We start from the raw sequence: 247,977 nt of genomic DNA on the forward strand, positions 1-247,977 counted from the left end.
ATAATCTTAGCACTTTGGGAGGCCAAGGCAGAAGGATCACTTGAGCCCAGGAGTTCAAAACCAGCCAGGGCAACATAATGAGATCCTATCTTTACAAAAAATAAAATATTAGGCCAGATGCGGTGGCTCACACCTGTAATTCCAGCACTTTGGGAGGCTGAGGTGGGCCAATCACTTGAGCTCAGGAGTTTGAGACCAAGTGGGCAACATGGCAAGACCTCATCTCTAAAAAAATACAAAAATTAGCTGGGAGCAGTGACACATGCCTATAGTCCCAGCTACTAGGGAGGCTGAGGCAGGATAATCACTTGAGCCCAGAAGGCAGAGGTTGCAATGAGCTGAGATCACACCACTGCACTCTAGCCTGGGCAACAGGAGTGAAACCCTGTCTCAAAAAAGAAATAAATAAAAATAAAACTTAGCCAGGCATGGTGGTGCAAGACTGTAATCCCAGCTACTCAGGAGGCTGAGGAAGGAAAATCACTTGAACCCAGGAGGTGGGGGTTGCAGTGAGTCGAGATCATACCACTGCACTCCAGCCTGGGCGACAGAGCGAGACTCCATCTCAAAAAAAAAAAAAATTCAGCCAGGCATGGGTAGCCTGCTCCTGTAGTCCCAGCTACTCTGGAGGCTGAGGCAGGAGGATCCCTTGAGCCCAGGAGTTCAAGGCTGCAGTGTGCTATGATTGCGTACTTCACTCCAGCCTGGGTGACAGGGTGAGACCACATCTCTTTTTTTTTTTTTTTTTGAGACAGAGTCTCACTCTGTCACCCAGGCTGGGGTGCAGTGACGCGATCTTGGCTCACTGCAACCTCCACCTCCCGGATTCAAGCGATTCTCCTGCCTCAGCCTCCTAAGTAGCTGGGACTACAGTCTTGCACCACCACGCCTGGCTAATTTTTGTATTTTTAGTAGAGATGGGATTTCACCATATTGGCCAGGCTGGTCTCAAACTCCTGACCTTGTGATCCACCCCTCCTTGGCCTCCCAAAGTGCTGGGATTATAGGCGTGAGCCACCGCGCCCGGACTGAGACCCCATCTCTTAAAAAAAAAAAAACAAATTAGCCAGGCTCAGTGGCTCACACCAATAATCCAAGCACTTTGGGAAGCTGAGGCAGGAGGATCCTTTGAGCCCAGGAATTCAAGGTTGCAGTGAGCTATGATTATACCTCTGCACTCCAGCCTGGGTAACAGAGTGAGACTGTGTTTCAAAAAAAAAAAAAAAAAAAAATTACTAAATAAAAAAAATATGCCCTACCTTACATAATTGTGTTAAAATTAAGTGATATGTAAATACAAGATTATTTTATAAACTATAAAAATGTTCATAAGTCTTAGGTAAAAACCTGTATATAATATTAAGTAAACAAGTGAAATTCGATGTAGTAGAAATTATACAGCTAAATGTGCATTAGGTATGATTTTGTTTTGTTGTGTTTTGTGATTGTCAATGACAGAAACCCAATTCAAACTGCTTGTGCTCAAAAGGAGCTGAATCACTCACATAAACTGGGAAACCCAACAACACAGCTCACTGTAGGCAGGACTGAAACTGGGGACCCAGATATCACCAAGTCACTGTCCACCTGTCCCTTTCCTTTTTTTCCCTCCCCCACCCCTCCTCCGCCTCCTCCTTTTTTTTTTTTTTTTTTTTTTGTAATAGGGACAGGGTCTCATTTTGTTGCCCAGGCTGATCTCACACTTCTGGTTTCAAGTGATCCTCCTGCCTCAACATCCCAAAATTCTGGGATTACAGGCTAGGGCCACTGCACCAGGCCCTGTCTCTTTCTTTCTATTTTTCACTCTCTAGTCTCTGCTTTAGAATCAGTGTGGTTTTGTTCTCAGGCAGGTTTCCCTGCATGATAGAACAGTGACCACCATCTGCACTGGGATGACTTGGTCCTTTTTCCTTTAGTTCCAGCAAAAGTCCCAGGGAAACTTACTCGGGAGGCTGAGGCAGGAGGAACACATGGGCCCAGGAAGCAGAGGCTGCAGTGAGATTGCACCACTGCACTCCAGCCTGGGCAACAGAGCAAGACTCTGTCTCAAAACAAAAACAAAACAAAAAAGATGTGTAGTGTCTTAGCCTAGACTCCAAGTAGTCTTTCCAGACTAACACAGAAAGCTCTGCCTGCTACCTAGCTTGGGTCATGAGCCAGTCCCAAACCAAAAACAGTGGCCACGTGCCTGGGACACAAGCTGATCCTTGGAGGCAGGGGGTGGTGTCAGCCCTGCTTGAGTCACCTGAACTGAAAAAGAGGTTGGTGGGGGAGTCTTCTCAAGGGGTAGAGTGAGAGACTCAGAATGATTGCGCTTTTTTTTTTTTTTTGAGACAGAGTCTCGTTCTATCACCCAGGCTGGAATGCAATGGCACGACCTAGGCTCACTGCAACCTCCACCTCCCAGATTCAAGCAATTCTCCTGCCTCAGCCTCCCAAGTAGCTGGGATTATAGGTGCCCGCCATCACGCCTGGCTAATTTTTGTTTTTTTTTTGTTTTGTTTTGTTTTGTTTTTTGAGACGGAGTTTCACTCTTTCGCCCAGGCTGGAGTGCCGTGGCACAATCTTGGCTCACTGCAACCTCTGCCTTCTGGTTTCAAGTGATTCTTCTGCCTCAGCCTCCCAAGAAGCTGGGATTACAGGTGCCCACCACCACGCCCGTCTAATTTTTGTATTTTTAAGAGAGACAGGGCTTCACCATGTTGGCCAGGCTGGTCCCAAACTTCTGACCTCGTGATCCACCTGCCTTAACCTCCCAAAGTGCTGGGATGACAGGCGTGAGCCACCGTGCCGGGCCTAATTTTTGTATTTTTTTAGTAGAGACAGGGTTTTCGCCATGTTGGCCAGGCTGGTCTCGAACTCCTGACCTCAGGTGATCCGCCCACCTTGGCCTCCCAAAGTGCAGGCGAGAGCCACCCTGTCCGGGCTATGACTGTACTTCTAATGTTGAATAGGATTAGTCTGGAAAGACTTCTTGGAGTCTAGGACACTACTTATCTTGCTGTTAGTTTCTTCTGTTTAATTTTCTCATATGCCAATCAATGCAGTAAGGATACACAACATATATGTTCATTTAATTTAGTTTCATTCATTTAATAAGTGCACTATTTGTAGAGAATCTACTATGTTCCAAGCACTGATTCTGGGCAGTGGGATATAGCAATGATAAAGACATCAAAAGTTCCTGTTCTCTGAAAACCTGTATTCTGTGGGGCAGACAGATAACAACCAGTCAATAAATATACATCAATAAGTACAGATCATTAAATTTTATTAAAAAACAAATTTAAAAATCAGGAAATGGAGCAGCAAGAGCTGGGAGATCAGGACTATTTCAGAAGAGATGGTTAAAGACCTCGCTCAGTGACTTTTGCTTTTTTTTAAATTTATTTACCTTATTTTTTGAGACAGAGTTTAGCTCTGTCACCCAGGCTGGAGTGCAGGGGCGCCATCTTGGCTCACTGCAACCTCCGCCTTCTAGGTTCAAGCGATTCTCCTGCCTCAGCCTCCTGAGTAGCTGGGATTACAGGTGTGGGCCACCACACCAGACTAATTTTTATATATTTTTTATTTTAGAAGAGATGCGGTTTCACCATGTTGGCCAGGCTGGTCTCGAACTCCTGACCTCATGATCCGCCTGCCTCAGCCTCCCAAAGTGCTGGGATTACAGGCGTGAGCCACCGCGCCCGGCCACTTTTCGTTTCGTTTTTTTGAGACAGAGTCTCACTCTGTCACCCAGGCTGGAGGGCAGCGGTGCGATCTCAGCTCACTGCAACCTCTGCCTCCTGGGTTCAAGCAATTCTCCTGCCTCCCTGAGTAGCTGGGATTACAGGCACATGCCACCACGCCTGGGTAACTTTTGTATTTTTAGTAGAGATGGGGTTTCACCATGCTGCCCAGGGTGAGCCACTGCATCCAGCCCATGTACATTTCTTAATGATATGTATGAAATATGTTAACCTTTTTTTCTACATTGAAACAATTTTTATGACGGTGATATCAAACTGCAAAATCCTTGAGGCCTTTCTGATATTGATTCAGCTAGGTAAGACATTTATGAGTCTTGCTGAATGTGCAAATGCATTTAAATTGAGAGCACAGCCGGGTGCAGTAGCTCACGCCTGTAATCCCAGCACTTTGGGAGGCCGAGGTGGGGGATCACCTGAGGTCAGGAGTTGGAGACCAGCCTGACCAACATAGTGAAACCCCATCTCTACTAAAAATACAAAAATTAGCTGGGCGTGATGGCAGGCCCCTGTAATCCCGGCTTCTAGGGAGGCTGAGGCAGGAGAATCTCTTGAACCTGGGAGGTGGAGGTTGCAGTGAGCCGAGATCACACCATTGCACTCCAGCCTGGGGGACAGAGTGAGACTCCATCTCAAAAATTAAAAAATAGTAAAAATAAATAAATAAATTGAGAGCACTTTGAGGCAAGGGCTTCCTTTCTTTTATAGGAACTGAACACAGAGGAAGCTCAGTAAATGGTGCTAGTGGAACAAAGCGGGTACCACAGTGAATATCAATACTGATGAGAGGGCTCCCAGGTGACCCTGCCAAAGCTGGGTGGGGAAAATTTTCCTCAAAGAGTTTCCTTAACTCTGTCCTTTTGCTCTAATTGCTGTGGACGTGCCAGGCAGCACAAAGTGGCTCCTGAGGGTGGTTCCTGCTGATGCTGGGTAAAGGTCCACTTATTGAGAACTAAGTACTAACACAAAGTAAAAACTCCTCTGATTTCAAGCATTAGTGAGGCTTATGTTGCTTGGAAGAGAAAAAGCCTGGAGTGGGGCACATGTGTGGAGGATGGAAAAGGAGAGGATGAGAGAAGTCAGAAGAGACCCACCCTCCCTAGTTGACCGATGACAGTTTCCCTGAACTTGGAACCCCTATAACAAATACATACTAGGCACTGCTCGTCACCCAGTGATGCCTTTATCCTTGAATTGCACTGACTTTGATGTGTTTGATGTTAATTCTTTACTATATACAGTAGTTCTAGATTGCTCTTTTCTATTGTTATATGGTTTGTCCTTTGCTTATCTGTTTTATTAATTTTCAGAGTATAAATTCTTAGACTGTAGTTGTGAATAATACATTCTAAATTTAGTTCAGTGTCTACCTTAATTGCCCGTTGCAAGCAATCACTGATAAAAACTTTTCTGTTTTTTGTTTGTTTGTTTTTGAGACAGAGTCTCACTCTGTCACCCAGGATGGAATACAGCGGCATGATCTCGGCTCACTGCAACCTCCCGAGTTCAAGCAATTCTCCTGCCTCAGCCTCCCGAGTAGCTGGGATTACAGGTGCATGCCACCATGCCTGGCTAATTTTTGTATTTTTAGTAGAGACAGGCTTTCACCATGTTGGCCAGGCTGGTCTCGAACTTCTGACCTCAGGTGATCCGTCCGCCTTGGCCTCCCAAAGGGCTGGAATTACAGGCATGAGCCACCACACCCGGCCTGATATAAGTTCTTTGATGATGCTTTTTGATGACTGCAATTACAAAAATCAAAGGCTACTTCTTGGCTAGGCGCGGTGACTCACGCCTGTAATCCCAACACTTTGGGAGGCCGAGGAGGGCGTATCCCCTGAGCCCAGGAGTTTGAGACCAGCCTGGGCAACATGGCGAAACTCCATCTCTACTAAAAATACAAAAATTAGCTGGGCATGGTGGTACACTCCTGTACTCTGTCTCTTAAAAAAAAAAAAGCTACTTCTTGTAAGTTTAGAATACTGCTCCTCCTCTGGAGATACTAGTCTCCTCTTCAAGTCGTCTCTCACAAACTGGTTTCAGGTGGACTCTCCTGAAACCTTTCAGTTTGATGGTCAGGAGACCTGGGTACTAATCTTAGATTCACCAACAACTTATGTGTAACTCTGCTTCAGTTTCACAATCTTCTGGAAAAAGATAGGGGAAAAAAGCACATAGGATTCTCTTTACCTCTTCTTTCCCACTTGCTTCTTTTTTGTTTGTTTCTTTGTTTTTTGAGATGGAGTCTCACTCTATCACCCAGGATGGAGTGCAGTGGCTCGATCTCCGGTCACTGCAACATCTGCCACCCAGGTTTAAGCAATTCTCCTGTCTCAGCTTCCCAAGTAGCTGGGATTCCAGGGGCCTGCCACCATGCCCGGCTAATTTTTCTATTTTTAGTAGAGACGGGAGTTTCACCATGTTGGCCAGGCTGGTCTTGAACTCCTGACCTCGTAATCCACCTGCCTCGGCCTCCCAAAGTGCTGGGATTACAGGCATGAGCCACTGTGCCCGGCCCTCCCACTTGCTTCTTTAAAGGCCTTCAGTGAGCCAAGATCGCCACTGCACTCCAGCCTGGTGACAGAGCGAGACTCTGTCTCAAAAAAAAAAAAAGGCCTTTGAAGAGCTATTCTAAGCCTGGGGCCTTTTATATTCCCATTCTCTTCAAGAAAAAGACTCTGAGGGAGGAGATGAGAAGCAGAGGGTCCCAAAGATGGTGAAGAATCATATAATGAGGCGCTGAAGTATCAGAAGACAGAAAAGGAACAGGCAAAAATAAACTCCAGGGCAATTAAATATCTAAAGTTGTAAAAACAAAACAAAACGAAACAAAACACCAACCAACTTCAAAATTATCTGGTGCTCACTTTGGGAGCACATATACTACAACTGGAATGATACAGAGATTAGCATGGACCCTGTGCAAGGATGACATGCAAATTCATGAAGCATTCCATATATATATATTTTTTAATTTATTTTTAAAGCCTGAGCACAGTGGTTCACACCTGTAATCCCAGCACTTTGGGAGGCTGAGGCAGGCAGATCACTTGAGTCCAGGAGTGCGAGACCAGCCTGGGCAACATGGTGAAACCCCGTCTCTACAAAAAATACAGAAATTAGCCAGGCATGGTGGCGCACGCCTGTAGTCCCGGCTACCTGGGAGGCTGAGGCAGGAGGGCCGTTTGAGCCCAGGATGTGGAGGTTGCAGTCGGCTGAGATTGCACCATTGCAGTCCAGCTTAGGTGACAGAGTGAGACCTTGTCTCAAAAACAACAACAACAAAATTATTTGAAAAAATATATAGTATTTTTATACTCAAGATAAAATTTTAACAATAAAATTATGAAAAAGCAGAATAAAAATGGACCATTTTGATTAAATTGACTATCATAAATATTTAAAACTCCCATCTAAAAAACTTTTTTTCTTTTTTTTTTTGACACAAAGTCTCACTCTGTCGCCCAGGCTGGAGTGCAGTGGCCCAATTACAGCTCACTGCAGCCTTGACCTCCTGGGCTCAGGTGATCCTCCCACCTCAGCCTCCCAAGTAGCTGGGACTACAGGCACATGCCACCATGCCTGGCTAATTTTTTCCAAATTAAACTGACAATGATATTTGTTTCACATCTACAGGACCATCAATAATCTAAAATTCTGACCATTTTAAGTGTCAGTGAGGATACGGAAAAACTAGGACTCTGATATCTTGTAAACTGATACACCCACTTTGGAGAGCAACTTGATAATATCTACTCAAGTTGAAAATGCACTTATTCTTTGATCTAGAAAGTCTACTTACAGATAAATGCCTTAGAGCATTGTTTTTCAATCCATTAGTGAGTCATAAAATCAATGTAGTGAGTCATGTCCAGCATTTTACAAAAATGAAATAGGACAGAATGCAATACAGTAGGAAACAGAGTGCATATAGCAAGGGCAGGTATTATTTTGTTAAATTTTTATTTCATCTATGAACTGGGTCTTAATATAAAACATATTTCCATAGTGGTTTCAAAAAAAACTCTCATCCATTAGCACTAGGAGACCTGTTGGAGGATATTCCCTGAAATGTAGTGTTTGTAATAATGAAACACTAAAAACAATGTAAATGTCAATCAGTAGCAAATGGATAAGCAAATTGGGGTGTATTCATGTGATGGAACACCATTCAGCAAGCTAAATGAATGAACTTGCTGGGCCAGTGCTCACACACATAATCCCAGCACTTTGGGAGGCTGAGGTGGGTGGATCACCTGAGGTCAGGAGTTTGAGACCAGCCAGGTCAACATGGCAAAATCCTGTCTCTAATAAAAATACAAAAATTAGCCTGGTGTGGTGGCATGCGCCACCAGGAGGCTGAGGCAGAAGAATCGCTTGAACCCGGGAGGTGGAGGTTGCAGTGAGTGAAGATCGTGCCACTGCACTCCAGCCTGGGTGACAGAGCAAGACTCCATCTCAAAAAAAAAAGAATAAAAATTTTAAAAATTAAGAAAATAAATCAATGAACTTAATCTAGATGAACAAATTATGAAAACAAAGTTAAGGAAACAAAACAAGATACAGGAAAATAAGTGCCACATGAAACAAATTACATGAATTTTTAAAACATTAAGAAATACCATATATAAATGTTCATATGTATGTATATGTATGTGTGTATAGATGTATGTATGTATATACGTATGTGTGTGTAAATACATCATAGATAGATAGATAGTCAAAGAATTAAAAGCAGACGAGGCTGGGCACAGTGGCTCATGCTTGTAATCCCAGCACTTTGAGAGGCCGAGGTGGGCGGACCACTTGAGGTCAGGAGTTCGAGACCAGCTTGGCCAACATGGCGAAACCCCGTCTCTACTAAAAATACAAAAATTAGCCAGGCATTGTGGCACGGGCCTGTAGTCCCAGCTACTCAGAGGCTGAGGCAGGAAAATCGCTGAAACCCAGGAGGCGGAGGTTGCAGTTAGCCGAGATTGCGCCACTGCACTCCAGCCTGAGAGACAGAGTGAGACTCTGTCTCAAAAAATAAAACAATTAAAAATTTAAAAAAAATGAAAGCAGGCTAATATAAAAGTGATGCCTAAAGGGAAGGAGAAAGGAGGAGAATTGGATTTGGAAGGCGAAAATAGGTATGATGCTATTTATTCATTTTGGTTAGTGGATACATAGACGAATGTTACAGTATTCTTTGTTATTATCCTTTTAAAACATTTTTAATACATACAAAAGAAATAGGATTAGGTGGGTTTTTGGGAATTAGGTTTTACTCTTGCTCAGAGAGTATCATAAAACTGTATTAACCATTGGTTATTAAGACCCTTTGCCAGGGCTGGGTGCGGTGGCTCATGCCTGTAATCCCTGCAATTTGGGAGGCCAAGGTGGGTGGCTCACCTGAGGTCAGAAGTTCGAAACCAGCCTGGCCAACATGATGAAACACCATCTCTACTAAAAATACAAAAAATTAGCTGGGTGTGGTGGTGGGTGCCTGTAATCCCAGCTACTCAAGAGACTGAGGCAGAAGAATTGCTTGAACCCAGAGGGCGGAAGTTGCAGTGAGCCAAGATTGTGTCACTGCACTCAGCCTGGGCAACAAGAGTGAAACTCTGTCTCAAACAAAACAAAACAAAACCCTTGGCAGGGCTGGGCACAGCGGCTCAAGCCTGTAATCCCAGCACTTTGGGAGGCCAAGGCAGGTGGATCGCTTGAGGCCAGGAGTTCAACACCAGCCTGGACAACAGGCCAGGCTAGAAACCCTGTCTCTACTGAAACAAAATTAGCCAGTCAGGCACGGTGGTACATGACCTGTAGTCCTAGCTACTTGGGAGACTGAGGCACCAGAATCACTTGAACTCAGGAAGCGCAGGTTACAGTGAGCTGATATTCAGACACTGCACTCCAGCCTGAGCAACAGAGCGAGATGCTGTCTCAATAAATAAATAAATAAAACCCTTGGCCGGGTTTGGTGTGGTTCATGCCTGTAATCCTGGCAATTTGGGAGACTGAGGTAGGAGGGTTGCTTGAGGCCAGGAGTTTGAGACTGACCTGGGTAACATAGTGAGGCCCTGTCTCTACAAAAATATTAAAACTAACTTAAAAAAAAAAACCCTCTTTAAGGCTGGGCCCAGTGGTTCACACCTGTAATCCTAGTCCTCTGGGAGATCAAGGTGGAAGAATCCCTTGAGGCCAGGAGTTTAAGACCAACCTGGGCAACATGGCAAGACCTCCTCTCTATAAACAGATTAAAATACAAACAAAAACTCTTTCATTCTGGTATTCTCCCCCCAGTTCCTTGGGAAGAATAACTGTCCCGAATCAGCTTGTCAAATTTAGTGAATTAGTAACTAAAAGTGGCAAATCACCGCAGTTATTACCTCGGCTACAAAAAGAAACTTTACCTTTCCCTAAGGTTTCATTCTTCCATATCTTTGCACATATTGTTCCTTCTTTCTTCCTAGAAATGATAATCCCAGTGATACTTGGGTTTGGGGGCTCCAATCTTGTGCCATTTATTCCTACTACTTGTCTGCCAAGCAATCTCCAATTGACTCTCCACAATCTACTTCAAATCTGACTTTTCTTCACCTGGAAGCACCACTACTGCCACCACCATCAGAATTTATAAATTTACAGCCAGGCACAGTGGCTCACACCTGTCATCCCAGCTACTCGAGAGGCTGAGGCAGGGAGAAGTGCTTGAACCCAGGAGGCAGAGGTTGCAGTGAGCCGAGATCACGTCACTGCACTCAAGCCTGGGTGACAGAGTGAGACTCTGTCTAAAAAAAAAAAAAAATTTATGAATTTACTACTCCTTCAACTTTTTTTTTTTTTCAAGAAGAGTCTCACTCTGTTGCCCAGGCTGGAGTGAAGTGGTGTCATCTCGGCTCACTATAATCTCCACCTCCCGGGTTCAAGCGATCCTCCCACCTCAGCCTCTAGGGTAGCTGGGATTATGGGCAAGCACCACCACGCCTGGCTAATATTTGTATTTTTGGTAGAGACAGGGTTTCACCATGTTGGTCAGGCTGGTCTCGAAGTCCTGACCTCAAAAGATCTTCCCGCCTTGGCCTCCCAAAATGCCGAGATTACAGGTGTGAACCACGGCACCCAGCTGCACATTTTAATATGTAAGGCAATGCCTTATGTTTCCCAAGGAGAAGAACTAAAATATAGTTTTTGGCCAACCTTATATGAAGTAGTCAGATGTCTACTTTAAACATCTACTTAGTAGAAAATGTAAGTCTAATATTATTTAGCAACACATAGTTTAAATCACATATAAAACATTTATTTAGAAATAATGCTTTTTCAGTCAAATTTTATGTCATAATTTTATTCAAATCATCAATGTCATCATCATTCACGCCACTTTTGTTGTTAACTAGCCCAATTTGCAGAGCAAGACATCCTTACATATATCTAAGTTGAAGACAGTTTTTTTTTTTTTAGTTCATGCTATGTTTGTATGTTCTTGGCTTATACAATATAATTTCTGTTTGTTTCTTTGTTTTTAAGATGGAGTTTTGCTCTTGTTGCCCAGGCTGGAGTGCAATGGCGTGATCTCGGCTCACTGCAACCTCCACCTCCCGGGTACAAGTGATTCTCCTGCCTCAGCCTACTGAGTAGCTGGGATTACAGGCATGCACCACCATGCCTGGCTAATTTTGTATTTTTAGTAGAGACAGGGGTTTCTCCATGTTGGTCAGGCTCGTCCCAAACTCCTGATCTCAGGTGATCCACCTGCCTCAGCCTCCCAAAGTGCTGAGATTACAGGCATGAGCCACCGCACCTGGCAAGATTTTTGTTTTTTGGGTTTTACTGAAATGGATTCTGGGTTTGTCACCCAGGCTGGAGTGCAGTGGTGCGATCTCAGCTCACTGCAACCTCCGTCTCCCGGGTTCAAGCGATTCTCCTGCCTCAGCCTCCCGAGTAGCCAGGATTACAGGTGCCTGCCACCTCACCCAGCTAATTTTTGTATTTTTAGTAGAGACGGGGTTTCACCATATTGGCCAGGCTGGTCTCGATCCACCCGCCTTGGCTTTTCAAAGTGCTGGTATTACAGCATGATCCACTGTGCCTAACCCTTTCTGGTTTTTTGTTTTGTTTTGTTTTGTTGAGATGGAGTCTCCCTCTGTCACCCAGGCTGGAGTGCAGTGGCGTGATCTCGGCTTACTGCAACCTCCCCTTCCCGGGTTCAAGTGATTCTCCTGCCTCAGCCTCCTGAGCAGCTGGGATTACAGGTGCACACCACCACGCCTGGCTAATTTTTGTATTTTTAGTAGAGATGGGATTTCACCATGTTGGTCAGGTCTCAAACTCCTGACCTCGTGATCTGCCCACCTTGGCCTCCCAAAGTGCTGGGATTACAGGCATGAGCCACTGTGCTCAGCCTCTGTAGTTTTTATTTTATTTTTGAGATGAAGTCTCACTCTGTCATCCAGGCTGGAGTACAGTGGCATGATCTCAGCTCACTGCAACCTCTGCCTCCCGGGTTCAAGCGATTCTCCTGCCTCAGCCTCCTAAATAGCTGGGATTACAGGCGTGTACCACCATGCCCAGCTAATTTTTGTATTTTTGGTAGAGACGTGGTTTCACTATCTTGCCCAGGCTGGTCTCGAACCCCCGACCTCAAGTGATCATCCTCCTCAGCCTCCCAAAGTGCTGGGATTACAAATGTGAGCCACCGCGCTTGGCCATATTCATTTAATAAATATTTAATGAGCCCCCTTGTGTGCCAGGGACTGGAATACAGTGAGCTTAGACTCCTGTGGGGAAGATAGCCATGAAATGTGTAATGACACAGCTAATTAGTTATGATAATGTTAAGTACTATGAAAAATAAGTATAGCTAGCTACAAAGTGAGTAACAGGAACCTCAGTCTGCGGGGTTAAGAGTTTCCTGTAACAGAGCTGTTTATATACAGTACAGCACTAACTCATATGCCCAGCCTGCCTAGGTTCAAATTCTGACTCAATCTTCAGCAGATTATTGAACTTCATTTTCCTCATGTATAAAGTGGAGATAGGTCTGGCTTAGTGACTCACACCTATGTGAACCCAAAATATCTGAGATAGGTCTCAATCAATTTAGAAAGTTTATTTTGCAAAGGTCAAGGACGTGACACAGCCTTAGGAGGTCCTGATGACATGTGCCCAAGGTGGTTGTGGCACAGCTTGGTTTTTCTTTTTTTTTTTTTTTGAGACAGAGTTTTGCTCTTGTTGCCCAGGCTGGAGTGCAATGGCGTGATCTCAGCTCACCACAACCTCTGCCTCCCGGGTTCAAGCAATTTTCCTGTCTCAGCCTCCTGAGTAGCTGGGATTACAGGTGTATGTCACCATGCCCAGCTAATTTTAGTATTTTTTTTTCCTTTTTGAGATGGAGTTCCATTCTCGTTGCCCAGGCTGGAGTGCAGTGGCGCAATCTCAGCTCACCACAACCTCCGCCTCCCAGGTTCAAGCAATTCTTCTGCCTCGGCCTCCTGAGTAGCTGGGATTACCGGCATATGCCACCAAGCCTGGCTAATTTTGTATTTTTAGTAGAAACGGGGTTTCTCCATGTTGGTCAGGCTGGTCTTGAACTCCCGACCTCAGGTGATCCACCTGCCTTGGCCTCCCAAAGTGCTGGGATTACAGGCATGGACCACTGCGCCCAGCCTAAGTTTTGTATTTTTAGTAGAGATGGGGTTTCATCATATTGGTCAGGCTGGTCTCGAACTCCTGACCTCAGGTGATTTGCCTGCCTCAGCTTCCCAAAGTGCTGGGATTACAGGTGTGAGCCACTGTGCCTGGCCCGCAGCTTTTTTTTTGTTTGTTTGTTTGTTTTTTGAGACACAGTCTCGCTCTGTTGCCCAGGCTGGAGTGCAATGGTGTGATCTCAGCTCACTGCAACCTCCGCCTCCCGAGTTAAAGCGATTCTCCTGCCTCAGCCTCCTGAGTAGCTGGGATTACCGGCACGCACCACCATGCCTGGCTAATTTTTGTATTTTTAGTAGAGACGGGGTTTCACCATGTTGGCCAGACTGGTCTCAAACTCCCGACCCTGTGATCTGCCCACCTCTGTCTCCCAACATGCTGGGATTAACAGCGTGAGCCACTGCACCCGGCCCACAGCTTGGTTTTATACATTTTAGGGAGACATAAGACATCAATATTTGTAACATGTACATTGGCTCAGTCTGGAAAGGTGGAACAACTCGAGATGGGGGAGAAGGCTTCCATGTCATAGTTAAATAAGAGACAAACGGTTGCATTCTTTGGGGTCTCTGAATTAGCCTTCACTGAATACACATGTGAGAGGAGGGTGGAGGAAAGACTCACTTATGCTTTGGTCGGACATGGTGGCTCATGCCTATGATACCAACACTTTGGGAGGCCGAGGTGGGCAGATCACTTGAGGTCAGGAGTTTGAAACCAGCCTGGCAAACAAGGTGAAACCCCATCTCTACTAAAAATACAAAAACTAGCCAGGCATGGTGGTGAGCACCTGTAATCCCAGCTACTCAGGAGGCTGAGGTAGGAGAACTGCTTGAACCTGTGAGGTAGAGGTTGCAGTGAGCCAAGATTGGGCCACTGCACTCCAGCCTGGGTGACAGAGTGAGACTGTGTCTCGGGGAAAAAAAAAAAAAGAATCTCTTATGCCTTAATCTGGCTTGGTGAAGCAACAGGGCAAAGGAAGCAGTCAGATATGCATTTGTCTCATGCAAGCCTCAGAGGGATGATTTTGAGTTCTGTCTATTCTTTATGCACAAGGAATTTCCTTGTGGGCAGTTGCGAGGGAGCTTTTTAAAAATCTTTGTAGCTTTTTTAATCTTTGTAGCTAGCTTATTTAGGAATAAAATGGGAGGCAAGTTTGCCTGACATAGTCCCCAGCTTGACTTTCCCCTTGGTTTAGTGACTCTGGGGTCCTGAGATTTTTTTCACACCTATAATCTCAGCGCTTTGGGAGGCCAAGACACAAGAATCACTTGAAGCCAGGAGTTCGACACTAGCCTGAGCAACATAGTGAGACCCTGTCTTTACGAAAAATACAAAAATTTCAAGGGGCAGGAGTTGAAAAACTAACTATTGGGTACTATGCTCACCACCTGGGTAATGGGATCATTTGTACCCCAAACTTCAGCATTATGCAATATACCCATGTAACAAACCTGCACATGTACCCCGAATCTAAAATAAAAGTTGTAGTTATTTTATTTTATTTTAGTTTTGAGACAGAGTCTTGCTCTGTTGCCCAGGCTGGAGTGCAGTGGCACGATTTCAGCTCACTGCAACCTCTACCTCCCAGGTTCAAGCGATTCTCCTGCCTCAGCCTCCCAAGTAGCTGGTATTACAGGCATGTACCACCACACCCAGCTAATTTTTGTATTTTTAGTGGAGACAGGGTTTCTCCATGTTGGTCAGGCTTGTCTCAAACTCCCAACCTCAGGTGATCCAACTGCCTCAGCCTCCCAAAGTGCTAGGATTACAGGCGTGAGCCACCGTGCCCAGCCCGAAGTTATTTTTTAAAAATACAAAAATTAGCTTGGCAAGTGGCAACACATACCTGTAGTCCCAGCTACTCAGGAGGCTGAGGCAGGAGAATCACTTGGCCCAGGAGTTTGAGGCTGTAGTGTGCCACTGCACTCCAGCCTGGGTGACAGAGCAAGACCCTCTTAAAAAAAAAAAAAAAAAAAAGATAACAGAATTTACCTCAAGAAGTTATAATGGGGAATAAATGAGTTAACATACATAAAGCACTAAAACTAATGATGGCACAGAGTACCTGTTCAATAAATGTTATTATTCTCATTTCAGCTGGAACATAAAAAACAAGTAGGAGTAACCTGGGGGAAGGAAAATGGGAAAAAACTTGAAGCAGAGAGAGCAGCAGGTGTGCAAGCCTAGCGGAAGAACTGCCTGGCCTACAGAACGGAAAGGTTAATGTTTCTTAGTATAGAAAGCTCAATGGAGATACCATACAATGAGGTTGGCAAGGTAGGCCAAAGTCAGTAATGAAGGGCCTTGTAGATCATATTAAGGAAACTGAACTTGATCCTAGGAGTCTGAGGAAACCTGAAAGGTTTTTTTTTTTTTTTTTCCCAGATGGAGTCTTGCTCTGTCACCAAACTGGAATGCAGTGGCACAATCTTGGCTCACCGCAGCCTCCGCCTCCCGGATTCAAGCAATTCTCCTGCCTCAGCCTCCGAGTAGCTGGGACTACAGGAGCACGCTGCCACGCACGGCTAATTTTTTTGTATTTTTAGTAGAGATGGGGTTTCACCATGTTGGCCAGGATGGTCTTGATCTCCTGACCTCGTGATTCGCCCGCCTCAGCCTCCCAAAGTGCTGGGATTACAGGCGTGAGCCACCACACCCAGCCAGAAACCTGAAAGGTTTCATAAAGAGAAATGACAAGCTTAGATTTGCAATTTTAAAAGCTCTCTCTGGCTACATACAACATGGAGAACTGGTTGGAGGGAAGACAAAACATATGGCAGGGAAACCAGTAAAGAGGCTGCTGTAGAAGTCGGGACCAGAGGCTTGCAGCTTAGCCTAGGGTGGTGGCAGAGAAGATAGAAGGAAGCTGGCTGATTGAAGAACAGCTAGAAGACAGAACCAACAAGACGCATGGTGGCATGTGTGTGTGTGGGCAAGTGTGTGTGTGTGTGTGTGTGTGTGTGTAGGGAGGGAAAGGGGGAAGAGGCCTAAACACTAAATAAATATCTCAGGAAAGGGCTGGGTGCAGTGGCTCAAGTCTGTAATCCCAGCACTTTGGGAGATCAAGGCAGGTGAATTGCTTGAGTCTAGGAGTTCAAGACCAGCCTGGCTAACATGGCAAATCTCTATCTCCACTAAAAATACAAAAATTAGCTGGGCGTGGCGGCATGCGCCTGTAATCCCAGCTACTTGGGAGGCTGAGGTGAGAGGACCACTTGAGCCCAGGAGATCAAGGCTGCAGTGAGCCATGATGGGGCCACTGCACTCTAGCCTGGGCGATACAGCGAGACCCTATGAAAGAAAGAAAGAGAGAACAAGAAAGAAAGGAAGTAAAGAAAGAAAAGGAAGGAAAGGAAGGAAGAGAAAGAAAAAAGTCTGAGGAATGACCTGTGTTCCTGCCACATTCTTTCATTGCATGAAATGCCTTCCCCTCTACTGCATCCTTTCAGACACAGTTCCTTCCTATTTTCTCCACAAAACTCTGATTTTGTATCCTTCTTTCCAAGAGAGTTCCAGAATTTTAGAGCTGAACATTCTTGAGTAGTTGACATGACTCAGAAGCTACCTGAAGATGGCTGGGCACGGTGGCTCACGCCTGTAATCCCAGCACTTTGCGAAGCTGAGGTGGGCAGATCACCTGAGGTCAGGAGTTCGAGACTAGCCTGGCCAACATGGTGAAACCGCATCTCTACTAAGAATACAAAAATTGGACTGGGTGTGGTGGCTCACACCTCTAATCCCAGCACTTTGGGAGGCTGAGGTGGGAGGATCACGAGGTCAGGAGATCAGGACCATCCTGGCTAACATGGTGAAACCCCGTTTCTACTAAAAATACAAAAAATTAGCCAGGTGTGGCAGTGGGCACCTGTAGTCCCAGCTACTCGGGAGGCTGAGGCAGGAGAATGGTGTGAACCCGGGAGGCGGAGGTTGCAGTGAGCAGAGATTGTGCCACTGCACTACAGCCTGGGCAACAGAGCGAGACTCTGTGTCAAAAAAAAAAAAAAGAATACAAAAGTTGTCTGAGCATGGTGGCGGGCGCCTGTAAACCCAGCTACTCGGGAGGCTGAGGCAGGAGAATCACTTGAATCCGGGAGATGGAGGTTTCAGTGAGCTGAAATTGCGCCGCTGCACTCCAGCCTGGGTGACAGAGTGAGACTCTGTCTCCAAAAAAAAAAAAAACAAAAAAAACTACCTGAATATGAAGACCACGCCTTAGTCAACTTTGTTTGAGACAGTCTCACTCTGTTGCCCAGGCTGGAGTGTAGTGGTGCGATCTTGGCTCACCTCAACCTCCGCCTCCTGGGTTAAAGCGATTCTCCTGCCTCAGCCTCCCGAGTAGCTGGGATTACAGGCGCCCACCACCACATCCGGCTAATTTTTGTATTCTTAGTAGAGACGAGGTTTCACCATGTTGTCCAGGCTGGTCTCGAACTCCTGACCTCGGGTAATCCGCCCGCTTCGGCCTCCCAAAGTGCTGGGATTACAGGAGTGAGCCACGGCGACCAGCCGTCTTAAGTCAACTTTCTATCCCATCCACCCCATCTACCCAACACTTGTGAAGATCCAGGGCCATCTTTTAAAACTTTTCCTCTGACTGCACAAGTGGTACAGTCATTAATAACCTGTGCTAATATAAAGCTCTGTGACCCATAAAGCATTATACAGATATGGGAGCTTTCACAGCTGTATTCTCTTTGGATCCTCACAGAATTCTTATAAAATAGGTACTATTATAAGGGAAATAAACTCAGAGCTAAAGTGACATATCCAAGGTAACATTCACTAAAACAAATATCAATGCCAAGATTAAACCTATATCCAGGGAAGCCACATGGGATGCTCTACCACCTTCTATGAAGAATAAATATTCATATATATCCAAGAGCACTGTTAATTCTTGGAGGCAGTTAAGTACCACTTCTGGGAATCCTTAGTTTCAAGTATTAATTTATTCAAACATGTTTACTGAGCACCTACTTACTATGTGCTAAGTACGGCACCTAGTGTTGGAGGTGCAGCAATGAACAAGGCAGAGAAGATGCTTACCCTCATTCTAGTTCAGGGAGCTGTCAAACAAGGACACAAATACATAAACACTATAAGTGATAGATGCTATAAAGAAAATAAAAGGCCGGGTGCAGTGGCTCACGCCTGTAATCCCAGCACTTTGGGAGGCCAAGGCTGGCGGATCACTTGAGGCCAGGAGTTGAAGACCAGCCTGATCAACATAGTGAGACCCCGTCTCTACTAAAAATACAAAAATTAGCCGGGGGCGGTGGCGGGCGCCTGTAATCCCAGATACTCGGGAGGCTGAGGCAGGAGAATCGCTTGAAGCCGGGAGGCGGAGGCTGCAGTGAGCCGAGATTGCGCCACTGCACTCCAGACTGGGCGACAGAGCAAGACTCTGTCTCAAAAAAAAAAAAAAAAAAAAGAGTAACATGAGAATAAGTGTGAAGTGTGTCCTTTTCGCCGGCACTACTTCAGATACGGTGGTCACAGAAATCCTCTCAGAATAGTAACATTTAAATTGAGACAGAGCTTGGTCTTCGGTAGGTGCTTAACGAAAACCATTTTCCCACAAACTTGGTTCTGGAAACGACAAAGCAAAGAAAAAGTGTACTTAGTCCGCACAGGGGCCGCTCCCAGGCCTCCACCTTCGCCGCCAGACTGACTGGAGAGTGGACAGTTCCCGGCCTATCCACGCCGCCACCATTAGAGGGCGCCGCGGGTCCTTCCATCCCCAGGCACTGGCAAACTGACATCTGCTACCTAACAGTCGAGGCCCCGACGCCCCGAGTCCAGGCAGAGGGCAAGGGCGGCGCTGGGAAGCCCTGAGGCCCTAGGGAATCGCGGAGGGTCACTGGGCGCCTCAAGGAGAGGGTACCCTCCGCATCGCAAACCCACACCAGTGGCATAAGAACTCGCTCCCTCTGGGACACCCTGTTTCCGGCGCCTTTAAACCGGGAAGTACTGCTGTGTCCAATCCTGACCCTCCTTCCGCACTTAGTCTTTGAGTCCTTCCCTCTCCTGGCTTGTGCTGGAGCCAAGCAGGCTATGGCTACCAATCAACGCTCAGAAAAGACGCATGCGTCTTCGAACGAACGCGACGTACGGTTAACTTTGACCCAAAGACAACCTCTTCTCTCCCGCTTCTCTCGCTGTGAAGATGGCGCTCTCCAGGGTTTGCTGGGCTCGGTTGGCTGTGTGGGGCTCGGCAGTCACCCCTGGACATTTTGTCACCCGGAGGCTGCAACTTGGTCGCTCTGGCCTGGCTTGGGGGGCCCCTCGGTGAGGGACCTGTAGCGAGAAAAGCATTTTTGACGTCCAGGCTCTTTCAGTGTCTCAACCTTGCTTGCATTCTGTCTCTTAATTCTCAGAGTTCCACGCCTTGGCCCTGGAATTTTTATTCTTCTGCTCAGGATTCAAACTCCGATCCCCACTAGTGACCCGGCTTCCTGACCCTCTGTACTCTCAGTGCCCCATATTGTCTGGTTTCCCCGCGTGTCCTGAGCTCATCTTTCAGCCTCACTTTTTCGGCTCAGGTTTTACCGCTGCTGTCTCGATTCCACCTCTTTCTGACTTAGCCTGCAGTTCAAATTGTCCCACAGGCATTGCGCTCTCTCCAGAGGCATACCCTGAGTTCCTTTCCTGCCTGGCCTTTGCCTGATTTGTGTTTCACAGTCTGATTGCCTATCTCTTCTTGACCCCAAGACCTTCCTTGGATTTCAGAAGTGTCAAGCCTTGGGATACAATCTCCGAGACTTCTGCTTTACATTAGGGACTCAAGGCGTGAGGGAGCTTCTAGGACTGATTCCCAGATAGTCTCTTTGATCTTCCTTGTAGGTCTTCAAAGCTTCACCTTTCTCCAAAGGCAGATGTGAAGAACTTGATGTCTTATGTGGTAACCAAGACAAAAGCCATTAATGGGAAATACCATCGTTTCTTGGGTCGTCATTTCCCCCGCTTCTATGTCCTGTACACAATCTTCATGAAAGGTAAAAACGAAACTACAATAGAAATTCCGGAATCAGCTCTTGGGCAGGGTCAAAGAGTTAGCATAAATAAGATCATTTGCAGGTTCTGCTATGGGGATGTGAGCCGAGATATCTTATATTTCATAAACGCCTGCGCCTTAAACTAATTCTTATAAATTAGCACTTCTTGAGAATGTTTCTAGAAAGATGTTATGAGAAACAACTTATGACAGCAACATGAGGGAGGGAGAATATAGGTATGTTCTCGTACTTTCTTAACCACACACCTGGCTATAGTAGAAATTTTTTGCCTTGCACAGGGCAGGGATCTGTGGCTGTATAGACCTGCCGTGTGATTTATCTGTTTTCTTACCCATAGGAAAATGAGGTCTAACCCTTGTTACGAATCTATATTAGGTAGTATCTTGTAGTGGCAATAGCACTACATAATACTCGGTTTCTAAATGTTTTCGTTCAAATCAGAGATCCTTAGTTACTAGGAGAAGATATGTGTCGTGTCAAGTGTCTACTCTGGAGCCAGATTGCCTGATTCAAATCCCAGTTCGTCACTGTGTGATTGGACTAATTAATTAACCCCTCTTTCCTTGGTTTTCTTGTGTGTAAAATGGGAGTAATGGAACCTACCTATTTATCACATGGTTGTGAAGATTTTAAAAATTGCTACGTTTAAAGTACCTAGAACAGGTCCTGATCCCTAGTAAGTGCCAAATAAATGTTAAGTTATTTTCATCTAAATGTTACCTAACAATATTATAGGTTGGTGCAAAAGTAATTGCGGCTTTTGGCTTTCAGTGGCAAAAACCACAATTGCTTTTGCACCAAATCTATAATATGCTCTATGCTTTTATCATAACACTATAATAAACTACATTGTCAAATCTGAACATTATCGTAATTATTACTAGCTTCATGGACTTGAAAAATTACTTATCCTTAATCTGTAGAGATAAAATTGGCTGCTTTTTCTGTTTTCATGTAGATAAATAGGATCAAATGAGAGAAAGGGATGAAAGCATTTGTGTTTGTTTTTAAACCTTTTATTATGTTTTTGTTTTTTTTTTTGAGAGTCTCACCCTGTCGCCCAGGCTGGAGTGCAATGGCATGATCTCGGTTCACTGCAACCTCTGCTTCCCGGGTTCAAGCAATTCTCCTGCCTTAGCCTCCCAAGTAGCTGGGAATACAGGCGCCTGCCACCACACCAGGCTAATTTTTTTATTTTTAGTAGAGACGGGGTTTCACCATATTGGCCAGGGTGGTCTCGAACTCCTGACCTCGTGATCCGCCTGCCTCGGCTTCCCGAAGTGCTGGGATTACAGGCGTGAGCCACCGCACCCGGCCTACTATTATGGAAATTTTTAAACACACACAAATGTAGAGAGAATAGTGTAACAAACTTCCATGTATTCACCTCACTTCATTATCATAACTCATGGCTGCCAATCCTGTTTATATACTTGCCTTATGTATTATTTTGAAGACAATCGAGACATCATATAATGACATGTAAATCATTGATAAATATGAAAACATTTAAAAAATAGATGCAAGAAGCTGGGTGTGGTGGCTCCTGCCTGTAATCCCAGCAATTTGGGAGGCTGAGGCGGGTGGATCACCTGAGGTCGGGCGTTTGAAACCAGCTGACCAACATGGAGAAACACCGTCTCTACTAAAAATACAAAATCAGCCAGGTATAGTGGCACATGCCTGTAATCCCAGCTACTAGGGAGGCTGAGGCAGGAGAATCGCTTGAACCTGGGTGACGGAGGTTGCGGTGAGCCGAGATCGCACCATTGCACTCCAGCCTGGGCAACAACAGCGAAACTCCATCTCAAAAAAAAAAAAAAAAAAAAAAAAATTAGATGCAAGAATTTTCATAGAATGAAAATTCAAAATGTAATCGTAAAAATATATTGAACTAAACTACTTTAAAAAGTGTTCCAGGCCGAGCACAGTGGCTCACGCCTGTAATCCCAGCACTTTGGGAGGCCAAGGCGGGCGGATCTTGAGATCAGGAGTTTGAGACCAGCCTGGCCAACATGGTGAAACCCAGTCTCTACTAAAAATACAAAAATTAGCCAGGTATGGTGACGGGCACCTATAATCCCAGCTACTCAGAAGGCTGAGGCAGAAGAATTGCTTGAACTCAAGAGGTGGAGGTTGCAGTGAGCCGAGATTGTGCCACTGCACTCCAGCCTGGGCGACAGAGCAAAACTCCGTCTCAAAAAAAAAATAAGTGTTCCAGGCCGGGCGCAGTGACTCACACCTGTAATTCCAGCACTTTGGGAGGCCGAGGCAGGTGGATTGCTTGAGGTCAGGAGTTCAAGACCAGCCTGTCCACATGGTGAAACCCCATCTCTACTAAAAATGCAAAAATTAGCCAGGCGTGGTGGCACACGCCTGTAATCCCAGCTACTTGGGAAGCTGAGGTGGGACAATTGCATAAACCTGGGAGGTGGAGGTTGCAGTGAGCCAAAATTGCACCACTGCACTCCAGCCTGGGCAACAGAGTGAGGTTGCATCTCAAAAAAAAGAAAAAAAAAGTTCCAGAAAGGAGATTAAATTAATATCTGGCTGGGGAATACATAGGGTTAATTTAGCAAGACTTTCTGAAGTTAGGGAGCTTGATTTTTAAAAAGGAGTGACCAGTGAAACAGAAGAGGGAGACCATTCCATAGCAGATTACAGAAGCCAAACTTAGCTAGAAGAGAGGCGATGTGCTAGGGGAAAAAAGGTTGAAAAAAGAGATTCGGGTTGACCTCAAGAGTTTCAAGTTACCTAGTTTAAAGCTTTGAGTATTGTTGGGGAGGGGTGAGAGTGTTTGCATGTGATTGAACATGGAGTAGGAAGCTGTGGTTAAGATTTAAACTGGGATAACATCACACTCTGTCCTCTACTTTAATGAGGCAGGATTGCAGATGTTATGGGCTGATGCCAAAAAGGCTAGAAGAATAAAGACAAATATGTGGAAGCACAATATAAAGTTTCATCAACTTCCATACCGGGAGATGGAGCATTTGAGACAGGTATGGGCCAGGGGCAGACATCCAGAAGTTCATGGTGAGGTAATTACATTTAATCAAGATCTCAAGGTTTTTTCTTTCATTTGTTGTTTACCATTGATCAAGCTTTTGCCCTTTGCCATGAGAACAAAATATTGAACTGAATGAGGCATCAGATTATTTGTAAGAATTGGGTTCATCCAGAGTTGTAGTCCTCCACAGCAAGAGCTCCATAGAATTTCTGGCACACTTTCTGAATGAAAGTTGTAAACACTAAAATCTAATTAGTTTCTGAACATACAAAAGTCTGCAAGGGGGCCAGGCACGGTGGCTCACGCCTGTAATCCCAGCACTTTGGGAGGCCGAAGCAGGCAGATCACGAAGTCAGGAGTTCGAGACCAGCCTGGCCAACAAGGTGAAACCCCGTCTCTACTAAAAATACAAAAATTAGCTGGGTGTGGTGGTGGGCGCCTGTAATCCCAGCTACTCGGGAGGCTGAGGCAGGAGAATCGTTTGAACCAGGGAGGCAGACGTTGCAGTGAGCCAAAATCACGCCGTTGCACTCCAGCCTGGGCAACAGGGCAAGACTCCATCTCAAAAAAAATAATAAAATGAAAATAAAAGTCTGCAAGGGCAGCCAGGCGCAGTGGCTCTCGCCTGTAATCTCAGCGCTTTGGGAGACCAAGGTGGGCAGATCACCTGAGGTCAGGAGCTTGAGACTAGCCTGGCCAACATGGTGAAACCCCGTCTCTACTAAAAATAGAAAAATTAGCTGGGCATGGTGGCGGGCGCCTGTAGTCCCAGCTACTTGGGAGGCTGAGGCAGGAGAATTGCTTGAACCTGGGAGGCGGAGGTTGCAGTGAGCGAAGGTCGCGCCATTGCACTCCAGCCTGGGTGATAAGAGCGAAACTCTGTCTCAAAAAAAAAAAAGTCTGCAAGGATCCAAAGGGCAGCATCAAAGTAGTATTTGGTGGTGACTTGATGGGTCATTTTGAACCCGAGAGTAAGAATGTAGGACCCATTCCGCAGATCAGGAAGAGTTCACTGAAGGATTTGGTATAATGTCAGGCTCTGTACTAGACATTAATTTGGGATACAAAAGTAAATAAGTCAGAGGTTTTGTCCTCAAGGAACTAACCATCCAGAAGTAAATAGAAATAAACTTGGGGACCACATGCAGTGCTCATGCCTGTAATCCTAGCACTTTGGGAAGCCAAGGCGGGCAGATCACTGGAGGTCAGGAGATTGATACCAGCTTGTCCAACATGGTGAAACCCTGTCTCGACTAAAAATACAAAAGTTAGCCTGGAGTGGTGGCTCATGCCAATAATCCCAGCTACTTGGGTGGCTCAGGCAGGAGGATCACTTGAACCCAGGAGGCAGAGGTTGCAGTGAGCTGGGATCGCACCACTGCACTCCAGCCTGGGTGACAGAGCGAGACTCCATCTCAAAAAGAAAAAGAAAGAAATTTGGTCCTTTTTCTGGGCTGTAATAGAAGTTTACTGTACAGTGGGGTGGATGGATTTTCTATTGTATTAACAACTTATTTGGGTTAAAACTGCATCTGTGTTTATTTCTGCTTAGTTCCGCCAAGACGTCACCAAGTGTCTTTTCCTAGGTATTATTTCCATTCCACCTTTTGCCAACTACCTGGTCTTCTTGCTAATGTGAGTACAGACTTCCATCTCCCCAACATCTTGAAGATGTATCAATTTTTTAAAATTAAGAATTACTTTAAACAGAACTCATTTCAGAAGATAGGCAGAGGTTATCAAACTTCTGCTCCAATCTTCTCATTATTCCAAGGTTCATAAAAGCCACTTAGGAAGACCTTGGTTACTGTGACACATCACAGCTAGAAGTGTAGGTGGCCTAGACTCTCCCTATCTCTTAGCTGCCCTGAGTCATGTGAAATAAGATAGTGACCTTTTCCATCATGTCTAGAGGTAACAACTCGCTCCCCGAGAGAGAGTACTTTTAGATTAATTTCTTTAGGAAAAAAAAAGGACATTTCGTATTCTGATAACATTTTTATTACTTCATATCCAAAAATGACATTTCTAAACTGTGATCTTGCATGTCATTCATTATCTATTGCTGTATAACAAATAACTTCAAAGCTTAATAGCATAAAACAATCGTATAAATCATTTTCATGATTTTGTAGGTCAAGAATTAGGGCAGTGCTCAGGTGGGCGGTTGATTTCTCTCTTCCATGTAGGGTTGACAGAGGTCCCTTAGTGATATTTAGCTGCTGAATGGACTAGTCTGGACGGTCCAAGATCACTCTTACGTCTGGTGCCCTGGCAGGGATGGCTACATGGCTAGAACTGTCAACCAGAGTGCCCAGATGTGGCTTCTTCAGTATGGCAGCCTCAAGATAGTGGGACTTCTAACTTGGGAGCTCAGGGCTCCAAGAGTGAGGGGTCCTAGTAAGAATCTACATGACTTTATAACCTTGCCTTGAAGGTCACATAAACTCACTGCTGCTCTGTCCTATTGATTGAATCAGTCACCTAGAATGAAAAAAGGGGAGGATGTAGACCTCAGCTCTCCATAAGACAAGTGCCAGAGAATTTGAGGTCATGTTTTAAAACCACCAAACACGTAGATAAATAAATTAAAAAACAAATCGTGGCCAGGTGCTGTGGCTCACGCCTGTAATCCCAGCACTTTGGGAGGCCAAGGCGGGCAGATCACAAGGTCAGGAGATTGAGACCATCCTGGCTAACACGGTGAAACCCTGTCTCTACTAAAAATACAAAATACTAGCTAGGCATGGTGGCAGGTGCCTGTAATCGCAGCTATTCGGGAGGCTGAGGCAGTAGAATTGCATGAACCCAGGAGGCAGAGGTTGCAGTGAGCCGAGATCGCGCCACTGCAGTCCAGCTTGGGTGACAGAGCGAGACTCTGTCTCAAAAAAACAACAACAAATCAATTGCCTTTTACATACTGGGTCCACATAAGGACTGTGCTATAGTTAGATTGTCAGCATCACATATAGTGTCCAGGTCAGTTTGCAAACCTCTCCAAAGCATGTCTTTAGTTCAAAATGAGTCATTATATCTGATTGCTGCGTGGCAGGCTATTCTGTTAGTCCTTCCTTTCACATCACATTTCAGTAATGGTGCTTGAAATTGTGCTTCAGTGTGTCTTATAAACTTTGGTCTGAGAGTCACTTAAGAGAAAGGGCTGACTGTAGTGGCTCTCACCAGTAATCCCAGCACTGGAGGAGACTGAAGCAGAAAGATTGCTTGAGACCAGGAGTTCGAGACCACCCTGGGCAATATAGCAAGACCTCGTCTCTGCAAAAAAATTAAAAACTTAGCCAGGCATAGTGGCCTGTGCCTGTAGTTCCAGCAACTCAGTAGGCTGTGGTGGGAGGATTGCTTGAGCCTGGGAGGTCGAGGCTGCAGTGAGCTATGATCATGCCACTGTACTCCAGCCTGGGTGAGAGAGGGGACCCTGTCTCTTAAAAAAAAAAAAAAAAAAAAACTGAAAAAGAAAAAGAACACTGAGGTAGGGAAATAGTGTCTCCATCTCTTCTTCCTAGTATTCATGTCTACCAAATGCTTTCTTTGGCTTCCTCAGAAAGAAGCCAGTTTCAGCAAGTGAGTTTGTGATTCTTTCTCCTTTCAGGTACCTGTTTCCCAGGCAACTACTGATCAGGCATTTCTGGACCCCAAAACAACAAACTGATTTCTTAGATATCTATCATGCTTTCCGGAAGCAGTCCCACCCAGAAATTATTAGTTATTTAGAAAAGGTCATCCCTCTCATTTCTGATGCAGGACTCCGGTGGCATCTGACAGATCTGTGCACCAAGGTATTCCTGCAGTTAACCCTTCCTACAAATGTGGAATCTTGTTAGATTCAGTGTGCACTAAAACTAGGTAAGAGGGGTAGTCAGGACTTTCCTAACATCTACAAATCTCTTACCTTCCAAGATACAGCGTGGTACCCACCCAGCAATACATGATATCTTGGCTCTGAGAGAGTGTTTCTCTAACCATCCTCTGGGCATGAACCAACTCCAGGCTTTGCACGTGGTGAGCACTTTGAGGGCTTCTCTTTTCCATAGCATCACCATGTTTCAAGTGTTTGCTTGAGCTCATACTATTTGCCTTTCCCCTCCTATGTGGTTGTGTTACAGAAAGCCTTGAGCCGGGCCATGCTTCTCACATCTTACCTGCCTCCTCCCTTGTTGAGACATCGTTTGAAGACTCATACAACTGTGATTCACCAACTGGACAAGGCTTTGGCAAAGCTGGGGATTGGCCAGCTGACTGCTCAGGAAGTAAAATCGGTAAGAGCTTGATTGCAACATCAACCCTCAACCCTTGGTGCGCTTTTGAGCCTACAGCAGGCTGGAGGTTTACAGGGGCTCCTTGTCTTGTTTGTTATATAGAACCCAGCTTCTTTATTCTCTCACTTCATTTCATTTATTTATTTATGATTTATTTTTATTTATTTATTTATTTTGAGACAGAGTCTCATTCTGTTGCCCAGGCTAGAGTACAGTGGCACAGTCTTGGCTCATTGCAACCTCTGCCTCCCAGTTCAAGTGATCCTCCTACCTGAGCCTCCCAAGTAGCTGGATTACAGGTGTGCACCACCACACCCAGCTAATTTTTTGTATTTTTAGTAGAGATGGTTTCACCATGTTTGCCAGGCTGATCTCAAACCCCTGGCCTCAAGTGATCCATCCACCCAAAGTGCTGAGACTATAGGTGTGAGCTACTGCACCCAGCATATTTATTTATTTTTCAGTCTCACTATTTTGACCAAGCTGGTCTTGAACTCCTGGCCTCAAGCAATCCTCCCATCTTGGCCTCCTAAAGTGCTGGGAATACAGTCGTGAACCACTGTGCCCGGCCTTTTTAAAAATTATTTTTTAATTAGCCAGGAGTGGTGGCACACGCCTGTAATCCCAGGTGCTTGGGAGGCTGAGACATGAGAATTGCTTGAACCCAGGAGGTGGATTGCAGTGAGCCAAGATCACACCACTGCACTCCAGCCTGGGTGATAGAGTGAGACTCTGTCTCAAAAAAACCCCCCCAAAAAATAAAATTATTTTTTATTTTTGTAGAAACAGGGTCTCACTATGTTGCCCAGGCTGGTCTTGAACTCCTGGGCTCAAGTGATCCTCCCGCCTTGGCCTTTCAAAGTGTTGGGATTACAGGCATGAGCCACTGCGCCCAGCTCCTCACCTCATTTCTGTGTCTTTTTTCTCAATAAACTTAGGTAGGGGGAAGGAATTGCCCACAGAAATTTTGGTTTGTATTTCTTTTCTTCTGGCACTTCAGAAAGCAAGGATACTGCAGTTTAGACCTACCATTTTAGATTATATAGGACTCTTTGCTTGTCATCTTGTCCATCACTAGTTTTCAAATTGCCATGAGGAAAGGCTTCATGTGGGAATGAGATTGATACTTTTTTTTTTTTTTTTGAGACAGAGTCTCGCTCTGTTGCCCAGGCTGGAGTGCAGTGGCATGATCTTGGCTCACTGCAACCTCCACCTCCCGGGTTCCAGTGATTCTTCTGCTTCAGCCTCCCAAGTAGCTGGGAATGCAGGTGCATGCCACCACGCCTGGCTAATTTTTGTATTTTTTAGTAGAGATGGCGTTTCACCATATTGGCCAGGCTGGTCTCCAACTCCTGACCTCGTGATCTGCCTACCTCGGCCTCCCAAAGTGCTGGGATTACAGGCATGAGCCACTGTGCCCGGTGAGATTGTAACTTATTTAAAGGAGATTTAGGATTGTTTGTGGATTTCCATTTCCTTGGCATAATCACTCTATGATTATTAAGGACCATTTCTCTTCTGAGTGGTATAGGCTTGTTATCTCCGTGGCCTGAATTCTACGCATATTGGTGAAGATAGGTGTCGAACTTGGCTGGGAGAATGGCTGCAGATTTCCTGCAGCCTGAAAGGTAAAACACATTTCTGTGGTTATACCACTAAAATCCAAGTCACTTTTATATTTTATTCTGAGATCATTTTGGAGTTAATTATTGAGTACTGTGAGACATATATATATATACATCTAATTGAAAGGGCACAAACTCACTCACATGCCTACTGCATGCCTGGCAGGTAACGAAGTAGGCCATAAGACAAGAGGGAGTAGTGGGGACTGTGGGAACATAAGACTGAATGCGTGCTAGTGTAAATTTTCCAACCTTGGCACTTTTTTATGGGGGGATATCCTGTGCTTTTTTTTTTGAGACAGAGTTTCGCTCTTGTTGCCGAGGCTGGAGTGCAATGGTGCGATCTTGGTTTACCGTAACCTCTGCCTCCTGGGTTCAAGTGATTCTCCTGTGTCAGCCTCCCGAGTAGCTGGGATTACAGGCATGCACCACCACGCCCGGCTAATTTCGTATTTTTTTTTAGTAGAGACCAGGTTTCTCCATGTTGGTCAGGCTGATCTCAAACTCCCGACCTCAGGTGATCCGCTGGCCTCGGCCTCCCAAAGTTTTGGGATCACTGGCGTGAGCCACCATGCCCAGCCTATCCTGTTCTTTATAGGTATTTATTATAGCAGTATCCCTGGCCTCTACCCACTAGATGCCAGTAGCACCCCTTCACCCGCAGTTGTCACAGCCAAAAATGTCTCCAGACATTGCCAAATGTCCTAGGGGTGGGGAGGAGAGAGGCAGGATTGTCCCCATTGAGAAGTACTGGTCTAAAGGCATTCAAACTCGAAACAACAGTCTGCTGACCAAACACAAAGCATCTGAGGGTATGTATTAGGCTTGTTGGCCCCCTGTTTAGGCTAGGTCTTGATGTTTTCTGGGCCTTTGGATGTTAGGGTAGGCCTGCTAATCTTGAAGCTGAGAAATGTCCCTAGAGCACCAACTTCTAGCAGAAGAATCCCAAGGCAACTGGTGTTTAGTACCATTACCATCTCTGAGTTTTCTACTGCAATCACATGAGAAATAGAGGATGAGTTGATAACGAATATATAGTAGAAGGAAAGGAAGGCATGCATGCAGGGGCTGAAACAAAGGAGGGGAACTTTGAGAAAGACGGCTTCTTCATTCCACCCCTCCCTGCACTTGGCTTCCTGCCTCCAGGCTTAAGCCATATATAACAAGGCAGTTAGAAGGCAGTGTTCCCAAGCCAAACCACTAACACTGTGGTGTTTTCAGAAGCTGAGCTGTCTCTCTTGCTGCACAACGTGGTCCTGCTCTCCACCAACTACCTTGGGACAAGGCGCTGAATGAACCGTGGAGCGGATGGCATTGTCCTGCAGTTGCATAATATAGCAGTGCAGGAACAGACAGCACTTGCCAGCAAAGTCTGTGTGTACTGTTAAGTGTGTGGGAGGCGGAGAGAGGAGCAGGGGCCATGGGCTTCACAGCATGGCACACATGTGGGAACTGCAGACATTCCCCTCACAGCTAGAACTGAAACAAACCCTCTTGCCAGGGGTGGCCCGTGTGAGATGTCATCCTGTCCCCCTCATAATTAATAATAGCTGGAACTGGCAGCAGCCTCTACTGGGCTTTTACTGTGATGTGTTCAGTTCATGTCCTAGGAAGTCAGCTTTTGCCCCAGGTGGGAATCCTTATTTGGCTTAGGACTGATCCACTTCCATGTTACTTACATCTGTGGGTTTTTGTTGTTGCTGTTAGAAAATTTGTGGCTGGCGAAAACAGCACTCCTTTGGCTGGAGCACTCGTGGCCGTGCATGTACTTCAGTGTTTCCCTCCATCCTTTCTGATATGACCAAAAATCAAGTTGTTTTGTTTTTTGTCCCCTTCACTGGCATGGGCTAACCACTTCCTTTCTTTTTCAAACCCTCTGAACACCTTTTTTTGATGGGTAACTTGCAGGAATATTCTATTGGAAAAGATAACAGGAAGTACAAGTGCTTCTTGACCCCTTCCTCAATGTTTCTAGCCTTCACTCTCCATTGTCTTTTCTGGGCTGTATTACAGCCCCCTGTGGATCTTCAACTCTGCTGCCTCCACTGTGATGCAGCAGTCCAACTGTAACTGACAGTGGCTGCCTTCTCTGGGCCATGGATCACACCTGTAAGGTACTAATTCCTGCCCAGCCTGGGGAGATCAGGAGAGGTCTGCATAGAGTAAGTTGGGTTTAGCTTTTGTGTGTGCATCAGTGACTTATAGTTCTGTAATAACTTATTGTAAATGCATGAAGCACCGTTTTTAAACCCAAGTAAAGACTGCTTGAAACCTGTTGATGGAAATGACTTATGCATACTCTAATCATTTTGCTGTCTCCTTTTCCAAGACTGACATAACCTAACAAATGGGGATTTAATTGGTTGGAATAGAACCTTCTGATGGGTTGGAAGTTTTGCAGAAACTGATTTGAAGTTGATCTCCTTGCTGGACACTTTAAGGTGTAACAAGGAAAAGAGAATTTCATAAAGTTAATGGAATGAGGCCAGGCGCGGCGGCTCACGCCTGTAATCCCAGCACTTTGGGAGGCTGAGGCGAGCGGATCACAAGGTCAGGAGATCGAGACCATCCTGGCTAACACAGTGAAACCCCATCTCTACCAAAATAGCAAAAAATTAGCCAGGCATGGTGGTGGGCGCCTGTAGTCCCAGCTACTCAGGAGGCTGAGGCAGGAGAATGGCATGAACCCGGGAGGCGGAGCTTGCAGTGAGCCAAGATCACGACACTGCACTCCAGTCTGGGCGACGGAGTGAGACTCTCAAAAAAAAAAAAAAAAAAAAAAAAAAAAGTTAATGGAATGAGAAAATGGGAGCCCAGAGTAGGGACAGGGCTAAGCTCCAACAGAGCAGGAGCAAGGTCTGCTTCAGCTGAACAGGTACACAAGGGCATATGAACCAAGTCCAGCTCTTGGTACTCCAAAGAGAATATTCTATTTTTCCATCACAAAATGTTTCTATTGTTAACATTAATTCCTAACTGACCTAATTAGTTTTATAACGAAGCTGGAGAAGCATCCTTTTCTAACAAGTAACTGAATTGTGGCCTGCCGAGACAAAGAGTAACACACCATTCTTTTGAATATTTCTTTAATATTACATTTAAATATTCTCTTTAAATACAGCATTATCACAATGTAAAGAACCTAAAGGGGAAAAAATTATTTTCAGAGAACCAGACAAGCTTTGGATTCACATTGAAAATACTACCTGTGTACAGTATGCGAGAAAGGAAATTGGAAAATAATAAGGGTTGTGGAAATAAGAGTCATTTATCTAGGCCTAGACTGGGACTGAAGCTATCTGCTTCTATGATCAGAGGCCTAGCTTTCCTAGCAACCATGAGCTAGAATTCTGTCCAACTCAGGTAGCACCAGAAGTGAGATGGACTAGGTTGTAGAGAAGGCCTTTTGCTTGACAAGACAGTTAATGCTAAATGTTAATATTTAGCACTCAAAAGTTTGGGATCAGTGTGAGTCACAACGGTAGAGTTAATGAAGGGGATGGACTTAAGAAACTACAGGTTTTCAGAAACATCAAATATCTTGTGGGTTGGCAATGAGCTTAATAATTATAGATTCATATTCCTGGTTTGATCCCAAAAGCTAATGTGTTCCTCATCGTGCAGCTGGAATCTACTTCCTAGATTAAGCTGGAGCATTCCTGCAGAGACAGTGTGCAAACCTCACTCTCCCCTTCCGACACAAACTTTGAAAAAGATTCTTTTCTCCATAAAGCCAAATCCCAATTAAGCTTCAGTCCTGTGGTTGAGGGTACCAGTCTAAGGTAGGGGAGTCTAGTTCAGTTCTGGGTAGCTTCGAGATCTCAGGTACTTAAGACTCTCAACTGTGTTTTGTGAGGCTAGGGGATGGGGAGAGATAAGGATCTATGTACTTAAGTTCCCCTCCAAACTAAAACCAAGCAAAAACTGGAACAAATAGGAAAGGCAGAATGAACTAAAAAATGTTATGTGTATTAAATACAAATCCTTTCAGGCTCAGAGTTTAGAGACTTCAGGGGTGAAATGCTGCTGTGACATATATGATGGTTTCTGTAAGACACCAGGGCCTTAATATCCCACCAGAAAAAGCTTTATGAGCAAGATTAAGTAGGAGTAGTGTCTCCCCACCAACAGTTTTTCACTTTTGTGTGTGTGTGTGGTTAATAAACCATACCAGAAGTAAAGTATGGTGTAAAGGATGCTTGAGAAGAATAGTTTTGCTCCCTACTGCCTCCATTTTAGAACAGAGACAAAGATCATTTTGCTAATGAAAGAAAATCAGTGCTGTTCAATGGAGGAGATCTTAGAACACAGGATGAACAGGAACTGTATTCCTCCTGACAGAGGTAAGAACTGAATCAAACTGAATGAGTTCCATTCTATACGCTTCAAAGGTTATAATTAGAACTTGAATCCTTTGGAATCTGGGAGTTGCATGTGGCATTTAAGAACTGGCTTGGCTTCCAATTTTTATATATCATCAAGATGGAGGGGTCCAATAAACATTTGCATTCTTGGAATTGAACTGGAACAGTATAAGAACTCTAACCCGCTATGTTGAAAACGACCATGAGGGTAGATCCAGGAAAAAAGAACAAAAACTGGTTGGTGACCTTAAGATTGCCACATCCTACATTCCACTAAAGCCCAGATCTCACAAAGAGGGAAAAACCTGGATGAAAAAACAAGCACTCCACAAATATGTCATCTTTCCAGATAGCAAGCAGCCTGTTCCTGCTGCCTCCTTTGGCCAGTTAATGCTCCACATAGGCCTCCTGTGGGATGGGTGAGCCCCAGCCGAAAGCTGCCTGACAGTGCTAGTGTCAGACACGTACAGAAGGCTCAGGCTCGTTATACCACATCCCCAGCCAATCCAGCTCTTTTTCTCCGAAGGAAAAAGGATGGAGAGAAAAAAAGACACATAGACAAGTTTAACTCTAGTACTTAAGAACATGTGGAAGAAACAATTCAAGTTACAGACCAGGAATCCCCAGTGTGGGGAACAGGTCAGAGAACACCAAACATGTCAAATATTAACTTATTTACCAAATATGGGATTGAAGGAAGGCAGGTTACATTTTTGTAAATCCTGGAGATTTTGTACAGAAGCAGAGACCCTTCCACTCCCTCCTCCCTAGACTCGACCAGGTGACTTTCCAGTTTGAAGTATTATGACACACCAAAATGGGATATCAGAATAACCACCGAGAAAAATGAGCTTGTACTCTGCCTGGGGCTTGGGAGAGAAAGGGCTTTGCCATGCTCTTCAAATTCTCGTGTTCTGGTCCCTACAGAAAGAATAGCTGCTTGAGTTACCCAGCTTTTCCTGTGAGATCCTAGTTCTTTGTTCCAGTGGCCCAGAAAGCTTAATGTTCAGCACTACGCAGCTTTCTTTGCCCCAAGACTATCCCCAGATCAAGGTAGGGCTGGTCTCCTTGGTACTGTTTCCCTTTTAAAAAATACTCAAACAATCCTTTCCCACCCATTCCCCAAAGACCCCAATAAAATAACATGGGAGCAGCAGCTGCTTCTACAGTTTTGTTTTGAAATGGTGTTAGATAAAATAAGGGAATAAATAGAGAATGGGTAAGAGGCAGGACCTCTAGCGCCTGTCACACTGCCAGAGGGAGTTCTAAGGAAGAATCTTCAGGGGGCCGATCCTCATTCTGCTGGGAGGTCTTCACCATCCCACAGCCCTCTTCATTGTCCGTGCGGAAGGGGAGGCTTGAGGGGGACCAGGAAGGGCGGAAGTCTTCATTTTCAGGCTCCTCAGGGTTACAATCTTCGGGCAATAGAGCTTCTAGGGTGGGTGCTTTCCCCACCTCTGATTTACAGAGGGCAGCTGGGTCTGTGGAGCTACAAGCCACGAGTGAGGTAACAGGGAGAGAGAAGACATTCAGATCCTTCTCCTTTGGGAAAGAGGCTGAGCCTTCTTCTGTACCAGGCTCTCCTTTCACTCCCAAGACTGGCCTCTGCTCCACTTGATAATAGACCAGGGGCCCACTGTTCAAGTAGGATGGGCTGTTCACCGTTGAGGCAGTTGGGTGATCTGAGTTCTCGGTAAAACACAGGACAGAGGAGCCTGGGGGCAGCTGAGCCTGGATGAGAATGGGGGCTGTAAGGCCTGGGCACAGCTCTTCGGGGACAGCCAGGGGCTCCTCCAGGATGCACACACCCAGGCTCTCGATGCTCGAGTCCAGGCTGGCACTAGAGCCGCTGGAATCTTCTTCTGCCTTGAGCCGCTCCAGTTCCTCTGCACTCTGCAGGTGCATCACTGCTGTCTCATTCTCAGCAATGAACTCCTGGAAGTCCTGGGTCTCAGAGCCCTGTGCTCCTGTCAGGCTGCAACTGGCAGTCGGGGAGGGCTCCTCATCTGGGGCTGCCGGGCGGCTCACCTGCCGCTTGCTCTCCAGCTCCAGCTTCATAATGGTGTGGAGGTAATGAGTCCGGACCCGGATTGGATTAAATTCAATGCGCCCTGCCATGTTCCCACAGCCATCCCGGGAGCAGCCACATGGAAAGGACATGCGATCCACCTGAGCGGGGACAAGAAGGTTGGGGCAAGATGAGACCTACAATCCTAACAATGGAGATAGGAGACATGAGCTGGCAAACAGGCAGTTGGGATTTGAGGTCTCCTTATAAGAAGAAAAGCAACCAATTCAAAGCATAGCATGCAGTGTGAGCTAACAGAACACTAGATGGTAGTTATCAGACCACTTGCATTTCAATCCCAGCTCAGCCATTAATTAGTGGTGTGACCTCAAGAGAATCATTTATCTCTCTAGGGCTTTGTTTCCTCTTCTAAATAGTAAGTAGACAAAAATCACAGCACAGGGTCCTTCCAGTTAAGAGTCCAGCGATACTTCTCTGAATGCTGATAGTTTTCACAGAGGAAATTTACGAGCCTCAGAGACTTTTTCAGAACTTACCTGGTTCACTGAGACAACAAAAGGCTGGACCCAAGCCTATGGCCTGCAATGACAGGCATGGGAGAGTGAGTGGAAGATCTTGCTACTTCAAAAAAAATACATTCTGGGGAAACTAAGCAAATGTGCCTTAGTTTGCTAAGGTGCTAGAATGCAGGTTCACACAGTGGCCAATTTTTTAGCTACCTGCTTTATTTTCCCTGAGGGTTGACTAGTTTAGTTCTGAAGCAGTTGCCAAGATAATTAACTTACAGACCAAGGATATCTGGAAAGGAGATGCTTTCTACCTCCTTATCACTTTCGTATTCCAACAGGAAAAACACATAAACCAAAAATAAAAGGAAAAATTAAAACCACAAGTAAGCAAATAAGCATGTACAAATCACAATGTCTTTCTATGATACTGACTTATAGAAATCTCCACTCCAGTTATACCATTTTTTTTTCCTTTGGAGATAGGGTCTTGCTCTGTCGTCCAGGCTGGAGTGCAGTGGCGCCATCATGGCTCACTGCAGCCTGGAGCCACCCTGGGCTCAAGCAACCCTCCCACCTCAGCCTCCTGAGTAGCTAGGACTACAGGCATGCAGCACTACATCTAGCTAATTAAAAAAAAAATTTTTTTTTTGAGACGGAGTCTCACTCCGTCACCCAGGCTGGAGTGCAGTAGCACAATCTCAGCTCACTGCAACCTCTGCCTTCTGGGTTCAAGCAATTCTCCTGCCTCAGCCTCCCGAGTAGCTGGGATTACAGGTGCCCACTATAGCGCCCAGCTAATTTTTTTGTATTTTTTTAGTAGAGACGGGTTCACCACGTTGGCCAGGCTGGTCTCAAACTCCTGACCTCGTGATCCGCCCACCTCGGCCTCCCAAAGTGCTGGGAGCCGTGAGCCACCGCGCCCGGCCCTAATTTTAAAATTTTTTGTAGAGATAGGGTCTCGCTATGTTGCCCAGGCTGGCCTCAAACTCCTGGGCTCAAGCAATCCTTCCACCCCAGCCTCCCAAAGTGCTAGTTACAGGTGTGAGCCAACTTGCCAGGCCCAGCTACATCAATTCTTAGGACTGTTCTCAGGTGTGTGTGTAACAGAATAACTCATTATGGGACTTTGGTCTGAAAAGCAGTATTTGGCCAGATCTACCACAGTTATTTGTTACCCAGCTAAAAATAAAGAAAGGGTGAGTTAGGAGAAAGCCAACCACAAGGACTCAGCATCTACACCCTCAGTAATTAAGTTCCAGATAAATTTCATTCTTAGGGATGGTATTGCTGTTTTCAACTGAAATGTGTCTTAAACTGTCCCCCATCAGAGGGCCAACAAGGGGCCAGGCACGGTGGCTCATGCCTGTAATCCCAGTACTTCGGGAGGCTGAGGCAGGCAGAGCACCTGAGGTCAGGAGTTTAAGACCAGCCTGGCCAACACAACGAAACCCTGTCTCTACTAAAAACACAAAAGCTGGCTGGGCATGGTGGCTCACGCCTGTAATCCCAGCACTTTGGGAGGCTGAGGCAGGCGGATCATGAGGTCAAGAGATCGAGACCATCCTGGCCTACATGGTGAAACCCTATCTCTACTAAAAATACAAAAATTAGCTGGGTGTGGTGGTGCGTGCTTATAGTCCCAGCTACTCGGGAGGCTGAGGCAGGAGAATTGCTTGAACCCGGGAGGCAGAAGTTGCAGCGAGCCGAGATCACGTGCTACTGCACTCCAGCCTGGCAACAGAGTGAGACTGCGTCTCAAAAAAAAAAAAAAAAAAAAGAATTACAACAATACAACAATTAGCCGGGCATAGTGGTGCACACCTGTAATCCCAGCTACTTGGGAGGCTGAGGCGGAGGGAGCAGTGAGCCAAGGTCGCGCCACAGCACTCCAGCCTGGGCAACAGAATGAGACTCCGTCTCAAAAAAAAAAAAAGGGCAGCCAACAAGAGATGATACTTTCTCTTTCAGGTAACTATGGTTTTAAGCTCTGCTAGGCCAGGTCTGATCCTGAATTATAAAGCTCTGAATACTATTTTGATTTTTTCAAAATTGGAGTAAAGGTACTGAAGAATAAGTGTTTGCAGATAGAATCTATAGGCCCACACTATTCTTCCGCTAACTTTTTGAGACAGGGTCTTGCTCTGTCGCCCAGGCTGGAGTGCAGTGCCACAATCATAGCTTACTGCAACCTATGCCTCCCAGGCTCAAGTGATCCTCCTCCCATCTCAGCCTCTTGAGTACCTGGGACTACAGGCCCATGCTACCACGCCCAGCTAATTTTTGTATTTTTTGTAGAGATGGGGTTTAGCCATGTTGCCCGGGCTGGTCTCGAACTCCTGGGAAGCAATCTGCCTCCCTGCCTTGGCCTCCCAAAGTGCTGGGATTACAGATGTGAGCCACCGCGCCCAGTCCTGCTTCCTTTTATCTCAAGGAATCAGTATTTAGGAAACAGTATTTAGGAAATACTGTTTAGGAATCAGTATTTAGGAAACATTTACTAAATGTTAAATGTACTAACTCCTCTTCATCCCTTTCCTAACAGCTGCTTCTTATCACCTCTGAGAAATGAAACAAAAAAAGATGAGATACCTCCACAGCCTAAGAATCCTGTCATGCTTGTTTTCTTTGCAAAAATTTTAAGAGACAGGGTCTCACTCTGTGACCCAGGCTGGAGTGCACTGGTGTGAACTCAGCTCATTGCAGCCTCGACCTCCTGGACTCAAGAGATCCTCCTACCTCAGCCTCCCAAGTAGCTAGGATTAGAGGTGTGAGCCACCGTGCCTGGCCGTGTGCTCTTTGCTTACTCTGTTGATGGTGGAAGGTTGTGGAACTGGAGAGTGTTCAAAACCATAGGGAATCCACCCCTGAATGGGCCTCCCATGTTCAGTGGCACCCACACCTCACCCTGCTGACCCTGGTGTAGATATACTATCTCAGGCCAACTTGGACTGACCTGGCATTTAATCCCAGCCTGGCTGCAGGCACATGCTTCTGGGTCACAATACAGTCGGCAGTCACAACCACATTCTTCCCGTGACAGGCGGATGGCTCGAAGTTCTTGCTTCTCTTCAGCATCAATGCGGTGGACCCCAGAAGCCCTCAGCAGGGCCCGTCGCCGTTTGGTGGGCAGAGGCTGCAGGAAGAAGTAATCATCCACCTCCACATTTTCCACATCAATATCTTCATCTGACACATCATCCAGCGTCAGGCCATCGGCCTCCACCGACTCCACTGTCCCATTCTTGGTCAGCTGCCAAGAGACAGGAAAGGTTAGCCTCATAGACATGAGCGGCATGCACCTCCTCAGTGACCATCCCAGAGCAGCACTGTCCCTTGAACTTTCTGCAATCATGGGAATATCTGTGCTGTCCAAAATGATGGCAGCTACTTGCACATGTGGCTACTGAGCACTAGAAATGCGGCAATTGGGAAACTGTCATTTTATTTGTTTATTTTTTTGAGACAAAAGTCTCATTCTGTAGTCCAGGTGGGAGTGCAGTGGTGCAATCTCAGCTCATTACAACCTCTGCCTCCTGGGTTCAAGTGATTCTCCTGCCTCCCAGGTAGTTGGGATTACAGGCGTGAGTCACCATGCCTGGCTAATTTTTTCTATTTTCAGTAAAGACAGGGTTTCACTGTGTTGGCCAGGCTAGTCTTGAACTTCTGGCCTCAAGTGATCCACACACCTCGGCCTCCCAAAGTGCTGGGGTCCACTGTGCCAGCCCAATTTACATAATTTTAATTGAACAGCCATATGTGACTACTGGCTGCTATATTCACTAGCACAGGTCAAAAGAATAAATCCAGAGTGGGAAGATGGGAAATCTTACGTACCATCACCTTTCTGGGTCCAAGCTTCTCAAAAACCCGTCTCATCTTCCCTCCTACACGAAAATCTATTTCCACAAACATACCCTCCATTTCCAGACACGTGTCCCCTAATTTACACTCACTTGCCTTCTAACACAGAGAGGAAAAGGTATGTGAATGACTGGATGATCCTTGGATATACAGAAAAATGTTAAACACCCTTCAACTTGCACCCACTGAATGCAAAACTACCTTCTTGAAAAAAAAAGGGCAAATTAAAGTGTAGTAAAAGGCTACCAGGTCTTAGTCAATGAACCCAAATCCCCACAGTGTGAACAATTATCTGTGCATGCACTAAAGAGCTTCATTTTACTCTAAGGAGAAAAAGCAAATATATTAACAGGTATTAAAGAAAGCCCTTAGCCGATAAAAAATGTATTTCTTCTCCTTTCTTTTTTCTTTTTTTTTTTTTTGAGACGGAGTCTCGCTCTGTTGCCCAGGCTGGAGTGCAGTGGCGCGATCTCGGCTCACTGCAACCTCCGCCTCCTGGGTTCACGCCATTCTCCTGCCTCAGCCTCCCGAGTAGCTGGGACTACAGGCACCCACCACCACGCCTGGCTGATTTTTTGTATTTTTAGTAGACACGGGGTTTCACCGTGTTAGCCAGGATGGTCTCAGTCTCCTGACCTCGTAGTCTGCCCACCTCGGCCTCCCAAAGTGATGGGATTACAGGCATGAGCCACCGCGCCCGGCCTCCTTCTCCTTTCTAACTTTTTTTTTTTTTTGAGACAGGGTCTCACTGTCGCTCAGGATGGAATGCAGTGCATGATCTCGGCTCACTGCAATCTCTGCATCCTGGGTTCAAGTGATTCTCCTGCCTCAGCCTCCCAAGTAGCTGGGATTACAGGCTCCTGCCACCATGCCCAGCTAATTTTTGTATTTTTAGTAGAGACAGGGTTTCACAATGTTGGCCAGGCTGGTCTCAAACTCCCGACCTCAACTGATCCACCCAACTCCGCCTCCCAAAGTGCTATAATTACAGGCGTGAGCCACTGCACCAGGCCTAATCCTTTTTTATTTGACTTCAAAGAAAAGTTGTATGTGAGGAAAGGTGGTATCAATAATTCTGAGCGTACTATGTACAGGCAGAAATCTGGGGTTGTTTTTTTTTTTTTTTGAGACGGAGTCTCACTCTGTCACCCAGGCTGGAGTGCAGTGGCACAATCTTGGCTCACTGCAAGCTCCGCCTCCTGGGTTCACGCCATTCTCCTGCCTCAGCCTCCCGAGTAGCTAGGACTACAGGTGCCCGCCACCATGCCTGGCTAATTTTTTGTATTTTTAGTAGAGACGGGGTTTCACTCTGTTAGCCAGGATGGTCTCGATCTCCTGTCCTCATGATCCGCCCGCCTCGGCCTCCCAAAGTGCTGGGATTACAGGCGTGAGCCACCGAGAAATCTGGGTTTTCTGGGCTGAGATGGATAGAGAGCCAAGAAAGGGAGTCTTGGTGGAAGGACAGATTGAAGACAAGCCATGGCTGAAAGAGTTCTGCAAACTCACTAGAGAACTCAAGAAAATGAGGCCTCATAATCCCTGGAGCTCTGGAAGCTGCTAGCAGGATGAAAGCCACGTGACTGGAGCCTTTGGTTGATTTCATCAGACAACCACAGAGTAGAGCTGGTAAAGGAACAACTCCTGGGAGAGACGTGATGCAATGGACTTGGGTAATCAGCTACACACCTGGTTTTCTTGTTTGTGGGGGGAGGCGGTAGAGAAATGAAGAGAAGTAAAGTGGGGCTTCTGGAGGTTTCCTAGTCAGTGATTTTGGTACTAGGCAGGCCAACTACAAAGGGCCTTTCTGTTTATCTCAGGATTGCTCCTGTCTACATCTCCAGGGTTGACCTCCCCCTAAGCATACCCCCTCCTACTGTCCTCTCATAGGCAAGGGATTAGAGATGTAACACGAGGACACTCATGTAGATGTGAGAATTTAAATATCGAGATAGAAGTGGCATTTCAAATCAGTGAGAAAAGAGTCTTCTAGTTATTAAATGGTATTGGAACAACTGGATATTTTCTGGGGGAAAAAAGACTCCCAATGTATACTATTCATGATAATGAGTTCCATATGGATAACAGGCCAAAATACAAAAAACGAAATAAAAATATTAGAAAAATTATAGTTAACTACAGTTGCGAAACACCAAGCAGCTGCTGGAACAACCCCAAAGGAAGACAAACATTAGATGGTACATGAGAGATGCAGAATGTACATTTTTTGAAACCAACTGCCTCCCTTATAGAGGGCTAAAAAACAGGCCTGGTGCAGTGGCGCATGACTGTTATCCCAGCACCTCTGAGAGACTAAGGTGGAAGAATCGCTTAAGGCCAGGATTTCGAGACCAGCTTGGGCAACAGAACAAAACCCCGTCTCTACAAAAATTGGCTGGACGCGGTGGCTCACTCTGTAATCCCAGCACTTTGGGAGGCCAAGGCGGGTGGATCACTTGAGTCCAGGACTTCGAGACTAGCCTGGCCAACGTGGCAAAACTTCGTCTCTACTAAAAATAAAAAAATTAGCCGAGCATGGTGGTACATGCCTATAATCTCAGTTGAGGGAGGCTGAGGCACAAGAATCGCTTGAACCTGGGAGGCAGAGGTTGCAGTTAACCGAGATTGCGCCACTGCACTCCAGCCTGGGCAACGGAGTGAGACCCTGTATCAAAAAAAAAAAACAAAAAACTACAAAAATTAACCAGGCATGGTGGTGGGTGCAGCTGCAGTCCCAGCTATTTGGAAGGCTAAGGCAGGAGGATCGCTTGAGGATTTCCTCTGCGCTCCAGCCTGGGTGACAGAGTGAGACCCTGTTTCAAGAGAAAAAAAAAAAATCTAAGCAAAGAATAAACTAGGTAAGGTAAAGCAAGGGATTCCTCTTGACATATAAAGATAAGCCTGGTGCAGTGGCCCACACCTGTAGTCCCAACTACTTGGGAGGCTGAGGTGGGAGGATCACTTGAGTCCAGGAGTTTGAGACTAGCCTGGGCAACAAAATGAGACCCCATCTTTAAAAAAACAAAGTGCTGTATTAGATGTCATCACTGCTGGTGCTCACTAAACATCCTGCTAACAAGTAGAGCTCCCGTATCTGTCTTGGGTTTGCCTGGCTTTGTCCCTACAATTCCTGTAAGTGGAGAACACAGAACAGGATGGTATACTGTTTTGACAGATCATTCCTCTGCCAGATTTAGGAGAGTAGAGTTTTCTTCTAGGGAAAGGAAGGAATGCCTTCACTGCAATAGATGAGAACAGTGTTTATTTGCCCAGCTGTTGCTACGGCAGCTGGAAGGTGACAGGGTCAGTGATGGAATTCCTCAGACAGAGGAAAGGGAAGCCTGAATGTCATTCTAGAGTGAGAAAAACAGGTGTAGGGCTTTAGGAATAGTCTGAGGGAAGTAGACATAGAGCTCTCAGAGAAAGAAAGGAATGAGATGCTCTGGTTAGCCTACATCCTCTGCCACCAGTTCTCCAACTCCACCACATTCTAATGTGTCTCTCTCAGGACTCTGGAAATAATGGAGCTACCTGTTTTAATATGGGTCAGCTTTGGGCTTCAAAGAAACCTGGCCAGGCTTAAACTGGTGTTCTTCAAATTTGGAATCAGGATCTCTGGGGGAAATTTTTGAGAACTAGTAGAAACTATGGCTGTGGGAATACCAAACAGTGCTAAGATGAAAAATGGGTGGCCAAGTGCGGTGGCTCACGCCTATAATCCCAGCACTTTGCGAGGCCGAGGCGGGCAGATCACGAGGTCAGGAGATCGAACCCATTCTGGCTAACATGGTGTAACCCTGTCTCCGTTAAAAATACAAAAAAAAAAAAAAAAAAAAAAAATTAGCCGGGTATAGTGGTGGGTGCCTGTAGTCCCAGCTACTCAGGAGGCTGAGGCAGGAGAATGGTGTGAACCCAGGAGGCGGAGCTTGCAGTGAGCTGAGATCACGCCACTGCACTCCAGCCTGGGCAACAGAGCTAGACTCCGTCTCAAAAAAAAAAAAAAAAAAAAGAAAATGAGTGGCTATGAAGAGCCATCTAAGGTGGGTCTTTTCCCAGCCTCTCTCTCTCTTGAAGAGCTGGTGTTGTATCAGGTGGCAGGCACAGTATTATACAAATCTAAATAACTATTTGATAATGCTGTTTGTATCTACAAGATTATCACGTAAGGGTGATGGGGATTATAGAAACAGCAGGATCCTTTCAGAGACTGTGAAATATCCAAAACCTGTTCTGTGCATCCAGCCAAGGGACAATCATTTGACCAGAAATTGAAAACTGTGCTTCCTTGAGTTCCAGGGTGACACACCTGAATGTCTTCACGTATTCATATTTTAAACGTAAAAAAAAATTGGGGGTGGGTGTTGGGCATGGTGGCTCATGCCTGTAATCCCAGCACTTTGGGAGGTCAAGAGGGAAGGACCACTTGAGGCCAGGAATTGAGACCAACCTGGGCAACGTTGCAAGACCCCATTACTATTAAAAAAAATACTAGCCAGGCATGGTGGCATGAGCCTGTGGTTCCCAGATACTTGGGAGGCTGAGATGGGCAGATGGCTTGAGGCCAGGAGTTCAAGGCTGCAATGAGCTGTGATTGAGCCACTGCACTCCAGCCTGGGTGACAGAGAGAGACCCTGTCTCAAAAGAAAACATACATACATACATACATACATAAAATTGAGAGAGGCAGTGGGGGTTTGGGAGGGGGAAATTCTAGGGAAGCCATTTTGCTATATCTGGTAGACTCCCCTGCCAGATAAAAAGAAGGGAGTCTTGGACTGAGATTTGATTTCAAATCTGAGATTTTTCATTAGAAAGAGTTGAAATCTCTATACCCCAAGGACAATAGTCAAATAAAAAAAAAAATCAGCTGGGTGCAGTGGCTCACACCTGTAGTCTCAGCACTTTGGGAGGCCGAGGCAGTTAGATCACTTGAGACCAGGAGACCAGCCTGGGCAACATGGCAAAACCCTGTCTCTACTAAAAATACAAAAACTAGACGGATGCACACCTGTAATCCCAACTACTCGGGAGGCTAAGGCACAAGAAATCGCTTGAACCCGGGGAGGCCGAGGTTGCAGTGAGCTGAGATCATGCCAGCGCACTCCAGCCTGGGCAACAGAGCAAGACTCTGTCCCAGAAAAAAAAAAAAAATCAACCAACCAACCAATGAACCTAAATAGTTTCCTACATGGACAGCAGCAGATCCCAGAACCCTTAGGCACCTTCATTTTCTTGGCATGGAGTTTCTCTTCCTTCAGGTGCTCACGCAGAATCTCTCGATGGTTCACCTCCTGTTCCTGGGCAAACTCACAGAGTGTGTAGCTCCGTACAGAGTTATGGCGCTGGGCCATGCCCAGAGAGCTACCACCCTGGCTGGGCACACTGGTAAAACCCTGGCGCCGGGCAAAGTAGTATACAGTCACCTGGTCAAAGCGTACATTCTTCCTCCGCAGCTGCTTCTGCCGCTTCAGGATGGATGTGGCTGAGAAGGGAGCACAGAGAGATGTTTTATTTATTTTTCTATTTATTTATTTAGAGACGGAGTCTCACTCTGTTGCCCAGGCTGGAGTGCTGTGGCACTGTCTCGGCTCACTGTAGCCTCCACCTCTCGGGTTCAAGCAATTCTCCTGCCTCAGCTTCCTGAGAAGCTGGGATTACAGGCGTGTGTCACCACGCCCAGCTAATTTTTATATTTTAGTAGAGACGGGGTTTCGCCATGTTGACCAGGCTGGTCTTGAACTCCTGACCTCAGGTGATCCGCCCGCCTCAGCCTCCCAAAGTGCTGGGATTACAGGCGTGAGCCACCATGCCTGGCTGAGAGATGTTTTATTAACTCAGGGATGACCTGTTTGGGGAGCTTGCTCTTTCTCATCCATCTAGGGTCTCAACTCTTCTTCTCTAAACGTGCTCTCTATATCTAGAGAACTGTCTAATATCTTCAAATCCTAAATGCTCTGTCAGAAGGGACCTTGAACTTCAGTTGGTTCATACAACTGCCTCCAGACTGACTATACCTAAACAGATGACCACAAAATCCATTTTTAGACATCAGCTGGGAAGAGGATCTCTAGGTAATCTTTTCTGGATATAACAACCTATAGCTTTACTGTCCAACACAGCAGCTACTAGCCACATGTGGCAATTTAAGCTAATTAAAATTAAATAAAATTTAAAATTCAGCTCAGGCCGGGCATGATGGCTCATGCCTGTAATCCCAGCACTTTGGGAAGCCAAGGCAGGCGGATCATGAGGTCAAAAGATCAAGACCATCCTGGCCAACATGATGAAACCCCATCTCTACTAAAAATACAAAAATTAGCTGGGCGTGGTGGCACACGCCTGTAGTCCCAGCTACTCGGGCGGCTGAGGCAGGAGAATTACTTGAACCTGGGAGACGGAGGTTGCAGCAAGCCGAGATTGTGCCACTGCACTTCAGCCTGACGACAGAGCAAGACTCCATCTCAAAAACAAACAAACAAAAAATTCAGCTCAATTATAATAACCATATTTCTTTATTTTCTTTTTTCCTTTGAGACAGGCTCTTGCTCTGTCACCCAGGCTAGAGTGCAGTGGCACAATCACCGCTCACTGCAGCCTCAACCTCCCAGGCCCAAGTAATCCTCCCACCTCAGCCTCCAGAGTAGCTGGGAGTACAGGTGCACGCCACCACACCCAGCTAATTTTTGTATTTTTTGTAGAGACGAGGTTTCGCCATGTTGCCCAGGCTGGTCTCGAACTCCTGAGTTCAAGTGATCCACCCACCTCAGCCTCCCAAAGTGCTGAGATGACAGGCGTGAGCCACTGCGCCCAGCCACTAACCACATTTCAAGTGCTCAATAGCCACATATGGCAACTGGCTACTGTTGGACAATGCAGATACAGAACATTTCTAGCATAACAGAAAATTCCATTGGATAGCATTGATCTGTAGCAGGGGACCGCAAACTATCAAGGGCCAGACAGTAACTATTTTAGGCTCTACAGGCCATGAGGCCTCTGTTGCAATAATTCAACTCTGCCACTGTAGCATGAAAGCAATCATACACAATGGGTATAACTGTGTTCCAACAAAACTTTATTTACAAAACAGGCATTGGGCCAGATTTGGCCTATGGGCAACCCCTCATATATAGTATCAGTTCTTTCCAAGAACTAATAGAGCCGTAAGAATTAAGAAATCTTGGCCAGGCACGGTGGCTCACGCCTGTAATCCCTGCACTTTGGGAGGCCGAGGCGGGTGGATCACCTGAGGTCAGGAGTTCAAGACCAACCTGGCCAACATGATGAAACCTTGCCTCTACTAAAAACACAAAAAATTAGCCAGGCATGGTGGCGGGCGCCTATAATCCCAGCTACTGGGGAGGCCTGAAGCAGGAGAATCACTTGAACCCGGCAGGCAGAGGTTGCAGTGAGCTGAGATCACGCCACTGCACTCCAGCCTGGGCAACAAGAGCGAAACGAGAAAAAAAAGAATTAAGAAATCTGGATTTGCCCCAGTTGTCCAAGCAGCAAGCATTTATATCCTGCTACAGCTACAATTTCCTGGAACTCTCTGGGACTCTGGTGGGGGCAGGGTAGACCTTTTCAATCTAATTTAACCCATTCTGGGAACCAGCAACCCACAACACAAGTAAAATCAGCTAGAATAAATCAGACTTTAGTCTACGGTATTAGAGAAATGAGGTCCTCCAAAGAGCAAGGAAAGATGATGATTAAGGACAAATCCCCAAGCCACATAGACGCTGTCTCGAGCTGCCATGGGTTCTGCTGCTTGGGGAATGTGGGTATAGGCAGGGACGGAGCAGCTTACTCACGTGTGAAGCTGGCAGTGGTAGGCGGATTGAGGCTGTCGCAGCTGTCAGCACTATCACTGCTGGAGATCTCATCATCTGAGTTGGAAACTGATGAGCCCACATCCACATCATCAAACTTCCTCTTGAGACCCGAGCCCGTGAATGCATCCATTGGTTTCAAAGGGGTTTCCTTGGGGAGCCCACCAAGTTGGCCCCAAAGCCCCTACTCACCACCAGCTAGCCAGGTACATTAGGATTCTGCCCAGGGAAAAAAAGGAATCAGCATTCCTGTCCCCAGACAGACCCCTCCCCAGTCTATACACACAGCTCTCTAAAGAAAGCACCTCACCTAGCACTGATGTCTGCTTTCTCAATATTAAGTTCTTTCTCTACTAGCTCTGGCCAACATTCTCCTACTTTCGTTTCCCTTCAGCCCCTCCATTCTCAATCACTCTTAGAATAATGAGATGGGTAGCAGCAGCACCTTTCCCAGTGGAGGAAAGGCCTTTGCTTCCAATCCAGCTGGGGTCTAGGCTTCATTAGCCCAGGAATCACAGTAGCTGCTCTTCTGATCATATAGAAAAGCTCTCCAAGGGACCAGTGAGAAGAACTTGAGATCAAAAACACAATTATCACTGCTGCTTGTTTGGTTGGCAAAAAAAAAAAAAAAAAGGAAAAAAAGAAAAGCAGAATTAGGCTTTGCCTAAACCAAGACTAGACCCAACTATTTATCTGTTTTAGAAACAGGGTCTCACTATGTTGCCCAGGCTGGTCTTGAACACCTGGGCTCGAGCAATCCTCCTGCCTCAGCCTCCAGAGTAGCTGGGACTACAACGCATGCACCACTGAACCCGGCTAGACCCACTTATTTTTCCTAGTGATAATACAGCCCGGCATTTCCCAAAGTGCGTGTCTTATGGTATTAATAGCTTTTACATAGAAATAGGACTGCTGTGTCAAAAGGGTTTAAAAAATTGCCTATAGCGGAACCTCTTAGAGGCTTTTAATATACTAATAAGGATGGTGAAGGCTGAGAGAACATAGAATGCAATGTTTCTACAAACGTGATTAAGGAACCCACTGTTTCCAAGGTATTTTAGAGTGCAAATAATGCTTGGAATACACTTTGGGAAATACTGCTCCAGGCACTCAATTTTGAAGGACATTAGCAGTCAGGAAAACCCTTTACCCAGATCTTCACAAGTGTAAAGTGTCTCACCAGGCTTCTATAAAGGTCAAATTTGGTACCAAATAATGGACCCAAGATTAGAATCTGCATGGCTTCAAAACCCAAAATCTTCCCCAATCTCATACTGCTCCATAAAATAGGGCTCATCTGGTCTGTCACCATCCTCTGTGCAAGGACATCGTAGCTTTACAATCTTTGCCCTCTATAAAGAAATCAGCAAGGGGAAAACAAATAGCAAGAGAAGTAACTATTTATTCTGGTTATATCAATATGGCAAGCAGTGTTGTTTTCAACACGCTTTCATACAACCAAGGAGTTCTGAGATAGTCCATTTCCTAGGTACCAATCTTTTTCCTCCATCTTTGGATTTAAGTTCCAGAAGGACACGAATCTGCTCAGCAGAAATGCTGTCAAAGCGGGAGCCATGTGTGATGAGACAGGAACCCTCCCTTGCCTCAGTAATGCCAGAATCTCCCCAGACTATGATCTCACTAGTTGCTAATTATGCAGCAGGAATAACAACACTGCCCAGAACGACAGGGCTGCATTACTGCAGAGCAGCTACCCAGAATATACTGTGGTGTCAAAAGATGCCTGCTACAGAGCTGTTTTTCTGGACTGTGTCTGTTGCAAGCAATTTGCCTGCTCTTGGATCAGCTCTACAAAGTCAACCAGACCTAATAAGTACCTTAGAGAAGGTATTTCCTAATCTATCCAGATTGCATCAAATTCTGCATTCAAGTCACAAGATGTACCTAAGAAACCTCAGCCATCAGAAGTCTCAGACAAGCACATTCCTGAAATAAATTTGGCCAGGGAGGAAAAAAAAAAATCAAGTATTTGATAAAAATTATAATTAAATTAAAAAACGAGCCCAAAGTATCAGTTCAGTTCTGCAGGTTACTGACCTTATCAGAGGTCACATTCTTAGGGCATGGTAAGAAAGGAACGAGCCAAGGGCTTTTTATGGGTTAAGATTTTAGCTAGGTTTAAAGATACCTATCAACAAGAAGACATTTATGCATCCAACAGACACATGAAAAAATGCTCACCATCACTGGCCATCAGAGAAATGCAAATCAAAACCACAATGAGATACCATCTCACACCAGTTAGAATGGCAATCATTAGAAAGTCAGGAAACAACAGGTGCTGGAGAGGATGTGGAGAAATAGGAACACTTTTACACTGTTGGTGGGACTGTAAACTAGTTCAACCATTGTGGAAGACAGTGTGGCAATTCCTCAAGGATCTAGAACTAGAAATACCATTTGACCCAGCCATCCCATTACTGGGTATATACCCAGAGGATTATAAATCATGCTGCTATAAAGACACATGCACACGTATGTTTATTGCAGCACTATTCACAATAGCAAAGACTTGGAACCAACCCAAATGTCCATCAATGATAGACTGGATTAAGAAAATGTGGCACATGTACACCATGGAATACTATGCAGCCATAAAAAATGATGAGTTCATGTCCTTTGTAGGGACATGGATGAAGCTGGAAACCATCATTCTGAGCAAACTATCGCAAGGACAGAAAACCAAACACCGCATGTTCTCACTCATAGGTGGGAATTGAACAATGAGAACACTTGGACACAGGATGGGGAACATCATACACCTGGGCCTGTCGTGGGGTGGGGGGAGGGGGGAGGGATTATATCTAATGTAAATGACAAGTTAACAGGTGCAGCACACCAACATGGCACATGTATACATATGTAACAAACCTGCATGTTGTGTACATGTACCCTAGAACCTAAAGTATTAAAAAAAAAAAAGATACCGATTAACAAACAAATTTCTCATTCCATTTTATTGTAGCGGGGAGGGGGAGCCCCTTGTGATTGAATACTTATGTGGGTGGGATTTTTTAAAGAGACAGAATAAAGCCGGGCACGGTGGCTCACATCTGTCATCCCAGCACTTTGGGAGGCCGAGGCGGGTGGATCACCTGAGGCTGGAGTTCGAGACCAGCCTGACCAACATGGAGAAACCCCATCTCCACTAAAAATCAAAAAAAAAAAAAAAAAAAAAAAAAAAAATTAGCCAGGCGTGGTGGCGCATGCCTGTAATCCAGCTACTCGGGAGGCTGCGGCAGGAGAATCGCTTGAACCCGGGAGGCGGAGGTTGTGGTGAGCCAAGATCATGCCATTGTACTCCAGCCTGGGCAACAGAGGGAGACCTTGTCAAAAAAAAAAAGCCGGGTACGGTGGCTCACGCCTCTAATCCCAGCACTTTGGGAGGCCAAGGCGGGTGGATCACAAGGTCAAGAGATCGAGACCATCCTGGCCAATATGGTAAAACCCTGTCTCTACTAAAAACACAAAAATTAGCCAGGTGTGGTGGCGCGTGCCTGTAATCTCAACTACTCAGGAGGCTGAGGCAGGAGAATCGCTTGAACCCGGGAGGCGGAAGTTGCAGTGAGCTGGGATTACGCCACTGCACTGCAGCCTGGGCGGCAGAGCAAGACTCCATCTCAAAAAAAAAAAAAAAAAGGAGGGAGGGAGGGAAGAGAAGAAGGCAAGCAGCAGGCAGGCAGGCAGGCTTTTTCCTTAGCCTGGAAACACTCAAGGATTTATGACTGGAAGTAAATGTCCACTCCTGTTCTTTCCTCAGGTGTCCCCAGGCTTCTGGTAGTATCTCCTGCGAATATTTCTCTTTAAGCCCCATATGAACTTGGGTCTGCTCCAAAATCATCTTTATTACTAGAATTCTCCCCGGTCTTAACCCAGTTGCCCTCAGGAGTATCAGTTATCTTTAGGTTACTTTTTGTGAACTTGGATGCAGCAAGGATTGCTGGCTGCTTGTTCTATTCTCCTCCTCTTTTTCTGTGTTTTCTCTACTTCTGGAATAGTGGTTTCTGGGCAATGATAGGAGATAGGTAAGAAAGAAGAAAAAAGATGTGACACCTAGGAGAAAAGTATTTTCCTTAAGCTGTCTGAGAGTAACTGGAACCTATGGCTATGTGTGTAAATAACATGTATACTGACTTATGGTCAAACTCTTCCATTCACGTGGATGGCACTCAGGGAAATCCTCAAGGATTCCTCTCTTCACCCTACCCAGGCTCTGTCAGTAGCATTTTCTCTGACATTAGCTCCATTATTTTTTTAAAAAGAAAAAAAGATTATGTCCCAACAACCAATATAAGATTAAATTTCAACCCAGCTCCCCTTGTCTAACTCTCTGATGTGAACTTGACTTTTAGATGAAGATGTTCACTGGGCACCAAGAACAAACCTCCTGTTCACTTCCATAGTGCCCTAAAGAAATCCTTCTTTGGGAGGCTGAGGCAGGAGGATTGTTTGAGGCCAGGAGTGCAAAACCAACTTGGCCAACATAGCAAGACCCTGTCTCTGTATTTTCAAAAAACTGGCCCAGCATGGTGGCACATGCCTGTAATCCCAGCACTTTAGGAGGCCAAGGTGGGCAGATCCCTTGAGGCCAGGAGTTCAAGACCAGCCTGGCCAACATGGCAAAACCCCACCTCTATTAAAAATACAAAAACTAGCTGGGCATGGTGGTGTGTGCCTGTCGTCCCAGCTACTTGGGAGGCTAAGGCGGGAGGATTGCTTGACCCCAGGAGGCAGAGGTTGCAGTGAGCTCAGATTGTGCCACTGAACTCCAGCCGGGGTAACAGAGCCAGACCCTGTCTCAAAAAATAAAATAAATAAAAATAAATTTTTTTAAAAAAGAAATCTTTCTTTGCAATAGTAACAGAATAGTTTCCTTACTTTCCAATTCATCAAATTAATCTTTCAAACTACAACTAGAAAAATCAGTCATTCCTACCTCTCTCAATTATTCATTGGTAGAGGATAAATGCCTGTGTTCAAGAGATACACTTGTAAGTTTTAGCACCTGGGAATGCAGGTCAAAACTGACAGTTAACTGTCAAAATGACCAACTCAACAAATGCTTTTGGAGAAAATAACGCAACTCTCTTTAAAGCTTTTAAATGCCAGTGAAATGAAAGGTCAGCTGACACTTTCTGGCTACATGCCTAATGGTCTTTTCTCAAGAGTTTCTAGCTGAACATTTCCCAATGGTATATGAAATAGTTAAGATCCAGAGCACAGAAGACATCAGGCTAGCACCTAATAAACAGTTCTACCAGCATATGTATATTTTAGTACTAGATCTAAGTTTTTTTCAGGCCTATAAGGATTCCTATAACCACCAAAACAAACAAACAACAACAACAACAAAAAAAAACCCAGCATATGTGAGACCAGCAAGAGGGACTGCCCAGGCAAAATTTTCTGGAAGAATCTATTTGCAAAGTTTAGGTAATATAAGTCTCTGTCTTAAATGAGTCCAAAGTAATAAGCTACATCTCACAGGAGAAAGCCTCTTCACTTGACTGGAACCCAATCTTCCGCTAAAGGTCAAGGAATCAAAATCTCCAGTAAGATGGTCAGGGCTACCATCTGTAGCTGGGCTGGAAGGAAGGCTTGCTGCTGTGTTACCATAAACCTGAATAAAATGACCTGCCCTGTTTCTCCTTTTACAAGATACTGTGGTTGTTTCTCAAATACTATGAATTTCATGGATCCATGTGTCTTTGTGATCACCAGGATCATGAACTTACAAAGCACTCAAGTGAAAACCCCCCGCTTAAGCTAGGTGTTTAAAGAAAGCCGTGCACTCACCACCCCCACTCCCCGATTTTTACCCATTCACTAACACAAGGTTAGAATTTTCCATGCCTAAACTACCATCGTGTGGAAGACAGATCTTTGTGGGAACTGGAACATGATGCTGCATTAACTCTCAAGGATATCCAGTCATTTATAACACCGGCACAACCAACATCCTGGCTTTGTGGATTTGCAAGACAGAAAGCCAGTGAAGAAAAAAATCTGAACTATGGATTTACCTTGAACTGAAAACTGCAGGACAAGGGGACAGTGTCGTCTTGTGGGGATAACTTCTAGCATTTCATTCTGAAGAACAGTTTGTGTGTCACACTGCCACTCTCAACCCCTTTAAAAGGATGAATCAAGACCACAGCACTAAAAGGGACGGGTGGCAGTTGGCTGCGTATTTGGGCCTATGAAAAAAGATCAAGCTAGCAACCAGGGCAAATGATGCTTTCATTTTCCCACACGACGCCAGAAATATGGGAGACATCAGGAACCGGAGCGAAGGGACATGTCAAGTCACCAGTTCCTTTTAATGAACACTCCTGCCGAACCCTTCAGCTCTCGGCCCACTTTCCTCTGATTCCTGCTAACCTTCCCGCTCATTCCAATCCTCTGCAGCCCCTACCCAGCCTTCCTCATCCCTTCCTGCCTGCTACTCACAAATTCCCAACCACTCCTCCCACATTTTCCTCTGTTCCCCCTCCCCTTCCTTCACTTTCCTCCATCCTACATCATTCTCCACTCCATTCCGAACTCAATCCTCATCCGCAATCCTGCAGGCTTCCAAGCCGCCCATCGGTCTCCGCGAGCTGCCCCCGCAGTCCGGGCCAGCGTCCTCGGTGCCCCTCGCTCCTACGCCTCTTCCCGACTCGGTTCCTTCCCAACGGCACCCGACCTCCCCGCCCCCCGACCGCTCCCGTCCGAGCCTCTCATTTCTGACCCCTCCATCCGCACAGCTCTGGGCTTGACCACTCCTCCACGGCCGCCCGAGGGCCGATCCCGAGAAAGGACGAGGCGGCACCCTCCGCCCCGCACCCCTAGGCCCATTACCGGCCCCGCCGCAGCTGCCTCCTCCCGTGATGGTCTCTGCCGCCCCCGCTGCCGCCGCCGCCCTAACCCGGGTGGGAAGTAGGGAGGAGCGAGCGAGCCCCGGGCCCCGCGGCGACGGCCGGGGAGCTCCCAGGGCGGCAGGGCGGGGAGGGAGGGCGGTGGGCAGCCCAGCCGGCAGGCAGAGAGGGCCGGGCGGCTCCGGCAACTCGGGCGCCCCCGGCAGCAGATGCCCAGAACCGCCCCGGCTCCGGCTAACAATAGGCTCCGGCCGCAGCGCACTGGCTCTTATAGGCGCCGGCACGTCCTGACCGAGACCCGGGGCTGGCTGGGAAATGGAGTCTACGTGCCGGCCCCACACCCAGCAGCATGCCGGGAGTTGTAGGCGGTGACTGTTGCAAAGCCGAAGCCGGCGGGCAAACCGGCTCCCGAGGCGGCAGTTCTGCTGCAACCTTTTAATGGGGGAAGAGAGGAGACTCAGCTACAGATCTTAAATAAACGAATTCTCCTCCAAAGCTCCCTTTTTCTTTCGCCAGGACCACACGCCATTAGGAACATGATCCCCCCCTTCTCCTCGCTCATGGGGTCTTAGTCTTCAGCAATATGACTTATTGCAGCCTGCGCAAGTTATAAAGAATACAAGCAATATTTTGAGTTATCTACTTATATGAGGGACTGCTTTGAGTGTTTTCTTTAAAAAAAAAAAAATTGCTGCCGGGCGCGGTGGCTCATGCCTGTAATCCCAGCACTTTGGGAGGCCGAGGCGGGCGGATCACGAGGTCAGGAGATCGAGGCCATCCTGGCTAACAGAGTGAAACCCCGTCTCTACTAAAAAATAAAAAAATTAGCCGGGCGTGGTGGCGGGGGCCTGTAGTCCCAGCTACTCGGGAGGCTGAGGCAGGAGAATGGCGTGAACCCGGGAGGCGGAGCTTGCTGTGAGCCGAGATCGCGCCACTGCACTCCCGACTGGGCGAAAGAGCGAAGACTCCGTCTCAAAAATAAAATTATCTTCTCAACTTTGCAAACTAATTTATTTCTTTAAATAGAAAAGGGGTTTTCGCCATGTTGCCCAGGCTAGTCTTGCACTCCTGGGCCCAAGCGATCCGCCCGCCTCGGCCTCCCAAAGTGCTGGGATTATACGCATGAGCCACCGCGCCCTTCCGCAACCTATTTTTAAGAAAGGGCGCCGGGCGCGGTGGCTCATGCCTGTAATCCCAGCACTTTGGGAGGCCGAGGCGGGCGGGTCAAGAGGTCAGGAGTTCGAGACCAGCGTGACCAACATGGTGAAACCCTGTCTCTACTAAAAATACAAAAATTAGCCGAGGGTGGTGGCGCGTGCCTTTAATCCCAGCTCCTCGGGAGGCCGAGCCAGGAGAATGGCTTGAACCAGGGAGGCGGAGGTTGCAGTGAGCCAAGACTGCACCATTGCCCTCCAGCATGGTCAACAAGAGCGAAACTCCGTCTCAAAAAAAAAAAGAAAAGAAAAAAAGGGGAAAACCAAGATTAAGAAGTCAAAAGTTGTATGTGATTTGCCAAGGACACATAGCCTTGGTTTCTTCTCTGTTGTCTTTCCCTTGAACTATAAGGCTCAGCAAGCTCGAGCTGCATTCTCTTGTCCCCCGCCCCCCACCACGCCCCCTCATTTTGTTCTGTCATCTTGTTTGCTTCTACTTTCCCCCTTCCATACTCTGCTTGAATACACTGGCCTCATTGCAGCTCCTTCAACAGGGCAATCATTCTCTTACCTCAGGGCCTTTTGTGTGGCTTCCACCAGCTAGCCACATACTTACTCCCTCACATATCTACTCAAATGTCCCCATATCCGAGATCTTCCCTAACCATATTTCTTTTTCCCTGCATTAAGAGACAGGATTTCACTCTGTCACCCAGGCTGGAGTGCAGTGGCGCAATCATGGCTCACAGCAGCCTCAAACTCCCGGGCACAAATGCCTAACCATATTTCTAAAATGGTGCTTCTCCTTAGTTTCTATCCCTGTGCCTTATATTTCTTCTTAGCATCCACGTATTTGTTTTTGTCTTGTCTCACTCGACTAAATTCGGTGAGAGCAAGGAATTGTTTTGTTTACTGTATCCTCAACACACAGTACAAAGCCTAGTAGTTGACATTTAAGAGCATGATAGATATTTATTGGATAGATGGATGGACAGCAGGATTTAAACTCACGCTTAAATCATGGTTCCAAAACCTGGTACATTTTTCACTGCAACCAAGAAACTATGAAGCCAGATCCACTAGCTACCAAGCCATCTCAGCTTTAGAATTGAGAGGCTGGATGGCCTGGAAAAAAATGCTAAGAATTTCAGTTCTCTCCCCTAGGTGACATCAGAGACTCCAAGAAGCTAGGAGACTACACTGCAAAATAAAAAAGCAGCAGATCAGAAAAAAGCAATCTTTTGGTAACATGCACTTATCATCTCCCTCTTTGCTGAAATTTAGAGGCAATATAACGAGTGATCGAGAGCATGGATCCTGGAGTGATCGAGAGCATTGATCCTGGAGCCAGACTGCCTGAATATAAACCCCACTTCCTCTACTTACTAGTGGCACGACCCCGGGTAAGGGACATAAGTTTTCTGCCTTAGCTTCCTCATTTGCAAGACAGGGATAACGATGTCTATCTCGTTGGGTTTTGTGAAGATTAAACAGCTGATATATTGGAAAATGTTTACAACAGTCAGTGCTGTGTAAATGTTAGCTATTTTTCATCATAAGCTTTCTATTCAGTTGTGTAGAAGGTTTGGTTCATGATCCCATTCTTCCTGTACATACAGAAGACAAAAGGGAAGAGAAAACTATCCTAGACCACTCTATAGAATCAGTAGGCTGAGTAACAAAAAACCAGCCTGATGCCCATGTTGAGGATGCTAAAAAAGTGTCTCATATGCCTACACATCCAGTGTTCCAGCAGTCATGGAAATTCATCAGGGTACCATCAGCCCCAGTGCCCAATGCATTAACCTCAATTGGTTAATGCCACCAAACTAGAAGATAGCCAAACCAATGTTAGTACATCTTTTAAGAAGATGGCAGAATTCAATTTGGCAATAAGCTCTTGATCAGTCAGAAGATCATCTGGGCCAGGCATGGTGGCTCACACCTGTAATCCCAGCACTTTAGGAGGCTGAGGAGAGAAGATTGCTTGAGCCCAGGAGTTTGAGACCAGCCTGGGCAACATGGAGGGAGACCCTGTCTCACAAGAAATTTTTAAAATTAGCCAGGTGCAGTGGCATGCACCTGTGATCCCAGTTACTTGGGAGGCTGAGGTGGGAGAATCACTTGAGCACAGGAGGTCAAGGCTGCAGTGACAGCTGTGTTCATGCCACTGCACTCCAGCCTGAGTAACAGAACAAGACCCTCTCTCTCTCTCTCTCTCTTTTTTAATTAAAAATAATAATAAAATAGAGATGGGGGGTTCTCCCTGTGTTGCCCAGGCTGGTCACAAACTCCTGTGCTCAAGCAATCCACCAGCCACAGCCTCCCCAAGTGCTGGGATTACAGGCCTGAGCCACCACACCCGGCAGAGACTCTGTCTCTAAAAATAAAAATAATAGGCTGGGTGCGGTGGCTCAGGCCTGTAATCCCAGCACTTGGGGAGGCCAAGGTGGGTGGATCACTTGACGCCAGGAGTTCAAGACCAGCCCAGCCAACATGGCGAAACCCCATCTCTACTAAAAATAGCTGGGAATGATGGCACGAGCCTGTAATCCCAGCTACTTGGAAGGTTGAGGCATGAGAATCCGCTCACAGGAAGGTGGAGGTTGCAGTGAGCCGGGATCGCGCGACTGAACTCCAGCCTGGACAACAGAACGAGACTCTGTCTAAAACAAAAAACAACAACAACAACGAAAAAAATCATGTCCTGAGCAGTGTTTTCTTTTCTTTCTTCCTTTTTTTTTTTTTCTTTTCTAATAGAGACAGGGGTCTCACGTTGCCCAGGCTGGCCTTGGACTCCTGGGTTCAAACAATCCTCCTGCCTTTGCCTCCCAAAGTACAAGGATTACAGGCATGAGCCACCACGCCTGGCCCTGGGAAGTGTTTTATACTTTGGTCTTGCAGCTATGTCTGTGTGTGAAGGTGATCTTATAGTCAGTAGTATCCTTAGATTATTGAACTAATGAACAGGTGTATAGTATTGAGTATAAACTGTTTTACACTCATAATCCCTTTAAAACTCCCAAATAACTCTATGAATTAAGTATTACCTCCTTTTTAATTCTTAATTCATAGGGTTAAGATGATAAAATTGAGGCTTGAAAGATTACTCTGTCCAAAGTCATATCCAGGAAGAGAAGGATCTGGGATTTGAATGCAGGCCTATCTGACACCAAAATATATAATGTATCAACTACCTCTTACCACCAAAAGATAAACGAGAACACACTCCCCAGAGAGGTGAAAATAAATAGGACAGAGGATATAATATGTTGAAATTCTTAGAGAAAAAGAGTTAAAATAAAAATCTAAGGCATTGTGTTTGTTTTTCTGAAAAGGAATCTGTAGACTTAGCCCTAAAGTTGTTATGCTACTTCACTAATTGACATTTAATTATATTCCAGATCTAGAGAGACAGGCACCTCTTTGTGACTAATTCCACACTAACAAAAAGAGAACAGTATGTGTAAATCTGAGAAAAAGAGTGCCACAGCAAACTGAAAGCACAAACACCAAAGAAGTCATATGCGCCATTGCACTCCACCCTGGGCGACAAAAGTGAAACTCTGTCCTCCCCCCACACAAAAAAAGGAAAAGAAAACAAGAATCTACATTAATTAAAATGTGCACCTCATCTTAAACAAATCTAATATATGAAAACAGAGATTCGCATAATAGGTAAACCAGTTATAACTCATGTCCCAAAATACCATATCAGTAAAAAATAGTAGAATAAGACAACAAATAATACAATAATATTAGTTTAAATAGCAAGTTCCCTTATAATTTATATTAATCTAACTGAAAACTTTAATTCATATAAACTTTTCAGTGTCTGAATTTGAAAATGCAAATGCTAGACTTACTTAAAACTTTTGGCCAGGTGCGGTGGCTCACGCCTGTAATCCCAGCACTTTGGGGGGCGAAGGTGGGTGAATCACAAGGTCAGGAGTTCGAGACCAGCCTGGCCAATATGGTGAAACCCTGTCTCTACTAAAAATACAAAAATCAGCCGGGCATGGTGGCAGGCGCCTGTAATCTCAGCTACTTGGGAGTCTGAGGCAGGAGAATCACTTGAACTCGGGAGGTGGAGCTTGCAGTGAGCCGAGATAGCACCATTGCACTCCAGTCTGAGCGACAGAGCAAGGCCCCACCTCAAGAAAAATAAATAAATAAATAAATTTTCAAGCAAGATAGATTTTAGCTTAGGCCTATGTTCACAAGGAACACTACAGGGGAAATGCTGTAGAGAATGTGTGAAGAAAGACGTGAAAAGAAGGAAGAAGTGGAAATAGATGAAAATTGAAGGTTGAAGATAAAATACAAGGTCACTAAAAAACCAGGAAGGAGAAATAAAGTATGCAGAAAAAACAGTGGTGGTGGCATTGCTCCCCCGTCACAAAGGGCATCTTTCCCAACTCACTCCAGTTTACAGTGGTAGGATATTCTTCCTCATTTAAGTTTTGGAGTTGGTATAATGAAACAAAAATTAATCACAAACTACAAGCAAGCATTCTAGCAGGGAAAGCTTTAACTCACAACTAAGCAAATAGAGCATTTACAGGAGAAGCAGAATGATGTAGGATTACTCCTAATGACATAGTATATAGGCTGGGTGTGGTGGTGGCTCACGCCTATAATCCCAGCACTTTGGAAGGCTAAGGTGGGAGGCTCACCTGAAGCCAGGAGTTCAGATCAGCAAGGACCACATGGCAAGATCCTGTCTCTACGAAAAATAAAAATTAGGGCTGGGCACAGTGGCACATACCTGTAATCCCAGCACTTTGGATGGCTGAGGTGGGAGAATCGCTTGAGCCCAGGAGGTCAAGGCTGCAATGAGCTGTGATGGTGCCACTGCCCTCCAGCCTAGGCAACAAAGCGAGATCCTGCCTCAAACAAAACAAAACAAATTTGTTAGGTGTGGTGGCATGTGCCTGTAGTCCTACCTACTCAGGAGACTGAGGCGAGAGGATCACTTGAGCCTAGGAGTTCAAGGCTACAGTGCGCTATGATCACACCACAGCCTGGGCAACAGAGCAGGACCCTGTCTCTTAAAAACAAAAAAAGAAGCTAAGAAAGAAAGAAATAGGCTGGGTGCAGTGGCTCATGCCTGTAATCCCAACACTTTGGGAGGTCAAGGCTGGTGGATCACTTGAGGTCAGAAGTTTGAGACCAGCTTGGCCAACCCAGTGAAACCCCGTCTCTACTAAAAATATAAAAATTAGCTGGGCGTGGTGGCACATACCTGTAATCCCAGCTACTGAGGAGGCTGAGGCAAGAGGATCGCTTGAACCCAGGAGGCAGAGGTTGCAGTGAGCCGAGGTCGTGCCACTGCACTCCAGCCTGGGTGACAGAGACTCTGTCTCAAAAAAAAAAAAGGAAAAAAAGAAAAAAAAAAGAAATATATATATAAATGAGGCAGCTAGGTGGGACAATTGTGCCATTCCTACTGAGACTGGAGTTCTCATAAGACCCATGGGGGCCGTAACAGATCAAATTCCTGTAGAGGAACCATCCGTGACCAAGGAAGCAGACCAATGATTGAGTAAAATGATAAAATGGTTCCTCAATTTCAGTTCTCCTGTCCCCCCAAATCTGGAATTGTTAGGTTTGGCCAGAGAAAAAATCTACAAAAGGGAGAAGCTCAATCCTGACTTCAAATATTTGGACTCTAAATTGCTTTCAAGACTGAATACTGAAGCTCTGTTCAGCCCTTCATGGTGATTTGCAAGACAGTTCAAATCTCTGCAGTAACCCTATACGAAACACTTTCTCAGAATATGTGGGGATACACAGGGTTTTGAGAACACTCCTCCATTATGCGTACATTAGAAATGGTTGGTGCCATTATCCCACACCTTCTTTACTTGCCAAGCTTCCCCCAGAACCTCCAGCTCGGAGATCATACTCTGCCCTCACAACATACCCAGTACCTGGACTTCCAGGAATCAGAACTTCAGCCCCTTCATGTGTTCCTTACTTTTTTGTCACGTCTTGGGTTGTCTTTTAAAATTTTTTTTTTAGATAGAGTCAGTTTCTTTTCCTCTCTCTCTCGTGCAGGCTGGAGTGCAGTGGCGCAACCTCGGCTCACTGCAACCTCCACCTCCTGGGCTCAAGCAATTCTTGTGCCTCAGCCTCCTGAGTAGCTGGGATTACAGGCACCCACCACCACGCCCGGCTAATTTTGTATTTTTTTGTAGAGACAGGGTCTCCTTATATTGCCCATACTGGTCTTGACCTCCTGACCTCAGGTGATCTGTCCGCCTCAGCCTCCCAAAGCACTAGGATTACAGGCGTGAGCCACCACGCCCAGCCATGTTTCCTCCCTTTATATGACTTCTTAAATAAATCATTTACGTGGGCAAACATTCTCATTGGGCCATAACATTGAACAGTCAATCTTATTACTCAACAGCCACATTTCACGTACTGACTACTCAATCCTTAGAGTCCTGCAACGACTTCCCTCCCCTTTTATTAATATTTCCCAATAACTCCCTTTTAATTATCAAGTCTTTATACAGCAGATTTTTCTACATGGAACCTATTATACTTCAAGGGAGTACAGGCAATGGTAAGTCAAATAGGATGCTACGCCTCTTCTCTAAAGGGCCTAGGCCGGTACGGTGGGTGGCTCACACTTGTAATCCCAGCATTTTGGGAGGCTGAGGCAGGAGGATGCTTGAGCCCAGGAGGTCAAGACCAGTATGGGCAATATAAGGAGACCCTGTCTCTACAAAAAAATATAAAATTAGCCAAGTGTGGTGGCACACACCTGTAGCCCCAGCTACTTGGGAGGCTGAGGTGTGAGGATCGCTTGAGCCTGGGAGGCAGAGGCTGCAGTGAGCTGAGATGGTGCCACTGTGCTCCAGCCTGGGTGACATTCACACACAAAAAAAGATGCATGTTCAAATATATGTGACCTAAATGGCATCCATACAGAATAACCAGTTTTTAAAAAGAATGATGTAGAACTAAAAATTCTAATATAGTAAGATATTCAAGATATGCTAAATACAAAAATCAAATTGCAAGTCATTAGTATAACATGAGCCCGTCTGAGTGTGTGTGTGTGTCCATGTGTGATGGGGGAAATTCTTTGCAACGATTACCTCTACAGAGTGGGACTAAGAGGTAAGGGGGAAAGTTATATGATACCATTCTTTATTGTTTGAATTTATCATTTTTTGTATTACTTTCATAATGAAAAAGCTAGTATAAAATTTTCACTTAACTGAAAGGATTATTAGTGAACATATGCAATGTTTTAAAGCAAACTGAATAATTACAGTGTTCTATCACTATGCCAATTCTTACCAATCATACATCACTGGCACAATAAAAATTTTTCGTAGCTAAAGAAAGCCTAAGAGATTTTCTGGCAAATTTAAGGATCTATAATTTCAAAGTTGTATAAGTTCATTTCCATAAATTTGAAGACTACTCTAAAAAAACCCTGACTTCAGGTAAAAATAGTTAAGTGTAATTTATAGTCAATATATTAATAAAGGCCAGGCATGGTGGCTCATGCCTGTAATCTCAACACTTTGGGAGGCCAAGGCAGGAGGACTGCTTGAGGCCAGGAGTTCAAGACCAGCTTGGGCAACATCGTAAGATCCTGTCTCTACAAAAAAACATGAGCAGGGCTTCGTGGTGTGTGCCTGTAGTCCTAGCTACTTGAGAGGCTGAGGTAGGAGGATCACTTGAGCCTGGGAGTTTGAGGCTGCAGTGAGCTATAACTGTGGCACTGCACTCCAGCCTGGGTGACAGAGGGAGATATAATTCTTGTTTTGTTTTCTTTGAGATGGGGGTCTCACTTCGTCACTTAGGCTACAGTGCAGTGACATAATCACAGCTCACTGCAGCCTCCAACCCTGGGCTCAAGTAATCACTGCCATGCCTGGCTAATTTTTTTAACTTTTTGTAGAGATGGGGGGGTCTCACTTTGTTGCCCAGGCTGGTCTTGAACTCCTGACCTGGCCTAAAGTGATCCTCCCATTTTGGCCTCCTAAAGTGCTGGGCTTACAGGCACGAGCCACTGTGCCTCATCTATGTATTTAATTTTATGCATCATTTGCAGTAAGAATCACAAATGCACAGATTTGGAAGAAACCTTAAAAGTTACCTAGCCTTGGGCCAGGTGTGGTGGCTCACGCCTATAATCCCAGCACTTTGGGATGCCGAGGTGGATGGATCACAAGGTCAGGAGTTCAAGACCAGCCTGGCCAACATAGTAAAACCCCATCTCTACTAAAAATAGAAAAATTAGCATGGCAGGGTGGTCCGCGCCCGTAGTCCCAGCTACTCAGGAGGCTGAGGCAGGAGAACAGCTTGAACCTGGGAGGTGGAGGTTGCAGTGAGCCGAGATCAGGCCATTTAACTCCAGCCTGGGCAACAGAGTGAGACTCCGTCTCAAAACAAAAAAGTCACCTAGTCTTGGCCAGGCACGGTGGCTCACACCTGTACTCCCAGCACTTTAGAAGATGAGACAGGAGGATCACTTGAGCCCAGGAGTTCAAGGTCAGCCTGGCAGGCAACATAGTGAGACCTCATTTCTATATTTTATTTAAAAAAAATTTTTTTTGAGACAGTTTTGCTCTGTCACCCAGGCTGGAGTGCAGCAGCCTGATCTCAGCTCATTGCAACCCCGCCTCCCAGGTTTAAGCAATTCTCATATCTTAGACTCCCAAGTAGCTGGGATTACAGGTGTGTGCCACCATGCCCAGCTAATTTTGTATTTTTAATAGAGACGGGGTTTCACCATGTTGGCCAGGCTGGTCTCAATCTCCTGGCCTCAAGTGATCTGCTTGCCTCAGCCTCCCAAATTGTTGGGATTACAGGCGTGAGCCACTGTGCCCAGACTCATTTCTATATTAAAAAAAAAAAAAAAGGCATCTAGTCCAACTTTCCTACCCAAACACCTAGATATTAAAAAAAAAAAAAAAAAAAAAGAGAACCAGTACTAAGAATATAAGACAACCAGAAATGTCTCCTCCTCAAAATGGAGACATCTGGTAATCATTCACTAAAAAGCATTTTGGTGTAATATAACAAGTTGCTCAGGTCAGTTTTAAACAAGTCATTGACTTAATTTTCTGGTTTCAAAGTTTTCAATTTGTTTCAAACCAAGAGAAATTAGACCATGATGCAGATTGAGTTTAATGAACAAAAATCTCTGTATAAAAAACATTTAAACCTTATCAAATGCTTTAAACACACACACACACACACACATACACACACACACACAAATTCAAATCCAATACACAATCTTAGAACATTATCTTTGTGTACCTCAACATAACCTGTAAAAGTATTTCTAGATAAAACTTTACAAGTGAAGAAAGAAAACCCATGATGTTACACTTACACACACACACACACACACACACAATCATTCTTAAGGAAGAACAAAAACATGGTAAGAGTGTGAACAGGAAGGGAATGCATCTTTTTTTGTAAAGCTTATATTAAAAAACACAGCATGAGTAAAATAACTTCCTATACCAAGAGAAGATGTAGAGAGAGGAAACAGAAAGCAGGGATGAGACTAACTCATTAATAGTTTGAGAATGTCATTCAAGAACAGTAAATTTGGGGAGTTACAGATAATCCCCAGTTGTCACCACCTCAGATTCTTTTGATTCCAATAACTAATGACACTTAAAAAAGCATCTATGTGTTCATTTTTTGTAGGTCTTGATTTGTTCATCATTATTTAGGTGTGCTTTGTCTCTTTCAGTGGTTAATTCCTCAGTTCATACTCAGTGTTATGTCATAGTCACCAGAAGGGCCACAGTAATCAGCGAAGTGAACACAGGTTATAATGGGTGGCACTGGTGGTATGAGAGGGTGAATGAGGAGGGCCAGATTGCCTGGTTTGGATTTCAGCATCACTGCCTGTCAGCTCCTGGCACCTAGCAAGCTACTTAGCCACTGTGTGTCTCCATTTCCTCATCCTCGGTTGGGGGTCACTATAGCACCTACTTCAGATAGTGTGATTAGGGGGTTAAACAAGATGGTCATTAAAAAAATTTATCAAACTGCCCGGTCAATAAATGTTAACTGAAAATACTATTAGTTGTGGTATTACAGGGGAACCAAAAGGAAAATTCTGTCTCTGTATTTCTCCTCACTGATAAAGTTTTCAGGGACAAACTGTGGCAAAAAGCAGAGATACCAGTACATTTGAGACCAGTACAAAGAGATTGAAGACCTAGTCTTATGAATATAGATACCCATTTTTATATAAGAAAAAAATTACAGGGCTCCATATCACAAAATTTAAGATCTTCCTGTTAAACATCACACAATTCCCATCATCATTATGCCCTACATACACTCTAAATTATGTAGAGTTTCTACTGATATTCAACAACAACAAGGTCCAGAAATTTTAACTAAAACAGCTGCAGAACTGCATGTTGGGCAATAATCTGTGTGTGCCACAAGAGCTTGGGCCAACACAGAGGGCCAGGATTCTGCCTCCATGGCCTGGACTCCTCCACACACAGTCAGATGAGTCAGGTTCTTGCAGACCTTCAAATCTCCATTCATATCCCCCCTTCAAGAGGGCCATCTTCAGAGGTGAAGGAAGCAGCAGCCACTGGGCACGAAACGCCGCACTCCTACTTCAGTATGATATGATAGCTATCATTGGTTTCTGCTGTTAAAAAAAAGAGAGAGAGAGAGAATCATCTTTAGTCACCTCTAAAACACAGCAGGAGAAACAAAGTATAGTAAGATTCTCGTGAGAAGGGGAAAAAAGGGAGGTGGAGGTTGCAGTGAGCTGAGATCACGCCACCAGCTTGGGCAACAAGACTCCAGCTTGGGCAACAAGAGCGAAATTCCATCTCAAAAAAAAAATGCATTATAAAAACAACATGCCTCAATTTCCTCATCTGTAATGGAAGATGGAAGAGAATGGCAAAAAGCCGGGCCGGGCACGGTGGCTCATGTCTGTAATCCCAGCACTTTGGGAGGCGGAGGTGGGTAGATCGCTTGAGGTCAGGAGTTCGAGACCAGCCTGGCCAACAAGGTGAAACCCGTCTCTACTAAAAATACAAAAATCAGCCAGACATGGTGGTACGTGTCTGTAATCCCAGCTACTTGGGAGGCTGAGGGAGGAGAATCACTTGAACTCAGGAGGCAAAGGTTGCAGTGAGCCGAGATCGTGCCACTGCACTCCAGCCTGGGCAACAGATCGAGACTCTGTCTCAAAAAAAAAAAAAAAAAGCTGACTTAAAAAAAGTAACAATCTCTAATATTGTCACTTTCTTTACCCAAATATGGTTACTTTTCGTCTCTCTCCTCAAAGAACTATGTACTTTGCCTAGTAGTAGTAAAGCAGTTAAACTGCTTAGGGAAAGATGTTTGTCTTACTATTACCTTTCATTGTGTCCAGAATAAAACATGCTTCTTCCTGAAAGTTCTGTATCATCTGAAAAAAGCAAGAAAATTTGTGATTATTTAAATGAAAAATAACCCCTTTATATTCCTGTGTCCCTAAGGACTACCCTACATCCAGAGGGATTTAGATGGGAGGCTTTACAGGTCACAAATAATGTATTTCTTGAATATCTAGGATCATAAAAGTTTTTTCCTCCCCTCCCGTTTGGCTTTTAAATATTAAAAAACTAAGCAGATTAGAAGAGTTGTCTTAAAGCCTGGTATGCATTTCCCTGGGTTAACCCCAAGACCCTCCAAGGAGCACACGGACACTAATATGTGCATACAGGAGAACTGACTTCCGTGTCTTCAACTCCCATATGTGCTCTTTCCTAAAACCTCTTTAATTTTCCTTCCCCACTTTCCCTTCTCAAACCCCCTTCTCCCATTTTACAAGATAAAGGCATGAGTTTCATCCTCCCAGGATCCTAGTAAGGTGGCCCATGATGTGAAAGCTTCAGGTGGCAAAGTGGAATGGCAAAGGTGAACTCTAATAACTGGGCAACAGACCCTTTTATGAGCCACATGGTTTCTAACTCTTTCCTTTCACCAGAATTAAAGAGTAACCTAATCACAAATTGTCCTAAGATAGAGGATTCAAAATGATTTTTGGATAATATCACTATGTAATTTCTGGTATATAATTCTGAAGTATAATCTAATGACATCGTCATTACAAAATTCCATCCATTGCTATCAATTTATGGGAATCAAGTCCCTCAGCATTTATATCTAGAGGAAAAAAACAGAATGGAATTGATGCTGAAATCCTATGTCATTCCAGCAATCAATAGGCAGTATTCATCTACAAAGGAAATAATTATGTGCAAGGGTACGGGTAGGGAATGAAACAATTTCATCGAACTCATTCATAGATATACCTGTAATAATTTTTTTCTTAATTTTTTTTTTTTTTTTTCTGAGACGGAGTTTTGCTCTTGTTGCCCAGGCTGGAGTGCAATGCCCCCATCTCAGCTCACCACAACCTCCGCCTCCTGGGTTCAAGGGATTCTCCCGCCTCAGCCAGGCAGGTGCCTGGCACGTGCCACCACACCCAGCTAATTTTGTATTTTTAGTAGAGACAGGGTTTCTCCATGTTGATCAGGCTGGTCTCAAACTCCCGACCTCAGGTGATCCACCTGCCTCAGCCTCCCAAAGTGCTGAGATTACAGGTGTGAGCCACTGAGCCTGGCCTTCTTTTTTTCTTTTTTTGGATGGAGTCTCTCTCTGTTGCCTAGGCTGGAGTGTGGTGGCGCAATTTCAGCTCACCGCAACCTCTGCCTCTCGGGTTCAAGCAATTCTCTGCCTCAGCCTCCCAAGTAGCTGGGATTATAGGCACCTGCCATCATGCCCAGCTAATTTTTGTATTTTTAGTAGAGATGGGGTTTCACCATCTTGGCCACGATGGTCTTGAACTTCTGACCTCACGATCCACCCGTCTCAGCCTCCCAAAGTGCTGGGATTATAGGCATGAGCCATTGAGCCTGGCCAGCCTTCTTAATCTTTAATAATTACTTATTAAAACATGTAGCATATTTACATTATTTTAATCAATTGTATAATTATGATAATTCCATTATAATAATTTTTACATTTTTATTTTAAAACTTTGTTTCAAACAAATATAGTAGGATAATCAATAAAAGATGTTTGTGCATAAAAATATGTTATGGTAAGATGGCCAGGCGTGGTGGTTCACATCTGTAAACCCAGCACTTTGGGAGCCTGAGGTGGGTTGATCACTTGAGGCCAGGAGTTCGAGACCAGACTGGCCACATGGTGAAACCCAGCCTCTACTAAAAATACAAAAATTAGCCGGGCATGGTGGTGGGTGCCTGTAATACTAGCTACTTGGGAGGCTGAGGCTGGAGAATCGCTTGAACCTAGGAGGCAGGGTTGCAGTGAGCCGAGATCACACCACCGCACAACAGCCTGGGCGACAGAGTGAGACTGTCTCAAAAAAAAAAAAGTTACAGTAAGGTAAAATTCAATGGGGGAAGTAAATGAAAATAAGAGTTCAAGGAAACAGAGGAATAGTATAAGAATTCTAACTGTTAAAGAAAAGCACAATCATGTATTTGTTTTTTTAATGGATGGTGGTGGTATTAAATCATTTTTGTATTGGTTACATGGGATGCAATTAGAATAATGATGTAACCATTTCACTTAAAAATGTCATTATATATGCCCAGAAATGACATCTTTTACAACTATTTAAACTTTAACAAAAAATTTTAAGTCAACCTAAAAATGTGCATGGGAATATGTGGTTTTTAAAATATTTTAGGACCAGGCACAGTGGCTCACATCTGTAATCCCACCACTTTGGGAGGCCGAGGTGGGTGGATCACTTGAGGCCAGGAGTTTGAGAACAACCTGGCCAACATGGCAAAACCCCATCTCTACTAAAAACACAAAAATTAGCCAGGCGTGGTGGCACACGCCTGTAATTCCCACTATTCGGGAGGCTGAGACAGGAGAATCACTTGAACCCAGGAGGAGGAGGTTGCAGTGAGCTGAGATTGGGCCACTGCACTCCAGCCTGGGAAACAGAGAGAGACTGTTTCAAAAAAAAAAAAATTAGGAGGAAAGCAAGCAAAAAAGTATGAAACCCTCTGATCTAGAAAACAGAACACTCTGCCCCAGGAGAACTGCTCTTGCTCCATGCGCTGACAAATTAATCATCATCTGGTAATTCAACTGTACTGAAAAATCTACCTCATCACTGATGAGCACATGAATTCCTGTTGGCCCCTGCTTGTAAATCTGGCTGATCTGGCAAGGGGAAATGCTGAAAAGCTGAGCAATTTTTTCTGTCAATTCAACAGCTGTCAGTTCTTCCAGATAGATAGCATGGTAAACTGCGAAAGGGAGAGAGCAACAGCAGTCAGTACAAAGTTTGTCCACTCTTACAGGTAACTTGATCACTAGGAATGCCCACTTTTCTAAAGGACTCAGAAATCACACTGCCTAAGTTCAAATCCTGGCTCAACCACTTGCAGCTGTGTGACCTAGGACAAATTATTTAACATCCCTAGGCCTCATTTTTCTCACGTAAATACTGGAGATAACAGTAAAATCCTCCGCAAAGAGGAGATATTAGTTGTAAATATTAAAGCATATAAAAAGTGTAAAGAATAGCACCTGGCTGGGCGTGGTGGTTTACACCTATAGTCCCAGCAATTTGGGAGGCTGAGGCAGGGAGATCGCTTGAGCCCAGGAGTTCAAGACCAGCCTGGGCAACATAGGGAGATCCCATCTCTACAATAAATAAAACAATTAGGCAAACGTGGGGTGCACACCTATAGTTCTAGCTACTTGGTAGGCTGAGGGGAGAGAATCACTTGAGCCCAGGTGGTCAAGGCTGCAATGAGTCATGATTGCGCCACTGTACTTCAGCCTGGGTAACTGAGTGAGACTCTGTCTCAAAAAAAAAAAAAAAAAAAAGAATGGCACCTGCCATGTATTAGGAACTTAATAAATGCTAGTGATTATTGTTACTTCTAGCAAATACTAAATCTGCTGTTTGATAGTTTCCCATCACACAAGCCCATAAGTTATCTCTTAACCTTTCTTCATATCTGTCCTGGTGTGTCCAGAACAACCTACCGAAGAAAGTACCATTTGAGTCTCCATCCTCATGCTTCTGCTGCTGTTGCTGCTGCTGTTGTTGCTGCTCCCTCAATTGCAGTGATTCCTGACAAACATAAATGGTTAACCTTGGACGCACCATCCTAAGGGGGAGGAAAAAGGCTAATTAGTCTTACATTCTTTATGGTAAGCACAATAAAAAGAAGGGAGAAATTGTGTTTCTACATTAATCGTATAGAGCCGATAAAAATTGAAAGCTCATTGGCCAAATGCAATTAATTTGCTATGTTTTATTAGTTCCCCAGTAGTAGGGTTTTTTTTTCCTTAAGTGGAATTAGTTCCAATATGAGACATCATATAAACCTCTGAACTTTTGGCTTTTCCTGAAGACTCAGATCTAGCAATCTTAGGCCCGCATTCTCACATGAAAACAATCAGCTGTTCTTCTTACATGATGCATATATTCTTCACTATACCCCAGTCTTGACTGCCATTCATTTCCATTACCTGTATGTACTCTATAGTCATTTGAGTTTGTGGCCTTTGGTGTAAAAGTTAGAAATAGTCAAAATATAAAAGCCACTGTCTAATAGGTCAGGTTCAAGACATACTTTTTACTAAAAAATGCCAACACAGTAAACTAGATCATCTTATTTCTCTCATTATCTTCTCCTAACTAGCCTAAGTCCTTTTTCTGTTCTTCTTAGAGAAAGATATTCAACTACCTCTTGATCTGATCATCTTACTCCTTCCAATTTCTAAACACCCTTTAGATAATATGCTTGAAAAAATGAAAGATCAATTATTTTTCCCCAAGTCATCAACCCCTGATTTCACTTCTTTCCTTAAAATTTTCCAAGATTCAACATCCCTTATGATGTAGACAAAAACAAATATGACCAGGCACGGTGGCTCACACCTGTAATCCCAGCACTTTAGGAAGGTGAGTCGTAAGGATTGCTTGAGCTCAGGAGTTTGAGACCAGCCAGGGGAACATGGCAAAACCCCGCCTCTACAAAAAGTACAAAATTAGGCGGGCGTGGTGGTGCGTGCCTGTAGCCCCAGCTGCTCAGGGATCTAGGCAGGAGGATGGCTTGAGCCCAGGAAATCGAAGCTGCAGTGAGCCATGATTGCATTGCGGCACTCCAGGCTGGGTGACAGAGCAAGACCCTGTCTCAAGAAAAAAACCCCAAAACAAAAGCAAACCAAAAATAAATACTGCGCAATCTGTTTTACTGTGTAGTCACTGATTTGGTTCTGTTGCCATTGACCTAAATGCTTTTTTCATCAATGTTACTACAACCTATTTAAAATTGTAAATCCCAAAAAAGGACCACAAATTACTATGTATTTTAACAATTACAGGCAGATACTTCCTACCCACATTTGCCGGGTGCGGTGGCTCACGCCTGTAATCCCAGTACTTTGGGAGGCCAAGGCGGGCGGATCATGAGATCAGGAGATCAAGACCATCCTGGCTAACATGGTGAAACCCCGTCTCTACTAAAAAATACAAAAAATTAGCTGGGCATGGTGGCGGGCGCCTGTAGTCCCAGCTACTTGGGAGGCTGAGGCAGGAGAATGGTGTGAACCCGGAAGGTGGAGCTTGCAGTGAGCCGAGACTGCTCCACTGCACTCCAGCCTGGGCAAAAGAGTGAGACTCTGTTTCAAAAAAAATTTTTAAAAAGTAATTCCCACCCACATTTAAGAATGACCACTTCTCCAGTTAAAACCAACTTGGGACCTTTGCACCTGTTGTTCCTTCTGCCTAGAACAGTCTGCCTTCCTGTGACTCCAGAGCTGCATCCTTCTCAGAACTCAGCTTAAATATCCCCTCCTTGGAGAGGCCGTTCCTGACCATATTCTGGGCACCCTATAGCCCACAACCTTGTTTTTTGCTTATTTGTTTTGTTTTCCTTCAAAGCTCTTATCACTATCCACAATATTTATTTATCTTACTCCCCATTAGAAAGTAAACTCCCTAACAATGGGCACCCTGTTTTGCTCACCAATATATTAATATTCCCAGAGCCTACAATAGTACCTGGCTCATGAAAAGGATGATGAATTTTCATTGGAAAATTCATTCACCTGGAAATGTTAAATGGAATATCATGGGGAATTCCTTGGACAAAGTGCAAGAAAACATTTTTAAAAAATCTTTATTTGGTACATAGCTGACATTTAAAAGAAATGTTTTGAGAAGGTGTATTTAGCTGTGTAGAGTATTGTGAAGAATTCCTGAATCCAAATCCATTTGGAATCCCAACCTCATTGATATTTTAACACTAATTACATACCGGCCTTTTAATGCATTAAAAAGTCTGATTCCATCTGCAGGGCCACAGATTTGGATCACATCATCTCTAGTTAATTTCAATAAATCTGCCCCTGGAATAAATATAAGAAAATGGATGATAAAGGCAAAGATTCTCTTTGTTAATGACTATTAAAATGGGCTCTATTATAAGGACACCTCATTACCAGAATGCTACAATCCATAATTTTCTTCATGGCATATAAGGCCCTTCATGACCTGGCTCCTACCTCCTCTCCCGTCTCAATTCCCCTCAATTAACCTCCCCACTTAATCCTATGCTTTCATCATACTGATGATGTCTAATGAGCAAGTTGTTCTTTCTGCCTGAAATAACCTTCCACTCTCTAAGCTGGGCACAACATGCCTGTAGTCCCAGCTACTCGAGAAGCTGAGGTAGGAGGATTGCTAGAGGCCAATCGACTGTTAGGAGTTTAAGACGGTTAGGCATGGGCAACATAGCAAGACCCCATCTCTTAAAAAAAAAAATCCTGGGCCAGGAGCAGTGACTCACACCTGTAATCCCAGCACTTTGAGATGTCGAGGAGGGTGGATCATTTGAGGTCAGGAGTTCGAGACCAGCCTGGCCAACATGGTGAGACCCTGTCTCTACTAAAAATACAAAAATTAGCCGGGTGTGGTGGTGGGTGCCTGTAGTCCCAGCTACTCGGGGGCTGAGGCAGGAGAATCGCTTGAACCCAGGAGGTAGAGGTTGCAGTGAGCTAAGATTGTGCTTCTGCACTCTAGCCTGGGTGACAGTGAGACTCCGTCTCAAAAAATAAATAAGTAAAAAAATCCTGGATTCGCCTCATGTGTCACACATGCTCCCTAACACCAGATCCTCCCATGAGCATCTTACTGTCACTATCAGAATACTTATCTACAGCATCAAAACTATTTATCATTTTTTCAGAGTTTTATTTTGATTGGATTAGTTGTGTTTTGTTTCGGTGCTTTTTTTTTTTTGGATACCAGATGATTAATGGGCTATTTGATCAGGAAGTATGCCTCATCCATTTGTGTATTCCTACCACATCAAAAAGTGCTAAATAGGCCAGGTGCCGCAGCTCATACCTGTAATCCCAGCACTTTGGGAGGCCAAGAAGGGTGGATCACTTGAGGTCAGGAGTTTGAGACCAGCCTGGCCAATATGGTGAAACCCTGTCTCTACTAAAAATACATAAATTAGCTGGGTGTGATGGTAGGCACCTATAATCCCAGCTAATCAGGAGGCTAAGGCAGGAGAATCGCTTGAACCTGGGAGACGGAGGTTGCAGTGAGCCGAGATCATGCAACTGCATTCCAGCCTGGGTGACAGAGTGAGACTCCATCTCAAAGAAAAAGAAAAAAATGCTAAATAAAAGTGTATTTTGTAAATGAAATAAATTATAGTGATATCAAGGGGAAAATTTCAGACTACCTGCAAATGCCCCCTTGATAAAACTCTACAAAATATACATTTTAAAAAGTGTTGTATGAAATAAGCATTTTTAAATTAAATTGAATTTAAACTAAAAGGTGTTTGTTTTTAAGTATTTCACAGCACAGCTGCAGCTAGTGAGAAAGTCTTAAGGGTTCTATGAAATTCATTTCATCAGAAAAATGCAGTAAGATCTCTCATACACATATACACACACAACTCTCCCATGGATACCAGGAGGCCCTAGAACGCAAAGGAAAATCTCATGCTAGGGAAAACAAAAGAAAAAGAAAATTTAACCTGAGAAGTTTGTGAAAAGCCTTGTGAATGTAGAAAAACGATTTCGATGCAACCACTGCTGAGCTTCCTGAGGTGTGGTTGTTGGTAAGAGGTTCTGAAAGGGAGAGCACATTTTTTAGGTAACCAAATAGATTTGTCTGTTACCCCATTAGGTAACACATAGCCAAACACCCCACACAACCCATACTCAGGCCTAGTTTGTGAAAGTTATTTTCTCTTTCTCCAACCATGCAAGATGCTCAGAGTTCCATCCTTTTCTTCCCCACTAGACTGTAAGCTGCTCAAATGTAAGGGTCCTGCATTACTTGTTTCATATCTTTAGTCCCTAGCACAGTATCTGGTTCATAGTCAAAATTCAATAAATGTTTGTTTAATGAATGAATGAATAATACTCCCTAAACGTTGGGCATTTCTACTGAATTGGACAGTCATCAAAGTATTACCAGACATTGCGAGTAACTAACATTCAACTTTAGACTTACATCTGTGACTGGAGGGGGTGGCTCTGGCTGGTGGTTTGGTGAACCATTTCTAAAGAAACATTTAAAATGAAAGGATGAGTCCATGATACATGCTGGGGCTCATTATTTCATTCCTCAGCTTCACAATAAATCTTACGCTAGAGATTAGAAAAAAAATCTGTGCTCTCTCATAACACATTCTTATTCTTCGACTCAATACTTTAATTTTCTATTAGTTTAACCTAAAGACTTTATGGGGAGGGGGAGAAACTATGTCATTAGCAACATTTTCTTATTATTGAGGAAACTGAAGAAAATATCGACATTTCAATAAATTGGAACTGATGAGATAAATTATGGCATAAAAATATTTAACCATAAATTTACTAAGATGAAAAATTATGAAAGAATAATTATCAAGAAAAAAATTTAAAAATAAAATGAAAAATATCAGGATACAAAATTTTATCAATACATTACTACTGTAGGAAATACATAAATATGCACACATATACAAGAAAAATATTGGAAGAAAATTTATGCAATGCAATATCATCACACACATTTAGAATAAAAAACAATTTTTTTTTTTTTTGAGACGGAGTCTCGCTCTCTCGCCCAGGCTGGAGTGTAGTGGCACGATCTCGGCTCACTGCAAGCTCTGCCTCCCAGGTTCATGCCATTCTCCTGCCTCAGCCTCCCGAGTAGCTGGGACTACAGGCGCCCGCCACTACACCCGGCTAATTTTTTTGTATTTTTAGTAGAGACAGAGTTTCACGGTGTTAGCCAGGATGGTCTCGATCTCTTGACCTTGTGATCCGCCTGCCTCCGCCTCCCAGAGTGCTGGGATTACAGGCGTGAGCCACCGCGCCCGGCAAAAAAAATTATTTTTAAAGCAGCCTCAAAAATTAGTGCTGCCTAATTTATGATCCAAGGGTTATCTCCACACTCGTTTTTCTTTTTCTTTTTTTTTTTTTGAGACAGAGTTTCACTCCTTTGCCCAGGCTGGAGTGCAGTGGCATGATGTCAGCTCACTGCAACCTCTGCCCTCTGGTTTCAAGCGATTCTCCTGCCTCAGCCTCCCAAGTAGCTGGGATTACAAGGCGCCCACCGCCACACCCGGCTAATTTTTTTAATTTTTAGTAGAGACGGGGTTTCACCATGTTGGCCAGGCTGGTCTCGAACTCCTGACATCGTAATCTGCCCACCTCGGCCTCCCAAAGTGCTGGGATTGCAGGTGTGAGCCACCGCGCCCAGCCTGTTTTTCTTTATATGTTCTTTGTCTATGAATTGTCCCTCTTCCCTAATGCCTACTTTTATGGAAGAAGTTTAACTAGTATGAAGTACATGACAAAGAGAAGAGAAAAATTTTTAAACACAGCTCTTAAACCCTATATCATATTTGGAATTACCTATAAGTAGAATGTATCATCTATGTGGATGTTAGGATTTTTTTTTCTTTTAAAAAAAGATCTTTTTCCTTTTTTAGCCTTAACTGCAAAATTCAAATTTGGTATTCAAACTTAGTAATTAACTTATCTTAGGGCCCTAGTTATATGTATTCCTTCTACAACTAATACCTACTTTTATTCTTAATTGTTATGTTTTAAATATTTAAGCTACCTTAATTAAATCCTTTAAAAAGTAGGTCAGACATAGAGCCTAAATAAATCCAAAACCACAAACATTGCAACCAAACAATATGCTCACACATTTGGTAGCCTAACTATTTCAAGTTTCAATATGGTTATGTGAAATACATGTTAAATGCTCGGACTATAATACAGCTACTTTTTAAAATTGGAGTAGGCGTCTATACCAACTTTCAATTATCTCTTATGGTAAAATATAATAAGGCAAGATTAAATGTATCCCATAAATAATTCCAAAACTTCATTTTAGCCATCATCTTCAAACTTATTTCCCCAATTATCAAAGATTCATAATAATTAGGTGTTAGAAGTATTCCTAACAAGTAACAAAACAAATTTTAGTGTTTGTACAATTGTTTCCAGTTCCCAAAGACCACGGTCTGGTGCAAGTATGATCAGGAAGTGAAATAACCACAAGATGTGCAGTAATAGGGAGAGGCAAAAAGCCCAGATCATCAGTCCCTGAACCACTAAAAATTGACCATAAATGCTACTTTCTAGTGGGGGGAAAAAAGAAGAGGAGGAGGGAGAGGGGAGAACACAAAGAGAAGAAAGGGCTATATAAAACTCTTTCAATCTCTTTTGAAGCTACTCCAAATCTCAGTTAATATATAAATCCATCAGAGAACGACCAAATAGATGTACTTATTGATTTAAAAAGATCTTGTTTATGAACAGGTAATGAAAGAATATATATTTTGGACAAATACAAGCCAATTTTATTTCCCAGACTTACCCTTCCCCAAGAGAAAAACTGCTATGGGAACTGTTGAAGCCAGGTGATGGGGAGTTATTGACATATGTGATCTCGGGCCATGGAGAACACTAAAAACAAAGGATAAGTTAGATAATGAACAAGCACATTTGACCCTATGATTTGACTAAAACATTGTTACTTGAATGGCACATCTTGATTAGTAAATCTTAATTCCTCAGAGACTCCCATAAGCAATAGAGAACACTGCTTCTCTTTCTGCCATCTTGGAGCCTGTGGAGGCCTGCTGGGAATAGGACTTCTAAAAGGAAATATGTCTAGAAAACTGTGGTCCTGGGCCATTTTTGTTGGTTATAAGTGGGTTCCAGAACCAAAGGCAGCACACAGCTCTTCTTAAAATTGAAGGTGGTTTATGCCCAAGATGAAACTGAATTCTATTTGGGCAAGAGATGTGCTTATGTATACAAAGCAAAGAACACCACAATAGCTCCTGCAGCAAACCAAACAAAACCAGAGTAATTTGGGGAAAGATAACTTGGACACAGAGGCAGTGGCATGGTTCGTGCCAAATTCTAAAGCAATCTTCCTGTTAAGGACACTGGATACAGAATCCATGTGATACTGTGTCCCTCAAGGCTTAGGAGAAGTAAATTCTGACCAGTTTGGAAGTGATAAATTTTTAAGATTAAAAATTATGAACTGAAATTGTCACCAAAAGAAATCTTTTTACCTCTGTGAGTATGGTTGTCTCATAGGAAGGCTGATATTTCTCCTTTTCATGAGGTGTTCGTTTCTCCATTTTTTCCCTATCCGTTTTTTGCTTTCTGTCTGCACCTTTGGGCTGAAATGAGAAATATTTTGTTTTAAATTCAGGTACTCACCTTTTAACCCAAAATATGGCTTCCAAAAACTTAAATATTCATGTATGAAACAAAGTTGTATGTGCAGTGATATAAAGGCAAGACACATCACTTTAAGTTTGAAAATAGGAAATTTAAATGTTTATATTCGATGGAGTTGAAAAGAATCAGATCTATAGCTACTGACATGGAAAGATCTCTAAAGCACATAGTTCACTGAAAAAAATCAAGTCTCAAAACATTTCTTTTTCTTTTTTTTTTTTTTTGAGACAGAGTCTCACCCTGTCACCCAGGCTGGAATGCAGTGGCGTGATCTCGGCTCACTGCAACCTCCGCCTCCAGGGTTCAAATGATTCTCCTGACTCAGCCTCCTCAGTAGCTGGGACTACAGGCGCCCGCCACCACACCCAGCTAATTTTTTATCTTTAGTAGAGACGGGGTTTCACCATTTTGGTCAGGCTGGTCTTGAACTCCTGACCTTGTGATCCGCCCACCTCAGCCTCCCAAAGTGCTGGGATTACAGGCATGAGCCACCGTGCCTAGCCTCAAAACATTTCAAATAGTATAATCCCATTTATGTGTCAAAGAAAATATGTATATAGCTATGTATGTGTATAAAAGCATAGAAAGGAACTAGAAGAGCTGGGCGCAGTGGCTCACGCCTGTAATCCCAGCACTTTGGGAGGCCGAGGCAGGCAGATTGCCTGAGGTCAGGAGTTCGAGACCAGCCTGGCCAACATGGCGAAACCCTGTCTCTACTAAAAATACAAAAAATTAGCTGGGCATGGTGGTGTGTGCCTGTAGTCCTAGGTACTGGGGAGGCTGAGGCATGAGAACAGCTTGAACCTAGGAGACGGAGGTTGCAGTGAGCTGGGACTGCACCACCGCATTCCAGCCTGGGTGACAGAGTGAAACTCCGACTCAAAAAAAAAAAGAAGAGGGAACTAGAAGAACACATACGAAATTATGAAATTATGACAGTGGTTTCCTCTGGGAAGAGGTTGTGGAGGGGGTCAGTGTAAGAGTAGTAAAGGGAGATTTTCAGTGTTGCTCTGAATACTTCTGTATTACTCAATCTCTTACAATGAGAACATATTTATTCATGTGATAAAAATAAACAGGACCCTGGCTGGGGCACAGTGGCTCACACCTATAATCCCAGTACTTTGGGAGGCCAAGGAGGGCAGATAACTTAAGCCCGGGAGTTCAAGGCCAGCCTGGGCAACATGGCAAGACCCCCTCTCTACAAAAAATACAAAAATTAGCCCGGTGTGGTGGCACATGCCTGTAGTCCCACTTACTGGGGAAGCTGAGGCAGGAAGATTGATTGAGCCCAGGAGGTTGAACTATGATTGCGCCACTGCACTCCAGCCTGGGTGACAAAATGAGACCCAGTCTCAAAAATAAATAAATAAATAAGACCAAATAAGAAAAGATCAAGTATGAAAATAACCAAAGCTAGTCAATTTTTGTGAGCTTTACAAGAGCTTGTAACTTCAATAGGCTTTAAGAGCTTTCAATGAGAATCCATGTTCTTGCCTCTAGCCCTCTTTTCCAAGTTCCTATTATCCTATGACCATGTAAATTTCTTTACCAGGCATCTTGGTAATTATTTCAATGACTCTAGCTTAGACTTTTTTTTTTTTTTTTTTGTGAGTTTTCAAAAAAAAATAAGACAAGTTGATTTTCTGACTTGGTAACTAATGTTAAAATAGAATGATAAGGTAAAAGAATCCAAGGGCCAGCACATTGCCCAGGAATACCTTGAAAACTTTGATCTGGCAGCTGGCCGAGTGTAAGTGCTCAGTATATTCCCCGTTTTCATTCTCCTTGAAGGTATCTATTTGTACTCGGAATGGCACCCCCTTTTCTCCACCATGTTTCCTCATAGTGAACTCTGTGCTAATACAGTGCACCTGAAAAGAATACAACAGCAAGGCTTCAGTACCGCTAGCTAGTCAAACCAGTTGGCAGTATTTTTTTTAGCAACTATTAACAGCAAAACCTTTACCAGGCATTATGAATACCTACAAAAAACACTTTTCCTCTTTTTGATCTTGAAGAACTTACAATCTGATAGAGGAAATAGAAAAATGCTTTACAAATGCAAACAAAATTAAAGTACAGATCTAATGCTAACAAAAGCTACTGTGAGGAACTAAATATATTAACTGCTTCAAAGAACACAGAGCTAGCAAAAGAGAAATGATTTATGTTAGTTAAAGTTTCCTCAATTTTAAGGAAGACTGTAGAAAGAGGAGTCACTACCCAGTCTGGGAACATAGTAAATATGAAAGTTCACAGCAATAGTGGAGAAAAAGGTTTGCTTGGCTACTGCATGAAGTCTAAGATCAGTGAATTTCTTTTTTTTTTTTTTTTTTTTGAGACTAAGTTTCGCTCTTGTCACCCAGGCTGGAATGCAATGGCACAATCTCGGCTCACCGCAACCTCCACCTCCCCGGTTCAAGCAATTCTCCTGCCTCAGCCTCCCAAATAGCTGGGATTACAGGCACACACCACCACGCCCTGCTAATTTTTGCATTTTTAGTAGAGACAGGTTTTCGCCATGTTGGCCAGGCTGGTCTCGAACTCCTGACCTCAGGTGATCTGCCTGCCTCGGCCTCCCAAAGTGCTGGGATTACAGGTGTGAGCCATGGCACCCAGCCTGGTGAATCTTAATAGAAGAACCTTGTCTGATTGACTACTCCACAAGATTATAGCTGAAAGTCTTAAAATCATATATATAAAGTGTTTACTTAACATAGTGACTATCTCATGTGAAGTACTCAGTAAACTAGTGGTTATTATAATTACTACAAATAAGGATTTTCAAGGACTCTACCCAAAGAACATAATCAGATACGCAAATCAAATTTTAAGTATAAAGATGTTCAAAATAACATCACAGATAATAGTAAAAAATCAGGCCAATCAAGGCCAGGCATGGTGGCTCACACCTATAATCCCAGCACTTTGGGAGGCCAAGGTGGGCGGATCACCTGAGGTCAGGAGTTCAAGACCAGCCTGGCTAGCATGGCGAAACCCCACCTCTACCAAAAATACAAAAATTAGCCAGGAATGGTAACATGCGCCTCTAGTCCCAGCTACTGGTGAGGCTGAGGCAAAAGAATCGCTTTAACTGGGAGGCGGAGGTTGTAGCGAGCCGAGATTGCACCACTGCACTCCAGATTGGGAGACAAAGCCGAGACCCTGTCCCCCCAAAAAAAAAAAAATTATGCCAATCTAACTGCCAAATAATTGTTATGTAAATTATGGTACAACCAAGGAATGAAATATTATGCAGCCATTACCAAGCAATTTTGGGAGACACAAATAAATAAACTGGGGTATTAGAAGAGCAATTCAGAAACTCCTCAATGCTCTCAGGCACAAGTTAAAGAGCCTGGGCTTGACAGTTAGGCTAGAACCCTGTAAAGATTTCAAAGTTAACATGTTTTATCCTTTAAGAAATAAACTGGTAGTAAGAGATGCTCTTCAAAACTGGAACCCTATCTGCAACGCCTTACCTGAATAAACACAGATGTCCTCTTTGCAGGGTCCCACAGGAACTCCACTGTATTCAGTTGAGTTGGATTAGCCCTAGGATCGATTATACCCACAGACATTGGGATATCTGAGAAACAAAATGGTGATCATTGAACAATTCTGAGGGCTACTCAGTTTTAAATAAGAAAGCATTGATTCTTATATTACTCAGTGTAGCTACCAAGATTTTTGTGTACCACATCCTAAATTTCTTTGTTTTTTTTTTTTGTTGTTGTTGTTTTTTATGGAGTCTTGTTCTGTTGCCCAAGCTGGAGTGTAGTGGTAACAGGTCTGGAGTGCAGTGGCACCATCTCAGCTCACTGCAACCTCCGCCTCCTGGGTTCAAGCGATCCTCCTGCCTCTGCCTCCTGAGTAGCTGGGATTACAGGCCCGTGCCACCACGCCCAGCTAATTTTTTTTGTATCTTTAGTAGAGATGGGGTTTCACCATGTTGGCCATGCTGCTCTCAAACTCCTGACCTCAGGTTATCCACCCACCTTGGCCTCCTAAAGTGCTGGGATTACAGGCTTGAGCCACTATGCCCAGCCCACACCTTAAATTTCTTTTTTGTCAATGAAAATATTTGATTAGAGTAAAATTGACTTAAGTACTTTGCTTCTGAGCACGCTTTTTCCTCTTTAAAAAGTTTTTAAAATACAGCAATTAAAAAAATTATTTGGCCAGGCACGGTGGCTCACACCTGTAATCCCAGCACTTTGGGAGCCCAAGGCAGGCGGATCACGATGTCAGGAGTTTGAGACCAGCCTGACAGATGAAACCTCATCTCTACTAAAAATACAAAAATAGCCGGCCGTGGTGGCACACGCCTGTAATCCCAGCTACTCAGGAGGCTGAAGCAGAAGAATTGCTTGAACCTGGGAGGTGGAGGTTGCAGTGAGCCAAGATCGAGCCACGGCATTCCAGCCTGGGTGACAAAGCAAGACTTCATCTCAAAAAAAAAAAAAAAAAAAAAATATTTTTAGGCCAGGTGTCGTGGCTTACACCTGTTATCCCAGCACTTTGGGAGGCCAAGGTGGGTGGATCACCTGAAGTCAAGAGTTCAAGACCAGACTGGCCAACATGGTGAAACTCCGTCTCTACTAAAAAATACAAAAATTAGCCAGGCATGGTAGTGGGCATCTGTAATCCCAGTTACTTGAGAGGCTGAGGCAGAGAGAACTGCTTGAACCAGGAAGGCGGAGGTTGCAGTGAGCCAATATTGCACCATTGCACTCTAGCCTGGGTGACAGAGCAAGACTGTCTCAAAAAACAAAAAAATCATTTTTAAATTGACAAATAATAATTGTACATATTCATGGGCTATATAGTGATGTTTCAATACATACAATGCATAGTGATCAGATCAGGGTAATCAGCATATTCATTGTCTCAAACATCTGTCATTACTTTGTGTTGGGAATGTTCAGTATCGTCCTTCTAGCTTAAAATATGGCAATTTAAAGGCAGTTTCCTTTTAATTTGCTAAAATCCTATTTAAGGTGGATTAAGTCTACACTATCATGAAAACTGTAATTTATAATCTACTTCAACTACAGTTTTAAAATTAGTTTCATTGCCAAAAGCATATTAAGAGGACTGCTATTGAAGGGGTGCAGCAGAGTGTCTATATGAAGGTAGAAAGCATTATATCATGAATGGAAGTGGGAAAATTTTAACATAAAGATTCACACAGGCCAAGCGTGGTGGCTCACGCCTGCAATCCCAGTACTTTGGGAGGCCAAGGCAGGTGGATCATTTGAGGTCAGGAGTTCGAGACCAGCCTGGCCAACATGGTGAAAACTTGTCTCTACTAAAAATATAAAAATTAGCTGGGCGTGGTGGCGGATGCCTATAATCCCAGCTACTCAGGAGTCTGAGGCACGAGAATGGCTTGAACCCGGGAGACAGAGGTTGCAGTGAGCCGAGATCATGCCATTGCACTCCAGCCTGGACGAAAGAGCGAGACTCTGTCTCAAAAAAAAAAAAAAAAGATGGTTGATGCTGACTTACCAAGTCATCAAATAATCCTATAACAGAGTGACAAATCTTTACTTAAAAGGGAAGCAAGAATTAACGGGTTTGAGTAGAACCTTTCTTTCCATTCCACACAGCAGATATTCAAATAGCATTCCCTGAATTCTCCTATAAATGATCAAACTGGGGAGTTAAGGCCAGGTAATATGTATTATCAGAACTGTGGTATAACTATACTACTGTTTTGGTATCAATGATTCAAACAATAAAGCATCAAGTGGGTCCCACTCCACAATATTTTTTGTGTTAGATTCATCTTAAGGTCAATTTATCATACAGATATCAGGATCACTGCATGAGAACCAATGTTTTCTCAGGTAAAATTAGTAGCAGTTAAATTTTTTTTAACAACTATGTTTACCAAAAGGAAATTTTAACCAATTAGAAATCAGAGATGCAGATACCAGGAAAAGTGACTGCATGTGTATTTGTGAAGATCTTTCCTTTATACCCTATGACTTAGGAAAAACAAATTCTACTCTGTGTAGCAACGTGGGAAGACACAACTTAACTGCAAACCAAGCGACATAGCTTCTAATACCAGAACTCCCACTTTAGTGCCTGGTTCTCAGCCACTAGTAAAATGAAGGAACTTTCAGCATGCTGGGGAAAAAAGTCTGCTCCTCTTCACAAACACAAAACAAAATATCAGATCCTGAGCAGCCAAAACAATGGTGAAAAAGAACAAAGTTGGAGGTCTCATGCTTCACAACTTCCAAACTGACTATAAAGCTACACTTAGCAAAATAGTGAGGTATAGGCATAAAGACAGACATTTAAACAAATGGAATAGAGAGCCTACAAATAAGTATTCAAATATACGGTCAAATGAGTTTTGACAAGGGTGCAAGACCATTCAGTGGGGGAAAGAACACTCTTTTCAACAAACGGTGTGGAGAAAACTGGGTATCCACATGCAAAAGAATGAAGTTGGGCCCTTACCTTGTACCATATACAAACATGAACTCAAAATGGACCTATGACCTGAATATAAGACCTAAAACTATAAAACTCTTAGGAGAAAACATATGGGAAAAGCTTCTTGGCACTGAATTTGGCAATGATTTCTTGGATGTGGCACCAAAAGCATAGGCAATTAAAAAAAATTAGATAAATTGGACCACCTCAATGTAAAACTTTAGTGCATCAAAGGATAGTATCAACATAGTAAAAAAGCAACCCACAGAATAACAGAAAATATTTGCATGTGTTGATATATCTGCTATGGGGTTAATATCCAGAATATTTAAAAAATTCCTTCAACTCAATAACAAAAAAACAAAACAATCCAATTCGATAATGGGTAAAAGACTTGAATAGACATTTCTCCACAGAAAATATATAAATGACAGGCCAGGAGCCCTGGCTCACACCTGTAATCCCAGCGCTTTGGGAGGCCAAAGCGGGTGGATCACCTGAGGTCAGGAGTTCAAGACCAGCCTGGCCAACGTGGCGAAACACCGTCTCTACTAAAACACAAAAATCAGCTGGGTGTGGTGGCGGGCATCTGTAATCCCAGCTACTCGGGAGGCTGAGGCAGGAAAATCGCTTGAACCCGGGAGGTGGAAGTTGTAGTAAGCCAAGATCGTGCCACTGCACTCCAGCCTGGGCGACAGAGGGAGACTCCATCTCAAAACTAACTAAATAAATAAATAAAAATAAATAAAGAAAGAAAATATATAAATGGCCAATAAGCACATACAAAGATGCTTGACATCACTAATCACCAGGGAAATGCAAATCAAAACCACAATGAGACACTACTTCACAACCATCAGGATGGATATTATCAAAAAATAGAAAGCAACAGGCCAGGTGCGGTGGCTCACGCTTGTAATCCCAGCACTTTGGGAGGCTGAGGCGGGCAGATCAAGAGGTCAAGAGATTGAGACTACCCTGGCCAACATGGTGAAACCCCGTCTCTACCAAAAATACAAAAATTAGCTGGGTGTGGTGGTGCATGCCTGTAATCCCAGCTACTCGGAGGCTGAGGCAGGAGAATCACTTGAACCTGGGGGGCAGAGGTTGTGGTGAGTTGATATCACGCCATTGTACTCCAGCCTGGGCAACAAGAGCGAAACTCCGTCTCAGGAAAAAAAAAAAAAAAAAGGAAAGCAACAAGTGTTGGCAAGGATTGGAGAAATTGGAACCTTTTTTTTTTTTTTCTTTGAGACAGAGTCTCGCTCTGTCACCCAGGCTGGAGTGCAGTGGCGTGGTCTTGGCTCACTGCAAGCTCCGCCTCCTGGGTTCACACCATTCTCCTGCCTCAGCCTCCCGGGTAGCTGGGACTACAGGCGCCCGCCCCCACGCCTGGCTAATTTTTTTGTATTTTTAGTGGAGACGGGGTTTTACCGTGTTAGCCAGGATGGTCTCGATTTCCTGACCTCATGTTCTGCCCGCCTTGGCCTCCCAAAGTTTTGGGATTACAGGCGTGAGCCATCGCGCCCAGCCGAAGTTGGAACCTTTGAGTACTGCTGGTAGAAATGTAAAATGTGTAGTCACTGTGGAAAACAATATAGTGGTTTCTAAAAAAAATTTTAAATTTAAGATAGAGTTACCATATGACCCAGCAATTCCATTTCTGGATATGTATCCAAAAGAATTAAAAGCAGAGACTCAAACACATATTTGTACATCCATGTTCACAGCAGCGTTATTCACAATAGCCAAGAAATTGAATCAAATTAAGTGCTTATCATGGGATGAATGGATAAACAAAGTGTGCTATATACACACAATGGAATATTATTCAGCCTTACATGGGAAGGAAATGCTAATGTATGCTACACCATGAACCTTGAAAACATTATGCTAAGTGAAAAATGCCAGTCACAAAATGATGAATACTGTATGATTTCATTTATGCAGTACTTAGTAGTCCAATTCATAGAGACAGAAAGGAGAATAGTGGTTACCAGGGGCTGTGAAGAAGAGAGAATGGGGAGTTGTTGTTTAACAGGTACAGACTTCCAGTTTTGCAGATGAGAAAAGTTCTGGAGACGGATAATAGTGATGGTTACACAATAATGTGAATGTACTTAATGTTACTGAACTATTCACTTAAAAATGGTTAAAATGATAACTTTTATGTAATGTATATCTTACCACAACTTAAAAAACAACAAAATCACCCTGTAGTTGCTATGGAACTAAAGTGTTTACACTTCCAACTTCAATTTTTATATCATTTTAACTTGTATTACTTAAAATTTTTTATGCTTAGTAAATAATTTCAAGGTTTATACTAATTGAGCCTCTCAAGCATATGAATCAAGGTAAATGTCAAATAAAGAAAACCAACTCTGGGTCCATAGCTGAAGGCATTTCCTAGGCAATAGATTCTCTTAACTCACCTATGTCAAGAATTCTGTCTCCGGGTCGGTTCCACCTCCAGCCCTCTAGCTGCTGATGCTCAGTGTACTGAAGCCTTCTGTCATGGAACACCACACGGAATATACTCTAAAAGGATACAACAAGATCAGATGATAACAAGACCTCTTGACAATCAGTGCTGACAAAGAAAAACTAGCAGGACTCACTGCCAGTTGGTTTCTAAACACAATCTAAAATTATTTTTCTTAAGATCTGTTTCACTCTAAAACCCATACCATACTAAGTGCTATTTCAGGATAAAATTTTATAATTTCTCAGATATAATCTTTTATTTTTTTTTGAAACAGATTTCGCTCTTGTTGCCCAGGCCGGAGTGCAATGGTGTGATCTCGGCTCACCGCAACCTCCGCCTCCCGGGTTCAAGGAATTCTCCTGCCTCAGTCTCCTGAGTAGCTGGGATTACAGGCATGTGCTACCATGCCTGACTAATTTTGTATTTTTTGTACAGACAGGGTTTCTCCATGTTGGTCAGGCTGGTCTCAAACTCCCAACCTCAGGCGATCCGCCCGCCTCAGCCTCTCAAAGTGCTGGGACTATAGGCGTGAGCCATCGCGCCCAGCCAATTTCTCAGATAGAATCTTTATAGTTAACTGGTACTACATTTAAAACTTGGCTTAAACTTCAGTCCGATGGTAACTAGGAATAAAGTACTCCTGTCTGAAGCATTTCTGCATGCCTCTTCTGTTATACCACGAGCCTATCTGGCTTCGCTCTTCAGATGTAGATGAAAAACTCACCAAGTCCCCCGCTTGCTAACCCACCATACAACCTGTAAACACTGAGGGTAGGTAAAGCCTGTTTCTATCAACTTTCCTTTTGTTACCCTTACTTTGTAGAAGTGCCTATTAATTCCTCCCACCACCTTTTGACAAAACTCCTCTGTTTCAATTGTGCTGTGAATTATCAAAATCCTAACTGTTAATCTAGACTAAGAGAACTGCTCTTCATCAAAGTAGCTTCTGTTTTCCTCGCTATAAGACTAAGTATCAAAAAAGACACTGAGCCTTCTCTAAAGATCTCAAGGAGGTTACTTTACTCCACCCAAAAGAACTTCACTGAGCCAGGGGTGATCACCCTGGACAGGGAGTGGTAAGCGTTCTATTTCTATAGCTCTGAAAAATTCATGTGAATACTGGGGCTTACTCTGACCCCAAAGAAATAACACATCAGCTTACTACTCTGCCAACAAATTACTGCAGGCAAGAGATACCAGTAAGCCACTGGAAGCAAAAGAACATTAACAACAACAAAAAAATTTAAAATCCCAAAAGGATTAGTAAACAATATTGTACAGAAGAATGATTTATTCGTTTTACCTTCACCAATTTGCCATTAATTTCTGGAAGTTCTCCAAGTTTCCTATTGTCTAGCATTCGAATTTCATAAGACTGTCCTAGAAGAAAAAGTAATTACATATTATATTCACCATAAATTAACTTTGCTAGATTCGGAAAGAATAAAATTCAGTTGGTTGAATATACAACAGTATAATAATATTATTAATATTAGTAACAACAACCAGGAGCCTTTACTAGATGCTCAGCACTGTGCTAAGTATTGTCACACATTATCTCATTTAACCGATATACCTTTCTAAGGTATTATCAATCCCATTTTACAGACAAAGAAATTGAAACTTAAAAGAGTTTTAGCCACTTGTCCAAGGCCACACAATTGGTAAATAATAGAGCCAGGTAGAGTAATACTTCTCAGACAGTAACCAATGGGAGTGTCCAGGGAACATGATTAGGAAGAGGAAGCTGGACACTAAAAATGGACAGCTAAACAAAAGAAGCTACTAACAGATATCAAGTATGGCATTAGAACTCAAATCTCTGAAGTAGGACTTCTAGTTTGATAGGCCACACTAGAAAGATCTAAGTTTTTACATATAAGTGTACCTAATAAAACATCATAAATGGCCGGGCACGGTGGCTCACGCCTGTAATCCCAGCACTTTGGGAGGCTGAGGCAGGTGGATCATGAGGTCAGGAGATCGAGATCATCCTGGCTAACATGGTGAAACCCTGTCTCTACTAAAAATACAAAAAAATTAGCCGGGTGTGGTGGTGGGTCGCCTGTGGTCCCAGCTACTCGGGAGGCTGAGGCAGGAGAATGGTGTGAACCCGGGAGGCGGAGCTTGCAGTGAGCCAAGATGGCACCACTACACTCCAGCCTGGGCGACGCTGTCTCAAAAAAAAAAATCATAAATACAGTAGGCCAGCAATAGTACTAATGAATGAGGAAGCATCTAACCTTGATTGAGATACGTTAGGGTTTCATCATGGAGTTTCACTGCTGGAGAGGTAGCAGCACAAAGCACATATTGAAAAGGCAGGATTTTATTCTCATTATCAGGAGGCAAACTCGACTCTTCTTGCTTAAAAATGGGCAATGCGAGGACATCACTAAAATAAAACAAATGACTCACATTAATACCTGGCAATGGTGCAGAGGCAGGTTTATTGCTGAATAATTTAACTGCAATGCTTTGGAAAGCCATAAACATTACTCACCTTGGTGGAGTTACATCCCAACAATTCCATTTAGATTACCTGCTGTGATATCCCCGTGACCACAATAGTGTGGGTGATGAGAGATATTCACTGCTAAAACCACTAAGTGTTAAAGAGACTGTTTCTAGGAATCATAGACAGGGGTTCCCAAAAGGACTCTGGAAATTATAAACAGAGTTCTAAAATGTATAAATCTAGGACACTCAGTAATGTCTTCATTCTCAGAAAGGCAACAACTATACTATCTATATAACCATATCAGCTGATTTACTATAAGGACTAAAATAACTTCTACAATTCCTTAGAAGCCACATGAAAAGGACAAATCAATAACAAGTATATATTTCAAGGTCATCTTACATTCTGTGGAATAACAACTAATATTGAGATGTTCCTACAAGCCATTTCCTCTAAGAAAAAGCTTTTTGTATCTTTCAGTTTATCTAAACTTGCAAACCAAAGACACATACCCATCCTTTGTCAGTGGGAATATAAAACCACACTCTCATCCTTTTGTCAGTAGCAATGTACAATGACATAAAACACTTTAGGAAAAGGTTTGGCAGTTTTTTATAAAATTAAACATGCAGCCAGGCACAGTGGCTCACGCCTGTAATCCCAGCAATTTGGGAGGCCAAGGCGGGCAGATCACCTGAGGTCTGGAGGTGGAAACCCGCCTGACCAACATGGCAAAACCCTGTCTCTACTAAAAACACAAAATTAGCTGGGAGTGGTGGCGCATGCCTGTAATCCCAGCTACTCGAGAGGCTGAGGAAGGAGAATTGCTTGAACCTGGGAGGTGGAGGTTGCAGTGAGCTGAGATGGTGCCATTGCACTCCAGCCTGGGCAACAAAAGCGAAACTCCATCTCAAAAAAAAAAAATTAATTAAAAAAATTAAATTAAATTAACCATGCATCTATTGACCCAGCAATTCCACTCACTGGTACTTATCCAAGAAAAATGAAAACATAAGTCCACCCAAGACTTGTTATAAATGTTCACAGCATAAAAGCAAAAACTAGGCCAGGTGTTCGCGCCTGTAATCCCAGTACTTCGGGAGGCCAAGGCGGGTGGATCACCTGAGGTCAGGAGTTTGAGACCAGCCTGGCCAACAGGGTGAAACCCCGTCTCTACCAAAAATACAAAAATTAGCTGGGTGTGGTGGCACATGCCTGTGGTCCCAGATACTTGGGAGGCTGAGGCAGGAGAATCACTTGACCTCAGGAGGCAGAGGTGCAGTGAGCTGAGATCGCGGCACTGCACTCCAGCCTGGGCAACAAAGCAAGACTCTGTCTCAAAAACAACAACAACAACAAAAAAAAACTGGAAAGAACCTAAATGTTCATGAGTAAGAGAACGGATGTACAAACCATGGTATATCCATACAATGGACTACTCAGTGAAACAAAGGAATGCAACACGGATGAATCTCACAGATATAATGCTCGACAAAAAAAGCTGGACACAAAGAATGCGTAATGCATGGTTCTGTCTATATGACAGTCTAAAACAGGCAGAGCCATAGAGAACAATGGTTTCCTGGTGGGGCAGGGGATGACTTGGAAGGTATATAAGGGAACTTTGTAGGGAGATAAAAATGTATTATACTATGATAGGTCTGCTACACAGTTGTAACTGTAACAGCTTATTTTTGCATCTCATTGTATATGAATTTTACCTTAAAAAAAATTATTGAGTAGAGGATGGGGAATAGGTAGAAGTAAAAATAATAAAACAGGGCTAGGTGTGGTGGCTCATGGCTGTAATTCCAGCACTTTGGGAGGCCAAGGCAGGTGGATCACTTGAGGCCAGGAGTTCAAGACCAGCCTGGCCAACATGGTGAAACCCCATCTCTACTATTAATAAAAATACAAAAATTAGATGGGTGTGGAGACACACATCTGTAATCCCTGCTATGTCGGAGGCTGAGGCACGAGAATCGCTTGAGCCAAGATTGTGCCACTGCACTCCAGCCTGGGCGACATAGCGAGATTGTGTCTCCAAAAAAAAAGGTAAAAAGAGTAGTAACATGTTAAAGCAAGGTGATGATGAGTACAAGAGGGTTCATCATATTATACTGTTTACTTTGTATATGTTTGAAATTTTCCACAGTAAAGTTTTTTTAAAATAAGAAAAAATATACATAGGCCACAGAGTACTTCTGGGTACAAAAGAAAAGGAAGAGGGTACATGAAATAAAAGAAACAATTAAGATTCCCTTGGCTAGGCACGGTATGGCTCATGCCTGTAATCCCAGCACTTTGGGAGGCCAAGGGGGGCAGATCACTTGAGGTCAGGAGTTTGAGACCAGCCTGGCTAGCATAGTAAAACCCCGTCTCCACTACAAGCACAAAAATTAGCCGGGCGCGTTGGTGCACGCCTAGTCCCAGCTACTTGGGAGGCTGAGGCAGGAGAATTGCTTGAACCTGGGAGGTGGAGGTTGCAGTGAGCCGAGATCGTACCACTGCACTGAAGCCCGGGAGACAGAGTGAGACTCCATCTCAAAAGAAAAAAAATATTCCCCCAAAAGATGAGAAGTCAGGAATCCAATGATTTTTTTTTTTTTTTTTTTGACAGTCTCGCTCTGTCTCCCAGGCTTGAGTGCAGTGGCACGATCTCGGCTCACTGCAACCTCCACCTCCCGGGTTCAAGTGATTCTCCTGCCTCAGACTCCCAAGTAGCTGGGACTACAGGCGCACGCCACCACACCCGGCAAACTTTTTTATTTTTAGTAGAGATGAGGTTTCACCATGTTGACCCGGCTGGTCTCAAACTCCTGACCTCAAGTGATCTGCCCGCCTCAGCCTCCCAAAGTGCTGTGATTATAGGCATGAACCACCACACCCAGCCCAGTGATTCTTGTTAACATTCCCCATGTTCAAAATGGAATACATTGAAATCTTTACCTATAATTTAAATAGTAAGCTTCTAAAGAGACAAAAATGCTTTTTTTTTTTAACCATTCACAGATGAAAAAGCAATTCTTTATATGTACCTATATCCCTCAACTATATACACATTTTCCCCAACACATCAGATTACAGGGTCACTACCTTCAGGCAAAGACACTATTGACAGAAAGTTGACTACACTCTTGTGAATTTTACAGACAATATTATAAATTGTTACTGGACAATAAAACAAGTAGCAAATGTTCTGATTATTGACTTCACACACAGGTATAATAAAAATTTACTGGCATGAACACTAAAAAACGGAGGGGTGGAAGAGAAGAAAATTTTTCTTTCTGTTGATGTCTGAATAACAATGTTATTATTTGAATCCAGAAAGACTAGATGCAAACCAGTTTTCATGAAACAGTTTTATTTTTTTTCTTTTCTTTTTTTTTTTTTTTGAGACAGAGTCTCCCTCTGTCACCCAGGCTGGAGTGCAGTGACACCATCTCGGCTCACTGCAACCTCTGCCTCCTGGGTTCAAGTGATTCTCCTGCCTCAGCTTCCCGGGTAGCTGGGATTACAGGCACCTGCTACCACGCTCAGCTAATTTTTATATATTTAGTAGAGACAGGGTTTCACCATGTTGGCCATGCTGGTCTCGAACTCCTCACCTCAGGTAATCTGCCCACCTCGGCCTCCCAAAGTGCTGGGATTACAGGTGTGAGCCACCATACCCGGCCTATGAAACAATTTTCTAATCGTTAAAAAATATTTCAAAGGCCAGAAACACAAAAGGCACTTTCTTTTGCTTAGGCTTTGCTCATATGAGTTAAGAGTGGAGAATGTTGAGGGAATCCTTCTTCCTGTCCATATTAATTTTTTTCCACATGAAACATATTATTGTTCCCTTGAGACTATTTACAACTGTAGAAACAGAGTTTTCTAAAAAATTACTCTGTTCTAGTTCTTTTATTTCTCAAGATCAGGAAGTTACCAGTGCTCTCATAACAAAAAGTATAGAAAATAAAGTAAAACACCACAAAACTTAACACAGTGTTAGCATTTCTAAGCCTTTACTGCCTTATCATTCTCAAATACATCACATCTGATGATTCCTTAAAAGATTAGTAAAGATTACCAGATTTCAAGGCAAACAGAATTTTGAAACACAGCAACAGTTCAACCTTTATGAATGTAGCGTGGTTATTTTTTCTTCTCAAGTATCATTACCAACCAAGGTTAATAAACAGCAACCATTCCTAGTCTTCTCAGGATCATGTGGCACTACACCTAACCCATGACTAAGCAAAGGACTGTCATCTGGGGCTGGAATTTTAAAACTGATTCTCAAAGTTACCCCTAAAATTAACTCAAAACAGTACAGCCAAACCAAATACACAAGACTGTATTTCCTCATCAAAGAGTTTAAGATCTATAAACCCCAAACATATTTCAATTATTCATATTCTTGCTACACCGCATTTCTTTTAGTCTGCTGCGGGAGCAAAAGTATCATTCAGTTCCACATTCCTAGAGACAGAGGTTAAAGGTCACTGTAAATATAATTCTAGGCCCCTATTTATACCAAAACAAAAACAAGTGCATCCAGAAAGAAACAATTTTGGAAATACAAAAGTCTGCTCTTCCTCAGAGGTGAGTTTAGAAAAGGAAAACCCAAGCCCATTCTGGTAGATTCTAAGTAGTTGCTGCCAATGTATAATTTAACATTTTATTATATTTTCTAATTGCTTTATGCATTTAATTCATTATTTTTATTTTTATTTTTTGTAGAAATGGAGGTCTTGCTATGTTGCCCAGAGTGGTCTCAAACTCCAAGCCTCAAGTAATCCTCCCACCTCTTCTCCCAAAGTGTTGGGATCACAGGCATGAGCCACTGTGCCTGGATTAATTCATTTCAATGAACCACAAGCTATTTGAAAAGAAGACTTCTCTTTCCTGTCCTTAGCAAATATTCACTGATATGATGTATACTTTTGTTTTGTGAAATAAAAATTATAGGAGGCCACTAAACTCCTATACTAGGCCCCAACAAGGCAGACTAAAAATAAAAATGGAGTCATTCACCTTAAGGTCTACATCGCTAAGCCTAAACTAAGCTATGTTATCTTCTAAGAAATCAGGAGAGAGAGAACACCTAATTTCCCGAACAGGACAGTTTAAATCTTCAAACAGCATGATAATGAAGTTCCCTCTGCTTTAATCCTCACACAAAAACAGTAGCCTGAAGTAACCTGATGTTAACCAACCAGCTACTTTTCTTTTTTTTCTCTTTTTTGAGGGAGTCTCACTCTGTCACCCAGGATGGGGTACAGTGGCGTGATCAAAGCTCACTGCTGCCTTCAATTCCTGGGTTCAAGGGATCCTCCAAGCCTCAGCCTCCCAAGGAGCTGGGACTACAGGTGTGCACCACCATGTCTGGCTAATTCTTAAATTTTTTGTAGAGATGGGGTCTCATCACGTTGCTCAGACTGGTCTTGAACTCCTGAGCTCAAGATCTTCTCTCTTAGCCTCCCAAAGTGCTAGAATTACAGGCATGAGCCACCTGGCCCAACAAATTGGTTATTTTTTTCTTTTCTTCTTTTTTTTTTTTTTTTTTAAGAGTTCTGAAGTGATTTTACTTTTATTTCCTTCACTTTAAGCCAATTATGAAATTTCAGTGATTTCTGGGGTGGGGGGGTAAGGCAGTGTTAAGAATCATTGGGGCTGTGGCTCAGTCAGCCTGCGGAGGTGCAGGCAGGGTAGGCCCTCATGGGGCAGCCGGAGGAGCGGACTGCCCCGCCGGCAGGTAGGTCATGTTCCGAGAGCGTGAGGGCTATTACGCAATGTCCTCCGTGGCTTCCAACTTGCACAGCTCAATCAGGCCGTCCCCCGAGGTGGCCAGTGAGTTGGCAATCAGCTCGGTTGCCTTGGAGTTGCCCTCAGCAGAGATCACGGCCGCCTTTTTCTGCTGCTCAGCCTTTTCCTTCACAAATCTGGCCCTCTCTGCTTCCTGCTGAGCCACCTGTTTGGCTTCCACTGCTTCTGTGAATTCCTTCCCAAAGGTCAGATATGTCAAGAACACGTCGTCCAGGATGAGCCCAAATGTGGCTGCTTGCTCTGTAAGGTCGTTGCTCACCTGCCTGGAGACCAGCTCTCTCTGAGTGATTACTTCTCCAGCATCAAAGCGAGCCACCACTAACTTGAGGATCTTGGTCATGATGTACGTCAGCACAGGCTCATCATAGTCCTCTCCGATGCTGGTGAAGATGTGAGGAAGCTGGCTAGCAACAGGCTGGAAGATGACGCGCAGTGTGATGTTGACATTCTGTAAATCTTTGCTACCAGTGATGACTGGTACATTACGTGGTGGAGAAAGGCAAAGATACCCATTTATTTCCTTCCTTCCTTCCTTCTTTCCTTCCTTCCTTCCTTCTTTCCTTCCTTCCTCCTTCCTTCCTTCCTTCCCAGTGTGATGCTGACATTCTGTAAATCTTTGCTACCAGTGATGACCGGTACATTACGTGGTGGAGAAAGGCAAAGATAATTGGTTTCTGTACCCATGGGATGAGAAAGTGAGTCCCCTACCACAATGTCCTGTCATTTTTGTCCTGGAATCAGTCAAAGATGACAGCTCTGTGCCCAACATCCACATTATATATAAGGCAGAGTTCACAGGCCTCCTGCAACAGCTAAGGCCAAGCCAAACTTACGTGGACTCAAACACTTTGGCTGCCACGTTTTCTTCTGTGGGACCCTCTCACACCTGCTTCCACTCTGACCTCCATATGAATCAATCAGTTATTTTTCTATTGTTCTGTCTCCCTCTCCCAGCCTTATAAGAAACTAAGTAACTATTGTTCTGTCTCCCTCTGGCAGCCTTATAAGAAACTAAGTAACTATTGTTCTGTCTCCCTCTCCCAGCCTTATAAGAAAAAGTAACTAATTGAAAAGTAACTAATATACTGTGTTCTTTGCTTCTGCTTTCTTTAGCCCTTCTGTCTAACCTCTTCTGCTCAGCTCACGGGAACAATTACTGTGTTTTACAGAATAATGTCTTGCTCAATTCCAGAATCACAAAGAAAGCCAATTGAGATCTTTTAAATTTGCTGTAATTCTGTCCTTTGACAGGTTGTTTGCATTCACCAGAATACTCAGCACTATATACACTATGATCATTTTGGAATTTTTGATCTTACCCTATCTCTGGTCAAAATATAAAGATATAGAAATCACAGGCTGGGCGTGGTGGCTCATGCCTGTAATCCCAGCACTTTGGGAGGCTGAGGTGGGCGGATCATGAGGTCAGCAGATCAAGACCATCCTGGCCAACATGGTGAAACCCCGCCTCTACTAAAAATGCAAAAACTGGCCAGACACGGTGGCTCACGCCTGTAATCCCAGCACTTTGGGAGGCTGAGGCGGGTGGATCACGAGGTCAGGAGATCGAGACCATCCTGGCTAACATGGTGAAACCCCGTCTCTACTAAAAAAGACAACAAAAATTAGCCGGGCGTGGTGTTGGGCGCCTGTAGTCCCAGCTACTCGGGAAGCTGAGGCAGGAGAATGGCGTGAACCCGGGAGGCGGAGCTTGTACTGAGCCGAGATTGTGCTACTGCACTCCAGCCTGGGCGACAGAGCGAGACTCTGTCTCAAAAAAAAAAAAAAAAAAAAAAAAAAGAAAGAAAAGATATAGAAATCATACCTGTTAAAAGGATAAGTTGAGTGTATGTTAAAAATGTACACCTCTAAATGGAAATCCACACCTGAGCATGGAGGCATAGCAGAAAGCAATTGAGTGAAAGTAAGAGGAACAGAAGCAATATCAGGAGTGATCTTTCTTAAATGTAACTAGGATTCCACAAAGAGCTGCTTCATGGTCCCCTGAGGTATAAATTACCCTTTTGAGAAAAGGCAGCCCTGAATGGTCTCTACTAATTCATAACTGTGGTTTAGCTTTCTTCCTTCAGGCCTACCACCTGTTCGAGATGCTCTGTTCTAGAAAGAGCCTAGAAAAGGGAGAAGGAGAGGGTTGAAGAGTGTTACCTTGAGTAAGAAAGGCAGTAGATAGCATCTAAGGAACTTAGAAACTAACTTGGGACAATAAGATGTCATGAACTTCAACTTTCCTATTTGTAACCCTCATTTAGCCTCCACTAAATGAGAATAAGGCATTTGAAACAAAAGCATGCTAACATCCCTATGTTAGCTACAGCATGAAAGGGCAACAGCTGAAGAGACTACACTCTACTCTGAGGCCAGCTTCAAAAGAAAAAAAATCTCCAGCAAACAATTGGCCATAACAACTTTAAGAAAATAGATTGATTTTCTGGGATTTGTGGGAAGGATGTAAGGTCAGATCAGGGAGAAGACCTGGCAAGAAGAGATGGCCCTGTGGTTTTACCATAAAGCCAGTGATGATAAAAGATTTCTGCTACTGAAAAATCTCATTCAACTAAAAAGCAGCATATATGATTTTTAAAATTTGCCTCGCTAATTATTCTATCATCCAGAAGGGAGAAAAAATGAGTAGAATTATAATTTGGAACCTAATCTGAATAAGAAGAAATTGATCAGAAAAGAAGTAGCGGATGCCTCAAAAGAAAACAACCAAGACAGATAGGCAGGCAGAAGGGCAAGGGGCACAGCCAGATGTAGCAACTAGACTCTGAAAACAGTCTTCAACCAAACCTAAGGCTGAGGTGCTAAAGATAGGACCTAAGTCTGAGGTGCTAAAAGGGAAGACAACAGGATTGAGGTTCTCAAAAATGAAATTCTGGCAATCTCACATTATTTAACATAGAGGGGGAAAAAAGAGGGGGCTTATCTAAAGAGACTAGCTGGAAAGCTCACCAATCAACTCAGAATTAGACAGACATACACAATATATATAAAAAGAAAGAAACTATTTTTAAAAATTGCACTGATGTGTCATCAAGAAGGAAACTGAAGCTGAAGCCCAGAATGTGCTGAGACTTGCAAAAAAGGTAAGGAAGGCACAGGCCCACTCTTTGATGTAAAAGGCATATTACTAATTAATATAAAGCAGAGACAGAACATCTCAATTCCTGTTTTTCTTCTACCTTTTCTGTCAAGAAAAATCATCTTGAAAGTAGAAAGAAAAGAAGAAATATTAGGAAAAGTGGATTAGTGACCAAGATAAATAAGGAGACTGTCAAAGGGTGCCTATCTCTCTAAATGAATAAAAAATTCCTGGATGAATTCTACACCAGAGAACTTGAAGAATCTGCAGATGAGACCCATGAGTGACACTTTGGAAACCCAGACAAATCTCATGATTCTAATAATCCCAAATATCACATTAGCTTTGTGTGTCTGCAGAAGCAATTTTCTTTTCTTTTCTTTTTTTTTTTTGAGACGGAGTTTCACTGTTGTCCAGGAGGGAGTGCAGTGGTGCGATCTCGGCTCACCGCAACCTCTGCCTCCTGGGTTCAAGCAATTCTCCTGCCTCAGCCTCCTGAGTAGCTGGGATTACATGTGCGCACCACCATGCCCAGCTAATTTTTGTATTTTAGTAGAGATGGGGTTTCACCATGTTGGCCAGGCTGGTCTCGAACTCCTGACCTCAAGTGATCCACCCAACTCAGCCTCCCAAAGTGCTGGAATTACAGGCGTGAGCTACCATGCCCAGCCTGCAGAAACAATTTTCAAAAAGAAGGGAGAATATATTCCCCGTACCTTATACCAGAGTTGATGTGACGTGTAGCACAAGCAAGACTGAAGAATAGGTTACTAAAAGAATAGTTCATTAAAAAAACTAGTATCAGGAACATCTAGAAACCATAACCAAACTCCATTTTCCTTTTTTTATATGGTTAGGCCAGCAAATGCTAGAGGCATAAATATAGTATCTGGATTTCAGCAAGGCATAAAATAAAGTCTCTCTTGATATCACTGTGCAAGGTGAAAAAATATGAATTTTTAAACTTAAAAGTTAAGTGGCTTCACAGACAACTATACAACTGTACCTAAAGATTGCAGATAAATCTGGAAGAAGGCTCAGTAGTATGCAACAGGGGCCCAGAGCAACCTGTCCTTTGTAACATTTTTTATAAATGACTTGGATGAGAATATGGAAAGGAGGACGATCAAATGTGCAAATGACAGGTATCTGGGATGGGAAAGTAAATACCCTGTATGACATAATCAACTTTTTAAGTAATTCTAAGTGGCTGGAACAGGAGGCTAAATTTAAGGGGATCATATTTAATAAGGATAAATATAAAGTCATAAGCTTAGAACAAAAAAATCAACAATAACAACAAAATGGCACAAGACAGTGAGAAACAACTAGGCTTTTAAAAAAGTCTATTTCAAAGAGACAAACAGTGTGTTACAGCTGCCAAAATCACTGATATCAGGTTTCATTAAAAACAAAGTCTGAATGAAGAAAATGTCATTCTCTATGCAAATCAGACTACATTTGAATATACTTAGTTCTGAGTGTACAAATTTGAGAGGACTTAAAAAATCTAAGGAGAGTCCAGGCCCGGTAGCTCATGCCTGTAATCCCAGCACTTTGGGAGGCTGAGGTGGGCGGATCACGAGGTCAGGAGTTCGAGACCAGCCTGGCCAACATGGTGAAACCCCATCTCTACTAAAAATACAAAAAATTAGCTGGTGATTGTGGCAGGCGCCTGTAATCCCAGCTACTCGGGAGGCTCAGGCAGGAGAATCTCTTGAACCCGGGAGGTGGAGGTTGCAGTGAGCCGAGATCGTGCCACTGCACTCCAGCTCAGGCGACAGTGAAAGACTCCATCTCAAAAAAAAAAAATCTAAGGAGAGAGATAAGAGTAAGTGAGGTGACCTAAAGTCATGTCACATGTAGAGTAACTGAAGGGAAAGAGGATCGCTGAAGCAAAGAAGTCTTTTTAGTTCTGTTCTGTAAAGAGATTTAAATAGCTCAGGGTTGGATGAGTTGACCTCTTTAAAAGGGCCTCCCAATCAGTTCTATGATTTTAGTATTCTAAAAAGACTAAATGTTGTGAGACTGTTCGGGTATTAGAAGCTGCACTGCAAGGAAAATGGGCACTGGGAGTCTTTTTGGCAGGATAAAAATGTTCTAAAACTGGGGAAAAAAAAAAAAAAAAGCAGCAGCTTCATTGGGGCCAGGCACAGTGGCTCACACCTATAATCCCAGCAATTTGGGAGGCTGAGGCAGGAGGACTGCTTGAGACCAGTAGTTTGAGACCAGCATGGGTAAAAAATAAGACCCCATCTCTACAAAAAAAATTGTTAAATTAGCTGGGCATGGTTCTGTGCATCTGTAATCCCAGTTAATTGGGAGGCTGAGGTAGGAGGATTGCTTGAGCCTGAAGGTCACAGTGAGCCATGACTGTGCCACTGCACTCCAGCCTGGGCAACAGAATGAGACCCCATCACAAAAAACCTACAAACACAAAAATAACATTAAAAAAAGAAGCTGTTGGCCGGGCGCAGTGGCTCACACCTGTAATCCCAGGACTTTGGGAGAATGAGGCGGGTGGATCACCTGAGGTCAGGAGTTCAAGTCCAGCCTGGCCAACATGGTGAAACCCTGTCTCTACTAAAAATACAAAAATTAGCTGGGCATAGTGGTGTGCGTCTGTGATCTCAGCTACTCAGGAGGCTGAGGCAGGAGAATCGCTTGAACCTGGGAGGCAGAGGCTGCAGCGAGCCAAGATCATGCTACTACATTCCAGCCTGGGTGACAGAACAAGACTCCGTATCAAAAAAAAAGAAGCTGCATTGGACTGTGTTTAGGGATCCTATTTATTCTTAGAAAATGCTAACTGGCATATAGTGTCCTCTGATAGGAAATATCACCAGTTCACTGCTATTACAAAGTCCAAAGCATATTCTCCATCTGCTATAGAAGGCAGAGCCAAATGATAACTATAAAAGCCTATATACTGGCTAAACTAACTGGCTAGAAATCTGTCTGTACTTAAAAAAAAAAAAACTGGCCAGGCACGATGGCTCACGCCTGTATTCCTAGTACTTTGGGAGGCCGAGGCAGGTGAATCACCTGAGGTCAGGAGTTTAAGACCAGCCTGGCCAACATGGCGAAACCCCATCTCTACTGAAAATATAAAAACTAGCTGGGCATGGTGGCAGGTGCCTGTAATCCCAGCTACTCGAGAGGCTGAGGCAGGAGAATCATTTGAACCCTGGGAGGCAGGGGTTGCAGTGAGCCGAGATCGCGCCGCTGCATTCCAGCCTGGGTGATAGAGTGAGACTCCATCTCAAAAAAAAAAAAAAATTATTTGTACATTTGTGTACTTGCCATGACAAAACAAGGACTAGACACAGGCTGGGCGCAGTGGCTCATGCCTGTAATCCCAGCACTTTGAGAGGCCGAGGCGGGCAGATCACGAGGTGAGGAGATCAAGACCATCCTGGCCAACACGGTGAAACCCCGTCTCTACTAAAAAAAAATATAAAAAATTAGCTGGGCATGGTGGCGGGCGCCTGTAGTCCCAGCTACTAGGGAGACTGAGGCAGGAGAATGGCGTGAACCCGGGAGGCGGAGCTTGCAGTGAGCTGAGATCGCGCCACTGCACTCCAGCCCGGGGGACAGAGCAAGACTCTGTTTCAAAAAAAAAAAAACAAGGACTAGACAAATTGACAAATTATAATAAAGGTATAGATAACATCTAAGGCATACTAAATCTTCTATATACCAAATGTAACAGGCCCATCGGTATAGTTTTTTTCTATCACAAACAATTCCTAAAAATGGTATTCTTGGTTGAAGTTAAGATATAAAAGGTTTTCAGTTCTCAGAGAATGTCTACATCTTATGAACATCTACTTGGCCAAAGATGAACTATGCTCTCAGTATAATGAATGATACTCTTAGATCTTCTAAACTGTCTATGAACAAGCTGAGTAAAGTATGTATTTTCTGAAATACCGATAACTCCCTTTAAAAATAATTTTTTTCACTCAAGGTGGCCTTGAATAACTCCTCTTTTGAAAAGAAAACTTTAGTCATTCAAAGATTTATTACCTACTAATACCAGCTACTATTCTAAGTTTGAAAAACCACACACTGATTTTTAAAAATAAAATTATTTTATTTTCCTTCTTTCCTCTCCTTTTTCTGTTCTTTTGGTCTTCAGTGTTTCAGCAGCAGTAAATAATTGGTATATCTTTTTAAGTTCTTACTACTTATTTAAACACAAAGTTTATGACATCATCTATTCTCTATTTTGTACTCACTTCTCCCTAATGAATTTACAACTAAGTTCTTTTTCATTTATGCCTAACTTTCAGCTAAAAACACTTGCTAGATAGTTCCTATCTAACTGTAATAGAACAAATGCTAAAATAGAGGAACAACTGGTTGTGGGGGAAATGAATATAAATGAAGCCTAAATAATCCAAATGTAGTCTTAAGTTTTAAACATCACAAAAACCACCCGAGATTTCATCACTAGGCTGCTAAATGTGCCTTTGGCAGCTAATCTCCAAAGATGGTCTCAGATGACCACAGTTCTTTGTATTCACACCCTTTCGCAGCACTCCTTCCACACTGGATCTGGGCTGGTAACTTGCTTTAACAACAAGAATGTGAAAGAATTAGCAGTGTGCAAGTTCTGGTTTAGGGATTAGTCTTTTTTTTTTTTTTTTTTTTTTAGACAGAGTCTCGCTTTATCGCCCAGGCTAGAGTACAGTGGTGCCATCTCGGCCCACTGCAACCTCCATCTCCTGGGTTCAAGTGATTCTCCTGCTTCAGTCTCCCGAGTAGCTGGGATTACAGGCATGTACCACCATGTCCGGCTAATTTTTTGTATTTTTAGTAGAGATGGGGGTTTCACCATGCTGGCCAGGCTGGTCTCGAACTCCTGACCTCGTGATCCACCTGCCTCTGCCTCCCAAAGTGCTGGGATTACAGGCATGAGCCACCGTGCCTGGCCGGGTCTAGTCTTTAAGAAGGATTGCTAGCTTTTACCTTTGCACTTTTGGGAACCCTGAACTGCTAGTAAGAAGTCTGGCTACTCTGTTGAAGCAACCACATGGAGTGGCTCAGTGGAGAGGGGGAGACCCTGAGACTACATGGAAAGAGAGTGAGCTCCAGCCAACCCAGTGTCCCAGCAGAGCCCAGCATCAAACATGTAAGTGAGCCATCTTGAATGTCCCAGCCTAGGCCTCAGAATGACTGCAGCCTCAGCCTGCTGATACTACATGAAGGAGAACTGCACCGTCAATCCAGAGATTGATGAGATGTCATTGTTGTTTGAGCCACTAAGTTTTTGTGCGTGGTTTGTTATGCAATAAGATAACAAAGCTTCTAAAAAATTTCTTTGTTCTAAAACAAAACTTAATAGTAATGGTGAATATGCAAAGGAAAATATTAAGTCAACCTTACTTAGAACAGTTCTACTAAAAAAAAAAAAAAAAAAAAGGTACATTCCAAAAGCCACTGTATGACATTTAAGAAAAAATAACAAAGCACCAAAACCACCTCAGATTACAATATAACTCATCTGAACTTAAATACCTTTTAAAATAAGTTAATGCTATAAAACCTTGAACTACACTGCCAATAAAATATAACTATTTTCACTCTCTCTCTTTTTTTTTTTGAGACAGTCTTGCTCTGTTGCTCAGGTGGGGTACAGTGGCGCAATCACCACTCACTATAGCCTCAGCCTCTTGGGCTCAAGCCATCCTCCCACCTCAGCCTCCCAAAAAGCTGGAACTACAGGTGTGTGCCACCATGCCCAGCTAATTTTTGTATTTTTTTGTAGAGACGAGGCTTTGTGATGCTGCCCAGACTGAGACTGGTCTCAAATTCCTGGGCTCAGGCAATCTGCTGCCTTAGCCCCACAAAGTGCTGGGATTACAGGCGTGAGTCATCATGCCCGGCCTTTGTTTTCACTCTTTGGGTAAAGAAACAGTGTTGGCTGGACACAGTGGCTCATGCCTGTAATCCCAGCACTTTGGGAGGCTGAGGCGGGCAGATCACTTGAGGTCAGGAGTTTGAGACCAGCCTGGCCAACACGGTAAAACCCTGTCTCTACTAAAAATACAAAAGTTAGCCAGGTGTGGTGGCAGGTGCCTGTAGTCCCCGTTACTTGTGAGGTTGAGGCACGAGAATCACTTGAACTCGGGAGATGGAGGTTGCAGTGACCTGTGATTGCACCACTGCACTCCAGCCTAGGCGACAGGGCGAGACCCTGTCTCAAAAAAAAAAAAAGAAAGAAAGAAAGAAAGAAACAGTGTTAAAGAATTTGAACAATATGGCCAGATCCAAAAATTAAGCAACTGGATAAGAAAACAAACAAAAATGTATAAGAAACAGAGAAAAAAGGAGAAAATAAATGTGTGTAACAATCAGTGTAGCCCCATTAAAGGAATGATGGGATGACTATCTTCCTTCCTCCATCTTGTCACATATTCTTTAGTTTTGTGGTTTTCAACATCTTGAAATACCATTTGTATTAGGTAAGCCATTTTATATTCAGACCCAGTACACACGTACATATGTTTGTGCGTCTACAGAACTGAAAAGTTTCACAAAACAATACTTACTAATTTTGTTTTTTTTTCTTTTTTTCTTTTTTGAGACAAGGTCTGGCTCTATTGCCCAGGCTGGAGTCTGGTGGTGCGATCTTGGCTGACTGCAACCTTCACCTCCCGGGCTGAAGCCATTCTCCCACCTCAGCCTCCTGAGTAGCTGGGACTACAGGCATGCACCACCATGCCCACCTATTTTTTTTGTATTCTTAGTAGAAATGGGATCTCACCATGTTGCCCACGCTCGTCTGAAACTTATGAGCTCAAGCAATCCGCCAGCCTCAGCCTCCCAAACTCCTGGAATTATAGGCATGAGCCACTCCGCCTGGCCTTGGTATTTTCTATTTGACTTCATTTTAAATTTTTACTACAACCTGAAGTTTGGAAAAAATACTGCTCTAGTCTTTTGTGTCCCTTAGAACTTTGTACCAAATTAAATCAAGTTTATTTACACTTCCTTTAACAGTATTTTTAAAACAAACATAATAAAAGACAAGTCTAAAAGATCATACTGTAATTCAGCTACTTAAATACAGGAATAATATCTACCTAAATAGATAATCAAACAAACACAGGTTGGGCACTGTGCCTCATGCCTATAATCCCAGCACTTGGGAGGCCAAGGCAGGAGGATCACTTGAGCCCTGGGGTTCAAAACCAGCCTGGGCAACATAGTGGGACCTTGTCTCTAAAAAAAATTTTTAAAAATTAGCCAGGCGTAGTGGCGTGCACCTGTAGTCCCAGCTACTCAGGAGGCTGAGGTGGGAGGATCACTTGAGCCCTGGAGGTTGAGGCTGCAGTGAGCCGTGACTGTGCAGTGAGACTCTGTCTCAAAAAGAAAAAAAAAACAACAACCTACAATTCAGGGCCGGGCGTAGTGGCTCACACCTGTAATCCCAGCACTTTGGGAGGCCGAGGCAGGCGGATCACTTGAGGCCAGGAGTTCGAGACCAGCCTGACCAACATAGTGAAACCCCATCTCTACTAAAAATAGAAAAATTAGCCAGGGGTTGTGGTGGGCACCTGTAGTCCCAGCTACTCGGGAGGCTGAAGCAGGAGAACTGCTTGAACCTGGGAGGCAGAGGCTGCAGTGAGCTAAGATTGTGCCACTCCACTCCAGCCTGGGCAACAGAGCGAGACTGTCACACACACACACACACAAAAACAACTATGATCAGATCCTGCTTTTCAAGTCAGAAAGTATTTAGAAATAAGACAGTTTTCAAGTCATCTTCTGCTGTATTTGTATATTATATTACTAAATTCAAGTCAGGTCTGTATGAAAGGCATATAAATAGCAGTGGCCCTCAATCTTAGCAGCTGCACATTAGAATCACCTGGGGAGCTTTAAAAAATCCCTTCCAGGCCATATCCCATGTCAACTAAATCCAAATGGGGAGGAGGGATTGGTGAGCTTAATTACTCAGTGCTATGTATTAATAAACTAAGATAATGAATGGGTTTGATCTCTATGTCATCTAGGATGACCATCTTTTTATATCAAGACTTGACTTTACAGAGGTCCTCAGTGAGCTATCTTGAAACATTACCACAAAGGGTGAGGGGATTTGTTCAGGTCTACACATACTCATCACCACTACTGGGGTAAAAACACTCAGTCTGACACTGTCTCAGTAAATCCCTTCAAAACGTTTTTTTCTTTTTTGAATTCATCAAATAGTCTTTGAGCACTTGCTATGTTCTAGGCCCTGTTTTAGGTGGCAGGAATATAGCAATAAACAAGTTAAAAAAGTTTCCCTAGCTGGGCACGGTGGCTCATGCCTGTAATCTCAACACTTTGGGAGGCCCAGGTGGGCGGATCACGTGGTCAGGAGTTCAAGACCAGCCTGGCCAACAGAGTGAAACCCCATCTCTACTAAAAATACAAAAAAAAATTAGCCAGGTGTGGCGGCAGGTGCCTGTAGTCCCAGCTACTCAGGAAGCTAAGGCAGGAGAACCTCTTGAACCTGGGAGGTGGAGGTTGCAGTGAGCTGAGATCGCGCCATTGCACTCCAGCCCAGACAACAGTGCGAGACTCTAAAAAAAAGAAAAAGAAAAAGAAGGTTCCCTGACAGAGCATAACATCACTGTCATCTAAATTTCTATCTCTTCACAGCAATACCACACTAAATTATTCTGCAAACCCCTCATGTTTTCTTCCTCTCCAGTTCACTGTCTTTACAGTATTACTGATAATAAAAGAAGCAGTATTACTAATAATAAAAGAATTATTTTAAAATATATAGTAAAAATGATGTAACTTGAAAGGGCCTAGTATGTTTATAGTATGTTTTATGCAACTGCCCTGAGTAGCTTACCTCTATTCCCCTCCAGTTTCAAAGCAGGAACATGGAAACACAAGTGAGCAGTAGATAAAAACTACACCATAGGCTGGGCACAGTGGTTCATGCCTATAATCCCAGCACTTTGGGAGGCCAAGGCAAGTCGATCACTTGAGGTCAGGAGTTTGAAACTAGCCTAGCTAACGTGGTGAAACTCCATCTCTACCAAAAGTATAAAAAATAATTAGCCGGCATGGTGGCACGCGCCTGTAGCCCGTAGTCTCAGCTAGTTGAGAGGCTGAGGCAGGAGAATTGCTTGAACCCGGGAGAGGAGGTTGCAGTGAGCAGACACTGTGCCACTGCACTGCATCTCAGCCTGGACGACAGAGGAGACTCTGTCTCAAAAACAAACAGCAACAAAAAAACTACACCATATCTGGATTTTATGCTGTCCCTGAGAGAGATACCTGTCATTTGATAGTCTTTCTCTGGGAATACTGGTTCTAGAACTGTTTCCCAGATGTCAAAACTGGGCTTAATGTTCTTTAAGCACTTTAAGAAGTGCTTCTGGAGTACAAATCTTTCTATTTCTTCAGCATTATTATGAGATCAGTTTAGACCATTTGCGAGATACCAGATGTACATTTCATTATGTACATCTCAAAGTTTACCAAAAAAATGGAGCTGATTTCCCTTTTTTTGCCTCAAGTCTTTCAGTCTCTCGCATTTCTACTCTGCTGAATTATTTGCCAACTACCAATTATTTATACCTACCAGAAATGTGCTTTTATTTTCCTTTAGCTTATTAAGTCACTAAACACATCTAATTTTTGCTAACCTTATTTATTTTTGAAGCTGAAAAGTATCTGTGTCAGATACAAATTTACTTCCAGGGAGCTTGTAAGATATTAAAAGTTTAATCAAGGAAATCTCAATCAGCAAAGCCCTACCTCAGGAGATTTACCAGATATAGGCCTACATTCTTAGTTTTTTTCCATACATTACAGGATTAGCATTTACCAGCCTACAAATCTCATTAAAACACTGCTAATTGAAAACATCACCTGTGGCATCATTAGTACTAGGCTCTTTTATTAAATTTCTGAAATCACTGACTCTTTCCAGTTAGGCAAAAAATGGCAACTCACAGCAATATTCATAGGCCATATTTTGAAGGGAATCTGACTATTTTGATATAGAAAATAGAACTCCCATTTCAGTATTCAAAGATCAAATGTATATCATCATAGTATGGCATAACTGGGAAAACACCAACAGTTTTTGTTTTGTTTTGTTTTCTTGTGACTAAGGGAATCCACACTTAGCCCTTTATAGTGCTGAGCCTCAAAGCTTCTTTTCCGATCCAAAATGTCTACCAGCTCATGCTTTTCTTCCCCCTTGCAGTTAGGTTTCCATCTTCACTGGTGAGCATCACTACTACCTCTCTATACTTGAGAGTTCTTATGTCTTGCTCATCCTGTACTCCCTACCATGCCTGGCTTCAAAGTAGGACAATCTCTCTAGTCCCTCATTCCTCCCCATACTGAAAGGCAAGCACAGACACTTTTCTGTGTATTTATTTATTTTCTATTTTTCTGTGTGTGTGTGTGTTTTGTTTGTTTTTTGAGATGGAGTAGCACTCTGTCGCCCAGGCTGTAGTGCAGTGGTGCTATCTCAGCTCACTACAACCTACGCCTTCCACGTTCAAGTGATTCTCCCGCCTCAGCCTGCCAAGTAGCTGGGATTACAGGCGCACTCCTATAATCCCATGTAAACCATGCCTGGCTAATTTTTTATTTTTAGTAGAGATGGGGTTTCACCACATTGGCCAAGCTGGTCTCAAACTCCTGGCCTTAAGTGATCCAACCGCCTCGGCCTCCCAAAGTGTTGGGATTACAGGTGTGAGCCACTGTGCCTGGCCTAGTTTTCTGTGTTTTAAGGCTTTAATTGCTGATGACTTTCAGGAAAATCCTGAAAATACCAGAATAGTTAGTCCTATGAAATGGTAAATAGGCTCTAACCATCTCTTCTCTTTTATGCTGAAAGTGATAGGACTTATGAACATTTCTCCTCCTTCAGACCACATTTCTTTTTTCTTTTGAGACCAAGTTTTGCTCTTGTTGCCCAGGCTGGAGTGCAACGGTGAGAGGCTGGAGTGCAATGGCGTGATCTTGGCTCACCACAACCTCCGCCTCCTGGGTTCAAGCGATTCTCCTGCCTCAGCCTCCTGAGTAGCTGGGATTACAGGTGTGCGCCACCACACCTGGCTAACTTTCTGTTTTCACTAGAGACGGGGTTTCTCCACGTTGGTAAGGCTGGTCTCGAACTCCCAACCTCAGGTGATCCACCAGCCTTGGCCTCCCAAAGTGCTGGGATTACAGGTGTGAGCCACCGTGCCCAGCCAGACCACATTTCTGATGAAGGAAGGCCTTTTCTTCTAAAATGGCCAGCAAATTCCCTAGAGATGTAACCAGTTAGACCTGATGATGCAATAAAAGCAGAAATGTTATTTGCCCCTTGTCTTTTATAGATAGAGAGTAAATTTGTTATTTCTAAGGATATGCAGAGCAGAAGACACCCAGTTTACTAAGCTTCAACCCTCCTCAGGCATGATAACTAGCTTTTTATCATTATCCTCCAATCTGCAGCCAGAGTAAATTTTTAAAAATGTAAATCTAGAAATGTCCCTTCTCTGTTAATAAAGCTTCAGTGGTTTCCCAATGCAGTCATGATACCGTGCTAACTCTTCAACATGGTTCCCAAAACCCTTCAAAACTGGGCCCAGTTTACCTTTTCAGTCTCATCTCTCACCATACTTCCCATCTCTCTTTTCCCTTTATCTACATATGTATAGTGAGACGGCGTCTTGCTCTGTTGCCCAGGCTGGAGAGCAGTGGCGTGATCATAGCTCACTGCAAGCCTCAAACTCCTGGGCCCAATCAATCCTCCCACCTCAGCCTCAGCCTCCCAAGTAGCTAGGACTATAGGCACACACCACCACGCCTGGCTCATCTTTTAATTTTTTGTACAGACAGGGCCTCACTATGTTGCCCAGACTGGTGTTGAACTCCTGGCCTCTCCGGATCCTCCTGCCTCAGCCTCCTAAAGTGCTGACATTACAGACAGGAGACACTGCACCTGGCCTCTCTGCCCTTTTTAAAAGATTCAGCAGACAAACTGCAGTTCCTTCCCTTGCCCCCAGGCCTTGGGGTCCATCTGCTCTGTTCTACCTCAACTCAATTGCTATGATTCATTTTTTGCACATAAATTTCCATCTAATTCATACAATAATGCTGTGAGGTAGGAGGAACTGTCTCCTCCTCACCATGTTCCAACTGAAGGAACCGAGGCTACCGTAATTAGAAATGTTAAATGATGTGCCCAAGGTTACACAGCTATTAAATACTGGATTTACAAATGAGTTTATTCATTCATTCAATATATACATTACGAACACTGATATGCCTGGAACTATTTCAGGCAGTAGGGAAATAGTAAGCAAATAAACCATTTTATCCAAGTTTTATCCTTGTTTATCAACACTCAATGCCTCATATTAAGTAGCAACTGTTCAAAACATTCCTGAGGGGAAAAATATATAATCAAAAGCTCCCACTTAGTGCTCCAAAGATATTTCTAAAGGTGTTGCACTCTAACACTTATGCATGGATATTTGCACAACTCATACTAATGAAATGATAGTATCGATTAACTATGATTTCACTAAAAGAACCTGAAAAGGACTCAAAGGCCAGGCATGGTGACTCCCATTTATAATCCCAATACTTTGGGAGGCTGAGGCGGAGGATCACTTGAGCCCAGGAATTCAACACCAGCCTGAGTAATATAGTGAGACTCTGTCTTTCTTCCTTTTTTCTTCCTTCCTTCTTTTCTATCTTTCTTTTCTTTTCTTTTTTTTTTTTTTTTTTGGTAGAGGTGGGGTCTCAAAATGTTGCCCAGGCTAGTCTCAAAATCCTGGGCCAAGTGATCCTCCCACCTCAGCCTCCCAAAGTGCTGGGATTATAGGCGCGAGCCACTGCACCTAGGCCCTCCCTTCTTTCCTTCATTTTTTAGAGACAGGGTCTCACACTGTCACCCAGGCTGGAGTGTAGTGGCACTATCATAGCTCACTGCCGCCTCAAACTCCTAGGCTCAAGGGATCCTCCTGCCGTAGCCTCCTGAATAGCTGGGACCACAGAGGTACACTACTGCAACCATCTAATTTTTAAAGTTTTTGGTTGGGCGCGGTGGCTCACACCTGTAATCGCAGCATTTTGGGAGGCCAAGGCAGGTGAATCATCTGAGGTCAGGAGTTTGAGACCAGCCTGGCCAGCATGGTGAAACGCTGTCTCTACTAAAAATACAAACATTAGCCAGGCGTGGTGGCAGGCGCCTGTAATTCCAGCTACTTGGGAGGCTGAGGCAGATGAATCGCTTGAACCTGGGAGGCAGAGGTTGCAGTGAGCTGAGATCACACCACTGGACTCCAGCCTGGGCGACAGAGTGAGACTCTGTCTAAAAAATACAAATAATAATAATAATAATAAAATAATATTTTTTACAATTTTTTTTGTAGAGATGGGGTCTCACCATCTTGCCCAGGACGGTCTTGAACTTCTGGGTCTAAGCAATCCTCTCACCTCAGCCTCCTGAGTAGCTGGGACCAAAAAAACAAAAAAAAAGCAGGGGGAGGTGGGGGAAGAACTAAAAGATTCTGCAATATAGCTGATCTTTCTGCCCAGAAGGTTAAATAAATTTCCAGATTTCTGTGTGGTTCTTTTTATTATTTAGGTCTGTGTTCAAGTGTGTACCTCTGCAGAGAGACATTCACTTGTCATTCTACCTAAAGAAGACTCCATATATTTTCTTTATGGCGCTTCTTTCTGAAATTTCCTTATCTATCTGTTTATAGTTTCTTCTCTGTACTTCTCCCATAGGAATGCAAGCTCTATTCTTGCAAGGATCTTCTTTGTCTTGTCACCCTATTATCAACAAGACCTGGCCATCCTAGGTACTCAATAAACACTATTTTTTTAAATGACTAAAATAATAAGAATATGCCCATATAAAAAATAGGGGTCTTTAGCTGGGCAGGGTGGCTCACACTTGTAATCCCAGCACTTTGGGAGGCCGATGCGGGCAGATCACTTGAGGCCAGGAGCTAGAGACAAGCCTGGACAACATAGTGAAACCTTATCTCTACTAAAAATACAAAAAAAAAAAAAAATAGCTGGGCATGGTGGCGCATGCCTGTAATCACACCTACTCAGGAGGCTGAGGTACAAGAATCGTTTGAACCTGGGGGGCAGAGGTTGCAGTGAGCCGAGATGGCGCCACTGCACTCTAGCCTGAGTGACAGAGTGAGACTCTGTCTCAAAAAAAAAAAGCCAGGCATGGTGGCTCAGGCCTGTAATCCCAGCAGTTTGGGAGGCCGTGGCGGGTGGATCACAAGGTCAGGAGTTTGAGACGAGCCTGACCGACACAGTGAAACCCCGTCTCTACTAAAAATACAAAAATTAGCCGGGCGTGGTGGCGCACACCTGTAATCCCAGCTACTCAGGAGGCTGAAGCAGAAGAACTGCTTGAATCCCTGAGGCGGAGATTGCAGTGAGCCACGGCACTCCAGCTTGGGTGACAGAGCAAGACTCTGTCGCAAAAAAAAAAAAAAAAAAAGTCTTTATAATTAGGCTACTCGGCAAACATGATTGGGTTATACTGTGGATGAATAGTCAAGACAATGCTGCTACCATTTATTATCAAATCTGTATTGAGTACCTGGCTGTCTACCATCCCTGTGAAGATCTCCTGAATATTCTTCTTTACGGGTCTGCATGTTACTGCAATTACTTCTTCGTGTACAATTTAATTAATTAAATCTCTCATACATTTTTAAGCATCTTCTTTCCCTATCAAACCTACAAACCTATCTGCCCTTGAAACCATCTTCTCTTTTGCTCCTGATGCAATGAGGGCTAAGTTCCTCCTCCTGGGAAAGGCTAATCCTTACCCACAGACTTGGATCCCATCCCTTCTCAATTCTTAAGAACCTTTTTCCTCTGATTATCCCAATACATGTACCATCAATCTTCCTCCATGGATCATTCCCATTAGCATACCATCACATTTGAGTATTTCCCATCTTTTAAAAAGAAAGTCTTCCCACATCCGCCTTCAACTACTGCTGTACTTCTCTGTACCTTTCAAAACTAAAAGTCTTTATACACAGAATCTCTATTTCCTCACTTCCAATTCATTCCTTCAACCAAGACAGTTCAGCTTTCACTACAACACACCATGGCAAGTACTTGTCATGGTCAGCAATGACTTCCATGTAGCCAAACTCAATGGTCACTTCTCAGGGCTCATCTTACTTCTGTTTTCAGGAGCACTCAACACAACTGTAACTCCTAAATTTACCACTCTCTTCTCTGGATCCTGAATACTCTTACCTAATTTTCTTCCTACCTCACTGGCAACATCTTCTCAACTCCCTTGTGGCAACCCTCCTCCTCTACAAAATCTCTGGACTTGATTTTTGGCTCTTCTCTTTCTACATTTTCAGAAGATCTCATTAACTCCCATACATTTAAGTATCTCTTTATTCTGATGACTCCCAAATGTGTCTACTAGGTCTAGACTTGTATATTGATTTGCATATTTAATACCTACCTAACACTGCCTTTTTGATGTCTCTCAGAGATACCAAATGGACCAAGTCCAATATAAAACTCTTGATCTTATTCCAAACATAACTAGCCTATCCCCCTTTCTCAGCAAATGGCAACACCATCCAACAAAATATTCAACCAGAACTCTTGAAAGCATCCTAGATTGATCCTTTCCTCTTATCCTCATGTCCCTTAGTAAGTCCTATACATTTTTATCTATAAAATATATCTTGAGTTCACGTTCTCTTCAGTAGAGAATAGAAATTTGAGGACAGGCTCTGGAGGTAAGCTACTAGAATTTATATGACAGTAATAATTGCTAGCATTTATTGAGCACTTACTAGTTGCCTGACACTACCCTAATTATTTTACATATATAAACTCATTAAATCTTCATAACAATCTCACAAAGTAAGTACTATTATTATTATCTCCATTTTAAAGAGAAGCATGGAGGTGTTAAGTAATTTGCCCAATCCTGGTGGGGCCAGAATTCAAACCCCTAAGTTTGGTTTCAGATGTCACTATGCTAGGCTGTCTCTTGGAAAAGATAGACCAAAGATGGGGAGTTGAAAGCTATTCAACAGTCCAGGTAAGAAACAACGAGAATTTGACCCAGCAACGAAAGTACAGATACAAAGCAGACAAATTCAAGAAATATTCAGATAAGACCTAAATAGAGAGTTACATTATGTTCAAGGATTGAAAGGCTGGATACATATGCCAATGATGTCAATTTATCCCAAATTCATCTATAGGTTCAATTCCAATAAATATCGCAATAGATTCAACTTGACAAGATGATTCTAAAAAAAAAAATTTTTTTGAGACAGGGTCTCATTGCTGCCCAGGCCAAGTGCAGTGGCATAATCATGGCTCACGGCAGCTTCAACTGCCGAGGCTCAAGCAATCCTCCCCCGACCTCACCCTCTTGAGCAGCTGGGACTACAGGTGTGCACCACCACACCTGGCTAATTTTTCAATTTTTTTGTAGAGATTATGTTGCCCAGGCTGGTCTCAAACTCCTGGGCTCAAGCAATCCTTCCACCTTAGCCTTCCAAAATGCTGAGATTACAGGTGTGTGCCACTGCACCCAGCCATTCTAAAATTTCTATCAATAAGCAGAACCAAGAAAGGCCAAATACTCCTGAAAAAGAATGAGATGAGGGCTACGCCCTGCCAGATACCAACAATTACTTAAAAACTTTAGTAATTAAGACAGCATGGTATTGACACAGATAGACAAATTAACCTATAGAAGAGAACACTGAACCCATAAACTGACCCCACATATATAGAAATTTGATTTATGACAGCTGGTATAGTTGATCAGTGGCAAAAGATGGAGTTTTCAAGAAATTATGCTGGAAAAATTAGACATTTGTAGGTGAAAAAAACGGAATTGGAGCCTTAGCAACACCCAATACAAAATCAACTTTAAGTAGATTAAAGACTAAAGTGTGAAAAGCAAACATAGAAAACTTTAAAAAGACAATACAGGAGAATATCTTTACGGCCTCAGCATAAGCAAGAATTTCTTAGACAACACTGGACACGGTGACTCATGCCTGCAATCCCAACACTTTGGGAGGCTGAGGCGGGAGAATCACTTGAGGTCAAGGGTTTGAGACCAGCCTGGCCAACATGGCAAAATGCCGTCTGTACTAAAAATACATAAATTAGGCCAGGTGCAGTGGCTCACACCTATAATAATCCTAACATTTTGGGAGGCCGAGGTGGGTGGATCACTTGAGGTCAGGAGTTCGAGACCAGCCTGGCTAACATGGTGAAACCCTGTCTCTACTAAAAATACAAAAATTAGCTGGGCATGGTGGTGGGCGCCTGTATTCCTAGCTACTTGGGAGGATGAGGCAGGAGAATCGCTTGAACCTGGGAGGCAGAGGTTGCAGTGAGCTGAGATTGTGCCACTGCACTCCAGCCTCAGGGACAGAGTGAGACTTCGTCTCAAAAAAAAATACTAAATACAAAAATTAGCTGGGTACGGTGGTGCACACCTGTAATTCCAGCTACCTGGGAGGCTGAAGCAGGAGAATCGCTTGAACCTGGGGGGTGGAGGTTGCAGTGAGCTGAGATCACATCACTGGACTCCAGCCTGGGGTACAGAGTGAGACTCTGTCTCGGAAAAAAAAAAATACAAATACAAATACAAAAATTAGCCGGGTGTGGTGGTACACACCTGTAATTCCAGCTACTTGGGAGGCTGAGGCAGGAGAATTGCTTGAACCCAGAAGGTGAAGGTTGCAGTGAGCCAAGATCACACCACTCACTGCACTCCAGCCTGGGTGATGGAGTAAGACTATCTCAAAAAAAAAAAAAAAAAAAAGATTTTCTTAGACAAGACTCAAAAATCATATACCATAAAAGATTCATAAGTTATACTAAGTTAAGAACTTTAGGCCAGGCATGGTGGCTAATGCCTGTAATCCCAACACTTTGAGGTAGGTCAAGGTGGGAGAACTGCCTGAGCCCAGGAGTTTGAGACTAGCCTCAGCAACATAGGGAGACCGCCGTCTCCACAAAAAATACAAAAAATTAGCCAGGCATGGTGGTGCATGCCTGTGGTCCCAGCTCCTTGACAGGCAGAGGCAGGAGGATCACTTGAGCCCAGGAGTTCGAGGCTGCAGTGAGCTGTGATTGCCACTGCACTCCAGCCTGGTCGAGAGAGCAAGACCCTGTCCCTTCACCCGCCCCACCAAAAAAAGAACCTTAGAACCAAAGACACATAAAGAGAGGGAAATGACAAGCCACAAACTGGCAGAATATACTGACTACATACAAAACTGACAAAAGATGAGTATCTAAAATATATCTGAGGCTGGCCATAATGGCTCACACCTGTAATCTCAACACTTTTGTAGATTACTCCATCTCTACAAAAATAAAAAATTAGCCAGGCATAGTGGCATGCCCAGCTGTTGTCTCACCTACTCGGGAGGCTAAGGTAGGAGGATTGCCTGAGCCCAGTAGTTTGAGGCTGCAGTGAGTCAAGCTTGTGCCACTACACTCCAGCCTGGGTGACACAGCGAGATCCTATCTCAAAAAAAAAAAAAAAAATTAATAAAATATATTTAAGATTCCTATAAATTAATATGAAAAAGGCCAAACCTCCCTCCCCCACCCCATACCCCCAAAAAACTCAAATACTTACTTCTTAGGAGAAAACATCAGTGGCCCACAAACATATGAAAAGGTGCTGGCCTCATAAGAAATTAGGAAAATACAAATTAAAACCACAATAAAATACTATTCCACACAAAAATTACAACAGTGAACAATTAAAATAATGGCTAGGATGCAGAACCAAAACACCTGAACTCTAAGTATACTAGAACAACAATTTAGCATTATCTTGTAGGAAGATATAGCAAGCTCATAATCCAACAATTCCATTGTTCCTATAATCCCTCTGCCTGGAATATCTTTCTCTTCCACCTTTGCATGGCCAAATCTTACCCTTCTTTCAGGTACCACCTTAGGAGGTAGAAGTAGTATTTCTATGTTCTGAATTCCTATAGCACTTCAAGTGCTTTTAGCATATTTATTTCCAGCCTGTATCACATTTATTTATATACATGTCTTATCTTCTCCATCAAATTGTAAGCAAATGAAAGACAGAAACCTGTTTATTTAGATTCAGCACCTGCATATGGGCGCATATAGTGAAGACAAAGCTACAGAATCAAGCTGCACAAAACCAAGTACATAGTAGGCACTCGAGTGTTTGCTGAATGATAGAGTAAAAATCTGCTTAGTGACTGAGGGAATAAACCAGGATTTGCTGTGCATATAAAACATTAGGCCGGGCACAGTGGCTCACACCTGTAATCCCAGCACTTTGGGAGCCCAAACCAGGCAGATCACCTGAGGTCGGGAGTTCGAGACCAGCCTGGTCAATATAGTGAAACTCCATCTCTACTAAAAATACAAAAATTAGCCGGGTGTGGTGACACACGCCTGTAATCCCAGCTACTCGGGAGGCTGAGGCAGGAGAATCACTTGAACCCAGGAGGCAGAGGTTGCAGTGAGCCGAGATTGCGCCACTGCACTCCAGCCTCAGCAACAGAGTGAGACTTCATCTCAAAAAAAAAAAAACAAAGAAAGAAAATTAAACCATTGGTGAAAGGAAAACTGGAACACCAATTTGTGTACCCAAAGTCCCAAGTTTATTCTGTTAGGTTCTACTGAGGCGTAGTGAGAGTAGACTATCAGCAACAAATGGAAACTACTATGAACAAGGCGGATAAAGGAGACCAGGATAGGAAGAGGTGGGGGGGAAAAAAGAGAGAAGGTGACAAAGTAGAGGGAAGGCTGGGATAACTGGCAAGCCACATGTAGGAGAATGAAACTGGATCCTCATCTCTCACCTTGTACAAAAATCAGCTCAAGGTGGAGCAAAGCCTTAAATCTAAGACTTGAAACCATAAAAATTCTAGAGGATAACATTGGAAAAACCCTTCTAGACAATGACTTAGGCAAAGACTTCATGACCAAGAACCCAAAAACAAACGCAACAAAAACAAAGATAAACAGATGAGACTTAATTAAACTAAAAATCTTCTGCACAGCAGAAATAATCAGCAGAGTAAACAGACAACCGGGAGAAAATCACAATCTATACATCCGACAAAGGACTAATATCCAGAATCCACAAGGAGCTCAAACAAATCAGCTAGAAAAAAAACAAACAATCCCATCAAAAAGTGGCTAAGGACATGAATAGACAATTCTCAAAAGAAGACATACAAGTGGCCAACAAGCATATGGAAAAATGCTCAACATCACTAACTATCAGGGAAATGAAAATCAAAACCTCCATGCAATACCACCTTACTTCTGCAAGAATAGACATAATCAAAAAATTTTTAAAAAAATAGATGTTGGCATGGATGTGGTGAAAAGGGAACACTTTTATACTGTTGGTGGGAATGTAAATAGTACAACCACTATGAAAAACAGTGTGGAGATTCCTTAAAAAACTAAAAGTTTATCTACCATTTGATCCAGCAATCCCACTGCTGGGTATCTACCCAGAGGAAAAGAAGTCATTATATAAAAAAAGATACTTGCACACACGTTTATAGCAGGACAATTTGCAATTGCAAAAATATGGAACCAGCCCAAATGCCCATCAACAAGTGGATAAAGAAAATGTGGTGGCTGGGCGTGGTGGCCCACACCTGTAATTCCAGCACTTTGGGAGGCGAGGCAGGTGGATCACAAGGTCAGGAGTTCAAGACTAGCCTAGCCAATATGGTGAAACTCCATTTCTACTAAAAATACAAAAATTAGCCAGGCATGGTGGCAGGCACCTGTAGTCCAGGCTACTCGGGAGGCTGAGGCAGGAGAATCACTTGAACCCGGCAGGAAGAGGTTGCAGTGAGCCGAGATTGCACCACTGCACTCCAGCCTGGGCAACAGAGTGAGACTCTGTCTCAAAAAAAAAAAAAAAGAAAAAGAAAAAGAAAAAATGTGGTATACAGGCCAGGTGCAGTGGCTCACATCTGTAATCCCAGCACTTTGGGAAGCTGAGGTGGGCAGATCACCTGAGGTCAGGACTTCGAGGCCAGCCTGACCAATATGGCGAAACCCTGTCTCTAATAAAAATACAAAAATTAGCCTGGCGTGGTGTCAGGCGCCTGTAATTCCAGCTACTCAGGAGGCTGAGGCAGGAGACTCTCTTGAACCCAGGAGGTGACGGTTGCAGTGTGCCAAGACTGCACTGCTGCACTCCAGCCTGAGCAACAGAGCAAAACTCCATCTCAAAAAAAAAAAAAAAACAGAAAGAAAATGTGGTATATATACACCATAGAATATTACTCAGCCATAAAAAGAACGAAACAACAATGTCATTTGCAGCAACCTGGATGGAACTAGAGCCCATTACTCTAAGTGAAGTAACTCAGGAATGGAAAACCAAACATCGTATGTTTTCACTCATAAGTGGGAGCTAAGCTATGAGGTCACAAATGTTTAAGTATAATACAATGGACTTTGGGGACTCGAGGGGAAAGGATGGGAAGAGGTGAGGGATAAAAGACTATACATTGTGTACACTGTACACTGCTCAGGTGATGGGTGCACCACAATCTCAGAAATCACCACTAAAGAACTTATTAATGTAACCAAACACCATCTGTTCCCCAAAAACCTTAAAAAAAAAGTAGAAGGAAGGAATGGCAGCACTGTTGCTTTGTATGTTGTTTTCCATAATAAGAGGAGGGCAAGAAAAATGTAGGAAAGCAAAGAAAATTTATGAACTTACAGTAAAAAGGAGTAACAGCATAACTTAAAAGAATGAAGAAATAGATTACGTGTTAGATAATTTTTTTCTTAATTTTTTTTCTTTTTTTTTTTTGAGATGGAGGCTCGCTCTGTCACCCAGGCCGGAGTGCAGTGGCACGATCTTTGCTCACTGCAATCTCCACCTCCCAGGTTCAAGCAATTCTCGTGCCACATCCTCCGGAGTAGCTGGGGCTACAGGCATGCATCACCACACTCAGCTAATTTTTTGCATTTTTAGTAGTGATGGGGTTTCGCCATGTCGGCCAGGCTGGTCTAGAACTCCTGGCCTCAGGTGATCCACCTGCCTCAGCTTCCCAAAGTGCTGGGATTACAGGGTGAGCCACCGTGCCTAGCCTTTAATTTGTTATAAGCTATTTTAGACATAAAAAAGATAAAACAGTGTAACAAATGACTGTGTACACTCTAGGCAGCGTAAGATACAGCATTAACAGTTGAAGCCCCCTATATTTTTCCTCAGTTATATCCCCTCCAACTCCCAGAGGCAACATTATCCTGAATTTGCACTTAATCATTCTCAGCATGTCTTTATATTTTTACAGCAGTGCCATCTTTTAAAAAGTAGTGAAGTATGGCTGAGTGCAGTGGCTCACACCTGTAATCCTAGCACTTTGAGAGGCCAAGGCAGGTGGATCACCTGAGGTCAGGAGTTTGAGACCAGCCTGGCCAACATGGCGAAACCCCTTCTCTACTGAAAATACAAAAATTAGCTGGGCGTGGTGGCAGGCGCCTGGAATCCCAGCTACTTGGGAGGCTGAGGCATGAGAATCGCTTGAACTCGGGAGGCGGAGGTTGCAGTGAGCCAAGATTACGCCACTGCACTCCAGCCTGGGCAACAGAGTGAGCCTCCATCTTGAAAAAAAGAAAAAAAAATTTAAAAAAAAAAGTAATGAATTAAAAATTCTTTTTAATTTTAAAATTTAAAAAGTAATGGATAACCTTTGCAGTAAAACAGGGCAAATCTCATCTAAATACACTGTCCATCATAAGAGACTTAGAATGAAAGGGAAAGTAAAGAACAGTAACAACTGACCAACTCTGAGACAAAGAGAGAAGATCTGGAAGATGGATAGGTGATCATTGAAGTGGGGAGAAATGAAGAAAAAAAGTACTGAGAAAGCACAGCAAACAACAACAACAAAAGGGCAAAAATCAGTCTCAATAAAGAGACTTAGGTCTCAATGAAGAGACTTAGGTCTCAAGGAAGAGAGATCGTTGCCTCAGGAACTGCTATAGTATTTGCCTTTTTTAACAAAATGGAGAGATACTGAATTCATTCATTCAACAAATCAGCGCAAACTACTTATTAGGCACTATTCTAACAGTAGGCAGAGGGTAGAGAACAAAAGAAAAACCCTTCTTTTATGAAGCATGAAGTTGGGGAGAGAAGCCAACAAATGAATTACACATCAGATGTTAGGGAAGAAATAAAGCAGAGAGGGTAAAGAAAGCAAGGAGTGCTGGTGAGGGGACGGAGGCTCTTGCTATTTTACGTGAAGGACATTAGAAGGCCTCTCTGATGTCTGTGAGCAGAAACCTAAAGGAAGTAAGGAACATACAGGAATGTTTCAGGAACAGTAACTGCAAATGCAAAGACACTGAGGTGAAACTGGAGCCTTAAGACCAGGTGCGGCTGCAGCAGAGCAAGCCAGGGGAAGAGTATATTAAATGGCTGGAGGAGCAGACCATATGGATCCTTGACAGACCTGTGGCTTTTATGCAAAGTGAGATGTGAAGCCACTGGACAGTTTTCAGGAGAAAAGTAGCACAATCTGATGAACATTTTAAAGAAAGTGATCATATAATTTATCACTTAAACAGGTACACCTTAGTGAGTGAAGAAGGGTGATATTAATAGTTACCTTAGGACAGTATTAATAAGACCTAATTTTAAAAGGCTTCTCTGTGTGCAAGTCATTTTGAAGGGATTCCTCCTGGCCAAACCTGGAACACTGTCTTCAAAATATATAGTGATAGAAGATTACATTGTATTCAATAAAGTAAGAATCTATGAGTCTACACTGATAAAAAATAATAGGAACAGAAAGCTCTTTCTTACAGTAGAAAGCCAACTAATAAATGTAGAGGGAAGGCAAAAAGAGAAAATCACTTGGCAACGATCATAAAGATAACTGATTAGGGCAAGAATCATCTGAATGCTAAAATTAACAGGTGAAAGTTTGAGAACAGGATATTTGCATAGTCTCGAAACATCTCCCAAGACATTATTACAAAAGGCAAATGAATAACTTTATGATGGAGAAAACTGGACCCTACCACTCAAGTAACACTGCCAGTAATAGGAGCAATAAATAGCATGTGCATCCTAATATGACACGCAGAGAACTCAGCATCACTTCTTAGGTATTAATGCCCAACGTGCATAACCTGAATCTAACCATGAGGAAACAATAGACAAAAACAAATTGAAGGATGCTCTACAAAATAACTACCCTGCACTTATCAAATTGTCAGTGTCATAAAAATACAAAGACTCAAGAACTGTTCCAGATTAAAGGAGATGAAAGAGACAGGGTCACTGAATCAACACATGATATTGGATATTCTTTTACTATAATGGATGTTATTAGGACAACTGACAAAATCTGGATAAGGTCTATAAATTATAGCATTGTGTCAGCGTTAAGTTCCCGATTTTGAACATTATACCATATTTATGTAAGAGAATTTGTTTTTAAAAAATACAAACTGAAGTATTTAGGTGTTTAGGGCATTACATCTGCCTTTTACCTTTAAATCATTCAGAAAAAAATAATTCTGAGTGTGTGAGAAATTCTGAGAAAGAGAAGGATAAAGCAAATATATTAAAATATTATCCTTTGGGGAATCTAGGTGAAGGGTTTTCACAAATTCTTTGTAGTATTCATGCAAATATTATACAAGTCTGAAATTATTTTTTCCCAACTGCTTTTTATTGTGATAAAATACACACAACAAAATTTACTATCTTAATCACTTTTAAGTGGACAGTTCAGTGGTATTAAGTACAATCATATTGTTGTACAACCATCACCATCATCCATCTCCAGAACTCTTTTCATCTTGCAAGGCTGAAACTCTTATAGCCACTGAATAGTAACTAGCCCCTGGCAACCATCATTGGTGGTGATACTTTCGCAGCTAGCTGAGGGATCAGGACTTGGGCAAAGGAGAACTATTTGCATTCTTTTTGTTTTCCATTTTTAAAATCTGTAGTAAAATATACATAATACAATGTTGGCTGGGCACAGCGGTTCATGTTTGTAATTCCAGCACTTTGGCAGGCCAAGGCAGGGGGATGGCTTAAGGCCAGTTCTAGACCAGCCTGGGCAACATAGCAAGACCCCATCTCTCTAAAATTTTTAAAAAATTAGCTAGGTGTGGTGGTGCACACCTGTAGTCCCAGCTACTCAGGAGGCTAAGGCAGGGGAGTAACTTGGGCCCAGGAGTTTGAGGTTGCAGTGAACTGTGATTGTGCCACTGCACTGCAGCCTGGGTGACAGAGCAAGACCCTGTATCAAAAAAAAAAAAAAAAAGTTATCATTTAACCTTTTTTTTTGTTTTTTTGTCTATATCAATGCTTCAATCTGTAATATTTTAACCATTTTTAAGTGTACATGTCAGTGCTGTTAAGTACGTTCACAGTGTACTTAACCATCACCACTATCCATTTTCAGAACTTTTCATCATCCCAATCTAAAATTCTGTGCCCATTAAACAAGAACTATTCACTCTCCGCTCTCCTGGTTAACCACTATTCAACATTCTATCATTATGAATTTGACTACTTGAGGTATTTCATGGCAGTGGAATCATATATTTATCATTTTGTGTCTGACATTTCACACACCATAATGTCCCAAGGTTTATCCATATTATATTACACATCAGAATCTCCTTCCTTTTCAAGCCTGAATAATATTCCATCATATGTATATATTATATACATTTTGTTTATCTAGGTTGCTTTCACCTTCTGGCTGTTGTGAATAATGTTGCTAAACATGGGTGTACAAATAGCTGTCAAGTCGCTGCTTTCAATTGTCTTGAATATATACTCAGAAGTGAAACAGCTGTATCATAATTCTACATTTAATTTTTTTGAGGAACCACCATACTGTTTTCCACAGTGAATGCACCATTTTACATTGCCACCAGCAATACATAAAGGTTCCAATTTCTCTACATTCTTGCCAACACCTGTTACTTTGATTTTTTTACTAGCAGCCATCTTAAAGGCTGAATAATATTTCATTGTATGTACTTACAACATTTTGCTTATCCATTCATCCCTCGATCAATGGGCTATACCTATGAACATTAAGTACACAAATATCTCTTAGAGACCCTGCTTTCAATTATTTTGAGTATACATTAGGTCATCCTTATCTGATGGGGGGATCCAAGACTCCCACGGATGTCTGAAACCAGGGAGAGTATCAAACCCCACGTATAGTGTGTTTTTTCCTATACATATATATCCATGGTAAAGTTAATTTATAAATTAGGCAGAGTAAGAGATTAACAACAACTAATAATAAAACAACTATAACAACATATGGTAATAAATTATATAAATGTGGCTGGGCACAGTGGCTCATGCCGGTAATCCCAGCATTTTGGGAGGCCGAGGCGGGTGGATCACTTGAGATCAGGAGTTCGAGACCAGCCTGGCCAATATGATAAAATCTCGTCTCTATTAAAAATACAAAAATTAGCCAGGCGTGGTGGCAGGTGCCTGTAATCTCAGCTACTCAGGAGGCTGAGGCACAAGAATTGCTTGAACCTGGGAGGTGGAGGTTGCAGTGAGCTGAGATGGTGCCACTGCACTCCAGCCTAGGTGACACAGTGAGAGTCCATCTCTAAATAAATAAATAAAAGTGGTCTCTCTCTTTCTCTCAAAATATCTTATTGCACTATACTCACCTATTTTTTTACAGGTCACAGTTGACCTTGGGTAACTGATATCTCAGAAAGTGAAACCTAGGATAAGGGGGAACTACTAAACCTCCACAAGTAGAATTACAGGATTATATGGTGTGAGGATTTTTAGGTGTCAACTTGACCGGATTAAAGGATACTTAAAAAGTGGGTAAAGCATGATTTCTGACTGTATCTGTGAGGGTGTTTCCAGAGGAGACTGGTGTGTGAGTAGGTTGACTGAGGGAGTAAGATCCATCCTCAATGTGGGAGGGCAACATCCAAAGGGCTGGGTGCCCAGATAGAACAAAAAGGCAGAGTAAAGGTAAATTCATTTTTTCTCCTGGGGCTGAGACACCCTTCTCCCGTCCTTTGATATCAGTATTCCAAGTTCTCCAGCCTTTGGACCCCAGGACTTACACCAGTAGCCTCTCAGGTTTTCAGGCCTTCAGCCTCGGTCTGAGAGTTATGCCATTGGTTTCCCTGGTTCTGAGGCTTTGAGACTTAGATTGAGCCATGCTATTGGCATCCCTGGTTCTCTAGTTTGCAGATGGCCTATCACAACCTTCTTGGTTTCCATAATTGAGTAAGCCAATTCCTCTAATAAATCCCCTCTCATTCACCCATCCATCCATCTATATCCTATTGGTTTTGTCTCTCTGGAAAATCCTGATACATATGGTAACTTTAATTTTTGGAAGAACCACCAGTTTTTCACATAGGCTATGCCATTTGACACGACTACCAACAGTGTACAATGGTTCCAATTTTTCCATGTCCTTCCCAACAATTATTTTCTGCTGTTCTTCATAGCAGCCATCCTAATGGGTGTGAGGTTAGTATCTTGGAGTTTTGACTTGCATTTCCCTAATTAGCAATGTTGAGTATTTTTTCATGTGCTTATTGGTCAAGGTGTATAATCATTTTAATATGCTGCTAAATCTGGTTTGCTGGTATTTTGTTGATGATTTTTACATCAATGTTCCTAAGAAATGTTAGTCTATAGGCCAGGCGCAGTGGCTCACGCCTGTAAAGCCAGCACTTTGGGAGGCCAAGGTGGGTGGATCACTTGAGGCCAGGAGTTTGAGACCATCCTGGCCAACATGGCAAAGCCCTGTCTCCACTAAAAATTTAAAAATTAGCTGGGCGTGGTGGCACATGCCTGTAATCCCAGCTACTTGGGAGGCTTTGGCATGAGATTCATTTGAACCCAGGAGGCCCAGGCTGCAGTGAGCCAAGATTGCACCACTGCACTCCAGCCTCAGTGATAGAGTGAGACTCTTTTTTGTCTCAAAAAAAAAAAAAAAAAAAAAAAGAAAGAACTATTAGTCTATAGATTTCTTATAGCATCTTTGTAGGGCTTTGGCATCAAGACTATTCATCCATTTTGCATTGCTATAAAGGAATACCTGAGGCTGGGTAATTTACAAAGTAAAGAGGTTTATTTGGCTTATGGTTCTGCAGGCTGTACAAGAAGCATGGTGCCAGTATCAGCTTCTGATAAGTACCTCAGGAAACTTTCAATCATGGCAGAAGGTGAAGGAAGAGCAGGTATGTCACATGGCAAGAGAGGAAGCAAGGGAGGGGGAGGTGCCACACTTAAACAACCAGCTCTTGAGTAAACTAATAGAGCAGAAATGCACTCATTACCATAGGGACCACACCAAGCCATTCCTGAGGCATAAACCCCCATGACCCAAACACTTCCCACTAGGCCCCACCCACCTCCAACACTGCAGATCAAATCTCAACTTGCGATTTGGAGGGACACATATCCAAACTGTCAAAGATAATGCTGAGTTCACAGAATGGATTAGTGAGTGTTCTTTCCTCTTCAATGTTTTGAAAAGTCTGAGATGGATTGGTGTTAGTTCTTCTTGAAATGTTGATAGAATTCACCAGTGAAGTCATCAGGTCCAGAGATTTCTTTGTTGGGACATTTTCGATTACAAATGCAATCTCCCTATGAGTTATGAGACTATTTACATTTTCTATTTCTTAGTACTTTAGTCTTGGTAGGTTTTGTGTTTCTAGGATGTGACCATTTCATCTAGGTTACCCAATTTGTTGGCGTACAATTGGTTTATTAATCTTTTTCCCCAAAAAACTAGTCAAGTGCAGTAGTAAAGATGGGGGAAAGAGTAGAACAAGTTCTATCTGTAACTGACTGTCAACAATCAATTAAGACAATTCACTATCTCCAGACCAGCCTACAATTGCTTATCGTACTCTATTATAATCTCTTTTTTTCTTTTTTTTTTGAGATAGAGTTTCACTCTTGTTGCCCAGGCTGGAGTGCAATGGTGCAATCTCAGCTCACTACAACCTCTACCCCCCAGGTTCAAGTGATTCTCCTGCCTCAGCCTCCTAAGTAGCTGGGATTACAGGCATGTGCCACTACGGCCAGCTAATTTTCTTATTTGTATTTTTAGTAGAGACTGGGTTTCACTATGTTGGCCAGGCTGGTCTCAAACTCCTGACCTCAAGTGATCCGCCCACCTCAGCCTCCCAAAGTGCTGGGATTACAGGTGTGAGCCACTGCATCCGGCCCATGATCTCTCTTTTTAAGAGACAGGCTCTGTCACCCTAGCTAGAATGCCGTGGAACAATCATGGTTAACTGCAGCCTTGAATTCCTGGACTAAAGCAATCCTTCTGCCTCAGCCTTCCGAGTAGCTAGGACTACAGGTATGTGTTATTTTTTTGTATAGACAGGGTCTCAGTATGTTTTCCAGGCTGGTTTGAGCTCCTGGGCTCAAGTGATACTCCCATTTCAGCCTTCAAAAGCACAGAGATTACACATGTGAGCTGCCATGCCCAGCCTACCCTTTCCATTTCTGTGGAATTGAGGGTAATATTCCCACTTTCATTTTTATCTTTAGTATTTCAGTAATTTGAGGTTTTTTTTCTTTTCTTTTTTTTTTTGAGATGGAGTCTCGCTCTACTGCCCAGGCTGGAGTACAGTGGCGTGATCTTGGCTCACTGCAAGCACCGCCTGCCTCCTGGGTTCAGGCGATTCTCCTGCCTCAGCCTCCCAAGTAGCTGGGATCATAAGTGTGCACTAATTTTTGTATTTTTAGTACAGACAGGATTTTGCCATGTTGGCCACGCTGGTCTCGAACTCCTGATCTCAGGTGATCCTCCCACTTTGAACTCCCAAAGTGCTAGGATTACAGGCATAACCACTGCACCTGACCCATTTTAATTTTTTTTTCCACTATAATCTTAATTTTTTTTTAGAAACAGACTCTTGTTCTGTCACCAAGGCTGGAGTGATGTGGCATAATCATAGCTCACTGCAGCCTCAAACTCCTGCGCTCAAGCAATCCTCTCACCTCAGCCTCCTGAGTAGCTAGGACTACAGGCATATACCACCATGTCCAGCTAATTTTTCTTCTTTTGTTATTTTTTGTAGAGATGAGGTCCTGCTATGTTGCCCAGGCCGGCTGGTCTTGAACTCCTGACCTCAAGAGAGACCCCCATTCCTAAAGCACTGGTATTACAGGTATAAACCACCATGCCTGGCCTCCATTATAATCTTCTAGGACCATTGTTATCTATGCAGCCTGTCACTGACCAAAACATCATTATGCAGTACATGACTTTACTGAGCCTTCCGCCCACCCCTGGGATGCACAATGACTTCTTAATCTCTCCCATCTATTTGGTTCCTTTTGATCATCCTAGTCATCAGTATCTGTTTTGTCGTTTGTTTGTTTTTTAAGATAGAGTCTTGCTCTGTCGCCCAGGCTGGAGTGCAGTGGCACGATCTCGGCTCACTGCAACCTCTGCCTCCCAGGTTCATGTGATTCTCCTGCCTCGGCCTCCCGAGTAGCTGGGACTACAGGCATAAGCCACCATGCCCAGCTAATTTTTATATTTTTAGTAAAGACAGGGTCTCACCATGTTAGCCAGGCTGGTCTCAAACTCCTGACCTCAAGTGATCCGCCAGCCTTGGCCTCCCAAAGTGCTGAGATTACAGGCGTGACCCACCACACCCAGCTCCTAGTCATCAATATCTGGCTCTCAAAAGGGAAAAAAGAAAAAAAAAATGGAAACGGGGAGTATGGTGCCAGCCCTTTAAATCTCCTGGACATCGGCCAGGCGCGGTGGCTCAAGCCTGTAATCACAGCACTTTGGGAGGCCGAGGCAGGCGAATCACAATGTCAGGAGTTCGAGACCAGCCTGGCCAACATGGTGGAACCCTGTCTCTACTAAAAATACAAAAAAAAAAAAAAAAAAAAAATTAGCCAGGCGTGGTGGTGGGTGCCTTTAATCCCAGCTACTCGGGAGGCTGAGGCAGGGGAACCGCTTGAACTCAGGAGGCGGAGGTTGCAGTGAGCCAAGATCGTGCCACTGCACTCCAGCCTGGGCATCATTGTGAGACTCTGTCTCAAAAAAAAAAAAAAAAAAAAGAAAAAGAAAAAGAAATCTACTGGACATCGCTTCAGTGGTGGTAGTGGGGGGACTTGCAACAAAGTGGTGAGATGCAACAATAACCATGGCCTCTTTGCAACTCTGTGATCAAAACCAGCAATTCTTTCTTTTATTTTTAATTAATTAATTTATTTTTTTTGAGATGGAGTCTCGCTCTGTCACCCAGGCTGGAGTGCAATGGCGTGATCTTGGCTCACTGCAAACTCTGCCTCCCAGGTTCAAGCTATTCTCATGACTCAGCCTCCCAAGTAGGTGGGATTACAGGCACCCACCACCATGCCCAGCTAATTTTTGTATTTTTAGTAGAGACGGGGTTTCATCACATTGGCCAGGCTGGTCTTGAACTCCTGACCTTAGGTGATCCACCCACCTCAGCCTCCCAAAGCGCTGGGATTGCAGGCGTGAGCCACCGCGCCTGGCCAGAAGCAGCAATTCCGACTGGAGCACAGATTTCTGAAATTTGGGTTTTTGTTTTTAGAGACAGGGTACCACTATGTTGCCCAGGCTGGTCTCAAACTCCCAGGCTCAAGCAATCCTCTCGCCTCAGCCTCCCAAAGTGCTGGGATTACAGGCACCAGCCACTGCACTTGATCCAGATTCCTGATATTTGGAAGAGATGGTCCTTTCTGCCCACCTTGGGTTCCACAAACTACGTGCAAGCTGCTCCAGGAACATGTGCACAGCTGCCTGTCATGGGGCTGAGGGATGTGGATGGGCAGCCGCTATTGTGCTAAGCGCTGAAACTGACTGAAATTAACCAAAATTTACCATCCAGGATTGGATGGTAAATTGCAGTTAATTCCTCACAGTTGTAAGATTTCAATAAATTCCAGAGTTCCAAAGCAGATACATCAGACAGATTCTGCCAGAGCAACTGTCATCTTGGTGGTGGGGAGACAGATTTCTGGTACCTCCTACTTTATCAACTTCCCAGAATCCTCTCTGATTTTTTTTTTTTTTTTTTTTTTTTTTGAGACAGAGCCTCGCCCTGTCACCCAGGCTGGAGTGCATTGGCACAATTTACACTCACTGCAACCTCCGCCTCCAGGGTTCAAGAGATTCTCCTGCCTCAGCCTCCCGAGTGGCTGGGATTACAGATGCCCACCACCATGCCCAGCCCAGCTAATTTTTTGTATCTTTAGCAGAGATGAGGTTTCACCCTGTTGGCCAGCCTGGTTTCAAACTCCTGACCTCGTGATCCACCTGCCTTGGCCTCCCAAAGCGCTGGGATTATAGGGGTGAGCCACCGCGCCCGGCTGTGAATTTTTTTTTATTCCACTTTTTCCATGTTGAGAATGAAATTATCTTTTAAGTGAAAAAAAACATAGGCACTGGCACTTACAAAGGGTTCTTTCTGTGTAGAGAACAGATTGGATGAGTGTGTGTGTGCGCATACACTGAGAAGGAGGGTTGGATCAACTAAATGGGTGCTGAAAATTAGGGACATAGGTCATGGAAAATGACAGAGTAGGAACTCCAGGAGTTAGTACCTTCACCAAAATAACTATTGAGATGGCAAGAACTGCTTGAGGTGACTATTTTAGGACTCTGGGGTCTAATGAAACACTTGCAGTGTGCAGAAGAGTGCTTGATGAAGAAAAAAGTTGGTAAATTTTAGTGAATTTTGGCATTTGGAATAGCATCTATCATTCTCTAGCTCCCATCCCTGTGGTACGCAACTGTTGGGATGGAGTTCCTGCTGCAGCTTGCTGGTGCTCGGGTGGGAAATAGGGGCTCTGTCCTCCAAAAATTGAAGTTATGTGTTTCGTTCACTACTTTTGATTGCTGAGGAGCTGCCAGAGGGCTGACCACTGTTTCACACATGCACACCCCCGACTGAAGTTGCCTCCCTAGTGGCACTAGACAAGTGAACTTAAAGGGAGAGAACACTCTTTTTTTCTTTCTGTTTTCTTTTCTTATTGGATCTAAGCATTTAAGGAAATCTCTGTCAAGTCACTGAAAGACCACAGAGATAAAAGAACAGAGACTTCAGTGACCGCATGCAACCAGATATACGCTCTTTGCAAAGACAGTTTGGAAAAGTCACTAAACAAATGCAGCTTTCATAAGTAACATCAGTAATCCCTAGGGAGGCAGTGGAATCTGACTTTCAGAGTTACCATATTATAACACACAAAATATCCACTTTCCAACAAAAATTTGCAAAGCAAACAAAGAAACAGGACTATATGGCCCATTCACAGGAAAAAAAAAGAAATTGGCTGGGCACAGTGGCTCACGCCTGTGATCCCAGCACTTTGGGAGGCCGAAGCGGGCAGATCACGAGGTCAGCAGATCGAGACCATCCTGGCTAACATGATGAAACCCCATGTCTACTAAAAATACAAAAAATTAGCCGGGCGTGGTGGTGCATGCCTGTAATCCCAGCTATTCAGGAGGCTGAGACAGGAGAATAGCTTGAACCCAGGAGGCAGAGGTTGCGGTGAGCCAAGATCATGCCATTGTACTCCAGCCTAGGCAACAGAGCGAGACTCTGTCTCAAAAAATAAATAAATAATAATAATAATAATTTTTTTTTATTCGCACCAGCCTGGGAGACAGCGAGACTCCATATCAAAAAAAAAAAAAGAAATTGACAGAAACCACCCCATAGCAAGCCCAGACAATGGACCTACTAGACAAAGATTTTAACTGTCTTAAATATGCTCAGAAAGTTGAAGGAAACCATGAAAAACAAAAACAAAAACAAAAACTAAAGGAAATCAGGAGAACAATGTATAAACAAGTAAGGAATATCAATAAAAATATTTTAAAAATATAAAAATGAATGAAATAGCAATTCTGGACATAAAGATATAAGAGCCAAAATAAAGATTGCACTAAACGATTCAACAGCAGAGTTGAACAGGCAGAAGAAAGAATCAATGAACATGAAGATAGAACTGAAATTACTTAAGCTAAGGAGCAGGAAAAAAAAATGAACAAAGAAAAAGGAACACAGGCTGGGCACAGTGGCTCACACCTGTAATCCCAGCACTTTGGGAGACTGAGGCGGGTGGATCACCTGAGGTTAGGAGTTCAAGACCAGCCTGGCCAACATGGCAAATCCCCATTTGTACTAAAAATACAAAAATTAGCCAGGCTTGGTAGCCCATGGCTGTAGTCTCTGCTACGCAGGAGGCTGACACAGGAGACTTGCCTGAACCCAGGAGGTGGAGGTTGCAGTGAGGCGCCACTGCACTCGAGCCTGGGTGACAGAGCTAGACTCCATCTCAAAAAAAAAGAAAAAGGAAAGAGCCATGGGGCCTACTGGGGTACCGTCAAATGTATCAATGGCTAAACCAACCTAATTAATACATGCATTACCTCATATACTTCTCTTTTTTGTGGTGAAAACACTTAAAATCAACTCTACTCTCTTAGCAATGTTCAAGTATACAATATATTGTATTAACTATAGTCCCCATGATGTACAAGAGCTCTTGAACTAAATCCTGATTTTTTTTGTGGTTGAGTCTCACTCTGTCACCCTGGCTGGAGTGCAGTGGCACAATCACAGTTCACTGAAGCATTTACAACCCTAAATTTCCCTCTGAGTTTTTACTGCATCCCATGAGTTTTGGTATGTATGTTTTCCTTTTAATTTGTCTCAATGTATTTTCTTATCTCCCTAATGATTTCCTCTTTTTATTCATTTGGTGTTTAAATGTGTTGTTTAATGCTCACTTCAGCAGCACATATACTAAAGTTGGAATGATTCAGAGAAGATTAGCATGGCCTTTGAGCAAGGATGACATGCAAATTTGTGAAGCATTCCATATTTTAAACATTTCAGGGCTGGGTATGGTTGCTCATGCTTGTAATCGCAGCACTTTGAGAGGCCAAGGCAGGAGGATCACTTGATCCCAGGAATTTGAGACCAGCCTGAGCAACATGATGAAACCCTGTCTCTTCAAAAAATACAAAAATTAGCTAGGCATGGTGGCAAGAGCCTATGGTCCCAGCTACTTGGGAGACTGAGGTGGGAGGATTGCCTGAATCTGGAAAGTTGAGGCTACAGTGAGCTGTGATGGTGCCACTGCAACCCAGCCTGGGCAACAGAGCAAGACCCTGTCTCAAAAAATAATAGTAATAAGGCCAGGCGCGGTCGCTCACACCTATAATCCCAGCACTTTGGGAGGCCAAGGCGGACAGATCACCTGAAGTTGGGAGTTCAAGACCAGCCTGACCAACGTGGCAAAACCCTGTCTCTACTAAAAATACAAAAATTAGCTGGGCGTGGTGGTGTATGTCTGTAATCCCAGCTACTTGGAAGGCTGAGGCAGGAGAATCGCTTGAACCTGGGAGGCAGAGGTTGCAGTGAGCCAAGATCATGCCACTGTACTCCAGCCCAGGCAACAGAGCAAGACTCTGTCTCAAAAAATAAATAAATAAATAAAAATAATAATAAAATTTTAGAAAGAAGGCAGGGTATGGTGGCTCATGCCTTTAATCCCAACACTATGGGAGGCTGAGGTGGGAGGATCACCTGAGCCCATGAGCTCAAGACAAGCCTGGGCACCATAGTGAAACCCTCATCTCTACAAAAAATAAAAATAAAAACAGAGATAAAAAAAAGAAAGCCCTTAAGTCAATACTCTAACTTCAGACCTTAAGGAACTAGAAAAAGAAGCACAAACTGGACCCAGCCAAAGGGAGGGAATAATAATGTTTAGAGCAGAGCTAAGTGAAATAAAGAATAAAAATAACGCAGTGTAGTACCTCACACCTGTAATCCCAGCACTTTGGGAGGCTGAGGCAGGAGGATCGCTTGAGGCCAGGAGTTCAAGGCCTGGGCAAGACAGTGAGACTCCATCTCTATGAAATAAAAAAAAAAAATTAGCTGGGTTTGGTGATGCATGCCTGTAGTCTCAGTTACTCAGGAGGCTGAGGTAGGAGGATCACTTGAGCCCAGCAGTTTGAGGTTGCAATGCATATGATCACACCACTGCATCATTCCAGCCTGGGTAACAGAGCACGGCCCCATCTCTCAAAAACAAACAAACAACAACAACAAAAACCAAGAAGAATAAAAATAGTAGAATCAACAAAACCAAAAATCTGTTATTTAAAAAGATCAACAGAATTTACAAACTCTTGGCCGGGCATGGTGGCTCACGCCTGTAATCCCAGCACTTTGGGAGGCCGAGGAGGGCAGATCACAAGGTCAGGAGTTCAAGACCAGCCTGGTCAACATGGTGAAACCCTGTCTCTACTAAAAATACAAAAATTAGCTGGGCACGGTGGCAGGCACCTGTAATCCCAGCTACTGGAGAGGCTGAGGCAGGAGAATTGCTTGAACCTGGGAGGCAGAGGTTGCAGTGAGCTGAGATCATGCCACTGCACTCCACCCTGGGTGACACAGCAAGACTCCATCTCAAAAAAAAAAAAAAAAAAAAAAAGAATTTACAAACTCTTGCTAGACTGACTGGGAGAAAAAGAAAGAAGATGAAAATAAATAAAATCAGAAATGAAACTGGGGATATTACTACTAATTTTACATAAATGAAAGGATTATAAGAGAATACTGTGAATGACTATAAAACAGCATATTAGATAATTTAGATAAAACAGAAAAATTTTTAGAAACATTAAAATATCAAAACTGACTCAGAAAAAATTAAAAGTCACAACAAACCTATAATAAGAAATTGAATTGATAAACAAAAACCTCCCAACAAAGAAAAGTCCAGTATCACATGGCTGCATTGGCAAATTCTACCAAATATTCAAAGAATTAACACCAATCCTACTCGAACTCCTTCAAAAAACAGAGAAGAATGGAACACTTCCTAACATTCTATGAGGCCAACATCACCCCAACGCCAAAGCCAGAAAAAGATACAATAAAATTCAGGCTGGGCATGGTGGCTCACACTTGTAATCCTAGCACTTTGGGAGGCTGAGGCAGGAAGATCCCTTGAGTCCAGGAGTTCAAGACCAGCCTGGGCAACATAGGGAGATTTGGTCTCTTAAAAAAAAGATATGATAAGAAAACTATAAACCAATATCCTGTATGAATATAGAAACAAAAATCCTCAAGAAAATAACAGCAAACTGCAAACTGGATCCAACAGTACATTAAAAAGATTATATACCATGACCAACATTTATTCCAGGAATGCAAGAGTGGTTCAACATAAGGAAATCAATCAATGTGATACACCACATTATCATCTCAATAGACACAGAAAAGATACTTGAAAAAATTCAATACCCTTTTATGATTTAAAAAAAAAAACACTCAGCAAAAGTTCAAAGACATTATGCTAAGTGAATAAGTCAGTCACAAAAGGACAAATATATGATCCCACATATATGAGGTTTTTAGAGTAGTCAAATTCATAGACACAGAAAGTAGAATGGTGGTTGCCAGAGGCTGGAGTGGGGGGAGATGGGAAGTTAGTGTTTAATAGGTACAGCATTTCACTTTGGGATGAAAAAGTTCTGGAGACAGATCACGGTGACGGTTGTACAACAACGTGAATGTACTTAATTACACTGACCTGGACATTTTTAAAGGGTTAAAATGATAGAATTTTATGTTATATGTATTTTACCACAATAAACACACACACACACACACATATTCAGCAAACTAGGAATAGAAGGAAACTTATTTAACACTAAAACGGCATTTATGAAAAACTCTGAGTAGGGCATGGTGGCACATGCCTGTAGTCCCAGCTACTCAGGAGGCTGAGGCAGAACTGCTTGAGCCCCGGGAGTTCAAAGCTGCAGTGAGCCATGAACATGCCACTGCACTCCAGCCTGGGCAACAGAGTGAGACCCCATCTCAAACAAACAAACAAAAAAAGTTGGCCGGGCATGGTGGCTCACATCTGTAATCTCAGCACTTTGGGAGGCCAAGGCAGGTGGATCACCTGAGGTCAGGAGTTTGAGACCAGCCTGGCTAACATGGCGAAACCCCGTCTCTACTAAAAATACAAAAATTAGCTGGGCAGGGTGGTATGCGCCTGTAATCCCAGCTACTTGGGAGGCTGAGACAGCAGAATCGCTTGAAGCCGGGAGGCAGAGTTGCAGTGAGCCGAGACCATGCCATTGCACTCCAGCCTGGGCAACAAGACCAAAAACTCTATCTCAAAAAATAATAATAATAATAAATAATAAGTAAATAAAAGTTAACATCTGTGAACAGCCTGGGCAACATAGCATGACCCTGCCTCGAAAGAAAAAAAAAGGAAAGAAAAAAAGATAACATCTCTGACTATGGGTCACTATATTAACAGATGCTTAAAGCTGTTTTTCAGGAATTAGGGGACAGCTCTTACCCAGTTGAGACCACCAATCCTTCAACTGGACCTGCATGAGTGCCCAAAAAGTGACCTTTTCATGTCAGAGGGACAAAAACTCCACACTTAGATCATGTTAACACTGCCATTTTCTGCACGTGTCCTATGAAGAGCAATGTAGCTCAATTATGCTTGTGCAGAAACCTTGATTACCTCACCTTTCCTACCTGCCAATCACCTTTCCCCATGCTTTAGACCACCCTGCGTCCTACCCCACAAACACTGCCAAGCCCTATTTTCAGGGTGCCAGATTTGGTATTTGCTCTCCTGTCTCCTCATTCAGCAGCCCTATGATTAAAATCTTGTCTCTTTTGCAAAACCCATCATCATAGTGATTGGCTTGCTGCACGTGGGCAGGATGAACCTAGTTTGATATCACAACCATCATCACAAACAATTTTAGAACATTTTTAACACCCTAAAAAGAAACTCCATTCCTACTAGTAGTCCCTCTCCATTCCCTCCTCCTCCATAGTTCTAGTCAACCACTAATCTATTTTCTCTACAGATCTGCCCATTCTAGAAATGTCATAGAAATGGAATCATATGTTATGTGGTCTTTTGTGACTGGCTTCTTCACTTATCATGTATTCACAATGAATCTCCTTTCCTTTTAGTATAAAGTTTGTGCCACAATAAAAATGTAAGAAAAAAATAATAAAAGGACCACTGATAAGGATTAACTCCAATTAAGATGACTCTTTATAAAATACAAATTAATAGATTTGAAGATGAAACCATTATAAGATGCAACAGAAAATAAACTAGAGTAAAACAAATGTGTCAAAGAAGATATTTTATAAAACAAATTGCTTGTCAAAGAGAGTATATTCCCTAATAAAGATGTAGAAAGTCAGACTGATTGACTTTTTTTCTTTTTTTTGAGATAGTCTCGCTTTTGTCCCCTAGGCTGGAGTGCAGTGGCTCCATCTTGGCTCACTGCAACCTCCGCCTCCCAGGTTCAAGTCATTCTCCTGCCTCAGCCTCCTGAGTAGCTGAGATTACAGGCGTGTGCCATCATGCCCAGCTAATTTTTGTATTTTCAGTAGAGACAGGGTTTTACCATATTGGCCAGGCTGGTCTTAAACTCCTGACCTCAAGGTGATCTGCCCGCCCTCAGCCTCCCAAAGTGCTGGGATTACAGGTGTGCACCACCATGCCTGGCCTGATTGACTCTTAGAACCAGTTGGCAAAGATTATTGCTGGAGGGTGGCACACTAAGATCCAAGGTCTTATTAAAAGGAGAAACAGGCCTGGGAACCATGGCTGACATGTGTAATTACAGCAATTTGGGAGGCCAAGGTGGAAGGATCTCTTAAGGTCGGGAGTTAGAGATCAGCCTGAGCAACACAGCAAGATCTAGTCTCTACAAAAAGTAGAAAAACTGGCTAGGTGTGGTGGTGTGACCCTGTAGTCCTAGCTAGTCAGGAGGCTGCAGCAGGAAGATCACTTGAGCCCAGGAGTTTGAGGCTGCAATGAGCTACAATCACGCCACTGCACTCTAGCTTGGGTGACAAGAGTGAGATGTCACCTCTAAAAACATAAATAATAAGACAAAACTAAAATTAAAAAAATAAAAATCAGGGCTGGGCACAGTGGCTCACACCTATAATCCCGGCACTTTGGGAGGCCAAGGGGGAAGGACTGCTTGAGCCCAGGAGTTCCAGAACAGCCTGGTCAACATAGGGAGACTCTGTCTCTGCAAAAAATTTAAAAATCAGCCAGACATGGTATCTCGTGACTGTACCCCCAGCTGCACTCCAGCCTAGGGAACAGCTACTTGGGAGGACTGCTTGAGCTCTGGAATTCGAGGCAGCAGTGAGCTGTGATTGAGCCACTACACTCCAGCCTTGGCGACAAAGCAAGACCCCAACTCTAATGAATAAATAATCAGATTTCTAGTCTGTGCCCCAATCACTGGAGATGGGACCCTGTAAACTGGTGTTTTGTTTTGGTTTGGTTTTTGTTTTTTTGCGACAAGGTCTCACCCTGTCACCCAAGCTGGAGTGCAAAGGCACAATCACAGCTCACTGCAGCCTTGACCTCCTAGGCTCAAACGATCCTCCCATCTCAGCCTCTGGAGTAGCTGGGACTGGGGCAGGCACCACCATACTCAGCTAATTTTTTAATTTTTAGTAGAGAGAGGGTCTCCCTATGTTGCCCAGGCTGATGAAAACTCCTGAGCTCAAGCAGTCCTCCCACCTTGGCCTCCCAAAGTGCTGGGATTACAGGCACGAGCCACCATGCCTATCCCCAACTGTATTTTTATTTTTATTTCATTTTTTTTGAGACAGAGTCTGGCTCTGTTGCCCAGGCTGTAGTGCAGTGGCACAGTCTTGGCTCACTGCAACCTCCGCCTCCCGGGTTCATGCGAGTCTCCTGCCTCAGCCTCCCAAGTAGCTGGGATTACAGGCATGCGCCACCACGCCCGACTAATTTTTGTATTGTTAGTAGAGACAGGGTTTCACCATGTTGGCCAGGCTGGCCTCAAACTCCTGACCTCAGGTGATCTACCCGCCTCAGTCTCCCAAAGTGTTTGGATTACAGGCGTGAGCCACCGCACCTGGCCCCCAAGTGTATTTTTAATAAGCTGTCCAGGTGACTCTTATGAATACTAAAATTTGAAGACCAATATCTAATTAACACAAATTAATAGAATAGATCAAATGTGTATAAAAGTCAAGAGAGCTGGGTGCAGTGGCTCACGCCTGTAATCCCAGCACTTTGGGAGGCTGAGATGGGTGGATCACCTGAGGTCAGGAGTTTGAGACCAGCCTGGCCAATATGGTGAAACCCCATCCCTACTAAAATTACAAAAATTAGCCGGGCATGTTGGCGTGGGCCTGTAGTCCCAGCTACTCAGGAGGCTGAGGCAGGAGAATCGCTTGAACCCGGGAGACAGAGGTTGCAGTGAGCTGAGATCGCACCACTGAACTCCAGCCTGGGCAACAGAGCAAGACTCCATCTCAAAAAAAAAAAAAAAAAAAAAGTCAAGAGAATAGTAACAAGTACCTAACACATGAAAAAAAGGATGAAAAAAACAAAAAAGCCAGGCGTAGTGTTACGTGCCTGTATCTCAGCTACTCGGAAGGCTGAAGTGAGAGGATCACTTGAGCCCGGGAGATGGAAGTTGTACTGAGCCGAGATGGTGCCACTGCACCCCAGCCTGGGTGACAGAACAGGACCCGTCTCAAAAAAAGAAAAGAAAAGAAAAGAAGAAAAGTACTTAAAATGTTGGCACACTATGCTCTCAAGAACTCAAAGTGATGTTTGAAAACTTGTGCATTTGATTTTGATGTTGAAAAAAACTAAATGTGTAAGTATGCAAGCCATTCTAATGTCTGTGAAAACCACACAGGGTATGATTTGTAAAGCACTCTTAATTAAATGTAAGATGGCATAGTATCAAGAGCATATGGTATTGCACCTAGTAGATTAACAAATGTTTGCTGGTGATGTTAACTATTTTTATAATGAGTACAGTTATATTTAATTATTTCCAGCCTAACCTCTGGTAAACTAAACAAAATCAAACTCCTTGCTGTGAATATCTTTACACAAGTAACAGCATAAAAAATTGTCAAATATTATGTCAGATGCTCATGTGTAAGTTCAGGGTCAGGGCACTTACTTTCAGACCAAATTAACCTCTATTTTTATGTTCAGACTTACATAAACAAGGATAGGTAAAATCACAGTTAAATTTCTCATGACTAAGAGCACTGCAAGATAGAATATATAGAACTCAAGTTTCCCTGAAAATCACTAAAATATTTATATAACGATAGTTTTTTCCAATTTTTCTTAATTTTTAAAATCTTTTCTTTTTTTTTTTTTTTTTTTTTTTAATTTTAAGAGATGAGGTCTTACTCTGTCACCAGGCTGAAGTACAGTGGTGCAATCACAACTCAGTGCAGACTCAAACTCCTGGGCTCAAGCCATCCTCCCACCTCAGTCTCCTGAGTAGCTGGGGCTACAGGAACATGCCACCAGGCCTGGGTAATTTATCTGTTGATTTATTTGTGGAGAGCAGGTCTTGAACTCCTGGCTTCAAGAGATCCTCCAGTCTCCACCCCCCAAAGTGCTGGGATTACAGGCATGATTATTATTTAGAATAATAGTCTTTATTATTCTAAGTAAAGATTCCTGAAGATGCTGAAGTATTAAATTCTCTCCCCTGCTTTTTTTTTTTTTTTTTTTTGAGCAAAACAAGTTTTGCTCTTGTTGCCTAAGCTGGAGTGCAATGGTGCGATCTCTGCTCACTGCAACCTCCGCCTCCCGGTTCAAGCAATTCTCCTGCCTCAGCCTCCCAAGTAGCTGGGATTACAGGCGCGCCACCATACCTGTCTAATTTTTTGAATTTTTAGTAGAGACGGGGTTTCACCATGTTGGCCAGGCTGGTCTCGAACTCCTGACCTCGTGATCCGCCCACCTCAGCCTAACAAAGTGCTGGGATTACAGGCGTGAGCCACCATGCCCGGCCTGAAGTATTAAATTCTAACTCATAATTTTACTTCAGTGAGGAAAGTCCACTTTGAATTGGCAGGAATAAAGGAACTTTATATAACTCTTAAAAGATCTCATTATCAGAATGAAAAATGCATCTACTTTCCCCCTAAAAAGCATCTTTCCCCTATGAAATCATAAACCCAATGAAAATGTTAAGTTCTAGTCTCTTGACTCACTTATTTAGATTAAGTCTTATAATGCATTAGGAAACCCAGTTATATATAGTCCATCTACCCCTAAGATGCAGCTGTTTCAACATTTCCATACAGGATTCTTACACGTCTATAAATGAAATAAACTATATTGGAGGAATGAAGTAGCCAATGCATGCAAAAAGTTATATAGGCAATAATGTTGCTTTCAAAGGAGTTTTTGTTTTGTTTTGTTTTTCAAATGGAGTCTCACTTTGCTGCCCAGGCTGGAGTGCAGTGGCACCATCTCTGCTCACTGCAACCTCCGCCTCCCGGGTTCAAGCGATTCTCCTGCCTCAGCCTCCCGAGTGGCTGGGATTACAGGCCCGCGCCACCACACCCGGCTAATTTTTGTATTTTTAGTAGAGACGGGGTTTCATCACGTTGGCCACGATGGTCTCGAACTCCTGAGCTCAAGTGATCCGCCTGCCTCAGCCTCCCAAAGCGCTGGGATTAGAGGCGTGAGCCACCGCATCCGGCCGAAAGGAGATTTTTCATCTGTTATCAACAACTGGCTTGATACATAAAGATCCAGAAGCATCTTAAGTTTTCTTCGTCACTTTTTCATTTCACAGCTTATGCTTTAGAAGTCAGAAATCCCAGAATTAAGTAAAGTCTTAAAGGAAGCTAGTGGTAAGATATAGCTGTATGGACTTCTTCATCAAGGACTTCCATATCTCTCCAACAAAAAACGAACCAATATTCATCATTAAGCACCAGCTCCCAATTTCCCAACTTCCTAGATACCCTTCCTATGCTATATGTAACCCTTCTTCACACAACGTCAGACTTACCCACACATACACCATCAGTCCCCAAGTCTCCCACATTGGCACAAAAGCCTCTCAACATTCATCTGGTTGCTAATCAGGGACCACTCTTCCTTCTTCCACTGATCCTGCACAGGCTTCATATCGCCTACAATCGCTTTTTCCATTTCTTCCACAACACTAACTACTCAAAGCGACAAAAGAACAAGTCCCTTTTCCCCAATCGTAAACAGCTTTTTAAAACTCTATACACCTCCTTCCCACTCAACCCCTTTTCTTAGTGTCTATCCGCCTTTGTTATTCAGAAGGTGTAGGGTCTGGGAAAATCTCACTCACCTCATGCTATAGGCACCAGCACCCAGTTCCTGGCCGATCCCGGACAGGCTAGCATCAAAGTCCTGCACCAACCCGGATTCAATCACTTCGTCGGCCAGAGGCAGCTTCAGAGCCCAGGCCATCCTGGCTCCTTCCTTGCCCCAGGAGACACCGTGTCTTGTACAAAGGCGCGGAGGGTAATTCTACCCAACAGGAGTAACACAAACCAAGAAAACTACAAACCAAGGTTTCCCAAGCAGTGCCCACCAGCCACCCCCAAGCCCGATCAGAACTGCTCGTACAACTAATCTCCCGTACCCTTGGCTGCTCGTTCTTGGCTGCCCCAGGTTCCAAAATCCCCCCTGCCCAGCTCTCAGGAACGTGAGGACCCCTTTGCTCAACTACTGCAGACTTCCCAGAGGCAGCTCTGGACTCCCGCACTCCCACTCCTCTTGAGAGTTCGTAGTGGTGGCTTGCTGCTTCCCAGTCAGACCAGCAGCAGCCGCAGGAAGCCAGCCCGGCGCTCCCACGCTGCTTTTGCACCTTTTCCCCCGCCCCTTTCTGCTGGAGGCCCCCTCCCTCCCAGGGCTCGCTCTCTCTTTCCCCTCCAGGCCTCGCTTCCGGTCAGTCCCACGATCACTTCCGGTCACCCGTTCTCAACCCCACGGCTTAGAACCAAATCCAGGTTTCCGCTGAGCCGACTCCTGGCCCTCTGTAGCCTCCCACGGCCTTGAAACATGGAAGGAGAAAGTCCAGCACAGGCGTGAAACCTAGACTCGCCAGGCCCTTCCACCGCCCGCCGCCCCAGCGCCAACCAATCATGGCGTCCTCTTTCTTCGCCTGCCCGGCAAACATGACGTCACGCTGTCGTTCGCCTATAAAGAAGAGACCTCGTCAGTCTCGGCAGCGATGATAGGCGGGCTGCTCCACGGCTCTGCCCCCGAGATGCGCTGGGCGATCACGGGGAGGACCCGGCGTGCAAGTGTCCGGGTTTAAACGTCTATCCGTGTAGTTACCAGAGTTCTGGTATCCGCTACCGATCAAGTCGTCACCCTGAGCCATGGAAGGAGCCCTTCTTCTAGCCTTATGAACCCACTCCACCCCTGGCGGACTCTTGACGGCTTCCCAAACGCTCCTTGCGTGTGCGCGCTTGCTCCTGCCCATACTCCTGTCTCCTTAAACTCACCTCTCCGGAGGTCAAGACCCTGCATAAGTCCCGCTTCCCTGTATGTTCATTTTATCTTCGGCATCCTCTCTAAGGCATTTGAACAGAAAAGCATGAGATCAGTAAAAATGTGGTTTTTAGGTCGGGCGCGGTGGCTCACGCCTGAAATCCCAGCACTCTGGGAGGCCGAGTTGGGCGGATCACCTGAGGTCGGGAGTTCAAGACCAGCCTGACCAACATGGAGAAACCCCGTCTCTACTAAAAATACAAAAATTAGCCAGGTGTGGTGGCGCGGGCCTGTAATCCCAGCTACTCGGGAGGCCGAGGCAGGAGAATCTCTTGAACCCAGGAGGCGGAGGTTGCAGTGAGTGGAGATCGCGCCTTTGCACTCCAGCCTGGGCAACAAGAGTGAAATTCCATCTCAAAAAAAAAAAAAAAAAAGGGAGGGGGTTTAAAAGGTTGTTGTGCTGGTATGGGGTGTTGGAATTTAAAAGATCTGAATATCAGAGTTTAGGCTGGCGTCTTCATTTACTACTTTGGTGTCTTCAGAATAATTGCTTAATCTCACAGATTTAGCTTCCTCGTTTGTAAATGGGAGTGGGAGTAACTTCATCTGCTCCACCTTCCTCCTTTGAGGATTGAGTAATAATGGCCATTGTTTATTAAGTATCAACTATTGCTAGGAACTTTATTACACTATGAGTAGTCCTCAAAGCAATCTTGGAATTAGAATTATAAAGCTAAGTATAATGACTCTTATTTTATCAGTAAGAAACCAAGGCTAAGCGCTTAAATTGGCCAGAGCTAAATTGACATGCCAGCTTCAGAGCTGATTCCAAAGCCTGGCATTTTTCGTTACAAGACATTGCCTTTATGTGAAAGTATTGGTTCATTGTTGTATTCCATTGCTGAATTTTTTAAAATCTGCCTTGACTTATACTTTTGTATATATCTGCCTCTCTCACTAGATTGATCTAAAGAATAAGGAATAGCTCTTTTTCAGGCTTGCGTTCTAAATATCTCCTACTATAGTTCCTGCTTTCAGCAGGACTTTTAAACATGTTTATTGAATTTAAAAAGGAATGAAAAAGGAATAAGAGAATCAAGAAAAAAAAGAGAAGTTGACATGAAGTTGGCAACATGTTGTGCTGGTATGGGGTGTTTCAGCCACAGGCATCTCTGTGAGGGCTCCGGGCTTGAACCTGCCGTCTTACCTTGGTAAGCCCTAGGATCAAAGTCTTAGCTCATTCTGGAGATATTCAGTATCTCTTTAAGCCATCTTTTCTTCCCATGAGCCAGTTCGATCTCAAAATGTGTGACTGTGGGTAAAGGAATGGGTCCTGGGCTCATAGACAAAAAGAGAGATGTCACATGGAGATCTGAGGGCTCAAAGTTTTTGGATTTTGTTTTTGTTTTTGAGACAGAGTCTTGGTCTCTCGAACAGGCTGGAGTGCAGTGGTGCAATCTCAGCTCACTGCAACCTCCGCCTCCCAGGTTCAAGCAATTCTCCTGCCTCAGCCTCCCGAGTAGCTGGGATTACACGTGTGTACCACCACACCTGGCTAATTTTTGTATTTTTAGTAGCAACGGGGTTTCTATGTTGGCCAGGCTGGTCTCGAACTCCTGACCTCAAATGATCCACCTGGCACAGCCTCCCAAAGTGCTGGGATTATAGGCGTGGGCCACCATGCCCGGTGGTCAAAATCCTTTGTAAACCAGCATTGTACTTAGGGTATTTTTAAACCTCTCTTAGATAGAGCCATGCCTTGTTTGACCAACAGCTCCACCTCTAGCTGTATAATCTCAGGCAAGTAACTTTACATCTCTGAGCCTCAGTATTTTAATGCATAAATTAGTGAAAATAATACCTCCCCCTAAACTTGTTGTGAGTATTAAATGAGGTACCAAAATGCCACAAAAATAGTAATGATTCAATAAATGTTAGCTCCAGTCTCCCACTGGTAGTACACTTCTGCTTCTCTGTTAAGATTGGGTTGATTTTGTTATCCTATTTTAATAACATTAATTTACATTGTATAGTATGTTATGGGCTTGGGATTTTTTTGTTTCATTTAGAGACAGGGTCTCACTCTGTCACCCAGACTGGAGTGCAGTGGCCTGATCATAGCTCACTGTAACCTTAAACTCCTGGGCTCAAGCAATCCTCTTGCCTCTGCCTCCCAAGTAGCTGGGACTACAGGTGCACACCACTATGCCCTTTGAGACAGAGTCGCACTGTGTTGCCAGGCTTAGTCAGTGGTGTGATCTCGGCTCACTGCAACCTCTGCCTCCTGGATTCAAGCGATTCTCATGCCTCAGCCTCCCAAGTAGCTGGGACTACAGGCGCGTGCCACTACGCCCAGCTAATTTTTGTATTTTTAGTAGAGACGGGGTTTCACCATGTTGGCCAGGATGGTCTCGATCTGTTGATCTGCCCGCCTTGGTCTCCCAAAGTACTGGGATTACAGGCATGAGCCACCGTGCCCAGCCATGTTTTCTTTTTTTAAGTTTTGGTTTTGGTTTTTTTGAGACAGGGTCTCACTCTGTTGCCCAGGCTGGAATGCAGTGGCATGATCACAGCTCATTGCAGCTTCCATCTCCCAGGCTCAAGCAATTCTCCTGCCTAAGCCTTCCGAGTAGCTGGGACTAAAGGCATACACCACCACACTCAGCTAATTTTTTATTTTTAGTAGAAATGGAATCTTACTATGTTGCCCAAGTGAGTGTCAAACTCCTGGGCTCAAGTGATCCTCCCACCTCAGCCCCCCAAAGTACTGGGATTACCGTGGCATGAGCCACGGTACCCAGACTGTTATGGTTTTAATAGCATTTATTTATTTATTTATTTATTTATTTATTTATTTATTTATGAGACAGAGTCTCCCTCTGTCGCCCAGGCTGCAGTGCAGTGACGAGATCTCGGCTCACTGCAACCTCCACCTTCTGGGTTCAAGCAATTTTCCTGCCTCAGCCTCCCAAGTAGCTGGGACTACAGGCACACGCCACCATGCCTGGCTAATTTTTATGTTTTTAGTCGAGACGGGGTTTCACCATGTTGGCCAGGCTGGTCTTGAACTCCTGACCTTATGTGATCTGCCTGCCTCTGCCTCTCAAAGTGCTGGAATTACAGGTATGAGCCACCGTGTCAACCACCGTGTCCGGCCTTAATAGCACTTTAAAATACATTGTCTTGGCCTGGCACCATGGCTCATACCTGTAATCTCAGCATTTTGGGAGGCTGAGGCAGGAGGATCACTTGAGCCCAGGAGTTAAAGATCAGCCTAGGCAATATAATGAGACCCCCTTCGCTACAAGAAATTTAAAAATTAGGCATGGTGGTGTGCACCTGTAGTCCCAGCTACTCAGGAGGCTGAGGTGGGAGGATGGTTTGAGCCCAGGAGTTCGAGGCTACAGTGAGCCATGATTGGGCCGTTGCACCCAGCCTGGACAACAGAGCAAGACACTGTCTCTATTAAAAATAAATAAATACATCATGTCATTTAGTCTTCGTAGAAGTTTTTTTGTTTTTCAATATGAGGAAGCTGAGACTTAGGACAGAGTGGTCAGGATCAAGCAGAACTCTTTAAAAATTATCCTGAAAATTATTTTGTGATTCAGCAACTCCTTTCCACATATATACCCTAGAGAAACTCTTCTACATACATACCAGGAGACTTGTATGAGAATGTTGATGGCAGTACTGTTTATGGTAACAAAATGGAATAAAACAATTCTCCACCAGCAAAAGAATGGATAAATTAGACTGGAATATAATATTATTGAGCAGTGAAAACGAATAAAGCTATACTGAACTGCGTGAATAAATCAATCTTAGAATTGAGGGGGAAATTCAGAAGTCCTCATACTGTGTAATATCACCTTGTAAAGCTCAAAAGCCAGTAAAATTAAGCAATTATCATTTAGGAAAGTACACAGTTGACCTTTCAACAACACAGGTTTGAACTGCACAGGTCTACTTATTTGTGGGTTTTCTTTTTTTTTTAATTTTTCATTTTTGTTGTTTGTTGATATCTTCTAATATTCATGGATTGTCTTTCACCTCTGACACTCCTGAGACATTAAGACCAACCCCTCCTCTTCCTCCTCCTCCTCAGCCTACTCAATGTGAAGATGAGGAGGAAAGACCTTTATGATGATCCATTTCCATTTAATGAATAGTAAATATATTTTCTCTTCCTTCTGATTTTTAAAATATTTTCTTTTCTCTAGCCTACTTTATTGTAAGAATACAATATATAATACATAAAACATAAAATATATGTCCATTGACTATGTTATCAGTAAGGTTTCGGATCAACAGTAGGCTGTTAGTAATTAAGTTTTAGGTGAGTCAGAAGTTACACTTGAATCTTCAGCTGTGTGGGGATCACCCTCACATTGTTTAAGGGTCAACTTTACATACAGTCCTTTCAAAAGGAATGAAATAAATACAATTATAGTGATGGCCACATCTAAGGAGAGGCAGGGGAATAGGTGAGGGAAGGAACTAGAAAATAGCTTCAGCGTGGCCAGGCATGGTGGCTCACACCTGTAATCTCAGCACTTTGGGAGGCTGAGGTGGGCGGATCACATGAGGTCAGGAGTTCGAGACCAGCCTGACCAACATGGAGAAACCCAGTCTCTACTAAAAATACAAAACTTAGCCGGAGTGGTGGTGCACGCCTATAATCCCAGCTACTTGGGAGGCTGAGGCAGGAGAATCTCTTGAATCCAGCAGACAGAGGTCACAGTGAGATGAGATCAGGCCACTACACTGCAGTCTGGAAGACAGAGTGAGACTCCATAACAAAGAAAAAAAAAAAAAAGAAAAGAAAATAGCTTCAGGCTAGGCATGGTGGCTCATGCCTGTAATCCCAGCACTTTGGGAGGCCAAGGAGGGCAGATCACCTGAGGTCGGGAGTTTGAGACCAGCCTGACCAACATGGAGAAACCCCCATCGCTATTAAAAATACAAAATTAGCCGGGTGTGGTGGCATGTGGCTGTAATCCCAGCTACTCGGGAGGCTGAGGCAGGAGAATAGCTTAAACCCAGGAGGCAGAGGTTGCAGTGAGCTGAAATCACGCCATTGCACTTCTGCCTGGATAACAAGAGCGATACTCCGTCTCAAAAAAAAAAAAAAAAAAAAAAAACAGATAAAAAGAAAAAGAAAAAAGATAGCTTCAACAGTTTTTTTGTTTGTTTGTTTGTTTGCTTGTTTGTTTTTGAGACAGAGTCTCGCTCTGTCTCCCAGGCTGGAGTACAGTGGCGCAATCTTGGCTCACTGCAAGCTCTGCCTCCTGGGTTCACACCATTCTCCTGTCTCAGCCTCCCGAGTAGCTGGGACTACAGGCACCCGCCACCATGCCTGGCTAATTTTTTGTATTTTTAGTAGAGACAGGGTTTCACCATGTTAGCCAGGATGGTCTCGATCTCCTGACCTTGTGATCTGCACGCCCTGGCCTCCCAAAGTGCTGGGATTACAGGCGTGAGCCACCACGCCCAGCCTCAACAGTTCTTAATAGTTTACATAAGTGGAGTAGTGGGTGCGTGAGTGATTGTTTCATCATTATGCTTCATAAATTACCAAAAAATTGTACTCTTGAATAAGTAACAAATATATATAAATTAGCAGCTTGTTCCTGATTCTCTTAGCTGGGATTTGCCTATAGTGATGCCTCCCTGCCAGTGGAAACTGCACACACACACAGCAAAAGATAGTAGCTAATATGGCTGGATGTGGTGGCTCACGCCTCTACTCCCAGCACTCTGGGAGGCTGAGGCAGGTGGACTGCTTGAACCAAGGAGTTCAAGACCAACCTGGGCAACATGGCAAAACCTCATCTCTACAAAAAAATTAGCTGACTGTGGTGGTGTGCCCCTGTAGTCCCAGCTACTGGGGAGGCTGAGGCAAGAGGATCCATTGAGCCTAGAAGGTAGAGGATGCAGTGAGCCAAGATCGGGTCACTGCACTCCAGCCTGAGCAATAGAGTGAGATCCTGTTTCAAAAAATAAATAAATAAATAAATAAAAATTAATAATAATGATAGGCTCATATTTACTGAGCTCTTCCTAAGTGCCAGGGCCTGAGTAGGTGCATTAGGTTAATTATCTCATTTCGTCTTCACTCAGCCCTACAAGAAAGGTATCCTTATTCGATTCAGCTCATAGATAAGGAAACTGAGGCTTAGCCAAATTAAATGGCTTGTCCAGGGTCACCCAGCATGACAGCGGTAACCCCACAGTCTAGGCATCTAACCTTCATGTTACACTCTCTCTGTGAGTGGTTATAACTTTAAAAACGGCCAGGTGCGATGGCTCATGCCTGTAATCCCAGCACTTTGGGAGACAGAGGTGGGTGGATAACCTAAGGTCAGGAGTTTGAGACCAGCCTGGCCAACATGGCGAAACCCTATCTCTACTGAAAATACAAAAATTAGTCGAGTGTGGTGGTGGGCACCTGTAGTCCCAGTTACTTGGGAGGCTGAGGCAGTAGAACCGCTTGAACCTGCGAGGCAGAGGTTTCAGTGAGCCGAGATTACGCCACTGCACTCCAGCCTGGGCCATAGAGTTAGGCTCCGTCTCAAAAATAAATAAATAAATAGCTGGGCACGGTGGCTTATGCCTATAATCCCAGTACTTTGGGAGGCCAAGGCGGGTGGATCACTTGAGGTCAGGAGTTCGAGACCAGCCTGGCCAACATGGTGAAACCCCGTCTCTACTAAAAATACAAAATTAGCCATGTAATCCCAGCTACTTGGGAGGTTGAGGCAGGAGAATCGCTTGAACCCGAGAGGTGGAGGTTATAGTGAGCCGAGATCATGCCATTGCATTACAGCCTGGGCAACAAGAGCGAAACTCCATCGCAAAAAAAATAATAATAATAAATTAAATAAATAAATAAATAAACTTTAAAAAGATCTGCTTTGCCGGGCACAGTGACTAACGCCTGTAATCCCAGCACTTTGGGAGGCCTACGCGGGTGGATCACCTGAGGTCAGGAGTTCAAGACCAGCCTGGCCAACATGGTGAAACCCCATCTCTACTAAAAATACAAAAATTAGCCAGGCGTGGTGGCAGGTGCCTATAATCCCAGCTACTCAGGAGGCTAAGGCAGGAGAATCCCTTGAACTCGGGAGGTGGAAGTTGCAGTGAGCCAAGTTCACACCATTGCACTCCAGCTTGGGCGACAGAGCGAGACTCCATCTCAAAAAAAAAAATAATAATTAAAAGTTAAAAATAAATAAATAAATAAAAAGATCTGCTTCTTACCTATTTTTCCTTTCAGAGATGAGTTTTGAAACTTGTGGAGGTGAGAATGTTGAATTTTTAGAACACTGTGCCCATGAAGGAATATTGGATGAAGCATGTTTTCTCATTCACAGAAGAATAGTTCAAAGGGAATGGACTTTTAAAAAAACAAAGAGTAATCATATTAGATGTTTTGAAGAGATGACTGTGCCACATCCAGGAATATTAGGGAGCCCTGTGCCCTGGAAAATATTTAGGAAAAGACACACATGTACTTCTTGGAAATGTTTGAGACTAAGTTTAATATCTGAACCGAAATAAACACTGCACAGACGTCCTCCTTGCCACTTATTAATTCTGAAACACACTGAGGTGAAATAAGAGGAGACTCCTAAGCCTCAGCCCCTCCCAAGTGGAGTATAGGTCAGCCTGGAGAATTATGCCCTTGACTGCAGTTCCCCCTTGGGAAAGAAGACGTCACACACTGTTTACCCCTGGAATTATGTGACTTGGAAAGTGAACTTTTCCCATACGCTCCCCTCCCCAATGTAACTAAGAGTGAAATTGGAGTGCCAGGATGGGAGAGATTCCAGGAGCAGCCCAGAAGGCTCTGCCTCCAAGAAAAGACCACTAGATGTTCCCTTAGAAATCCGGCAACACTGGGCTGGGTGAGGGGCTTCACGCCTGTAATCCCAGCACTTTGGGAGGCAGAGGCAGGTGGATCACCTGAGGTCAAGAGTTCAAGACCAGCCGGGCCAACATGGTGAAACCACGTCTCTACTAAAAATACACCAGCTGGGCCTGGTGGCGTGCATCTGTAATCCCAGCTACTTGGGAGGCTGAGAGAGGGGAATCACTTGAACCTGGGAGGTAGAGGTTGCAATGAGCCAAGATTGTGCCATTGCACTCCAGCCTGGGCAACAAGAGCGAAACTCCTTTTCAAAGGAGAAGAAAGGAATCCAGCAACACCTATCAATAGATCAAATTTTTGTACCCATAAATTAATCCCACAATAAAAATCCTGGCTTCTATTACACATAATAAATCAGAGTACTGGCCGGGCGCAGTGGCTCAAGCCTGTAATCCCAGCACTTTGGGAGGCCGAGGCAGGCAGATCACGAGGTCAGGAGATCAAGACCATCCTGGCTAACACGGTGAAACCCCATCTCTACTAAAAATATTTTAAAAATTAGCCGGACTTGGTGGTGGGCACCTGTAGTCCCAGCTACTCAGGAGGCTGAGGCAGGAGAATGGCATGAACCCGGGAGGTGGAGATTGCAGTGAGCCAAGATCAAGCCACTGCACTCCCGCCTGGGTGACACAGCGAGACTTCGTCTCAAAATAAAAATAAAAATAAAAATAAATCAGAGTACCTGTGGCACAGAGCTCCAAATTCAGTATTCTGGATTGTTTAAATTAAGGCTCATCATGGAGGGTTTATTTCTCAAGATTGGATCCTAAAACTGGACACCATCAATATGGGACATAGCAGGGTCTACCCTGGTAGGTAGAAGCATGTGGAAACTCTACCAAAAAGATCAGTTTGGGCATGGTGGTTCACACCTGTAATCCCAGCACTTTGGGAGGCCGAGGTGGGCAGATCATGAGGTTAGGAGTTTGAGACCAGCCTGGCCAACATAGTGAAACCCCGTTTCTACTACAAATACAAAAAATTAGCTGGGTGTGGTGGTGGGCACCTGTAATCCCAGCTACTGGGAGGCTGAGGCAGGAGAATCATTTGCACCTGGGAGGCAGAGGTTGCAGTGAGCCGAGATTGTGCCGCTGTACTCCAGCCTGGGTGACAGTGTGAGACTCCGTCTTAAAAAAAAAAAAAAAAAAAGATCAGAACACACAAACACACCGCAACCTCAAGGTCCCACCCACCTCTCAGAGCCTGTATGAGGTAGTTAAGCACAAAAGCTTTACAGACAGCCTACCTGGGTTCAAATCCTGGTTTTGCTGTTCACAAAGCAGCCCTGAGTAGATTCCTCATGCTCCAAGTACCTCAATTCCCTATCTGCAAAGTGGACATAATAATATTTCTTACTTTATGGAATTATTGTGACAATTAACTGAGATGGTGCATGTTAAGTGCTTACAAGAGTGCCTAGCATTCTGACTAGTGGTCAGTAAAGGCTAGCTATTATTATTATTGACAAGAAGGGCACCCTAGCAGCTGTGTTGCCTATTTCTTAAGACAAATCAGTTCTCTCAGAGGCTTGAGGGTTTGCATGCCTTGGGTCGGTACCCATTCATCCCCTAGCCTTCTCTTTTCACTCGAGTACTCAAGTCAGTCAATGTCATTGGGTTTCCCAGCTAATCAGTGGACATTTTCCTCCAGGTACAAGAAGAAACCATTCCCCAGGCAGGCTTTTTTAGGGACTGACCATCTCGTTTTAACTCTTCACCTCTTCCTGCCACCCACCTGTGAGACCTGTGGCTTCTCTGAAGGATCCTGCAATTGAAAGGAAAGGAAATCAGAAGTTTTCACAGCCCCACGGTTCTACCTCAGGCTCTTCTCCTCTAGAGAAGACTAGAGAAGTCCAGAAACCAGCCCATATCCATAAAACATCAGTTCCCCCGTCAGAGCCATCCACAACACAATAGACTTCCCAGGCCTGGGAATAAAGACTGCAGTCCCTTCATCCTCTAAATCCTTCCTGGGCCAAATGCCAAGAGCCACCCTCAACTGGTCTGAGCCAGAGCTATCAGCTCCAACCGACCTTGCTGGTGGGAGCTGCTGGGAGCTGTCTCTCTCAGGTCACAGCCAGCTGCTGCCCAGATTCTAGTCACTCTCACATTTCACACACCCAACCCGACATAGCTAAGCTGAATCTCATAGTCCTTCTTTCTCCCAGGAACCTGAAGTCAGGGACTCAGCTGTCATTATTTCCGTGAAGGAGAGGGTATGAAATGCATTCAGTCAATCATCTGCCATTTATCAAGCACCTACTGTAGGCCCCTAGCCTGTGTAATGAGGAGTCACAGCCCAGTGTGGATAGCTAATATCTATGTAAGATCTATGTAATATCTATGTAAGATCTATGCAAAAGGTAAGTGCTGGCTTCTGTTTGAATTTTTGCCCCGTTATTTCAGAGTACTGTAAAGCTCCTCTGATTCCGAAGCTTTGCATCAGAGGCTTAGGCATTCATTATCTCCCTGGGTAGGGGTGGAGAGGTGAGGCATGGTCCAGAATCCAGCACAATGCCCGGCTCAGGAATGTTGGTTGGGTAGAATCAAAGGTGCTGTCTTGCTCTCACCAGTTTATTTTATTTTTATTTATTTGTTTGTTTATTTTTTTTGAGACAGGGTCTCACTCTGTCATCCAGGCTGGAGTGCAGTGGCTCTATCTCAGTTCACTGCAGCCTCTGCCTCCCAGGCTCAAGCGATTCTCATGCCTCAGCCACCCAAGTAGTTGGGATTACAGGCATGTGCCCCCACGCCTGGCCAATTTTTGTATTTTTAGTAGAGACAGGGTTTTGCCACGTTGGCCAGGCTGGTCTCAAACTCCTGACCTCGGGTGAACCACCCGCCTCAGCCTCCCAAAGTGCTGGGATTACAGTCATGAGCCACTGTTCCCAGCTGCTCTCACCAGTTTAGATTAGGTAGCCCAGACGTCATCAATACCAGCTGAGTGTCAGGGGAGAGGGACCTGAGAGACAGATGTCATGAACCCTGCTCCTAGGAAGTAGACAAGCCAAGAGAGACCCTCATGACAGGTGTGCTCTCAGCGCTAATCTCAGGTGACAGTCCTGGGGAATAATACAAAGTGTTGCTTACCATATAGTCACCTTTTTATAAAGTATAAGTCAAACTAATTATTAATGTTCTGGCTTCCTGTCCCGATAAGTATACCTTTATAGTGACCTGGGAGGCCAGGTTTGGATTTAGAACTCCTCGAAGTCCCATGCTAGAATGTGCCCCAGTCCTGGCCCTCAGCCCATTGGCTGCCTTCTTTTCCCTCTCCCCATCTTGCACTGCAAAGAGCCTGACGTACATGTGTAGACACCCTAGTCTACATATCCAAGCTCTGTCATCCTACTGTCTGACAAACAGCTGCCCTTTGGCCACGGCTGGGCTGAATGTTTGTGTTTCCCAAAAATTCCTATAATGAAACTGAATCCCCGATGTGATAGTACAGTTGTCCTTCCATATCTGTCGGGGATTGGTTTCAGGATGCCTGAGGATACCGAAATCCACAGGTGCTCAAGTCTCTCATATAAAATGGTGTACTCCAGCCTGGGCAACATAGTGAGACCCCATCTCTAAAAGTAAAAATAAAAAAATTAGCCAGGTGTGGTGGCACGTGCCTGTAGACCCAGCCATTCGGGAGGCTGAGGTGGGAGGATCACTTGAGCCAGGGAAATCTGGTGAGCTGTGATCGCGCCACTGCACTCCAGCCTGGGCCAACAAGTGAGACTCTGTCTCTAGAAACAAAACAAAAACCACCAAAAACAGTGTAGTATTTCCACATAACCTCCTATGCACATCCTCTTGCATAAAATTATCTCTAGGTTACTTATAATACCTACTAATATAATGTAAATGCTATGTAAATAGTTGTTATACGATATTGACATTTTTTGTTTGTTTTGTTTTTTACTGTTGTATTAGGGGGGTTGGGTTGTTTGTTTGCTTGGAGGCAGAGTCTTGCTCTGTTACCCAGGCTGGAGTGCAGTGGTACGATCTCAGCTCACTGCAACCTCCATCTCCTGGGTTCAAGCAATTCTTGTGCCTCACCCTCCCGAATGGCTGGGATTACAGGCATGTACCACCACATCTGGTTAATTTTTGTATTTTTAGTAGAGATGGGGTTTTACCATGTTGCGCAGGCTGGTTGTGAACTCCTGAGCTCAGGCAATCTGCCTGCCTTGGCCTCCCAAAGTGCTGGGATTACAGGCAATAGCCACCATACCCAGCCTGTTGTTGTTTTTGAATATTGTATTTTCCATCTGAGGTTGTATCTGAGGACACAGACCCCAGGGATATGGAGGGCTGACTGGATTAAGGTGGGGCCTTTTGGGGTGCGATTAGTCAAGTAAGATTAATGGGATTAGCTCCCTTATAAAAGAGGCCAAGGGAGCTTGCTTGCCCTTCCACCATGTGAGGTTACAGTGAGAAGATACCTGTCTATGAGGAAGAGGGCTCTCATCAGACATCAACCTTGATCTTGACCTTGATCTTGGACTTTCCAGTCTCCAAAACTGTAAGCAATAAATTTCTCTTGTCTGTAAGGCACTGAGTCTAAGGTACTTTGTTGTAGCAACCAGAGCAGACTAAGGCAGGCACCTCTTAGACCTACAAGTGTGCACAGCAACGGCACAGCTCCTGGAACCCAGAGAGGAGGGGTCCAGGAAATGGGCTTCGCAGAGAATTCTGGGGCTCTGGGTATAAGAAGGGTGGTCTAAAAGGATACCCTGTGCCCTATAGGGAGGGTCGTGATGGCAGGAGGGCCCAAGCAGGGACTTCTGAAGTGGGAATCCAGAGTACTGACCCCTGCTTTCTTGCAATGGGATTTTCCAGGCTGCAAGCTGACAGCAAAGACTGTCACTTCCCTGTCCTCTGACACTGTTTCACTAATATTTCTACCCTGAAGAGTGAACAGGAAACAAGCAGCCCAGTACAAAAGAAAAAATACTGCTTATTCCACACAACTACATCAAGCACTTCTTCCCCATTCTCCTCTCCCCTTGCTGCCCCTCCAGCCCTCAGGAAGCTTTGTCTGTGTTGGGAACAGTGAGAACCTCAGTGCCAGAGCCTGGTCCATGAGGCAGGAAGGAAATCTGGGCATGGGAAGGTAACTTGATTTCCAAGAACACAAAAATGTCAGAGTCTCGCATTCCAAACTCGTGTGTTCCTTAGTCCATTTGGCTGAGTTCTTTCCCTGGGTTTCACCTGGATAAAATGCCATGGTTAGTGCAGGGTCAAAGGCCCTAGCTGATCCACCAGGAAAGTTTTGGTCTTTCTTCCATTTAAAACAAAACAAACAAAACTCCACACAGTTAAACCATTTCTGTCCATTCTCCTCTCTTTCCATAGTAAAGACGACACTAAGCTCTGGTGTAAGTCCAGAAGATGTTTTCAAAACAAAATGTATACCAACTCCTTTCAGAGCCTGATGCTAACAAAAAATAAAATAAACCTACCTCCTAGGTGAGAGGTTCAGGCCCCAGCTGCTTCCTGGGGGGCTCTTACACTGTGGGAGCAAGGGCAGAGGTCATAGGCCAGGGAGCTGTGCTTTGGGTAAACTTCAGGGACACCCTGCACCCCCATGCCTGGGGAACTCAGCCTGCAAACCTCCCACCCCTGGTATTGTTCCCCTGAATGACCAATCCATCATTCCAGCAGAGGAGAAATGGTTTAGTTTTAGTTCAGCTTTGGGAAGACAGATTTAAATGAGGGAGGGGCTGAGAAAGCATGGCCAGGCCTAATTTAGACCAGTGGCTCATGATGGTTTTCCCATCATGACACAGGACAGATGGTGTCCTCCTGCACGTCCACCACCACAGACACACCCTGGATTATGTGCTATTCCCAGGGTGCCAGCTGTGACCCATTTGTCTCTCTCAAAAAAGAAAGCATACCTGAATGCAAGCATCTGAGCATGAAAACCTGCATCACTGTAAGTTTTTGTTTGTTTGAGACAGAGTCTTGCTCTGTCACCCAGGCTGGAGTGAAGTAGTGTGATCTCAGCTCATTGCAACCTCCCGGGTTCAAGCAATTCTCCTGCCTCAACCTTCCAAGTAGCTGGGATTACAGGTGTGTGACACCACACCTGGCTAATTTTTGTATTTTTAGTAGAGACAGGGTTTCACCATGTTGGTCAGGCTGGTCTCGAACTCCTGACCCCAAATGATCCGCCCACCTCAGCCTCCCAAAGTGTTGGAATTACAGGCGTAAGCCAACATGCCTGGTCTAATTTACTGAAGTGTAAGTCACTGAATCCTTTACAAGCTCTGGAACTTAACTATTCTCACTGAAAACTTGTTTGCAACACCCCTCCCAAATGAGTCTGTCATCTCATTGAGGCAGGTAGATAACCCTGAACTACAGTGTGGAGACTCTCTGTTGGAGATATGCTCTCCTGGGAAGCTGGGTCAGGCAAGCTGCCCACCTGCTTCCTCACCTCTGCTACACCCTGGCAGGCATGGTTTGTCCAAATGCAGCAGGGTGTGTGTGTGTGTGTGTGAGCACATGCTGCATGTGCGTGTGCTAATTCAGCACACAACTGTCCTCCTCTCACTGGCCAGGCTACCAAGAGGGTGGCCACACTGGCATTGCAGGGCCTGGGAGGCATCAACAGTTAAGCGGGAAAGGAAACAGCACACCAGAGGAAGCTAGGCTAGGAGGTGGCTCTGCACCAGTGACTGACAGAGGTGGTGATGTGTCCCCGCCTGACGGTCATTCCCTCAGGGTGGGTCATGGGAGGTCCAGTGGAAGCAGCTGTCAGAGACCAGCCTCTGTAAGGATAAGAGTACTGAAGAGAGGGGTGGTTGACCCCCGTGACTTGGGGCCTTTTAGGGATGGTCTACACCACAAGCCTGTGGTCATCTAGGCAAATCTCAGTTCTCTCCTGATTTCCTGGAGTTACATACTGAATTTTAGGGGCTTTCCAGCCACAGTGAGGCTGGAAACTCACTTAATAGCTTGGATGAGAGCTAACCCCCAAGGTACCACAGCTACCCTGTCTAGAGGCAAAACTCAATCTGATCTGGGGGTGTTCTTGGCTCAGAGGACACTGTGGGGATTGCTTACACATAGACATGGTCTGAGACTCGACAAAATGAGGTTTCTCCTCCAGTATTCAAGGCTTAAAGTTACAAAGAAAATTAGAGTTAAGTCAACTTCCACAAGAGACCTTCCCGGGCTCCATCATTTATTTCAGGATGTTGTCCTTCCCCCCGGGGCCTTGCTGTCTGGTTTATTGTTTAATTTGCTCCTTTTGAGAAGGCCCCAGTATTGGGTTGGGAATGGGTGTGCAGACAAGAGAAAGAAAAAGTCAGCATTCCTTTCCTTATTTTTCTCCAGAGTTGCCCGTTTGCTTGCATATCCAGTCTGCAAGTTCTCTTAACCCACGTTTTTTTGTGGGAGGGATGGCCATTGACAGAGATTAGATTAAAATATGAAAGAACAGCTTCATTTTCTAAATTCCCAACCTTCTGCAGACCCAGGACAACTCCAGGACAGGTAGAGTTCACTGTTGCTTCCTTCCAACATGGATTAAGAAAAGGTTCTGTTTTAGTGCAATTTTCCCTGCAAAGGAACCAGGAAGAGGTGGGAGAGGAGATCCCGTGTTCCAGCCCCAGGGGTTTGGGAACCCTTCTGACCTTGAGGTCAAGGCAGACATTGAGTCTGACCTTCTGAGCAGCACATCACACTTTTTTGAATTTTATCTCCTGGGTCCTTTCGGTGGGCCTGCAGGCAAAGTGTGGGGGCGGAAAGGCAGTGTGAGGCTGTGTTTCCACTGGATGAGTTGTCATACCTGCCACACTAACACACAGGAGCAAAGGAGAAGAGAAGGTGGAAAGAGAATGCCGTCAAAAGCAAGAGCTAATGGCCAGTGGTCCTTAGGAGCTGCTTCAGCCCTGCCCCAAAGACAGGGAGTTTCTGGTTCCCCACCAGAATTCACCCTTCAGAAACCATGCTAGCAAGGTGCTTCTCTAAGTGACGTCACAAATCCTCTTCTTCGGAGTGACCAGCCCAGAGCCTGGAGCTCTCGTGTGGCCCCCTCTGGCCTCCCCATGACGTGAGATGTGTGGGAGAAAAGAGGGACATTGATGCACATGCACACGGTGGAGTCTGATGACCTGGGGTGAGCACAGCTGCACGTGGCAAAATGACAGGTGCTGTTGTGGCAGTGGCTGCAGCCGGATGCCACAGGAAATGGACAAAGTGCTAGAACACAGGGCCAGGGGCTGAGCCCTAAGGGATCTGAAAGACATTCAGCTTGCTGGTGTTCTTGAGTGTCTGGCGCCGATTGCAGAACCAGACCCGCACGACCTCACGGTCATAGTTGAGCTCCTTAGCGATTTCAGTGATCTCCTGGCCTGTGGGCAGTGGGTTCTTCTCAAAATAGGCATTGAGAGCCTCTATGGCCTGGGGGGTGAAGGAGGTGCGGCGTTTGCGTTTCTTGGAGGGCTCGCCTCCCACAAACTCCATCAGGTTCTGCTGGCCTTCCTGGTTCCGCAGTTCAGCTTCGTTTAGCCACTTTTCCAGCACCGGCTTTAGCTTCTGGGCACTCTTGGGTGTGATGTCCAGCTTCTCGAACCTGTGGGCAACCCATATCCAGGAAGAGGCAGTGAGAGCATGTCGGTCTCTTTGGCACACCCCGCACCTAGGTGAAGGCTCCATCCTCAAGGGGCCGCTCCTCTAGGGGCTGGTGAGACTGTACCCAGTGTTCCCCTCACCACCTCCACCAAGACCCCTCTAGTTTGGCCAAGCCCAGACTCCTCAGACCCTCTGATGCGCCCGGTCCTAACAGGGAAACCATTCCCATGGCCTCGGCTCAGTCAGTAGTTGAATAATAATAGTGCAACTGCCTTACAAACAACCATTCTAGAACATTCCCCTAAATGAATGAAGTCCTTTGAGGAGTCACCTTGGGAGGCCTCCAGTCACACTCCCATAGCAGCATCACTAACAAGTCAGGCTGCTCTTTCTGGCTGAGCTGGGTGTGGTGACAGGATTCTCCACAGGATGCTGGAGGCACTCTAAAGGTCACTCTAGCCTGACCTGTGGAGCTGGCAGGCAGATGAAACCGTTTGGCCATCCCTGAGCCATGCGCTTATTCTTGTTTGAAACTCTATCCCTTCTGGCACCAAAACCAGTTTGTAGGCTGCTTACAGAAAACTCAGCTATGTTACTTTACAGTCATGCCTTGTTAGAAGGGAGATGGGAGCGTGATGAGGTATGGTGGGTTACAGTTAATGGCCAACAAAGAATGGAAGTTCCCACTTTGGTGACTAATTTTATAAGCTGTACTCCTTTCCTGCTAGAATTCCTCAGTGGATTAGGGTCCTGGGTTCCCCAAAGAAGACCCATATTAATGCCCAGGATTGGAGGATAAACTTCAGAGGACCTCAGAAGGACAGGGTCAGTCTTTGACTACCCCAGGTGTTCATATCTACCCTTAAGATGGTCTTCCTTATCTGGAAAAAGGCTGGAGCAAGGGGGCATATGGAAAAGGGGCAGGTGCCCAGGTCCCCATGAGTGCCTGGTGGCACCAGGCAGTTGACCAGGCCCTAATCCTGTCTAGGGCAGCCTTACTCACCGGCAGATGGCTGACTGGCTGTAGGCTGGACCTTCCGTTGCAGTCAGAGCCTGACCCACCTGGGTCTGTGTAAGGCCCAGGGAGAGCCGCCGGATCTTAAAGTTCTTGGCAAACTCCCGGATCTCTTCTAAGTTGATCCCATCCTCATCCAGACTTGGAGTATGTGGCTCTAGGCCAGAGGGAGGGAGCAGGGATGAGTGTGTAAGATGGGAACCATCCCTGCTTATCTGGCTCATTGGTCTGAACTGACGCAGTAGTGAGAGGTGAGGACACCTGGGAAAAGGCTCACGCACCTTCAAGACCCTTATCACCTTTGTCCCCAAGACAAGCAAGAGTTGAAGAAAAGGGGCCTAAACTAACCTCTCCAGGGGTAAGGAGCTATTTTCAAGTTCTTCCAGCTCTAACTGCACACCCTCCCCCATTCTCCCTAGGCCTGGCCCCAAACACACTTGTTGGTCACCCACATTCCTCAAATACTGGGTGAGAGACCATAGCGGAGACAGCCCATGGCTCGGCCTCTCTGAAAAGCAGTCAGCCAGCCAGCTTGACCGCCTCCACTGTCATCGTGCCCAAACTCCACCTCAACAGGAATGGGAATAAAAAAGCCAGCCCCTCATATTGGGCCTCTGCCTTTCCCCTCTGGACCCCAGGATATCAAGGAAAGCAGCATCTGAAGAGGTTGGGTGCCCAAATAAATGCCTCCCCACTTCTCCACACTACTCCTCCAGGAGCCACTTACTGGACACCAACTGGCTGACGGTGGGGGTCTCTGAGCAGGTAATTGGGATAGGAGCAGAGGCAGATGGCTTGGCTGCTGGAGCTGAGCTGGCAATGACCACAGCAGGCTGGGGCACGGTTGGTGTGGGCTGGATGGGCTGCACCTGTGAAAGGACAGACAACAAGCCTTTGCTGCCCTCTGCCAGGCTCAGGGAGTTAAAATCCCTGGGTGGACCAGAGGCAGGGCAAAAACAGGCATGAAATCCTCACGCATGCAGGACATTCCCGCCTGGGCTCTATCATAAAACAAGACTAGGCAGGGCATGGTGGCTGATGCCTGTAATCCCAACACTTTGGGAAGCCAAGGCGGGAGGATCACTTGAGGTTGGGAGTTTGATATCAGCCTGGGCAATGTGGCAAAACCCTGTCTCTATTAAAAATACAAAAATAAGCTGGGCGTGGTCGTGGGTGCCTGTAATTCCAGCTACTCAGGAGACTGAAGCAGGAGAACTGCTTGAACCTGGGAGGCAGACGTTGCAATGAGCCAAGATTGTGCCACTGCACTCCAGCCTGGGCGACAGAGTGAGACTCTGTCTCAAACAAAAAAAAGCAAGACTAGAAACACCTTATTAACACCCACCCAACAATAGTGACTGAATTATACTAAATAAGCACAGCAACCTGCCCTACCAACCTGGAGCTTCACACCCAACTGTGACACAGGCAGGCGAGAGGCTCAGAAAGGTTCAGTACACTTGGCCAAAGCCCCAACAAGTGCTCACCGTTGGGATAACTGCTTCCAAATCTCTGCCCTCAAAGAAGCAGCCTCAACCTGATTTTAGAGCCTCTCAGGCCCCAAATGCGCATTGAACAGGGAAACTGGTAGATGGCTTTTGGTATCTCTCTACCAAGAGCGACTGTGCAGCCATTAAAAGGGAGAAGGTATACCTCTTAACTACTCTGATGTCTGAGTCATAGCCCTAAGTGAAAAATGTAAGGTGAAAATCAGTTTTGACCGGGCGTAGTGGCTCATGCCTTAATCCCAGCACTTTAGGAAGCCAAAGTGGGCGGATCACCTGAAGTCAGGAGTTCAAGACCAGCCTGGCTAACATAGTGAAACCCCGTCTCTTACTAAAAATACAAACATTAGCCAGGCATGGTGGCACGCACCTATAATCCCAGCTATTGGGGAGGCTGAGGCAGGAGAATCGCTTGAACACGGGAGGCAGAGGTTGCAGTAAGCCGAGAGATCATGCCACTGCACTTCAGCCTGGGCAACAGAGTGAGACTCCATCTCAAGAAATAAAAAATAAAAAATAAAAAAAGAAAATCAGTTTTTATGGAATAATGCCTTTAAGAAATACATATTAATTTCCAGAAAAACAAAATCTTGAGGCATATGAAGTGAGCTATCAAAAGAAGTTGTCTCTGGAGTTGGAATTAGAAGGGATTTTTACTTTTTACATTACACAAAATATTAGAATTTTTGTAAAAACCACATATCATATTTGTAATCAGAAGAAACTATAAATATGAAAGTATTTGGTATAATTTTTAAAAAAAAAGCTTTCTAGGAGGTACAGATTTCTCCAGGATGGTCCTGTTTCCTGGGTTCTACCCCTGGTACGTCTCAAGTCCATTGCTTCTTCATCCCCAGGGCCTTTGACTTAGTTCAGAGCTCCCTGACTCTCCCTAGAGCTGTTTAAACTGCCTCACCACAGTCCAGTTCTTGACACCAAGTGAATAACGGGGATTTTTTTTTGTTTTTTTGAGATGGAGTCTCACTCTGTTGCCCAGGCTGGAGTGCAGTAGCATGATCTCGGCTCATCACAACCTCTGCCTCCCGGGTTCAAGCAATTCTCCTGCCTCGGCCTCCCAAGTAGCTGGGATTACAGGTGCCCACCACCACACCTGGCTAATTTTTGTATTTTTAGTAGAGACGAGGTTTCACCATGTTGGCCAGGCTGGTCTTGAACTCCTGGCCTCAGGTGATCCACCCGCCTCAGCCTATCAAAGTGCTGGGATTACAGGCCTGAGCCACTGTGCCCAGCCTATAACAGGGATTTTTAAAAAATGCATCTCTCAGCTGGGCACGGTGTCACATGACTGTAATCCCAGCACTTTGGGAGGCTGAGGTGGGCTGATCACTTGAGTTCAGGAGTTTGAGACCAGCCTGGGCAATGTGGCAAAACCCTGTCTCTACAAAAAATACAAAAATTAGCCAGGTGTGGTGGTGCACACCTGTAGTCCCAGCTACTGGGGAGGCTGAAGTGGGGGGATTGATTGAGTCTAGGAGCAGAGGTTGCAGTGAGCCGAGGTCATATCACTGCACTCCAGCCTGGGCAACAGAGCAAGACCCTGGTCTCAAAAAAAAAAAAAAAAAAAAAAAGGCTCATCTGGTCAGCCATTTCCTCGCTAACGCCCTTCAGCATCAGCAGTTCCCTACTACCTTACCTGGTAACGGTAATAATAAGAAGAACTACTGTTTGTTTTTCAAGTGCTTTCTGTGCACCAGTGTTCATTGCCTGTGTATAATATATCCTTTAGCATTCATAACCTTCTGAAGTTGGTACGCTTATGATCCCTATTCACAGATAAAGCTAAGAGGTTATTTACAAAACTTGGAAGTGCATGCTACATTTGCGAACCACTGGCCTTATTATCACCTGGGAACTTAGGAATGCAAACTCTTGGACCCCACTTCAGATCTACTGAATAAGAAGCTCTGAGGTGGGACCCAGGAATCTCCATTCCAGCAAGGCCTCCAGGGGATGCTGATGCACAGGCTTGAGAGCTGCTGCTCTAGCACGTGATACTTGTTGCATTTCCCTGAAGGTAGAACACTCTCACATCCAACTCATCCCTTTTTATTTTTAGAGATGGAGTCTTGCTATGTCGTCCAGGCTGGAGTGCAGTGGCTATTCACAGCCATGATCATTGTACACTGCAGCCTTGAACTCTTGGCCTCAAGTGATCCTCCGCCTTAGCCTCCTGAGTAGCTGGGACTACAGGTGAGCACCACTACACCTGGCTTCATCCCTTTATGATAGTCCAATGTCCCTTATCTATGAAGTCTTGCCTAACCCCCAAGTTTGTCAAGAGCTCTTTTCTCTGGGGCCCCAAACCACCTTATTTGTGTGTCCCTGTGATAGTTTTGTCCCACTGACTTGCAATGGTCTCCAATGCCAAGCTACCTAAGGCTAGGAGGGCATCTTATTCATCTTTGTGTCTTCAGCACTTGGAATATAGTAGGCACTCAAAAAATACTCCTAGAATGAGCAATGAGTAAATCAAAGCCACGGTGCAGAGTGGAGGGGTGGAGGGATGGAGGGGTAGAGGAAGGGGGTACAGAACTGACTTCCCAGGGCTTTTCAGAAAGTTTGTTCACCCTAAAGCTGATTCTGGCCCAGTCTACTTTGACCATCACCTGCCTCCCTGACCTTCTTAGAACAGCACTGGCATCTGAGGGCACACATACATATTTTGGGTGTGTGTGAGTAGGGGGTCTCGTGGTGCTGCTTCCCTAGGCAGAACCTGTGTGGACACATGTGGGCTTTCTACTCTGGGACCTCCCCCACTTTAGGAAGTGCCCTGCTGTCCTAGGAGTTTCAGAAGATGCTGTCCTGCGTGGCAGTCTGGAGGGAAGCAGCTGGTGCCAGATAGCAGAGCCTGCCCCACCCCCCACCACCCCCAGCCCCTGTACCTCACTCTTAGCAGGGGACTCAGGTGTGCTTGGCTTCCGGACAGCCACAGGTGGAGGCAGGGGGCTGCTAGCCAGGGTCGCAATCACCTGGCCCTGGGCGTTCAACAGCAGCTGGGGGGTCACGGCCTGGACCTGCAGGCTTTGGGCTGGTGCTGGGGCCGCCACACTAGCTGAGTTCACTACCCATGGAAGGGTTCCAATAACCTGGGGGGAAATAAGGCAGGGACCCCAGGTGTGAGGGTAGCATCCAGCTCCACCCCAAACCCAAATCCCCACACCAGCAGGGGAAGAGACTAATGGACAAATCCCTCAACCTGCTCTGGCCTCAGTTTCTGCATGAGTAAAGTGCAGGATTCACACTCTAAGGGTTACTTCCTTTATTCCATCCTCAGAGCTATGGTGGAGCAGGAATAGGTCTGGATGTGGATTCAGAGACCTGCCTTGTTCTGCCACATTTTAGCTGTGTAGCTTTCATTGCTCTGAACCTCAGCCTTCTGTCCTGTAAGATGGGAATAAAAATCTCCATCTAATAGATGTGTACTCCAAAGAAAGTGAGATGATGTATGAGAAAGCACCTAGCATAAAGCCTGACCACAACATGGGTGCTCCATCAATGAAAACTCCCACATAATGTGAGCACCTCCAGGACAGAGTGGTGGGTACACCCCTGCCCAGCTTCAGCAGCGGCAGAAAGCCGCCACAGAGGAGATAGGAACAACAGCTTGACGTCTGTTCGAGTTTCTGTGACCCACAGCCCAAGACCTGGCCGCCATCCCCTGGCCAGCCTCTCCACAGTCCCCACCCTCCAGCTCTGTCTTTGGCCACTTGCCTGTCCCTGAGCATTGGTGAGGATCTGACTGCTGATCCCTGGCATGCTGGGAATGGCGCTGGTAATGACTGGAGCTGTAGTGAGGGACCCCAGGATCTGGGTCTGTCCCCCGAGGGAAGCAGCACTGATCTGTGGGTGGAGGAAGAGCCTTGCTCAGAAGCCAAGGGGTGAGAAGAGCCCCGGGCAGAGGGAAGAGGACAGAGGGCATTGGGGGTGGGTAGGTGTGAATGTGGGCTTCAGGCCCATGTCTACCGGCTGGATGGTTTCCAGGGCTAGGGGCTGCAGGGCTCAGCAGGGAAGGGCAGGGCCACCGCCATGGAAAAGTAACTCTGGTTAATCTTTCAGGCCAGGCCTGGGAGGGTGGAAGGGCCACACTGGAGAGGCTGATGTGATCCTAGTCCTATCTAACAGCTCCCACTGCCAAGCCAGGAGCTACACTGGACAGACACCAGCATAGAGCTGTAAGCTCTGGCTGCACCTTAGTGACAGCTCACAAGTTTCCAATCCCCAGACGTCATCCCACCCTCCAAGCCTGGTCCAGTGGTTCAGGTTCTGGAGAATGTGCCCAGCCCTCTTGGCAGAAGTTGTCTGCTTTTATCTGGGATGGACGGGCTGGCAGCTGCAAGGAGAAGGCCTCAGAGGGAGCCCATCTCTGCTGATGTGTTGGAAAAGGGCTGTTTTCGGGGGGGCTCGTCCTCCACTGTGGGAAGGGTCAGTTCCACCCTTGGCCCATGACTCTGTCCATCCCTGGTCAGCCCTGGGTGAGGGCAGCAGCTTACGATTCCTGGGCTAAATGCGAAGCCTGCAGGCTGGACGGTGATCTGTGGGGGGGTGTCCACTGGCTTGGGGGTAGGGGCAGCAGCGGTGGCAGCGGTGGGCTGCGGGAGGATGGCAGGTGTGGTCTGCAGCAGCGGCTGGGTCTGGAACAGCGTCTGGGGCTGGGCTGGTGGCCGGGGTTGGGCCGTCGAGGAGGCCTGTACTGGTGCGGCAGCTTGTACGGGTGCCGGAAGAGCGGTGTTCAGCACAGCAGCTGCTATGAAGCAAGGCAGAGACAGAGGTGCTCAAATGCCTAGCCACTGCTCAGAGCGGCTCCAATCCCAAGGGATCTGGCACAAGAAGGAGAGGGGGCTGGGTCAGTGGGCACAGTGGGGCAGGCAGCCACGATTCCCTTGATCCTTGAAGGGCTGGCACATGCCAGCATCTCTCATCCCCCCTCCCTGGGGCCAGGAGATGTGTAGGTTCAAGAACCAGACGTTGAATCTTCTTGTAGTCCTTCCCAGGAGGCTGGTCATGGGGTGAGTTCTGGCGTGGGGGGAGAGGGGCAGTCTCAGACAGCTGGCTGAAGTATGGCAGGCCTGCAGGGCCAGCGTGGTGTCACGGCCTACAGTCCCGAGGTGGTGCAGCAGCTCTGCAGCCGGATGCCCAAGACACCGGATCCAGACTCCAGGGCGGTTGCCCTGGGTGGGCCGTGGGTTCTGAGTCCGACATGGCAAGCACACGTGCGGGGGTGTAGTAGAGGGTGGTGGGGGGCCTGGTGCAGTCCTGGGAAGAGTTGCCGTTACCTTGGAGACCGGCTAAAGGTGGCTTGAAAATTCCCCCCGTAGGAGAAGCAGCGGTCAGTCCTGGGAGGGCAGCCACGGTTGCTGTAGGAATTGTCCACACGGCCAGCCCCTGCTGACCAGCCACTTGACCTGCAATACTGATGGGGATAAGAAGAGGTTGAGTAACTGCCCCTGCTGGAACCATAACTCCTGTCAGAACTGTGGCTAAGTTTTCCTGAGTCAAGACCTGCAAAAGCAAACAAGATTTCAAAAAGAAAAGAAAAAATAAAAAATCAACATTGACAGCGCAAACACTGGGTCTCTGAGACCCAGCTGAGCACAAACAAAGCATTCTGAGGGCGATGGGGCAAAGGCCACATGAGGATAGGGAAGAGCCAAATCCTAGCTGGAGGCCCAAACCTGAGGGGGTGCCTGGACCGACTATCCCACCTTCAGAGAAGTCGCCTAAATCCAGGGCAAGGCGGCCCTGCTCACAGGATGGGAAGGGGGCACAGGCGTCCCCCACCACAGCCTACTGCCTGCCAGGCCTTCCGCGGGCCCTTGCTGACAGGCCCCGTGCTTAGCGGCCAGGGAACAGGGAGCAGAGGCTGATGGAACCAAGTGGTCAAGGCCCCACAGAGGCCTCCGAGAAGTTTCTGATGGACCATACCCTTGGCTGGATGCCTCGGAGTCAGGGAACGTAGGGAAAGGGACAGGGAGCTCTGCCTGCCTGCAGGATCCTGAAGGCAGCCTCTCACGGTGCTGGGGCCACTCCCTGGCTCTAAATGAGGACTCTGAATAATCCATTAACTCTTCCAGGCATCCACTGGAGGGCCGGCAAGGGTATTCATTCATTTAGTCATTTGATAAACAGAAACTCTGGCTGCATGAAAGAGTTAATGTTATCTCTGCAATCCTGGCAGGCCCAAGGAGATGATTCTGCAAATGCAGATCCCCTTTTCCAAATGGGCCTGATCTAGGCAGGGGTGAGGCTGGACGTGCCTAGTAGGAGAGTCCCTCCCTCCAGCCATAGCCCCTTTCCTGTCCTGCCCCCATGAAGTTCCCAGATTCCATGGCTTCCCCATGCTGGCTGTCCCATGCCTCGCTCCTGCCCCCAGCCCTCTGTCCAGCTCCCGAGGGCAGCCCTTACCTGGGGGGCAGCTTGTACAGCCAGTGGCGTCAGGGTCTGCGATGCCTGAGGCTGGCTTGGGGCTTGGCTGAAGGTGGCAATGGCAGGGGCAGGGCTCGGAGGGATCCCCGGGGGTGACTTCACTTCACGAGGCATTGAGAGAAAGAAGGACAAGGAGTGAGCCTGACGTGAGTGGAGGGGTCACCACAGCAGTACATGACATCCCATCTGCAGCCTGAAGCGGTGACCCTCAGCCCCGTGCTGCATTGCTACATAGCCCAAGACCAATTGTTGGTCTTCCCTGGCCCATGAGGCAGCTTCCTGAATGCTACGGTGGTGAGGATAGGAGGCTGGAGAGCCCTGTGCCAGCTCTGGAAGGTAAGCCACCCCTTCTCACATCTAGCTGAAGAAGATACCCAGGTGAGTGTTAGCCCTCATTTCCTGGCCCTGTAAGGACTGTCACATCATCAACAGAGGGGTCTGAAGCACACGTGTGTCAGGGAGGGCCGGAGCTAGAAATGATGGGAGCGGCTGTCCTTGGTTCATCCTGCCACTGAATCGCTGTTCATCCACCTCCAGGGTACTTTTGGATGCAGCTGCTGAAAGGGCAGGAGTTCCTGAAGGGCAAAGTCCTGGAAGCAACAGTCCCTGAAAATTGGACAGGTCTGTGCTGCACTACAGGATCACAGGGGCTCTCCAGGACAGCCAGCTTTTCTCTGCTATTCCCTGAGGTCTAAAGTCATGTGAGCAGCTTCAGTGAGCTTCTAAATGAACTTCCCATGACCTGCAGCTTTTTGCCTCCTCTTGGTACCTTAGCCTATGCAGGTACTGGGGTACCCCCACCAGGAAACTTCTTCATAGCCACACAACAATGAGGAGAAGGGTTATTATTTAATGTATGGTTAGTTAAAAGGAGCCTAGGAGTTGAGTGATGGATATAGGACCAGATCACTGGCTTCTTTTTAATTTAATTTAATTTAATTTTTTTTGAGACGGAGTCTTGCTCTGTCACCCACGCTGGAGTGCAGTGGTGTGACTTCTGCTCACTGCAACCTCTGCCTCCGGAGCTCAAGGGGTTCTTCTGCTTCAGCCTCCCAAGTAGTTGAGATTACAGGCGCATACCACCACGCTGGCTAATTTTTTTCTTGTATTTTTAGGAGAGATGGGGTTTCACCATGTTGGCCAGGCTAGTCTCAAACTCCTGACCTCAAGTGATGTACCCGCCTCAGCCTCCTGAAGTGCTGGGATTACAGGCATGAGTTACCGCACCTGGCCAGATCAGTGGCTTCTTAAAACTGCTGGGCATATATTTCTAGGCTTTAATCTAGGCCTACTGAATCAGAATGTCCAGGAGTGGAGGCTAGTTACCTAGCCTCTCTTTTTTCCTTCAAAGCTCCCCCTGCGATATGGCCAAGAGAGGGAACCACTGAATCAGATAACCGCAAAGGTTCTGTCCAACCCTGCAGTCCTAGCCCATGTTTCAACTTGGGAAGGCGTCAACCTCAACTCAGGACTATACTGTTCACAGCATACAATAATAAAACCCAGGTAGTTTAAGGAATTCAAGAGACAAGCACACACCAACAAAGGCCTTATGAAATAGTAAAAGAAAGCAAAATAACAGGTTTATCTCCTCTGTGGAGGGAAGATACATTTCTAACTCCAGAAAAAAAATCAGGCTGGGTGCAGCAGCCCACGCCTGTAATCCCAGCACCTTGGGAGGCTGAGGTGGCAGCATCACTTGAAGCCAGGAGTTACCAGACCAGCCTGGGCAACAAAACAAGATGCCATCTCTACAGAAAAAATAAAAATGAGTTAAAAAAATAAAACAGAAAAAAATTAGCAAACACAAGGAGAGTCTGAACATATGAAAATTTAAAAAACATTTTGTTGGACAAAATGTGACAAAACATAACAAGTAAGTGAGAAAATGGGAAAGTGACAAACATAAATGATGAAAGCTTACCCTCTAAAGAAGCAAAATATTCATTTTATTAGGGCATATTTAGTAGGACCATGGAGTCCAAGGTTTTACATACATTAGGGCTGCTATTGCTTCCTGCTAGACTGTACAGAAAGACTAAACGAACTCACAGAAACATCAACAATGTACCTGTTTCTCCACAGCACCACTCAACATAGTTTTTTTTTGTTTGTTTTTTTGTTTTGTTTTGTTTTCTGAGACAAGGTCTCACTCTATCACCCAGGCTGGAGTGCAGTGGTGCAATCTCGCCTCACTGTAACCTCCACTTCCCAGGCTCAAGTGATCCTCCCACATCAGCCTCCAGAGCAGCTGGAACTACAGGCATGTGCCACCACACCTGGCTAATTTTTGTATTTTTTTGTAGAGACAGAGTTTTGCCATGTTGCCCAGGCTGGTCTCGAACTCCTGAGCTCAAGCAATCTGCATGCCTCAGCTTCCCAAAGTGCTGGGATTACAGTCGTGAGCCACCACGCCTGGCCACCAATATAGGTTTTATCATTGCTTATTTATTTTCTGGCTTAACAGGCATCTCATACCTTAAAGTCAATTACTTTTCTTCTCATTGATAGCAAGATTTTATATTTTTCCATGAAATGACTTCCTCCTATGTTAATAATTAATTTCTCTCCAAAGGGAATTTTATTTTATTTTATTTTAATTTGAGACAGAGTCTCGCTCTGTTGCCCAGGCTGGAGTGTAATGGCACGATCTCTGCTCACTGCAACCTCTGCCTCCTGGGTTCAAGCGATTCTCCTGCCTCAGCCTCCTGAGTAGCCAGGATTACAGGCATGTGCCACCATGCCTGGCTAATTTTTTAATTTTTTTTTTAGTAAAGACGGGTTTTTGCCATGTTGGCCAGGCTGGTTTCGAACTCCTGACCTCAGGTGATCTGCCCGTCTAGGCCTCCCAAAGTGCTGGGATTATAGGCGTGAACCACCGTGCCTGGCCTCAAAGGGAATTTTAGTAGACTATCACACACAAAATTTTTTAAAGGACCAATACAAAAACATTCAAAGCAGCACTGTTTATGAAAATGAAAACCCAGACAATTTGACAATAGCCAAAACCAGAAGCAGGTGTGTGAGTCTATGTCAATAAAAGACATAGGTACATGAAATTACGTGGTGGTGTCATACTACCTAGTCTACCCTCAGTGGCCACAACAATAAAAATATGTATGTGTGACAAAGACTGTATAGTAATTTAGAGTGACACAAACCAATAGATTCTGTTTTCATCCTGGAAAAGTTTCCTGTTACTTAGTTTTGTTTTAAAAACAGGAAACCCTTCTTAATACTGCACACCTAGAAAGTTTCCATCACTCTAAGCTGGCAGCTTAGGTGATGCCATCAAAATACCTCCCTTACCTGCTTGATGGTGACTAAAATTCCTTTATAGAGGAAGAGCCTTTTGTGAAAGGCTTAGACACACAAACCCCTGGAAGAAGATGCATACTACACAAACACTCATAAAAATCATTGATTTAGGATCCATTTCTGAGAGCGAATTTGGATAAGGAGCAGAATCAAGGCACCAGAGGAAATGAGATATGAAGATGGATAAATGGGTGAAAAGCGAAGTGAGGGCATGGTGAATAAACCTGAGAAACCTCCCCTGTTTTCTGAAAAGGGGCTCCACTGCACAATGGCTATGATGAATGGAAGGAGTGGCAGAGATGTAGGGTCCTTGTCTTCCCTGCCTTGTCTCCAGGGCACTGCCCCTTGGGAACAGGTGATGACCCATCCTGGCCTCAACATGGAAGCAGGGCATTTCCAGGCTAGGGAAAAATGGTCATGTTTCTTGTCATTCCTTTACCCAAAAAGGAAAGAAACTGACTAAGGTTACTAGGGTTCCAAAGAATTTACATACTGATGTGAAGATAGAGCAAGTAATGTGTGGCCATGCAGTTTTCTTGTTAAGGAGCTGTTGCTTTTCTGAAGTTTGCGTGTTCTCATGTGCTCTCTTCTTGCCTCCTCTTCTTGGCCCACCCCCACCAGTCCAGATCTCCAGTCAAGGGAAGGGGGAATGTACAGCAGAAGTCAAAGGGAAATGAATTGGGGTGTTCTGGGGAAACTGAAAAAGGAGGCCCAAGGCTTCCTGCAAAAGGAGATGACTACTCTGCAAGGTGTTAATGAGGAAGATTGATGAGAGGGTGCCCCAAGGCCAGGGAGCAGTGCCTGATCTCCCACAGCTCAGTGGGTTCAACTTCCAGGTTCAACCCCCTAAGCGGAGCGCTACCAGTCTCTTCCCACCTCACCCTGATCCATCTTAGTTTAGGCCTGGAAGTGACGCAGACTAGAACTAAAGCTCCAGAAACAAGGAGTGTAGAGTAGCCCTAGCAGCTGACCAGAGGCACAGGCTGTCCAGTGGGCAGGCAGACAAGACCCTAAAACCACCTGAGCCCCAGGGATTCGTGCTGGCTCCCCAGGGACCACAGGAAGGACTCGGCACTCAGGTGGAGCAGTACCAGGTGGGGGTGATGGCCTCGTACCAGTTGCCTCTGCAGAGGAGCCCAGGTTGTCTGGCCCAGCTTCACCAGCAGCTTGACTGGCTTCAGCAGGGTCTCCGCTCTGGGAGCCCTCAGCGGCCACACCCTCCAGTCCTTTGCTCTCTTCCTCAGCAGGGAGCTGGGCATCCACTCCGACTTCCAGCACTCGGATGGTCTCATGACCTGACATCACGATGACCTGCAAGCAAAGGACGGCGGCATTGTTGGGATAGGGGCCAGTATAGCTGCAGGGTCCAAAACTCTGGGTATGGTTTGGGGAGAGAGGGGAGGGCACTTCTGGATGCAGACCTCCTGTCCAGAGGGCTGTGTGCTCTGTGAGAATTCCAGAGCCTGGCACAGGTTGCAGCTCCCTGATTCTAGGGAAGGAGCTGCTGGAAGAAAGCAGGCCCTGGTGACAGGGAGAAGGGCCTGACACAAGCTAGAAAAATGTCCCCCAGAGCCAAACCATTTGGGAGCTAATTTCTCTTTGTTCCATCTCTTGGACTCAGTGCAGGGAGTGGCGGGTGGCCTATCCTACGACTTGCAAGGATGTCCTCTTGGCAGCTAGGATCTTCGAACGTGGGTATGAGGGCTCCTAACATGGTATCCACAGCTTAAGTCGGGCCAGGAACCAAATCCCTCTTCACTTCCCTTGAAACCATCTGAAAGTTCCCCAAAGATAAAGGGATGGAAAATGAATGCTCCACAATGCTGAGTAACTTCTATCGCCCATGATTCCTTTATTTCCAAAACTCTGGAGTAAAGGCTCAGGATTTCCCTGCAAGCTAAATTCCTGAAACAAGGGTCAAGAATCCTGAAGATGCGTCCTCTCCCTCTCTGCCTGGCACCGCTCCTGGACTGCAGCTTTTTTTTTTTTTTTTTGAGACAGAGTCTCGCTCTGTCACCCAGGCTGGAGTGCAGTGGCGCGATCTCGGCTCACTGCCAGCTCCACCTCCCGGGTTCACGCCATTCTCCTGCCTCAGCCTCCCAAGTAGCTGGGACTACAGGCGCCCGCCACCACGCCCAGCTAATTTTTTTGTATTTTTAGTAGAGATGGGGTTTCACTGTGTTAGCCAGGATGGTCTCGATCTCCTGACCTCGTGATCCGCCCCCCTCGGCCTCCCAAAGTGCTGGGATTACAGGTGTGAGCCACCGCGCCCGGCCTGACTGCAGCTTTTTATCCTGTGGGCCTATGGCTCCAGTCCTGCCACCTGCTGTGGGCATGCTCAGACCTCAAGGGCACTCTCCATGCATGAACGATGCAGGCGGACCCTGAGCCTCCTAAGAACACTCAGTCTCCCTCCCCTGCCCAGACGCCACACACTAGCTCTTCATCACCAGCACGGAAACCCTGCCAATTGGGCCATTCAAGAATCAGAGACAGTCTGTAAATTAAACAGCTTTGTGTCAGGCCTCTCTGCATTTGGCCTGTGCCTGAAATCATTCTCACAACACACTCTTTAAGCCTGAAAGTGGATCCAGTCAGAGGCTGTGCTGGAAAAAGTGACGATGTGACCCATCAGCAGAATATGAGATGAGTGAAATACATCCCCAAAGCAGCTCCTGTGCTGCCTCCAGCTTGCTGTATGAGGGGCTTCACTCCAATTACATTTTCAGAGAAATTCATCTTTTCTTTTTTTTTTTTTTGGAGACGGAGTCTCACCCTATCACCCAGGCTGGAGTTCAGAGTTCAGTGGCGCCATCTCGGCTCACTGCAAGCTCCACCTCCTGGGCTCAAGCAATTCTCCCGCCTCAGCCACCCAAGTAGCTGGGACTACAGGTGCCCACCACCACGCCCGGCTAATTTTTATATTTTTTGTAGAGACAGGGTTTCACCATGTTGGCCAGGCTGGTCTCGAACTCCTAACCTCAGGTGATCACCCGCCTCCGCCTCCCAAAGTGCTGGGATTATAGGCGTGAGCCACCGCGCCTGGCCTTTTTTTCTCCTTTTAAAAAATGGGCCGGGCACGGTGGCTCACACCTGTAATTCCAGCACTTTGGGAGGCCGAGGCAGGCGGATCACGAGGTCAGGAGATAGAGACCACCCTGACTAACATGGTGAAACCCCATCTCTACTAAAAATACAAAAAATTAGCTGGGCGTGGTGGCGGGCGCCTGTAGTCCCAGCTACTTGGGAGGCTGAGGCAGGAGAATGGCATGAACCCGGGAGGAGGAGCTTGCAGTGAGCCGAGATTGCGCCACTGCACTCCAGCCTGGGCGACAGGGTGAGACTCCGTCTCAAAAAAACAAACAAACAAACAAACAAAAAAAGATATAAGTAATAGTAATTTGCAAAAAAAAAAAAATTAGAAAATATGTGTAAGCAAGAAGAAAAACTAAGGAGTAAATTACCAGATGTTCAAACCTTTCCCCATGTAAACTTAAACATATTATGTACACTTTGATTTTACATCTTAAAGTCACAGCTTAACTCCCCAAACTCAGGCCCTGAGAAATCCTAAATGGCAAGTACCTCTGGACAGGTGAAGTGACGGTGAACCCTGGTAAGAAACAGAGAGTGACAGGCCCTGTGGAGTCCTCCTCCGTTGCCCACACCCCTCACTCCATCACCCTTACCCCCCACCTTTCTACCCCAGAAGATACCTGCTCATTGACAGTCAGAGATGTCTCTGACCCGGCTCCAGGATCCATGGTCACTTGTCAGGGTCGGGTGGGGGCCGGCCCACACCTAGCACATCCTGGGTAAGACGGGATTGGAAAGGCAAAGGGTGATGTGACACAGTAATACATTTTCTATACCATCTAGAAAAGTCAGAATAGAATCGCAGGAAGACAGATAAGTTAGGTTCTCCCAAGTATCTGTAGAGGTAAAAAAAAAAAAAAAAAAAAAAAAAAAAAAACCCAAAATAGGATTCTCTTTTTTTTTTTGAGACAGTTTCACTCTGTCGCCCAGGCTGGAATGCAGTGGCACGATCTGTGCTCACTGCAGCCTCTGCCTCCCGGGTTAAACCAATTCTCCTGCCTTAGCCACTCGAGTAGCTGGGATTACAGGCATGTGCCACCACGCCAGGCTAATTTTTGTATTTTTAGTGGAGACAGGGTTTCACCATGTTGGCCAGGCTGGTCTCGAATTCCTGACCTCAAGTGATCCACCCGCCTCAGCCTCCCAAAGTGCTGGGATCACAGGCATGAGCCACTGCACCTGGCCAAAAAACAAGATTCTGTTGCATTTCCTACAGCATCCTAGGAGAATCTACACTCAGAAGAACCAGGAACATCTGGGCTTAGGGAGGAGAGTAAAGAAAGGGCAAGATATCTGTCCCTGGGGCTTCCCCAGTCCAGTGGGAGAGCACACCCAGCAGAACCCAATGGGAATCTGACCCTGACCCTCAGAACCTTAGACTTAGTAAGGAGCAAGGGAGAAATCTGGGCAGACTTCCTGGAATAGATGGAAAAACATAAATTAAAGTGCTCTCCAACTTTAATATGCATGATCATCACCTGGAGCACTTAGTAAAAACGTTAGTATTTATATCAATTAAAGCACAGAGTAGAGTGAGACTCAGTTTCAATAAATAAATAAATAGAGTAATAATTTAAAAATAAAAATGTAAATGCAGACCCTTAGACCTTTTCACCCAACTACTCTCAGAGAGTCTGATTCAGTGGGTGAACATCACAGAATCAGCCCTCAGGTGACTCTGTGACAGTGGCCCAAAGACCACAGTGGCCTGTAACAGAGGAGGTGGGACATCCCAGATGGTGGAACAGCCTGCCCTGTGCAGTGAGGAGTGGGCGAAGCCCTCATGTGAGGACAGGTTGTCTGGCTAGAGCCACAAACTACAGTCGTAAGAGATAAAGAAAATAGGTTGGGCACAGAGGCTCATGCCTGTAATCCCAGAACTTTGGGAGGCCGAGGCAGGAGGATCACCTGAGTCCAGGAGTTCGAGACCAGCCTGGGCAACACAGTGAGGCCCTGTCAGTACAAAAAATAAAAATAAAAATTAGCTGGGCATGGTGGCGCATGCCTATAGTCCCAGCTACTCAGGAGGCTGAGGTGGGAAGATCGCTTGAGCCTGGGAGGCGGAGGTTGCAGTGAGCAGTGATTGGTGCACTCCAGCCTGGGTTACAGAACAAGTCTCTGTCTCAAAAAAGAGAGAGAGAGATGAGAGAGAGAGATGAGAGAGAGAGAGAGAATGAGGCAAATAGCTTTAGACACTTTTAAAGGAAAGAAAGCAATTGACATTTATTTTGAGTGCATACTGTATGCTAGACATTTTATATAACACAATTGCTTGCTGTATTACTCATGCCAACAGTGGGGGCGTGGGGAATGGGAGGCATTATTATCCGCACGTTACAGATGGTGAAACAAAGCCCAGAAGGGTGTTCTGGATTCACCTTTCCTTTCTGCTATGGTCTGAATGTGTCCTTCCCCCCAAATTCATGTGTTGAAATGCTAATCCCCAAGGTGATAGTATTAAGAGATAGGGCCTCTGGCAGGTAATTAGGAATGGGATTAGTACCCGAATAAAAAAGATCCAAGGCTCATGCCTGAAATCCCAGGACTTAGGGAGGCCAAGGCAGGTGGACTGCTTGAGCCCAGGAGTTCAAGACTAGCCTGGACAACATGGTGAAACCCCGTCTCTACAAAAAGTACAAAAAGTAGCTGAGCGTAGTGGTGCATACCTGTAGTCCTAGCTACTCAGGAGATTGAGGCAGGAGGATCACTTGAGCCCAGGAGGTTGAGGCTGTGGTGAGCTGTGATCTCGCCACCGCACTCCAGCCTGGGCAACAGAGAGAGACCCTAGTGTGAGAGAGATACTTTCACCCTTTCGACTATGTGAGGACACAGCAAGAAGGCTCTGTCAATGAGGAAGTGGGTCCTCACCAGACAACACCACTTTGATCTTGGACTTCCCACCTTCAGTACTATGAGAAATAAATTTCTGTTGTTCATAAGTTACCCAGTTTATGGTATTTTGTTATAGCAGCCCAAACAGACTAAGATAAATTCACATCCCATACAATTAACCGTTTTAGCCACTTTAAAGTGCACCGTATGGTGGAATCTGGTGGGTTCACACTTGTGCCACCATCACCACTGTGTAGTTCCAGAACATTTTCATCAACCCAAAAGGAAACTCCATATCCACTAATAGTCATTCACCTTCCACTGCCACCGCCCAAGCCCTGGCAACTACTGATGTGCTTTCTCTATGGGGTTCCCTACTCTGGATATTTCATGTAAATGGAATGATAGAATATGTGGCTTTCTGTGTTTAGCTTCTTTTACTTGGCATGTTTCCAAGGTTCAGCTTCTTTTACTTATTATGTTTCCAAGGTTCATCCACATTGTAGCATGTGTCAGAACTTCATTGCTTTTCATGGCTGAATAGTATTCTATTGTATGGATATACTATATTTTGTTTATCCATTCATTAGTTGGTGGACATTTGGGTTGTTCTACCTTTTGGCTATTGCGAATAGTGTATTATGACTATTGGGTATAATTTTTTTTGAACACCTGTTTCCAATTCTTTGGGTATATACCTAGGAATGGAATTGCTGGATCACCCCTGGGGTTTTAGCATCTTCATTGCTTGGCAGAATGTTCCCTGATCAACCAGGTAAGGAGAACCATGAGGTTCTTTCCCTCCTCTTCCTTCCTTAACCCCTCTAGAGTGGGATTCAAGAATAGGGCAAGCAATTCCAGTTACCTAACAATTTGAAAAAAGAGGAAATGAGCCTTCCCCTTTCAGGTAGGACGAGGGAGCGCAGGAGGGGCAGAGGAATTTGCTGAAAGAACTGGTGAGCATCTACCTACCTCACTGGGGCTCTAGCCTCCTTCTTAGGTGATGTGTCCCCTCAGATTTTTTGTTTTGAGACAGCGTCTTGCTCTGTTGCCCAGGCTGGAATGCAGTGGCCTGACCATGGCTCACTGCAGCCTCAAACTCCCAGGCTCAAGTGATCCTTCCACCTTAACCACCAGAGTAGCTGGGACTACCCATGGCCAGCTAATTTTTTTTTTTTTTTTTTTTTTGGTAGATATGAGGTCTCACTATGTTGCCAGAGCTAGTCTTAAACTCCTGTCTCCCCAGATTTTGTACATGGTAGTCTTTCATGAGTTTTTCAGAGAACTTGGCAATTTACCATCACTTCTGGGTAGGAATTGGGATAAGCTATGAAAGTTGTTACATATAGAATCCATTTACAAAGAAAATAAGAGGAAGAGACAAAATTGAAATGAAAGCTGCGCAAGGTGAATCTGGGTGCATTATAGCTTGATACATACATTTCATGGGGAGAAGAATTTTCCAATTCCAAAGGTCATTAGGCGTAAGGCAGCAGTAGCCAATCTTTGTAGGACAACAAGGCATCTGCTTGAGAGGAGCGTTGTCTGCTCATAGTCTTGTTGTGGCCTCTGGCTCCTTGCTGCCAACTATGGCCACTCACAGGGAGTGGTTGAGCAGGGGCAAGTGTCCACTTTGTGACTGTGTTATTAGGAGGATTTAAGTAGTGATAAGGCTTGGGTGATTCTGATATCCCTTTCACCCTTAAAATTTGATGAGCTATGAGGACCTGGGTCTCAGTGTCTGGTCCTTTAAGTCAAGGGCAAAGTCAGTCCTGAGATATAGCCTCTAGCCACACCTAAGCCCACTCCAACCCACCAACCAGATTTCATTCAGCCCACCAGAAATCCAGGCAGAACAGAGTCCAAGACCTCCTTTGTCCCAGATCTCAGACTCCCTTGTCTGTCTCTGTCTTACCTTTAGATGGCTCCAATTACACATGTATGTGATATCAATGTCTCTCTGACAAGTAGACACTCAGCATTTTGACTCTGAGCTGTGCCCTGTGTGTTCCCCTTGCTTGGTATCTGTGCAGACTTTCCTCTGGACTTGCTGCCATCTCCTTGTCAGGAACTTTCCAAATTTTTTTCAAGCCTCAGGCTGTGACTTGGTTCCAGTGACTAGACAGCCATCTTCAGTTTGCTTTTTGACCATTTCCCCAATGACTGCATAAATAGCACATCTGGATGGCCTCCTTTAAGCCCATGATGCTGTGCAGTGCCCACAGCCTGAAGGCCAGGGAGGAGAGACAATCAGCTGTCTGTTTCAAGAGAAGGAGCTCCTGTCCCCATCCCAGCAGTAGAATCCCAATACATACACAGATCACAGCAGAGCTGCTCTGATTAAAGCTGGGGAGAGAGCCAGAGCCCATCAAGGGCCCTCTCCTTTGCCTTCTTTCTCCAGTGAGTTGAGTTTGAAAAACACCTGGATCAGGGCTGGCAAGGCACTCTGGTTGGCTAGCAAATGGCTCACTTATCCCTTGCTTTCCTTGCTAACATCTAAAAACGCAGGCAGGGCTGGGCACAGTGGCTCACGCCTATAATCTCAATGCTTTGGGAGGCTGAAGGGGGAGGATCGCTTGAGCTCAAGAGTTTGATACCTTCCTGGGCAATGCAGGGAGACTCTGTCTCTACAAAAAATAAAATAAATAAACTAGCAAGGTGTGGTGGTACATGCCTATGGTTCCAGCTACTTGGGAAGCTGAGGTCGGAGGATTGCTTGAGCCCCAGAGTTTAAGGCTGCAGTGAGTCCTGATCATGCCACTACACTCCAGCCTGCACTCCTTGACAGAGCAAGCCCTTGTCCCTAATAAATAAATAAATATAAAAACAAAAACCCAAGCAGCCTCAGGGGTAGAAGGAATAGCAAGTGCTAAGGCATTTGCCTACCACCTGAGAATCCAAAGAGGTCCAGGGCCATGCAGGATTTTCGGGGGGGAGAATGAGCTAGAGGATCTGGTTCTGCCTGTCATTCTCCTCTGGAACTGCTGTGGGTTTAGTGCAACATTCCAAGATACCCAGGAGGAGAACTGGGATATCCCAAACAAATCAGAACTCCCTAGCATAGTCTGAGATCCTATTAGAAGAAATCCTGAAATGCCTTGCCCTTTGTTTTTTTGTTTTTTTGTTTGTTTTGTTTGTTTTTTTGAAACGGAGTCTGGCTCTGTCCCCCAGGCTGGAGTCCAGTGGCACAATCTCGGCTCACTGCAACCTCCGCCTCCCAGGTTCAGGCGATTCTTCTGCCTCAGCCTCCTGAGTAGCTGGGACTACAGGTGAGCGCCATCATGCCCAGCTAATTTTTGTATTTTTAGTAGAGACGGGGTTTCCCCATATTGGCCAGGCTGGTCTCGAACTCCAGACCTCGTGATTCGCCTGTCTCGGCCTCCCAAAGTGCTGGGATTACAGGCATGAGCCACTGCGCCCAGCCAACCCTTCATTTTTTCAACACGTTTCAGTGGCTACTACGTGCTAGGCACTGGGAATTCAATGGGGAAAAACACATTTCCCACCTTTGTCAAGAAATCTATAGTCCAGGCCGGGCGTGGTGGCTCATGCCTGTAATCCCAGCACTTTGGGAGGCTGAGGCGAGTAAATCACCTGAGGTCGGGAGTTCGAGACCAGCCTGATCAACATGGAGAAACCCCGTCTCTACTAAAAATACAAAATTAGCCTGGGGTGGTGGCACATGCCTGTAATCCCAGCTACTCGCGAGGCTGAGGCAGGAGAATCGCTTGAACAACCGGGAGGCAGAGGTGAGTCAAGATCGCGCCATTGCACTCCAGCCTGGGCAACAAGAGTGAAACTCCGTCTCAAAAAAAAAAAAAAAGAAAGCTATAGTCCAATGTGGGAGTCAAGGAAATAAGAAGGTAACTACAATACAGTATGCTTAAGTTTCATGGTGGGTGAATAGAAAGCAGTAAAGAATCTGCAAGAGGGACACCTAACACCTAATGACCTAATGCAGTTTGTTTGCTTGTTTGTTTTTGAGATGGAGTCTCGCTCTGTCACCCAGGTGGGAGTGCGGCAGCGGGATCTCGGCTTACTGCAACCTCTGCCTCCCTGGTTCAAGCAATTCTTCTGCCTTGGCCTCCTGAGTAGCTGGGACTACAGGTGTGCATCACCACACCAGGCTGATTTTTGTATTTTTAGTAGAGACGGGGTTTCACCATGTTGCCCAGGTTAGTCAGGAACTCCTGACCTCAGGTGATTCACCCGCCTTGGCCTCCCAAAGTGCTGGGATTACAGGCGTGAGCCACCGCGCCCGGCCTCCAATGCAGTTTTATGTGGTGCTTGTTCCCAGGGAGGCCTGTATTTCAGACATGAAATTTTATGTAAAAGAATCTTGTCCTATGTAGGAAAATGGAACTTGTATGGGATTCAGACTTTTAAACTCAGATCCATTTCTGGTTTCATTATTTTTTTTTTTTCCAGAGACAGAGTCTTTCCATGTTGCCTAAGCTGGTTTCCAACTCCTGGGCTCAAATTATCTTCCCACCTCAGCCTCCCAAAGTGCTGGTATTACTGGCATGAGCCACCATACCTGGCCCTTTTCTATGGTTCTTTTTTTATTTTATTTTTTTGAGATGAGGACTTGCTCTTGTTGCCCAGGCTGGAGTGCAGTGGCATGATCTCGGCTCACTGCAACCTCTGCCTCCCAGGTTCAAACGATTCTCCTGCCTCAGCCTCCCAAGTAGCTGGGACTACAGGCGCCCACCACCATGCTCAGCTAATTTTTGTATTTTTAGTAGAGACGGGGTTTCCCCATATTGGCCAGGCTGGTCTCGAACTCCTGACTTTGTGATCTGCCCGCCTCAGCCTCCTAAAGTTCTGGGATTACAGGCGTGAGCCACCGCATCCGGCCTAATTTCCTTATCTTTAAAATGGTGACTAGGCCGGGCGCAGTGGCTCACACCTGTAATCCCAGCACTTTGGGAGGCCAAGGCAGGAGGATCACCTGAGGTCAGGAGTTCAAGACCAGCCTGGCCAACATGGGGAAACCCCATCTCTACTAAAAATACAAAACTTAGCCGGGTGTGGTGGCGGGTGCCTGTAATCTCAGTTACTTGGGTAGCTAAGGCAGGAGAATCGCTTGAACCGGGAGGCGGAGGTTGCAGTGAGCCGAGATCATGCCATTGCACTCCTCTCTGGGAGAAACAGTGAGACTCTATCTCAAAAAAATAATAAATCAATCAATCAATAAATAAAATGGTGATTAAATAGCAAGGCCTATGGGATTGTTATGATAAGATCATGTAAATGAAATGCTTAGCATGACTCTTACCACAATCATCTTCATTTTTATCTATATGTACATAGAGGTAGAGAGAGGTTAGGTGACTGGACCAAGGGCACAGGAGAGTCAGTGGCAGATTCAAACTTCAAGGCTCTGTCGACCTGCCCCGGACCCCATCCTCCTGATACCACACAGCGCCTCCTCTCAGGAAATGGGGGGAAGGCTGATGGGGACTGCTCTGGCCCCCAAGGCTCAGGACACACTGGAAAACAGAGGATCTCAATTCTGCTCCACACCGATGCCTGCCCCCACACCCTGAACCATGAGCAGAGATAACAGTCTTGTCAAGCTGTTGGTAGGCCAGCTAGGCACACACAGGCCAGAGAAAGGAAAAAGAATGATGAGGTGACCAAATAAATAGGAGAGTAGAGTCAAGCGTAGTGGCTCACACCTGTAATCCCAGCACTTTGGGAGGCTGAGGCGGGTGGATCACTTGAGGTCAGGAGTTGGAGGGCAGCCTGGCCAACATGGTGCAACCCCATCTCTACCGAAACATAACAAACCCAAACAAACAAACAAACAAAAAATTAGCTGGGCGTGGTGGCGCAGGCCTGTAGTCCCAGCTACTTGGGAGGCTGAGGCCAGAGAATCGCTTGAGCCCAAGAAGTTGAGGTTGCAGTGAGCCGAGATTGTGCCACTGCACTCCATCCTGGATGACAGCAGAGTGAGAACCTGTCTCAAAAAAGGAAAAAAAAAAAAGAAAGAAATGTGAAAAATGAAAAGTAGGTATGTTCCTAGTAGACTGTAAGCTCCAGGAAGGCAGGGATCATGTCTGCTTATCATCATATCCCTGGTGCCTAAGATAATATCTGGTATATAACTAGGTTCATGAATATGGGCTGAAAACAATAGAAGATACGAGGTCATGTCATAGCCACATCACTTAGCCTCTTATTATTTCCTACCTTTTCCCTCAAAACACACACCCTATTTCAAATGTTTTGCCTCCATTTCCAGCACTGGGGCTACTTAAAAATGATTTCAAAGACGTGGTACAGGCTGGGTGTGGTGGTTCACATCTGTAATCCTAGCACTTTGGGAGACCGAGGCGGGTGGATTACTTGAGGTCAGAAGTTCAAGACCAGCTTGGCCAACATGGTGAAACCCCGTCTCTACTGAAAATACAAAAATTAGCCAGGCATGGTGATGTGCGCCTATAGTTCCAGCTAGTTGGGAGGCCGAGGTGGGAGAATTGCTTGAACTCGGGAGGTGGAGGTTGCAGTGAGACCAAGATCGCGCCACTGCACTCCAGACTGAGCGACAGAGTGAAATCCTGTCTCAAAAAAAAAAAAAAAAAAAAAAAAGATTTCAAAGGTGTAGTATTGGGTTCTGGAGAACCCAGACCACACTGGCCCCTTCCTAAAGCGCCCGTCTAATTTCTCATTCCAAGCCTTCCTCCCGTGGCCAGTTTCTCCTGTATCCCACTCTCTCTTCTGCCTCATGAACCCTCATTTTGACACAAGGGGTCAAAGGCAGGTTTAAAGGCAGAAGACCCAGCTTGAGTACTGCTTCTACTAGAGGTAACCCCTATTAGCCTCCATTTCCTTATCCAAAATGGAACCAAATTATAGTAACCACCTCATGGGTTATTGTGAGGATTAAATTGATAACATTTACGGAAGGCACTTAAAACAGGGCCTAGCATGAAGCAAACACTGTATATGTGTTTGTTATTATCATTGCTATTATTCTGAACTGAAGTAAAGCATGCATATAAAAATGTTTTAAATTATAAAGCATTTTAAAAATGTAAAAGATGGCCAGGCACGGTGGCTCACGCCTGTAATCCCAGCACTTTGGGAGGCCGAGACGGTTGGATCGCCTGAGCTAAGGAGTTCGAGACCAGCCTGGGCAACACGGTGAAACCCCATCTCTACTAAGATACAAAAAAATCAGCTAGACTGTGTCTAAAAAAAAAAAAATGTAAAAGATTACTCTGATAATTTTATGTTGAGTAAATCTTAGGGACAAGAATATGAGCTTATCCCAAGTTCCTTCAAAATGCAGAGAAACCTTACAGGAACAAATTTTTTCTAAGTCACTTTTCTTAACTGCCAGGTAGTATTTCCAGGAACAAAACAGAAGAAATGGCTACATACACATACACTGACACACAATCACTCTATGGTATTACCTTGTTAGTTTTAATGTTTAGCATCTACTTGTCCACCCCCAGAATAAAAACTCCATGCTAGAAGTTTTGTCTGAATTGTTCAGAGCATGGCACTGAGTGGGTATTTTTGTTGAACTAATGAAGAAATGAAGTTCTACAGCAGATAAGCGGAGTACCAGGTCACAGAAGCATCACTTTGAGGACCAGGACTTGAATGAAAATGGAATATATGGAATTATTCCTCAGAAGGCCTCTGCCAGTCAATGGTGGCTGCCTTAGATTGCCAAATAAGGGGCATGGGATACATGTATATGAACAATTGAAGACCAGCCCTCTACTTTTGGAACAAGGAATTGGGGAAGGGCAGATGAGGTTAAAAATCTCTGCAAAGAGCCTCTTTTCTTTGGCCCAGGAATGCTTCCTGAACTCTTCTGATTTCCCCCTGCCCAGCAGCAGAGGCTATTCTGTGAAGGTTTTAGGCTTCCAATCGGGCTGAGTGGGGTATTCTGCCGCCAAAGTGGAGGTTAGAGGGTATGCTGGGAGCTCCCTTGGCCTTGCCAGGTGAGCCTGCCCAGGGAGCCTGCATCGGGCCCATTATTATGACTATTTATTAATAATAATATCGTTATTAAATATTTATGAAGTGCTCATGCTCTGCTAGAAGGTGGCCCTCCCATCACTGACCCACCCTTCCAGCAACGCCTGGGTCCCTACCCCCGGGTCCCACCGGTCGTCCCGGAGTTTGTTCATTCGGGAGAACTGTGACAGGTCGCCCTGGCCGCCCCAGCTGGCCCTAACCGCCGGGTACCCAGGCGTCCGTTTTCTCCAGAGGGGCAAGGATCCGCTCCTGATCGCCACTGGGTCTGCGTACAGAGCGTCCCCTGTGGTCCGTGCCCCACAAGGGCTCCAGGGGCAGAAACGGGGAGGGGCCAGGTCGGGGTTCCCCACCGGGTCCACCTGGCGGCCGCTCCCTCCGCTCCAGGTCCAGAGCGGCCCGCGGGCGGGCGAGGGCGCGGCCCCCGGGTGTCTAGCCCCAGACGGGCAACCGCGCGCTGTCCCGCTCCCGCAGCTCCCCGCCGCCCCGGCCCCGCATCCCGCCGCCCCGGCCCCGCGGCTTTTTTTTCTCTTTATCATAAATATATAAATTATGCTAATTACGGGCATTGCATATTAACCAAACCCGAAACCTCCCCTGCCCGGCCCCCTCCCCCTCCGTGCAAACCCCTCCCCGCCCCGGACCCCGCTACTTACCGGAGCCCGAGCCCGAGCCGCCTTCGCCGCGGGTGCCTGGCGGCCACCGATTAGAGATTCATCTCACAGCCCGGGCCAGGGGGCCGGGGCCGGGGCCGGGGCCACGGCGGCCGCCGCCCGCAGACAAAGAAGCCAGTGCGGCTTGGCTGGGCTCGGCTCGGCCCGGGAGCTGGTCGGGACCCGCCGCCGCCCCCGGGCCCCCAGCCTGGGCTGGGCAGAGCCGAAGGGGGCTCCGCTGGCTGCGCCGGGCGGAGGGGGGACGGCCGGGAAGCGGGAAGGGGAAGCCGGGTGGGGGGGGCGGTCAGGTATATATTTTTCTTCGTTCCCCCCTTCCACGACCCCCCCCTTTTCCCTCCCCCCCTTTTTTCCCTCCTTCTGCTACTTGGATTTTTTTAGCTGCTGCGTCATGAGCATAATTTATGCAAAGAGCTTTGCCGCATGCTGCACCGCCCGCGCCAGCCGCCGGGGGCGGCGGGCTGGGCGGGCGGTCAGGGAAGGGAGGGGAGCAGGGGAGCCGGGAGCGAGGGGTGGGGGTGGGGAGGGGACCCTCGGGCCCTGGCCAGGCGGGAGGCCCCGGAGGCTCTCTCCCGGGACAGGGGTGGACGGTCAGTGGGTCTGGTTACCCAGCCCCTCCGAGGTGCCCCGGAGGTGGTTTCATTTCGGAAGGTGCCAGAGTAGGCGCTGGAGTCCGGACTGGGGACCCTCCATGCCACATGGCCTTTAGCCGAGGGCTGGGGCGGTGACTCCCGGCCACCGCCTTTCCTCTAGGTAGTCAACTGTCCTCAATGTTGAAAGTCAAGTTTATGTCTATCCCTCCCTCCCTAGAAAGGCGGGGGAACTCAGACATCGCTCAGCCAACGTGGAGAACCTCTTGGAACAGCTGTGCCCCAGCGCCAAAGCAGCGAAGGGTCCCAGGTCCCTCAGCCGGTGGCGGCTGTGGGCTGTGTTGTCTAAAAGCAGATTTCCGGCCTTCTTGTCCAAGTAGACAAGGAAATGTGAACAGAAAGTTCAGTGGAATGGTGAAAAACCTCTAGCAGCTTCTTAAGGTAGAGAGGGGATCAGAAAAGGGATGGATGTGGGCGGCTGAGGGAAAGCAGATTGGAGAAGTGGTGGACAAATGAAAGAGGAAAAAGTTGGAAGACCAAAGTGGAAGCGTGGGAATGAAGAGAGAAGAATTGGGAAGGAAGGAGGCTCTGTAAATCCAGTGAATGTGGATCCCAATACTGAGGCCACCTGCTGTCACCCTAGGCTGTTCCCCCTCCCACCCTCCCCCGATATTTGGTGGTCTGATGATAGCTAGAGGTAGATGGGTTAGAGGCAGTGTGAGAATGCAATTGGAGGCCTCAGTCCTCCCCGGGACTGCTCCGTAAGGCCTCCTGGTGGAAGGGCATTGAATGGCCCGGCCTCCTCGTTAACCTGGCCAGTGGACCAGGCTGTATCAGCTTGCTGTTTACATCTGGAAGTGAGCAGGTACTGCTGGCGGCGGATTTATGAGTAACCAATGTATTAGGAGTCAGAATACTTAGGTTTTAGTCCCAACTCTTCCACTAGCCGTCCAGGCAAGTAATTTAACTTCTTCATTACTTATAAAACAAGGATAATATTTATAATGACATTTATAATGACTACTTCATAGGGTTAAGTTTGTGAGCCTGTATGTGAAAAAACTGAAAGCTGCAAGCTCTATACAACTGTAAGGTGTCATTCCTTGTACAATAGTTGGAACTCGTTTTAATGGCCCTGTGAAACTCTACTGCGTGGCTTGGTATTACAGTTCTTGGGGTTTTTGTTTGGCCGGTAGTCCCTGTAGTTTCTCTCCCTGGACTGTGAATTCTTTGAGAGCACTGGTTGTGACTTACTCATGTTTGTATTGCCCACTAATCTTTATGTGAAGAAGGGGCTCTGTATTGCTGCTGAACTTTGTCACATGAAGGTTGAAACTTTTCATTTATGTCACTTGGTTTGGTGCTACACATAGATAGATCAAAGGCTTTGGATAGCATGGATATCAGCAACAGTTTGAAGAAAGAAATATGGATGTGATCAGAGGAGTTCAGGGAGACATATATAAAAATGTTAATCACGGTTTTCTTTATGTTGTATACACTTCTGCATTGCTTAAATATTTGATGAGCATATATTACTTTTTGTTTCTTTGTTTATTGGGGCATAACATGTACACAGTATGTGTATACCTTGATAAATGTTTACATGTATATACATACACATGTATATAAGTGTGTATATATATACACATGTATAGATACACACGTGTATACATGTATACATGTCTATATATACATGTATACACACACACACACACATATATATCCATGTAATCCCCACCCAAAACAAGATATAGAGCCTTTTTCCAAGGCCTGAGGATTCCCTTATGTTCCTTCACAGTCCATAAATTCCCAAAGTAACCATTATTCTGATTTCTGTCACCATAGATTGATTACTTGAGCTGATTCTTAAACTTCTCATAAATGGAATCAGACTATGCAATCTTTTGTGTTTGGCTTCCGTCCCTCAACAAAATTTTTTTTTTTTGAGATGGAGTCTTGCTCTGTCGCCCAGGCTGGAGTGCACTGGTGTGATCTCGGCTCACTGCAACCTCCGCCTCCCGGGTTCAAGCAGTTCTCCTGCCTCAGCCTCCCAAGTAGCTGGGACTGCAGGTGCGTGCCATCACGCCTAGCTAATTTTTTTTTTTTTTTTTGAGATGGAGTCTCGCTCTGTCACCCAGGCTGGAGTGCAGTGGCGTGATCTCGGCTCACTGCAAGCTCCGCCTCCCAGGTTCACGCCATTCTCCTGCCTCAGCCTCCTGGGCAGCTGGGACTACAGGCGCCCGCCACCACGCCCGGCTAATTTTTTTGTATTTTTCTTTTTTTTTTTTTTTTTTTTTAGTAGAAATGGGGTTCCACTGTGTTAGCCAGGATGGTCTTGATCTCCTGACCTCGTGGTCCTCTCGCCTTGGCCTCCCAAAGTGCTGGGATTACAGGCGTGAACCACCGCACCCGGCCCCGTCTTTACTAAAAATACAAAAATTAGCCGGGTGTGGTGGCACGCGCCTGTAGTCCTAGCTATTCGGGAGGCTGAGGCAAGAGAATCGCTTGAACCTGGAGTTGCGGTGAGCTGAGACCATGCCATTGCACTCCAGCCTGTGTGACAGAGTGAGACTCTGTCTCAAAAAAAAAAAAAATTATATACTGGATGGCTTATAAACAACATAAATTTATTTCTCACAGTTCTAGAAGCTGGAAAGTTCAGTATCAAGATGCTGGCTGATTTGATTTCTTCTGAGGGCCTGCTTACTAGTTCATGGACAGCCATCTTCACATGGCAGAAGCGGGCTAGGAAGCTCTCTGGGGTTCCTTTTATAAGGGCACTGATCCCATTCATGAAAGCTCTGTCCTCATGACCTAATCACCTCCCAAAGGGCCCACCTAATACCATCACATTGGGGGCCAGAATTTCAATAGATGAATTTCGAGGGGGACACAAACATTTGGTCTCTTATAGGCTGGGACACAGCAAGAGGTGGGGGAGAACTGTACAAAATGAGGTTGGAAAGGGAGGCAGACACCAAATCAGGTAGGCTTGGCCATATATACCTCTAATCTTTCTAATTGGGACCCTTCTAGCTTTGCAAACTCAAGATTTACCTCCTCCAAGAAGACTTCCTGTATAATACATACCACATTGTTCTAATTATTATTATTTTATTTTGTTTGAGATAGGGTCTCACTCTTTCACCCAGTCTGGATGTAGTAGTGTGATCTTGTTTCACTGCAGCCTCAACCTTCTGGGCTCAAGCAATCCTCCTGCCTCAGCCGCCCAAGTAGCTGGGACTACAGGTATGTTCCACCATGCGTGGCTAATTTTTGTATTTTTCGTAGAGATGAGGTTTCGCTATATTTTGCCCAGGCTGGTCTTGAACTCCTGGGCTCAACTGATCTGCCAGCCTCAGCCTGCCTAAGTGCTGGGATTACAGGCTGGAGGCACTGTGCCCAGCCAATATTACTTTTTTTTTCTTTTTTGAGATGGAGTCTCACTTTGTCGCCCACGCTGGAGTGCAGTGGAGTCTCACTTTGTCGCCCACGCTGGAGTGCAGTGGTGCGATCTCAGTTCACTGCAACCTTCACCTCCTGGATTGAAGGGATTCTCATGCCTCAGCCTCCCGAATAGCTAGGATTACAGGCACGTGGCACCACACCTGGCTAACTTTTGTATTTTTAGTAGAGATGGTGTTTCACCATGTTGGCTAGGCTGGTCTCGAACTCCTGACCTCAAGTGACCCGCCCACCTTGGCCTCCCAAAGTGCTGGGATTACAGGCTTGAGCCACCGTGCCCAGCCAATATTACTTTTTAAATTACATTATTGTTCCAATAACTTCACTTTGTAATTTATAGGCCATTCCCTCCCTCCCTTTCTTTCCCTTGCCTTTTCTTTCTTTCCTTTCTCTCTCTCTTTCTTTTCCAGACAGGGTCTTGCATAGTTGCCCAGGCTGGAGTGCAGGGGTGTGATCATGGCTTACTGCAGCCTCAACCTCCTGGGCTCAAGTGATCCTCCCACCTCAACCTTGAGTAGGTGAGACCACAGACACATGCCACCATGTCCTGTTAATTTTTTAATTTTTCGGTAGAGATAGGGTCTCCCTATGTTGCCCAGGCTGGACTTGAATGCCAGAACTCAAGTGATCCTCCCGCTTCAGCCTCCCAAAGTTCTGGGGTTACAGGTGTGAGCTACCACACCTAGTCCTCACTCTGTTTCTTGAGAATATGTATTATTTACCCACCGGACGAATGACAAGGCCATATATTTTCTCTTTCACCTGATCTCCAAGCACCCAGCATATAAGGGATGCTCTGTTCACAGTAAGAGTCTTCCTGGACACTGTACCTAGAAAGGTTCTGAAATCTTAACAGATAATCCCTGGGGTCCCCTCTTCCATGGCATGATAACTAAGCCAGTTCCAGGTCTTCAGAAACTTGTCATAGGGCAACCAGGTGTTACCAGAATCTATGCATATTGTCCCAAACACCTTCCTTATTTCCATAGTCAATCTTGTGCCTCCCTCTCTCTAACCAACAGATAAAAGGCACCCACTCCTGTTGCTAAGGCAATAAAGCTAGGGCATTCAGCAGGGGACTCAGGTTGGTCAGCAGAAAAAAAATCTCTCAGCTGTGAGAGAGGAAAGGGAGCAATGCATTTCTAAGGGCGAGTTTTCATAAAACAACAAAGCAGATGTCAGTCTTGGCTGGTCATATTGAAGGCACGTGAAGAGATTGGGCCATGGATGAGAAGATCCCTGATGCTGTTAACAATGCAAGGATATCTTAAGGTGAGAAGCCAGAGTTTTTGACAACTTATATGTGACAAGGAGTATGCTTGTGCATGCTCCATTTTTTATAGACCTCCACCTCTTGCCCTGAAATGCGTATATTTTATTCTGTTTACTTTAATTTTAGCAGTGATGTAAAACTGTATTGCTGGGCTGCTGTCACTGTCTCTGACAGATCACCCTACCACCTCAATGGGTAAATATGGGCTTTTTTTTTCATAATTTTTGTACAGTAACAACGTGAGGAACATTTTAGCTCATAAATTATTTACTAAACCTCACGGGCATAATAGCCTGTGTGCATATTCATCAGGCTATCATCCATTATTCATAAGAAGTTCACTTCAACTGTTAGAAGAAAATGAAGTTGTTGATTGAAATGCTGAAGAAATGTGGGCTTTTGTACTCCCCCCCTTCCCTCTCTCATCTGAGCAAGTCTGGAAGTTTCCATCAAAAAATGATATTACAGGAAAAAAATGTTATTCCTGATAAGTGAATATGTAGATAGAGGGAAAGCAAGCATGAAGTAGGAAATAAATGGGCAGAATCAACCACTATTCATTTAATTCAAATAATGTCCCCTGACCCCAGCTTCCACAGAGTCTGTGCCCAAGGGGACCCCTTTCTTGCAATAAAATATCGGCTTCTGCAAATCCAGTAGAGTTATTGCATACATATATATAATTTTTTTTTTTTGAGACAGAGTTTCACTCTTGTCATCCAGGCTGGAGTGCAGTGGCGCAACCTTAGGTCACTGCAACCTCCACCTCCCAGGTTTAAGCGATTCTCCTGCCTCAGCCTCCCGAGCAGCTGGAATTATAGGCGTCAGGCATCTGCCACCACGCCTGGTTAATTTTTGTATTTTTAGTTGAGATGGGGTTTCGCCATGTTGGCCAGGCTGGTCTCAAATTGCTGACCTCAGGTGATCCGCCCACTTTGGCCTCCCCAAGTGCTGGGATTATAGGCGTGAGCCACCGTGCCCAGCCAAGTTACTGCTTATATTAACTAAGATACAGGTTGCATTCTATGGCTTAAGAAGTATTCTTATCTTCTTATTTGACCCTCACACCAAGTCTGTGAGGAATAATTTTCCTTTTTCTTTTTTTTTTTTTTTTTGACAGGGTCTTCTTACTCTGTCACCCAGGCTGGAATGCAGTGGCACAATCATGGCTCACTGCATCCTCTGCCTCCCAAGTTCAAGCGATCCCCCTGCCTCAGCCTCCTGAGTAGCTGGAACTTCAGGCACACACCACCACGCCTGGCTAATTTTTATTTTTTTGTAGAGACAGGGTCTCCCTAAGTTGCCCAGGCTGGTCTCAAACACCTGGGCTCAAGCTCTCCGCCTGCCTTGGCCTCCCAAAGTGTTGGGATTCCACCGCGCCTGTGGAATAATTTTCAAGATGAGAAAACAGCCTCAGAAAACTGAGAAAGATGAGCAAACTGAAACTCACAAGTTAAGTGACTTGTCCAATGCCGATAAGCTTATGAGAAACAGAACTAGGACTGGAACCTAAACTTCCTTCCACATGCCATGTTTTGTTTATTTATTTTTGTAGAGACAGAGTCTTGCTATATTGTCTGGTCACAATGTAGGCTCGTCTCAAACTCCTGGCCTCAAGCAATCCTCCCTGCCTCAGCCTCCCAAAGTGTTGGGATTACAGGTGTGAGTCACCATGCCTGGTCCACATTCCGTAATCTTTTTTTTTTTGAGACAGAGTTTCGCTCTTGTCACCCAGGCTGGAATGCAATGGTACAATCTCGGCTCACTGCAACCTCCACCTCCTGGGCTCAAGTGATTCTCCTGCTTCAGCCTCTTGAGTAGCTGGGATTCTCCTGCCTCAGCCTCCCGAGTAGCTGGGATTACAGGCATGAGCCACCATACTCGGCTAATTTTCTATTTTTAGTAGAGACGGGATTTCACCATGTTGCTCAGGCTGGTCTCGAACTCCTGACCTCAGGTGTGTGATCTGCCCACCTCAGCCTCCCAAAGTGCTAGAATTACAGGCGTAAGCCACCACGCCCAGCCCAGATCCCGTATTCTTAATATTCTGTCTTACTAAGTCCTCTGGATGGTAAAACCCACCATTCCCAAGATAACAGGTATTTCATTGTGTTCTCTATGAACCACTGATTTATTTTCCTTTTTAATATCTTTATTATTTCTGCGGAATACAAAAGCAATATACACTTGAAAGCACTAAACAATACAAAGTTCTGTAGAATAGAGAATAACAAACGTCCCAGCTATGGACAGGCAGCATATGGACTGCCGTGACTGCCAATGTCTACAGCCACGTCCATTTCCATAGGAAAAAGTGGGAGATGTTGTGATCAGGTCAGACCCACAGATACAGGTTGAGATCTGGGCATGGTCACTTACTGGTATATAATGTTGGGCAAATTAGCCTCTTTAAGCCATCATTTCCTTATTTGTAAAATGGGGCTAATGCCTACTCTTGAGGTTTTTGTGTTAAGTGAGATAATGTATATAAAATCCAGGTGTCAGCATTTTCCTCCATTTTAAGGGTTACTTTTCTTGAGTATATTTGAAGAAGTGGGATGGGAGGCAAGGTTTGTCTCATGCCTTTCCCTCGAGTCTTCTGCTTGACACTCTCTTCCATTCTGCCTTGGGCCACTCACTTGCCTGCTGGTCACAGCCTAGAACTCCTAGTGTGGTTCCTCTACATGAAAGGCCCCTATAGTCACAGTGGGACACAGGTGTGAATTCTTTGCATCATGACTGCACAAGGTTGTTCTTTACTAAAGTGTTGGGGGGACAACTAAAGAGAATTACAATAGTGGAAAGTATTAAAACTTTGTGGGTTTTCGTTTTTGTTTTTTGAGACAGTCTTACTCTGTCGCCCAGGCTGGAGTGCAGTGGCGCGATCTCGGCTCACTGCAACCTCCAACTCCCAGGTTCAAGCAGTTCTCGTGCCTCAGGCTCCCTAGTAGCTGGGATTACAGGCATGCGCCACCACACCCGGCTAATTTTTTCTGTTTTTAGTAGAGACGGGGTTTTGCCATGTTTTGTTTTGAGACAGGGTCTTGCTCTGTCACCTGGGCTGGAGTGCAGTGGCGTGACTGTGGCTCACTGCAGCCTTGACTTCTTAGGCTCAAGCGACCCTCTTGCCTCAGCGTCTCAAGTAGCTGGGAACACAGGTGCCCACCACCATGCCCAGCTAAACTTTGGTTTTAACTTTCCCTATAATCTAAGTGAAAAGCCGCCAAGAAGTTTAACCTTTATTAGGGAGTGTCAGGTCTACCCTGGCTCCCTGTCCTCAGGTCTGCTTCCCTCACTAGGAGCATCTTCAACCCTCCATTCCTTCCTGGGAAGCCCCAGGCCCTGCCTCTCTCTGGTCCCTCAGCTGTCCCCAGAAACACATTTCCCCAAATCTGACCCATTCAGTCCATATTCAGTCTAGATTCTGGATTTAAGGCTAGAGGGGTGAGAGTGAGTCAGTGACTGTGTATGTGTGTATGTGCGTGGGGCCCGGTGCAACAGGGAGAAGGTGGCACAGCAGCCTTGTGTGAATGAGCTTTGGCATATAGTCCCTCGAAGTAGGACTGTCTCGGGGAGGCTGGTATCCCCTCCAGTCTGACTAAGACACAGGTGAAGCTCTGCTCTTCTGAGTGCCCTGGATAACCTTTGGTCTCGAACTGCTGGCCTCAAGCAATCCTCCTGCCCCGGCCTCCTAAAATGTTGACATTACAGATATGAGCCACTGTGCTTGGCCTTTTTTTTTTTTTTTTTTTAACTTTTTTTAATTGTTACTTTTTTTAGAGTCAGGGTCTCACTTGTCACCCAGGCTGGAGTGCAGTCATGCAATTATAGCTCACTGCAGCCTTGCACTCCTGAGTTCATGCAATCCTTACCTCAGCCACCCTAGTAGCTGGGACCACAGGCCTGTGCCACCATGCTTGGCTAACTGTTTTACATTTATTATGCAGAGCAGTGTTAGTGACTCTCCTACAAGGCTTGCCAGGAATAAGAAATGAGGGTACTTTTTTTTTTTTGAGATGTATTCTCACTCTGTTGCACAGTCTGGAGTGCACTGGCATGGCATGATCTCTGCTCACTGCAACCTCTGCCTCCCAGGTTCAAGTGATTCTCATGCCTCAGCCTCCCAAATAGCTGGGATTACAGGTGCATGGCACCACACCTGGCTACTTTTTGTATTTTTGGTAGAGGCGGGGTTTCACCATGTTGGCCAGGCTGGTCTCAAACTCCTGACCTCAAGTGATCTGCCCGCCTCAGCCTCCCAAAATGCTGGGATTACAGGCGTGAGCCACTGTACCTGGGCCTAAGCCATATATCTTATAATAGCTGTTCCCTTAGTTACACAAAGACTAGATAAAGCTTTGAAAAAGTTGCTTCAAAGAGGCCGGGTACAGTGGCTCACATCTGTAATCCTGGCACTTTCGGAGGCCAAAGTGGACAGATCACTTGAGGCCAGGAGTTCAAGACCAGCCTGGCCAACATGGTGAACTCCATCTCTGCTAAAAATACAAAAATTAGCCGGGCCTGGTGGGACGCACCTGTAATCCCAGCTACTCGGGAGGCTGAGGCAGGAGAATCGCTTGAACCCGGGAGGTGGAGGTTGCAGTGAGCCAAGATCGCACCACTGCACTCCAGCCTGGGTGACAGAGTGAGACTCCGTCTCAAAAAGAAAAAAAAAAGTTGCTTCAAAGAGAGACTGGATTCTTTCACAAAGCTCCAAATCCTTCTTTGGGCTGGGAAATAGGTTGTTTTGTTCTTCTGGTTACATAAGTGAAGAGCACAGCACATAGCAGGTGTTGAATAAAGGTACATAAACAACTATAGTCAACCTAATTAACTGCGACTAGGATAAGCTTGTCCAACCCTCGGCTTGCAGACCACATGTGGCCCAGGATGGCTTTGAATGCAGCCCAACACAAATTCGTAAACTTTCTTAAAACGTTATGAGATTTTTTGGTGATTTGTTTTGTTTTGTTTTTAGCTCATCAACTATCGTTAGTGTTAGTGTATTTTATGTGTGGCCCAAGACAATTCTTACAACGTGGCTCAGGGAAGCCAAAAGATTGGACACCCCTGGACTAGGGGGCCCAGCAGGAAGAGTCACTATCATTCTGTGAGTCCTCACATCACAGCTTACCCATCTCCAGTGTGGCACTTACCAAGTGCTGCTGTAATTTTCCTTTTAGCATCTGTCTTGCCCAAGGCACATTAAGATTCATTAGCTGTCGACTGGGCACAGTGGCTCACACCTGTAATCGCAGCACTTTGGGAGGCTGAGGCAGGCTAATCCCTTAGCCCAGGAGTTTGAGGCCAGCCTGAGCAACACGGCGACACCCCATCTTTGCAAAAAATACAAAAATTAGCTGGGCATGGTGGCATGTGTCTGTAATCCCAGCTACTCAGGAGGCTGAGGCAGGAGGATGGCCTGAGCTTCTGAGAGCAAGGCTGCAATGAACCATGATCGTGTCACTGCATTCTAGCCTGGGTGACAGAGTGAGACCCTGTCTCAAAAAAAAATGAAAATAAAAACATAAAAAAGCCTGGGCACAGTGGCTCACGCCTGCAATCCCAAAAATGTGAGAGACCAAGGTGGGCTGATCACTTGAGGTCAGGAGTCGAGACCAGCCTGACCAACATGGTGAAACCCTGTCTCTACTAAAAATACAAAAATTAACCAGTGTTGTGGTAGGACCTGTAGTCCCAGCTACTTGGGAGGCTGAGGCAGGAGAATCACTTGAACCTGGGAGGTGGAGGTTGCAGTGGGCAGAGATCATGTCACTGCACTCCAGCCTGGGCGACAGAGCAAGACTCCCTCTCAAAAAACAAACAAACAAACAAAAAATTCATTAGCCATCATCCTTGGGTTTTCCCTTTTCCTCATCCCAACATTATTATTATTATTTTTAAAAAACAGCCTTATTGAGGTATTGTTAGTTGACATAAATTGCTCATGTTTAAAATATACACCCGGCAGGCCGGGCGCAGTGGCTCATGCCAGTAATCCCAGCACTTTGGGAGACCGAGGTGGGCAGATCACAAGGTCTGGAGATCGAGACCATCTTGGCTAACACGGTGAAACCCCGTCTCTAATAAAAAATACAAAAAATTAGCCGGCCGTGGCGGCAGGCACCTGTAGTCCCAGCTACTCGGGAGGCAGAGGCGGGAGAATGGTGTGAACCCAGGAGGCGGAGGTTGCAGTGAGCCGAGATCGCACCACTGCACTCTAGCCTGGGTGACAGAGCGAGACTCCGTCTCAAATAAATAAATGAACAAAATAAAATAAAATATACACCCAGCTGGGCGCGGTGGCTCACATCTGTAATCTCAGCACTTTGGGAGGCCAAGGCAGGTAGATCACCTGAGGTCTGGAGTTCGAGAGCAGCCTGGTCAACATGGTGAAACCCCACCTCTACTAAAAATACAAAAATTAGCCAGGCATGGTGTCGGGCCCCTGTAATCCCAGCTACTCAGGAGGCTGAGGCAGGCAGAAGAATCGCTTGAATCCGGGAGGTGGAGGTTGCATTGAGCTGAGATTGCGCCACTGTACTCCAGCCTGGGCAACAAAGCGAGACTCTATCTCAAAAAAAAAAAAAAAAAAAAAGGCACACCCATGAAACCATCACCACCATCAAGGCAATGAGCGTATATTCATCAGTCCCAGAACTTTCCTACATTCCATTTCCAATCTCCTTCCTTCCCCTTCTGCTTCCCTTCACAGCAACCATTGATCTGCTTTTCATCACTATAGTTTGTATTCCTAGAATTGTATATAAATGGAATCCAATGGGCACAGTGACGCATGCCTGTAATTACAGCTACTTGAGAGGCTGAGGTGGGAGGATACCTTCAGCCCAGTTCAAGGCTGCAACGAACTATGACCATGCCTATGCACTCCAGCCTGGGCAATATAACAAGACCCTGTATCTAAAAAAAAAAAAAAAATTCTATAGTATGTATTCTTACTTTAAAAATCTGCTTCCTTTACTGAGCATAGATTATCCATGTTGTTTTGTGGATCCATACTTTATTCCCTTCTACTGTATGGCATTAAATTTGTTTATCTATTTACTTGTTGGTAGACATTTTCATTGCTTCTGATTTTTGGATATGACAAATAAAGCTGTTATAAATATCCATGTATAAGTCCTTGTGTACCCATGTGCTTTCTTTTCTCTTGGGTAAATACCTAGGAGTGGAATGGCTAGATCATATGGTATATGGATGTTTAACTTCTAAAGACCCTGCCAAACTGTTTTCCAAAGTGGTTGCACCATTTTATTCTTTCTTATTATGACCAGCAGTTTGCCCTGACAGAGGTTGCACCATTTAAGATTTTAACCAGAAGTGTGTGAGAATTCCAGTTCCTCCACATCCTCTCCAACACTTATGTGGTCAGTCTTCTTTTATTTTTATTTTTTAAAATTTAAACAGAGATGGGGTCTCACCATGTTGCCCAGGCTAGTCTTGAACTCCTGAGCTCAAGTGATCCTCCCAAAGTGCTGGGATTACAGGTGTGAGCCACTGCACCCTGTCCAGTCTTAATATTAGCCATTGTAATAGGGAAGCCAACATTGTTTTAATTTTTTGACTAGGTAAGCATTCATATGGTTCAATTTTTTTTTTTTTTTTTTTTTTGGAGCGTCGTCCAGGCTGTAGTGCAGTGGCTTGATCTCGGCTCATTGCAACCTCCGTCTTCCAGATTCAAGCGATTCTCCTGCCTCAGGCTCCCAAGTAGCTGGGATTACAGGCGCCCGCCACCACACTCGGCTAATTTTTGTATTTTTAGTAGAGACGAGGTTTTGCCATTTTGGCTAGGCTGGTCTCGAACTCCTGACCTCAGGTGATCCGCCTGCCTTGGCCTCCCAAAGTGCTGGGATTACAGACGTGAGCCACTGCGCCCAGCCTCAATTTTTTTTTTTTTTTTTGAGACAGGATCTTGCTATGTCATTCAGGCGGGAGCCCAGTGCTGCCATTATCTTCACTGCAGCCTTGAACTCTTGGACTCAAGTGATCCTACCCCCTCAGCCTTCCAAGTAGTTGGGACTATAGGTATGTGCCACACCAGGCTAATTGATGTATTTTTGTGTGTGTGGAGATGGGGTGTCATTATGTTGCCCAGGCTGGTCTTGAACTCCTGGCCTCAAGTGATCCTCTTGCCTTGGCCTCCCAAAGTGCTCGGATTATAGGTTCAAATATTTTTAAACATCTAAAAAGTATATAGTAAAAAGTCACTTCCACCTTTCTCTCACATCCTCCACTCCCTCTCCCCCTTATGTAACCACTTTTATAGGTATTTTGTGTATCCTTCCGGAATTTCTTTACTCAAATTCTAATGAATATGCTTGGTTTCCCTGCTCTTTGACATAAAAAGTATCATATTGGTCAGGTGCAGTGGCTCACGCCTGTAATCCCAGCACTTTGGGAGGCCGAGGCGCGTGGATCTCTTGAGGCCAGGAGTTCGAGACCAGCCTGGCCAACGTGGCAAAACCCCGCCTGTACTGGAAATACAAAAACTAGCCAGGCATGGTGGTGCACACCTGTAATCCCAGCTACTTGGGAGGCTCAGGCACAAGAATCACTTGAACCTGGAAGGCAGAGGTTGCAGTGAGCCGAGATCACACCACTGCAATCCAGCCTGGGTGACAAGAGTGCAACTCTGTCTCAAAATAAAATAAAATAAATAAAATGTATCACACTAAGTATATGGTTTCGAATCTTTCCCTTTTTTATTTAAAGAACACCTTGGAGTACTTTCTCATTCTCTGTTGCAGCCACATAGTATTTTATTGTATGGATGTATCAAGATTTATTTTTGCTGTTTCCTATTGATGGAAATATGGGTTATTTCTAATCTTTTGCTGTTGCAGAAAAGCTGCAACGAATAGCCTTATACATATGTTTCTCGTGAGTGCAAATATATCTGTAGAATCAGTCCCATTAGTGGGAACGGTGTGTTTGCAAGTTTGATGGAAATTGCCAAATTTCACCCCCATCACCAATAAGTTAGAATGCCCGCTTATCCACAGCCCTGCAAATAGAGTAATGTTAGCAAATGTCTGGATTTCCGCCAATCTGATAATGATACCTGTGGGGTTTAATCTGCCTTCTGATTACGACCCAGGCTGAACATCGTTTCATGTGTTAGGGAGTAATTTGTTTTTCCTTTTCTGTGAACTGTCTGTCTGTAAATGTCATTTGCCATTTTCTTCTAATGGTTGATCATATTCTTACTGATGTCTAAGAGTTCTTTACATGCAGGAAGATTAGCCCTTTGTGATGTAAATTACAAATATATTTTTCCAATTTGTCATTTGACTATATGGAGTTTTGACTTTGTAGAGTTTTTGTCCCTGACATTAGTCCTGGAACGAATCCAGTTGTTTCTGCTTCCTGAATATTTCTGGAATCCCCCCATTTCTCTCTACTGTACTGCCTCTTCCCTAGGCCAGTCTGCCATCATCACACCTAAATGACTAAATTTGATTCTAAATGGTATCTCAGACATACCTCCACTCTTGCCCTTTCTCTAACCTATTCTATATTCTTTAGCCACCAGAGGGATTTTTCCTTTTCTTTTCTTTATTCTTTTGAGATAGCCTCTATCACCGAGGCTGACAGAGTACAGTGGTGTGACCACAACTCACTGCAGCCTGGACCTCCCGCGCTCAAGCAGTCCTCCCATCTCAACCCCTCGAGTAGCTGGGATCACAGGTGCGTGCCTCTATGCCTGGATAATTTTTTAGAAATTTCTTGCCAAAATGGGGTTTCACCAAGTTGCATAGGCTGGTCTTGAACTCTTGGGCTCAAACAATCCTCCCGCCTTGGACTCCCAAATTGTTGGGATTACAGGCATGAGTCACTGTGCCTGGCCCAGAAGCATTTTTCTAAAATGAAAACACAAGTCAGGAGCAGTGGATCATGCCTCTAATCCCAATAGTTTGGGAGGCCGAGGCAGGAGGATTGCTTGAGGCCAGGAGTTCTAGACTACTCTAGGCAACAAAGTGAGACTCTGTCTCTATAAAAAATTTAAAATCAGCCAGGCATGGTAGCAAGCACCCACTGTCCCAGCTACTCGGGAGGCAGAGGTGAGAGGATGAACTGAGACCAGGAGTTCAACGTTGCCGTGAGCTGTGATTGCACCACTGCACTCCAGCTTGGGTGACAGAGCAAGACCCTGTCCCAATCAATCAATCAAACAAAAACAAGATCATATCACTTTCCTGCTTAACATTCTTCAGTGGCTAACTAGTGCCCTTAACATAGAATCCAGTATCTTCATGTGGGATCTTACATGGGCTCTAAGGCGTCCCTGCAAGGTCTGGCTCACAGTTCTTCAGCGTCAATTTTTTTTTTTTGAGACAGAATCTCGCTCTGTCACCCAGGCTGGAGTGCAATGGCACGATCGCGGCTCACTGCAACCTCTGCCTCCCAGGTTCATGCAATTCTCCTGCCTCAGCCTCCCAAGTAGCTGGGATTACAGGAACGCACCTCCATGCCCAGCTAATTTTTGTGTTTTTAGTAGAGACGAGGTTTCCCCATGTTGGCCAGGCTGGTCTCGAACTCCTGACCTCAAGTCATTTGCCCGCTTTGGCCTCCCAAAGTGCTGGGATTACAGGCATGAGCCACCGCACCCGGATCTTCAGCGTCATCTCTTATCAGTCCCCTTACCAGTATGCTCTGGCTACACCAAACTGTTTCATGCCCTCCCCCTCTATAAGCCTTCTCACCTCTAGGCCTTTGCATAAGCAGTTCCCTCTTCCAGGAACCCTCTTGACTTGCTTAACTTGCTCTCACCCTTCAGATTTCATCTTAAACATCACTTGCATCAGGAAACCTTCCCTGACTACATCAGAATAGAGTAGGTGCCTCACCTATGTGTTCTCCTGACACTCCATGCTGTCTTTATGTCAGCACTAATCATATCATGTGTTCACTTTTCTGTCTCTCCCATTAGGCAGACCATAAATTCCATGAGAGTATGGACTATGCCTGTCTCTTCATTATTATTTCCCTAGTGCCTGTCACAGGGCCTGGCACATAATAGGTGCTCAAAAAATATTTGTTAAATTAATGTAAGAAAGAATGTTTGATAAATGACCAAATAAACATCTTCATCTTATTGGGGAATCTACGAGAATGAAGAAAATGCCAAAGTTTGATCCTGTCCAAGAAAGTAGCTAGTTACTACTATTTTTTGTAGAGATGAAGTCTCACTATGTTGCCTAGGCTGGTTCTGAACTCCTGGCTCAAGCGATCCTCCTGCCTAGGCTGCCCAAAGTGTTGGGATTACAGGTGTGAGCTGTTGCACCCAGCCACCATTTACTTCTTAATTCCACCTGCCAGAGAAAGCACTGGCCTGCAACTCTTTCATTTTTGTTAGTAATTTCATTTGGCTCTGCCCTGGTTTTCCCAATGCCCAGGTCCCACTGTGACAAGCAAAATACCCAACAACCTGTAAAGTAGGCCTGACCAATCTGAGGGCAGTTTACATGAGCAGGAGGTAGGCCCAGGACAGTTCCTGGGTCCTAGGAGTTAACCCTTTAATCATTGGACAATGGAGGTGGAAAGAGCGCTTGAGGCTGGAAATTCAAGACCAGCCTGGCCAACACAGCGAGACCCCATCTCTATTAAAAAATGAATAGCACGTGCCTGTAATCCCAGCTAGTCGGGAGGCTGAGGCAGGAGAATCGCTTAGAACCCTAAAGGCAGAGGTTGCAGTGAGCTGAGATCGCGCCACTGCACTCCAGTCTGGTGACAGAGCAACCCTCTGTCTCAAAAATAAATAAATAAAAAAATAAAAATAAGGCTCGGCGCGGTGGCTCACGCCTGTAATCCCACCCCAGCACCTTGGGAGGCCGAGGCAGGTGGATCACCTGAGGTCAGGAGTTCGAGACCAGCCTGGCCAACGTGGTGAAACCCCGTCTCTACTAAAAAATACAAAATTTGCCGGTCGTGGTGGCAGGCACCTGTAATCCCAGCTATTCGGGAGGCTAAGGCAGGAGAATTGCTTGAACCCGGGAGGCGGAGGTTGCAGTGAACCGAGATCATGCCACTGCACTCCAGCCTGGGCGACAGAGTGAGACTCCATCTCAAAAAAGAAAAAAAAAAGAAATGAAAAGAAAAGAAAAAAGAAAAGAAAAAAAATTAAAACTTTTTTTAGAAAGAAAGGAAACCAGCCTGGCCAACATAGTGAAACCCCGTCTCTACTAAAAATACAAAAATTAGCCAGGAATGTTGGCGCACGCCTGTAGTCCCAGCTACTCAGGAAGCTGAGGCAGGAGAATTGCCTGAACCCGGGAGGTGGAGGTTGTGGTGAGATCGCGCCACTGCACCCTAGCCTGGGCAAGAGAGCAAGACTCCATCTCAAAAAAAAAAAAAAAAAAAAAAAAAAAGGAAAACACTTAATCGCTGCCCCTAAAAGATGTCATCTTTGCCCTTAAGGATAATTAAGTCAGAAAGAAAAGCCATACATAGAGAAAAATAGAGGTACCATACAGGTCACCTGCAACAGGTGCTAAAAAAGGGCAGGGCCACAAACACTCCATGGGTAGTGCAGGTATGTCAGTTTCAGTGCCAGGTGTTGCGTACGGCACGGAAAACATAACCCCTTCCTGTACGCGAGAAAGGCAACGACTGTCCTGAAGAAGACAGGGCAGCGAAGATTCCAGCGCAGGTCCCATTCAGGAAAGGATACATGTGAGCTGGAGTGGCAAAATAAATTTTAACAGAGCTGAAGCTTAAGTTGGGCTTGGTGGGGAGGGACGCACGATAAAGTAAGGTGTGGGGAGCCGATTTCAGGCAGTGCGACAAATTTGCAGAAATCTACGCCCCTCGTGGAAGGTTGCCAAGGTGAGGTGACCTTGAATGAATGCGTGTAGGTGGAAAAAGGTTCCGGGGAATGCTTGCATCGTTCTGCATCCGAGCGTCCAACAGAGAAAAGATCCTGTTTCCAGACAATACCTGCGTTTGGTTTTTCTCCAGCTGAGGGACACCGGTAGGGGGTGGAGGAGAGGAACAAGCAGGGGGTTGGGCCAAGGCGAGTGGGCGGGACCGCGCGGACCCTCCCGCGGCCGACTGGAGGCCCGGCGCAGGGGCGGAGTTTCCGGCGGCAGCGCCACTCGGGCGTCGGGTGACGCCAGGCGGACGGGCCATCACGTGACACGGAAGTAGCTCCGAACAGGAAGAGGACGAAAAAAATAACCGTCCGCGACGCCCAGACAAACCGGACCCGCAACCACCATGAACAGCAAAGGCAAGGACCGAGGGTGGCAGAGGCCGTCGGGGGGAGTACTGCTGGCCCAGAGCGAGCGGATCCGGAGCCCAGGGTCACCAAACGCCAGGTTTGGGGTGGGCTGCGCCATGCTCCTTGGCCGGCTGCAGTCCAGGGCGCTGCGCCTGACGCCTTCGTCATACCCAAATTACGGCAGCTTGCTGCCTCCAGGCCCTTTCCTCCGTAAACTCTGTGGCGCAGTTTGAAGCTGCGGGCTCGGGTGGTGGGGGGGCTTGACATGATGGGCATCCGCAGGAGCAAATAGAGCGCTAGCGCAGGCATTCGCGTAGGCCAATGGCGAGCCGGCGGAGGCGGGGCGCCGCGCTCCGGAACCCCCGGCAGGGCCGAACTTAACTAGTGAATTGCTGGAGTTGGTTCGTGGGCCGGGGCCTGTGAGGTCTCTTCTCCGTCCTTTTGCACCCCCTCGCCCTTCGCTGACGGGATGAGAACTCCCCTTTTCTGTGGTTGTACCAGTGTGTCTGTCGGAACATGATTCCCATAACCCAGGAATAGGTTGAGGGGGTAAAAAATAGAAAAAAAAAAAAAAAAATGCCGGGCGAGCTTGCTCACGCCTGTAATCCCAGCACTTTGGGAGGCCGAGGCGGACGGATCACCTGAGGTCAAGAGTTCGAGACCAGCCTGGCCAACGTGGTGAAACCCCGTCTCTATTAAAAAATGCAAAAATTAGCTGGGCGTGGTGGCGGGCGCCTGTAATCCCAGCTACTCGGGAGGCTGGGGGTAGGAGAATTGCTTGAACCCAGGAGACGGAGGTTGCAATGAGCCGAGATCGCGCCACTGCACTCCAGCCTGAGCAAAAGAGCGAGACTCCGTCTCAGAACAAACAAAAAACCAAACCTGATCCCCCGCTTTTCCAGTGAGGATATTCCTCCTCACCCCTCAGCCCTGCACCCTTTTCCCGGTCTCACGGTTCACTTCCATCATTCACACCCTTTGTTTGGAAGTCGACCTTGAATAGTAATCTGTAAGGAAAATCAGAACTACTGTTACCCACGAAGTCTGGGCTGGTTGTAGACAGGCTGTGGAGACCACGTAGAGCAGAGGCAACCTTGATAAGCCAGAACAGCAGCAGGCCAGAGCCCCAGACCTGTCCTGCATTCCGGAGGGAACTTGGGCCCAGCTAGACTTAACCCCTTACTTACTTCGGTATGTTAGTAGGAGCAGTGAGCAGTGCCTTTCCTGTCCCGTCAGAATTCAGCACCTTCCATTTTAAGGGTGCAAAGACAATGCATATTTTCTTAGTTCCAGGAATCAGGCCCTCTGGGGCAGACTATTTGCAAATCCCCTTTTGCTTGCTCCCACTAAGTTAGCTACCCGATATGACGTACCTCATTTTGGTAGCTCTGTGTAGTAGGCAACCTGCATTTTTTTCTTGTCTTTCAGGTCAATATCCAACACAGCCAACCTACCCTGTGCAGCCTCCTGGGAATCCAGTATACCCTCAGACCTTGCATCTTCCTCAGGCTCCACCCTATACTGATGCTCCACCTGCCTACTCAGAGGTGCTTCCAGTTTGCCAGATTTGAACTAGCTGAGAATACTCTTAGAGTGGTCCTTTAGTCCTTAGCTAAATCTGACTTCACATATTTACCCTTCACAAATGCTCACATGAATAATCTAAAACATTATATAATTTGGCAATTTTTGTCGGAGTTGAAAGTGCATTATTTGATAATTTTGTGTTATTTGGCACAGGCTGAGGTGCAGAAGATGAATTGGCGTTCTGTGAGCCCAACATTAGCTATAGCAGGAAGTGATCCAGGAGAATATTGAAGGCCAGTGGAAAGGCAACTTGTATAATCTTATAAAAAGTATAACCTGCACAAGGAGAATTAAGAATTAGCTCATTAAAGAGATCTCAAATAGGAATGTCATAAAGTAACATTTTGCCTTCTCTTCTGCCTCTTCTAGCTCTATCGTCCGAGCTTTGTGCACCCAGGGGCTGCCACAGTCCCCACCATGTCAGCCGCATTTCCTGGAGCCTCTCTGTATCTTCCCATGGCCCAGTCTGTGGCTGTTGGGCCTTTAGGTTCCACAATCCCCATGGCTTATTATCCAGTCGGTCCCATCTATCCACCTGGCTCCACAGTGCTGGTGGAAGGAGGGTATGATGCAGGTGCCAGATTTGGAGCTGGGGCTACTGCTGGCAACATTCCTGTGAGTATGACCTCATCAGAAAAAACTCAGCCCTTGTGTATTTTAACTTTCTGAAATGACTTCATATTCATTCTCTTACCATTTCTGGATGATAGTTGCCAGTGTTGGTACAACTACTGACATCCAATACTCAGGCAGAAAGTGTTTGAGGGGGCAGAACTGTGGCAAGTGAGTAGCATCTCACTGGGGGCTGAGTTAACCAGATTCTTTTGTTTTCATGTCTATCGAGTCCTGCTTGCTGCTTTTCCAGTTCATTGTGGTACACTGAACTGGTCTAGTAATGCTCCTTATTCATTCCATAAGCATTTGCCATCAGCATGGTGTTGCACTAGGAACCCTGATAATTAAAAAAGTAAAATGTATAATCCCTAGTAAGTAGCTTTTACAAAGATACTAACAATTTTAGTTATCATTTTTTCCTACTTAATTCCCCAGTGCATGGGATTTAGAGCCCAAATGACTGCTCAGTAACTAATGCTAGAGATGAAGTGAATATGTGTCATTAGCGAGCCTTCAGTTATCCAGTAGTTCATTGAAAAACTATGTAAGGGCCAAGCACAGTGGCTCACCTGAGGTCAGGAGTTCGAGACCAGGCTGGCCAACATGGTGAAACCCCAACTCTACTATAAATACAAAAATTAGCCAGGCGTGGTGGCAGGCGCCTGTAATCCCAGCTACTTGGGAGGCTGAGGCAAGAGAATGGCTTGAACCCAGGAGGCGGAGGTTGCAGTGAGCTGAGATCACGCCACTGCATTCCAGCCTGAGTAACAGAGCCAGACTCTGTCTCAAAAAAAAAAAAAATAGCTGGGCGTGGTGGTGGGCACCTGTAATCCCAGCTACTTGGGAGGCTAAGACAGGAGAATCACTTGAACCTGGGAGGTGGAGGTTGCAGTGAGCTGAGATCCCACCACTGCACTCCAGCCTGGGCGACAAGAGCAAGACTCTGTCTCAAAAAAATAAAAAAAATTAAAAAATTAAAAATTAAAAACTATGTAGGGACCATGTGGGATTCATATATGGATTGGCACCCTGTCCCTGTTTTGGGAATGTGAGTAGGACAGTGGTTCTCTATCCTCAAAATGACTGTTGGTTTGGCCTGTTCATGTTCAGAAAGTAGCCATAGGCTTCATCTTAGAGCTGGAACCCTTTGAATGAGTGGTAGGCTCCCTTTCCTGTTTGTATCTTTGAGTTCACATAAAGTATAGACCTACTTTAGAACTCAAACTGATGGCGGAACTAGCTCCTTAAAATGCAGCTGGTTAGCACATTGCCTCATCCTAACAGCCCTCTGCTTCCCCTATGTTCCCTTCGCTTATATTAGCTGCCCTGTGCCCATTCTATCATGTCCTTTCCTTTCAGCCTCCACCTCCTGGATGCCCTCCCAATGCTGCTCAGCTTGCAGTCATGCAGGGAGCCAACGTCCTCGTAACTCAGCGGAAGGGGAACTTCTTCATGGGTGGTTCAGATGGTGGCTACACCATCTGGTGAGGAACCAAGGCCATCTTTGTGCCGGGAAAGACATCACATACCTTCAGCACTTCTCACAATGTAACTGCTTTAGTCATATTAACCTGAAGTTGCAGTTTAGACACATGTTGTTGGGGTGTCTTTCTGGTGCCCAAACTTTCAGGCACTTTTCAGATTTCATAAGGAACCATGTAATGGTAGCAGTGCCTCCCTAAAGCATTTTGAGGTAGGGGAGGTATCCACTCATAAAATGAATGTGGGTGAAGCCACCCTAAGGATGTTCCTTTAATTTCTCTGGAGTAATACTGTACCATACTGGTCTTTGCTTTTAGTAATAAAACATCAAATTAGGTTTGGAGGGAACTTTGATCTTCCTAAGAATTAAAGTTGCCAAATTATTCTGATTGGTCTTTAATCTCCTTTAAGTCTTTGATTTATATTACTTGTTATAAATGGAACGCATTAGTTGTCTGCCTTTTCCTTTCCATCCCTTGCCCCACCCATCCCATCTCCAACCCTAGTCTTCCATTTCCTCCCGCCAGTCTCCATTGAATCAATGGTGCAGGACAGAAAGCCAGTCAGACTAATTTCCTTCTTTCCTCGCACTTCTCCCCACTCGTCATCTTTTAACTAGTGTTTCACAAGGATCCTCTGAAACCCTCTCTGTGCCCCAAGCACAGATCCCATTACTTCTGCTTTCGTATCTCCTCAGGCAAAAGTGGAGGGTGCCTTATGGGCCCTCCTCATAGGTTGTCTCTGCATACACGAACCTAACCCAAATTTGCTTTGGTGCCAGAAAAACTGAGCTATGTTTGAACAAAGATATCGTGCAAACTGTACTGTGAACAACAGTTGGTTTAAAATATGAGGGGCAAGGAGGAGGATGCATTTCAAAAGCTTGATTGATGTATTTAGAGCTAAATTAAGAGGAGTTTTCAGATCAAAAATTGGTTACCATTTTTTGTCAGAGTGTCTGATGCAGCCACTCATTCAGCTCCCCAGAATTCCTAGACTGGGTTAATAGGGTCATATTGTGAATGTCTCACTACAAAATGACTTGAGTCCCGTGAAATCTCATTAGGGTTTAAGAATATTTCAGGGATCCTTAATGTTTTGATTTTTGTTTTCTGAAATTGGATTTTATTTTATTTTATCTTATAATTTCAGTTCATCTAAATTGTGTGTTCTGTACATGTGATGTTTGACTGTACCATTGACTGTTATGGAAGTTCAGCGTTGTATGTCTCTCTCTACACTGTGGTGCACTTAACTTGTGGAATTTTTATACTAAAAATGTAGAATAAAGACTATTTTGAAGATTTGAATAAAGTGATGAAGTTGCATTACACCTCACTGCAAGGATTCTTTACTTAGCTTGTTTTTAGATTTCTTCTATATATATTTTATTTATATCCCATCTAGAATTCAGCTAGGTGCTGCTGCTGCTGTTTCCTTTGATGACGCTTTGAAATAAAGGCAGGAGTACAAGCCTAAGACTTGATCATTTTCATGAATTCCACTCCAGATGTTCAACTTTTCATCATTTTACTCCAACCTCTTACAAATTTTGGAATTTAGGACCTGAACTTAGAAATGAGGGAACTATTGATTGTCCTAACTTGCTCTAAAGTTTGGCTTGAAGAAAAGGTTCTGGTATAGCAATTTGTATACGTTGAGGATGACCTTTAGTTTCTCCAATGTTCTATGTGGAGAAATACTGAAAACTCATAGAATCTAGGTTGCCAAGACAGATTCCTCCGCTCTTTTATTTATTTTTTGAGACAGGGTCTCCCTCTGTCACCCCGGCTGGAGTGCAGTGGCAGTCTCGGCTCACTGCAACCTCCACCTCCCAGGTTCAAGTGATTCTCCTGTCTCAGCCTCCTGAGTAGCTGGGATTACAGGCACCTGCTACAACACCTGGTTCATTTCTGTATTTTTAGTAGAGACGGCTTCAGTGCGTTGGCCAGGCTGGTCTCAAACTCCTGACCTCAAGTGATCTGCCTGCCTCGGCCTCCCAAAGTATTGGGATAACAGGCAGTGAGTCACTGCACCCGGCCAGATTCCTCAGCTCTTGATCTTAACTTGGTTGGGTTTGAGCTTGGACAACAGAGGCAATACATTAAGACTTCAAAGGAGATCTAGCTTAATTCCAAAGTGAACAATATCTGACGAGCTAATAATTTATACCAAAATGTGCCTCTTAAACACAACTCATCTTGAGACTAAAATCCAAGAAGCTTCTTGGCTTGATTCTGAGGATACACTGGGAAAGGTGGTAGGTTGATTTTTCCTGGTTCCTTCTGTATATACGTAGAAGGGATTCTGGGAAATTCTGGCCCTTGCCAGGATGGAGGCTTGAACCAACTCATCTCCCAGGGTACGTTTTTGTTTTTTTTTTTTGAGACGGAGTCTTGCTCTGTCGCCCAGGCTGGAGTGCAGTGGCGCAGTCTCAGCTCACTGCAAGCTCCGCCTCCCGGGTTCAAACCATTCTCCTGCCTCAGCCTCCTGAGCAGCTGGGACTACGGGTGCCCGCCACCACGCCCGGCTAATTTTTTTTGTATTTTTAGCAGAGACGGGGTTTCACCGTGTTAGCCAGGATGGTCTCAATCTCCTGACCTTGTGATCTGCCTGCCTCGGCCTCCCAAAGTGCTATCACAGGCGTGAGCCACCGCACCCGGCCCTCCCAGGATATGTTTCTAATGATGTTCCCCTGGAACAAGCTTTCCTGCACCATCTTTGTCTCAAATCCCTGAGATCTGCAAACTTCTAGAACTTTCCTAGGGTTCTTATTGCTTGGAAGGGAACATATGTAAAGGCGTTAAATAGGGAAAAGAAAAGTCAAAAATGTTTAAGCAAAAATAAGTCAAAATGTAGTTACTTCCTGCACATGAGAATCTCACTTCTGTAGCAATGAAAATTTTTAATTTGGATAAAAATCACGTAAGCATGAGGTTGTTGGGGAACACGGAAAGGAAGGGCTCAGATTAGGGAATGTAGCACATTTATCAGGAGGTAAGATCTCCATAGTCTCCTGCCCCTCCTGGCCTGGCCTTTTACTGTGGTATCCAGCCTCTGGGAAGACCTTGTATGGACGGTATCTCCACTGGGGCTATCACTAGGTGACCAGGTAGGGGACAGAGTAGAGCAGCCAATGACCCTAACTCAAAATCTTTTCTCTCCCTTCAACCTGTGAAAAAAGATGACTGGGCACATACTCAGATGTCCCCTGGTATAGCTACATCTTGTTGGCCAGTCACAAACACCAGCTCTAATAAGAGGGCCTGGTTAAAGATACCATAAACAGCTTTCTCCATGTCTCTGGTCCCTGGAGTCAGTGATGTCAGCATTTGGGACTGCGACCTGGCTGGAGCTTGGATTTGCCCACATCAATCAATGCTTCTCCCTGGCTTCAGAGAAAACTTTCCCGTAATAAGCAGTCAATGTGTTAGCACTGGAGCCAGGAATAAGCTCCTTGGGGCCTGGGAGTCATTAGATGAAATATTCCTCCTTCTCGCTGCCCTTGGCCAAGTCACTCTCCATCTGGACGATGGCACTGGGCTCGCCTTCTGTAGGTTCATAGGTGACGTAGCTGCCTTTGTTCTTGTACAGGTAAAAGAAGATCAAGATCACGACCGAGAGCAGGGTGAGGAAGACAACGGTGATAACAACTTGGAAAGGAGAGGGAAAATGTAGAGATGTCAGGATTGCGGATATCTTAGTAATTCCTGGGGTCATCTGATTTAGTCACTGTTTTCATAAAGATCCTCGTGTTTTCATTAACTAGTGTCCACTTCCATCCAAACCTATGTTCCCCCACCAACCCCAATTTCCATGGCACATAATAGCTGGAGTCTCCTGGTGCTTAAGCTAAGGACACATGCTTTTGATTTCTGACAAAACTGAACTCCCTCCCAAACCAGTTCCTGATTCTTATAGAAACAGGAAGGAGGGAACAGGAAATGGCTTATCCTAACAGGAAGTGGTTTCTCTGATCCTCCCCCTCTTCCTCACCCACTCAACCAACCACATATATCCTCGTCCCTACCACGTACTCAAGTGTAACGTACGTATGCATATCTATTTGCGGCCACCTCCCAACCTGTCATTTACTGGTAGTGCCTCTGACAGAAGCCTCTGAGTCTTTCATAGGGGTGTGTGTGTGTGTGTGTGTGTGTGTGTGTGTGTGTGTGTGTGTGTGTGTGTGTGTGTGTGTGTGTGTGTGTGTGTGTGTGTGTAATATAACTTACATGCCAGAGTGAGCGTGTGTGTGTGTGTGTGTAATATAACTTACATGCCAGAGTGAGCGTGTGTGTGTGTGTGTGTGTGTAATATAACTTACATGCCAGAGTGAGCCCATTAATGGATTTGGTCAGGCCCTCTCTGGAGAGAGATGCCCTTGATCCAGAAGGTCCCTTGGAGTTGGCTCAGAGTCTATTACCTGCAATGAGTGCTGTGCTGGCTCCATCTTCTGGGGACAGGGCCTCAGTGGGCCGTAAAATTGGGGTGGTCATCAGTTCTTCTGGAAAATGTAGAAAAGTGGAAAAGGAAATGGGGTGAATTCTTTTGTTTGAAAGCATATATTTGGCCTTCAAATTTCACCACCCCACCTTCTTCCCTATTCAAAAGTTTATCATTTAACTCCTATAGTAAATCCAAATAGAAAATCCTGGAGAATAAAGAAGAAAATAAACCACCACCCAAAGACAATATGTTGATGGATTTCTCCCTGCATAATATAGTGGTTAAAAGTAGGGGCTATAGAGCCTGATGGACTGGGTTTCAAATATGAACTCTGTCCTTTACTAGCTGTGTGACCTTGGGAAAATTACCTAACCTCTATCTGCAAAATGGAGGTAAGAGTACCTACTTTAAAAGGTTGTTGTGACATTTAATAAGTCACTCAGTAAGGATAAGCCATTATTAGGAATGCATATTTTTACATAAGTGAGACCAAATGAGATGTATGTGTATATACTTACATTATATTATACAGCATGTGCATTTTCTTGCAGCATTCTTACAAACTCTTTGTAAACATTATTTTGACATAATGAAATAGTGCTCCTCTCCTATTAAAAACCCTTTTCTACACTTCCAGGATAGGCCCTGCAATTTGAAAGGTTCTGAAACAGGCCTCTCCTCTACCCTAAAATAGATCCTGCACCCCCTCCTGCTACGGGTTTATTTATCCTTCAGAGCGTGAAAGTCCCACCCTAAAGTCATTACCCAAGGACAGAACATGACAAAATGAGTGGTCTCCAGAAGTCCCTTTTAAGTGTTTACACAGGAAGTCAGGAAGCCCTTCCATTCTTTCCTATTAGCATTTTAATACAGAGGTTACTGCAGGATAGAGGTCTTCTGGGGAAAACCGGCTGGCTGATCCTGGCATCACCCACAGGAGGCACCCCGACCTCACTAGCATCCCATAAATAGCAACACTCACCCACTGCCTCCTCTTTGCTAGGCCCTGTGCTAGATGAAAGGTCGAGCAAAACAGACACGGGCCAGCTTCCCGGGGCTCACCCTCCACTGCACCCTACAGCTTGCACTGTGAGAAGCTGCTGTAAGTGCACTTAGGAAAGCATGCGGCCGAGGGGCCTGATCTAGTCTTCCAGCCAGGAGCGACCCCCCAGGGGAGGAATATCTGATCTGGGAGCTGAAGCAGGGGTAAGAGTTTACCGGGTAACAGGGATGGGGCACATTCTAGGCAGAGAGAAGAGTCTGGATCAAAGCTCTGGGACTGGGGAACTCAAAGGCCAGCGTGGCCGGAGCGCGGTGTGAGCATGACTCCCGTCCAGTGCCTGACACGTTCAGGTTTCCATCCACAGCAAATGAAATGAGGGTATCAGTGGTGGTCTGGTGGGCCTGTGCTAAGATGGGCCAAGAGTGTTGAGGGGTCTTTCCACGCGGGCCCAGGGGAGCCTGATGAACCATCCTCATCCCGCAATACAGAAAGCAGAGGCAGGCTGTCCAGAGTGCTTCCCCTCCCAAGGCCAGGCCAAACCTTTCTTCACTGGTCCCCACTCTTTGTCTTGGAATGGCAGTACCCTCAACCACTCTGTGGCCTTGGGCAAATGGTTACTGTGGTGTTTTATATATATATGTGTGTATATATATATATATATATGTATATATATGTGTGTATATATGTGTATATATATGTATATATGTGTGTATATATGTATATGTATATATATGTGTGTATATATATATGTATATACACACACACACACACACACACACACACACACACATATTCTAAGTTTTTGTCCACAGTTCCTGGCTCCTAATTCCCACAGCCCCTGTTAGCCTTGTGTTATGATGTGGATGTGTCAGACCGCAGGAGCGGGCCTCAGGAAACAGCATCTGTCCGGCCTTCTCCTGCCCTTCCCTTCACCTGCCCCAAGCTAGGACTCTAATCTTCCCCTGCCTTTCCGATAGTGGGTCATAAGATCCTCATTCCAGAGGGAGAATTTGGGAAGGGAATGCTGACACATGAAGCTTCCATTAAAAACCCAAGAGGACTGGCCTCAGAAAGCTTCCGCATAGCTGAACATGTCTGGACATGGTGGCTCATGCCTGAATCCCAGCCCATTGGAAGGCCAGGGTGGGTGATTTCCTGAGCCCAGGAATTTGAGACCAGCCTGGGAAACATGGCGAAATCCCGTCTCTACCAAAAATACCAAAAAAAAAAAATTAGCCAGGTATGGTGGTGTGCACCTGTAATCCCAGTACTTGGGAGGCTGAGGAATGAGAATCGCTTGAGCCCAGGAGGTGGAGGTTGCAGTGAGCTGAGATCATGCCACTGAACTCCAACCTGGGTGATAGAATGAGACCCCATCTAAAAACAAAAACAAAAACAAACCCAAAAAACAACTAGCTGAACATGCAGAAGTTCCCGGAGGGTGGCGCACCCAGGGAGGTCATGGAAGCTCTGTCCCCCTCCCCACACCTCACCCTACACATGTCCTCATTTGTATCCTTTGCAATATCCTTTATAATAAACCAGTAAACACATTGTTTCCCTGAGTTCTGTGAGCTACTCCAGCAAATTAATTGAACTACAAAGCAGGGGTTGGCAGGGGTGGGAACTCCAACTTGAAGCTGGTTGGTCACAAGTTTTGGAGGCCTGGACTTGTGACTAGTGTCTGAAGGAAGGTGCAGCCTTGGGGACCCAGACCTTGGCTTGTGGTATCTGACACTATTTCTAGGTAGATAGTGTCGGAATTGAATTGGAAGACACCCACTTGGTGTCTGCTGCGGAACTGATTGCTTGCCTGCTGGTGCAGAGAAATTCTCAAATATTTTGGGGTCACAGGAAGTCTTCTGTGTCAACTGTTGTGAGAGCTGAGGAAAAATGGTTTTAGAGTTTGTCTAAAACAGTTATACATTTTTTTTTTTTAAGATGGAGTCTTGCTCCATTGCCCAGGCTGGAGTGCAGTGGCGCGATCTCGGCTCACTACAACCTCCACCTCCTGGCTCAAGTGATTCTCCTGCCTCAGCCTCCTGAGTAGCTGGGATTACAGGTGCGCCACCACGCCCGGTTAATTTTTGTATTTTCAGTAGAGACAGGGTTTCACCATGTTGGCCAGGCTGGTCTCAAACTCCTGGTCTCAAGTGATCCACCTGCCTCAGCCTCCCAAAGTGCTGGGATTATAGGTGTGAACCACTGTGCCTGGCCTATAACATATGGATTCATTCATCCATTCTCATCTGTTACCCATAGGAACTATATTAACCAACATTGCAGTTCTATTGTGAAGATTAAATGAGAGAACATGTAAGCATCATATAGTAGCTACTACTTAAATATTATTTAAGGTGACTTTGTTAATATGCTTAGTGATTAAAAGGGCCAGGCATGGTGGCTCATGCCTGTAATCCCAGCACTTTGGGAGACCAAGGTGGGAGGATTGCTTGAGGCCAGGAGTTTGAGACTAGCCTGGGAAACGGTAAGATTCTGTCTACAAAAAAAAAAATGTAAAAATTAGCCAGGTATAGTAGTACGTGCCTGTAGTCCCAGATACTCATGAGGCTGAAGTGGGAAGATTGCGTGAGCCCAGGGGGTTAAGCCTGCAATGAGCCAGCACTGCATTACTGAATTGTTGGGCAACAGAGTAGTGAGACCCTGTCTCAAAAAAAATAAATTAATTAAAGGGAGAGTTGCTCTGGGTTTGAATCCTGCCTAAGCATATTACTAGGTGACCTTGAGGAAGTTACTAAACCTCTCTGACCCTGGTGGTTGTTGTTGTTGTTGTTGTTGTTTTGAGACAAGGATCTCACTATGTTGCTCAGGCTGGAGTGCAATGGTGCAATCTTGGCTCACTGCAGCCTCAACCTCCTGACCTCAAGCAATCTTCCTGCCTTGGCCTCCCAAAATGCTGGGATTACAAGCATGTGCCACCATGCCTGGCAGTACCTCAGTTTCTTGATTTGTGAAATGGAAGAATGGTGTACAGCTTCTAAGATAGCTCACAATGATTTCTGTCTCCTGGTATTGACATCCTTGAGCATGCCTCTCCTCTGGTATATGGGTTGAACCTGGTGACTTGCTTTTAACAGACGATGCCGAAAATGATGGCATGTAACTTCTGAGATTAGGTTATACAACACTGTGACTCCCATCAAAGGGAAGCCCTGAAGTTTATCTACCTGGTCATGACTTCACACCTTTCACCATGCACTTTCCTCCCCAAATCGCCCAGGGCTGCAATCCATCTTCCTACCATGGATCTAGAGTTCTATACAGTTGTTCCTAGTTTTGCTTTCTTTAAACATTTTGAGAATTTAGGATGTACAAAGCATTGAGAAAATTAATGTATGTCAGAAACTTGAAGATGAGTAATTTCTGTTCAATCATCAACAGTAACTTACTTTGTATATTAGGCTTAGTGTGGTAGCTCACTCCTGTAATCCCAACACTTTGGGAGGCGGAGGCAAGAGGATTGCTTGAGGCCAGGAGTTTGAGACTAATCTGGACAATATAGCGAGACACCATCTCTATTTATTTTTTAAAAATAATATATGGAGGAGGCTGGGTGCAGTGGCTCATGCCTATAATCCCAGCACCTTGGGAGGCCAAGGCAGGTGAATTGCTTGAGCCCAGGAGTTGGAGACCAGCCTGGGCAACATAGCCAGACTCCCATCTCTACCAAAAGAAAAAAAAAAAAAAAGTTAGCCAGACATGGTGGCACACACCCGTAGTCCCAGCTACTTGGGAAACTGAGGTGAGAGGATCACTGGAGCCCAGGAGGTCCAGGCTGCAGTGAGCTGTGATTGCGCCACTGTACTCTAGCCTGGGTGACAGAGTGAGACCCTGTCTCAGAAGAAAAAAAAAAAAAAAAAAAAAAAAGGGATAAAAGTGGGAGGAAACCAGATGATCACAATTAAATACAGACAGTTGCGCTACAAAGTGCTTCTTTAACATGAACTGGCTCACTGGTGATAGGTAACTTAAGGGAACGATGTCAGTGTAATGCAGAAGTCATGTTGGTTTACATGTGACTTCTTTATTTTTAGTTTATTTTCAGTTATCTATTCTTTAATGTTTTTAAATTGAGCAGCCCCTAGAACCAAAAGAGGTTCAGAGGACTCCCCACTCTCTTTAGCTTCAATGTTTAACATGATCAGAAGCAAGCTTTCTCACAACTAGAGAATATTTTAGCCATACAGGAAGACCTTAAGAAAAAAATTATACAGAATGCCTTGCTGGGATGCAGCTATTGGTCGGTTTCCACTTATATGAAGCCATCTGGTGAAGCAGAAAGAGCAGATGAAGAAAGGTGCAAAGAAATTTACCTAAATATTTAAACGATGGCAAGAAGGCAGACTCTACATCAGATTTTTTTTTTTTTTTTTTTTTCTGAGACAGAGTCTTGCTCTGTTACCCAGGCTGGAATGCAGTGGCACAATCTTGCTCACTGCAACCTCTGTCTCCCAGGTTCTAGCGATTCTCCTGCCTCAGCCTCCCGAGTAGCTGGGACTACAGGCGCGTGCCACCATGCCCGGCTAATTTTTTGTATTTTTTAGTAGAGATGGGGTTTCACCATATTAGCCAGTATGGTCTCAATCTCCTGACCTCATGATCCGCCCGCCTCGGCCTCCCAAAGTGCTGGGATTAAAGGTGTGAGCCACTGTGCCTGGCCTATTATTATTATTTTTGAGGCCAAGTCTCACTGTGTCGCCCAGGCTGGAGTGCAGTGGCTTGATCTTGGCTCACTGCAACCTCCGCCCCCTGGGTTCAAGCAATTCTCCTGCCTCGGCCTCCCAAGTAGCTGGGATTACAGGCGTGTGCCACCACACCCGGCTAATTTTTGTATTTTTTAGTAGAGACAGTTTTGCCATGTTGGCCAGGCTGGTCTCAGACTCCTGACCTCAGGTGATCTGCCTTCCTCAGCCTCCCAAAGTGCTGGGATTACAGGCATGAGCCACGGCGCCCCCCGAAGGACAATTTAAAAAGCATTATATGTGGAACAAGAACAAAGAAAAAGCTAGGCTTGTTTGGGCCTGAGGGGTCAGGTTGGAGGTAACAGAGAAAGCAGAATTCCCTCAGGCCTTTTCACCTCTGTCTCCTATGAAAGAGAATCATTTTTTTGCACTAAGGAGCAGTGGAGCCTTTGGGGACATGGGGGAAGTGATCTCAAGAGAAGCAAAGAAACCCAGCAAGCACCAGACTCATCTAAAAGGGACCAGATATGACAGCCAAGGGCACTGCAAGAACTTGTAAATGGGATTTCTGTTGGTGACATAGGAGCTTCCGAGAAAGAGAAAGGGGTCGGGAACCCGAAGGGGCCATGGAAGTGAAGGTGGAGTCCATAAAGCAATGGTGAGCTTGATGTGATTCCCCAGCAAAGTTCTAGAACACATTATTACGGCCTGTTTGGGGGGCTTTGAACTTGAAACAGCAAGCATTAGAAGTCAGAATGGGACTACTGAGAGCAAGCTGGGTCAGATAAGCTGCACAGCCTTCTTAGACTGAGATTCCAGGTTCCTAGACAGGGAAATTAAACAGCTAGTTCAACAAGAATTTACGGAGTGTGTACTCTGTGCCAGGCTCTGGGCTTCTATCAGCGAACAACACAGGCAAAAACTCTTACCTTTAGAGTTCCTGCCAAGATTAAACAGAATTACCCAGCAATCTCATTGCTGGGTGGGTATGATCCCGCAATCCCACTTCTAGGTATATACCCAAAAGAAATGAATGGACTTCAACTGATACTTGTATATCATGTTCATAGGAGCATTATGCAATAGCTAAATAAAAGGTGAAACAACCCAAAAGTCCAACAATAGACAAATGGATAAACAAAATGTGGTATATACATATCCTTAAAGAGGAAGGAAATTCTAAAAAAAAAAAAAAAAAAAAAAAAAAGGAAGGAATTCAGACATATACTACAACATGGATGAACCTTGAGGACATGACTAAGTGAAATAAGCCAGGCACAAAAGGACAAACATTACAGCCTGGCCAACATGGTGAAACACCATCTCTACTAAAAATACAAAAATTAGCCGGACGTGGTGGCAGGGCAGGTGCCTGTAATCCCAGCTACTTGGGAGGCCAAGGCAGGAGAATCACTTGAACCCGGGAGGTGGAGGTTGCAGTGAGCCAAGATCATGCCACTGCACTCCAGCCCAGGCAACAGAGTGAGACTCTGTCTCCAAAAAAAAAAAAAAAGGACAAACATTGTATGATTCCACTTATATGATGTGCTTAGAGCAATCAAATTCATAGAGACAGAAAGTACTATAGGAGATTGTAAGGGGCTGGAGAAGCGGAAAATGGGGAGTTAATGTTTAATGAGTATAGAGTTTTAGTTTGGGAGGATGAAAAAGTTCTGGAGATGCATAGTGGTGTTGGTGAAGGTAGAACAACATGAATGTACTTAATACTGCTGGACTGTACACTTGAAAATGGTTAAAATGGTCAATTTTATGTTATGTATAATTTTACCACAATAAAAAAACCCTCTCTTCATATAATTTACATTTTTAGAGGGGGAAGACAGACAATAAATAAAATAAGGCCTGGCGCGGTCGCTCACGCCTGTAATCCCAGCACTTTGGCAGGCCAAGACGGGCAGATCATGAGGTCAGGAGTTTGGGACCCGCCTGACCAACATGGTGAAACCCTGTCTCTACTAAAAATACAAAAATTAGCTGGGCGTGGTGGCGCCTGCCTGTAGTCCCAGCTACTCAGGAGGCTGAGGCAGGAGAATCATTTGAACCCAGGAGGCGGAGGCTGCAGTGAGCCGAGATCACACCACTGCACTCCAGCCTGGGTGACAGTGAAAGACTCCATCTGAAAAAAAAAAGTAAAAATAAATAAATAAATTAAATAAATAAGTAAAAGATATGCTATATTAGATGTTAATTAGCGCTATGTAGAAAAATAAGCAGAAAAGAGGATGGAAAGCTGGGATGTGGTTGGAGTTGTGGTTTTAGAGAAGGTTGTCAGGGGAAGCTTTACTGATGAGGTGACTTGAGTGAAGACCTAAAGAAGGTGAGGGAGGCAGCCATGCAAAGAGCTGACTGAGGAACATTCCAGGCAGAGGGGACAGCAAGTTCACGGGAGGGTTGTCCACCGTACTGAAAAACACCCCGGGGCCAGGCATGCTTGGCCTGTTAAATGCACAGTATGGAGGTCCCTGAAGGGAGTAACAGGGAGAGGAGGAGCAGAGAAAGTCAAGGAGGCCTGTACAACACAGGCCTTGTAGGCCAAGGTAAGGGCTTTTTCAGTGAGTGAGGTGGGAACCTTTTACAGGTTTTTGGGCAGAGACTGATCAGATTTTTATTTTATTATTTATTCACTTACTTATTTTTGAGACAGGGCCTCAGTCTGTCCTCCAGGCTGGAGTGCCGTGGTATGATTATGGCTCACTGCAGCCTCGACCTCCCAGGCTCAAGTGATCCTCCTGTCTCAGCCTCTGGAGTAGCTGGGACTACAAGCATGCACCAACAGGCCTGGCTAATTTTGTTATTTTTTGGAGAGATGGGGTCTTGCTATGCTGCCCAGGCTGGTCTCAAAACTCCTGGGCTCAAATGATTATCCCGCCTTGGCCTCCCAAAGTGTTGGGATTACAGGCATGTGCCACTGTGCCTGGCCTAGGTTTGTGTTTTAAAGCAATGCTTCTCAAATTTTGTTGTGCATAACAATCTCCTACAGATCTCGTTAAAATGCAGATTCTGATTCAAGAGATCTGGGGTGGGGCCTGATTTCCAACGACCACACTTGTGAAACTCTGAGACCACCATGTTGAGAGGGACCCCAATCCTGCCTGCTGGAGGATGAGAGGCCATATGGAGGAAAACCAAGCACCCCTGGCTCAGCTGACTGCCAGACATGTGAGGGAGACCATTTTGGCCCTTCTAGTCTAGCAGACCTTCCAGCAGCAATACATGATTGAAACAGGGATTGATTTGAAAGGATCCCTCTGACTGCAGTGTGGACAATAGGCTGTGGGAAGGTGGGACACGTGTAGAAGCAGGGTGTACCCTGCACAAGTGCACAGCTGCATCTGCCAAAGGGGGTGCCTTTTTCTTTTTCTTTTTTTTTTTGAGACAGGGTCTTGCTCTGTTGTCCAGGCTGGAATACAGTGGTGTGATCTCAGCTTATTGCAGCCTCCACCTCCTGGGTTCAAGCAATTTTCCTGCCTCAGACTCCCAAGTAGCTGGGATTATAGGTGTGCACCACCATGCCTGGCTAATTTTGTATTTTTGGTAGAGATGGGGTTTCACCATGTAGGCCAGGCTGGTCTTGAACTTCTAACCTCAAGTGATCTGCCCACCTTGGCCTCCCAAAGTGCTGGCATTACAGGTGTGAGCTACTGCGCCCAGCCCCTTTTTCTAATTTCCACGACAGCATTGATTGCTTTTGCAGCAGCTCAGTGAGAAAGTGGTGAGATTCTGAATATAATCTGAAGCAAACACAGACAGGATTGGATGTGGGGTGGAGTCAAGGATGAAGGCATGGAGTTATGTGAGAGGGGGAAGCCTGCAGGAGGAACAGATTTGGAAGAAACATGATTGCTTACTAGATATCAAAGTTCAGATGTCAAGATTAGAATTTGGAGGCCGGGTGTGGTGGCTCACGCCTGTAATCTTAGCACTTTGGTAGGCTGAGGCCAGAGGACCACTTGACCTCAGGAGTTCAAGAGCAGCCTGGGCAACATAGTGAGACCTCATCTCTATTTAAAAAACAAAAACAAACAAAACCTCCCCCAACCCCCAAAAAATATATATATATATATTTATATATATGGTACTGGAGGTTGAAAAGTCATTAGATATTTAAGACCATAGACTGGGTGAGATCACCCAGGAGTAAGTGCAGATAAAGAGAACCCAAGACTGAGCCCAAGGAGACTGGGGAGTAGCAGCCAAACAGCTTTTGCCATGCAGAGATCATAAATGACCTTTACAAGAGAAGTTTTGGTGAAGTGCTGGATACAAACCCGTAATTTAGGATGGGTTCAAGGAAGAAATGGAAGGAGAGGAACTGAAGGCAGAATATAAATAAACGCTTACATAAAATTTCTCTGTAAAGGTGAGTAGGGAAAGGCTGTGACTGGAGGGGAAAGGGAGTTCAAATTTGTTTGTTTTTCTGATGGGAGAAATGCCAGCATGTTTGCATACAGATAAGAACGACTCAGATGAGAGGGACAATTGATGATGCACAAGAGTCCTTGAAGGGATGAGATCTAGAGCACAGCGGGGCTGGCTGCAGACAGCAGCAGAGACAGTGCCATTGGAATAGGAGGAAAAGCAGAGTATATGGGCACAAATGCAGGCGGCAGGTTGATGGTGGGGGTGGGATCCTTTGGCAGTTCTCTTCTGATAACTTTAATTTGCTCAAGAAAATAGGATCTTAACTGGGCCCAGTGGCTTATGCCTATAATCCCAGCACTTTGAGAGGCCAAGTGGGGAGAACTGTTTAGGGCCAGGGCCAGGAGTTCAAGACAACCCTGGGCAACATAGTGAGACCTTAGTATAAATTTTTTTTTTTTTTTTTTTTTTGAGACAGTCTTGCTCTGTCACCCAGGCTGGAGTGCAGTGGTGCCACCTTGGGTCACTGTAACCTCCTCCTCCCAGGTTATAATGATTCTCTTGCTAGCCTCCCGAGTACCTGGGATTACAGGTACCCACCACTACACTTGGCTAATTTTTGCATTTTTAGTAGAGATGGGGTTTCACCCTGCTGGCCAGGCTGGTCTCGAACTCCTGACCTCAGGTGATCTGCCTGTCTTGGCCTCTCAAAGTGCTGGGATTATAGGTGTGAGCCACTGTGCCCAGCCTACCCATTCTAAAGTAAGATCTTAACTGGGCCCAGTGGTTTGCACCTATAATCCCAGCACTTTGAGAGGCCAATGTGGGAGGATCGCTTGAGGTCAGGAGCTTGAGATCAGGCTGAGAGCAACATAGTGAGACCTCCATCTCTACAAAAAAAACAAAAATTAAAAAAAAAAGCAATAGCCAGGCATGGTGGCACACGCCTGTAGGTCCAGCAATTTGGAAGGCTGAGGTGGGAGGATTCCTTGAGCCCAGGAGTTCAAGGCTGCAGTGAGCTATGATTGTGCCATAGTACTCCAGCCTAGGTAACAGACCCTGTCTCTCAAAAAATAAATAAACTAATAATTACAAAATAGGATGTAAGATAACCAGTTGAGAGTGAGGGTAGGAGAGGCTTAAGGAGAACTGAAGGTGCTGCAAGAGTAGATAGCATCAGAAAACATACAACAACATTATTTATAGGCCGGGCACAGTGGTGCATGCCTGTAATCCCAGCATTTTGGGAGGCTGAAGGCAGGTGGATCACCTGAGGTGATGGAGGTTGGGAGTTCGAGATCAGCCTGGCCAACATGGTGAAACCCCATCTCTACTAAAAATAAAAATTAGCTGGGCATGGTGGTGGGCACCTATAATCCCAGCTACTTGGGAGGCTGAGGCAGGAGAATTGCTTGAACCTGGGAGGCACAGGTTGCAGTGATCCGAGATCACGCCATTGCACTCCAGCCTGGGCAACAAGAGTGAGACTCCATCTCAAAAAAAAAAAAAAAAGAAAAGAAAAGATTATTTATAATATCCTTGTGGACAAGGTAGAGAAATACAGCCTGGCTATAAGGCCTAAGTGAGGCAGTAATGGGTTGTTAGGGATGAAGTGATGCCAGTCTAGACAGAGACTCTTTCATTGTGGTTTAACCTTAGTCCTTTTTGAATTGATATTGTTATGTCAAACCATGCAAGGGCCAAAATAAGGCCTTTATGTAATTCAAAATAAAAATATTAAATCATAAAGCAAGTATAATAAAGTCCAAGGCTGGGTGCAGTGGCTCATGCCTGTAATCCCAACAATTTGGGAGGCTGAGGCAGGAGGACTGCTTGAGCCCAGGAGTTCAAAGCCAGCCTGGGCAACATGGGGAGACTCTGTCTCTACCAAAAAAAAAAAAAAAATAGCTGATAGTTGAACCCTGAGGAGGACTCTAGAGGATCACTTGAGTCTGAGAATTTGAGGCTGCGGTGAGCCATGTTTGCGCCACTGCATGCCAGCCTGGCTGACAGAGTAAGACCCTGTCTCAAAAAATATATATTGAACTTCAAATTCTTTGCAAGATCTATACATATATATTTTAGGTCTTATGCTTTATTGATGCCTTCTACAAAGGCTGAGCTGAATGCGCTTGGGGTAAATGCAGATCCTGCAGACCCAGGGAAGATTCGACAATTTTAAAATTTTTTGTACAGATGGAGTCTTACTGCGTTGCCTAGGCTGGTTTTGAACTCCTGGGCTCAAGCGATCCTCCTGCCTGAACAACACAAAGTGCTGGGATTACAGTTGTGAGCCACCACGCCCAGCCCTGACAAATTTGTTAAAGGCTTCAAAGCTAGAGGGACAACTAGTAAACTGATAAACACAGACACATTTCAAATGACTGAAGAAACGCACCAAACTGAACAAGATGAGAATTTAACGCATTCCTTGCTCTCAGGTTCAGGAAGCCAACTACTCACAAAAAATGGGGAAGCTATGGCTTAGCAACATCACATATAAAGTACTTATGGGGGATCCCTAAAAAAACCACTGACACTGACACTGGAAGGGTATACTCCAAAACAGCAGCAGGAGTTACAGATAGGTTGTGGAATTCCCAATGATTTTAATTTTCTTCTTTTTTTCTTAGAGACAGGGTCTTGTTCAGTCACCCAGGCTGGAATGCAGTGAGGCAATCATAGATCACTGTAACCTTGAACTCCTGGGCTCAGGCAATCCTCCCACCTCAGCCTCCTGAGTAGCTGGGATTACAGGTGTGTGCCACCCACCATGCCTGGCTCATTTTTAAAGTTTTTTGTAGAGAGGGAGTCTTGCTGTGTTGCCCAGGCTGGTCTTGAACTCCTGGCCTTAAGGTATCCTGCCACCTTGGCCTCCCAAAGTGCTTGGATTACAGCTGTGTGCCTGAATTTTATGTTGTTTTATATGCTTTCCTTTATATTCCGAATTTCTCACAATGATAAAGAATTACTTTTATAATCATAAAAAATTAAAAATTGCTGTTATTTTTGGCACCAGCAATATAAATATGGTCTAATAATGGAGGCCATAGTACTGCTCTACTTTGTACCACTCCTAGACTGCTGAGTTCATCTGGGTGTCATGGTTTCTTTTTTTTTTTTGAGACAGGATCTCTGCTCACTGCAGATCTTGGCTCGCTGCAACCTCTGCCTCCCGGGTTCAAGTGATTCTCCTGCCTTAACCTCCCAAGTAGATGGGAGTTACAGGCACGCAACAGCACGCCCGGCTAATTTTCTTTTTTTTTTTTTTTTTTTGAGACAGAGTCTCGCTCTGTCACCCAGGCTGGAGTGTAGTGGCGGAATCTCGGCTCACTGCAAGCTCTGCCTCCCAGGTTCACGCCATTCTCCTGCCTCAGCCTCCTGAGTAGCTGGGACTACAGGTGCCCGCCACCACGCCCGGCTAATTTTTTGTATTTTTTCAGTAAAGACGGGGTTTCACCGTGTTAGCCAGGATGGTCTCGATCTCCTGACCTCGTGATCCGCCTGTCTCGGCCTCCCAAAGTGCTGGGATTACAGGCGTGAGCCACCGCGCCCGGCCAATTTTTTTTTTTTTTTTTTTTTTTTTTGAGATGGAGTCTCATTCTCTGGCCCAGGCTGGAGTGCAGCGGCATGATCTCAGCTCACCGCAACCTCCGCCTCCTGGGTTAAAGCGATTCTCCTGCCTCAGCCTCCCGAGTAGCTGGGACTACAGGCGCCCACCACCACGCCCAGCTAATTTTTTTGTATTTTTAGTAGAGACGGGGTTTCACCATGTTAGCCAGGATTGTCTCGATTTCCTGACCTCGTGATCCACCCACCTCAGCCTCTCAAAGTGCTGGGATTACAGTATTTTTAGTAGAGAGGGGGTTTAACCATGTTGGTCAGGCTGGTCTCGAACTCCTGATCTCATGATACACCTACTTGGCCTCCCAAAGTGCTAGAATTACAGGTGTGAGCCACCGTGCCCAGCCTTAATTTTTTTTTTTTTTGAGATGGAGTCTCACTCTGTCACCTGGGCTGGAGTGCAGTGGCTCAATCTTGGCTCACTGCAACCTCCGCCTCCCAGGTTCAAGCGAGTCTCCTGCCTCAGCCTCCCAAGTAGCTGGGATTACAGGCACCTGCCACTATGCCAGCTAATTTTTTGTATTTTTAGTAAACACAGGGTTTCACCATGTTGGCCAGGCTGGTCTCGAACTCCTGACCTGATGATTTGCCCACCTCGGCCTCCCAAAGTGCTGGGGTTACAGGCATGAGCCACCACACCCGGCCTGGGTGTCACAATTTTGAGGTGAGCAGGCAAACCATGTCAGATAAGGAAAGCTTGCAAGAGAGAGCCCAGAGAAAAAAACTTAAAAGGGAGCCTAGAACTTGAATTCTGTCTTCTAATATGCCAAGGCATGACCTATACAAGAGAATTAACAGCACAAACTGGGAAAGACAGATGTCTCCCCAACAGAAGGAAGAGCAAAACTGGACAAAAGCTAGGTAGCATCTTGGAGAGAGAATTCTAGGACAGAATGGCTAGCTGAACTAGCTGAGCATCAGAACCCCTCTCAGCCTTAATTTCTGAATTTTTATAAATGGAAAGTGTTCTATTAGAATTTTCATTAAAATCAAATTTTAAAATAAAAAAATCCAGTCATACTTAGAATGTCTATCTGGAGAGGAATGATGAAATAAATTACAGGCCATCCATTGTGGAAACAGTTGCTAAAAAGAATATGAGATCTACAATATTACTGGGACAGGATACATGGTTAGATGAAAAAAGCAAACTGCCAGGTGGTATATGTCGTAGGACTGCATCTTTGTTTAAAAAAAAAAAAAAAGTAAATTGGCGGGGTGCAGTGGCTCACACCCATAATCCCAGCACTTTGGGAGGCTGAGGTGGGAGGATTGCTTGAGGCCAGAAGTTTGAGTCCAGCCTGGGCAACATAGCGAGACCCATCTCTCCGTATATATATTTTTAAGTAACTTTAAAAAACCTTATAAATATGCATATATATGTTTGTACATAGAAAAGGTCTAGAAAGCTATTCTCTGAGGGGCATGTATTACCTTTCAAATAAAAGAACATGCTTGGCAAGGTGGCTTACACTATAATCCCAGCAATTTGGGAGGCTGAGACCAGAGGATCACTTGAGTCCAGGAGTTCAAGACCAGCCTGGGCAACATGGCAAAACCCTGTCTCTACAAAAAATACAAAAATTAACTGGGCATGGTGGCACACACCTCTGGTCCTAGCTACTTGGGAGGCTGAGGTGGGAGGATCACCTGAATCTGGGAAGGTCAAGGCTGCAGTGAGCTGTGATTGAGCCACTGCACTACAGCCTGGGTGAAACTGAGGCACTGTCTCAAAAAAAGAAAAAAAGGACAAACAACAACAAAATAAACTAAGTTCAGGAAAGCTGGCATAAAAGGAGGAAATGGCTTATAGCTTTTCCCCCATTCTCTCCCATTTCTACCCCATTTTTTTGTCCAAACAAAGGAATAATTATTAAATAGCACTACAGTCTTTCCAAACCTTCCCTTCTCAGGTTCATAAGATTGAAGGCCCCATCCAAGTCCTAACCAATAGCAAATGACCTTCAAGATCTATTCTGTTCACTTACTCTTTTTTTTGTTAACCCAGATACTGGCTGGCTTCTTTGTGGTCCTTGTTCCCAGGCTGAGCTAAATCTCTTATCACTGAGGCATCAGATCTTTTGCCACCTGAATCTGCCAGCCTACTTATTTGCTCTAGACCTGCCCAACAAAGGGAGGCTCCCCGAGTTCTTTACATGGGAAGCCACCCTGGAACTCGGCCCCCTTTCTTCTGCCTTCTCTTTCATGTGCACCAGCCAGTTGGGTGGAGTGAGACCTTGGGAGCAGTACACCATGACAGAAAGAACACAGGCTTGCAGTAAATCAGATTTGGCGCAAAATCCTGCCTCTGCCATTACTAGCTGTGTGACCTTGGGAAATTTTTTTAATCTTTGAAAATTTAACAGTGGCTCATGCCTGTAATCCCAGCACTTTGGGAGGTCAGGGTGAGTGAATCACTTGAGATCAAGAGTTCGAGACCAGTCTGGCCAACATGATGAAACCTTGTCTCTATTAAAAATACAAAAATTAGCTAGGCATAGTGGTGGGCGCCTATAGTCCCAGCTACTTGGGAGGCTGAGGCAGGAAAATTGCTTGAACCCAGGAGGCGGAGGTTGCAGTGAGCCGAGATTGCGCCACTACACTCCAGCCTGGGTGACAAGTGGGAAACTCCATCTCAAAAAAAAAAAAAAAGAGAAAAGAAAATTCCTTAACTCCCCTGAACTTCAGTTTTTCCTTCTGTAAAATGAGACTAAAACCTGTTTCATTGGGTTGTGGTGAGGAATAAGTGCAATGAAAAATGCTGCTTTGGGAGGCTGAGATGGGAGGATCACTTGAGGCCAGGAGTTTGAGACCAGCCTGGGCAACATAGTAAGACCTTATTTCTACAAAAAATTATTTTTAAAATAAAATAAAGAAAAATGCTAAGTGTCTAATACAGGGTGAGGACAACCTAGGCGGTAGCTGGTGTGATCATTTGGTGGCAAGAGATGAGCTTTACCTGGCAGGGTGGGCAAAGCCCACAAGGCACAGTTCCACTCTGCCCTACTTCCAATAGGGCTGACTTATGCACTAGGCACAACAGGCACAGTGCCCTGGGCCCACAATGCTTCGAAAGGCCCATGAAAATGTTTTAAATGATTTTCATTTCTTTTATAATTAGAAGGAAAAGAAACAAAATTTTAGGTCAAAGAAATATTAAGGTTGTTATACCATTCAATTACTAATTATAAATATTAATTGTATTATTATATTATCATATTCTTCCTTACACTGATGCAGTTGTAAAATATAATTTTTAATATTTTTTTAAGTGAAGGAGGAGCCCACAAAGACAAAAGTGCCCAGGGCTCAGGAAAGTCAAAATGTGGCCCTTCCTTTCAAGGCTCCTGGAGGGTATCTCCTCTAGGAAGTCTTTGTAGACTGTGAGGGAGAAATAGGTGGGAAGGTGGGGGAAGAGAAATGCAAGATAGGGGTGGAAGAGAAGAGCTCACCCTTAGTGATCCCATCATTTAAAGTATAAGCTTTCTTCCTGTCTGTGATTTCTATTCTTTTGTCTATTGCTGTCTCTGAACTTACATTTGCTTGGACCCAGTGGATAGGAGACTGTCCTAAAACACTACTTCACTCATGTCACTCGCTGGATCAAGAATGCAGCCAGGTGAGGTGGCTTGCGCCTATAATCTCAACAACTCAGGGGCAGAGGAAGGAGCATGGCTTCAGGCCAGGAGAGTTGCCTGAGCAACATAGCAAGACCCTGTCTCTACAAAAAATTTTAAAATTAGCTGGGCGTGATGGTGCATGCCTGCAGTCCCAGCTGCTCAGGAGTTTGAGGTGGGAGGATCCCTCAAGCCCAGATGTTTGGGTCTGTAGTGAGCTAGGACTGTGCCACTGCACTCCAGCCTGGGCAACAGAGTAAGATCCCATCTCTTTAAAAAAAAAAAAAAAAAAGGCCAGGTGCAGTGGCTCATGCCTGTAATCCTAGCACTTTGGGAGGCCAAGGCAGGTGGATTGCCTGAGCTCAGGAGTTGAGACCAGCCTGGGCAACATGGTGAAACCCCGTCTCTACTAAAATACAAAAAATTAGCCGGGCGTGGCAGCATGCACCTGTAATCCCACCTACTCGGGAGGTTGAGGCAGGAGAATTGCTTGAATCCGGGAGGTGGAGGTTGCAGTGAGCCGAGATGGTGCCACTGCACTCCAGCCTGGGTGACAGAGCAAGACTCCATCTCCAGAAAAAAAAAAAAAAAAAAAAGAGAGAGAGAGAGAGGGCTGACTCGACAATCAATTTAAAAAAAAAAAATTAAAATGATATAAATATACAACTGAACAAGAACAAAACAACTCAACTAAAAAATGGGACAAGACTTGAACAGTCATTTCTCCAAAGATATACAAATGGTCAATAAGTACATGAAAAGATGCTCCACATCACTATCACTAGGGAAATGCAAATCAAAACCACAATGAGATACCACTTCACACACAATATGATGACTACCATTAAACAGAAAGTAACAAGTGCTGGCAAGGTTGTAGAGAAACTGAAACCTTTATGCATTGCTGGTAGGAATACAAAATGGTGCAGCCGCTGTGCAAACCTATATGGTGGATCCTCAAAAAAAATTAAACACAGAATTACCACATGATACTGCAATTCCACTTCTGAGCATACATCCCAAACAACTGAAAGCAGGGTCTCAAGAAGATATTTGTACACCCATGTTTATGGCAGCATCAGTCACAATAGCCAAAGGTGGAAGCAACTCAACTGTCCATCATAGATGAATGGATAAACAAAATGTAATATACACATACAACAATATTATTCAGCCTTAAAAAGGTAGGAAATTGTGACATGCTACAATATGGATGAACCTTGAGAATATTATGCTAAGTGAAGTTAGCCAGACACAAAAGGACTATTGTATGATTCTACTTACATGAAGTACCTAGAGCAGTCAAATTCACATAGACAGAAAATAGAACGGTGTTTGCCAGGGGAATGGGGAATCAGTGTTTAATGGGTGTCAAGTTTCGGTTTGGGAAGGTAAAGTTCTGGAGATGGATGGTGGTGAGGAACATGAATTACTTAATACAGTAGTCCCCCCAGGCCAGGCGCTCGCCTGTAATCCCAGAACTTTGGGAGGCCGAGGTAGGCGGATCACGAGGTCAGGGGATCAAGACCATCCTGGCTAACACGGTGAAACCCCATCTCTACTAAAAATACAAAAAATAACCAGGCGTGGTGGCGGGCACCTGTAGTCCCAGCTGCTCGGGAAGCTAAGGCAGGAGAATGGCGTGAACCCATGAGGCGGAGCTTGCAGTGAGCTGAGATGGCGCCACTGCACTCCAGCCTGGGTGACAGAGCGAGACTCTGATTCAAAAAAAAAAAAACAACAGTAGTCCCCCCTTATCTGCGGTTTTGCTTTCCCAGGTTTCAGTTACCCGTGGTCAACTGCAGTCCAAAAACATTAAATAGAAATTTAACAGAAAAAGAAAATTCCAGAAAGGAACAATTCATACATTTTAAATTATGTGCCGTTCTGAGTAGCGTGATGAAATCTCACACCCTGCTCCATCCTGCCTGGAAAGTGAATCACCCTTTTGTGTCCATGCTATAAATGCTTAGTAGAGTATCACAGAGCTTGTGTTCAAGTAACCCTTATTTTACATGACAGTGGCCCCAAAGCACAAGAACAGTGATGCAATTTGGACATGCCAACAAGAAGTGCTTCCTTTAAGTGAAAAGGTGAAAGTTCTTGACTTAATAAAGAAAAAAAAAAAGAACTGTGTACTGAGGTTTCTAAGATCTACAGTAAATAAGACATTTTAAGTGAGAGAGACCATTTTCACATAACTCTTATTACAGTATATTGTTATAGTTGTTCTATTTTATTATTATTGTTAATCTCTTACTGTGCCTAATTTACAAGTTAAGCTTTATCATAAGTATGTATGTACAGGAAAAAACACAGTACAGATGGGGCTCAGTACTATCTGAGATTTCAAGCATCCACTGGGGCTTTGGAATGAATCCCCTGTGGATAAGCGGGGACTACTCTACCACTGAATTGTCTGCAAAAAAATGGCTAAAATGGTAATACCTGTATTATGTTTATTTTACCATAAATTTTAAAAAAGAAAAAATGGCCGGGCACGGTGGCTCATGCCTGTAATCCCAGCACTTTGGGAGGCTGAGAAGGGCAGATCACTTGAGGCCAGGAGTTTGAGACCAGCCTGGCCAACATGGCGAAACCCCGTCTCTACTAAAAGTACACAAATTAGCCGGGAATGGTAGCGCACGCCTGTAATTCCAGCTACTAGGGAGACTAATGCAGGAGAATTGCTTGAACCCGGCGGGGGGAGGTTGCAGTGAACCGAGATCAAGCCACTGCACTCCAGCCTGGGCGACACAGCAAGACTTGGTCTCAAAAATAATAATAATAAAATTTAAAAAATGTAAACAGCTCCCCCTTGCCGAGGTTCTAATCCCTCAGCTAGCTGCCAAGGTATCACCTTTTTTCTCTTGTGGGTAGGCTGATTCTGGAGGTCCTCTGCCCACCCGCTTCCTGAATATCCTCCAGGGTAAATCGTCTCTGTAGCTTCACACATGGTATGAGGTATTCTGCCTTTATCTGAGCAGGTACACATGAAAAAGGTATTCTACCTTTCTCTAAGATACCTGCTTCGCCCCTTTGCCTGTATGACCCTTGTCCGTCTTTCAAGGGCAAGACTCAGATCCCCTTCCTCACCCACTCATGAAGGCTTTGCTGACCCATTTCTCCCCCCTACTCCATGCTCCCCCAACTTTTTTTTTTTTTTAAGACAGGGTCTTGCTCTGTCACCCAGGCCGGAGTGCAGTGGCATGATCTCGGCTCATGGCAACCTCCATCTCCTGGGCTCAAGAAATCCTCCCACCTTAGCCTTTGGAGTAGCTGGAACCACAGGTGTCTACCACCAAGCCCGGCTAATTTTTTAATTTTTTTGTAGAGATGGGGTTTCACCATGTTGCCCAGGCTGATCTCGAACTCCTGAGCTCAATCCGCCTGCCTCAACCTCCCAAAGTGCTGGAATTACAGGCGTGAGCCACCGTACCCGGCCATTTCTCTCTTTTATCTCTTCTCACCAGACAACTAAAAGTCTGAATTGTGTGCATTACCAGTCACAGAGGACAATGTCTTAGACTTCCACTGGTGGTGTCACTCACCTGTTTCCACATCAGTAAAAGCAGGGAATGCCTGACCTAATGACAAATGTGACTGTGTATAGGAAGACAAAGGTGTATAGACTAACCAAGGGTTTGTTCCTCTCTCTCCCTAACTAGCACATGCTGAAAACAGTCAATAAATAACTGATAGTTTGTCTGGACCAGCCTGATGATGAACTAAAAGGTGGGCATCCATTCTCAGAGTGCTGAGCAGTAGTGCCCGGCCTCCGCACACCTTCAGGGAACAATGGGGTTTTGATGCTGGGTCTGTATCATCAGAGGAGTGGAATTAGAAAGCCAGCAAAATCCCTTTCAAGGGAAAGATGGGTTTCTAACAAGCACTCAGTGCTAATAACCAATGTGACTGAGTGCTTACAAGATACTACACACTGTTCTAGGTGTTTTATATGGGTTATCTCATTTAATCTTCATAAATCATAAGATAGGTACTATTTTCCCTATTTTGTGAATGATGAAACTGAAGCTTAGAGGTTAGCAATACTGTTGTTAGCAGGTTTTTAAAAAACGATTTCCCTGTTATCTTTGAAGATTACTTTTCCACATTTAACTATAAGGGTTTCTGCTACATTCTCTGCCATAGTTATAAATTATTAGACAGGTGAATGTAAAGCCCTTCCTTTAGGCTTATACAATAATCATCCTTCCTTCCTTCCTTTCCTTTCCTCCCTCCTCCCTCTCTCCCTTCCTATTTTTTGAGACGGGTCTCACTTTGTTGCCCAGGCTGGAGTGCAATGGCACGATCTCGGCTCACCTGTGCTTCCCAGGTTCAAGCGATTCCCATGCCTCAGCCTTCTGAGTAGCTGGGATTACAGGCGTGCACCACCACGCCTGGCTAATTTTTTTGTATTTTTAGTAGAGATGGAGTTTCACCATGTTGGCCAGGCTGGTCTCAAACTCCTGACCTCAGATGATCCGCCCACCTCGACCTCCCAAACTGCTGGCATTACAGGCATGAGCCACCATGCCCGGCCTCTTTCTTTCTTTTGAATTAGAAATGGGGTCTCACTATGTTCCCCAGGCAGGTCTCAAACACCTAGCCTCAAGAGATCCTCCTGTCTCAGTCTCCCAAAGTCCTGGGATTACCGACATAAAATCATTTGATAAACTGAGGTTACAAAGGTTTGTGAAGTCATCATGTCCATGTGACTTCAGATTAAAACCGTACTAAGGGGCACACTCTAGTTCCTGCTTCCTCCCAGGCCCTTCCCGTGTGAGGCAGGCAGAGAGACGTGGGAGTCTTCCCACCTGGGCTGAGGCTTCCAGGACTGGTCTGGGGAAGGGGATGTTGAACAATTCTTTCTCACTGGGATTAGGAAAGGCCTTCACCTACCTCTTGGAGAAGGAGTAGTCAGGAGGCTGGTCATTGTCACTAGTGGTTGAGTTCCTTGGAGAAGAGGCAGATCTGTAGGAAGAAGGGCAAAGACAGGAATGTAGCGGGTGGGCCCCTGGGGCTTTGAGTCCTGGAAGTCCCAGGAAAGCCTCTGGTGCCAGGTTCTCCCAAGTCCCTTCCCCTTTTCCTCTTGTCCTCTTCTGGTTTCCCTGAGTATCTCCTCAGGCTCCAGGTACCAATAGCTCTCCACAGGAGCAGGTCTGAGGCCGCATGCAGTTTGACGGGGTGTTACCTTCATACGCTCTCTCCGATCCTTTCAATGGGCCACCAAATTTACTTAGATCTCTCAAGGCCTGAGAAAGTCAGGCAAAGGTTCGCAAATCAGCAGCGAACTCAGTTTCGCCAAAGCGCGGTAACAGGTACCCTAAGGTTCCACAGCTCGGAGTTCTGGTGACGCCATTCACCAGGTGTCAGGAGAGGGCTGGGAAGGTCAGGACCCGCGCCCAGGCTCCAGAGCAGAGTGGGCGCAGCGCAGTAGCAGGGCCGGGGCCGGGACCGGGAGGCTAGGGCCGTGGGCCGCCTTCTGGCCCGCCTCGGACGCTGGGACGCCGGACTGACCGCCCCCTCCGGGCTTGCTTTCGCCATCCAGGGCGCGGTCCGCGCACAGCCTGCCAAGGCTCACTTGGCCCCAGCCCGCGCCCCGCGCCCCCCGCCCCAGAGACCCTCGACGCCCCTGCGAACGCGGGGTGGACGCGACGGGCTGGGTGGGTCCTCGCCCCGCGGCCCCGCCCCCGTCCCCGCCCCCGCCTGGAGCCCCCAGCGTTACCAGCACCCGGCCGAGCGCGCTGCGCTGGGGGCGGCCGGTGCGTCGGGGAGCGGCGTTCCCAGCCGCCGCGACCCTCTGCCCCAGCGGAGCGCTGAGCTTCGGCCGCTCCGGGTTTCGGTTCCTGCCACGGCTGAGGTGGCTGCGGCGAATGTGGGCGACCCGGCTCTCCGGCGCCCCCGCCCTCCCCTCGTGCTCACCTTTCCAGTCCGACGGGCTGCTGGGGAAAGGCCGGCGCCGCTCCGCGCGTCCTTTTGAACTCAACGGGGGCGGGCACCGCGGAGTCGCGGAGGCCGGCAGAGGCCGAAGGAAGACCCCGAGCGGAGGAAGCCGCGGGTGGCGCGCGGGGTTGGCGCAGAGGCTGGAGGGGGTGGGGGGCAGGCCGACGGGGTGGGACAGGAAAAGCGGAGAGAAACCGCCCTCTGCAGGTCCCCTCGGCTCCCCCGGGAGGAAAGGCAGCCTGCCCTTCTCCGATAGTCACTTTACTCTCCATCCGGAGCTGCTTCCTCTCTCGCCCCGAGGCTCGGAGGTGGGGGGGGGGACCAGATTGGAGCCGCGGGCTAACTGGGATCCGTCCCATTTCCCTGGGCTTGACGTTCTCTGAATTTTTAGCTAATGTGGAAAGTTACATTTATTTGTATTTGTTTATCGCTTGCTCACATAGGTCTGTGTCCCGAAGCTTGGCAGATGAGCGAACTTAGCCAGCACAACCCCGGCCGTGAAGCAGGGAGAGCAACGAGCCCCACCCGGGTCTTGCCAGCTGGACGTTCTTGTGGGGAGCGTTGAGCAGCGGTTAGGAGTGTCGTGGACTTTGGATTCAAACAGCCCCAGCTCTTCTGCTTGCTAGCTGGGTGACTTTGGGCAGATTAACATCTCAAAAATCTGTTTCCTCATTCCTAAAATGCGGGGCTGAAAGTGATCATGCCTGTAAAGCCATCTCATATCCATGGTTCTAGAGCATGGTGAGCACCTCAATTTGAATAATGAGTGCCATGTTTAGCATGCCACTCGGTTGTGGCAGGAAATGTTCCCAAATTAATCAGAAGAATTCAGTGACTAAGAGGATGTAGTAGTATATAACGCAGGCACTGGAATCAGCTCTGCTGTGTGATCTTGGACAAGTTGCTTCTGTTTCGTTTCTCTTATCTGGGGCAATACCTGTCTGATAGAGTGACTGTTGGGACAAAATAGGTTAGTAAATATGTACTGTAAGGCATTAGAGCCTTGCCTGGTACATAGTAAGTGCTCAATAAACGCTAGCTCTTGTTACCTTGGCTGCCCGTTTAGGATTGGAACCCTTGTGATTATTCTTTCCCTCCCAGTGATAGACTTCTGTGCTTACTTCGCACTCCTGTGCGTTCTGTAGGTTTGTAAACCAGTATTTATACAGAAATACTTTCTATAGAAAGACAGGCATCATCAGATTGTGCATGTTAATCCGGGAACAGACTGAAAGGGAAGGTCTCAGAGAGAGGCATAAAGGGAGAAAACAAAACAAAGTCATAAGCAAAGCAAGAGTAGTTGCTTTTATTCCTAAAGTGTTCATTATAAAAGAAACCAGAGGGCAGGGCACTGCGGCTCACGCCTGTAATCCCAGCACTTTGGGAGGCGGGTGGATCACTTGAGGTCAGTAGTTTGAGACCAGTCTGGCCAAGGTGAAACCCTGTCTCTACTAAAAATACAAAATCCGCTGGGCGTGGTGGCACACGCCTGTAATCCCAGCTACTCTGGAGGCTGAGGCACGAGAATTGCTTGAACCTGGGAGGCAGAGGTTGTAGTGAGGCGAGATCACACCATTGCACTCCAGCCTGGGCAACAACAGCAAAACTCCGTCTCAAAAGAAAAAAAAACAAATACAGGAGGAAAACAAACAATAAAAAAGTGATGAAATTCATTTTATGTAAATATATTGTGAGAAATATATGTAAATATATGCATGGGAAAATGGCAATCCAACCAAGAAAGGCAAAGACAGTGACATGCCAGCTATGCATATGTAACTTAATAAAAGAAAGGTGAGCCTGGCTTGTCCTTAGATAAGAGAATATCCAAGAGAAAAGGAAATTAAAATCCTAGAGGGCTAAATCCAAAGGAGGACAATTGCTGGCATTGACATACTTCTAGCTGTCCACCTTGATCATGAATTCCAGGAGAAGTTCAGATCGTTCCTGTACCTGGGTCTGTCTCTTTCACATTTTCTGTTATGTGTTGAAGATTGTTTAGAACTATAGACTCAGCCAGACGAGGTGGCTCACACTTGTAATCCCAGCACTTTGGGAGGCCGAGGCGGGTGGATCACAAGGTCAGGAGTTCGAGACCAGCCTGGCCAACACAGTGAAACCCTGTCTCTACTAAAAATACAAAAATTAGCTGGACATGGTGGCAGGCGCCTGTAATCCGAGCTACTGAGGAGGCTGAGGCAGGAGAATCGCTTGAACCCGGGAGGCGGAGGTTGCAGTGAGCTGAGATTGTGCCACTGCACTCCAGCCTGGGCGACAAAAAAAAAAAAAGAAAAAAAAAAGAACTACAGACTCAGAGGCTATCTGGCTCAACTGACTGACTCTACTGATTTGCTGTCACTTTCACAATTTCGACAGTTGTTAATAATGTTCTCTCAATAAACATCTTTTTTTTCTCTTTAAAATGTAACTGGTGGGGCGCAGTGGCTCACGCCTGTAATCTCAGCACTTTGGGAGGCCAAGGCAGGCAGATCACCTGAGGTCAGGAGTTCGAGATCAGCCTGGCCAACATGGCAAAACCACGTCTCTACTAAAAATACAAAAATTAGCCGAGTGTGGTGGCGGGTGCCTGTAATTCCAGCTACTTGGGAGTCTATGAGGCGGGAGAATCCTTTGCACCCTGAAGGTGGAGGTTGCAGTGAGCCGAGATCGCACCAACACCCTCCAGCCTGGGCAACAGAGAGACTCTGACTCAAAAAAAAGTAACCTTATACCTATAATCCCAGCACTTTGGGAGGCCAAGGTGGGCAGATCACTTAAGCCTAGGAGTTTGAGACCAGCCTGGGCAACATGTTGAAACCCTGTCTCTACAAAATACAAAAAAAGTTAGTCAGGAGTCGTGGCATGCACCTGTGGTCCCAGCTAGTCGGGAGGCTGAGGTGGGAGGATCACTTGAGCCCTGGGGGTGAAGGCTGCACTCCAGCCTGGAAGATATAGCAAGACCCTTTCCCCTCAACCAAAAAAAAGTAACCTTAGGGAGGGAGGTGGGGATGATTAATGGGTACAAAAAAAAAAAAAAAAAAAAGAATGAATAAGACCTTAAGACCTACTATTTGGTAGCACAACAGGGTGACTATAAATAATAACTTAATTGTACATTTAAAAATAACTAAAATAGTATAATTGGATTGTTTTTAACACAAAATATAAATGCTTAAGGGGATGGATACTCCATTCTCCGTGATATGATTTTATTATGCATTGCATGCTTATATCAAAACATCTCATGAGGCTGGGCGTGGTGGCTCATGCCTGTAATCCCAGCACTTTGGCAGGCGGATCACAAGGTCAGGAGATCAAGACCATCCTGGCTAACATGGTGAAACCCCGTTTCTACTAAAAATATAAAAAATTAGGCGGGCGTGGTGGTGGGCACCTGTAGTCCCAGCTACTCGGGAGGCTGAGGCAGGAGAATGGCATGAACCTGGGAGGTGGAGCTTGCAGTGAGCCGAGACTGCGCCACTGCACTCCGGCCTGGGCGACAGAGCAAGACTGTCTCAAAAAAAAAAACAAAAAACAAAAAACTCATGTACCGCATAAATATATATACCTCCTATGAACCCACAAAAATTAAACATTAAAAAAATAAAAATAGGCCAGGCGCAGTGGCTCACGCCTGTAATCCCAGCACTTTGGGAGGCCGAGGCGGGCAGATCACAAGGTTGAGAGATCGAGACCATCCTGGCCAACATGGTGAAACCCCGACTCTAATAAAAATACAAAAATTAGTCAAGCATGGTGGCGCATGCCTGTTATCCCAGCTGCTCAAGACGCTGAGGCAGGAGAATTGCTTAAACCTGGGAGGCGGAGGTTTCAGTGAGCAGAGATCGTGCCACTGCACTCCAGCCTGGCAACAGGGTGAGACTCCATCTCAAAATAAAAATAAAATAATAAAAATAAAATATAACCTTAGAAGGTTTGCTGATACTTGATTTTTTTTTTTTTTTTTTTTTTTTTTTTTTGAGACAGAGTCTTGCTCTATCACCCAGGCTGGAGTGCAATGGCGTGATATCGGCTCACTGCAACCTCCGCCTCCCAGGTTCAAGCAATTCTTCTGCCTCAGCCTCCCAAGTAGCTGGGATTACAGGCATCTGCCATCAGGCCCGGATAATTTTTTGTATTTTTAGTAGAGACGGAGTTTCGCCATGTTGGCCAGGCTGGTCTCGAGCTCATGACCTCAGGTGATCCACCCGCCTCAGCCTCCCAAAGCACTGGGATTACAGGCATGAGCCACCACGCCTGGCCTGATACATTATTTTTTTTTTTTTATGTAGTCACATACCTCATTTTATTTTTTGAGGTGGAGTCTCACTCTGTCATCCAGGTTTGAGTGCAGTGGCTCCATCTCAGCTCACTGCAACCTCTGCCTCCCGGGTTCAAGTGATTCTCATGCCTTAGCCTCCAGAGTAGCTGGGATTACAGGTCCGCACCACCATGCCTGGCTAACTTTTGTATTTTTAGTAGAGACAGGGTTTCACCATGTTGGCCAGGCTGGTCTCAAACTCCTGACCTCGAGTGATCCACCCGCCTCGGCCTCCCAAAGTGCTGGGATTACAGGCATGAGCCACTGCTCCTGGCCAACATACCTCATTTTAAAAGTGTAGTCATACAGAAAAATAGATCCAATATGCACATGCTCAGCACCCAGTTTGGTGTAAAATAAATACTATTGTAAGCAGTGTGTGTATTATGCTCTCTGGTGTGTGTGCTGTTTATCTGGATATGTCATGTCTCGAGCTCTCTGCATGTCTTACCTAGTCTGTCAGTATGTCCTTCAAACTGCTGGAGGGCAGGGACTGGAGGATGTTCTTGCAATTAATTCTATGTAGAGAGGCATACAGATAGATGATGAATGAAGCCTCATGGTGGTAAACTACCAGTGTTCTCCAAGGATTAAATGCTAAACCTCAGAAACTGCAGAGGCCATCCTTTTGTCAATAGACCTCAAGGGGCTTTAGGGGAGGGGACAAGAGACATTCATCTCCACCCAGTTTTATTGGCCTTCGGCCCCACCTTGTGCTGCTGCCAGGATGGCAGTCTTTCCCCTGGACGTTACCATTTTGTCAGTTAGGGTAAACAAGCTGTTCCCCAAATGGCACTATCCACCCTAGGTAAGCATATGGGCACTTTCCCCTGCCTCCTTGGAGCTCTCAGTAGGGTTATACACAAACAAAGTGCCAACCTCACAATTTAGTAAAATTTTCCACTTCAGGTGTGCCTCTATTGCAGCAGTTACTGCTTGTCTGCCCCACCAGACTGTAAGTCCCTAGAAGTCTCTGGCTCACGCCAAAGAGGATCAGTCTCCTGAGGAGAGGAGGGAAAGCCCTGGAGAGAAAAGGGTTGAGGGCCTTGTGCAGCTAGGGGCCTCTGTTCCCAGCATTTTCCCTGTATCACTCCCAGCAGTGATTCTGAATGCCAAGGGAGTGGAACATCTTTTATTTTATCTTTATTTATTTATTTTTGAGACGGAGTCTTGCTTGGTCACCAGGTTGGAGCACAGTGGCGCAATCTTGGCTCACTGCAACCTCTACCTCCTGGGTTCAAGTGATTCTCCTGCCTCAGCCTCCCGAGTAGCTGAGACTACAGGCATGTGCCACCACACTCAGTTAATCTTTTTTTTTTTTTTTTTTTTTTTTTTTTTTTGAGATGGAGTCTCGCTCTGTCGCCCAGGCTGGAGTACAGTGGCGTGATCTTGGCTCACTGCAAGCTCCGCCTCCCGGGTTCACGGCATTCTCCTGCCTCAGCCTCCCGAGTAGCTGGGACCACAGGCGCCCACCACCACGCCCAGCCAGTTTTTTTGTATTTTTAGTAGAGACAGGGTTTCACTGTGTTAGCCAGGATGGTCTCGATCTCCTGACCTCATGATCTGCTTGCCTCAGCCTCCCAAAGTGCTGGGATTACAGGTGCGAGCCACCGCGCCCAGCCCACACTCCGTTAATTTTTGTATTTTTATTAGAGACGGGGTTTCACCATGTTGGCCAGGATGGTCTTGATCTCTTGACCTTGTGATCTGTCCGCCTTGGCCTCCCAAAGTGCTGGGATTACAGGCGTGAGCCACTGCGCCTAGCCTGGGAGTGGAACACCTTTTAGGAGAGCTATGAAAAAGGACAGGCAGTAGGGCTTTTATAATTTGAAGAACAACTCTCCTCTCAGGGGGAAATGTAAGCTTCTCCTCTCCATTACTGCTGTATACAGCAGAGATCCTTTGAAGATGATCCTTTCCTTTCTTCTTTCTTTTTTTTTTTTTGAGACTGGGTCTCGCTCTGTTGCCCAGGCTGGCTGGAGTGCAATGGTGTGATCAAAGATCACTGCAGCTTTGATGTGAGCTCAAGATACCCTCCTGCCTCGGCCTCCAGAGTGGCTGGAGCTACAGGCATGTGCCACCATGCCCAGCTAATTTTTTATTTTTTGTGGAGATGAGGTTTTGCTTTGTCACCCGGGCTGGCCTTGAACTCTTGGGCTGAAGCAATCCTTAAGCCTTGGCCTCCCAAAGCAAAGGTGATGGGTTTTTTTGTTTTTTTTTTTTTTGAGACGGAATCTCGCTCTGTTGCCCAGGCTGAAGTGCGGTGGCGTGATCTCGGCTCACCACAACCTCCGCCTCCTGGTTTCAAGCGATTCTCCTGCCTCAGCCTCCTGAGTAGCTGGGACTACAGGCGCATGCCACCATGCCCAGCTAATTTTTTGTATTTTTAGTAGAAGCGAGGTTTCGCTATGTTGGTCAGGCTGGTCTTGAACTCCTGACTTTGTGATCTGCCTGCCTCGGCCTCCCAAAGTGCTGGGATTACACGCGTGAGCCACTGTGCCTGGCCAGATGATGCTTTTTAAAGAGTAACATCAGCCTGGCCATCATGGCGAAATCCCATCTCTACAAAAAATGCAAAAATTAGCCGGGCATGGTAGCACGTACCTGTAGCCCCAGTCACTCAGGAGGCTGAGGTGGGAGAATCGCTTGAACTCAGGAAGCAGAGGTTGCAGTGAGCCTGAGATGGTGCCGCTGCACTCCAGCCTGGGCAAGAATGAGCCCTCACCTCAAAAAAAAAAAAAAAAAAAAAAAAAAAAAAATAGAAAAGAGAAAAGAAAAAGGAGTAACAGGATTAGATTTTGGAAAAAATGACTCCCCAAAATAAACATGTATTTCCAGCTCCTTAATGAACATATCTACTGGAACATCCTGCAAGGACTACAAATTCCTTGTATCCATATGCTTGTAAGGGACACCTAGAGTTTGTTTTATAGCTTAATCAAGGCATAATTGATGCACAGTAAATTGCACATAAAATATACAATTTGATAAGCTTTGACACATGTATATACCCATAAAACTATCACCATAATTAAAATTAAGAACATTTCTGGCCAGGCGCAGGGGCTCATGCTTGTAATCCCAGCATTTTGGGAGGCCGAGGCGGGCAGATCACCTGAGGTCGGGAGTTCGAGACCAGCCTGACCAACACGTAGAAACCCCATCTCTACTAAAAATACAAAATCAGCCGGGCATGATGGTGCATGCCTGTAATCCCAGCTACTCGGGAGGTTGAAGCAGGAGAATCGCTTGAACCCAGGAGGTGGAGGTTGCAGTGAGCCGAGATAGTACCATTGCACTCCAGCCTGGGCAACAGAGTGAGACTCTGTCTCAAAAAAAAATAAATAAAAAAAAAATTCACCGTCCTTACCATGGTCCCCTCCTATCACTGGTCTTCTTCCCGTCATAGGCACTAAGATGTCTGGTAATAGTGCCAGTCACAGTTCGCCATTTCCCTGGCCATAGGATGGACACATCATGCAAATTGGGCCAGCTGAATTTTCTCTAGGGAATGTGGATCTGGAGAGAACACAGTGGCAGAAGGTGGCAGCTGTTGGAGGGGCTGTCCACACATTCCTGCTGCAGACATCCGGGGGCTGGCTCTTGTCCTTCCTGCAGCCTGGTTCTTCTTTTGGCTCTATGAGCTGTCTAATATCAACATATCCTTTTATCCTTTTTTTTTTTTTTTTTTTTGAGACAGGGTCTCACTCTGTTGCCCAGGCTAGAGTGCAGTGACACAATCTCAGCTCACTGCAACCTCTGGCTCCTGGATTCAGGCAATTCTCAGTGCCTCAGCCTCCAGATTAGCTGTGACTACAGGCTCACAACACCATGCCCAGCTAATTTTTGTTATTTTTTGGTAGAGATGGGGTTTCATCGTATTGCCGAGGCTGGTCTCAAACTCCTGGGCTTTGCCATGAGATCAGAAGCGATCTGCCCATCTCGGTCTCCCAAAGTGCTGGGATTACAGGCATGAGCCACCGTGCCCGGCCCCAACATATCCTTTTCTTTCAGACAGAGTCTCGCTCTGTTGCCCAGGCTGGAGTGCAGTGGTGCAACCATGGCTCACTGCAACCTCTGCCTTCCAGGCTCAAGCGATCCTCCCATCTCAGCCTCCCAAGTAGCTGGGACCACAGGTACATGCCACCAGGCCTGGCTAATTTTTTGTAGAGATGGGGTCTCACTATGTTACCCAGGCTGGACTTGAACTCCTGAACTCAAGCGATCCTCCAGCCTCTGCTTCCCAAAGTGCTGGGATTACAGGTGAGAGCCACCACGCTCAGCCCCAACGTATCCTTTATTGCTTAATTTTGTCAGTTTGTTGCTTGCAACCAGAGAACCCACATAAATATACTTCTTTCTGCGGTCACTGTTAAAGGGAAAGACACCACCAAGTTCTAGTCTCTCAAGCCTAACTTAGAATAATTCCTGGCCAGGTGCGATGGCTCACACCTGTAATCCTAGCATTTTGGGAGGCCATGGCGTGTGGATCACCTGAGGTCAGGAGTTCGAGACCAGCCTGGCCAACATGGTGAAACCCCATCTCTACTAAAAATACAAACAGCAGGGTGTGGTGGTGTGCGCCTGTAATCCCAGCTACTTGGAGGCTTAGGCAGGGAATCACTTGAACCAGGGAGGCGGAGGTTGCAGTGAGCCGAGATTGCACCATTGCACTCCAGCCTGGGCAACAGAGTGAGACTCCATCTCAAACAAAACAAAACAAAAACACCTCACTTTTCATCATGTGTCCCCTTCTAGCCCATTACTAAATCTTGCCCATTCTGCTCCCTGCTCAATATTCTGTCTCGTTAAATATCTTATTTTTAACACCCCTCATTGTTTCCCTCGTTCCTCGTACTAGTACTCAGTCCTTGGTAGACGGTTGGTTCTCAATAAATGCTTACAGAATGACCGAACGAATGGTGATATCATCACCTCTAAAAACAAGAGCAAGGATGGAAGGGTTTTGGCATTTATGTGGCATTTATGAAGGTGGCAGGACTTCAGAGCTATTTTGAAAATGTTGTCACAAATATTTTCATATAAAGTAATGATACGACTTGAATCCAAGACTTCCTTTTTTAATTTTTTTTTTTTTTTTGAGACAGTGTCTTGCTTTGTTACCCAGGCCGCGCAATCTTGGCTCACTGCAACCTCTGCCTCCTGGGTTCAAGCAATACTCCTGCCTCAGCTTCCTGAGTAGCTGGGACTACAGGTGTGCGCTACCACGCCTGGCTAATTTTTTTTTTAGTAGAGACGGGGTTTCACCATGTTGGCCAGGCTGGTCTTGAACTCCTGACCTTGTGATCCACCCGCCTCGGCCTCCCAAAGTGCTGGGATTACAGGTGTAAGCCACCGTGCCCGGCCTTTTTTTTTTTTTCTTCTTTTTCTTTTTAAGACAGAGTCTCTCTCTGTCACTCAGGTTGGCGTGCAGTGGTATGATCGTTGCTCCTTGCAGACTCAACCTCCCAGGCTGGAGTGACCCTCCCTCCTCAGCCTCCTAAGTGGCTGGGAGTATCGGTGCGCTCTACCATGCATGGCCTAGTTTTTAAATTTTTTGTAGAGATGGGGGTCTATGCTGCTCAGGCTGGTGTAAAACTCCTGGGCTCAAGTTATCCTCCCACCTCAGCCTCCCAAAGTGCTGGGATTAAAGGTGTGAGCCACCACATCCAGCCCTTTAAAATTTTTTTTAAAAATAAGAGATGGAGGTCTCATCATCTTGCCCAAGCTAGT

At 45.3% G+C, this 247,977-nt stretch overlaps 7 protein-coding genes and 2 non-coding genes across 61 annotated transcripts; 4 read left to right on the forward strand and 5 right to left on the reverse strand.

The window, feature by feature from the left end:
- Positions 1-6,605: 6,605 nt before the first annotated feature.
- LOC112135900 (U6 spliceosomal RNA) lies at positions 6,606-6,709 on the forward strand. The gene has a single exon (XR_002917133.1). It is a non-coding gene; the product is annotated as a U6 spliceosomal RNA (small nuclear RNA).
- A 12,821-nt stretch (positions 6,710-19,530) lies between these two features.
- Positions 19,531-40,373, forward strand: LETMD1 (LETM1 domain containing 1). Of its 15 annotated transcripts, none has more exons than XM_002823230.4 (9): positions 19,531-19,730; positions 20,286-20,437; positions 23,345-23,460; positions 25,021-25,103; positions 27,076-27,262; positions 27,384-27,485; positions 27,590-27,742; positions 29,274-29,370; positions 30,589-31,655. In XM_002823230.4, exons 1-9 carry the CDS (start codon positions 19,609-19,611, stop codon positions 30,657-30,659), a joined length of 1,083 nt encoding a protein of 360 aa, XP_002823276.1. In that variant the 5' UTR covers positions 19,531-19,608; the 3' UTR covers positions 30,660-31,655. The 15 variants fall into 15 exon arrangements, with proteins under 15 accessions (XP_002823276.1, XP_002823277.1, XP_009246007.1 ...); XM_002823231.5 differs by having other exon boundaries at positions 19,533-19,730; positions 23,345-23,499; XM_024257101.3 differs by lacking the exon at positions 30,589-31,655 and adding an exon at positions 38,812-40,373 and having other exon boundaries at positions 19,561-19,730; positions 20,265-20,437; positions 23,345-23,499.
- CSRNP2 (cysteine and serine rich nuclear protein 2) lies at positions 32,437-55,121 on the reverse strand. Of its 14 annotated transcripts, XM_063711761.1 has the most exons (8): positions 54,711-55,074; positions 54,004-54,177; positions 49,140-49,311; positions 48,405-48,558; positions 47,942-48,178; positions 45,350-45,609; positions 39,223-39,519; positions 32,437-35,900 (listed from the first exon to the last, which is right to left on the reverse strand). In XM_063711761.1, exons 5-8 carry the CDS (start codon positions 48,090-48,092, stop codon positions 34,977-34,979), a joined length of 1,632 nt encoding a protein of 543 aa, XP_063567831.1. In that variant the 5' UTR covers positions 48,093-48,178; positions 48,405-48,558; positions 49,140-49,311; positions 54,004-54,177; positions 54,711-55,074; the 3' UTR covers positions 32,437-34,976. The 14 variants fall into 14 exon arrangements, with proteins under 14 accessions (XP_063567831.1, XP_063567837.1, XP_063567835.1 ...); XM_063711767.1 differs by lacking the exon at positions 49,140-49,311; XM_063711765.1 differs by lacking the exon at positions 48,405-48,558.
- Positions 55,122-65,126: 10,005 nt separating this feature from the next.
- Positions 65,127-144,972, reverse strand: TFCP2 (transcription factor CP2). 14 transcript variants are annotated; one of them, XM_063711773.1, is made up of 17 exons: positions 143,708-144,972; positions 143,411-143,592; positions 117,784-117,828; positions 89,985-90,136; positions 89,045-89,121; positions 87,689-87,794; positions 82,283-82,389; positions 80,519-80,671; positions 78,626-78,736; positions 77,917-78,005; positions 75,550-75,598; positions 75,068-75,161; positions 73,331-73,421; positions 71,049-71,173; positions 70,158-70,300; positions 67,380-67,431; positions 65,127-66,657 (listed from the first exon to the last, which is right to left on the reverse strand). In XM_063711773.1, the coding sequence occupies exons 2-17, from the start codon at positions 143,530-143,532 to the stop codon at positions 66,620-66,622; spliced, it is 1,554 nt and encodes a 517-aa protein (XP_063567843.1). In that variant the 5' UTR covers positions 143,533-143,592; positions 143,708-144,972; the 3' UTR covers positions 65,127-66,619. The 14 variants fall into 14 exon arrangements, with proteins under 14 accessions (XP_063567843.1, XP_063567848.1, XP_063567847.1 ...); XM_063711778.1 differs by lacking the exon at positions 117,784-117,828 and having other exon boundaries at positions 65,127-66,654; positions 71,061-71,173; XM_063711777.1 differs by lacking the exon at positions 117,784-117,828 and having other exon boundaries at positions 65,127-66,654.
- LOC103892039 (prohibitin 1-like) lies at positions 95,718-97,785 on the reverse strand. Its single transcript, XM_063711784.1, has 2 exons — positions 96,623-97,785; positions 95,718-96,467 (listed from the first exon to the last, which is right to left on the reverse strand). The coding sequence occupies exons 1-2, from the start codon at positions 96,701-96,703 to the stop codon at positions 95,979-95,981; spliced, it is 570 nt and encodes a 189-aa protein (XP_063567854.1). The 5' UTR covers positions 96,704-97,785; the 3' UTR covers positions 95,718-95,978.
- LOC112135888 (U6 spliceosomal RNA) lies at positions 133,971-134,077 on the forward strand. Its single transcript, XR_002917122.1, has one exon. It is a non-coding gene; the product is annotated as a U6 spliceosomal RNA (small nuclear RNA).
- A 14,671-nt stretch (positions 144,973-159,643) lies between the features above and the next one.
- Positions 159,644-188,410, reverse strand: POU6F1 (POU class 6 homeobox 1). Of its 9 annotated transcripts, none has more exons than XM_054527233.2 (12): positions 187,935-188,410; positions 179,115-179,212; positions 177,069-177,163; positions 174,468-174,663; positions 170,014-170,135; positions 168,885-169,110; positions 168,102-168,355; positions 167,323-167,451; positions 166,494-166,697; positions 162,813-162,954; positions 162,074-162,242; positions 159,644-161,071 (listed from the first exon to the last, which is right to left on the reverse strand). In XM_054527233.2, exons 3-12 carry the CDS (start codon positions 177,114-177,116, stop codon positions 160,726-160,728), a joined length of 1,836 nt encoding a protein of 611 aa, XP_054383208.1. In that variant the 5' UTR covers positions 177,117-177,163; positions 179,115-179,212; positions 187,935-188,410; the 3' UTR covers positions 159,644-160,725. The 9 variants fall into 9 exon arrangements, with proteins under 9 accessions (XP_054383208.1, XP_063567855.1, XP_054383210.1 ...); XM_063711785.1 differs by having other exon boundaries at positions 179,115-181,506; XM_054527235.2 differs by lacking the exon at positions 187,935-188,410 and adding an exon at positions 181,196-183,912.
- Positions 188,411-206,382: 17,972 nt separating this feature from the next.
- On the forward strand, positions 206,383-211,537 carry DAZAP2 (DAZ associated protein 2). 3 transcript variants are annotated; one of them, XM_024256303.2, is made up of 4 exons: positions 206,383-206,529; positions 207,949-208,067; positions 208,477-208,645; positions 210,082-210,404. In XM_024256303.2, the coding sequence occupies exons 1-4, from the start codon at positions 206,517-206,519 to the stop codon at positions 210,402-210,404; spliced, it is 624 nt and encodes a 207-aa protein (XP_024112071.1). In that variant the 5' UTR covers positions 206,383-206,516.
- A 1,552-nt stretch (positions 211,538-213,089) lies between these two features.
- On the reverse strand, positions 213,090-238,011 carry SMAGP (small cell adhesion glycoprotein). Of its 3 annotated transcripts, none has more exons than XM_009247738.4 (4): positions 237,903-238,011; positions 236,880-236,951; positions 214,628-214,708; positions 213,090-213,857 (listed from the first exon to the last, which is right to left on the reverse strand). In XM_009247738.4, exons 2-4 carry the CDS (start codon positions 236,911-236,913, stop codon positions 213,679-213,681), a joined length of 294 nt encoding a protein of 97 aa, XP_009246013.3. In that variant the 5' UTR covers positions 236,914-236,951; positions 237,903-238,011; the 3' UTR covers positions 213,090-213,678. The 3 variants fall into 3 exon arrangements, with proteins under 3 accessions (XP_009246013.3, XP_054383215.1, XP_009246014.1); XM_054527240.2 differs by lacking the exon at positions 237,903-238,011 and adding an exon at positions 237,706-237,835; XM_009247739.4 differs by lacking the exon at positions 237,903-238,011 and adding an exon at positions 237,172-237,582.
- Positions 238,012-247,977: the final 9,966 nt, after the last annotated feature.

This window comes from Pongo abelii, chromosome 10 (genome assembly GCF_028885655.2).
Source record: "Pongo abelii isolate AG06213 chromosome 10, NHGRI_mPonAbe1-v2.0_pri, whole genome shotgun sequence".
Lineage (NCBI taxonomy): Eukaryota > Metazoa > Chordata > Mammalia > Primates > Hominidae > Pongo > Pongo abelii.

Coding starts and splice junctions, on each gene's coding strand:
- LETMD1 (XM_009247729.3), top strand. CDS start 19,609: ATGGCGCTCTCCAGGGTTTGCTGGGCTCGGTTGGCTGTGTGGGGCTCG. Junction 20,438..23,344: donor GTACACAATCTTCATGAAAG/GTAAAAACGAAA, acceptor TTAATGAGGCAG/GATTGCAGATGTTATGGGCT. Junction 25,104..27,075: donor TACCTGGTCTTCTTGCTAAT/GTGAGTACAGAC, acceptor TTCTCCTTTCAG/GTACCTGTTTCCCAGGCAAC.
- CSRNP2 (XM_024257094.3), bottom strand. CDS start 48,092: ATGGATGCATTCACGGGCTCGGGTCTCAAGAGGAAGTTTGATGATGTG. Junction 45,610..47,941: donor TACCACTGCCAGCTTCACAC/GTGAGTAAGCTG, acceptor CTCCCTTCTCAG/CCACATCCATCCTGAAGCGG. Junction 39,520..45,349: donor TCCATGCCAAGAAAATGAAG/GTGCCTAAGGGT, acceptor GTCTCTTGGCAG/CTGACCAAGAATGGGACAGT.
- LOC103892039 (XM_063711784.1), bottom strand. CDS start 96,703: ATGGGTACAGAAACCAATTATCTTTGCCTTTCTCCACCACGTAATGTA. Junction 96,468..96,622: donor GTAGCAAAGATTTACAGAAT/GTCAGCATCACA, acceptor AAAGATTTACAG/AATGTCAACATCACACTGCG.
- TFCP2 (XM_063711773.1), bottom strand. CDS start 143,532: ATGGCCTGGGCTCTGAAGCTGCCTCTGGCCGACGAAGTGATTGAATCC. Junction 117,829..143,410: donor GCTGGTGCCTATAGCATGAG/GTGAGTGAGATT, acceptor TTATGAGGCCAG/CACCTTTTCATATGTTTGTG. Junction 71,174..73,330: donor TTTAATGCATTAAAAGGCCG/GTATGTAATTAG, acceptor CCTCCCCCTTAG/GATGGTGCGTCCAAGGTTAA.
- POU6F1 (XM_024257456.2), bottom strand. CDS start 177,116: ATGGATCCTGGAGCCGGGTCAGAGACATCTCTGACTGTCAATGAGCAG. Junction 169,111..170,013: donor CTGTACAAGCTGCCCCCCAG/GTAAGGGCTGCC, acceptor TTGCTTTTGCAG/GTCTTGACTCAGGAAAACTT. Junction 167,452..168,101: donor TCGCATTTAGCCCAGGAATC/GTAAGCTGCTGC, acceptor CTCCACCCACAG/ATCAGTGCTGCTTCCCTCGG.
- DAZAP2 (XM_024256303.2), top strand. Junction 208,068..208,476: donor CTCCACCTGCCTACTCAGAG/GTGCTTCCAGTT, acceptor TGCCTCTTCTAG/CTCTATCGTCCGAGCTTTGT. Junction 208,646..210,081: donor CGGTCCCATCTATCCACCTG/GCTCCACAGTGC, acceptor CTTTCCTTTCAG/CCTCCACCTCCTGGATGCCC.
- SMAGP (XM_009247738.4), bottom strand. CDS start 236,913: ATGACCAGCCTCCTGACTACTCCTTCTCCAAGAG. Junction 214,709..236,879: donor GACTACTCCTTCTCCAAGAG/GTAGGTGAAGGC, acceptor TACATTTTCCAG/AAGAACTGATGACCACCCCA. Junction 213,858..214,627: donor CAGCACAGCACTCATTGCAG/GTAATAGACTCT, acceptor CTCCTTTCCAAG/TTGTTATCACCGTTGTCTTC.